At 34.7% G+C, this 288358-nt stretch overlaps 1 protein-coding gene across 1 annotated transcript; it reads left to right on the top strand.

Annotated features, from left to right (window-relative positions):
* The first annotated feature begins 55887 nt into the window (after positions 1 to 55887).
* Positions 55888 to 249259, top strand: LOC129238265 (uncharacterized). Its single transcript, XM_054873303.1, has 19 exons — positions 55888 to 55982; positions 58431 to 58503; positions 81561 to 81707; positions 121727 to 122017; positions 142098 to 142267; positions 169472 to 169641; positions 178720 to 178883; positions 187262 to 187426; positions 190048 to 190192; positions 190450 to 190621; positions 191866 to 191985; positions 196260 to 196437; positions 198073 to 198223; positions 211943 to 212042; positions 231454 to 231615; positions 231753 to 231814; positions 235236 to 235956; positions 239748 to 240101; positions 247691 to 249259. Exons 1-19 carry the CDS (start codon positions 55888 to 55890, stop codon positions 248268 to 248270), a joined length of 4020 nt encoding a protein of 1339 aa, XP_054729278.1. The 3' UTR covers positions 248271 to 249259.
* Positions 249260 to 288358: the final 39099 nt, after the last annotated feature.

The raw sequence follows: 288358 nt of genomic DNA, 5'->3' as shown, positions 1-288358 counted from the left end.
AAAAGGGTTCTTGTTTCAAGAAGACGCTCATCTTATCTCGTGCAAGAATATCTCATTTACCACTGTAAGCAACTTAAAACTCCACCTCATTCACTGGATCTGAACCCAACTGAGCATGTCTGGGAGCTCTTAGAAAAGAGAATCAGAAAGCACAAAATAACATCAAAGGCGTCATTAAAGGCAGCTTTAAGTGTTGAGTGGGAAAAAATTGCAGCTAATGAAACCAAGGTATTGGTAAAAAGTACACGTCGACGTTTGGAAGCAGTTATTAAAGCTAAAGGCGGCCCAACAAAGTGCTAAAAACTCGTTTTTTTCCATTATTTTTTTAATAAAATGTTGTTTATATGGCTATATACAAATAATATTTTCGCATAAAACTGTGCCTTATTTCGTTATTGCCCTAAGTTCTATAATTCCACGAATGAATTTGGAAGTTTTTGTTTCTTAAATATTGAATAAATATATTATTTTTTATGAATGTTAAGTATCAGGTATAAACTGTGAATGTACGAATATCTAAATTGTGTGACCATTGCACATATATGCATGTACCTCGGAGTGCATGAAGCATGAAAATGCATTGCATTTGAAATTACTTTAAGGCAGTTGAATAGGATATACTTAAACATTTTCCGCAGTTCTTTTCTCATTTTTTATTTATATATAATATAATTGGCACGTACACCCTTTTTGGGTGTTTGGCCGAGCTCCTCCTCCTATTTGTGGCGTGCGTCTTGATGTTGGTCCACAAATGGAGGGACCTACAGTTTCAAGCCGACTACGAACGGCAGATATTTTTCTTTTCATGGCAGAAAAACAAGAAGAATTTGTTTGAAATTTTGTTATTCCAACAAAATTTCGGCTTCAGACGCCTTAAAAATGTTGCAGACAACCTATCGCGTGCACGTGTTTTCCAGTGGTACAAATCGTTCAAAGAGGGCCGTACATTGGTTGAAAACTTGCCTCGTGAACGTCTTCCAGCAATATCAGTAAACGACGAAAACATCGGAAAAGTAAAGGAAATTGTGCTTGAAAATCGCACAAATCGCAAAATCGGTTAACGCTGAATATTATTTAGACGTTTTAAAGCGTTTGCGCGAGAACATTCGTCTTAAAAGAAAGGAATTGTGGGACAACAAGTCATGGTTCTTGCATCACGATAATGCACCAGCTCACACATCACGTCTTGTTCGCGATTATTTGAACAAAAATAATGTTAATATCGTTCCGCAAGCACCGTATTCGCCTGATATGGCTCCATGTGACTTTTTCCTGTTTCCCAAGCTCAAGTTGCCGCCCCGTGGAAAACATTTTGAGACAATTGAAGTCATAAAAGAGAATTCGAAGAACACACTCGAGCTTGACTTGTTTACAGTAGCACTGAAAACAAACTATGTGACATATCACGCTGAAATTTGCCATGTAAGCTTATAACAGTCCTACCAAAAAACAAAAAATCTATTTTTCCCATATGTCATCCGCGAACCGTTTTATTGATAACGTCTCGTTCATATTTGAGCAGAAGTTATGTTAATGAATACTGCAAGTAAAGAAGTGAGCGAGATTGCATATTAACGCATAATCTGTAAATATATGTAATTCAACACCGTGCGACAAAAATTACCATTTTTTGTTATCCAGGAAATTTTTCAAGTGAACCTGAAAGTACAGATTTACACTTGAATAGTAATACTATAATACTGAGCAAAAGTTTCAAAGTCGAAGACATACAAATAACATACTCGTATACTTTATTTCATGGAAGAAAAGCTTAACTATTTTATTTCTGCAGTTTAAAAAAACAGCAGGGAGAATTTTTATGCCTCTGGCATATCTTTTTTTTTTGCGAAATAATTCATTAAGAATTTTCGTGAATATTTACGAACACATTTCTCAAAAGTCGTCATTGTATCATATTTGTCCCGGTAAGAAGTAAAAAAAAATATTTTGTTTTTAATTATCTGGATTAACCTCTTTCGTGTGATATCCCTATTGATGTCCTAGAGTGAGTATACTTTTAAGTATCATACTTAAACCCGGTTTTTGAAACTTTACTCCTCTTAAATTTTAAAACCTTGTACAGAATTTAATTCATGAGAAAATGTAAAACTGAGTGCCCTGCAAATTATAAATAAGAAAATAAGATTAAATAATAGTAGGTGTAAAATTTATATGTTCACGTGCATCTAAAAATTCTCCCTTTATAACTTTTACTGTAGCACGGTGTAACATCTGAAAATGTACATAAATACGTATAAATACACTATACTTGTTCTTGTTGTTGCTTGAGTGCTCACGCCTGCATCAACATATGCATGTTAACACTACAGCAACTGCTGCTTCTGTCAGAAGATGTTATTCGATTCATTCACAGACTACAATCAGACCATCGTTAGTGTGCTGGTGTATGTCTAAAATTTAATTAGCATCACATATATTGGTATCATCTTTTCTTCAAAGTTGATGGCAGATTAGTGGAAGGATATGACAGAAAAGTGAGTTCTAGTTAGCCTACACATTTCTTCTTCTTACTTTCTCTACTTGCTATTAGCTATGTGCATACATATATGCATACACAAAACATAGGCAGTTATGTGAACTGCCCCAAATGTTGTGAGAGTTGGAATACTGCCCCAAAAGATGAAACTCCTCTCGCATTTACTACTCATTTTCCTACATTGCGTTAATACAGGACAACATTTGTTGCTACAGCTAGTAAATTAGTGAAAAGTAGGCGACAAAAAAGTACGAGCGGAATGGACCTGAGTTGCCCATTCTACGGCCATTCGCTTTGTGTTTTCGTTTTTCATACAATTTTCCAATTGATTTATTCAGTTTAAAAAATCGCAAATTAGAAATAAGCAAAAGCGTTTTGTGCGGCAACGATGAGCTTCGGTCGCTTGTTACGTAAAAACGACGACTGACAATTAAAAACTCTCAGCAAACTGGTTTGCGCGTGCCACAGCCCATTTCATTCCAGTGTGCTGGGTAGGGTAGAGAAGAAGAATAAATTTAATCGACCTTTTGGTCAATAAAATTCTTGTTCATGTCTTCAACACATTCTATAATTTTAATGAATACCATGAAGTCGGCTTGGTTTGTGTTCCTTGCGTGAATGTCATGGTCAACAAGAAAAGAAATACGTAATATAGCCTATAACAAGCCAATATAGCCAATTTTATTCATAAGCGTTGCCGGAGACAATTTAGCAAATTACTTAGCTACATCACACGCGTTCTCTTTCGAGTAATCTATCTACAAATACAATTTTTATAAGTTCTCCGTAAATGCTGCTCTGTTCGGTTCTGTTCCCTCTATTCGTTATTTCCGAACAGAAAGGCTTCTACTACAGCTGCTGTTATTATTTTACTACTGATAAATATTGCATGCTGTTAACGTGCACATAAATTGGACCCCTGGAAAAATATCAAAAATAAAAAATTATTTCATACTGTATTTATATACTCGCCTCCGGTTTGATCACAAAGGATTATCGTACGCCCACCTTCTGCCCAGTGAAAGAGCAGCTGCATGTAAATTTTGCCGAGAATACCCTTTAATAAAACACACTTACAAACGTTTGGACCTTCTTCCCCCTAACTTCCTTAAAAATTGTGTAATCATGTCATATAAAAGTCATTAATCACAGCATTATAGTAGTATAGGCAGTTTAGATTAATTATTATTTTTGTAGGTAGTCAATCGCCATTCACGTAAATTCACATAAAGGGTAAGTTTTAATTATCTTATAATTAAAAATATATATAAATTGAAAAGTAGGTGTAATGATAGTATATTGCACAGTCTAATTAGTTACCACTTCTGCATTAAAAATGCGCTAGTTGCCAGGTTATGCAAATTTTTCGTGAAAGCAGTTTACTTTTTTGAATGTATCTCTTTTATAATCAATGTATAATATTTAATTAAAGTCTGCATTTTATTTATATTATTCAATAAAAAACTAGCAGCAGTGTCTTTTAAAAATACTTTTGTATGAAAGCTTTTGTAGAAACTATCGTTGCGGAGAAATCTCTTTCTCCTTATTTTCTTCATATCGTTAGTAATAATTAATCAAACCAAAAATACCAAAATATTCCCCCAAAATAATTTCTATGGAGAAAAAACTTTCACAACAGTATTGACAGCTGAGCGTCAATTTTGGAGGTAATCTACCATATATAAACAGGTAGCTTAATTTTGTGGACTTATTGGTAACGAATGCATATGTGAACGTACTTTTATTACGATTTGTTTTTGCCCTTCTGTTAATAACTAAAAATTAATTCATTGTCTCCATAGCGGAGCCATCGAGTTTGAAGACAAATTTAAATGCCTCCGCTGCAGAGCGTTCAAGGGTGAAAAGCGTTAATGTGCAACTGAAATGTGTGCTAAATTGTAGTTCTTGCTACAAAATGCAAGTGGCCATGCTAGCACAAACTTTGTTTGGAATCATCATTTTTTCTTAAAAATATTTGCCTTGAACCCATGATGTAATACAAGATGAAGTCCAAAATAAAAAAAATACTGAGCTAAAATAGAGACGACAGGAGCTTTGTTCTGATAACTTCGAGTTTATTTATTCAAAATGGTCCCCTTTGGCATAGATACACTGTTTTGCGCGATCTAAAAGTTTTCTGAAGGAGTGTTTCAAAACATTGACCGGAATGTCCTTCAGGATGTCGGTACTAGCCATTTGGATGCGAAACCTTTTCTTTTCGTGGCCAAATGCAATTTTCCGAATAGGTAGAAGTCTCAGAGAGCCATATCCGGCGAATACGGTGAGTGATTGATGGTTAAAATGCGATTTATAGTCAAAAAATCAGTCACAAGAGTGAATCGATGAGATGGTGAATTATCATGCAATAAGCGCCATCTTCACCCTTCGCGGTATTCAAGGCGAATTATACGAATGCGATGCAATAAACGCTTCAAAACACCAAGATAGAAAATTGCATTGACGGTTTGGCCCGTTGGTTTTGTGCGCAATCCCCTTGGAATCGTTAAAACAAATGAGAATGATTTGATTTTTGACTTCTTCAAACGCCATTTTTTGAGTGATGGTACGTCTGGGGCTTTCCATTCGACACTTTGACGCTTAGTTTCAGGTTCATGTTGGAAATACCACATTTCATCACCAGTTACAATGTTGTAAAGGAAGTTCTCGTCTTTTCTCGCCTCTTTAATGAGGTCTTGCGAATGTTGAATTCTTAGTAATTTTTTGTCCTCAGTTAACTTGTGCGGAATAAAACGTGCACAGACCCCTGGCAAGTCCAAATGACCAGTTAAAATACGATAAATCGATGTTTTGGAGATATTCAACTCGGGTTTTGGTTCATTTTTGATAAATTTATAAACAATTTCGATGGAGTTTTCGGTGAGTATTGATTTTGTGCGGCCTGTATGTTCATTGTCATTTATGTTCTCACAATCATCTCTGAAACGTGTAAACCATTCATGAAGTCTGGCACGAGATAGACAATCATCGCCATAAACTTTTTTCATCAATTCAAATGTTTCGAGAAATGTTCTACCGATTATTAAACCCAATTTGATATTAGCTCTTTGTTCGAAACCGATTTTTTGTACCGATGACATAAACATACTGACACTTTAAACTTCGCTTCCACTGAACCGAATTTTACCAAGCTTTCACTGCAAGTCAGCTAGGAATGTGACTTCCAACTAACAAACTAACTCACTAAAAAGATGGCGACATCAAAAACATTTTTATGATGCCAGTCTTGTTTATTTTCGACTTCTCCTTGTACTTATGTCTATCTTTTATTAAATTAAATGTGGTGAAAAACAAAAAAATGTCGACTCGAATTTGAATGAGAATTTTTAGAAAATTTTCAAGTATGCAGTTTTATAACTCATTAATAAGTGGAAAGTGGCTCAGAATTTTTAATGATTTATTATATATACATTTTTTCCACCTCATTTCATCGTTCATTGTAACAAATTCTCTTTGAGTATCTTGAAAAGGAAATATTTTTTAATTCTCAACATTTAGATGCACATATATAACACACATACCTTACTTCAGAGTCAAACAAGAAGATTCGTGTTTAAACTTTAAAGAAATAAACGAAAGTTACATCCGACCAGTCATTCAATCAAAACTGCGTGACAGCAACATTCGCTGACGAATCCGCAATACTTTTAGTAAGGAACACTGCAAACGAATCGATCTCGCAATTGCAAATTATCAACATTTACGATTAGATAAAGAAATTCGACTTAATGAAAGAAAGTATGTAGATGTAAAGCTTGCATACAACAAAATACAATACCTTTCTTTATAGCCAATTCTCATAGAGAGGCTGAATAAACATATAAACACAGAGGCCCTTGCCGACACAAATAAAGGGAAAAGAAGACTTAGGCGCAAAAAGCCACAAGTCCTGGTTAATTCAAAAAAAAAAGCTCGGTTATTTATTTCCATAATATTATACGAGTATTTAAGTAGAGCATCCTAAGAGTAATTTGTTTTATACAAACTCACTACAAATTACAAGTTAGTTGTAAATATTGGGTAGTCGAAAAAGTCTTTCGTATTTTGTCAATAGATGTCGTTGGAGTCATCTATCTCCAGTGCTACCAATCACATTCTGTCATATCATATGGTGTTAGAAAGGTGACATTTTAAGCTTCATTTAACCAAAAAAAAAATTAAATTCGGAGAAATTGAAAAAAAAGTTATAGCTGTTCAAAAATTAGTGAAAATAATGAAGAAATTCGCTATACTATATTATTTATACTTGAAATTTTTGTATAAAAAAGGGAAGAATGCCACGCAAGCCACCAATGAAATTTGTGAAGTTTACGGAGACAATGCTGTATCAGTTCGTGTAGCACAACAATGGTTCGCTCGCTTCCGTTCTGGAAATTTCGATGTGAAAGATGCACCTCGCTCCGGTCGACCTATCGTTGAAAAAGTCGATGAAATTATGGAAAAGATTGCCCAGGACCGTCACATAAGCTGCCATGACATCGCCAAGGCACTAAGCATTCATCATCAAACGTTTTTGAACCATTTAAAAAAGGCTGGTTACAAAAAGAAGCTCGATGTTTGGGTACCACATGAATTGTCTGTGAAAAATTTAATGGACCCAATTAACATCTGCGATTCTTTGCTGAAACGAAATGAAATCGAACCATTTCTGAAGCGAATGGTAACAGGAGACGAAAAGTGGATCAAATACGGCAATAATGTGCGAAAAAGATCATGGTGCAAGGGTGATGAAGCTCAACAAATGTTCGCAAAGCCAGGATTGGCGGCTCGAAAGGTTATGCTGTGTGTTTGGTGGGATTGGAAAGGAATCATCCACTATGAGCTGCTCCAACCTGCTCGAACGATTGATTCTACACTTTACTGTCAACAACTGATGAGATTGAAGCAAGCAATCGAAAAACAACGGCCAGAACTGATCAGCAGAAAGGACGTCGTCTTCCATCAGGACAACGCTGGGCCACAAAGATCTTTGATGACTCGGCAAAAACTGGGAGAGCTTGGCTGGGAGGTTTTGATGCATCCACCATATAGCCCTGACCTTGCACCATCGGGCTACCATTTGTTTCGGTCAATGCAGAACTCCCTTAATGGAGTAAAGTTGGCTTCAAGAGAAGCCTGTGAAAATTACTTGTCGCAGTTTTACGCCGAGAAACCACATAGGTTTTACACTAATGGAATAATGTCTCTAGAAGAAAAATGGCAAAAGGTGTAACTAGTCGCAATGAAAACTTAATAAAAATGCAAAAAAAAAAATATATACATACATTCGTAAATTTCATTTGATTTTATGTCATTAAACCAACTTTAGTACCAGACAGATTGTGAACTAAAAAATTCGGTAATGATTTGATTACTTTTATTATATTAATACAGTTTTTCTTAAACTTCTGTTGAACAAATATAGAACAGACTTACTCGAATTACTCCACTATAATTATGCGCCCATAAGTTTAAAAAGGTACTCGTTGCAGTCCATTCTTCTAAGTTTATACACACATATACACACATAAGCTTATATACACATACACGTACAACTGAGTTCTCACCCATATGCATGCAAATACGTAAGCCTTCAAAGATGAAACCGACTTCGGTTTCAATCCCCTTCTCCTGTCGCTTTGTCGCTTTTTCCAATTAGTGGCTGTTTATTTATTTTTACATTGTTTTTGGTTTCTGGTATTACATGGTTCGTTGTTTTTATATTTGCAAATGTCAAAATAACATATGTTGTCAACGTTGCTACACTACTCATTAATATTTATCGCATGCCCATGTCCCAAAACCGGGCTAAAAGCTGGTAACTGTATTTCACTGATACGTACATACACACATACATACAAATGAACATACACTATGCCAACTAGCTCATTTGTGAAGTAGAATATTACGCATCCCTTGCCGCATTGTGTACACTTACTCGTATTTCCCATTCTGGAAAGTAAGCACACACATTAACATACTCGTATTTGCACATAGTAGTTGGTGTAGCAAAACAATAAGCAGGGCATTAAAACTGTTCAAAAATACTCGAAAATATCAACACAAACTCAGTTGTTTGTCTGTGTGGTTTTATGTGCCAAAGGAACGCAAATAAATTTTGTTACTCGTTTCGTGTTGGAATAACATCAAAATTAATTTACTCTGTTTTCCCGCGCAACTCCAGATGCAGTTGTGGTTGTTGTTATACCCGCGCACACTCTTGCACAAGGGTATTATATTAAGTTTTGTTTATTAACGAATCGTACTTAGACATATGTAGATACGTATATACTAAAAAGCCATTTATCCGTCCCTCCGCGCGTACGATAACTCGAGCGAAAATTAATACATACATTTCAATGCAACTCGGTGCACGAATTACTCTTTGTAAAGAGTTTTTCAGTAAGAGCGCTTCAACTTTTTTTTTGAATAAAACACAAACGGTTTGACTTTTTTAACCAATTTTTGTTTTATTATCGAGTTTGAACATATGCATTTAAGTATAATATTCGATTTCTTTTGCATGACCACCGCGTGCACGTTTTACGAAGTCCAATCGTTGAACCCAATTTTTGACCACTCTTTTGCATAAATCGGCCGAAATTCCAGCAATTTCGCGTTCAATATTGGCTCTGAGCTCACAAATCGTCGCCGGCTTGTTACTGTAGACCAATGACTTCACATAACCTCAAAGAAAATAGTTTAGAGGCGTCAAATCACACGAGCGCGGCGGCCATTCGACCGGTCCATTTCTGGAAATAATGCGCTCATCGAACTTACTCTTCAACAAATCAATTGTAGCGTGTGCTGTGTGGCTTGTGGCCCCGTCCTGTTGAAACCACATGTCGTCTAAGTCCATACCATTAAATTGCGGCCAAAAATAATCGTTTATCATGTCGCGGTGTCGATTTCCATTCACAGTAACGTGGCGATCGTTCTCGTCAACGAAAAAATATGGGCCAATTACGCCGCCGGTATGTAAACCGCACCAAACAGTGATTTTTTCGGGATGCAACGGTGCCTCATGAATCATGTGTGGATTGCTTTCTGCCCAGTAACGCATATTTTGCTTCTTGACAAAGCCATTGAGCCAAAAGTGAGCTTCATCACTGAAGATGATTTTTTGGAAAAAATGCTCTTAAAGTAGCAGCAACAGAACGATTATTTTCATAAAAAATTTGCACGATTTGCAATCGTTGCTCAAGTGTGTAGCGTTCCATGATGAAATGTATACTAATGAAGTTTACAAATCACAAGCGAAAAATAAAAAATATTGCGTCGTTCGCCCTCCCTATTGGAAAAAAGTTGAAGCGCACCTATTGAAAAACGCTTTACAAGGTAGGTTGGTACTGAAAATGAGAGAAATCGGGGGATGTTGTTATTGTAGCAGTTTACTAAACTCTGAAAGTGCGGTGAAGTCTACAATCTAAGGGTAGGCCCAGATAACGTGCTGTTTCGACAGGTTTGGTCCAGAGGGGAGCGGTGTTAGGTCTGTGCCTTCCCATGCTGGACATATATTGAATATGTCGATTCTGGAAAAGTAAGAGTATAACCTACTACCATATAAAGAACCTAATTGGGCCAGAACTTGCTCAAGCTCTTCGTCCTTAATTAGTGGTAGTTGGACTACGATAACGGCATTAGGGGGTCGGGAGTTTCGGAAGGTGGTTAGGGTATCCCGATGAATGTCGTTTAATGTCTGTCTCTATACTGTTCGGCCCAGTGGTTGTAGTTGTATTTTGTTCTGGATTTCGTCTTAGAAGTTGAGTACATACAACTTAGTACACGTATCTCTCGCCATCTCATATTTTTATTGCTGATAATATGCACAAAGTATATGCTTTTAAATGACATTTTCAAGAAGAAATAAATAACTACTATAAAAAAGAACAATTCTCTGCACAACCTCCACTCCTAGTAGTGCGGATCCGATAATAGAGAAGCGATATACATATTATTGAGATCGGATAAAACCACGCCCACTTAAAACTAAATTTCCGTCCGTCCATTTGATGTTATAAAATATAACTCTCATGCTATATGTGTATGTTTGAATCCAAAACTTAACAGCCTGCCAAAAATTTAATTTTTCTAAAACATGCGCAGGCATATAAAGCTCAGTCCGAACCGAATTTAACACTTCCTTACTTTTTTTAGTCATTTTAGCAGTCACTTTTGTTTTATAGAATTGACAATTGTTTTGAAAATTAATTACAAATTTTGCTTTCGATGAAATAGTTTGAAGTAGAAATATTCACTTGATAACAACGTGGCTTCCGAGGGGTGCATCTATGACGGAATTCTGTCTGAAGCCCTTTGGAAGTCTGTCAGGAGTATTCTGTAAACGAGATTTTTAATGAATTTAAGACACATGGATGTATTGCTAATGGTCGTTAATTAGCTATTGCTTTAAAATTAGGCTTTAATCGATATTGCCTTATCCTAAGAAATGATTAGTGTTGATTTTTTTCTCGTTATAAAACCCAATTCATCATGGCATATTTTGCTGAGCCGACAGTATTCTCACTATGCCAAAGTACCGATCACAAGAAATGGTACCAATATTCGATGATGAAATTTGAAATGGTAGTAAAATATACAGTAAAATGCAAAAAAGGACAACGCAATAAGAAACAATTATTGCTGGCTATTGCTGGAGGTTATAAAAATAAAAAAAAATAGGTGTATTTTCAAAAAAAATATTTTATTTGAAAAACACATAGAGTGAGTGATGTGGACGACATACGTATACATATATGCAAATTTTTCGAATACATTCCTTAATAGCTTTGAAAAAATCATATAAAAAATACGATTTTTGAGCTCACTTGTAGCACTCACACAAACAGTTACTCAAATATCTGCAGCACAGAATTGCGAATTGACAAAAAGTGAATTGACTGCAGATACCGTTTGATGAACCCAACATAATAATGAGCAACATTTGTTGCTGCTTGCGTTGTCAACTTAAATGTGTTTGATTTCAATACTTACGACCTTCGTATGAAGTTTTTCTTTATTTTTGTTTTTTACTGATAACGACGATTCCTTGACGACTGTGCCTGTTGTTGTTACGTGGACTGCAACTACTCGCATGTCTGTTATTGGCCCATATTGATGACACTTTACAGCGCAATAATGTACGGTTCCATGGATGCCACATATCCTCAGGCAGCAAAAAATGGGCTGATATGCATATGGCATAAAGCTTTGTCCAATTTCATTCCTTTATTGCATTCTCGACGATTTTGCATGAACTCAAAAGCCGAACTTACGCATGCAGGCACACACACACACATATACCCTCATTTATACGAGCAAAAGCACTGTTATGTGCATTGGAGCACGCGGTTGTGTAAACATTTTTGGCACATTATTGCGACTGAAACCACAAAATCAACAGACTACCCTGTTCATCCCTCCCCCAATGCCTTTGAAATCGACTTACTAAAAGCGATAATAGCAACATCGACTTTGCCACCATCAAAAATAGCGGCGACCAGCAACTGTAGGCATCGATTTTACAACGCTTCACTGTGGCTGCACTATGTATACGCTGAGTGTTTGAATGTGCAACATTTCACAAGCAAGGCATAGGTGGCACTGTGGCACATGTTTTTCCACTTGTGCGCCCGACTGGTTGGCATGTAATAATCGACACCTCTTTTACCAGCTGACCTCAATTGAGTGCTACGAGTTTGCAATGTTACAGACTTCATTGTGAGGCTGTTGAGACTCATCAACAGACTGTTCAACATATGTACTCTTTGATGTATGTATCTACGTATGCATGTTTGTGTTTTTGCGAATATTAAAGCATTAACACAGGTGAGGCTGCCTTTGAGAGTTCAATTACAATCACTAATGTTCGGCAATAAATCGACCTAGTGTAAAACTAATGTAACAGCAACTAGTATAGAACTAGTGTAAAAGAAACTAGTTAAGAACTAAGATAAAAGAAATTAAGTTAGAACTAGTGTAAATGAAAAACCACGGCACAACTAATTTATAACTAGTGTTCAACTAGTTTATAACAAGTGTACTACCAGTTTGTAACTAGTGTGCAACTAGTTTATAACTAGTGTGCAACTAATTCAGAACGAGTGTGCAACTATTTTAGACCGGGTTTAGAATCAAGTTTCGACCCCGATTTTTTTTTTTTGCTCTTGGCTTCAAATTACTTTTCCAATTAACAGGCGACTTTGATAAGAAGAAATATTGCATTGCCGTGTATTTGAACATCGCGAAAGCTTTTGACAGAGTATGGCACAAAGGGCTTCTATATAAGCTGAAAACCATTTTACCACTTAACATATATAATATCCTTAAAAGCTACATGACTGATAGACACTTCTTCATAAAATATGACGATGAGTGATCTGTTATCTTGACGGCGTCTGCTGGAGTACCTCAAGGAAGCGTACTGGGCCCCATACTATAGCTACATTTGCAGACGACACAGTTTTAATGTCAGCTAACCACAATGAAGAAGCAGCAACAAAAACACTGCAAGATAAGCTATCAGCTACAACACAATGGTTTGAAAATGGGGTATTGAGGTCAATAATGACAAAACACAACATGTAATATACGCGAAGAGAAAATCTGCAGGATATCCAATCCAAATTAACGGGGAAGACATAAAAATACATTCAAGTGCAAAATACTTAGGCATAACGATTGACTCAAAACTCAAATAAAAACAACACATACAACAAACACATACTGAACAAGAGAAACGAGATGAAAAACGAATTCCGACAACTCTACTGGCTACTAGGAAAACAATCAACCCTAAGCTTATTTAATAAACAAATGATATACAAATCAATAATCAATTATAATCAGACCGACATGGACCGACTAGAAATTTGGGGGACTGCCAGTAAATCAAACCTACAAATCATTCAGAGAAGTCAATCTAAGATGCAAAGGACAATCACAAACGCAAATTGGTACATAAAAAATGACGATATTCACCGCGACCTCGGCATAGACACTGTCACTGAAGCAGTAAAAAGAAGCAGCAGGAAGCACATCTTGTGATTATTAGAGCACAAAAACCATGAGATGAGACGGATACCGGAAATGGAACTTAAACCAAGAAGACTAAAGCGCAAAACACCCACAGATCTTGCTCGTACTGTAATATAAAATATAATAATATAAAATTATAGAAAACTATGTATTAGTAAAATTGTAACTAAATACCACCAAAGACAATAATGTTCTCTTTCAAAGGGAAGGGACATTTTAATTCCAAGCCCTAACACCAATTACTTATTGTTAATATTAACAGATTGTAATTTATAATGGAAATAAAAAAAAAGTATACTGAGAAGCACCCTTAAAAAAATAAAAAAACAATTTTTTAAGATAAATATGCCTTTTAAAAAAAAAATTTGGGAGAAATGTTTCTTTTTTTGTTGTATTTGAATATAACTTAAAAATCTAGGAACAGTTTAGCAATTATTGTGAATAGTCACAATAAAAATAATAGTCTCTGCTATTTATAAAAAGGAATGAGAAAATAGCATAAGCACACCAACAATCGAAATTTCGAGTCGAAAAATTTAAATCTTGCAGATTTATAATTTTTTTATATTTACTGTAGAAATTTTCAATTTTAAAAGAATATTGCTGAACTCCGGTAAAATTGCTCGCTAGAACTGCTGAAGTCTGCTAAAAATTACTTTACTAAATGCCGCACAAGTCAGTTATAATTTCAACACGCTTCGCTCAGACCCAGGTCAGTCTACCTACAACTCATCAAACGAAAAGAACTTTGCTGGTAAGCCATGCGAAATAGCAATCAGACAACGTTGGCGTTAAATGGACTAAAATCTTGCACAATACAGACTACATAGACGGCGGTTTTAATCGGAATTACCGGCGCAGTTAATTCGAATTAAAATTGTAGTGTGACAGACGGGTGTTACGCGCATTAGTGATTTATTTATTGGATAGTTTTGTCAGTAAAAGATGGAACGCAGGCAACAAATACGGGTATTAGATGCCTTGATATGAAGAATAAATATTTTGTTTAAAAATCTTAAATTGCAATTCCTCAAAGTGCTTCGAAATATATATCAAAACAATCAATGCTTTTTCGAACGTTTTAGTACAAGCTAGCGTTGCATGCAATCTTTGTTGTTCTTCTCTTTAAAAGTTTCATTATTTTTCATTCACAATAGATGTTAACCGCCATTTTTCGGCAATGTTGCCATCGAAAATTCCCCCAGTGCACTTAAATTATGAGAATTCAGTAAGATTATTTTTATTATTACCTTATAAGATTAAGATAATTCCGAATTAAGTCTTTAGCGCTACCATCTTCCTAGCTTAAGTCAGCACAAATGCTGTATATTTATTTAGAAAACAACTATTTTTATTAAATAGTCACATTCTCTCTCTCTTTTCAGAAACATTTTCATCGCACCTCACTCTTAATTAAGGCCTTTAATCATAAGTTTCGCTTAGACTTGGAATTAAATTCGTAAGTATTCACATGCCAAACCTAACTGCTCTTTATACTTTTCTACATACACAAATGCAACAGTCAAACTCTTTAGGTATTTTGTGTGATTTTTATATGCCATTCAATACATTAAATTTTATAACAGTCACTAATTTCCAACGAATATTAGTGGACGTCATTACCAGAACTAAGCTGATACTAAATAATATTTTACACAAATGGATAGTCTTTTAGTTTTTTACTGTCCTTTTACTTCTTTTTACGTTCGTAATGAGCTGACATTTCATAGATTCGTACACACACACACACACAAGCACTTTTACAGTCGCTTTTTTCCATAAACCTTTTAAACAGATTATCAGCTGAGTGTAATTTACTCATCATGCCATTGAATCGCAATCGCTGAAGGACGTTTGGTGCTGACATTTCCAATTTGTCGCTGTCGTGTTCAACATTAACCGAACGTCGTTGAAGGAAAATTACATTTTGAAAGAGGAATAATAGTAAAAATTAGCTAATAGGGAAGGAAGAGTATTGTAGCTTTGGCGGGAGATAGTTTTTGACAATATAAAGATAATGATTTTTATAATTTGACTAGTAATAACTTTTCAAGAACAAGGAACCTAAGAGCTTTCAGTGGCTTTGGATAGCAAAAAGCGTTTATGAGTATATTTTTCTAAATAATAGAATTGAATTATGGTATGGTAGTTCTGAGATGGGATATGCATTAACTTGGGCTCAACAAGTAGCATCAAAATGAGGCCTAGGTGGGCCCCTCTATAGCCTCAGGGAGGGTGGCAACCAACGCAACCTAAACTAACTTGACCTATTAACTGTATTAACTGTGCTAGTCCGTCTTCTCAGGCGTTCTTGGTTGCCATCATATACTGACAGAAGCTTAGCAATTTTTTAGCATTAATTTTTTTTATCTTAATAGTTTATATTCACATCAATTGAAAAATATACATAAAAACAGCGGCCATATTTGATTTAAAAATTTCGGCAACGCCCATTAAAAAAATTTTTACCAACGATTGGAAGAAGAAGTTTTATTTATTTGTATTTTCCGGGCAAAAATAAGACCAAATCAATACGAGGGTTGCTATTTATATTTCTAGCTTTAAGTATTTCTTATGTTGTCAGGCGGCATCCGACGATTTCATTGGAAAGTTTGGCTTCGGTATTCAAAAATCGCAACGACGAAATAAATAGTAATCTAGATCACATAGTTTATCTTGTAGATGCAATAAATATATCTTGATGTAGAATGTTTTGTATAAAAAATGATTGGTTCAAGAGCTGTAGTACCACCAAGAAACGACAGCAAATTTAATAAATGTAAGAGTTTTGCAAACATTTTTCGCAAATAAAACATTATTAATTTATAGATACAATCGACAACATTGAAGACATTTATACACTACGCCCATGAGCTCTTATGTTCCCCAAATCTTTCTAAACTGCCACCACACAATCTTATGTTGAAAAACCTGTCATGCTTCGAGGAAATGCAAGCCTACAAAACGCATTTGATTTTCATGGGGGCAATAAATCAACCGAACATCAATAACTTTTGCTAAACAAAAATTTAGTACATATATAGGGAAGCCCCGATGTGATTTTAATAGCTAATAAAGTTATGCAGTTAACTTTTTGATGTTAATTTAAAAAACTATCTTCATTTTGAAAAATGTATGTAAGGTACGCTAACGTTTTTTTTTGAGTTTTGAAAAGGTTTTATGACTGAATATATTTGGTTTAAGCATTAAAAGCATTGAGTAACAATATTCAAACAGTTTATTGTGAAAGGCCTAGCAAGGAGCGCCGATTACCTACTATTAACCGGAAAAGTCGTCCGATATACTTCTTATTGAGGTCATTTCTGACAAATTTGGTTATATAACACGATGACCAAAACTTAACCGTTCATGAGATATTCGATTTTAAGGATTATTTAAGAAAACTATTTCTTTAAGCTTGCACTTCCTCTTCTTTTTAATGCTATCTCAGGTGCCCGATTTGTTTTTAGTTTAAAAGTACTTCAATTAATAGAAATCATATATAAAAATTTAACCAAGGGCCAACAGTTTAAAATTGCTGCTTGATAAAATTTTGAATTAATGATCTTTCAATTTCATTTATTAAAAAAAACATTTAGAAACTGTTCTGCAAATTATTCTAAAAACTGGTATGTCTTTTTAGCTATTCAACCCCTTATTGCGTGTTTGGCCGAGCTCTTCCTCTTTTTTGTGGTGTTCTTTTTGAAAGATTTTGTATTAATTTGAACGAAATTCGTATACTTCGTTGTAATTACTCTAGCTATTACTTGATCTTGTAAAGTGGAAGTTTATGGTATAATTGTTTTCTTTTTTCTTTTAACTTAAAAAATCAACTTGAGTTTTTACCGACTACAATCTTTCATTTTCAGTTCAGTGACATATTTTGTTATGAATAAGATTTTTTGCAAAAGATTTTAATTGATTGACTTCTCTGTGTATCATTGTATTCACCATGACCTTCTATTAATGCTATATCTTCAAAACCTCAAATAGGAAATGTTTCTTCACAGTAATTCTCTACATAATTATAGGTATATATTATTATTCCCAAGAAAATAGTCAAAATATTCCAAACCCACACGTCGCGATTTTCGAATGACTTCGACTTTTCAGATGAAAGAAAACCTGTCAGTTGAAATTAACTTCCCAAACTGTCATTATCTATGAATTGCACTCAAATTATGCAAGTTTCCTTTTCGAAAATCTTTGCGAGAAAGTTTGGTATGCTCTCAAGCTATTTTTCGGCACTTCCTTTGCCATATCTGACCGCAACTCAAGGTTTACTTTCATATAATCAAATTTAATTCAACGCAACCGGGATCGTATAAATATATATATTCATTCATACATAAACGCACTTAGATATACCCACAATTTGTCATCGAAAGCAAGCACCAAACACCAAACACTAAAAATTATCATAAAATAGCTGAGAAGTAGCTTAAGTAAGCAAGCTGGCAAAATTGCAGGGGATTGACCCACTGATTGTTGATGATAATTCGCATACTTATTTGTATACTTCTTCAACTACGAATATGTATGTGTGTGTTTATAAATCCTCAGGCACACTTAACTATTTGCACATACTAGTGGGGTGTACAAATAAATTCAAGTATAGTGTTGCTGATTACTGACATTTATTGTTGTTATTGCGCTTGAGTGGCGAGTAAGGAACTTACGTGCATGTGGTGCAGCTCACAGCACATAAATTCATTCGCGAAGGGTAAACACTACTAAATTTTTATTAAGCGATAACCACAAACTGGGCTTCGTGTGAGTGTGGGCCGTTGAACAGCCAGTTGATTAGCAGGATTCGTGAGGCAACTACACAAAAAGGTCACTTTTTATTATGCTTTGCAGATCTGTTAGCGTATTTTCATCTACGCAGTATGAAACCGATACCATTTCTTTGGCACCTTTCCATGGGTGCCTAATATAATTTCACTTCCAGACAGTTTTTGCTGACCGTATTTTCTTTCGACCCATGTTGTTGAAGTTAGATTTTTATTTTGGGCAAGTAATAAGAATAAACAAACACTAAAATCGAATGAAATAGAATTTAAGCATAATAGAGAACGAACTGGTAACCAGAGCTCAGCGAGGGTTATACTAACAAAAAGAAGAAAAATGAAACCGCCATTGAAAGGTAAGAAACGAAGGGGTAGCGCAGAGAAAGCAATTTGAAAAAATACTTTCTTGCCAATTTATCCTTTTTTTTTTGCTTTTCTCCATTTTAAGGCAACTTCGAATTGTCTTGACCCAGCGGGTGGTGTCGGCCAGCGGCGAAGTATATTCAAATATTGGTGGGTCGTGTAGCCATGCCAAATGCAAAATCGAAAAACCGAATGCCCAGCGTGAAAGCCATTTATTTATGAGCCTAAAAAATCCGTTCTTTTCGGTGGCACAGGAATATATTCTTGCATATGTACCTACGTACAGTGTTTGCTGAAAATGTTTTAAGGATACAAATAAGTTTCCGCCGTTTGACAAAGGATGAGCCAATTAGGAGGTTACGTTAAATTTGTCGGATGTAAAATATATTATTATTATTGTTGTAATGTACCTCGTCAGTGCGGCACTTTAACCCGAACCAAGTCTCCTACCGTCAATGTACCGATCCCCTCTTGGTACAAACGTTAAGTAAATCATCGTGAGGCGGTAAGCACTAAGCTCTACGTGAGTTACTCACAAATAGCAGTATTTGCTTTTGGATCCAATATCACAATAATTGTAGCTAAATAAGTACCCGAGCTATGTCATCCGCAAAGCCAATAATATGTTCATATGTGGGGAATGGGAGGCGAAACACTTTATCGTGCATAATATTTCACAGCATGTGGCCTAGCACTGAGCCCTGCGGCACACCTGCTGTAACCTCAAACTTCTTTATGACTTCTGCTGTATCATATTCTAAACCTCGATTGCCTCTGACAATATTGTACATAAATGTAGGGCAGCAAGTTTTCTAAGTGCGGTAAGAAGGGGCTCCCGAATTTGGGTAACTACTGACTTTTTGAAAAAAGTCAAAACAACTTAAGTCATATGGGCTTAATGTTCCTTGGCCAACAAGCATCCCATTGCTATATACAAATGTTAAATACGCAAATTCTTTCCGAGTAACTTTTTCAATTGATATTTTGAAAATAAATATTACTTTCGATCCCTGGTTTTGGGAAATAGAAAAAATCATCTGGGGTTAGATTTTCTAAATACGACACTTATCGAGGACACTTCTAAAATGTAAAATGCACCGTGAATACATTTCACATCATACCAATAAGTCAGTTTTATTAAATCTAAATAATAACCTGTAAACCATTAACTAAACTTATTTACTCAGAAAAAAATTACTAACGTTTGTTTTGTTGACTCGAAAAAGTAGAGCGAGATTTGTAAAACATTTATTTCGTAATTCACAGTTTTTCCTTTTCCCTCAATTCATTTGTACTTAAAGAAATTAATCTAATGCGATATGGAAGAAAGTTAACTAAATGGTTCTAAATACATTATCGACATTTTCTACTGGTAATACGGGTATACTTAAAACAGAAATACGTACCAGCAGCAATCGAAATTGTATAAGTACTGCTCCCAAAGGAAACAGCGCTTCGCTAGTCAAAAGACTTCAGACCGATAAGTGTCACCTACTCTCATCATAATATCTTACGCAGACTACTAGATACCCGCACTTAACGAAAATTAGTATCAGAATACTTACTCTGAAGGCAAATTCATGGATGATACTCTCCAGAAAATCGTATCCACGGTTTGCCTACAAGGCATTTATTGTGCGCATATATCTCCATATAGCAAGAACCTTCAATGAGGTATATCAGTAGGCTGTGCTACCTCAAATCGGGATTGACCTCTCTTATTGGTGAAGGAATCACATATAACAATGATATATAACTTGGGAGAAGAGTTTTCCGCCAACCTCAGCTCAGTTTGAAAGTATCTACAATTTCGTGTTCTGGGTGCATTTTGACAGAACACTCTCCTTCTTAGGAACACCTGTTCTATGGATATTGGACTTAAAGTCAATCTTGTAATGACCGAAATAGTACTATTCAGACATCCTCTCCAGATAGAGTGTACCTCGTATTATTTTCCGGAGTGAAATATATTGGCATATCTCTATAAAGATTACTCGGCTGAGAACGACGAATCAAAAATCGTCGGACATATCTGAACTCCTGCGTCACGTGTCTGATATTGAAGTAGATCTGATTCAATCTATCTTCGAATAATGCAAACCCACAATGAGCTATAGAATCTAATTCGTTCTGAAATTTGTATTTAGGTCTCTCCATTAGTGGCAAAAATCAAGACGCCGACCACAAATTGGAAGAGAAATGACCAAGCACCCAATAAAGGGTGTAAACGTTAAGTATATATACCTAAAACGATTACTCAACTGGACATGAAACATTAAAAATCGTGCAAGAAAGTTACTCTGTTTTACAAAGCAGTCGAAAGGAAAAGCTGGCGTCTGATTTTTAAAATATCTGAACTCCTGTGCCACTTATCCGATTTAAATATATCTGATGAAATTAAGTTCAACAACCTAACTGTTTTTCGAATATTTTATCTCAAAATAATACATACCAACAATCAGCAATAGAACGCAGTTCGTTTCTTAAATTTGCTATTAAGGCTTGAATCGGAACAAAATCTCGACTTTTTTGTGGGTTTGGAATTATGTAAATCCAACCGCGTCGAGTGGGCAACATTTACGTCATGACATTGCAGTTAGTTTGTGGTCCATAAAAGCAAGTTTCATATACTTCCTAACAGGAACCGCAATTTTCCGAGAGTTTTCTTAATTATTTTGTTTAAAATTTGATTTTTTTTTTTTATTGCGCATTGCAAGTGTTGGGTTTTATGGAATTTATTTAACTAACTCAATTAGTTTTTAAACTTAATCTCAGTTCCAGCCACTGTGCCAAGCATAGCTGAAAGAATGGTGCACAACAAAGCATAAATAAACCGCGCCCATGCTGCGCCGAAGCTACGCAGAATGAAGATAAACATTTTATGGGATTAAAGTGTGAGAATATCTCGGCGCTAAAGGCTTGCTTTCGCATAGGCTAAGCATCTGAAATTATTGTCGGAAGCGACGGTCGAAGCTAAATTAAGCTGCTTTTGCATTGTTTTTTGTTTTTGTTTTTTTATTAGATATAAAGGTTTTTGCTTATTCACCATGATGTGCTTATCGCTCCAGGTGTGCACAGCAGTGACTGGACAAGAAATAAAAAATAAAAGAAAGTTAAAGATGAAACTTGAAAGTCAGGAAAAATAAATGGAGGTAATATTATAGTTAGGAGCAAGAAAAAATTTTTACACGTGTGCCAGCACTCGTTCACCCGAAATGGTATTAGCAAAAAACGAAAGAGATAAAGCAGGCAAAAGCAAAAAACAACAAAACAACGACACTAGGTACGACCTGAAGGCAGCTGTCTGTCGCTATTGGCTATAAGCTGAGTCTCTACTACATCCTGCCGCAAAAAAAAAACAAAGTTGTGAGCTGTAGACAATTATTCGACTGCGCTGAATGAGAGTCGAGCGCTGACCGCAAAAACCAAAGTGTCGAAAGTGGCACTTAGTGTTTATTGTTTTTCTTCTTGTTCTACTTTTTTGTGTTTTTTTTTTTGTATTTTTTTTCCTCAACTTCCCTTTTTCTACCTTTTACCGTAAAACTTGTTTATTCTGGTATTGTTGTTTTTCATGCTACCTTATTATTTTTATTGCACACACTTTTGCCAAAACGATATTATGCGGGGGAAGGTGTGGCCATGAGCTACGGGAGAAACAGTCCAAAGTTTGGGGAAAGCAAACATTTTAGGGCCCTGTGAGGCTACATAAACGGGCATGTAAATTAAAAATAGCAATCAAAAGAGCAATAACAATAGACATAGCAAAAGTAATTGGCGAAAACTGTATTGAAATAACTGGCGAATTACTAGAAAAACAATAATTGGCAAACAGTTGCGCGAAGAACTTCCAACAGTAGAGTCCGTAAGTCAAATAAACCTACAAACGTGCATTAGTTGCATAAACATGTGCTTCTTTATTCAGAAAAATATACAGTAAAAGAAATACTTTATTTTTAATTTTTGTTAAAAGAGCCTGAAAGCAATGGGCAATTCTATGTCAAGTGATCCAAGAGTTGTGGATATGCTATTAAATTTTTATCAAAATTAATTTATTTGTATGCTTGAGTATAAGAAGAAGGAAACCGGAAAAATTAAAAAAATATATAATTTTCAGATTTATTTAATGTGGAAAATTTTAGTGTGAAGTTGTGTGAAGTCGGTGGTTCTTTTTACCATTTTTGTACAATATATAATTTTTTTCTTTTGTTATTTGTGAAAAACGCCCTCCCTCTAATTGTTTTCTTATTTGTTTCATTATTCGCTGCGCTTAGTAATCCATAAAAGTCTCATAGCGGCACACCCATAACATTTTCCGTTACATTCGAATACAAACCAGTGAAAATTCAGTGCAGAATGTTGCTTAAGTGAAGCGCCGGTATACGTACCTTTATGTTCCAAATATTAATAAGCAGGTACTCAAAGCCAAATATTTTAATATTCACAACCTTCTCAAAAGCCTTCCACACCACACTACAACGCCATGGTTCAGACTAGAGTATAGAGTCCGTATATGATTCTATGTATGTTAAATTCCTATTTTTCCGCATTTAAATAACGGATCAACTGTTTCATAAAGCTTGATTTCAAAGCTTAGCTTCCTGTCTAACATAAGCCCTTAATAGTTAGCCCTTTCCTTAACTAACTAACTCAAAGTCCTCGAGCAATGGGTCAATTTGTTGCGACACCTTTGCAGAAGATCAGACAATGTTAGAAGTGGTTTTGCCATGATTATTGTTACAGTATCATCGGCGTAAGCAATTACTTTTTCTCCAATATCTTCTTAGTTTTTTCTCAATCCAAAGTAAAACCAAACCAACTCTTTTCTTTCCTATAACTCAGCCGCACTACTTCTGATTCCAAAAAATGTAAAGGTCAATCGGAATAACGAGCGCTAATAATTTTAATTTCGATACCGGGCAAAAGAAAAAGCAAATGAAAGATTTAAGAAAATTGCAAGCTTTTCATTACTTATATATCTCAAAATTCTTAAGAGTTTTCAGGAAAGTAAATTTATTATTATTAGTCACTTTTTTGGGAAGTGCGCGAAACAACAACTTGCCTCTACTTCATTAAAATTTATATACGTAAGTGCTTTCTTTATTTTTGAATTCATGTTTTTATAGTACGAGTGCCACAAGGCACTCAATAACCTGGCATCCAAAAACAATGTCTCATTAATTTGGGTACCAGGAGATGAGCGATATGACGGCAACGAAAAGGCAGACTTTCAAGCCAAAAAAGGGGCAGATGTAAACTTCATCGGACCTAGTCCCATGTTCGGATTCAACAAAAACAGCCTAAAACAAAAAGTAAAATACTGAGCCAAAACTCTATTAAGTCAGTATTGGAACAACGTAGAGGGTCTTATACACTCCAAAAAGTTCCTAAGTTTCAACGCTAAAAGAGCTAACATGGCCCTCACGTTCAACAAAAAGAGCATTCGCACTCTCACAGGCGCCCTCACGGGTCACTTCACCTGCAAGAAACACTTACATAAATTAGGCATAACTAACACCAGCACCTGCAGATTTTGCTGCGAAGATGAGGAGTCTATAGAACATCTCATCATCGAATGTCCGGGGTTGACGCATAGAAGGAAAAGGTTTTTAAACAAGTTCATGCTTACAGATGAAGACCTTCAATCACTCCCTCAGAAGGAGCTGGTACAATTCATAAGCATACTTAACAGTCAATAGACAGCATAGGGGGCACAATAGATCAACATGGTCGCAGTGCTAAAGGGCCATACCTTAACCCTTTACTACCATTAACGATTAACCATAGTATAACTTGGCCTAATCTTAAGTAACGGCATATATGTAACCAATAGCAAATATGTATTATGCTATGTTATTATCAAATTCATATAGTTCAACAGTATTTTAAAAACACCAGACTTAATATTTAAATGTACAGCTGCATAAGAAAGATTATAAAATTCGAATAAATTAAATTACAACGCCATTTGGCGTAACAATATCCTCTTTTAACTGAAAATTTTAAGTTAAGTTTTTGAGTAAGTAATTGTACAAATTTGAAGTTTAAAGAAAAAGACACATTTACCAAAGGAAACTTTGAAAGCTTGTTAGAAAAGACTGGATTAGGAAAAATTGAGCCAGATTTTCGTTACTTTAGGAAATTTTTAATTCGCCATCTCTCTGAGTTTTGTAAACACATTAATTTTATGAAATCGATTCTGGCTTACAAATGCAAAGTGTTTTTCACTAAAAATCGTTACAATTTTTATTTTTAGAAATTTATCAAAACCTTCTCTAAACTAAGTGTTTTTTAGTTAGCACTGCAAGACTATGGAACTAAATTCCTGAATCTGTAAAAATTTAACTGATTAGGAGCAAATTCAAAAGGGGCACACCCAAAGGCCTTTTGACTACAAAAAATCTGCGTGGAAAACTATGTATACACCCCTTTTTTCTTCATTTTATCTGTACCTTCTCCTAGCTAAACTAGATACGTTTCTTTAAAAATACTAAATTCTCATTAAGAAGTATTAAAATTAAATATAAAGGGTGATCAAAATGGAGGTACTTTTTCCAATAGAGTTTTTTGACAGGTCATGCGTGACTACTGTCAAACTGAATACATAATTTGGATATGCCGAGTCATCGTTTCGGTGAGCAATTTATCTCTCGTCTCGGACTATTGGACTGGCAACCTAAATTGTGTGATATCACACCTTTGGACTTTTATTTTTGGGTTTGTGTAAAGTCTAAATGCTTTTCTGGATAAACCAGCTTCGGTTGAGACATGGAAGTCAACATCACTAAAATTATTCGCAAGACACCGACCGAAGTCCTCCAACGAGTCATTCAAAATTCATGTTTACGGATGGCCGAACACGGCGCCGTTGTGGTTAATATTTAAATAGCATTATATTAAAAAAATAAATAAATGCCATGAATGAATCTACACAAAAATAATGAAATAATTAATTACAAATTCAATAATTTCTGCGCATACCAAAACAAAGCTTTGTACTTTGAACACTTTGAACTTTATTTATTCAATGAAAAATTGGAAATTTACAAATTTTTTTTAATTGATCTAAAAAAAGTTTGTTAATTCAAATTTTCACGAAACTCAAAATTCCAAATTACTATAAACTTGCTTTTGCAGTCAAAATAAAAATTTCGAACTCTGTTATGATTTACACTAAAAAAATATAAGAAAATTGCTATGCATTTTTTATTGTACCTATACTACAATAAAAGCGCAGTTTTAAAGTTAAAGGAGGGTGCCGTAGCCAAATGAGTTCGTGCGTGACTACCATTATTAGAACGTTGGTTTGAATCTCGGTGAAACGCGCAAAATGAAGAAAAAGTTGTTTCTACTAGCGGTCGCCCCGCGCAGACAATAGCAATCCTCCGAGTGCATTTCTGCCATAAAAAGGCTCCTCTTAAAAAAATATGCAATTCGGAGACGGTTTAAAAACTGTAGATTCCTTCATTTATCAATACACCTACATAGAGGAGGAGGAGCTCGGCCAAACACCTAAAAAGGGTATAAGTGCCAGTTATATATCAAAAAGTACCGGGAAAGTTTAATTGAAACGAATCGCGCGCATGGGAACCGGTCCATATTTTTTTTTTATGTTGGTAGGACTGTAGGACACACATCTGTCACTTTTTAACGTCATTGGATCAATAGTGTCGGCCTGGCCGACCGGAAATGTGATCAAACCTTTCTTAGATTTTGCATGATGATAACGCGCCATCGCACCGAGCCCAAATTGTACTGGATTATTTGACCAAACACTAAGTAAATATCATCCTGCAAGCGACTTATTCACCTGATATGAGCCCGTGCGACTTTTTTTTGTTTCCCAAGTTGAAGTTACCACTTCGTAGAAGGAGATTTTAGTCGATAGCGAAGATCAAAGAGAATGCCTACCAAAATGTCATTCATCATCCTACCAGGAGTGCATGGAGGACTGGGTTAAACCTTGGCACTTTGTGTGCTGCCTCAGACGGGTCATACTATTAAGGAGATAAAATAAATTTTCCTGTTTTCTTTTGTTTTATTTAAACTTTACCGCTACTTTATGGTTATAGGGTATATATATAAGTATATAGGTAAAGTATTTAAATTTGAAATAACAAAAGCACAAGTGAAGAAAGTTCTCACTAAGTTAAAGGAATTAAAATATTTAATGTTTTTGTAATTTTTGACATTTTCTAATTAAAAATTGTTTACTATTTTGCATTTCTCATTTCTACTTTCTTACAATCCTTTAAAAAATAAAAATTTGTATCTTCAGAGATTAATTAAATTTTAAATAAATAAATGTAGGAAAAAATTAACTTTCTTAACTTTTATGTATAGATGTAAATGTACAACATATTCCATACCGAATAAGCTACCAATACAAAACATTTGCATTCATCAAAACAGTAGTGAAGTCCCTTATGAATTTGGTATTTTATTATTCAAAGCAAAGTTGAAAAGTTAAGTTTTAATTTAGGAAACCTGATTTCTGGGGAGGGAATTTACAAAATTTCGGTTCTTGAAACACTTTTTCATTAAAAAAAATCAGTATACAAATTTATACTACGCATTTTGTATTGTTAATTGAAAATAATTTTTTTTCTAAATTTTTGCTTAAAAATATTTAAAAATTTGTAAATGCAATTTATAATGTTCGCATTTTATTATAATACTAAAATAAATAGTTTTTAAGTGAAAAAAGATATCAAAAAATGTTCAGTCATCAATTGTATCTATAAAAAATGAATTCATAAAGTTTTTTATGTTATATAAGTTAGAAATCGTTTAAAAACAAAATTCTATGAGAAGAAATTTATGCGTGGCCTGATTTTACCCAGCATGGCTTTACTTAAACTTAGGTTCCTGGTTGAAAAATAATTCCATTTGAAACGTATTAGCCATTGTAAGAACTTCATTAAACAGCTTAGTTTTGAAAAAATTGTTACTATCTAGAAAATAGTAAAAAATTAATTTCAAAATTCATGAAAGAAATAATAAATAGCCGTGGATAACTTTCAGGTTAGTTGTATTACTATAAAAAACTGAGTATGCATTTTCGCTTTACCGGCTTCTTATACACCAGGTTCGCCATTTTTTCCACTGCGCAAGATGAATTTTGTTTCCACCTACGCCTCTCCAAAAACATACTTTTAAATCGCTCATTTTGGAGTAGCTGATTCTGTTTTACAAATTTCTGAAATTTCTTTCCATTTTATTTGGTGTTTATCATCCTATTTTCATATTTTGCTGCCGAAGTGAGGATCACAAATATTTTTGCGAAATGTATGCGGGAGAAAAGGCATCTGACATACATATATACTTACATATTTATTATAGAAGTACATATATTTTTTCTTTCCTCAATTTGCATATTTTTTGCGAACAAGCTGCATTAAAATAATTAGCAAAGAATTTATTTGAACAGACCGTTTTTATGTGCGTGGTGTATTTTTTTTTTTTTTTTTGTTTTTTGTACCCCGATGCACCGATTATTCGGTATTTGTATTTGTGCTATCTGCCTTACTCGTACATTTTTTTGTAATCCGTAAATTTGCAGATATTTTATATATTTATATTTATTTCGTGTTATTATATAAACTGTTTTGGTCAAGTTTTGCTTTCAATTGTTTTTATTGTTAATTCTATTTCATAGCGATACATAAAAACCAAACAACAACAAAAAAGGAAAGAGGAAAAAATTATAGCACAAATAAAATGCTTTTTTTCATTAATATTTATTTTAGTTGTACATTTTCATTTATTCAGCCTCTTTATTTTTGTGGTTATTGCTTTTCTTATTATGCACACCACTTCGACTAACAGCCCAACTTAATCGCAGCTACCTTCGCCGCAATTGTTGAACGCCAGCATATTTCAAGCCCCTCAACTGCCAACCACCCCTATATTGTTTTCATCCCCACGAGCTTCACCGACTAACCTCAAAGTTATTTTAACCTTTCCACTTCACATAAATGCTTATGAAAATATTTTCATTGCTTCGCTTTCGAAAAGCATTCATTAATTCGACACACTGTGCAAATATGTATATAACAACAATTCTCGCTTGCATAATAATATAATTGGTATGTTATTTTTTCATGGCTGAAATTAATATAATTTACTCAATAAATTAATTTATCAAAGCAACCAAGCGTTTTATACTGCGTATTTATTTTGAAGAATGAATGCGAATTTATTTAGAATTAAGTGCTAGAATGACAATTAAAGTGGATTAAAGTAGTATGCATTTATTAATTACTTCTGGCAAAGCGATTTACGGCATTTAATTACTCATCATTTTTTTCTTTTTTTTGAGTAATTTGCTTTAAAATATGCCCTCGAAAACCTAATTTAAGCGCTTAAAATTCATCATCTGGATATATCCTCTAGAAGAGCTTTTAAAATCCTTGTAAACCTTAAAGTATACCTGCACTAACCGTAGTCAAAGTCCAATGTTAAAACACATTCGTACTAGAAATAAATTCTATTTTAAAATTAATTTTTAAAATTATGCCCATTGTGAAAACTAGTTTCTAGCCAAAATGAGAGAGCAAAATGCTTTTCATGTGAAAATTTAATCTTTATTTTGGCTTTAAAAAAGGAGCAACTTAGAACCTTATTTTAATATTTTTTATGTATTTATTAGTCAACAAACAGGATGCTTACAGACTATAAAATAGATAGATATAGGGTTTTTCAGTAAGAGCGCTTCAACTTTTGAACTTTTTTGAATAAAACACAAACGGTTTGACTTTTTTAACTAATTTTTTTTTATTATCGAGTTTGAACATATACATTTAAGTATGAAATTCGATTTCTTTTGCATGACCACCGCGTGCACGTTTTACGAAGTCCAATCGTTGAACCCAATTTTCGACCACTCTTTTGCATAGATCGGCCGAATTCCAGCAATTTCGCGTAATATATTGGCTCTGAGCTCACAAATCGTCGCCGGCTTGTTACTGTAGACCAATGACTTCACATAACCCCAAAACGGGACGGCTTGTTAAATGGACCTTAAAATGGACCGTAATGCTCTTAAAGTAGCAGCAACAGAACGATTACTTTCATAAAAAATTTGCACGATTTGCAATCGTTGCTCAAGTGTGTAGCGTTCCATGATGAAATGTATACTAATGAAGTTTTCAAATGACAAGCGAAAAATAAAAAATATTGCGTCGTTCGCCCTCCCTATCGAAAAAAAGGTGAAGCGCACCTATTGAATAACCCTATACAAACAAAGACTTTATGACAAGAGTATTATAAGTAACTTCTTAAGGATAAACTTAAGATAAGAAAAATCAAAGTCTGAGGAAGAAGAATGAGCATTAAATTGAGCTAGCGTCCCTCTAAACATAGCATTAATTTCAAAAATTGTTTTAGCAGTGCCCACAAAAAACAATTCATTACAACGGAAAATACATGAGGGAGCATTAAAATAAATTTTATTGAGCAGATACAGGCAATCTAATGAGCGCGCACAAATATCGAAGGGAAATCACATCGACAACAGAACACAAAGCTCCCTGAACAGATTCTAATCTATTTATATACAGGGTTTGATTGAAAAGTAATGAGCCTTATTCTTTTAAGCAGTTTTATTAAACCTTTTGGCTTATACAACTAATACTCTTCAAAATAGGACCCTTGAACGTCAATATACCGCTGGTAGCGGCCCTTCCACTTCAGGAAACATTTTTTAAACTCATCCGCCGGAATCGCGTTCAATTCGGCTGTCACAGTTTTTTGAATCGCCTCGATGGAGTCGAAACGCCTCCCCTTCAGTTTTCTTTTCAGGCGCGGGAAGAAGAAGAAGTCCGGAGGGAACAGGTCTGGGCTGTAGGGAGGGTGGGGAAGCACCGGAACCCCCATCATGACCAATGCAGAGGTGCAGAGGAAGGCGGTGTGGTCGAAGGCCTTCCAGATCGCTGTTCGTCTTCGACGTCCTCCCGGCCTTCCTTGAACTACTTGTGCCACCGTTTTACCTGGGCACTGGACAGAGATTGGTACCCGTAAGCCTCCTTGCGTAGCCCAATGGTTTTAGTACTCGTTTTGTTTAGCTTTAGGCAAAATTTGATCGAGTAACGTTGCTCCACCGATCGCTGCATTTTCGCCACTGCAAAATCCTAACACACTTTTAAAACAGCTTTCGCGCACGGAGCGATGTTGACAGCAGCGCTGTTGCCAGCGAACTGGGACCAGTTTCTAGTGGGAGGGGAAGGTCCAACGATCATTTTCCCCCACCAGCCGATTCGGTTGATCGCTTGGCAGACGCTCCGCGCGGGAAGGCTCATTTCTTTTCAATCAAACCCTGTTTAAGCGGACTGCATGAAACGGTCTTCAAACGGATACCGCGTATTCTAACCTGCACCGAACTAAGGATGAGTTTAACAGTTTGAGAGTATAGAGATCAGAAAACGAAGAACTATTTCGATGAATAAAGGTTAATATTCTGAACGATTTAGAAAGAATATAGTTTATGTGGATGGTGAAGCTGACCTTAGAGTCAAAATAAACACCCAAGTCTTTTAATTTTTTTTGTGATGAAATGGATTTTAAATTGATTACCGCAGAGTTAAAAGTGTGTTTATTATAAAACATAATTTAAATCGTTGAATCTTTTTCTAAGTTTTCCGTAGTCATAAGTGAGTTTAATACGTATAGTATATGGAATTATTTACAATTAGTTTGTTTATAATTTAGTTTTAATAATTTTTTATGAAACTATATTCTACATGAAAAGACATATACATCCAAATTTCAAGTGTGAGGAAATTCAAACAAAATTAAAAAATTACATCAAAGCTTCTAATTTTTTAATTAGAATCTTTAGACAGATCTCGAGTAACAAGGTTAGTTTTTATTGCATTTTAGTGTAATAAAATGTAGATAAATAAATGTAAAATCTAATGCTTTTTGAACATTTTTATTCTAGTAATCGAAACAAGTATGCTCTTTCGTCCTCAGAATAAGCTTCAAAAATAAATGCGCACTTAGCAAATCATATTGTTATCATTACGGATTTTTTTAAAAGACACAAGGCACAATGCAAAAGCAGTAGCAGTGCAGCAAAAGCAACAAGCGCAAAGTATTTTATTTATTAAAAATAAACAACGATTTAGAATTTAGAGACGAAATAAGCAGAAAAACAACAAATCAGCTTCCCCACTGATGCTACTTGTTCAATGTGGTTTGAGTGGAATATATTTTGGTTGGCCCGCTGATGTCTTTTAAGCCCATCATACTCGCATATATAATAATATTCTCGCTTCTAATTACAGCTCTCGATTTTGTTCGCACAATTTCGAACAGCCCGGGCGTATGAGCAACAAGTAGCCGTACACCTATTCGCTGTCCATAACTCATAAGTTTTCAAGCGCGAGTAGATATATTGAGTTGTTTGGATTAATTTGAGCGATGTTTGTTTCGATTATTTCTTTTGTCAAAATATTTTTTCTATGTTTTAAAAATTATTTATACACAGTGCCATAAAGAAAAGCTAAAGTTTACAACTTTTTTTTATCTTTTCAAATTGTTCAAAAGCCCTAAAATTTCGAAAAAACAATTTTGCGGTTTAGTTACAAGCAACGAAATTCAATATCAAGAGCTCTAACTTAAATTAACTAAAATTTTTAATTTTGAAAGACTAAGAGAAAAAGAAAATAAATATTGAATAATGAAAAAGCAAAACATTTAAATATCCTAACTTCCCATTTAAGGCACTTAAATTGATTGAAGATTAAAACACATTTTATTTTTCGATGTTTTCATTTATTTATATTATATGAGGTTGACTTGCCACATGTTAGGAAATTGTTTCAATTGTTCGCCTCAACTATTAATGAAAAAATTAGACCAAAATATTGGGACGGGTGTTTTTCATAAATAATTAAAATTAAAAAATTAATTAATATAATAAAAATTAAATTTTTTTTTAATTTTCTTAAATTTATATGTTATCCTAAAAATAAGCAAACAAAAAAATATGCAAATTAAAAAAAAATCGAAGATGTTTTATTTGAAAAAATTCCATACCAAAATTTTCAAGATCAAATAGTAGATCTCAAAATTATTATGTTTTTTCCTTCAAAACTTGTTCAGCTTACTTCGTATATACTCAAACCTATAGATAAACCAAAATACTTGAATCACTTGGCATGGAATCGCTCAAATCCATTAGTGACTAAAATTAATGGGCGCGGGTACTTTTTCTTTGCAATTTTCTATAGTTACGGCAATAACACCTCTCAAACAGTAAATAAAATTAACTTAAATTTCTAGCACCAAAATTACGCTTACTTGGGTGTATTCACCCAAGAGAAAGTTCACAAATATAAATACTTTCAATATTTCCCTTGCTACAGGCGAATTTATTGGCCGCTAGAAAGTCACATCCATAACTCCGATTTTTAAATCTAGTTCCAAAAATGATGAAAGAAACTGTATACCAATTTTGCATTTCATAGTTTATAACTGGTCATCAAGTAGGCGTGATTGGGTAGATTTTTAAATCCTTCGATGCTGATTCGCATAATATATTGTTGTTGAAAAGGTTCTTGAGAAATTAAATTTCCATGTTTTCAGCCTCTTTAACCGAACCTTATATGCCGAAATTTGTAGTATCAAATCAAACCATGGTTCGTTATTATTTGTGCTTTCTATCAATACCAATCGTGTGTATCTTAGTTACTTTCTATGCAGATAATTTAATAATTTTCAGCAGAATTACCTGCATTTCGGACGTTTCGTTATGGCAAAGTGGTTTAAAAAATCTATTCGAATGCAGTAACAGAAACAAATAGTCGCTGAATATCAGTAAATGTTTCTACATGACCATTGTTAAAATAGTAAATCCGATTACATCTAATTAGAAGTATACATAAATATAATATTTCTAATACTCATCTTCTGCTGTACATAATTTTCGAATCTGGATGTTGTTTTTGACACAGGATTCTCCTTTGTTAATCACATTAGTTCCATCATTCCTAAGGCTTGACCCAACTTGGACTTTCTGCCACGTTATCCATAAGATCATAAAAAATATCTGCCGTTCGGAGTCGGCTTAAAACTTGGAGGAGAGGAGAGGCCAAATACCCAAAAAATGGTGTAAGAGCCCTGTATGTATACCATATATAGGGTGCGCCATCTTTTATGTCGCTATGTAAACGCTGAATAACTTTGTCATTTACCAACCGATCGACTTCAACATGCATGTTTTCGATACGTCAATTCAGTACAATTTCAAACATTGATCGCTTTACACTGAAACAACCGAAACCGACGCTATAAAACCCGAAATGCTTGACAAGGTGATGACAAACGCAGTAAAAGATTCCAGTTTGTGATTGCTAATAAAGGTGGCCATTTGATTGATATTGTATTCAAAAAATAGTTTTAATAAATTTTAAATAACCAATGAGGAGCTTTTCCACGGCAGAAATACACCCGGAGGTTTGCCATTGCCAATTAAATCAGCAATTTTGAATACAATTTATACTGTTTACTTCCAAAGCATTGCAAGAGTTCAAAGCAGCTTTGTCTATTATGCTCTACAATCACTTAATTTTAACGAGCCACCTCCGCCTTATGGATCCACGAGTGTGCTAATAGATTTTAAATTACTTTCTTTAAGGCATTTATTAATCACTCACTCTTATTTATCTGTATGTGGCTTCATTAATAGTTCTGAATTACCGAACCACATAAGCTAGAATATCCTCCAAAAACTTTTGCTTAATGGTATTAATGGAATTTATAATAGTCTCAGTCCTGATTTCGCCTAGCGGTTAATAGAATTTATAATAGTCTCAATCTTGATTCTTCCTACAAGAAGAACTCTACAGTTACCTAAGCTGGAATCAAATTACCTTTAAGTCTTATTTTAAGCCATTTTCTGCCCCTAGTCTATACGGTTTTGTAACCATAGACTTAATAAATGAGATTAAATAAGAAACATTAGAAACCAAATAGAATACCTTGTGAAAGGTGACCAGACAGCAATAATCGTCTTTTCAATTGCTATGTTTCAGTAGCTGTCGAAGTTGCCAATGACCACTTTGAACGAGCTCGAGGTAACATTCAAGGCGCTATTGTCGAAATCATACAAATTGAACCGAATCAATAAAAAATTTACTTCGTCTTTGTAGCTGTAAAGTAAAGACCTACTATAATTGAATTGTTGGAAATTTATTATGGAACCCTACTGTACAACACAACGCGATAAAATTATCGAGTTTTGCTTTTCTTACACAATTAGCCACACAAATTGATTTTTTAAATAATGTTCTGGTGTCGGATGAAGCGCATTTCCATTTAAATGGTTATGCCAACAAACAAAATTGTAGATTTTGGGGCTCTGAAAATCCAAGGGCAACACACCAGGATCAGTTGCACCCATCTAAATGTACTGTTTGGTGCGGTGTTATGGCCACTAGAGTTATCGGTCCATATTTCTTCGAAAATGAGGATGAAAATTTCAGGAGCTTCTTACAGAACATTGATTGAAAACTTTTTGCGGCCAATGGCGGAGCAGTATCCTAATTTGTGGTTTCAACAAGATGGAGCAACTGCGCATACTGCTAGGTAGTAGTCTTTATCATTAGTAGGTCTTATTTGACCCACCCTGTACAAGTCTCGTAGTTAACTAAATAAGATACAACAAGGCCGCTTATTTTTCTTTGGTTTGTTATCCATTTGTATAAATGAGGAAATAGAAGAGAGAACTTCTGAGAAGTCTTAAGCATAAGAACAAAGGCAAAATAAGCTTTAAAGAACTCTTTGAACTCAAGTTCATTGCAAATTTTGGTCTCAGCTTGCAAAACTGAGATGTTGTTACAGTTAAGACTTGAACTCAGTTGTCTAAGCTGAATAATCTCGCTTCAAAAGTAAATGCATTACGCCGATTATCTTCAGTGAAAAACATAACCAGAAACAACATATCGTAAAGCATCCATCCAGCATTGTTTCCAGCTTGAGAAGCATTTCAGCTATAAACTTTTTCCCCCTCCTCGTCGTCCGTTACAACTGAATCGCGCTAGCAGGGCATTCGATTACTTTATTAGAATTTAAATTGCCACTTTACGCTCGCTTCAAGCGATTTTCCTTAACGAATTAACCACTCAAAAGTAAAAGCCAGTCGGAAGAGTGTCTAGAGACAAAAGAAAGTAGCATAAATGGCAGCGAATTTGTAGCCAAGCAACCAGCGTTTGAGTGCCGGCATTTAATGCACGAAGAGTGGCCAATTTAACAAACAACAATATAGTTAAAAAGCATTCGCAGATACCAGCAAACCAGCAAACCCATCACCACCATCCACTTTCATTTGAACCCACTCTCACACACGCACATGCATACACATACAAGTAAAGATTTCACTGTAGGGCGACTCATCAAAATAAATAGGCTCAATAAAAGCGCGAATAAGCGCACAAGAATTTTCGTAAATAAATGAAAAATCGCAAATGGAAAAATTCTGAAAGCACGAAACTAAAGAAATCAAAGTAACAGTAGAAGGGAGGCAAGTGTGGAGGTGAAGTTGTAGAAATGCGCTCTATAAGCATTTGGAGTATGTTAAATGAGCAGATAAATCGAAGTTTTTATTGCATGACTTATTTGCGCTTTATCGCCACGCTGAGCATGCGAAGGGTGGGCGAAAGTGGAAGACAGACCAGTTGTTGTGCGCGTGGCCACTTAGGTCATTCATTTGCTGCCTTCTTTCGCTTATCACTTTCAATGGCAAGTTACTCGACGTTAAAAACCAGTCAAGTGGCAGCTGTTGCCCGGAATTTAAGACGCGTTAAACGAAATTTAATTGACTGCATTTCTGTTGTTACTTATCATTATAACTAGTAAGTATGCAGTGTGTAGTAGGTGCTATTTAAGTACGCGTAATTGAAAGCCAAATGCTAAAAGTTGTGTTTGCAGCTGAATAAGAAACTTTGTATGGTTTGGACGCGTGAGAGCGCAACTTAATGGTGCTATAAAAAGAGATAAGAAAAACATGTGTTCACTTAAGCAAATGTACATAATAAGAACATTTTACGGATACACAGACGTGCTTTTAATATTATTTGAAGGCCTTAACAGGCTTTCATTACCATAGCAAAACTTGCCATTATTTTGCTAAGCTTTCATGCACTTGCCTATAGCGCTAAGAATAGAAAAAAAACATATTAAAACTGCAAATCATCACGCAGCTTTTTTTTATTTCGCAGAGAATAAAAACAAATTTAAATAAAATAAAATCACAAAATAAATTTGACCTTTTTGCACTAATGAAGTAAAGAATCAAATGGCGATGCTGACGCTAGGGAAGCAGCAGAGTCCGAATAGCGGGCGAGTGAATTGTGTCAGTTGAAATAGGGCCATTTTATTTATGCGTGAGCATTAATTTTTAGCGCTACGGTAATAAAACCAACCAAGAAAATCAACGTAAATAATTTAGCCTTGCTCTTTGGCCCAACCGCAATACCAACAACATGAAGGAAGGAAGCGGTAATAAAATTTTGAAATATTTCTGCAACCGAAAAAAAAAACAAGATGAAATAAAAAAAAATATTAAAATAGAAACAGTAAATAATAAAATACCCTCGCAATTTCACTCCCAACGCATTTGATAAATTGCAAACATAAAATCCCAGCGGTCGATGGTGCACGGAGGCTCGCACTAAATTACATTTAGGTCCATTCCTTTTTATAGGTCGCACGGGTTAAAATTTAAATGAGCAGGAAAAATGAGCTGTGCACCCATTACCGGGTTAATAGTCCAAATGTTAGTCTGTATGTTAAGTGTATGTGTGCGTTGGTTATGTTTGCTTGTGGTTGTTTATTAGAAAAATACACTATGCTATGTTTTGCTATGCTATGCTATGGTTAGCTGAATGCCCAAATAAATAGCATTTTTAATGTTCTTAATTGAGTTGTAAAATTTTAGTATCGCTTTCTGGTCTGCAAAATTTACCAAAATATTGAAATTTTCGCGTTTTATCGGTCGTATTAAAATTCAATGAGGCAAATTAAACGTTTTACGTGTGCTGTCATCCAAATTAGCGATAAACGTAATTTGTCTGATGTTGAAAAGGCTTTCAAGGCAGGCTTTCAAACACGCTGACTCGAAGCATTTCGGCTTGTGCGTATGCATTAAAAATTCTGTTTATTCCAGTTTCAAATTAACTTATTTCTTATCTATAGAAATATTACATTTTGTGGAAGCGTAACTAATATAATTTACTAGGACGAAATTAGAATTTTCAAGAAAGCATTTGAGTTAACGCATCCCACGCATTCGCAAACTTCATTAATAAGTTAATGCTCTTAGGTGAATATTCATTGGTTTTGTGAGATATTATGGATAAATTTATTTGTTACAAGAAAGACGGGAAGAGCCCCATCCCAGCGAAATTGGTCGCAAATTTTATTACTTTTTAAACGGAGAACTCATTACTTTGAGATTCCAACTATCCATTCTTTTTTTAGCGAAATACTCGTTTTTTAGCTACCAAAAACGTACTCAATGAAGGTTATATAAACTCTGTTTTTTATTCTATAAATGAGGGGCCCAATCGAGAAATTTGAAAAAAATTAGGATTGGGCTTAGTGTAATGCAGCATTGTAGGCAATGTGTAAATATTTATTTAATGAAAGTTGGTTTAGATGTTAGGGGCTTCTAAACACCGTTTATATACCCCAACATTCCGGTAGTAATAGTTTTCCAATTATTTGCCTTTCAAATGTTTTCAGCAGCTTCACTCTATTTTGGTACTGTATTGGCATTGCTCATATTTTTTTTCACTTCGCTTTAAGCACAGTATAATCAGGATGTGTACTAATAATACATATTTGTATTAAAATACTAGGTTCCTCTATAAGTTTTGCTATTCGATAAGAGACGGCGTTGCTCCTAGTCTAATTATTTTTCTTTTGCTATGTTGGTACGCTCTTCATATGATTCTATGTGAAGTTTCATTTCAATCTATCAATTCATTATTTGTCATTTAGTATCGACGTGCCACAGTATTTTCTACAATGGAAAATCTTAAGTGGCGTGCAGTAATTGAATTTTTATTTTTGGAAGGTTTAAATGCAAAGGAAATTTATAAACGTTGAAAGTGTATAAGAGCTTTACACCATGAATTAGTATAATAGAAAGATGGGTTGTTGAATTTAAATGTAGTCGTACAAACCTTAAAGACGATCCACTTCAAGAATATGGAAAAACAACAGCAACACCAGAAATCGTAGAAAAAGTACAGGAGTGACTGAAAGAGATTTAGTAGAAGCCTTAGGCATCTCAGTGGTCAGTGTAAGCAATATTTTGCCTGAAGTATTGGGTTTCAAAAAGCTGTGCGCAAAATGGGTACCGCATTCGCTAACAATGGAACAAAAACACATTCAAATGCGACTTTCTCTGCAACATTTAGAGCACTTTCGAAAGTATAAAGTGGATTACGTGCATCCATTCATCAATATGGATGATATTTGGGTTTATTAGCATGATCCCAAATCAAAACAAGAAGTTAAGGTGTGGTGTGAATTTGGTTATTCGGCTCCAAAACGAGTTCGTATACAGAAATTGGCCAAAAAGGTGTTAGCATCAGTTTTTTCTGAAAGAGATTTTGTTAGAGGATTACTTGCAAACTGGCAAGAAAATTAATTCTGAATATTATTATAACCTTCTAGATCAGCTGGAGGAAAAAATCGTAAAATAAGCCAGTGTGCAAAAGAAAAAAAAATCTTTTACATCAGGACTACGCACCATGCCACAAGATCATTTTGACAATGGCTAAAATCCATGAATTAAAGTCCGAATTGTCCTGGTTCAACATCCACTCTCTATAAGAATCAATCTCGTAAAAAGCCTTTCGCATTTCATACGAAAGCTCAACAGGATCCTAATCGCATGGCGAACTTACCAACTAAAGTTCGAGTAAATCGCTTCTTAAAAGGAAAGATTAGCTTTGTACAAAATTTTTCATTAGCTAATCAACCAAAAATTACAAATTTTCACTGCGTTTTTTGTTTTGGGAAAATGAGTCGCGTTTCTAAATGGAACAGGGACTCCAAAGGATATATAAAATAAAAGTAAATGTTTTTAAAATAATTAGTGAAAACCATGACTTTTTTCAATTATCCATGTGACGAACTAATGCTTTGAGATCGTTTTTAGCAGGTTTCATCTTCTCCCGTGTAAGAACTCGATTGAATTTAAGATCCAAATCAACACAGCATTTATAATTGCAATTTCAACCAGCGATCATTGCCTGTTTTCAACAAAACTAAAAAATTTGTTACTTCCCTTCTGAATTTTTACTATATAACGCAGCTCAAAATTTTCATTTATTTGTGTACCAGAAAACACTCAACATCGTCAGCAAAAAAATATTAAAAAAATCAGTGCGGCACTTAAAATTTGAAGTACAGTCGGTCTAATAGACGCGTGATCGGCAAAATTCAAACTTAGCCTTCCGTTACAAAAAAAAAAGAGGTTGTCTGTAAAGTCGGTTTACTGACGATAGTTTAACGTGACAACGTCATAAGAAAATATTGATGGAATGGTTGCAATTTTCAAAACAAAATTTTAATTTTATTTGTTAGATAGATATTTTGTATGGATACAGAGGAGGAGGTAAATGGAATTACAATGGAATCAGTCAAGTTACATTTACACAAACGTGAAAAATGACGAAACATTTATCAAATTCATGAAAGATATCTTTACTTTCGATTGTGCATCAGACGCTAATAAGTCAACAACACTAAGAGGCATCATCATCGATTTGCCTTTTTCAAGACACTTTACACTCGAAACACTCCCTTTCATTTCCTACTTTTTCTATCATCGTCCTATTCTCAACAGAGAAATGGTTCATTACCATGCACACAGGAAGAAGGCATATGCAAATACAAGTATGTGAATTTATATACAAATGCGCATATACATACATACACATACATATATATGCTCACTCAAGTAGGACAGAGCCAGATGTCGAACGTTGCCGAACGCGGGGCCGATTGTGCTCTTTGTCGTTCGTTCCGCGCTCTCGCTTGTAGTTCAAGCACATTAGCTTACATTTGCTTGCGTACGGAATAGATTCGTATATTTGATATGTCCATATGATTTGTATGCATCTTTACATATAGATTTGTTCTTTTTGAAAATTGTGCGAAATTGTATATGTATGTATATGCATGTTTGTATACATATATTAGTATACAACATATCTTATAAGGTATATGGTAAATATTACCATACATTTTTTCCTTCATATATAATAAAAAAATTAATAATAATAACAGTAAAACAACAGGTATTATTAACAAACTTGGTTTTGTTTTAAATTCTTCAAGTAAATCAAATTAATAATAATCAATAAGAAGGCATATGCAAATACAAATACGTGAATTTATATACATACATACCGGGTGCTTCAAAAAAATGTATACACACTTTGAACTTCCATAGAAAATTTATTTAACGGTCTACAAAGTTAAATTTCAGGAAAATAGAAAGCTGAAAGTCCAATGTAAATGAAACATAAATAACAAATGTTAATACTGTTCGAATTGGTGACCTGCAGCATCAATACATTTTTGAGTACGAGTCACCACAGATTCTGTACATCGTATCAAAACGTCCAATGAGATTTCTCTACACACTGCTTGAATCTCATTCCAAAGAATGTCTAGGTTACGTGGTTTACGTTTGTACACCTCATCTTTTACTGTGCCCCACAAGAAGAAATCCAGTGGTGTAAGGTCTGGAGAGCGTGCTGGAAACTCGATTGGCCCCCTGCGTCCTATCCACTGTCCCGCCAAATTTTGATCCAGGTAAGCAAAAATGTATTGATGCTGCAGGTCACCAATTTGAACAGTATTAACATTTGTTATTTATGTTTCATTTACATTGGACTTTCAGCTTCCTATTTTCCTGAAGTTTAACTTTGTAGACCGTTAAATAAATTTTCTATGGAAGTTCAAAGTGTGTATACATTTTTTTGAAGCACCCGGTATATACGCTCACTTAAGTAGGAGAGAGCAAGATGTCGAACGTTGCCGTTCGTTTGCTTTGTTCGTTCCGCGCTTACGCTTGCAGTTCATTCAAGGTAACGGCAATGAGCAAGGTAACACTAATGAGCAAGGTAACGACACATTTTTTCGTGCGTGCAGCCGGCTAAATCGAATTATAAGACGTTATCACGTCAAAATGTAGTAGCTGAATCACTTTGAGAAAAGTGGAGCTAATATATCCAAAAATACGATTCGAAAATGTTTACGTGCAGAAGACCTCAAATTCTGGAGCACATTCAAAAACCTGCTGCTCTTGTTATCACACATTGAAAACAGACTTGGAAAGGGAAAGACAATTGCAGAACGGAATAAGACAAACGTAATATTCACGAATGAGTTTTCTTTTGAACGGAATAGTTTCATATATCAGGCTTGATGTACTGCTGGTAGTCGAAAACTTCAACGAACTGTTAAGCATCCAGTTAAGGTTTCTGTTGTTGTAGCAGCATAAACATTCCCCATACTTACATACGGGGAATGCTGCTGGAGTGGCAGTCCTTGGCGGGATATAAATCCGGGTCGTTTCGGTAACGTAGAACCGACTACTTAGGGCCGCTTCTCCCAAAAGCGCTCCTTTTGTTTCTTTGTATTTATTGTCAATTTGGGTGCAGTTTTGATGAATAAAATTTACCAAAAATCATTATTACTGTCAGCTGCCTTATTACCTGTCACATATATTACACATGCTTCTTCTAACTCTGACTTTAAGCTTGAGAGGCTCTCATGTTAAGAATTCTAAATACACAATTGAGTTCAACAAGCTTTCATTTTCTATCCTAAAAATATACAAATTATTATATTTATAATTTTAATGTGAAATTAATGTATTATAATTTAATTTACAGTTAATATTATAATTAATTGTCTAACTGATTTTTACTTCGCCTCATATAGATTATTTTTTTTTTTTGTTTTACATTACTTCGCAATAAATGCATTAATTAATTTACTATGGCTTTTGTATAAAGTCGGCTATAATATTTTCTAAATTAATATTCAAAATCTGAAAGAGTGTGAAATCCCTTTAGAAGAAAAACGAACACTAGACACTTAAATTTTACATTCATTCAGCCCTTTTGATCTTATCCATGAAAGGCCATGCGAACATTCATGAATTGTTGACGTAGTAATAATTGAATGGATTGTATTCGCCCTACCAGGCTTACAACAGATTTTCATTCACACGTACAGCGAACACATGCCTACTCATGCGTATATATAAGCACATATAGTAAGCTCTATGTGCATATGTATGCAAATGGCATGCCAAAAGGCACAGACGCACTTGTTCGCTCAACGAATTTCAATTGTACGAATAGCAGAGTCCTTTTGGCCTTTCCAGTTATGTAAAGGAGGCAACCGACCGAATGACCGACCTTAGTCCCTAAAGGTCTTAAGACATTTTTAATTAACCAAGTAAGCATACGAAAACAATGCTTACTCACAAGATTAGCCGCTTGACAGTACATACATACACACATATGCGTGTAGTGGATCTATGTATTTATGGGCACAGATATGTGCAATATGTAAAAGCTATCCCTTTTTGCTAAAGCAGCGCTTATGTTTGTTATGTTTTTTGGCAGCTCATCCAAGCTAACAATTCAACTGAAATTCATATTCTTAGACCAACTTATAAGTATTTGCGTTATGTGTGTTGGTGTTTGTGTTTTTGTTATTTTATACTTATGTTCTATGGAATTGCTTACCCACATAAGGGCGTTTTCTGTTAATTTCCTGCTTGAACACACTTTCGCCGACATGAGAGCTACCATCGCCCACCCACATACAAAATACAAATATTTGCGCATAAAAGTAGCTCCGAATAATACATAGAGGGAAAAAATGGTAGAACTATGGAAATCGGCGTACATCTTTGAATACATATATGTAGGTATGTACAGTAGCGAGCATAATTAAGTACACGATGGAGAGAATAATAAGGTGGTGCCGATCGTAGACCGCTATTTTGCTCTCAGCGAATTAGACAGAATCAACGTGTATGTGACGTTGAACTTGTGCAATTTATTCGTATGTTGTTTGTATAATTTCTTCTTCTTCTTGCATTCTTGTTCGCATTTTCTGCACCAATGTGACGACACGCAATCACTGAAGGGCGCAATCATGGTTCTAAGATTCTTGAATTGAGTATATTAAGACTTTTTTTAATATTTACGCTGTTTTTCGAGTGAAATTTTTTTTTTTTTGTTATTTTATTTTATTTTCTTGTTTTTGTTTTTATTTTGTATTTTTTGCTTCTTGTTTTTTTATTTTTTTGAAATATTCTTCGCTCTTTAATCTACTCTATATAAATCATATTTACACAAAACTTAGAAAAACTCAGACAATTTCCGAAAAATTTCGATTCATACCACATTGAATTTTTGGTTGAAGTACAAGTTTTAGGCGGCTAAAAAATCACTGATTTAAAAAAAAAATGTTACGATGGCCCTTGTGGTTTCTAGGGTGGGCCATGGAAAATTTGCTTTTTGAATCGGCTATAAAAAAACACCTAATCAATATTTTTTTAAACTTTTTTTTATTTTGAAGATTGAACATTGTCACTTATGAATGAAAACTAATATCGTTCAAATGACTGCCACGACTGGCTTTACAGTAGGCCATTCGATCAACCCAATTTTTAAGCACATTTTCGATTGGTTGGGCTCCAATTTCATAAATGGCAACTTCGATTTCGTGTTTTAAAGCATCAATCGTCTCTGGATGGTTCGCATAGCATTTGTCCTTAATGGCTTCCCACAAAAAATAGTCCAACGGGCTTAAATCACAGCTCCGAGGCGGCCAGTTGATATCGGAATTTCGGCTGATTATTCGGATTTCAAAAACGGTAGCCAAAAGTTCGAGTGTAACTTTGGCAGTGTGACAAGTTGCACCCTCCTATTGAAAGTAAATGTCGTCCATGTCATCCTCTTCAATTTTTGGAAACAACTCGTTGAGCATGTCACGGTAACGCTCGCCATTTACTGTAACCGCGGCTCCTCGCTCATTTTCGTAAAAAATGGCCCGATGATGCCGCCAGACCAAAAACCGCACCAAACAGTGACTCGTTGTGGATGCATTTGTTTCTCTACAGTAACGTGTGGATTTTCTGAACCCCAAATCCGACAATTTTGCTTATTGACGTAGCCACCGATGTGCAAATCAGAAAAGAAGAAGAAGACTCACCACTTTGGAAATACGTTTTCAATATTTCCCAATTTTGTTCAAGCGTATAGCGTCCCATTTCGTAAATGTCAAACTTTGAGTAAATCATGAACATATTTGACATGTCATTTGTGTTACCATTCTCAAAAACATAGGTCGTTCAAAAAGCAAACGCTATATGGCCCACCCTGTATTTTCAAATAATAGTGGAATTTATAAAATCTGGAGCTGATTCTTTTTAATTATTCTTGCAAAACGTCTTATGTCTTCCCTTCCTCACGATATTAATTTTTCTATAGAAGAAAGTGCAAGAAGACCTTAGACAAACAAATTATTAAAAATTTAAGCCATATTTTAGCTGCATAAAACTTGCACTTTCTAAAAATTCTGATTAAAAAGTCTGAAATTTAGATGCAAATTTTTTTATTGTTCTAAACTTTGTATAAAATTTGAAGTTTTGATTTATATGATTTTGGTTAAAGACTGAATAATTAAGGAAAATAATAGTATAACCAAAATTTTATGAGCTAAAATGCATACTTAAAATTTTTCTAAAACTTAAGATAAAAAAGTTTAAAATTTAGATCAGAATTTTTAGAATTTTTTCCGAAGTTTGTAAAAAATCCTAAGGTTTGATCTCAATGGTTTTGATTCAATAATGAACAATACATATGAAAATAAATGAGAAAAAAATTTAGTTCACAACACATTGTAAATATAAAAAGAAAATCGTAATGTGCCCAGTTATGTTCCCTACTGTTTGTATGTACGTATGTAACAAGAGCCAAAAGTAGGAGTATCTGACAATTACTTATACGGACGCATATACATTAGTACACATATACATAAATATATCAAGTAACAACCACTAAGCTAACAATGTAGGCGCAACGCTCATATACTCGTACAAACCTACATACAACACTCACATCCATGTTTATAGGCTAATGCATATAACCTTTAAGTGTGGCACGAACTTAAGAAAACAAGCAACGCTTCCCAAAATATTCAATATATAACATAACAAACATGTGTTCGGGACAATCAGTTCGGAGAACGTTTATTTAACCTTCACTATACGTACTTACACATGTCTATACAGATGTAAGTTATTTTCTTCATTGCGTAGAATTTCAATTTCTATGATGTAGAGTACACAAAATAATAAACAGTTGTTTTCGTTCTTATTATTTGATTAGAGGCTTCGATGCTTTTACACATACATGCATATGTAGCAAGTGAACTGGCTAACAGCGACGGGCAAAATCGTCCCCAACCAGTGCGACACAATTATGCCAGCCATTGACCCAATTCGTAGGCTAAGAGCTAACATAGATAGTTGTGAACATAAATTCCTTGCGCGAATTTCCATGTTTATGACCCCAATCGAGGCAAAACGCTTTCTCAAAAGAAGCTGCTCAAATTTCGAATACAGAAAACTAGCAGGCAGGACAATATATGTACGTGATGGCAAGTATTAATTCAAGTACGATAACAAGGCGTTCCCATTTGTTGAGTTTTCTTTGTATTTTACAAACAAAAAAAAAAAAACAATCGGGGTGGAAAATATGTGAGTTGTTCCTCCGCAATTCCAGAAATAGGTTCTAGTATGCCAGTGAAACACCTAGAGATTTACGCGCCGTTTACCAGGGCTGCTATTTAGGTTTTTGGCTCAGCAATGAAAAACTGAGCATTAGTAGTTGAAAATGGTTTAACTCTTCTCAGAACTATTCTGCATGATGACCAATACCCTCTTGCACTCGGTTGAACCAATTTTCGAAACATTTCGTTTCTTTTTCGTACTAATCGGCGCCAGTTGGACACAGCAAGTGAAACCAAGTCCTTTTCCACCTGATTTTTCCAACGCAGAGGAGACCTTCCTCTTCCTCTGCTACTACCAGCTGGTACCGCATCGAAACTTTCAGGGCCGGAGCGTTTGTATCCATTCAGACGACATGACCCAGCCAACGTAGGCGCTGGATCTTTATTCGCTGCGCTATGTCTACTTTCGTCGTACAGCTCATACAGCTCATCGTTACATCGCCTGTGATATTCGCCATTGCCAGTGATATTCGCCATTGCCAACGTGCAAAGGTCCAGCAAGGTTGAGCAACGTCATCTTGCAAAGCCGTATTGGTTTTGTGGGGATACCAAATTCAGACATTGCGGCATGCAGACAACTTCTTTTTGTATGCAGCTTTGAAGTCGACGAAAAGATGGTGGGTGTCGATTCTCCTCTCATGGGCCTTTTCCAAGATTTGGCGTATTGCATTAGGTGCGGAACTAAGTTCTCGCTATTTTTTGATGAAAACGCAACTTCATTCTGAAAAAATGGTTACAAGTAAATCATTGAAAGTATTGCCAATCGCTGGCTACTACTTTTTACCATGTTTCTGGTAGGTTTAGTATACTGTAGCGGTAAAACTGTTCATTTTTTGGGGCTATCCACGGATCAAGCCATTTTTTGATGTATTTATATGAATTTAACTGCTGGTCAGCTAGATCAAACGAGTTTGGCAACGTGAGGCTGAGCGTTGTCATGCTGTAGAATTACTTTTTCATCCCTCTCCGCTTATTGCGGCCGCTTCTCGCGCAGTGCTGCGGTCAATCGCATCAATTGAAGTCGATACCGATCTCCAGTGATGGTTTCGCTTGATTTTAACAGTTTATAATAAGTAACACCAACTTGGTTCCACCAAATACATATCATAACCTTCGCAGCGTGAATATTCGGCCGAGGTGCCGACGTAGAAGCATTACCGGGCAGTCCCCATGATTATCTTTTCTTAAGATTGCTGTAATGATTCCATTTTTCATCACCCGTTACGTTGCGATGAAGAAAACCCTTCCGTTTTTGCCGCTGGAGCAGTTGTTCACAGGCGAAAAAACGACATTTCAACATCCCTTGGTTTTAACTCATGAGGAACCCAAGTCCCCTGTTTCTGAATCATTCCAAAAGCATGCAATTGCTTGGAAATGAATTGGCGGGTAACTCCTAACACTGAGGCAAGTTCTTGCGCTTGACACGGATCCTCATTGAGCAATGCCTCCAATTCAGCGTCTTCGAAATCACCGTCTTTGAAGCGACGGAACCAATCTCGGCACATTGTTTCACTTAAGGCAGCATTTCCATAAACCGCTTGTAGCTCTCGATGCCCTTCAGCCGCCGTTTTTTTTTTTCGAATGAAAGAGGAAAATCAACACTTCCCGCAAATGACGATTATTTGGCACAAAATCAGACATTTTCACAAAACCAAAAGTACCTCTACCTATGATACCAAAATAAAATCACTAATGTGTCGAAGCAGTTTGTTTACCATATGTCTAAGCTTGGTTTATGACGTTATAATAAATATTTGGTCGATGGTAGAGTTTGAAGCCACACTGATAAGGTCCTAGTTGATGGTGGGATTCAGCCTTTCATACAATACGCTCGCTAGAACCTTATAGGCGATATTTAGAAGACTAATACCGCGGTAATTGGCACAAATTGCAGGATTGCCCTTCTTATGGATTGGGCAGAGCACACTTAAATTCCAATCGGCAGACATGCTTTCATCCGACCATATTTTGCATAGAAGCTGATGCTTGCATCTTACCAGCTCCTCGCCGCCATGTTTGAATAGCTCAGCCGGCAGTCTGTCGGCGCCAGCGGCTTTGTTGTTCTTTAGCCGCGTTATCGCTGTTCTCACTTCGTCATGGTCGGGTAGCGGAACGACAATTTCTTCGTCAGTATGGGGATCTTCACATTGTCTGTGACATGCGCAGCTATCACTGTTTAACAGGTTCGAGAAGTGTTCCCTCCATAATTTAAGTATGCTCTGGATGTCAGCCACCAGATCGCCGTCTTCTGCTTCATGGAAAAATCTTTAGACTCAACGTCCGCGGGCAAATAACGGAAGGTAGGTAGGTACCAGCAAATATGTACAATAAAGGCCTGCAATTGGTACAAAGAACAGGATCAGCATTGAAAACAATGAGAAGAGTAACAAAAATGTGCAGTCTCTTAGCCTCAACGCCCACAAACAGTTTTGGAGCCACGAAAGATGCGCATAAAAATATTATTTGCTGGCTGGGGCTCCGTAATAGTAATGAGTCAACCTTGACCGTGGCATGTTGTTTCTGGATTGGTTATTATTTAGATACTGAAGAAGGCGAGATAAGTTAATGGTACGACTCTATTATGAACGAGTATATTTACCTCTCGCATGGGAGATGCAAATTAGCCACCAATGGCATTTTGTGGTTATGAGATTTTCTGAGATCGCAAGTCTACGACAATAATTTGCAATAAACCGATACTCTCAAAGTCAATCTAAATCAAAAATTCAACCACTCTATTGTGCAAAACCGCGGAGATTTCATATTTCTTACATAATGGCAAGCAAGGAAGTAGAATTTGGTTAATATCACACACATAGCTTATTTATTTCAATTTTAACTGGTACCCTATATGTGCATGCTTGCATATTTATCAACAAAAGGAATAAGTGTAATAAAATATAACACTTCAAACATTTCTTTCATTCAAATTCATTTCAAATTGTATCAAATTTCATTTTTAAGCATTAAAATTAAAATTAATCTTTACAAACACTGTAATCTCTTTTAGAGTTAAATTTTGACTTGACTTTACGAGATTCCAATCGCACGCTAATAAATGCATCTCTGCTAGTTTCTCCACAAACAGCAGTTGATGATTCAGTTACCAGTTTAACACATCTTTCTGTGGCATGGGTACTTTTTACCGAAGACAAAATTAGTGCATCCACTTTTTGGGGCGATTGTTAGCATTCTTTAAGTACATCTGTGCTTATTTTCGTTACGAGTGGTGGCTCATTCCAGTTAATCATTTCCGTGTAGTCTTTTGCACTAAAATTAAATTTTGGTATTTTAAAAAATCTTATGCTTATACCGGGTGTTTCTCTCTTCTTAATTATTTTTTCTAACGTCAAAACCTTCAAGTCCATTCTTTCATCGGCCAAAATTGCCAACAGCATGTTCTCCGGATGTCCGAAAAAATCATTTCTATGAATTATAGAGTCCACTATCTTATTTAGGTTTTCTGGTAGATATCTCGATCGGACTATAGATGAATGTAAATGTTTTGACCTATATATGGAACTTGGTTTAGTTTTTATTTCAAACCACATTGGTGCAGAAACTTTTACAACAAAATGAACTAGCATCATAAGATTTTCTGAAGGAAGACTTGTTGATGCACACAATCTTAAAATTCAAGCCAATTGGAATGAACAATTTTTCCAGGGTTTTTCTTCTGTCGTTGCAATGTCCACTTATAATAGCACTACAAGTATCAGTACAGTACAGTATTTTGATCCGTACTTAAGTCATTTTCACTGGATATATCTGGTAGTGTGAATATAATTGGTTCATAATTCACCAAAGAAAGCTTTTCACAATCCTTCAATTTTTTCCCTATTTTACCGTTAAAGCTTTTTGACCCAGACGTAGAGCCATCAATGTATTCAAACAAATGTCTAAGCGGTAGTTCATTGGCAGATGAACCATTGTAAGAGTTTTTGAAGACTTTCTTCCAAATATCGTATTATATTATATATATATATATATATATATATATATAATTGGCGCGTACACCCTTTTTGGGTGTTTGGCCGAGCTCCTCTTCCTATTTGGGGTGTGCGTCTTGATGTTGTTCAACAAATAGGGGGACCTACAGTTTCAAGCCGGCAGAAATACACTCGGAGGTTTGTCATTGCCTGCCGAGGGGCGACCGCTATTAGAAAAATGTTTTTATTAATTTTGCTTTCACCGAGATTCGAACCACGTTCTCTCTGTGAATTCCGAATGTTAGCCGCCTCCTTACTCCTCTTTTAAATCCTGTGCTCAAAGCAGTTCGATCACATCCAACCGCAACCATGTTATTGTTATCAACGCTTTTGCTATCTAAAAATTCTTTAATTTTCATACTCTCCATTTTGGCTTTTCCGCTTTCTACTGTAATATGGCCAAAATACTCCGAATTCGGTTCCTTTGCTAAACTTATGTGCTCCTCTATAGTAATTTTTCTTCAACCATTGTATAAGTTTTGTCCTTTCTCCCATCAAAATAAAGCGCAAATAGTCCCGAGATTAACAAAGGCGTATTACTTAAAATATTTCTCTGTACAGTACGGGAAGACCTTATTTTATTTCTGTCAACAACGTTACTTAAATCATCTTTCGTTACTAATCCAACGTCTTGAAGTGTAGCTGTCACGAGAGCTGCTGCAGCTCTATCTGATATAGCGTATCTGTCAGCTGTATTAGCTACGGTAGCCATGGATGCAATTTTTAATTTTTTTGGCAAAGCAATCTCTTCTAAAGCTTCAGATGATATCACTGGTATAGATTCTGAAAGAATTTCGAATTTGTTATCATTATTCTGGTTACCAGAAAAAGTTAGTTCATCCATTTTTTTATTTTGACTTTCTTCCTTTTTCTTTCCATTTTTTTCTTCAACTTCATGGAATTCTTCATGTCTGTGCCACCAATTCTCATTTTCCTTACTGTGCGCGGGTCAGTCAAAAATAATCTTTCAAGAATTGGTACTTTTTCTGGTATTGCACACCTACATGAATCAAAGTTCTCGCATTTACATGATGCAATATCGAAAAGAAATTGAGCTTCCTTTCTTCTTTTGAATTTTCTCTTGATAAGAATTTTGGTCCTTTCTAGATTTGAGCGATTTGAGTAAAGTACGGTATTTATCACGATACTGTTTTATTTTTCAAACAACTGATCGAGGCTCTATTGTAGGAATCGAAGCTGATTTCCAAATATCCAATAAATTTTGAGATACTTCCACGGAAGTGTCACTTGCAAGATTTTTAAATTGATTTTTCTTATTCTTACAAATCCACAAATAAAAAGAATTACCTATTCGTAACTTGGTAAAACATTAGGTTTACACACCCGTCCATGTCCAAATACTGGACATAATAATTCACTACGTAAAGCCATAATAGATATATATATGAGAACAATCCAATTATTTTAAATTTTATATCTTATATAAGTAAGAGTATAATATACTCTTCTAAACAGCTGATAGGACAAAGTTGGGGTCTCTCCCCATCTATCGTCTACTGGCTTTACACGGCAATTTTCAGGCCAATCCTAACATACGGCATATTAGTATGGTGGCCAGCTCTAGATAAATTGTACACTAAAAGAACCAAGACACACGTACAAAGAAAGGCCAGTCTTTGCATCTGCGGGGCCCTCAGAACCACACCCACAGATGCACTAAATATTATGCTTAACATTTTACCAATAGAGCAATACGGTAAGCAAACAGCTGCCAAAGCAACTCTCAGACTAAGAGAAATCGGCCTACTCAGAACGAACCAAAGAGGGCACTCTTCAATTTTAGAACAATTCCCCTGCATTCCCAGCACAACGAATTTCTGTAAGACCAAGGACATCAATTTTAATAAATCCTTTGTCACAGTATTTCCTTCCAAAGAGGAATGGTATAACGGGCTTATTGTTAAGAAAAATGACTTAAACATCTACACAGATCGCAGATGGCTCAAAACTGGACAACAAAGTAGGTGGAGGGGTCTACTCCGATAAACTCGGAGTATGCCAATCATTTCGCTTACCTGATCACTGCAGTGTATTTCAGGCGGAAGTCACTGCCATAAAAGAGGGACTTAAAGAAATAAAAACGAGAGTATTATCCACAAACGAAGTCTTAATTTACTCGGACAGTCAAGAAGCAATAAAAGCGCTTGAATCAAAAACGCACTCATCAAAAACAGTTCTAGAATGTTTTAAACTACTATATGACGTATCTAAGCGCTACAAGGTGCACCTTATCTGGGTACCAGGCCACAGGAACATCGCAGGAAACTGCAAGGCGGATGAACTTGCAAGAACCGGTACAAAGCTCGATCTCGAACCATTAGTAAATTACTTATAGACAGGGAAACCATCAAAAGGTAAATACAAGCTGGCAAAACCTCACAACATGCGAACTAAGCAGACAGAAATGGCCGAACTGGAACAGCGGTCGATCGAAGATCTTGCTAAGATTCAACAGAGAATCTATAAGAAAAATGATAGGTGTATTAACTGGTCATTGTTTAATAGGCAGCCACGCTAGAAGGTTAGGACTCCCTTACTTCGATTTCTGTAGAAGCTGTCTTAATACAGAAGAAGAGGAAACAGTCAGACACCTTTTATGTGAGTGTGAAAGCTTAGCTATGAAAAGGCTGCGCACTTTTGATACAGCATTTCTAACCGATGTAGCGGACATAGCCCACCTAAAACTAACGAAGCTCTGCTCATTTATTAAAGCTACCGGATGGTTTGAAAAGGAACACGTAGAGTAAGGATAAGCTCCAGTGATATCACAATGGACCTGCGAAAGGTCTAAGTGTGTCTTATGACAACTACCCTACCTACCTACCTACCTATAAGTAGAAGAACTCTGTTATTATTATTACGAGTACTTTTTTAATTTAATGTGTTGACTTCACGGAAAAGGGATAGATTTCAGTTGAATAGTGGATAGAGGATAGTGGATAGTCGATAGAATTATCACTAAAGGATAGATTTGTAATAACTAAGAATTTGACAGGCCATGCGAGGCTGCGTTTGAGAACACACTTATAGCAGAAATGGGACGCCGCGTCAGTTATGTGAGAGCGCACTAATGTTCGGTAACTTTTCCACGGCTTTCCCTCCCTGCTAGTTTGGCCTGTTAAATTATTTAGTTACAAATCTATCTACCATCCACTATCCCACAGTTTATTCTGTGTTTTTGTATGATGTCTCTACTTAGAGATCTAAGATATTATTCTTTAATTAGCGTCAGGATACTTTGTTATGTGATAATAATTAAAAGTTAATAGTAAAAGCTTTACAATGATTCGATATTCAAAAAAGTGTGTTTAATTTGCATTTAAAAGAATGTAAAAAAGTTTAAAATTGACACCAAGCTAATTTTTATGAAATTTGCTTAATCAATGGTCCGGTATATAAAAGTTAATATTTTTCAATATATTTCGCTAAATATTGAAAATAGAGAAAAATGTCGTTTGTAGAGTTTTTCACACATAAATAGCTTGGTTGGTATACAATTTCTTTTTGTAATATCAACACAATCAAAGTTCTTTGCAACTTTGTCAGAATTTTACTCATGTGAAAGAATTTTGAAGGACGTGGGGCAGTATTCGCGCTCAAAATTTTGACATGACACCATATAAGCATTGTATATTGTCTTTATATGAGGAAACTTTCCCGCATAGGCCGAAATAAAAATTTCAAAAAAAATGCTTTTAATCCATTTATTTAAAAAAAATTGGAAAAGTAATGAATTACAATCACAATGAATTAAAAAGCATTAGCGGCTAGGCCATCAGCTTTTTCTTTTAATCCAACCTAATGTACATATTTGTAATACATTCAAGGTGTATGCTCATAAAATGTCTACTTTATAAAATTTACACCTACAGGTTTTCAACATCACTCTAGCAGTATTCAGCAAATTTCGTATCTCAACCCAAAGTGCGCTTTTAAAGTACTCCTACTCGAAATTCTTCACCTCCGCACTCACTCTCTTCACTCAACAAGAAAAACAGATTTCAATTTCATTCGCTTTATAGCCTCAACTCCTGCCTGAGAATAATATCTGAGATTGTCATTTTCATTATTACGCTGATTGTTGTCTCTCCTCTGTTGGCCATAACAAATTGCTAGACTCTTAACCGTAATTGCTCCTTTGAGACAGATACACAGGAAACTACAGCAACAGCAAGCGAAAATTCGAATACAGACTCAGGCTGAAAAATCTCAACACGTGTCTCACTCCACGCATTTGTTTTCTTCCTCTTTCCGTTGCTACATTTGATTAGCAAAAATTTTTCTCATGAAATCGAAAATTTCATTTAGAAGTGGCATTGCAAGATTTTGCTTGAGTTATTTTGAAAATTGGCGCAAAGTGTGAAAACTAAGGGGTGCGTATTTTAAGGTATACACATTTTCTTTTAGGTGAAGCTTAAAGAAACTCATTAAAAATTCTCCATTTTGTTTTCTAGTTAAATAGCGAAACCCGTGTGTAGATTAAACACGAAATAATGGAAAAGATTTTTTTATAATAGCGGTCGGCCCCCTGGGTATGCTCCGTATCACTTCTTATTACTGGAATACTATCCTTCCGGGCTGAGGTAGACAAGCTACGTAAATCGTAATCTACTAATATAGGCTAATCATTCTTTAAGTTCGCCCCACTGAACGTGGATTTTGGAAATAAATATACACGATTCATTAGAGCAGTTCGAAAGTAAGCCTTTCAAAATTAGCTTATCGGAATATACTTCTGGGACAGATAACCCTATTGGAACGGTAATATATTTATATATATATAATTGGCGCGTACACCCTTTTTGGGTGTTTGGCCGAGCTCCTCCTCCTATTTGTGGTGTGCGTCTTGATGTTGTTCTACAAATGGAGGGACCTACAGTTTCAAGCCGACTCCGAACGCAAATATTTTTATGAGGAGCTTTTTCATGGCAGAAATACACTCGGAGGTTTGCCATTGCCTGCCAAGGGGCGGCCGCCGTAATACGATTACAAAATCACCTGCTACTTCTGAGATTATTGAATAATTCGGAACAATTACCAAATACACGCGCCACCGACAAACCTTATTTGAGATATGTGAGAAACGCTTTTTTTCATTTACTTGTAAACGATGAGCCTTTGAGCGATTTACCGTAATAACTGATTGGACTATTACTCGTAATCTTCAAATTTTATACAGCATCAGTTCAAAAAAATAAGAGCATTTTTTATAACCTTTCTAAGTACCATAAATTGTTTTTTTTATCATATGGTATTTGATAGTTTCACTCAAAAAGGGTGTACACGCCTATGATAGTTTCTGTTGGAAATCTTGACACAAAGTCAGCAGCATATGTTATATCCACCGAACGAAATGAATCCTTTGGACACGAATCGACTTGTACAACAGTCGATTTCAGCGGAATGGGGTGCTTTCTCCGCCATCAGCTGTGCGAGAGATGTCAATAGGTTACTTGGAGCTGTGATTTTTCACCCTTAGCTTTTCTTTTTTAGGATGCCAAGAAATAATAACGTTATGCGAAAAATTCATAAGCGTTTCGTACCCTTAGGGCGGTTACTTCACCAGCCAATTGTGAGATAGAGTCAGAAATGGTAAGCGAAGTCTTGGGAAACTAGGTTAACAGTAATCGTATCCACCGTATTCCATAAATAATGGAAATGTTTGCTCTATCGATTCTAATTTTTTTTTACTTTTAAAATAAATACTCTATATCAAAAGCAAACTGAGAAAAAAGTTGCTTTCAGTTGGGTTTTATATGAAAAGTCCAGTTAGTCTTGATTTCACTAAACTCAACGTGAACTATGAATTATGAGCAACAAGGTATTTAAAATATTTACTACTTTTGGCACCCTTGGGTGGAGGTAACAAAAGTTAGAAGTAAAATGTTGTCAAGAGCACCTACAGAGTTATGGAGAAAAAGAATGAATTAATCCTTTTGAGAAATTCCATTAAAGCTCCAAACTAGCTAATTGCCTGACTTACTTTGGGAAATGTTTCAGAGAAATATATGGGTATATATACCTGTAGGACACTACCTCTTCTGGTAACATCGATATTAAGTATACTATCGGTCCAATCGAAAAACAATATCAGTAGCAGGGTATGCCAAAAATTGGAACTCACTCAGAAATTTTGAAATATCAATGACGAAATCAAAAATAACAGCGAAAACTATCAGACTGGATACTAAGCAGATAATTTAGATTAAAATATATTATATGCTTGTACTCAAATTGTCGTAAATTTGAGTAAGTGATTTTTCTTATTATTCTTGATTAGTAATCTAAGCTATTTTGAACGAGTTTAACAAATCATAAGAGAATTTTCATTCTCGCGCTAACTGACCCCAATTAGTTGCACTCAGCGAAACCAGATCCTTTCCCTTTAGTCTCTACTTTTCTTCATACACCACCAACAGGCTGCCCATTATTACTCAGTATGCAAAGCTGGTTCATCTTTTTCGCCACACTATGCCTAGGTAGCCGCAAAGCTCATTATTTCATCGTATCCGATGTTTGCGGTAAACCACGCGTTAAGCTGCATAAATCTTGCTATAATCTTATTATTATTTGTTGGGAAAATATAAAATTTAACCCCGACAGGAGTAGCTCACTGGCTGCTAGCGCTTTTGATGCTTGCTGGAATCTTCTTCTTGAACACTCCTATGACCGCCTGGTTAGTTGTTGTTATCGTCCAAGCTTCTATGCAATATAATAGGACTGATATGCTAAAAGATTTAATTCTAGTCTTTGTTTGTCGAGAAAGGATTTTATTATTCATTGTAAGGTAACATCTCGCGGCAAGAGCTCTTCGTTGGACCTGAAGACTGACATTACTAAAGGTATTAATTTCGATTGCTCAGTAAACGAAATTCTTTACTATTTTAAAACTACAAAATTCAGTCGAGAGTGAAGTTCGTGCCGCGATGCAAGTGAGCTAGTTACTTAAACTTCACTTTGGTCTCTGAGGTAAGACCCATTCACTTAATTTCTTTTTTTTTTAGCTAAGATAAGGCAGAGATAACAACGCGATTATTAAGCCGTTGACATCAACGGCATCCACGTATACATACTTGTAATTTAAAGACCTTATAAAAAATGTTAAATGAGCAAAAATATTAATTCTGCGATTTTCTAACATCATATAATATTAAAGAATTCACACGATATGGAATCACCCTGCCTGAAACCTCAATAGGTACCAAGCTACTCGGAGTGGTCTGTCCCAATTCTGAATAGTATAGTAATGTCTTGCAACACCAAATTTTCATAGCCTTTTTAGGTTTGAATTAAAACCTCTACTGTCAAATAAATGGAAGCGGCAAATGTGAACGAAAAGAAAATGAAATGCTATGGACCGAGAAATAAAAGATTAGATTTCGCGCATCTACAAACTAGACTATAGACTAACTATATATTTCAGTACGATTTAAGCCCTTACTAGAGATGAATAAGAAAAAAACTTGGGTCAATATTCTTATAGTAATATGGCAGTTATTTATAACGGATAGATTTAATTCAATCTACCTCTACAATATTAATATAAAACTCTTGAGAAAATTATCTTCACATTTTCATGGTGGCTAAGAATAAACAACTGGCAACAGCTTTAACTGATGAACTTGACCTTCCCGGTATGTTTTTCCAGCTGGGAAGGAATTCACTCTACTTAAAGAAAATAGTACGGAATGGATGAATAAAAGCCCATAAAAATAGAAGAAGCAGTTTTTCTTGAACAATATTCTATTCTTACCAAATATTTCTTCGTTTTATTATTCAATCCACAACGTTTGGCACGCAGTTACTGATGCATTGGCACATAGTTTTCTCATTCAATTTCCTGTTTTTCTTCTCAGATTTTAATACTTTTCTCCATTTTATTGCACTTATTTTCAGGCAACTTTTATCACCAAATATACAACAAAAACATTACCACGTGGGTGGTTATCTAGTGGATGGTAATCGACATGTAAGTACAAACTTTTTTTACCTACATTTGCAGATGTGTAATTTTCGTATGGGTAAGACTCCGTCAGAAAATATGAGATTTGCAAGTGGTCTTTCGATTTCTTTGAAACTTTGGGAAATATTAGTTCTAGGTAAGATACATTCGAGCCTAAAAGGATTTTGAAAAATTTTCAAAATTGAGTCATCTACGCCATGTTGAAAATCGGGACCGTGTTTTTTTCAAAAATCAATATTTCTTGAACCGTTGGATGGATTTCAATGCAATTTACAGACAATATAGAAATAAATAAGTAGTTTAAATTAGTATTATGTTAAAAAAAAAATTTCGAAATTTTGACCAAAAAAAACTCAAAAAAATTTTTTGAATCAATTTTTAGTTGATTTGGCCAGTTTTTTAGATTTTCTGTTATACACGTAACGATTCCTTATGATTTAACCTTTATTTTGAAAAAAAAAATTTTATGGTGTCTATAATAGTTCTCGAGATATTGCGATTTTAGTGGAAGCGCGCACGCACGGTTCGCGTACGCACGCACGGTTCGCGCTGCATTATGTGTTCCTGTATGAAGTGACTGGAGCAGACTGCTGCAGGTCTGTGCGCGTTTTTCTACTCCCGCGCTGCGTAACCGCGTACTTCACGGTGTTGGTCCCTCCATTTGTGTGGAAGAACATGAAGACGCACGCCACAAATAGGTGGAGGAGCTCGGCCAAACACCGAGAAAGGGTGTAGGCGCCAATTATATATATATATATATTAGGGCGGGTCGATTTAAAAATCGCTCATTGCTTTGTGAAAATCGTATTCTAGGGATCAAAATAAGAAACTTTGCCGAAGGAACCATACCTCTAAAACGAATTCTGATGTTCCCCAATTTAAAAATATCACCATTTTTGGTCTTTACATGAAAAAATCAGCTAAATGGATATGTTTTTTCTTTATTTTTATTTATTTAATAGGACTATGAATAAGTTCGTGCGGTTTTTTTCGAAATTTGAAACTTTATTGACGTAAAATGGTTACAAATTTAATATTCAAAGTATTGTCCATCGCTTACTACTACTTTTTCCCATCTTTCTGGCAATTCACGGATTCCCTTTGTGAAAAATTCGGTCGGTTTTGCCGCAATCCACGAATCGATCCATTTTTTGACTTCATCGTAATTACGGAAGTGCTGGTCAGCCAGGCCATGTTGCATCGATCGGAAGAGATAGTAATCGGATGGCGCAAGGTCTGGACTATACGGCGGGTGGGGTAGGACATCCCATTTGAGCGTTTCTAAGTATGTTTTGACCACTTGTGCAACATGTGGCCGAGCATTGTCATGTTGCAAAATAACTTTGTCGTGTCTATCGGCGTATTGCGGCCGTTTTTCTCGCAGTGCTCGGCTCAAACGCATCAATTGTCGTCGGTAGACATCCCCCGTAATCGTTTCATTCGGTTTCAGTAGCTCATAATACACAACACCCAGCTGGTCCCACCAGATACACAGCATAACCTTCAGGCCATGAATATTCTGCGCCGACGTCGATGTTGAAGCATGGCCAGGGTATCCATACGTTGCCCGACGTTTTGGATTGTCGTAATGGACCCACTTTTCATCGCCAGTCACAATTCGATGCAAAAAACCCTTTCTTTTGTGCCGTTGAAGCAGTTGTTCGCATGCCATAAAACGGCGTTCAACGTCTCTTGGCTTCAATTCATACGGCACCCAATGGCCTACCTTTCGGATCATTCCCATGGCTTTTAAACGTTTGGAAATGGTTGATTGATCAACTCCCAAAGATTTTGCAACCTCTTCTTGCGTTTGAGCCGGATCTTGATCGAGCAATTCCTCCAATTCGGTATCCATGAACTTTGGCGGCGCACCCTCGCGTTCTTCGTCTTCCAAGCCAAAATCACCACTTTTAAAGCATGCAAACCACTTCTGGCACGTTCGCTCAGCTAGAGCATGCTCACCATAAACTTCCACCAAGATACGATGACTTTCAGCTGCTTTTTTCTTCATATTAAAATAATGAAGAAGAATTCCCCGCAAAAACACATTATTTGGCACGAAATTCGACATTTTCAAGTGTGGTAAAAATATTGTTGTTTACGCTTCAAATAAAAAACTTATACTTACGTTTGTGCCTTACGACAGTAGCTCTCCAATGAATGTTTGGAAATGTGGATCGATGGAATAATAATCAAGTTACGCCATCTGTTGTAAAACCGCACCAACTTATTCATAGTATTCATAATATCTATTTTTTCTCTTAAGAAATTTATTTAGTCAGAACATATGTAAATGAAAAAATTAATTTAAGTGAGTTATAGAGAAGAAACTAAAAAGTTCGACCCAAATTGGGGGACATCAGAATTCGTTTTAGAGGTATGGTTCCTTCGGCAAAGTTTCTTATTTTGATAACTAGAATAAGATTTTCACAGAGCAATGGGCAATTTTTTTGCCTCCCCACAAATCGACCCGGCCTAATATATATATATATATATATATATATACATATGCATGAATTTATTTGTGGTTGCGCATAATGAAGTGCCTAGAAGTCCACGTGGTGCCTGTGGTGCCTCCTCCGCAGCCTTAGAATGTTTGATTTTTTGGCTCCTAAAGCATACTTGAAGGCGTTAAGTAAGAAGCAAATACGACTACTTTCTAAGAATTATTTTGTTTGTGAAAAATTTGCTACCCACACAGTTAGTCAAGTGCTCTACCAGAAACCTTTCACTGTCTTTGCGCGCTCGACTATTTTTCTTTCACTTGACTCTTGACTGAATTTCGCAAAGGAAGCAGCAAATTGCGAAACTGTAATTTCAATTGCTCCGTTGACTTATAGGTATACATTATCAGAGTGTGCGCGGTTGTGCGGTTGTACGGTTTTACGTGAAAACAGTTGTTGTAATATATAATATTTAATACCCTGATTTCGACCAAACTTACCATATTTGAAGAAGAATATTTTTGTGAAAATTCGGGGCTGTGAAGGACAGAGAGGAAATATTTTGCACATTTTTTTTGAAATAAACTAATAGGACACTATGCCCTGAAAATATTAATTTTTTATTGATTATTGCTTCTCTATTGATTATTTCTTTAAAAATTAGTTTAAAGTTGCCACTAAACTAATGATTTGTAGTTATTTAAATAAACAAATTTTGTGGAATGAAAAATTGTGGTTTTGTTGAAAGTCGTCCCCTTTTAATAACAACACATCTTACAGGGAAACCTTTCTAATATCTTTCAATCGACTGAGCTCTGTTATTCGGGAGTGCTAACCAACATCAAGTCTTAGTTTCTAAATTAGATTGAGTTATGGTAATTCAGCCAGCCCCTTTAATATAAGAATATTGTATTATATTTCGTGTTATTTTTTTCATCTCATTTGATTTATTACGTTTATGGTTACAAAACCTTACAAACTAGATTTACAAAATGACTTAGAAGTAATTTGATTTCAGCTTAGATAAAAATAGGGATCAAGTAGTTTCATTAGGAGACCTCATAATGGGCGCATAATTTAAATAAATTTATATAAAATTATGGAGCAAAAAGTGGAAACGCAAAAGCTTTTGGGGAGTAATCAAGCTTATCTGCTCCCGTGAACAATCAATGACACCACAGACAATGTCATAGGTAAACATCTTCTTCTTTATTTGATATTCGTATTAGCTGTTTAGCTGCTTCCTCAACCAAGAAAACTGCTTCCGCTCGATACCTCTTCTTTACTCGACCTTGCCCTGTAATATGAATTGTAGCAGTTCATATTTAGAATTTCGCAGAATATGGCCCAGATATGATATTTTTCTACGTTTGATACACCCTTGTAGGTGTCTGTTACTGTGAACTCTCCATTCGATCTATGTAATCTGTATTTTAAGTAATCTCCGAAGAAGCTAGATTTCAAATGCCTCCAGTCTGTACATTTCTGAGAATTTCTTGGTTCTTATTTCCATGCCACATAGCAGAAATAACCATACATAACATTTTTTGAAGCATATTTTAGTTGCAGATTGACATCCTGATTGAAGCCCAGTTTTCGTTGAGCAGCCAGGCAAGGTATCTAAATGTGTGTACTATTTCTACAAAAGCATTGTTGATTGTTAAATAAGAGTTATACGAATTTTTTCGGCTAACAACTACAAATTTAGCTTTGCTGATGTTGATTTTGAGGATTTATAGTTAACTGTACATTGCCACATTAAGAAACAGTTTTTGAAGGCCAGCCTGGCCCTGAAAATGATATGGTTTTTTTTTTTGGTCTTCTTTCATTTGGACGTCTCCACTCACTCGCCTGTTGCCTGGATTGCGTGGCGTATGCGGAAATCCCCGTCTCGTCTCCGGTAATAATATGTTTGATGAATACTGGGTCAGATTCGGCCTTGTAAATCATTTTTTTGACGATAACAACGCGGTCCCATTTGTACATGAAATTCAAATACTTGAGAACCAACTTTGTAGCAACACAACGCAAGCCCAAATCATTAACTACAATGTCTTAAACGGATCCATAAGCAATTTTCAACTCCTCATTCAGCTCTTTAATGGCTAATATGTGGTTATTTATCAACTTTACTTTCACTTTATTGATGTTTTTATTAGTTTTTGATATCGACGGATTCATCTTTGATAGACTCACGGCCTCTTCAGAAGCTTTCATGCCACTCGTAAACGACTATTTCCTTTAGAGTATCATTACCGCAAAAGCTTTTCAAAAATTTTGTACCGTTCTCACCCTATTGAATACATTTTTAACACAAAATTTAATACAAACTCCTTGTTGCAAATTCAAATCGTAAACTGTAAAATATCGAAAACATGAGCAGACATAGATTTACTCAAGACGGCGTAACGTTCACAAATATCAAGCAATGACGATACAATTTTTGTATTAATATGAATCACTACTATGGCAACCTAACAAAAAACACAGAAGTCGAACCAGTTGACTTATAGCGTCAGCTGCGGTCGTTCCGGGAACTTCTTGATCAAGTTGGTATTTTACTCTTTCTGTACGTATTCGTATTGTATGTAAACGTAAACTCATTCTAAAGGCAAAAGTAAAGAAATAACAATTGTAAAATATGAATATGAGATAAATATTTTTTTGGTTATTTATTGATCGATTCTTAACAGCTTTTACCCAGATAAGCCAGTTGAATTTCTAGTGCTTAGATGCGCTAGCATTTAACAAATATAATATAAATACATACACACACATAGGAATAAGCAAACACATCCGCATATACCACTTTGCTTTCACACCTTTACCAAAATTAAGAATAAATAAAAATAAAATAAAACAGCAAGCCCTAGCACATTTTCATGAGATCACGTCCGTCACAGAGCAAAGGAAATGGAATTTAATAACAAAAATCTAATTCTGCACGTACCTGATTTTTATTTATTGCCTCATAGAACATTTTCAACACACATCGTACGATTTTGTGTAATTCTCCCTCCAATCACAATAAATTTTTGCCTCAAGGCGCATTTAGTGAAGGCTAACTGCTGCATAAATATTTTTAAGCCTTGTCGTTTCCATCGCAATGCAGTGATTTCATTCTTATATTTGCATAATGGCGTCTTTCCTACATGGCATCCAGATATTTTCGAAGTGCGTATCTTCAAATAGTGGTTTTGTAGCGTATGTTGAATATAGTGGCCGCCTGGGCATTTTTTGTTTTTATTATTTTATTGATTTTTGTTGCGCAGCATTTTTGATTTCGGGTGGGGCGAAATTAGCTTACGTGGAACGTTAAAAGCTTGCAATGTACTCGCACGCACTGTACGAGTATGAATACGAATATGAATATGAATACGAATACGAATATGAATTTGAATAGGAATACGAATACTAATGAGCATTTCATCTTTCTTATCAATTGCACGAGAGTTGTAATTAGACATACACCTCGTTGCGCAAAAGTCGTTACAGAAGTTTTTGTTAAACCCGAACTTTGTGATCTTCAAATAATTGTTTGTTTTCGCCGACTGAGTTTGCGTGTGACTTTATTCGATTCCTGGTCTCGACCTTGCTCAAGACGGGAAACATGGAATTATGGAACACATTTTTCTGAGTGAATTTTTGCAGTGACAAAATTCTCATAAAAAAACTATGATTAACAATATTTTCATGGAGGTAAAAGAATCTTTTTAGAACAAGTGTCACCAACTTAACGGTAATTGAAGAATTTAAGATGTTAGGGAAACGGGTATTTGATCTGAAGCCATGTCTGCCTTGCTCCTTGAAGAAAAACATAAACGTAGACGCTAGCAGTATAGACTACTTTCATAACTAAAGTGTCCAATTTATCATTTCGAATAACATTAGCAATTCTAAATATTCTTCTACCTAACCTACAAAGCCCTCCCATGGCATCCATCAATGAAAATAAATACTTTCCTTTGACCTATATACGTAAACCCCTTTATATTTTGCTTAAAATAGCTATAGTGTTTTTCAAAATATTCCCCTTAGAACCCAATACACTTCTGCCTTCGCTTGAACTAATTTTCAAAGTACCTGTGCTACACAGAAATGGATACCTCCAAAACGAGCTGTTTAAAGAGTTCAACAGCTTTTTCAGGCATTGAAAAACACTTATCTCCCATTTCATTTTTAATGTTGTGGAACAAAAAGAAATCATTGTGTGCCAAATCAGGCGGTTGGTTCTTCATAATTTTCCAAAAATTTCTGGCAAACAAATCGCTGTGTACCGCTTAGAATTGACTATCTTAGGTTAGCTTAGGTTAGGTCTTTGTGGCAATCGGCTTAGAGTAGCCAACTTACTTATGCCATGTAGGTCCGTTGTGACAACACAGGATCCTTACTTTTCATAGAACTAGTTAGATTGTCTTATAAAGCGTAGGTTAGGTTTTATCCCAACACCAGATAGTTCCGTAAGATAGAAGTGGTATTTTTCTAACAACCTTGCTCTATTCCTAGCTAAGTCTTGACAATTACAAAGAAAGTGTTCTACTGTTTCTTCCTCTTCCTGGTCTTTACACCTTCTGCAGTATTCATGCGAATATATTCGTAGCCTAAAAGAGTGCCTACCTAACAGCCAATGACCGGTGACACAAGCCACAACCGTCAAGATGTTCTCTCTTGAGAGGTTAACTAATTCTCCTGATCCGAATTGACTGTCTAAAGCTTCTCTAATGATACAGTTGCGACATGACCAGATTTTCCGAACCCTTCCGAAACAGGCGGCCATTTGCTTTGAGGTGCTTATTCCACGAGCAGCCTTTATTCGATTAATCATCATCTTGGAATATTCACGCTGTCCATTACTGTTCTGTATCCGCCTCCTATGCATAAAGGCAAGATTCGTCACCTGTTACGATGACATAAACGTACATTGAACCGCAGCGGATGAATTTCTTCATCATTTTGTTACAACAATCGATTGGGAAGTTATCAAATTGTGCAGTATCCGACGACAATACGTCTTCTTGACGACCAAACGTTTATGCAATATTGAATATATGGTATTCTGGTCCCACTAACACCTCTATCTCTCGATATGTTACATGACGATCGTGGGTTATCGATTGGTGGACAGCGTCAGTTGTGGAACTGTATTGTCCTGGTAAAGACAAGACAGCACATCTTTGGCGAGATCAAATAGAAAATAATGGTATCAAGAATACTCCTATTGCATATAATTTCAAATTTGGCTGCAAGGTGGAAAATTACTTGATTTAATATGGCTTTCAACCAATTTCTAGCTCGAAACATGTATCTATTTGTAATGCCAGTCAAGATATACATACATATATATAATTAGCGTGCGTACACCCTTTTTGGGTGCTTGGCCGAGCTACTAGTCTTGATGTTTTCCCACAAATGGAGGGACGGACCAACCTACAGTTTCAAGCCGATTCCGAACGGCACATATCTTTTTTTATGAAGAGTTTTTTCATGGCAGAAATACACTCGGAGGTTTGCCATTGCTTCCCGAGGGGCGACCGCTATTAGAAAAAACTTCTTCTTCATTTTGATGTTTCACCGTTCACGTTCTCTCTGAATTTCGAATGGTAGTCACGCACCAACCCATTCGGCTACAGTGGCCACCAGTCAATAGGACTACAGTATTAACTACTTCTAAAACTCGTAGTAAAACACAAAAGATTTTTTAGGTCGAAGTGTTGGCCATTGAGCACACTACAGATACTAAATTATAATTATTATATTACTTAAAGCTATTTCAAGTGTCGACCGTTAGACGAGCCACACAGTATTTTCATCCTAAATTGGGCAAATCCCACCCGCTAACAATTTTTTCTTAGCAGAATTCCGTGAAGTTTCAACTAAAATTTATATTGAAGGATTGCTTAAGTACCCACAACCTCTTTTGGACAAATAGAAAATACATAAAATAAAATGTTTCGTCAAAATATATTAATTATTTGAATTATGATACCTTTACCTTCAAAAGAGCAGGGTTATTTTTACAGCGTCGTCACTCCAGTGTACTTAATAACAAACAAAATTGTTATTATTAAATACTTTATACTAAATTATGACAATAAGGACCGAAAATAAAGGAGACTTTTTTCTAGTCCTTTCCTAACATAAGTCGGTTGTTGTGATGCACTATTACTAAATATAAAACTTACTAGTTTCCATTACAGTAAATACGTATATAATAATAAAGTAGCAGAGATAAGAAAAAAATTGTAACTGTCTACAACGACGACATGAGACATCGATCTATATTTCTGAAAATATGTCCAATATTTATTAAATAATTTGTTTTAAATAATTCGCTTACAATAATTTGCCTTTTTTCTTATTTGGTTTTTCGCTTTCGCAAAACAAAAGAGTCGATTATTTTGCATAATACTTTGCTACAAGATGACCCTTCCTAGTTATATCATCCAACTGCTTAGACCACCCGCAAGCATTACAATTTAAATGATAGATCTTTTTCTAAGCCTTACAAATGCCGAAAAACCCTTTCATGCTTGACGTTCAATTACACATGAACGAATGTACATACATGCAAAGGTACATAGATTCACTTAAACACTCATGTATGCCGAATATTTAGCACAAGACGAGTAATAGACGACTGACATGGGATTTACTGCCTCCACACAGCGGTAGTGACTTTACGAATAATAAGAAAATCCAGTAATTTGATGAATAGCTGATGACCTTAAGATGCTTATGCGCACCAACGCACCAGCAGACACGTGTAAGTACGAAATTTGCAAAACTAGCTGAGAAGAGTTAAGAAGTAAAAGAAATTCGGAGCAATTCTACGCACAAAAGTATACAGGCATGCCGCATACACAAACTACTAAACGATTAAAGGCCCAAAGCACAAACGCATATATGTACTTGTATGTATAGGTAAATATTCAAATGTAGAACAAGCTTGCAGATACGGGTATTAAAGTAAGAACATTTATGTTAAAAATTTAAAGGCTTTTATAGTTCAGAATTCGTATACCAGAAGGTAGGCCTATTTTATAGCTGAAGTGTTTGCCGGCACAAATTTGTTTGTGAGTAAGTAAAAAAGAGAAAACTGACCTTGTTTGAACGACTTTTAGAGCAATTCGGCATTCGTCACTTCATTACGGATTTGATTTTTTTCAGCGGACGCCGAAATAGTGCACCATAAATCAAGTGGCTCGTACGAACTTTCAAAATAGACGCGCCGTCAGGAGGGTCTGTGTCATAAAGCATACCACTCACTTGTATGTATTTATGTAGTCTTTGAATCGAACACAATCGCATGCCCTTCTGCTAACTACTCGGAGTGTGTGCACCTGAATGAATGTGGGTTCAAGAAATTCACTTCAGTAAACATTCAGATACCTTTTTTACGGCTTTTGTACAACCATTTTCTTTAATAAACATGCACATATACTCGTACATGCATGCATAGCCACACATATATTATATATGCATATGTTCAAGCAATGAGATGTATAAATAAAAATTACGGTTGATATTGGTGAAACGTGTGCAGTTGCTCGGGCTGGCTGAAAGCGAAGTAAACTTGGTTGGGGAGGCATAAAAAAGTAGCAGCGGCAAACATAGATAAGAAGCCAAAATCACTGACATACTCGCACGTCTTTAGATGTATTTAAAAAGAGTCTGATTGGATGTAAGCAAATTTAAACTAGATCCCTGCAACGAAATCAATTGGCACCGAGCTTAAGCGCTTCTAGTTAATTTAGAGTCATGACTAGTTTGCGCTTCTTTTCTTTTGCATGTCGAAATTCATACAGCAATGCCCTAAAAAGTGTTTACTGTTGTACGCTGTGTCGCTCTTTTTGAAGGTAAGGTTCCGGTAAAGCATTGAAGCTGTCCGCCGAAAATATATAACTTTCGATTATTTTGCCGTGGTGTCATTGTTCAGCCTGCATTTGCATACTTACTTCGGTAATCAAAGTTTAAATTATAAATTGACTAATTTTTATTTTATTAATATGAATGAAACTCAATAACTTAAATTTCCTACCCAATAACTTACTCAAACCGGCAGCTTATTACATTAATTAGAATCCTTAGTCATCACACGACGCCAAAGCCGCAATCAGAGTAGAGTGCACCTACCACATATCAAACTGCGGAAATCTAAGTGTCGCTTCGTATAGATACTCTGATAGATACTCTGACTAAAACTACATTATATATATATAATTGGCGCGTACACCCTTTTTCTGGGTGTTTGGCCGAGCTACTCCTCCTATTTGTGGTGTGCGTCTTGATGTTGTTCCACAAATGGAGGGACCTACAGTTCAAGCCGACTCCGAACGGCAGATATTTTTATGTGGAGCTTTTTCATGGCAGAAATACACTCGGAGGTTTGCCATTGGCTGCCGAGGGGCGACCGCTATAAGAAAAATATTTTTATTAATTTTGGTTTCACCGAGATTCGAACCAACGTTCTCTCTGTGAATTCCGAATGGTAATCGGCTACGGCGGTCGCCATATTTCTACAATCGAAAAAACTTGTCCTAAAAAAAAATCTCACGTCCCAACTGTGCGTTCCGCTATTTGTGGAACAACACCAAGACGCACACCACAAAAAGGAGGAGGAACTCGAAAAGGGTGTAAGCGCCAATTATATATAAATCTATTCTATAAAGGTGAATGTCTGTACGTTGTCCGCACATCACTACGAAACGACAACACCAAATTACGTAAAAATATTTAGATATTCATATTTTCACACAATGAAGGTTATAGGCATGTTTTTATGATGGAACTCTCTTCCCACAGCCCCCAGGCCGCGCCACTACTCTCATTCGTCACTAAAAATCGAATATTTGCTTAAATTTAATCTAAAAAATCTTAGTTTTTCCTATTTCCCACTATTTATAGCACACTCTAGACTTCATAATCCGCATAAGCTGTTCAACTATGACCCAAATGCAAAGTTCAAAAACGGTTTGAGATTGGTTGTTTTGATTTTATTCAACGAGGCATAGCAACGGACGCCGGGTATTGTAATATTATGGTTATTAATAAAAAATTATTTTCTATGAAATTATTGTTTGTAATTATTTTATATACATATCCTAAATCCTTAAAAACTACTCCTACGCGAGCGGGGCCGGGGGTTAAAGCTAGTAAAATATGTAGAATATTTGCTTTTCGAAGTAGGTATTCTCCGTCATCTGTCCCTACCTTCTCCATTCGACTTCTTTCGTGTCTAGCGCTGGAGCTTCGCTGAAACTACTAATCGTCTTTAGAGGCGATTCTTTCATCCCTTTTTTGTCATTATAAATATAAATCAGCCAGAAAATGCGGTATCAATTAAAGCAAATCACGGATGGAGGAAGCAACGTTAGAAATCGCATATTAGTGTTTCTCAGTATGTCTTCACCTTTTTTACGACATGAGGCCGAGCGTCACTAAGCTGAAGGATAACATTGTTAACTGTGTCTTGACATCGTCGTTATTTTTCCTTCAGTTCACGCTCAAACGAATTAACCCGTTCCTAGTGGGATGAATAAATTCTTCACAAACAGAGACGTGAGGTCTATGAGACTCTTCTAATCATTGGTTTTCTTATCTCTAAAAACGATTAAATAAAATACTGTTTTTTTTTATGTTTCTAGTAATTCAATTTATTTGATTGATTTACTGAAAATTTCAAGCCTCAGCCTACCTTAAAAAATGTAACAGTTGAATACTTCCGACGAGTCTAGTAGACTTCACGTCAATAGTTTCGGGTTAATTGCATTCGATATGGGTATCATTCGGTTTTTATAGTTTGAAATATGCCACCCTGAGTTGGTCTCATCAAATGCAGAGCATAAATTTGTGACGTTAACACTCTCCCCATTTCGCGCTATCGTAGTAGACTCAATTTTCGTCACCTGCGAAAGCCGTTCTTGCCTTTAAAGCAACTGTTCACGAGCAGAAAATCACTTTAGTGCTTTACGAAATGGATTCTAGGGTACTCCAAAAAAAGGGATTCACATTGTCGTAAGCTTTTCTAAAAACTGATTTATTTGTAGGCTTAAGTATAAGTATGAGAAAAGTAAACAGAAAATATTTTGAAAAAAAAATGAATAATTTTGAGATTAAGTCAATATTGAGAATTTTGGAATGGGTTTTATGGTGAAGTTATTTATGGGTGCAATACCTTCGGTTCATTTCAGCATTCAACTTTTTTTAATTTCACTACTAAATATGATTTTTGAAATTACTTTTTTTTGTTTTTTGTTTTTTTTTTATAAACATTTTTTGGGAAACCATTTTTTCGTCCTTTTTTAAAACCATCCCTCTTCAGATTTTTTCTTATTTCCTTCATTAATAGCAAAGACAATATATATTCAGTAATTGCTGAAAGTTTTACAGTCGGGTACCCATAACTTTTTGAGTTATATTCAAATACATACAGCTAGCCAGTGAAGATCTCAAAAATATCAAAGAAAAATATTCTGTATTTGACGAAAAAAATAAAAGTCAAATTTAACTTTTATATTTAACCGTAAAAGTAAAAGTTGAAATTTAATTGTTATTTGATTGAATGAATATCGGTTAATTACTGACCCATATAGGCCCATTTTATGCACTTCACAGATAAGTGAAAAAAAAATTTAAAATTTATTTCTAGATTTTAGTTTAATCAATGTTTATATCAACAGTCCTCCGGAAATGTGAAACGAAGTAGTCCAAAACAGGTACTAGTTCCATACCAGGATTTTTTTTACTAGCTAAATTTTTCTGCTCATATATCGTAGTTATCACTACGAATGTGTGTATGTTTTGCGCCCTGTGCTTGGCCCTCTTCAATTCGGATTATGCAAGAAATTTTCCAAATACACAAATCTCATCAAATGCAAAGACCCAGATTCACTATTAACCCACCCGCCAACTACTGTGTGTGTCCAATTTACCTATCTTTGCATTCCCTTCTTCACCTGCTGTTACAAGGGTCGACTATTTGTCTTTCGGACATTCATTCTATGTGCTGCTGGCTCGTTGGGTCGCTGTGTGTAAATCGTTTAGTTGGCTGCAATAAATCTGTACTGCTGACTTATACACACGTCGGTGCACACACTTACACATTTGAGTGAGGAGGTATTTATGCTCGTGCGTACATATACATTCATATGTACACAACCATGTAAATATGTATGCACATTCAGCCAAGGTAGCAAAATTTTCGTCACAGACCTAAGTGGTAGTGAAATTAAATTAAAAAAGAATTCAAAAAATTTTGCATTCATTTATCGTTGCCGATCTTATTCGTATTTATTTTTGCATATTTACATTCTATTCATTTCTTTTTTTTAACTTTATTTTACATTTTATTTTGATTTTTACTTTCCTGAGCTGCAACGGCAAGCTCGATGTCGTATCAGAACATATGCAAACACATGTATACCTAAAGGTAGCCATGTGTGCGTGTGTGTGTGTTTATTTGGGCGAATTGGTTTGGTTGAAAAGAGCTGTCTAAATATGTATGGAATGTTGATGTATGGGTATGCATGTGCATATGTCAATGTGCCGAAATCAAAGATCCAATTGAAATGAGGAAATTAGATTGGCAAATAATTTAATTTCATGCTTGTAGGTATGAGTAATTGTCTACAAAGGACCTTTCGGTATTCGTGATTGCATGTATTCACTCATTTACATACAAGTATATATTTGTTGCTATATGTATGCTTAAATTTAAAAAGTTGCTAACCAACATAATTCCTCCTTGCCAGGTACACAGTTTAGAATCATGAATCCAAATTTGTAATCTCTCAAGGAGTTCAGTGATGCTTTTCATAAAATTTTTATTTCGGCAAAAGAAGCTGGTGTAAAAAACTCCGCAAAACAGAGGCCAGAGTGAAAATAAAGATTATAAGCAGTATAAAAACTTAAAAATAAGCTTGCAAAACATATTGACAATAATTGAATAATTGAATCAGAAGCTTTCTCTCATCGAATTAAGCTGATATGTGTCACAATTTCTTTCATTCAATTTTGTTTGTTCAGTGTTTAAACAGTTTTTGACACAGCCACAAGTCTAATTAGTATCCCTTAGACTTATTGGAGATATATAGAAGTTATGACATACCTCTGTACGCCCCTACTGCATCAATATTCTTATTTCGCTTTTCCGATGAAAAACTGAAGAGTCAAAAAAATTAAACAATTAACTCAAAATTCCCAACATTTTTGTATACTTTTTTTAATATTTCCACTTCACTCCATTCAAAATATCCACTTTAGTATAGTCAGAGAATATTAATTTAGTGCTCGAAAAATGTTATTTATCTTTTGTGTCTTCTCATTTCATTAACATTTTCTGGATCAGTTATATCAAACAATCTCTTTATGCTGTTATTTGATGCTCGTTGACAACCAAAGCTGTGTGTATACTTAGCAAAAGAGAAAGTTTGCAAAAATCACATATTTCGTTTAATTTTCTAGCATATTTTGCTTTCAGGCAATGAAAGGATTTCTGTCGTTTATTAAAGGAAAATATATTTTTTAGCTAATAAAAAAATGTTAATTCTAAATATAGCGAAATTCGCTTACGCAAAATTTAAATAATAATTGTGCATACATGTACATTATTGCGACTCGAGCTGCGCCTATAAGCACCATAGAAAGCATTTAACATATTTATATAACACTAGCAAACCCGGCCCCCTTCGCTGGGCACACTAAAATAGAATAGATATGGTTTAGAACAGAAAATATATGCTTTTCATATTATTTATTTCTTTATTCTTTATTCAAGCGCTTTGGCATTAACAATATTTTTTGTTTTTCTATTTGTTTTTGAGTAAATATAAAATATAAATTGAGAATCAGGAAAAAAGAAGATTGTTTTTAAATTTCAAATCAACGCATATGATCATCCATGAATTTTTCGTTTCAATTTATATGTTTTATTAAGCATTGGAGCTTTTTTAACCATTATCCATTTATATTTTTCAAAAAAAAAAAACGAAAAAAATTTTTTTTCCACGAACACATAATTTCATTCGGATTTCACATTAAATTCTCAAATTTCGTAAGAAATTATTCACTGTTCCAAAATCCACTCCAAAAAAATTCACAAACAATTTTTACATGTTGCACTTACTTTTTCCTTATGGCATCCAAATCAGAAAGAAATATTGACACATTGTAACTCACACTGTCAATTTGACAGTTCAGTTCCGCCCCAAGCGTTAAAAAAGTAAGCGACATTATGGCTGGTTCAAAAGAACGATGTACCCGTTGCCAGTGCTCCGAATTACAACCACATTTTACGAAACCCATTTTCAATACTTACTTAACAATGTGCGTAAGTTTGGTTTAATTCGGTGCAAAGACACGGCGGGTCCACGTTTTGGCATATATTTCGAGACCCTAGTCATCAATAGGTATGAAAATTAACCCGTATTAAAGCACTTATCAACAGCTTTCATTTGATACCCATATTGTACATACACAACCAAAGGTTACCCGGGTCCACGTTTTGACCTATATCCCGAGACCCCAGTCACGTAGCGGCATGAAAAATACTTTGTACTAAAGTAGTCACCAACAGCTTTCATTTGATACCCATATTGTACATACACGTCCGAAGGTTACCCGGGTCCACGTTTTGACCTATATCTCGGGACCCTATCTACCAATAGGTATTCAAACTATACGGAAATCATCTTCAATACCTACTTAACAATGTGTGTAAGTTTGGTTTAATTCGGTTCAAAGACACGGCGAGTCCACGTTTTGGCATATATTTCGAGACCCTAGTCATCAATAGGTATGAAAATTACCCCGTATTAAAGCACTTATCAACAGCTTTCATTTGATACCCATATTGTTCATACACAACCAAAGGTTACCCGGGTCCACGTTTTAACCTATATCTCGAGACCCCAGTCACGTAGCGGCATGAAAAATACTTTGTACTAAAGTAGTCACCAACAGCTTTCATTTGATACCCATATTGTACATACACGTCCGAAGGTTACCCGGGTCCACGTTTTGACCTATATCTCGGGACCCCATCTACCAATAGGTATTCAAACTATATGGAAATCATCTTCAATACCTACTTAACAATGTGTGTAAGTTTGGTTTAATTCGGTTCAAAGACACGGCGAGTCCACGTTTTGGCATATATTTCGAGACCCTAGTCATCAATAGGTATAAAAATTACCCCGTATTAAAGCACTTATCAACAGCTTTCATTTGATACCCATATTGTACATATACAACCAAAGGTTACCCGGGTCCACGTTTTGACCTATATCTCGAGACCCCAGTCACAGAGCGGCATGAAAAATACTCTGGACTAAAGCATTCACCAACAGCTTCCATTTGATACCCATATTGTACATACACAACCAAAGGTTACTCGGGTCCACGTTTTGACCTATATCTCGAGACCCCAGTCACAGAGCGGCATGAAAAATACTATGGACTAAAGCATTCACCAACAGCTTCCATTTGATACCCATATTGTACATACACATCCGAAGGTTACCCGGGTCCACGTTTTGACCTATATATCGAGCCCTATTTCCAAAATAAAATATAATCCATGTTACTCGTGGATGATGTAGCTTTCGAATGGTGAAAGAATTTTTAAAATCGGTCCAGTAGTTTTTGAGCCTATTCGTAACAAACAAACAAACAAAGTTTTCCTCTTTATAATATTAGTATAGATAAACATAACATTTTCTGGTAGGCCAGTAAAATTGTGCTAACAGCGTTCTGCAAATAAGTTTACGAGCTTTGGGATCACAACAATCGTATCGAAATTTAGAAATTTAGTTGTAGTGAAATATATATAAAAGTAGTCAACCATTTTAAAAATTCCTTTATTGTTGGCTTGAGTATTGAACAAATAAACTGAAAAAATGTTGCAGAAAAATTTAAAGTTTTCAGATTTATTGAATGCAGAAAATGTGGGTTTAAAGCTTTTTAAATTGAAATATATTTGGGTATTTTTGATATTTTTATAATTTTGTTTAATACTGTAAATAAAAAATACTTTAAAAAGATATTCTTTTTTTTTTGCAAAAATTAAATTTTTTTCTTTAAGATGGCCAATAACACAACTACTAGACTAAACAACCAAAATATTGATTTCTTGATGGCCTATGTGACATACTGGCCAATCCACTCCTTGAAATTTTTCGTCAACTATCACTCTGGGTTGATGCTGTGACACAACGACAGTCACATTCCAGAGACAATATTCACACAGTTTCTTTCTAATATTCACACAGTTTACAAAAGTTTTTTTTCCACTTTGCTCCAGAGTGCATAGACATAGAACAATGGGCTGAAGCCAAACTGATTTGTGTTTTTTTTTTTTGCAGTTACTGCTCTAGCCTTATGTTTCATTATTCCTTATTTCCGCTAAAGAAACTACCATCAGCAATCATTCTCCTTAAATTACGGTATTTATCGATCACTAATTTATACGGTAACTGTTCACCTTGAATTAAGCCTTGAATTCGTTGTTGTTATGAGAAAATAATAGTAATCAAAAATACTTTCGAAAAGCAGACGTTTTTTACATCATTTAGTTTTGCAGGCATATAATAGTTGATATGATATTCTGCAGATTGTGCTTTGAGTGAATACCGGAATAAAGCATCAGCCAAAAATCTTAAAAATAAAAAGGCTTTATCTGCTGTTGCTATTTGTTGTAGTATCTGAGTTAGGTTAACGAAAAAATTGAGGCTATCAAGCTACCTTGCTTGCAAATTTTAAAGATACTGATATGCAGATGAAATCCTTATTCATGCCAACTGGATGTTGCACTACTTAGGTATGAACAGCTGCTACTTTAGTCACTTCTTTCCAGATTTTATATGAAGTATCTACGAAAATTAATGCTAACTATTTCGCGTGTGGTAAAGACTTGTATAATATTTTGTCTACATTTGTTGGCTGCAAATTTAAAACGGCTTTGACATGAAAACCATTCGCTTGTATTCTACCTACTACTATTTTTTCTGCCAGCACACATAAGTTCCACGACGACCATATTTTGTACTTCCACTGTTTAAGAAACGATTGCGGCTATATTCTCGCACGAGAACAGCCGTTTAGATTCGTTTTTACCTATACGCTCACACAACTGTTAATAAAGTAAATAAAGTAATTTTGACACACTGTGTTTCTTATGATTCCTGGTTGATATTCGGAAAATTTCTCTTTCTGCACATTTGGCAAATGTTGACTTTTGCAATTCAATTTCAGTTGTATAATCAAAGTTAAAAATACTTTCTAAGAATAGTACATGCAGCCATACATACAGTAGATATTCACATTCATATATTTGCATTTGTACATTCGAATATCTTACTTATTCACATATGTACATACATATAGTGCTGCTTCATTGTGCTACATTTTTAAGATGAGGTATTGGCTTGTCAAAGATGAAAATAAATGGAATGCAATGGAATGATTAAAAAAGAGCAACTGTAAACTTATTTTGGGTTTCCATGCCCGTTCATAAACTAAGCTGCTTTCGATGAAAGGGTATGTATATGTGCATATGTATGAGTGTATAATATATGTAAATTTCTGTGTGCAATCTATGCGAAACGTGCAAGAGAACTGAACAGCAATGTTAGTTTATAATAGAAAGTTACGTATTATAGAATCATATAATGCCACAGGCAGCTAATTAACGAAAAACTGGTAGTCCGCTGTGCTAGCCCAGGTAAAATGATATATTTTTGGAAAGTACTTATATACATATGTGCACTAATTTGAAAACGAATATGAACTTTTGCATTTTATCCTGTTAATTAGCTGCTGATGGAATATCGCTCGGACTCGTAATGAGCAGCATACTGAATCTCACAATTCAACCAATCTCGAAAATATTTATTGGGTATGAGAATAAGTTTCCGCCCTCGTAAATGAGGTGTCGCTGCTGATACTATTTATGTGTTCGCTCTAGTAATATACTAGTGATTTGAAGGTGTATATGTCAGGTCTCGACTCTAGTAGTTGATATTCGTTTCAAGCGTAAATATCCTTTTTTATCTGACGTCAAAAATGTCTACGTTCGTCCCGAAAAAACAGCATTTGCGGGAAGTCTTGCTTCTTTATTACCTTTCACAGAAAAGTGCAAGTGTCGTGTATACTTGTAAAGAGTGGTTTCGACGCTTCCAGAGTGGTAATTTCGATGTGATCACGAAGGGCCACCAAAACTCGAAAATACTCAACTACAACAATTATTGGACGAAGACGCATGTCGAACCCTTGATGATATGTCAGAAGAGTTGGATTTTGACAGATCAACCGTCGGTAAACATTTACACGCGAAGTGAATGGTCCAGAAAGCAGATAACTGGGTGCCACATCAATTGAAGGAGAGGGATATCGAGAAACTTTTGGTGCCATGTGAGATGCTTCTTGGTTTTCTGCATCGCATCGTCACTGGCGATAAAACTGGATCTATTATGATAAACCTAAGCGATGAAAATGTTGGAGCCTGCCAGATGAAGAAGATCCATCGACAGGGAAAAAATAGTCTTGCTTCAAAAGTTACGTTGTGCATCTGGTGGGATCAGAGGGTGTCATCTTTTATGAACTCCCATCTGAAACCATCTTAAACGACTTCAGTTTAAATTCGGTACGTTTAAATTGAACTCTTGAAGAAAAACGGCTGGAATGGGACGATAGACATGACAAACTGATTTCGCTGCATGACAACGCCAGGCCACATGTTGCTAAATCGGTCCAGAAATATTTAGAGTGACTGAATTGGGAAATCTTGCCCCACCCGCCATATTCCCCAGACATTACACCTTCGGATTACTATCTGCTCCGATGAATGCAGTCAGCCCTTATTGGAGGAGCGGTTCACTTCTATGTGAGCATCGCAAACTGGTTAAATGAATGGATCAAGTCAAAAGAACTCGAATATTTCGTCAGAGGAAACCGTATGCTGCCTAAAGTATGGAGTAAAGTTTTAGCTTCCAATGGCACATACTTCGCATAATATCATGTATTATTTAATTTTTTAAATAATTCGTAACTTTGGCTAAGAAAAGACGCACACTTATTCCTATACCCAATATTTAAGTCTTATGTCACAATTGTTCACTTAGAGACTATTGGCATATCTGCTCATACCCCTTTCGATCCCTAATTTTTATCCGTGCCTTCAAACTTTTTATTATCCGGTCCTGGTACCTTGTTGTTTTTGAGCTTGCTCTCAGCTGATTAGAGTTCCTCCCTGGTAAATATTTGATGCTTTTATGTCACATTTATTTGACGTTCAATGCCTTCTCTGAATTCGTGACTTGGAAAGAAATATTTTACGATGTAGTCTATCTCGCCGGAGTTTTATTCCAGTGTAGGTATCCTGGTTCCCAGTTTCTTCCCCACAATCGTGTACCCAAGTCCCCAGGGGTCCCCATTTAGATCTTTCCGGAGTTCCTCTCATTTTTCTTTCTCGCTATTTGCAATAGCGGCCTTAAGCTTCGCACTCTTGTATGCTTCTGTGTCCACACTGGCTTTACCGGTTCATCTGACTCTCGTGTATTTCCATCTGAGGTTAAGACAGTCATGTCTCAATTCAGCTCTTTTCTCCGTCCACCAATAAACAGACCTTTTATGTTTTTTGTCAGACTCGGCATCGCTTTATGATAAGCTTGTTTGTTGCGAAGCATTTGATCTCTCACCACTTCTGTGGGGCTTTTAAGGGTTGAGTCTCGGTGAGCTGTTAGCCACCCTCCTGCCTCTTGAATTCATAGTTGACATGACCTACAGGCACTACAGGCCCTCAGCTTGCAGGCAAACCAATTACTACCGAAGATGTTGAGCTTAACTATAATTATATTTAATTATTTACAAGTCAGACAAAGAAAGTCGATAAATAGCATAATATGGACGGGTGGCTTTGAAAAAGGGTATAATTTTTAATATATTTTCTATACTCGGTGTAGATAAGAAGGCTAGTGTAGGCTGTTAGAAAATGGCCTGGTACTGTGGGTCGAAAAAGTGGGCAATCAGTTAATAGGTGGAATATGTCAATGACAGCATTTCATTAGGAACCCAATACTGAGTATTTTAAGTTAACACTAAGTTCAAATATCAATTTGATATTTAGTACGTAATCTTTTTGAGTACTCAGTATCAATCGTTCCCTCCGTGGAACAAACTTATCCGCCCAAGGATTGTCACTTTAACAGCATTTTGTAAACATTATGAGGAATGTTTTATGCTGTTGCAATAACAACAACAGAACCGATATTCTTAAGAAGCCTCTAGCTTAAGACCGCAGATTTCATAGCTTTTTAAGAACCATTGTTAAAATTTTTTTTTAGAATCTCGCCGTTTAGAGAGCTTACTACGCTATATAAATATCGATTATGTTCAACAATACTAATTTTGGGAAAAAATATAGTTTAGCTCTTAAAATATGCGTGTTTGTTCACATGTGAGGCTATAAAGGCCCATCGGCTTATAAGGAACTCCGCTTATTATTAAAATTTTATATTTATTTGAATGATTTGCCTACTTGGAATTGACGATAATACCGTTTTTCGCAATACATTTAATAATCATTTTATACTATTGCACGGAATATGTATATATGTGTATATGTATACTGGCTAAAACTCTCTTAATGAGAATGTGGCAAGTGCACGAGCAAATTGTAGCCACAAGAACTCGACCGCATTTGAAAGCGTTATGATGAAATATAATTATGGTGTAAAACTGTGTGTGTGCAAGTATTTGATATGTGAAGTTAGCCATAGAATTAATTCGAATATTTAATGCAATTTAAATTATGCATAAATGCATTTAATTTAACTATGATTAAGTCATACATTCATATTTTATGGATAATTGCGGTTATTTATTTTATTTTATTTTTTTGAACTACAGGGTTTGATTGAAAAGTATTGAGCCTTATTTTTTTAAGCAGTTTTATTAAACCTTTTGGCTTATACAACTAATACTCTTCAAAATCGGACCCTTGGGCGTCAATACACCGCTGGTAGCGGCCCTTCCACTGCACGAAACACTTTTTAAACTCATCCGCCGGAATCGCGTTCAATTCGGCTGTCACAGTTTTTTGGATCGCCTCGATGGATTCGAAACGCCTCTCCTTCAGCTTTCTTTTCAGGCGCGGGAGCAAGAAGAAGTCCGGAGGGGACAAGTCTGGGCTGTAGGGAGGGTAGGGAAGCACCGGAACCCCCATCTTGTCCAATGCAGAGGTGCAGAGGAAGGCGGTGTGGTCGAAGGCCTTCCAGATCGCTGTTCGTCTTCGACATCCTCCCGACCTTCCTTGAACGATTTGTACCACCGTTTTACCTGGGCACTGGACAGAGATTGGTACCCGTAAGCCTCCTTGAGTAGCCCAATGGTTTCGGTACTCGTTTTGTACCGCTGCACCGCTATTGCCAGCGAACTGGGACCAGTTTCTAGTGGAAGGAGAAGGTCCAACGATCATTTTCCCCCACCACCCGTTCCGGTTGATCGCTTTTTCATTACTTTTCAATCAAACCCTGTAAATGCTTTTAATAATTTTGCATTAGCTGCTTAGCATAAATTTAATTCATTCTTTATATATCCACTAATTTTGTTTTGTGGTTTTTGCAGGACATTGAGCATTGCTATTACCATGGCACTGTTAAGGACTACCCTGGTGCTAGCGCCGCCTTCCATACGTGCAATGGTGTCAGCGGCGTAATACACATCGGCAACGAAACGTTCGTTATACATCCCTTCTATGGAGGCGATCTTTCGGTACGTAATCGCAACCAATTATGAAGATACATTTATTCAATTTATATTAAAATTTCAATTGAACCTACATAATTCTTACATAATTATTATAATTTTTTATTTTTTATTATCATTTTTACTCATATATGGGTTATACGAGTGCATAGACGCGTCTTAACTAAGCTCAAAAAACATAATATTCTTTACTTGAAAATCCCCTTTAACTTTGGCTGCTTTAGGTTTTGTGACGCTTGCAAATCCTTTGCGGATTCACATGAATTTTCGCTGCATCGAAAATGTTTTACGGCCTTACTTTATCCAGTTTTTATTATTTTCCAACCTCTTTCTTCTCTGCGGAGCCACATTTTCACGCTCAAGCGCTGGCAATCGGTCTGAGTTTTGATTTATATCTGCGCCTAAGCGAAATCGGTATGCAAATGTTCGCACACATACACACCGACACAGCCATTTATTGCACCACACACCAGCATTTATACAAAAATCTGCTTTTCAATTGTGAACTTTAAATAAAATCCGCATTCATATCTAAGCGTAAGCTTCAGGAGCTGTTAGATGCAGACTTAGTTTGTTCACTTGATTTCAATTGCAGTCATCGTTAGCACTGAGAGAAAAATATTAAAATATGTTTTTCATATTTGGGTTCAAAAGAGTTTATACGAAATAAATATTAATTTTTGTACAATAGAAGGCTAATATCGGCTAAGACGAATCGGCATCCTTACTGCAACACTGGAAACAATATTTTCAGAAGTTGTGATAGTAGAAAAGTACCTGCAATTTTAAGTCACTATTCTTCTGTCTTTGGATACCTAATCATAGTTTTTTAAAACTGAGTCTATCCTGCGTTCACCAACATTACGAATAAGTTGTAGATACGTTTACTTCTCCGAGTGCGAGTTTTAAACGTGGTTATCTGAAGCAGATTTAGAGCATTCATTGTTGTTAGTAAGTGAGTAAGCAGAAGCTTGTTCTCTACCATCCTGATATGGGTTTGGCATGAAAGTATGAATTAATAAAAACATAGGATGTTGTTGTTACACGTTTCCTCAGATATTCGCGACAGTACTTTTTAAAGTAATTTGGTATAAAGCAGCCTTGGAAAGTTTCAAGCTAGTCCTCGTTTTACCAAAGTTTCCTAAAGAAAAATAGCTAAAGTTAATTTCGCTAAGCAGTGCTACTGGAAAGTTTTGTAGTGGCAGCAGCAGTTCTCGTTGACCTCTCGTCTTAGCTGTCTTAACTATCATCAGCTTCATATGAATAGTAGACGGATGGTCGGTTACACAATAATGGGCTGACTTAGAACAGTTCTTCCGCGCAAGTCCATGCTTTTTCGCCCTGAAAGCATGACTCGCAGGGAAGTTAGCTCCGCAAACCACTGACCAACGTAGGAATAGAATAAGCCCATAATATTTTTCTCCGGAATATACACCACTCCCCGACATCGGTGTGATGTCAAGCCAGTGGTGCCACAGCAACTGGAGTTACTGAAAGCCTGATTGAACCCACGGTAGTACCGGTAATACAGTTTCTTTTGCTACGCAAAGCGCAAATTTCGTCCTTAAAAAAATGCCATCTTCTTTAATATTGAGTTTTTGTTCATTCATTTTATCACCTGTATGCATTCAATAACAGACATATGTATATATACTTTTTTGTAATTAAAAAAAATATGTCTGATGAGTAAAACAAACTAAAACTTAACCAATATTTGCAAAAAAACCAAAAAAATTTGCGTCAAAACTACTATGAAGAGCTATGTACATACAAATAAAAAAAAAACACCAAATCACATTAATAGTAAACTACTATAACAATAAATAAGTCTTTCTGAACAATAAATAAGTCTTTCTGTTCAAATGTTTAAAACAAAAACGAAAAAACCGAATTAAATATATTAAAATTGTTCTCTGTTTGTGAAAAAATATTACTTAATAATACAATAAATGTGAGTTTAAGTAGAGAAAAACTAAAACTAAAAAAACCAAAAAAAATAAAAATGTGCAGAAAGCTAAAATTAATACTTTGAAATAAATTTAAAATTCTATTTATTATTATTATTATTTAGTGACTGGTATAAATACCAGTACTAAAATTATGTTTGAGCATTGGCTGCAGAGGCCATCAGCTCTTTAAAAATTCTAATAATTCTCTACTCATAACAAAATACAACAAAATTAATAATTTGAAATAATTAAAAAACGCTTTAACCAAAACTTTGAACAGATCAAAAAATGTGTAAACAAAATATGATAAATTAAATACAAAATGAAATCAAAAATTAAATACCGCTAAAACTAATATTTTGAATAAACTAAATAAACAGTTAAGCTAATTAAAAAAATAAACAACTCCGTGTAGAAAAAAATTGTATTTTGAATAAAATTAAAAAGCATTTTAAAGGACTTGAAAAATTAAATCTCAATAAAATTAGTAATAAAAAATACTAACAGTAATTAAAAAAATAGTTTAAAAAATGTTTGACCTGATAAAAATTACGAGTTAGCCTAAATAAATATGCTAACATCACTATTTTGGAAAAATCTAAAAAAATTTAAGCCGCTTATAGAAATTATTCTATATTCATGAGATTACCACTTTTAACTGACCCGAAACCTTTACAAAATACAAAATAAAAGATAAATAGAATAATAAGCTAAAACTCTTGCCCTATTCGTAAATAAAGAGAATTATATAATCATACTTTCGAAAAAGGTTAAAGAAATATCTTTTTATGTCCAAATATTTTTATAAAGAAATATAAAAAATACATCATCCTCTTGAGTATTTATTTTAGTTCTAATTTTAAATTATGTTGAAAGACTGCAAAATGCTAAACCAAGCAAGCAATTTTTTTTGTAGTATTTAATTTAAGTATTTTTCAGTCTAGCAAATGCGTATTTCAAGGCAGGCTCAATCTTATAAAAATTTTTTTTTGTGTTTCTCCTATTCTTAAGGTATACTCTCGTAGTTTTTACGAACATCAGCACTTCGCCATTTGCTGAACAAGGAAGTGCTCACAACTTGCAGTGTAGTAATTTACGACTTTTCCTACTTCTAAAAGGAGTTATGAGTTACAGATACTTATAACGATTTCACCACTTTTTTTACCATGTTTTTTTTGTTTTTTGCTTCACACCAATATTTTTCAATATGTGCGGCTGTAGTGGAGGTGCCTGAAAGATTTTATGTGCGCGACATCAATAAATAAAAAGTACTTGTGAAAAAAAAATCTCGAACATTCTTACAAACAATCACAGAACAAATCGCTCGATAAAAAAGGAATAAAAGAAGAATAAAAAAGTACAGAATTTAGCAATGCCAGCCCAAAATTCTGCCCAGCTCTGTTTTCTATTACCCTCCGCATGGTTGCTGAAGCGAAAAAGCGAGGGAAATATTCAACACTAGAAGTTCAACACCGAATATTTGCCCCTTCACTGTTGTAGGAAAGTTCGTATGTCTGCGAAAATATGTCATGCCACATAAAAAATATTGCAAAAAAACAGAAATATTACAAAATCAACGCAGCAAAATAAAGGGAATGTGAAAACTTGTGACTCACTGCTGCCATAATTTATACGAACTCGAATTCGGAATACTCTCCACATATATACACACACACAGACGCATGCACAGGTCTGAAGGCATCTCTGCTTAGGATGAACTAAGCATTCAGTGTACCCACCTTTATTAAACGCGCTAAAAATTGAAAACACACACAGCAACATCTGCACACATGCATACATACATGCATACATACATACATATGTATGTATATACTAATATAATAGCGAAACGCCAAAGGAGCGAGGCAGCAGTATTGGTATGGCAACGATTCGGGGATTTGAAATTTATGACATATTCATATTGATTTTCAACAGACCGTGCGCTGAGCGAATGAATGACGACGACTGGTTTGTATTTGTTCGCACCCTTTAGACTGCCACTGCTATAGTTGCGCCAGCTTATGAACAGCAGCTCGCCCCAATTTCAGTCCCCGCCTGAGTGTGAGGCTGTGGCCGAGGTGATTATTGGGCTGTCTGCTGGCTGCTGACTTAGGAGTGACGAAACAGAGAGTGCTGGCATTGCTCATATTTCTAATTCGCTGTTACACATGTATGCGTGTGTATGGAAATCCATATAAATTCCCCTTTAAAATTTTTTTTTTTTTTCTAACTCGGATTGATTTGTGAGTTGATTTTTTTGTTGTTTGTTGCTTTTGATCAATTCTTTTGTACTATAAATTTGGTTCATACCTATTTCGTTTGTAGTTATGTTGGCATTTATATTTGATTTTTGTTCCTGTTTTTTTTTTTTTTTGTATTCCCTCTTATGCCGGGGTCATGTGTTTTACGATTCTGTGCACATCTCTGCATTCCCACTTTATTCAATTTACTTCGCTTTTATGAGCTAATTTTCTCTCTATCTTGTTGATGATTTCGTTGTGAATTCGTGCTTGATTTACGGATATTCGATTTGATGATGTTTTTATGCCTCGCGTCTGAATTCAAAATATGACAATTCTCAGACAGCTGCCAAAAATAAGTGGCTCATACATCGAACTCGGAGCAGGCTGAGAAACTTGACTTGCATTAATGTCACGAATTATCGACAATATGTGGAATATAAGCTGGTTTTACGTAAAATCAAAATTGGCTAAAGGTGTGCATATATAGATCTATTTGTATGCATTGCATAAATAACAATGAAAAAATCTACGTTAGTGGAATTTTGTTCATATTCACATTTTTGAAATTACATTTGTATGTATACCGGTATGTTACTTCGATGTGATCCCTGCTTTAAAATATGCTTCAGTTTAATATGGTAAATGATTGTGAAAAGCTTACCGGCTATAGTATGATATATCAGCTGCTTGTTTCGAAGAATGTAGATCGAAGCATTTTTATAACAAAAATTATAGTAAACAGTTTTGATAATAGCAATCATCCTTCGTAAAGCGCAGAACACCCAGTGCGTTTTCAGCGAGACAAAGTATTTGAAAATATTATACTGGAACTGGTTAATACCCCGCATGCGCTGCTCTGCCGTTAAGGCAAAGTACAAACATGTATGTGAACGCACGAGTAGTGACCAATACAAGCCGTTCATTTCAGATGCCCATCATGATCTTCGCAATACAATTCATTAAAGAAATGACTATTTAGAAACCCCTAATTTTGTAAGGAACTCTATCAAAACCAGGCATTTTCGGTTTTAAGATTTCAAGATTTTAAGTAACTGGTTTATTCAAACTATGATCCTTTACTAATAGCGTCACATTTCAATTGGTTGAGAATTAAAAACGAAATCATCACCTCCCCAGTTTCGAGCGTGTTTTTGTTTCCATCGGGGGAATTGAGTTTCTTAAGGCGAAGGTAAATGCTTCCAATGGCTCACTCCGTTTTCCGAACCGAGCGTACAGAATGTCCTCTGTTTCTTTATTAGTCTGTATGATGAAATTTAGACTTTCATCCGAGTTCGCAGATTTTTCACTATTATCAGCTTCCAGTCATCGGTGGGTACACCCTTATTTTGAAGCTGAAGAAGTCGCAGTGCATGCTCAGGATTTACCGTGCGGGTTACTGCGGTCAGTGAGCGCCACAGTTAAATGCTTTTTGGCTATCGCATTAGCCGCCGCCGCTGAGATGTTGTCGGCTTTTCGTCGTTGCTGTTCATGTTGTGCTTTACATTTTTTCTTGCAGTAACGTCTTTGCACTTTCGCTTTGTGTTGGGTAGCTTTCCTTCGCTTTCAGCCGACCGCTGCCTTTTTCAGCCTGCGTTTTTAACTTTTATTTGTTAATATTTTTTCTAATATTTGAATTTTACCGCATTCCCCAAAAAGAATTCTGATTGTGCTTGCTGTTAGCTTTCCTCAACGCACCCTTCGCACTAATTTTCAGGTTCTTTTCTTTCCATTTTCTTTGTGCGCTGATGTCTCTATACGGGTATGTTCATTAGTATTCAAAAACCTACACCACACTTACCTGCTTAAATGAGACTCAATTGCCAATATGGTGGACAGACAAATTTTACGGGCAAATGTCTGCTGGTATGCACTTATTCCTTCCACCCAGAAATTGTTATGTTATGACAATGGCATGCACGCCATGCCGCAACGGCCCACTAAAATAATAAATCTCCGCAAACCATCGCCCAGTCTTAGACTTAGGCCAATTTGTCGGCTTTTTCTACAGCTGCTCGTGTTTGCTGTACACCAAACGATATAGTTACGTGTTTCGTCTTTGAAGAGGCAAAATTTACCTGTTTACTGTTGTTCGTGGTTCATTTGCTGTTACATTCAGGCATAACGAACATAATACTCTCTCAGCTGCCAGTGCCTCCCCTGCCTACTCAATTGATGACTATGGAAAAAGGTAGGGAAAACAGTTAAATTTACAGTTACGATTATGGTCGATAAACAAACTGTTGTTATGCTTCCAGCTGCTGAGGTTGCCACTGTTGCTGCGCCGGCTGCTTCAACTGAAATATTTTCGACACACACACTTTGTGTGTGCCCACGTTTATGCCCAAATAATATGGATGTTCTTGTATTTGTCGTTTATGCTCGCTATTATGTGCGTTCCTCTTTAAAGCAGTTGGCAATAATTTATTAAATTCACTAATCAGTATTAAAGCACACATTTTAATAAAATAATTTATAAGCATTTTATTGAGCTATGTATATATACCATATAACATTGATCAAAAAGTTCCCGGAACAACCGCCAAGTGACGCTCTATGTCAACTAATTTCAATTCTGTACTTTTTTTATTGCATCAAAAGAGCATCTGTAATTAACATTTCTACCCAAATTGTACCGCCATTCCTTGCCATTTTTTTAAGTTACGCCGTTATTTGCAACAATGAATTTGTATTATATATTTTCGTTCACAAGAGATCGTGAATTCATTAGGGATGACGAAAATAGTGTCAAACCATCGACATCAAAAACTGATAAAAACATCAATAAAGTGAAAGAAAAGTTCATCAATGACCATAAATTAACCATCAGGGAGCTAGCATAGGACTTGAACACTGCTTATGGATCCATTCAGGACATAGTTTGTAGTTTTTACGGTCAGATAGTTAACAAGAACTATTTTGCACCAGAAGCCATCATTATCTGTGAATTTTTTACCAATAACGAAAGGAGTACCATCCAACAGTCATCGAATTCAACTCGTACGGCTCCCTGCATTCTTTTTTTCTGTTTGCTCGAGTCAAAAAACCACTATGGGGAACGCATTTTAACAGCCAAAAGGAAGTGATGATAAAGTCGAAAAAAGATCTGAGGTATATGCCGCAAAGAGAGCTCCAGAAATGTTCCATGAGCTGGATCAAACGCTGGCATAATGCGTTGGTGTTGATGGGAAGTAATTTGAAGGCGATAATATCACTTGCGTTTATTCCATGCGCTTTGAATTGTCTGAACATATTTCGGAAAACTTTTGATAAAGGTAGAATATGGATCAGAGAATTCGGATGCATTGCGACGAATGAAGCCCAGAACTGAACACGATTTAGTAAGAATGAAGTTAGTGTGACACTAGAAGAATATTTTGCGTCGAATATAACTCCTATATCCTTGAACACTGGTTAAATTATTAACAATAATAAAGGGTGTGTTAAAAGTAACCTGACACGTCGAAAACTTTAAATGAAAACATTTTTTTTAATATTTAGGGAGTGGAAGGGGATTGTCCCAATCTCATTGAAGTTCAAGAGCATCCGTTGAATCCTTAATTGTTGAAACAAATTTTAAATCATTGGCTTAGAGTAAAACCTTACAGTAGAAACTAACTCTAACTTCTATGTTTATTACTATTTTTACATTATATAAAATTGCGGTAAATTTTTGAAATATGGGTATGCTTTTAAATGGACAAACATTTTTCATACGGAACGTTGTTTCTAATTATTTCCCAAATTTCATCAGATGAGGTAGATTGCTCTACGAGGTATTTAAGTACAAGGTGCGCTCAGTATTTGATGACAATTTGAGAGTAACACTAATTACTTCGAAAACCAAATTGAATATATTAGGTGCACAACTAAGTTCCCGCTGTTTATCAATAGATGCCGCCAGCAGAGTGTGCTAGTCGATTCTAACATAACCTAAACGTCATAAACCAAGCTTAGACTTATGGTAAACAAACTGATTCGACACATCAGTGCTTTTGTTTTGGTATCATATACTTTTGGTTTTGTGAAAATGACTGATGCCGAATAATCGTCATTTGCGATAAGTATTGATTTTCCTCTTTCATTCGAAAAAAATGGCGGCTGAAGGGCATCGAGAGCTACAAACGGTTTATGGAAATGTTGCTTTAAGTGAAACAACGTGCCGAGATTGGTTCCGTCGCTGCAAATACGGTGATTTTAATGTTGACGACCGTCCGTGTGAAGGAAGGTCAAAAACCTTCGCAGATGCTGAATTGGAGGCATTGCTCTATGAGGATCTGTGTCAAACTGCTCCAGCGGCAAAAAACGAAGGGTTTTCTTCACCGCATCGTGACGGGTGATAAAAAATATATTCATTACAGCAATCAAAGTAAAAGAAAGTCATGGGCTCTGCCCGGTCATGCTACTATGCCTCGGCCGAGTATTCACGGCGCGAAGGTTATGCTATGTATTTGGTGTTATTTATTATGAACTATTAAAAATAAGCGGAACCATCACTGGGGATCGGTGTCGACTTCAATTGATGCGATTGAGCCGAGTAATGTGCTAGAAGCGGTGGCAATACGCAGAGATGCATGAAAAATTGATTCTACAGCATGACAATACTTGGTCTCACGTTGCCAAACCCGTTAAAACCTACCTGGAAACACTGAAATGGGAAATCCTACCCCACCCGCCATATTTTCCAGATATTTTGACGTCCGATTATTACCTGTTCCGATCGATGGCACATGGTCTAGCTGACCAGCAGTTCCAACCATATGAAGACATCAAATATTGGCTTGATACGTGGATAGCCTCAAAAGATGAACAGTTTTGCCGCGACGGTATACGAGATCTACCAGAAACATGGGAAAAAGTAGTGACAGCGATGGGTAATACCTTCAATGATTCACTTGTGACCATTTTTCAGAAAAAAGTAGTTTTTTCATTAAAAAAACAACGAGAACTTAGTTGCGCACCTAATAACTTCATGCATTTTTTTGTACACCAAATTAACTTATATTAGATTGGGAAAAAAGAAATCCATTACTTTTATGTAATAGTTTTACACAAATTATTTAAGACTGTTGTATGGTCGATCTTTCGATGCCTGAACGGAGTCGACGAAATCAAAATTGCTCGTAATTTCTGCCTTTATCAAAGAAAAACTGTAAAATATACCAAAGTTAAACGAGTTACCTGTAACTCACAACTGCATAGAACAAACAAAAAACAGCAAACCACTGATTTTAGTGTGAGAGTTACATGGCTATAAGTCATGTGATCATGGAATAATTCACCCACCCAATCTTGCGTAGCTATCACTTTGTATCAAAGAGCAGAGTCTTTCTGAAAGATGTATGGGCTGTCACCGCGTATATTATCAATCCAGGGTTTCCCTACTGCCTCTAGAAGATATGCAGCAGAATTCATTCGAAATCCTTGATTAAAAAGTGTGAGGGCACGGCATGACATTTGTTGCTTGCAACACCTAAGACCATAAAATTGGTTGGAGGCTTCGTGTGCATGACAACAGGAACCTCTCTAGGATTGGAACATAGCCATCTGTCATTCTGTGGTTGATCTTTTGGTCTTGGAGCAAAAACTATACATCTAAGGCGTTTCGAGTTGTTAAATTGTATTTAGAAGGCGTTTTTATCAGTGTGGTTCTCGTGGTTGCTTTAACATAAATTGTCTTCTGCGCATAACGCAGGATGAAACCGGAGATCTTCATGGACAACTCGATGGATAAGACACCCATAAGCACTGAACTTCTCGAAAGGACCCTCATTGATTTTGAAGGGTCCTCGTCAACGATTATTTGCACTTGATTAATAAATTCTGCAGCTCGGATAGTGTCAGAACGTTTCATGTGTTTTTGCGTTTTGCTTTATGAAGGAAAGAAGAGGTGCGCTTAAGACAATTTGAGATTTCTAAATTGGTGTGATTTTCACATATTGCGACGATAACTGCATGCCTCTTCATTTCTTGAGTTAAGTTGTAGTTCTCCATGTTTTATATGAAAAAGAGCCAAAAGAAAAGGAATGGTTTCCGGAAGCTATAGCCACGTATAAGATGTCATCAACTATCGTACGCACCCTGTATATTATGCTTCAACTGATATCCCATCGGCAGTCACACTACATTTCCATTGACAATAAACTACTCATGCTACTAAAGAGTTACGCGATTATGTCCAGAAGCCCTGCTGCTGTTCGTCACATGAGCTAAAATTTAAAATCAATTGGTCCGGTAAAGTGCACATCAGACTGAGACAGCTGAGCAAATATTCAATATTGGAGTATTTAGCCTTTTTCACCTAAATAATCTAACGTAAATGAAAAGAAAAAATTTTCCAACACTGATTTACTTCCTTAAGCTAACTAAGTCTCATACCAATATTGACATTCCAATGCCACTAAATTAAGTCCCTTCACTTGTAAAAAATTTAGAAATTCCAAAATGACATGGCATTCTTTCGTAAAGCTGTAGAGGCCAACTAACATATAAATCTAAAAAAGTGGCTACTCTGCGCTGTGCTCACATTTGGTTTTTGCAACTGTTTTGCATTTAATTATAACTCCATTTATATGGTTTATTCGATTGAACAGCGCCGCTACGCCTAAATGTATAGGTAAATAAGTACGAAATAAAATAAACTACACCATAAGCAAATGTGTGTGCGTATATGTGCGAGAGTATCTGCGTGTTTTTTTGGGACAGCCGCTAAGTGTTTTATGCGCTAATAAAGTGGCAGTTAAGAATTTTAATGGCACTTGCCAATATAATTGACGGCATTGAGAAGAGAGTGGTACGTGGTTTTCACCGCCATTAGCGCGAATGGCAACCCTCACTCATTTCACTTTAGTGTTGTTGCTGCAGCCCCCCTACAGCTAACGATGTTGTTTTTATGTACGCTTTTGTTTTGTTTGCAAGGGCAAATGAAGATTTATGTCGCAAACAAATCTCTGCGCTGCTTGTATTTAAGCACTGTTAAGACGCCTAAAAATATGCTAAATTGAATAAAAACAAAAAACGAAAAGGGAGTCGAACAGAAACCAAGCCTGGCATAATAAAGGAATTCATACATGGAAGTGATATACGTGCATACATAAAAGTATGTGTGAGTGTACAAGTAAAGCGACCGAAATGTTTAAGTATTGCACTTAATTTTTTTTTTATGCGTAAAAAATGGCATCGGATGCAACAGATGAACAAGCAAACATTCGCACAGCCGAAATTATATGTATGGCGAAATTTTAAGAGGGCAAGAAATTTTCTTTCTACAAGCTCTTTTGTATCGGGTGTTTTTTAAGAGCTTAATAATTTAAAATGATATTAATAGGTCTATCGATAAGTTCGCGCGGTTTTACAACAGATGGCGTAACTTGATTATTATTCCATCGATCCACATTTCCAAACATTCATTGGAGAGCTACTGTCGTAAGGCACAAACGTCAGTATAAGTTTTTTATTTGAAGCGTAAACAACAATATTTTTACCACACTTGAAAATGTCAAATTTCGTGCCAAATAATGTGTTTTTGCGGGGAATTCTTCTTCATTATTTTAATATGAAGAAAAAAGCAGCCGAAAGTCATCGTATCTTGGTGGAAGTTTATGGTGAGCATGCTCTAGCTGAGCGAACGTGCCAGAAGTGGTTTGCACGCTTTAAAAGTGGTGATTTTGGCTTGGAAGACGAAGAACGCGAGGGTGCGCCGCCAAAGTTCATGGATACCGAATTGGAGGAATTGCTCGATCAAGATCCGGCTCAAACGCAAGAAGAGGTTGCAAAAACTTTGGGAGTTGATCAATCAACCATTTCCAAACGTTTAAAAGCCATGGGAATGATCCGAAAGGTAGGCCATTGGGTGCCGTATGAATTGAAGCCAAGAGACGTTGAACGCCGTTTTATGGCATGCGAACAACTGCTTCAACGGCACAAAAGAAAGGGTTTTTTGCATCGAATTGTGACTGGCGATGAAAAGTGGGTCCATTACGACAATCCAAAACGTCGGGCAACGTATGGATACCCTGGCCATGCTTCAACATCGACGTCGGCGCAGAATATTCATGGCCTGAAGGTTATGCTGTGTATCTGGTGGGACCAGCTGGGTGTTGTGTATTATGAGCTACTGAAACCGAATGAAACGATTACGGGGGATGTCTACCGACGACAATTGATGCGTTTGAGCCGAGCACTGCGAGAAAAACGGCCGCAATACGCCGATAGACACGACAAAGTTATTTTGCAACATGACAATGCTCGGCCACATGTTGCACAAGTGGTCAAAACATACTTAGAAACGCTCAAATGGGATGTCCTACCCCACCCGCCGTATAGTCCAGACCTTGCGCCATCCGATTACTATCTCTTCCGATCGATGCAACATGGCCTGGCTGACCAGCACTTCCGTAATTACGATGAAGTCAAAAAATGGATCGATTCGTGGATTGCGGCAAAACCGACCGAATTTTTCACAAAGGGAATCCGTGAATTGCCAGAAAGATGGGAAAAAGTAGTAGTAAGCGATGGACAATACTTTGAATATTAAATTTGTAACCATTTTACGTCAATAAAGTTTCAAATTTCGAAAAAAAACCGCACGAACTTAAACATAGTCCTATTACAAAACAGGAATATTGTTGGAATGATTTATTTTTACTATAATTTTTACAGTTTCATGGCATTTATTTTTTAAATATTATGTATATCCGGCGTAGTCCGCTATGGTTACGAGTTACATAATTCATTCGATCAGTTCAATCTTTTATTACATTTTGCAATAAATATGACCATTTGGCGTTAATGGTGGCTTGAATATTGCAATGAATTGATTGTTAAATCCGTTGTACGCAAGTTGTGTTTTGAAAAAAAATTGACCGTAACGGAAGCTTATTCCGATGATGCTGCAAGTTCTCTAGGAACTTCGCAAACAGATTAACAGATTAAATTGAATTAAATTTTTTTTTTTTAATTTTTTTTTTTTTTTTAAGTAAACTTAAGCTATTTGAGCGACGTTCTGGCGTTAAGTGACTGACTTGAGATGAATGACTTGTGAAACTTTACTGAACAGAAATGCCAACACAGCTTGTCATTCTCAGCTGTCAAACCATGGCTATCGATATCGATAGTTCTCAAACAGATAAAAAAAACACCAAGACATAGATAAAATTAAAGATCAATCAAACTTCGGTTTTGGCTATGACTACGTTCGACCACAAAAATGAATTGGGTTTCTAAAACAATTGGCCGAACTTTGGCAGAGCATTTATTTACGATTCTTGTTTGAAATTTAGTTTTTCTAACCTATTTTAATACTGGCATCAAAGCAAAAATGTGTATGAAAAAGGTGGCTTGAAAATACTTTTCTGCTCTGCCATCGGGCATAGTTGGTAAGCAATTGTTCAACGCTGCAGGTGACCTCTATATAGATATCTGTGACAAAAAGCTATTGGGTTTGCATTACTTTAATAAATTATTTCATGTGAGCACATTTTCTCAACTAACCTTTAACTTTACAGCTATATATGTATGTCAAGCGATTAACTAATTTTCGTTCTCTCAAGCGCTTTTTAAACTCTCAGGCCTAGGCAATTACACTTTGTAATACTGATTATTTTTACCAAGAGCATGTTAATTGATTCGGATAGATTTTGGTACTCCAAATTCAAATCCGGTGTCAGAAATTTTGCACCGCATTATAAGTTAGACAGCCCATATGCATATTGTGGCCTCCTATTCAGAAAGTAGAGGAAAGGCAAAAGGAGCGTACAGTGATAATCTACCGAGTTTATCACATTCAACATCATTTAACCTAAGCCGATTTAAAGATTACATGAAATTAAATAAGAATAGTTTTAGCACCATCCCAAGAACTCCAGCAAGACATTGTAAATTGAATCCTCATTTAACTAAACTAGGAATTAACTCCAATAAAACTTGTAGGTTTTGAAGGAAGATAGATCAAATCGCCAAACATGTGCTGGCACCGTGCCCAGCATTGAAGCATAAGCGGCACAAGCATCTAACCAAGGAGAATATACTAGGAGAAGTTAGTCTCGGAAAAATACTGTGCATCCACGAAGGGCTCCTAATAGATCTCTCACGTCGCAATGTTAAATTCCCTCATAATATAATAGTAACACAAGTCAGAAAAAATGTTCACCACAAAGGCAATTTCGTAATTTTTCACAATAAAAAAAAAATTTGCTTAGTGTTTGCTATTCTATGCGAAGTTTCTACAAAGTAGTCGCAATTTGTTTGAACTCTCCTTTGTTACTAAAAAAAAAAAAAGTTTTATTTAAGTAGTTTACTTTGGCTCTGCACCATTCATAAAAAATTATTTCCTCAAAAATCATTCCTTTTCTTTTAACTGGCGTGGTAACCGCTTACGCGATTTTCGCCGAGATTAACAAAGCGCGCCAGTCGTTTCTTTCTCGTGCTAACCAATTGGACACACCAAGTGAAGCCAAGTCATTCTCCACCTGATTTTTCCAACGCAGTGCTACCACCAACTGGTACCGCATCAAATACTTTGAGTGCCGGAGCGTTTGTATCCATTCGGACGACATGACCCAGCCAACGTAAGTAATTAAAGATTACTCTGGTTGTCAGTCACCAGTTCGCCGTCTTTGTTCTTACAGGAAAATGCCCCGGTCATAAAACCTTCTGTAAGCCGCCGAACTTTCTGGTAGAATTTTCGGTCATGTTCCTATTGGGCAGCATCTCGAGCTCCTCGCACTCACGTGTTTCGGCCTCTCATTTCTTCTGTCGGATGATACACAGCTCTTCCTTTCTTAGCTCTCGGTAGCGATCCCACATGGCTCGCGTTGCGCCCGATCGCAGCGTGGCTCTATAGGCAGCATTTTTTCTTTCTGTGGCGGCATGACATTCCTCGACGTACCAACTGTTTTTTTGGGCTCGCCGGAATCCGATTTCTTCTTCGGCGGCGGCACGTACTCTCTGAGAGTAAGAGTGAGAGTCGAGTGGCGAATCTTCTAGCTGTCTGTTGTGATTGTAGCTTTTCGATGTTGAACATTCTTTGCATAGGTAGATGTACATTTTTTGCTGCACAGATACGTGTGCGCAGTTTGACTGCAACAAAGTAGTGAAAGCCATTACCCACTTTTAATATTCTTGAAAATATTCGGTCCAATTTGATTCGGAAATGGAATTATTTGGTTCGTCTATGAGTTAGAAAGAGATGTTTGACCGTTTTATAAATGAAATGAAGCGCCCTGTATATACAATTTCGGTCGTCTGAATTCAGGGACTTGAATTTTTTCTAGGCTCTTGTTTTATGTAATATTATATAAATACATGCGAACATATGCTAATGTTTCTTTTCACTTTTAATGATGTTTGCTATGCGATAGAATGTTCAAAGGTATAGGCTATCCCTAGTACACGAGGGCATACATGTACGTGTATATATGAGTTTAGACATTAGTTTGCCATCTGGCAATCGGTTTGTGGTGAAAATTAGTTTAATTGAGTTTCACTCAATTGGTCAATTCAAGCGGAAAAATAAAACGGCAATTAGCCATTTTGGTTACTCGCAGCATTTTTATGGCCTTACGCACGTACCCACATGCTAAGGGCAGGAAACTAATATACAAATATGTTTATTAAGTTCATGTGGATTTATATACTTACTGGTAGAGATATTTTCATTTGTTTTCCCAAATTACTAAAAACGTAAAATTAATGTTACAAGCCTGCTTTTAGCGTTGATTTGCAAAATTAAATTTAGCTCAATGATGGCGCTATAAATGTGTTCCCATAGATTTATGTTTTTTGTTTGTGTGCATACATAAATAAGTATTATATAGATAAGTATGTGTGGGTTTTTACACTTTGGACAAACCTAATAGATCTTCTGCATTTCATTAAAATAATTCCAACAATTAAAAATAAATGCGTTTAGTTTTCGAAAAATTCAATTTTCACAAAAATAATTTCTAGCAGCAGCTCAGGTACTCATTTTTAATCGCATTACGTATTTTAAATTTATTCATACTATACGTGTGTGTGATAAATACCGCTAATGTAGTTGAAATGTTTGGAAATTATTAAATTTTCCTAAAATTATTATTTTTATGCAAATATTAACACGAACTTCTGAAATCGAATATTTAATAGGATTTACAGTTTCGAATGATATTCTGCCCAAATTTAAAGCTTAAATTTTTTTAACTTATATATAAGTACACTTGTGCCTATTGATTTAAGTCGCTTTATCTTTCAGTTCATCGTAAAATAAAATTTTATAAACGAAAGCACTTTTGTAAAAAATCACAAAATTTAAGAAATTTCAAAAAAATTTTCATTTAAATACTCCACTCTTCAGAAAAGTTTGAGTAGTCGATTTAATTTTATTATAATAAAGTGTAAGTTAAAAGGCAAGTAAGTTTGCCCGTTGAGGGCAAACGTAAAAACGAAAAATGGTACCGAAGTAGCCATTGGAGGTGCGGAGATAAGTGACGAAATTAGCGTATGGACTAATTTTTAAAAATTCAAAGTATGTGATAATGCATTGCGGCTAGTCAGGAAAAGTTGCATAAAGTTGTTACTCCATAAAAAGTTGTTATTAAAAAGACGATTTAAAAATACTAAGCTATTGGTTTTGCATTACTTTAAAATAAAGGGTGGTTAAGTTTCAAGGGCCGTTGTTGATTTTGAATAAATACAATTTTTTTAAGAAATTATTGTCATTTCTATTTAGTATGATAATATTGGTATGGCTCAATTACGCATTGAACAAAATATTGGCCAAATTACCGCCGCGGTCTCGGTGGCACACCTCCATCCGATGGTTCTATGCCGTTGATGTGCCGAATTATCTCATCCTTTAGCCCTTGAATTGTTGCTGGCTTGTCGACGTACATCTTTTCTTTCAAATAACCCCAAAGAAAGAAGTCCAACGGTGTCAAATCACATGATCTTGGCGGCCAGTTGACATCGGCGCGACGTGAGATTAATCGGCCATCAAATTTTTCGCGCAAAAGAGCCATTGTTTCGTTAGCTGTGTGACAAGTGGCACCGTCCTGTTGAAACCACATATCGTCCACATCCGTATCTTCCAATTTGGGCCATAAAAAGTTCGTTATCATCTCACGATAGCGAACACTATTCACAGTAATAACCGACCTCATTTTGGGAAAAATACGGCCCAATGATGCCGCCGGCCCATAAACCGCACCAAACAGTCACTCTTTGTAGGTGCATTGGTTTTTCGGCAATCACTCTTGGATTATCATTCATTAGTTGCGTTGCGATCATTCACCCAAATGCGGCAATTCTGCTTATTGACTAAGCCACTGAGGTGAAAATGTGTCTCATCACTAGATGATTTTCTTCAAAAATTGGTCATTCACTGTTGCCATTTTTTCATAATAAAATTGAATAACTTTAACGCGGTGCTCGATTCTGTATCTTTCCATGGTTCAAATTGAATTAGTCTGAAATTGAAAAATGTCAAATGAAATACAGGAAAAAAACTTGACATTTACATGTGGTTCACATTCAACATCGGCCCTTAAAATTTAACCACACTTTATTATTCAATTTAGGACCATTTTCTGAGCCAACCTCTAGTATTAGATTAACTTTCGTTCTCTCAAGCGCTTTTTAAACTCTCGGGTTGATACATTTAGAGGGCAGCTGATGCTCCCTTTAAAATTTTGAATGTTAAGTTTTTTATTTTTGTTTTCTTTTTTTATTTTGGAGAGATAAATGATGAAATTGGTGGAAATATACTGAAAAATGCTTTGACAGAACGGGCTACTGTAAATTCAGCCGCGAAATTATTTTAATGAAATTGTTTTGCGACTCTAAATGCTAAGCTTTATATAATCGATCGTGCAAATATCCTCGCACTGTTAATATGGCGATGTTGTACTTCATCCCGGTTTTATTATTTGCCGGTTTTGTTCTTATTTTGGTTGAGAGAGTCGAGTGTTGTTTCATGCTGGTGCCGTCAACAAACTGACGATATCAGTTGATTCCACTGTGTGACAAAAAAAAAAAATTAAATATACTTTTATGGAGACCTAGCACAACTTGTTTTCAGTAGGTTGATGTGAAGAATAACTCCTAACTTCGCCAATTTCCATCCGATTTCGAATTTGCTTTTTTAGTTCGAAAGAAAAAAAACAAGCCTTTTTGACAGTGTGTTGACATTTTTTCTGAAATGACAACTGACGAGACTGTAGACGGAAGTATTTGGAATTTTTTTATTTTTTCTCTATTTTTTCGACTTTGACATAATTTTTACGATATTATCCGATATTGAGGATTTTTTTCAGTACCCCACTGTTATAGTAAATTTAATTTTGCGTCAAATGAGCTATATTTGACTGTAATTGAATTAAAATTAATAGAGTTGTGTGGGTTTAGAGATTTTTTCTTTTTTTTTACTACGAGATTTGGTATGCGTTTCGAAGCATGAAAATGATAACAAGTGTCATTATAAACACATAATATTTATTGGAGTATTGTGCAGTGCAGCATTGTACGGTACGGTACGGTGCGTTACGGTGCAGTACACAACGGAATTGGTTCCAAACTTAAAAATGCATTGGAAACGCCCCTTTGGAGTTTAGTATGGTACGGTACATTTGTCATTCTCTTCATCAGTTTTGAATACTTCTCTGTAGGAAATTCGATCATTATCATTCATCTTAAGTCGTCATCAACTAAATTCCATTGTTTAAATCTAGAAGCGAGCGTTTCACATTGTCTTTCCGATAGAAGTAAATCACGAAAAAGATAGTGAAAATCTGAATTTGATACAATGTGTCGTTCTGAAGACTTAGAACCAGACGGAAAGTACTCTTCATCATCAGGTTTATTGTTATCAGTTTGATCATCACCAGCAATGAGTTGAACTTCCTTCAGTTCATGACCTGCAGTTGAGTCAATCATATCGTCCAAGACTACGGGGTTCTTAACAGTTGCAACATCAGCATACTTTATGTGCTTTCGAGTTTTATAATGATGACCGTTTACGTCCGTTTTACAAAAATAACAATCATCTGGTTTATGATAAGGGTGATGATGCCACATCATCGGAGAATATTGAGAAATTCGACTTCTCTGGCAACGTTTTGATTTATATCTTTTGAATTTCAATGAAACAAACAATAAAACTTTGACGTTTTAATAAGGTTAAATTATAATAACAAACTTCTTTTGTTAATCAATGCACAGTGTGAACTTTGGTACACTTGGGAGCTTTTTCATATTCCTATTGAAAAAAAAATGTGCTATAATATGTCAGATATTTTGGTAACCAGTTCTGTTGCATGCAGTGCAGTGTACTCTTATGTATACATATACCATATACTCCAATAAATATTACGTATCTATAATAACGTATCAAAACACGTCCTTATTCCCATTTAGCGTAAGCTATACCCTCATACCAAATTAGTAAAAAAATAAAAATAAAATCTTAAAACTCACACAACTCTATTAATTTTAATTCAATTACAGTCAAATATAGCTCATTTGACGCAAAATTAAATTTACTATAACAGTGGGGTACTAAAAAAATCCTCAATATCGGATAATATCGTAAAAATTATGTCAAAGTCGAAAAAATAGAGAAAAAATAAAAAAAATTCCAAATACTTCCGTCTACAGTCTCGTCAGTTGTCATTTCAGAAAAAATGTCAACACACTGTCAAAAAGGCTTGTTTTTTTTCTTTCGAACTAAAAAAGCAAATTCGAAATCGGATGGAAATTGGCGAAGTTAGGAGTTATTCTTCACATCAACCTACTGAAAAACGGTTTTATGGCCATAAAATGAGATTTTGGGGGTGTATTGGAAATTTCTCCTATACCATTTTTCTTAGTTTTACTATACCTACAAGTTGAACTAGGTCTCCATAAAAGTATAATTTTACTGTCGCACAGTGTTCTCAATCATTTGAGACATTTTAGGGCAAAGATACTCGTAAACTACCAATGCATGTAAACAATTATAAACTGTGAATACCTTAAAAGTAAACATAACAAACTAATCAATTCTAAATACTGAGTATCATTCGGTTGGTTTTTTTTAAGTTTGTCAGATTTTGTGATTTTTGTATATTACATCGTTTAGAAGCTCGATTTGAAGGTTTTTGTTATACAAAGAACTATATTAAAAAAAATTAAATTAGCAAAATAAACATATAAAGTGGCTGAAGTATAAATAGTACACGTCCAGTACACGTATATGTATGCCATCAATTAAAATGTTTGCAAATTCTAGGAACTTTGGAAAACGCATCAAGCACTATTTGCATACAAAAATTCACACACAAAAGAAATTTCTAAAAATTCCAATGAATACTTGAAAACTTTTAGTTACAGCCCAAAAATAATAATTAATGGCTACGCATGCCTGTATGGATGTACATATATACGTGTCCTATATATCTATATGATTGGTGCATTCATCCATTGTTAGGTATTTGACCGAGTTTCCCTTCCAATGTGAGGTGTGAACTATTTACATATTAATACACATATTTTCTCACATCTCAGTACGCAGTGGAATGTAAAGACACATTCGTATGCACATTAAGGTGCCTCACCAATTCAAATTGCGTTTTTTACTACATTTTTTTTTTTTTAAGTTTTATAATATAAAATGTATTATATCTTAAGACTGCCCACAGAATACTTCGGCAAACTATTGAAGAATGTTTTTTATAAATAAAATTACTTTGTGCAATAAAAATACTTCCTAAAATAACCTCAGACGGCAGAGAAGTTTAAGATTCAAAGTCCTACAGAAAAATTTTTAAAATTTTTGTAAGAGAGTCACGAAGGTATGCTGGTATTTACAGCCAGCATTTGGCCTGAATGGGTTAATTTTTCAAGAAATAAATGGTTGCGATTGGCTGCATTATTTATTTATTTATGTTTACCTTAAACATTTCCTTAGTAAATTTTACAAATTTGTTCCGTTGATAAAATTGTTAAACATTTTATGCGGAACTTTTAATCTTAAACTTTTCTATAATCTGTGGTAAAGTTTCGTAATTGTTAAACATTTTATGTCTTTTAATCTTAAACTTTTCTATCATCTGTGGTAGAGTTTTGGAAAAAATTATTTTAAAAACATTTTTTCTTTATAAAAAAAAGGATATTTGGAGGTATTATCGAATCGGTCCAGCTCAAGTAAATCTTAATTTGTTAATTAATTTAATAAATATTTAATTTTACTTTTTCAGAAATATTTTCGCAAATAATTTAAGCTTAACTTTTCCAATTTTTAAATAAAAAAAAAATTTTATATCTAATAAATTGTATAATTCCGTTGGAAAAACACTTCCAAGTTGATTTTGTTTGAAAATGATGCATCCTAATATATGTTTACATATTTCCAATATACTACATATATACATACCACAACTGCTTCATACGGTTTTCATTGCAGCTTGTAAAAATTTCGAATTGAATTCTAAACCGTCAATATTCCTTAAGTGCATGCCACAGACTTCAGAGTACTCGCTTGCCCACATGCACATGTATGGTATACAAATGTATGTATGTATTCCATATAAATACTCGAAAGCCCTCATGTCCAGCTGAGTAACAAGGCGGTTGGGCATAGTTCCCTTCCGTCTTTGGAGAATCTCGCTCGGTAGTCCACCTCTTTTTAATAGTAAACTCTTTTTGTCAATTAAATCTGTGAACCCCCAGTTCCGAATTGTAATTTTACCACACAAAGCACCAGCAGCAACAAAACAACAACAAAAAAATACAGAAAAAAAGAAAAGAAAAGCAAAATAAATATGGCATACAAACAATTACCATAACAATAACAAAATGCGAATGAACAAGACTACGAAATTCTGGGAATTTTCTCAATTGTCGATACTGGGCCATCCACCAGACGTCACTTGTCGAGATAGTCGAGGGTAGTCAGTCCTAGAATCTGGTAGTTGAGCCGACACCACTGCAAACGAGTTTAAAGCGCTGATCTGAGCTGCATGCTGGATGTTAAGCTGTGTTGAATTGTTGTTGTGCCGTAATCCCCAAACAGCACTTTTCAAAATTGTTTTCAGTATGCCGGTGGGTAAGGCATGAATGCCAACGTACAAACTTCTTCCGCTCTGGCAGTGAAGTTAAAACTTCAGCCACAGCAGCCCAGTAATCGAAATTGAACTGAACTAAGCTGCTACGCTGGACTATATAAAATAAGCCGGGCGGCAAAAAGTGGCAGTAGAACTGAACTCAACACACAGATCAGATGAGATGAGATGCGATGAGTTGAGTTGAGTTGAATTGAAGGAAAGCAAAGGAAAACAGCGGGGCACTGTGTAATCTGAGGGAAGCCATAAAATATTTCAATATTTCCCACAGTTGAATGAAGTATGGGGCGTGGCATACGCAACATACCGAAAAGTACTTCGGCGTCTGCTAAGGGGTGTTACCACAGTATTCGTGAGATGTGAGGGGAGGAATGTGCAAATGAACCGCCTGTAAGCTTTGCTGCCTTTGCAGTGAGGCAATTCATGCGTTGGCCGGTACGGCGATGGCTCATGGATAAATGGTCAGCTGCAGGCAAAATAAATATAAAATTGTGCATACACATACAACAGCATTTATGTGTGAATATGTGCACGTGCACATTTGATAGTGTGAATGGTTGCAATGCCACGGCTGGCTTAAAATGTAATTCCGGCCGTTCTGTGTTGAAATTTTAATTACTTATGAAATAGTGGCAAATGGGAACGAGGCAATGAGGCGTAGGAAGTGTGAATGCTCCGGTCAGGCGTCCGGGTCAGCGTCTGCAGGGGAACAGAAGTAACAGCATACAAATATGTAGGCTTTGATTCAGAATTTTTTTCGGTAGCTCTCAATTGTAAAGTCAAGGCGGATTAACTGATTACTCTTATAATTTTCCTATTTAGTATTGCATTTTTTATGCTTCGCTTTTACTGACCTCAATGAAGTGTAGTTGTACGGTTAAATATGTTATTGGATTAAAACCATAAACATGTACATCCGCACACTAAATCAAAGGGAGCAAATAAATCATAGGAAGCCTTACCTCTGGTCAACAACAACAGGTCAGGTGCACGGCTTGCGTCATGACTGGGAAAGAGTGTTTGTGTTATTTAATAAAAGAAGTATGCTGATTATACGCCTATATAAGTAGATTGAAACATATTTAGAAAGTTATTTTACCCTTTCTGCTTTACAGATTCAAAGCCACTTAATAGCTTTTTATACTTTATTTGACCCATTTTACAGCAAAGTTACGAAGGGAGCAGTGAATACTTTAATACTACCATAGGAAAAATGTTCAGCGATAACACCACAATATTTTGGCCTTTTTCCAACTCTGAATCCGTACATAAAAGTAAAGCTCTTTTTCTGACAAAAACCATGTAATCAAATCCCAAATTTAATATTATATTCAATTAGTGCAGTTTTATAGCTTATTAAATCAAAGATGAAGTTTGAAGTTACTAGGAAATCTTCTGGACTTTTTATAATTTTTGTCTCCATATAACATATGCACGACATAACGCAAAACCATTGCACTAAATTACAAAATTTAGAGATGTACGAGTAAAACTGAGTGGTCAAAAAGTATTGAAAGGGTGATTCCATGTCAAAGGATTAAGGTATTTTGGGCAATGCTATCACTTTCTCTTCAAAATTATTTATTTGTAGGCTTAAGCATAATTTTGAAAAAAAAATTTATAATTTTGAGAAACATTTAATAGTTTTAAGATTTATTCTACTTGCATGTTGAAAATTTTGGTGCGAAATTTCTTTGGTTCTTTTTAATATTTTTATATTTTTATATTGATAAAATGTATTATTAAAACAAACATTTTTTTAATAATAAGCCTGTACTTTTTGTCAAAAATTTTGGAAATATTTTCGGTTCTTCTTAACACATTTTTAGGTTTTTTTTTTTGATAAAATATGTTTAAAAACAGGCAACTACTTTATTCGCTGAAACATTTTGGAATTTTTTTTTTTGATTTTTTTTTTTGTAATTTTTGAAATCATCACCTGTAAGGTTTTTAAATTATTTTTTCAATAATAAATTGAGTGTACGGTACCTTATACTTGCTAATACTTCCTGGTGGTTCAGAACATGACATTTTTTTGTTTCTAAAGTAAGATTGAATTTGCAAACATTTTTTGTCTAATTTTCATAGCGCTATGAAGATTTTAGCGACTCCAGTTCCGCCATACTGGGCTGTATGGCACGAAAACATGGGATACTTAAAAAATTATATAAAATTCTAAATAAGCAACAAAGCAGATCAGAGATCGCTTAGAGGCGAATACATACTACTTTCACACGGCTTTCTAAGAAAAAAGCTGCTTTGGCTCCGGCAAATATTTTCTTCAAATACGCTTGGTGACAAAATTTGTTAAAAGCTGAGACAATGCCTAGGTATCCCTGCGAGTTTGTAAGCTGCCTATAACTTTTCAAGTTATATAACTTTTCAAGTTATATTCAAATAAGTATTTTGAACCAGTGAAAGCAAGCGGACGTAACATACGAGAACGAGAACATACGAAGCGCTTCGCTAGAGTTGTATTTTGCAATGATTTTTCAGTCATTCATATAGTACTTGGATCACTTAACATGTAATCACTCACCTATTAATCAGTAGAGGAATCAAAATGTATATGCATTTTAACATTATGTTTTTCGCGATGAAAATAATCGTATCCGATTTAACAAAATATTCATAAAAAAATGGAGAAGAGTTAACAGATCAGAGATAGCAGGTATTTCGAAATTTGAAGTATTCTTCGAAGAATTAAACCGATTTTTTGCATCATTGTATGACTATGCATGAGACTTTCATCTACAGCTATGGTCCCAAACTAAAGCCAGACGGTTTATAGTGGACTGGTTATTCAGCTCTAAAGCAGGTGAATTCGATTGGAAAAAGAGATTATGGAGTTTTTTTTTTTGGATTTCAAAAGAGGTTTATCTGATTGGTTGTCTTCACAAAGATAAAACAATTAACTCTGAATATTACTCCAACATTTTGGAAAATTGAATTGAAAAATTCAGGACAAATACTTGTTTTTAGTGGGTTTTTAATAGAGACATTGCACGTCTTCACGTAAGCTTTTTGACTATGGATAAATTGAATTAATTACTAAATGCTTGAAAACCCACCATCTTTATTAGAGATGACACCCACGAATAGGCACTACCTCTTTCAGAATTTTAAGCAGTTTATGTGCTCGGATTTCCAATTTTTGTTTGTTTGTTTACGCAAAGGTTTTGATATTTTATCCAACTCAGTTTTTTTTTCCTTGTTCACTCCTTTTGGGAGCATAGGGCCTTGACAAGACTCAGTTTTGCGTTAGTTTCGTTAATCTGTTTTTAATTTCTGACAGGGTAAGTGATTAGCCTGCCAACTCAATAGGGTCTTTCTTAATTCAATGACGACCCTCTTTTTGTCAGATTGGCTCCGGTTTTCGAGATGACAGTACTTGAAGATTTAAATCGGTGATGATAAGAGCTCATTCAGAGACAATCTTAGATCACAAATTCTGAATTGCAAAAACCGCTTAGATGTCAACGTGTGTATGTGTGATTTAAATTTCAGAAAACAATGCACTGAACTAATTAAAATTAGCATTCAAAGTGGAAATGAAGCAAATATCCACATAAATGTATCTTAATGTTTTTTTTACGAATGGGGGGCCTACAGCTTCGTGCCGCCTCAGAACGGCAGATGGTTTGGTTTTTTATGAGGATGAGTTTCATGGCAGAAAAGCACTCAGAGGTTTGCCCTTGCCTGTCCAGAGACGACCGCTATTAGAAAACGCTTTTCCTATCATTTTGAGTTTTCGAATACGTGAACTTCTGAACAGTAGTCACATACAAGCCCATTCGGCTACAGCGGAGCATAAGTTAACTAAAAACATATAATTGTTTTTATAGCTTGGAGGATTTTTTCGCTACCTAAGGACTTTTTACGACTAAACTTTTAATTAGTGAAATAAAAAAATGGTTCATATCCCATTTTATACTTAAACGAAATTGCTTAGACAATTGCAGTAAGAAAATATTACTGAGAAAAACATGTCATAAATTTTCAAAAGCAGTTTTTTAAGATTTCGTAAATTTTCAAAATGACAATTTTAGTTGTCTGAGTTTCTTAAATAAACGAAAAGGAAAAATATTACCATAAATATAAGTAATACAAAATGAAATTCTCAAAAGTGGTCGAGAGTAAGAATAATTTTAACTATATTTTCTTCAAATTAATGTCATCATTTTACGCGTCGTAGTTCCCGAACTTCCTTCCAGTAAGCCGTCCTTCCATCGCGCCACTTCTCAGCCTTCCCTAAGAAACCTTCACTAACATCAACACTGATTTGCCTTGCTGCTATCTAATGCACCTGGAAGTGAAATATTCAATTAAAACACATACCGAAGAGACAATAGGCAAGCAGGAGGCCTTGGAATCGCAGCATCGCTCAACACGTGCCAGCAGCAAATTCTAGCCACAATCGCGCTTAAGCCAAGCAGACCAAGTTTGAGCCAACTGAGAATATTCTAAAGTCAGATGGCAGCGCACTGGTATAACGCTTAATACCACTGCTAATCCTATCCCAAAGCGCAGTGACGTATGTACAGGTCGACGGGTCATAATCACTGCTTCTGCGCCAATATAATCATATTGAATGTTATTCATACACCCAGGCGCATACAATGATGCGGCGAGCATTATCAATATGTAGATGCTTTAAAGTGGTTTTTGGCGTCAGTGTGGTCGGAAATGAGCCAAAGATGGTGACGGTGGTGGGTTGTGCAAACAATGCCTTTGCTCGCCACATATTGTTGTCGTTGCTGGTGCTTACGGTATAACTTGAATCTGTAGTAGTAGCAATTTAGTGGGCATGCTTTCCTCTTAGTCCCAGCGATGATATTGACTGTCTCGTCGGAGATTTATATCTTGGGCTGCAAATAATAACTCTTCCCTTTCCATTTGTACGATAGCGGCCGGTTGGCTGGCTGTATCGACTGCTTTGTCGTCCAGTCACCCTTTCGATCGTGTCACTTTTGTAATTGTAAAGTTGGCTATCCATTGGTCAGCCTACTCATTCTTCTGATATTGGGTAATAAAATGTGGAAATTTATATACCTATGCGTATGCACTGATGCTGTCTTAAGGCCACCAAAGTGTACTTATGTGAATTGGCGCAACTATGAGTTTGCATTCCAAAGGGTAAGTGAAACTTAAATTCTCCTGCTTTTTATTTGCTTTTCAACGAGTGTTTTTCTGTTACTCCAGTTCAACTTAAAACAAGTTCGAATGTCAGAGTAGAGAATAATGCGCAGTTAGTAGCCACAAGAGAATTCAAATATGCAAAACTCATGAAAATCTAACTTTATTTTGATTTCAACTAAAGCAGGAATTTACAAGTTTATTTTATATAGGGTTACCAGGAAATTTCTTCTAGATGCCTCAGGAGATTACTATTTCCAACTGTGGTTATAAGAGATAATGTCCCAAACTTAGTCGTTTTTGAGATATTCGATTTAAAGATTGTTTTACAAAAGGTGTTTTTATTTTTGCTTGTGCCTACCCTTTTTCTAAATGTTAGTGGGGGGTATACCTCTATTGATTTCTGTTGCAGCTGCAAAAACATTTCTCTGCCCCTATCCCGCTTTTGCCAAAACGCCATATCGCTCTTATTTTTGAAGTGAAACTTCTTTTGTCTCGAAGGATGAAACGCTGTGAGGAGTAAAACCATAGCGTTTCATCGATATGTGACGCTACGCCAGCGCCATCTGTTAAAAGCGTGGCGTGGATGAAACGCTGTGAGGAGTAAAACTACGCTAAACCACGTAAAACTCACGCTATGCCAGCGCCATCTGTTAAAAGACTGGCGTGGCGTGTCGTCGTGAATGTAATGCGGTCGTTTATTATTGCATTCTTATCGAATGTAATTTGTAAATATGACATTTGATTGACGGCCGCCGTAGCCGAGTGGGTTGGTGCGTGATCACCATTCGGAATTCACAGAGAGGTCGTTGGTTCGAATCTCGGTGAAAGCAAAATTAATGAAAACATTTTTCTAATAGCGGTCGCCCCTCGGCAGGCAATGGCAAACCTCCGAGTGTATTTCTGCCATGAAAAAAATCTGCTCATAAACATATCATAAAACAAAATGAAATAAATGCATAAAAAAAAAAAAAAAAAAAATTTTCTTGTGATTCGAACCAAGGATTTCGGATCGGAAGCCCACATTGCTAGCCGCTGGGCTATCGCCCTGTGCTGTCGCCGCAAAATAATGTATCATAAATCTGTTTACCATACCAAAGACCATACACTTTGCGAACGCATTTCGGTGGAAACAGTTGACAGTTATCCCAAACACAATATTATATTAGTAACGCGAGACGCGTCATAGAGTGTGTGTGTAGTTTTGAGCAAATCTTACAAACATATTTTGTTTTGTTGATTGATTTCTGTTAAATATGGCATCAAATCAACAAAAACGGAAACCGAAAACAGGTGCTGAACGGCAACGTGAGTATTTGGAGCGTAAAAAATTAAGAGCTACTGTTGAACACCGTGACAGTGAATCCTCCGGTTGTACGATAAGTGATAATTTGTAGTACCAACAACAAGATGCGGAACTACCATTGATGCAGTATTTCATCGATACCTTGATAGATTAGAATGTAGATCATTTTTTACGTATTTCAGTTACCATAAAGCCCTTGTTTCATTTTTGGAAAACGAATCCAATAATGATAATGACAATGCCGAGAACCAAATGTAATTGAGTACAATAAATTCATTTCTTTTTATATTAAAATAAATAAATAATTCTGTTTAATAAAATTCCATTCCATGCTTTCCATGACTTCTGCATGCATTATATTGAAATAATAGTTAAATTATTGATTTGTTGATAAAAGAAGTTTCACTTCAATCGTGCGGGTTCCGTGAACTACCACACACTTTCTTTTTTTTGCATGTCTGGCAGACCATCCTAAACTTACTACAAAAGATTCCGTCGCAGAATTTATGTTTCTGAAGCCACAAAAAGCTCATCGTCCCTTCAATTATGTTAGTTTTACTACTGTGTCCAAAAAATAAGGTGACATTGTATTTATTTTGAAAATTCTTTATTTATTCTTCCAAATCAATTTCATCCCCTTCAAAGTAATCCCCTCCCGACACAATGCACTTATGCCAACGTTTTTTCCAATTTTCGAAACACTGGTTGTAGTCACTTTCCGGGATGGCCTTCAGTTCCGTCTTCGTTGCGGCTTGAATCTCCTCTATCGTGTCAAAACGGTGTCCCCGGAGCGGTCTTTTGAGCCTGCTGAACAGCCAGAAGTCGCACGGTGCCAGATCAGGTGAATACGGTGGTTGCGGAACGATATGGGTTGAGTTTTTGATGAAATGATCACGAATTACGAGTCCAAAAAATTCAATGTTTTCGGTACCAGTCGAGATTTGACGCGCTTGAGGCCCAAAACATCCTTCAAAATGGTATTGACTGAGCCTTTCGATATGCCAACATCATCAGCAAGGTCTCTAATCGTTAATCGACGGTTTTTCAACACCAAATCTTTGATTTGTTGGACGTGAGCTTCGTCAGTTGAGGTTGATGGTCGCCCAGGACGCTCTTCGTCTTCGACACGTTCACGACCGGCTTGGAACTCACTATACCACTTGTAAACATTTTTTTTAGACATAGCCTCATCACCAAAGGCTTTCTGCACCATCCTCAACGTATCCGAAAATTGATTCCGCAAACAAAATTTAATGCAAATTCTTTGCTCAACAAATTTCGACATTGCAAAAAACGAGAAACTCACTTTTAGCAGCTCACAAAACGACGCGTATCTCAAACAGTAAATGAATATTTCACATGAAATTTGACATAGATGTCACTCACAGTACTACCAACCTAAAAAAAAAAAGAATTCTCCTAATCCTTCAAAGCGCGCAGTTTAAAATCAAATGTCACCTTATTTTTTGGACACAGTAGTATATTTCAAGTTAGACCTAAAGCTAGGTAAAACTCTACTCATAATGGTAAATCTTGTAAGAAAAAAGACTAAGACTGAGTTGAAACTTTTTATAAAATAAAGATCGAGTGGCGCAGCTGGCTAGGTCATGTCATTCGAATGGATGCCACCTCCGAAATTATTCGATGCAGTATCTGCTGGTGGGAGCAGAGGAACAGAATGGCCTCCTTTGAGTTCGAAAGATCAGGTGTAGAAAAATTTGGCTTCATTAGGACTAAAGGATTTTCAAATAAAGGACTACAACTTTAAAGTCCTAATGAACCATAACTTTTTTAGTTTAAATTTCTATAGTCTGAATATTTTTAAAAATTACAGCCGCACTTCAAAAATTTAATAAATAAATTAAGTAGCAACTACCTTAGCAATTGCCTTTGGTAGCCAGCTGTGCGACACACTCACCTTTGCTCATGCCGCATTCCGCATACCAAAACCAGCAAAAGTTAACCGCAGAATTTGTAAAGCACGCGAACAAAGCGAACGGTGCGCCATAAAGGATTTGTGTACAGGATATATGAAAACCGATGAGAAACGTGTATTAAAGTTGATAAATTGTTGTTGTTGCTGACTGTTGTTCGGTTGCGTTTATTTTAGCTGGCGTTGGCATATGTCGTGCACACCAGCGAAACAACGATGCACGCAATGGCTAAAACAACAATAATAATAGCAATAACATCTAGCTTGGTGGAAACAAGCACATTAGCAGCGGCACTAACAGCATTTACCCGCATTTAATGGAAGTTGCAAGTAATAGCGAGAATTTTGTGTGATCTCTTCACACCTCCCTTTTCACTCGCAACCAATCTGCACATTTTAGCAGCAACTTTAGCTGACAAAAGCGTCACTGTTGATTAAACGAAAATGTTTCAATGTGGGTAGTGTGGCTTAGCGGCGGTGGCGACTAGATTGGGTGATGGATGGTGTAAGGGTGACACGTGCAGTGAGTCGGTTTGTGATACGCGTCCACCTTGAATTCGTGGAAGATTCTGTAATCATAAGCTTAAGAACGCTTACACTCTTGCTTAGTGTTGCCATAGATATCCATGTGTGTGTACATAAGTGCATTTGCTCATGTCACCTTGTCAACTCATCAGCGTGTCAACACGCAGCTGATGATACGAACTTTATACTGTTGTCTCACGGCGTTAGTTTTGCTACCACAATGGAGTTGCTAAGAAACAAGCCTCACGCTCGACATGTGTATGTAGGTACATATGTGCGTACCAGCTATCAGCTGGAATTCTTGTTTTTCTTGGCTGCGTTTAGCTTTTGAACTACCTTTTACCACAGTAAACTATCGCTGCACATGCAAATGCGAAAACTAATATATATATTAAGAGCATAATATTTAGATATGTAAGGTATACTGGTACTTAACTTAGTTTTTACATGCAAGTATACGAATACACGAACAGCAGCTGCCACCGAAATTGAGTTTCTAGTAAAACTTTAATGAAAACAATGACAGGTATTTGGAGTGCCAAAACTTTACCTTTGTCAAGGTACTTAGTGCATCTTACTTACATATATAAAAATTTTAGAATCATGCAGGTTTAAGCAAATAAATTACTTCATGGTGAAACTATTGAGTGTTTGAGTTGATTTGTGCGTAGCCTACTTTGTCGGAATAAGCCCCATTAAAGCAGCGGTGTTTCCCGACAATGAGTTGCTACTGTGAGTTAAACCTATTTAGGAGAAAACGGCTCGCCAATAAAGCGCTAGTCTGTACTGCTTTTGCAATCTTGCTTTTGAAACTTAACTCTTTCGAACTGTAGTGCAATTCACTAACTTTAAAATATTCGACAATTGCTAATTTTGTCTGCTTATTTGCTGTTTGCACAAACTATTACTAACTCTATCAACTAACACTAAACAGCTGCCTTCTTCTTTTTATTCAAACTGACAGAGAAAAGCATCTCTGTCAAATTAAATATCAAAGTGAGGCAATAACCTACAGAATAGTAAAAGAAGACCAAATTTGCGGAAACGCTGGAACGGGTAATTGCATTTGCTACACGATGTATGCAACGGCTAACGAAGCCCTGGCTGATGGATATTCCCCATTGCTCACCGTCGGTTCGTTGATATCATGCAGTTGCAAAAAATCGCAATGCAAGCAGAACCTGGTAATATAAAAGGAGAACTTAGAATGGATTAAGTTTGAACACCACAAGATTTACCTAATTCTCAGTCAAAATTCTGGAGTTAGCCTGCAACCAAATGGAAAATATTGATCACAATTCAGATGGCTTACTACCGAAAGATATATTTTTTTTAATTTTTTGATAATGTAATTTCACTGTTTTAATTAAAACTTCTAATTCTTATTTTATCATTTGTGTTAACCACACGAAAATTGTTATCGTTTAGTTTGCGATAATCGACTTGTTAACCAAAGCAGCTGTTTTTGTCTTATCGATTTTTGTTATGAAAGGAGTTATCGAATAGCAAAATCGTAAAATTGTGGTTAAGGAATGATAACAAGGCGAGTATCGTTAAAATATAATGTAATAGGTTGGTGAATTCCAATACTGGAATAGCAAAAATGCAAAACTCTAAAGCTTACACTTTTAGCTATGAGTCCAAATATCTGCACAAACACTTGCGAATGCCGATGTTAGCTTTGATTCGGTTTAGCAGAGCGAGATAACAGCTGCAACACGAGAAAAAGCAACACAATCTATGCAATTAAACCGTTGCTTGCTTCTGTCTTACGCTTTAGTTTGCTTTTCAAATAATAGAAAATAAATCGGCACTAGAAAAATAGGTAACGAAACTTGTAAATTCAGTTACGTATGTACTTATGTTCGCTCCTCGGCAGGCAATGGCAAACCTCCATGTCATGAAAAAATTCCTTATAAAAAGTCATCTGCGGTTTGAAAGTGACATACAACTGTAGGTTCGTCCTTTTTGGGGGCTACTTTAAGACGCACCCCACAAATAAAAATAGAAGCTTGGCCAAACACCCAATAAAGAGTGTCAGCGCAAATTATTATTGTTATTATTATTATATTTATGTATATTTATGTATATTTATGATGGTCAGTAATAGTTCGAATATTTCAATACTACTACGCCAAGGTCAGAATTGTGAAGAAATAAAATCTTAAGAAATCGATAGAGGCAAAGTTGAAATTTACAGAGATTTGCAATTTATGCAGTAAATTTTGTTTCTTTAAGTTATACAGAATATGTTTTTTAGGTTGTTGTACCCTTCAAATGTAAATTTATTGCTATATACGATACGATTGCCTTTTGAATTAATTCTGTCTCAAATAAAATTTCCTTTCAAGTTATGAGTACAATGCAATTGATAAGCAAACATGTCTCTCTCTTTAGTGCAGTGTAGAAGGGTGCGTTCTCGCGCTTTGTCTACAAGCTCTTTCGCTCAGATACTGCGCTAGTGTTGTTTTATGTTACAGAGCAAAGTTTTAAAACTTCAAATGAATGAACTGTTGCAAAAGATTTATATTAATGCGCTCCTTAACAGCACCAACTATGAAATATATTTCGGTGTCAAATTAACTGGTTTTTTCCAACATGATTTAGCTTAATGAGCTTCTGGCGCAGTGGGCAAAGCCGTTATAGAAAAAAGTAGTGAAGACAAGCATTTGGATTTTTCTTTAACTGAATTCACAAATTTGAGCTCAAACATGCATAGTAGTCACAATTATTAATATTGAAAAAAAATTTCACAGTTTAGTGAATTTCAAATCACTTCCGATATTTCTGCCCTTTCAATAAATCCACTATCAATTATTGTTCACGACGACGAATTACTTTGAAGAAGTATGAAAAGGTATGTTGCATGTGTGATCTTTGCAAATCGGCATTCATTAAGTCACTACATCTGAATATATTTTGAGGAAAAAAGCGTAGCGCCTGTCGAAATGTGAAGTATAGGAAAACTTATTCATTCTTAATGCAACTTAAAAAAATGAACACTCTCAGTCCAGCGATTGACAAACAAAAACAGGTAATACTGTAAATATTGTATGTTATCATCCTAGTACCATCAGAAGACTTATAATGGGTATTAGATGACACCTATGAGAGTCATAAGTTGGCCAGCCACATAACCAGCCACAGATCTTTCCGTTTCAGCTGCTTAACGAATTCCGCTACCACTTTTTTCGAGTTGTTTGATGAATTATTTCACAGGTTTAGAACCTTCGTATCTAATCAAGGCGGTTGATGTGGTTCCAACTCACAAGATCATGGATCCAATTAATGATTCCGCTGCAGATACATAATTCGATAACTCATCTGCCAGTCCTGTACTTTGAATACTGTTGTGACTGGATATTGACATATGTGCAAGTTGGACCCCTTTCAGACGACTGTTAAGAACTCTTTGATTTTAGCAATCGATATGTAATCAATTATTCGATGAAAGCAGAATTTTACTACATAATTTACTCGTCACTGCCGATATATTCAATTGGCAGCCATAAATGGAAGCTTAGCAACTGGTGGCATGGAAACAATACGGTCGTATGTGCCTACATATATCTATTTGCCATATGAAAGCCAGTCACCAACATGCTCGGTAGACAAAGGACAGTGCACTTATTCATTTTCTCGCCCTTAACGCCTTTGCTAATTACAAATACATATATCATTATAATTCTCTTATGCCGCCAACGCAGCCCAGAGCATATGAATACATAAACATGCACATACATATATACACAAACACACACGCATGCAAATAGTTGCAAATAAATATTCGATGTATGTCAGCCATTGTTTGCCAATACCAGCCCTTGATATTGCATTTATGTATACTACGCACACATCACTTACAAGCATATATATAAATATGTAGCTGAGCTATCGCAGTATTAAACAGCAGCGAGACAATCCGGCAAATATCCGAGCAAATATCGAGTGGCATTTGGGCCATCAAAATTAATTAAATTTTAATTAAAATGTTAAAGTTGTAAGGCATAAGTGGTGAGAATATGCATGCATACATACATATGTATGTATGTGTATGTATGTATTGTTGAACTATGACTCTCACATCCGAAAGTTTTCACATGTGAATATGTGTGTATGTATGTATTTATTTGTTGGCCATGTCGCCAATAACAAAATAATTGTTGCCACAGCAACGACAGGGTTAGTGAAGAGGCAGCTGTTGCTGCTCCGCGAGCTGTTGCTCATTATGACACCAACATGAGATGGGCGTATCGAGTGCAGACTACTCGAATATCAGTATACGTACAGATATATGTACATATGTACACATGTGTTTTAGTCAAAATTGAATTTGACTTTAGTGGCCAAAAAAACAAATACCACACCCATACCCACACAAACACGCTTGATGAATTGGTTAAGGCGGCCAAATAAAACAGGAATGAGCCAACAATGCTGTCTGAAGGCGTTAGAAGCAACCGCAACGCTGTCGAACATCGATTAATTTGACTGTAACAAAACACCAAAGCCGAGCGAGAGAAAACTTCCACCGCTTACCGCCATTCGCGAACCCTTAGGTGCCGTTTATCTCGCGCACTCTAATATGTGTGGGTGCTTTTAAACGCATTTATACATATATATATTTGTGTGTGTCTGTTTGAGTGTGTGTGCCTGAGTGGTTGCTGACGCGTTTGCTGCCAAATTTGACACCAAAAGTTCACACTTGGCGTGGCCGCTAGCGTCATTCCGCCAACATTTGATCACCCACAAGGATGCCAACCAGCCAGCACGCATATATACACTCACATACACATACGTGTGGTATGCAAAAGTGGGTACAAATGTGCCCGTGCGCTTGTTCTAATGTGCTGTTGGGGCATAGCTGCTAAGCGACACGCGCCACAAACGGTTTTAGCGCGAATGTGCCTGGAATAAATCGCGAAAGGCTGTGGAATTTTCAGCGGCAATTTTTTATGCCACTATTCAAATTTGAATTGCTGATTGGAAAAACTGTACATTGTGTCGATTTTGTGGAATTCTGCAAAATTGGCGAGTTTTAGAATCAAGGAGAGTTACATACATGGCTGAAAAGAGACAACGTTGGTTAGTGACTCCACTATCGCGATTCATGAGGACATAACATCAGAGACTTTTTTTAATTTTCAATGGCTTTAGAGCATTTAACGCAATTTTTTTATTTTAGTTATGGCAATCGGTGAATTGTCTTTATTCAAATTTAGGTATTACTAATTTTTTTATAATTGAGAAAGTAACTAAAGAAGTGAAATTTTATTATGAAATACCTTTTTTGGGATTTTCTTGCGGCACCATTTGGTAAAATTACACAAAACCAAAGACTTCTTCGTACAACTGCGTTATGTTTGCGTTATGTTACAGTTAGAGATTAGAGATATCTTCCAGAGCAAATATATGTATATGTGGGCACATATTATCGACTTTTCTACTTATCATACTCTGGAGAATTTACCGAGCGTAATCATAATATGTCAATTTAAGTATAAGTAATTACAGCAGAGGGATTTTTCGACAAGTTTTGACGATCTATTTGTTTCTCGTACAATTTTAATAATTTGAAAATGTACTTAATTTTCCCATAAAAATATATAGAACTAAATTTATAATTTTTTGTTGATTTAGATAAAAAATCAACAATCTTTCACCAAAATTTTACACATTAAAATCTGAATTATTAGAAAAATTTTAGTTATGCTGTTTTATACTTAATTCCGGTTTAAACTGATGCAAGTTAAGCGAAAACCAAATAAATTTTTTAATTTTTCTGTCTTTTTTGTACATTTAGTCCATACAACGAATGCTTGATATATTTCTTTTTATATGGAAGAAAACATCCAACGCAAAACGCAACACAAAAGTCGTAAAAAATTAATACGATTTTCGAGCTAGTTCAAACTTGCTTTTTATTATACTAAAATTTAATGAGCTACAAAACTATATACTTCGTGTATGTTGTCTAAAAAAATCAAAAAATTAACTATATTTTTGTACAAAAATTATTTAAGTTAAATGATAAGCAATTAAATTTTCAAAATTTCCCAATAAATCCTAGTTGACAGAGTTTATAAATGAAACCTTCTATGCTCCTGCAAATTAATAAAAAAATGCGCAATTGCAATATATTTTATTTCTACACAAAAACCCTCAATTTCACCCAATAGGTAGGGCAAAAAATATATTTGTATCTTCCTGTAGCTCATGGTTTACAGAAACCTTGCTTATTTGATTTCAGATTTACGTCAATTCAAACTAAAGGATTTGTTACACATCACTAACTTGAATATCAGCGATTTTTCTGCCACTATATTGCTTTATTTCAATCGACAATCTGCCATCCTCTAGTAATTTAAGAATTTCTGTTTATCTTTTAAGACCAAGAAATAATCCTGCCAATTTGTGATATCTTCATCTGAAGTGAATCACGCAAGTGAAGAACATTTTGCATTCACAGAAACTAGTAAAAATTACAAGGGGCAGATTTGGTGAATACTGGAAGAGATAAGACTCCCCATCACGACAGCCTGATTTTGCAACACATGCCGCGCATGTGATATTATGATTTCTTTTCTCACTACAAATAAAAAATGATTCTATAATAATGGCTTAAAGTGAATTTAGAGGTTCCCAGATTTGATTTATGTGAAATATGTTTTGTTTATATATAAGACGAATTTTCAAAAAAATAACAACAGTATTTGTTACACCAATTTTATGTAGATTTTTATAAAAACTCAAAATATGAAGTCAGAATATAAAATAAAATAAAAGATTCGTATTTGAGATATAAATAAATTTCCATTTTTAAGGTCTGAAAGAAGTGCACTCAGATTAGTCTATAAATATATCGGGTGTTTTTTTAAGAGCTGAAGAATCTCAAATGATAATGCAAACCATAAATATTTGTGACTAAATTTTTTCTTTATTATTTTCTATTACATAATTTCATGGCATTTATTTTTAGTGAATGACATCCGACATATATCCGCTGTAATCTATTTGGTCCGTCCAAGTTTTGACTTATTTTTGGTTTATCGGCATGTACCGGTGACTTAACATAGACCCATAACAAATAATTCACAGGCGTTAAATCGCGCGAACGAGAGGGCCAGTGAACAGGACCATTTCTAGAAATAAAGTTGTTACCAAATTGATTTTGCAATTAATCGATTGTTATATGCGCTGCATGACAAGTTGCGCCCCTTCGTTGGAACCAAATGTTGTCTATATTTAGCTTATTAATTTGTGGAACTAAAAATTTAGTCACCATGGTTTGATAGCGTTTCCCATTCACCGCAATGGTAGCTCATTTCTTCAAAACTCTTCGATAAAAAAAAAGCTCATCTTCGGTCAGTTTCGGATGAGCCCAAACAGCAAAAATGTGACGCAAACGGTGGTAATTTACCTTCAATTCTTTCACAAGCAGTATTTTATGGGCACGTGAGCCAAGATCTTTATGTAAAATTTTCCACTTAGTCTTTATTCTTCGACTCTAAGCTTAGAAGGACGACGAATCGGCACTTCACGCTACAGCAGCAATATTCTCTTCGGTACGTACATTTATTTGTCTTGTTAATGGTTTTGGATCGGGAAGAATAAAACTAAGGTGAAAATGATCAATAACTGTACGAATTGCTTGCTCACTAAAACGATTATGTTAACTGTTAAATGTGCTCAATGCTCTACGAACTTCTAATTTCGTTGCACTCGGGTTAAATAACTTATGATGACTTGCCAAACCTTGTTGAACAGAAATGTCAACACTGTTTGCCATTCTCAGCTCTCAAACTATAGCTATCGATATCGATAGTTCTCTAGCAGCAAAAAGCAATACCCAATACTTAGTCAATCTAAAATTTTCTTGCAAAATTCTAAAGCCTATTTGATTTTATATAATCCAACAATATTTTCCCACCAGACTGCTTATTTTGAAGCTACTCATGAATTTATCGGTCATTTCGTATAATTTTCAACAAAATTTGACGATGTATTTACCTGCAGTTTTCTTTGGTGTGAAAGTTTGATCTTTAACAAATACAAAAAGGTCCTACTCTTCTATATTGAATAATAAATGCAGAAGTTATAATCGCTTAAGTACAAAAAAAATGTACTTTTTTGTACCCTACTTCCTCAATAAATTGTAGTATAATGACGACAGCGTTTCCATAGACACCAGGTCGTTTCAGCGGCTGTCTCGCTCAACCTATTAGCGTTGAGTTAATGCTCATAACTAACCTTACGACAGGTATCCGTTTCCAAATTTTATCGCTCTAGCTTTAGTAATTTGAAACACACATTTGCATATTTTTACATTATATTTATTATTTGATATTCTGACTTTGTATTTGGATTCAGAGTAAAATTTTACATGAAATGTGTGTCAAATATGTGAAATTCTTTTGTCAACTGGTATGCCTTGAAAATTCTATGTAAACGAAATATGTTCCATAAAAATCAAAAATTGGTATCTCTGAATCATTTTAGGCTTGTGTGTGATGTAGACGAATTTTTTATTCGTAATAACGAAACGAATCGAAATTTCGACGGTGCAGTAGCGAAAAATTGTATGCCCGCACAATATTGTAAATAATGTTGAACCTATGTATCAACATGACGGTACAACGCAAATTCTGTTTATTTACATTTCAATGCATAATAAATACCTAAATAAAACATTTTTTTTTTACTTTTGTAATCAAATCACGTACTTAAAAAAGCAAAATAAAAAATTAAGCACTTTGTTGTCATTTAATCACTCTATTTTTAGCATAAAATTCTACTTTCACTTTAGCTTTCTAGCCTTTTTTTGCTCGCCTCTCATACCTTCTTACCAATTCGTTCCAGCAGAAGCATCCGCATGTGATATTTGAGGCACGCACTAAAGCCAATAAAGGATGCGCCAATTCGGGAAATTTGGATTCGTGGCGTCTGTCACGCCGCACGAAACATCTATCGGCCGGTGTCATCGATGAAATTCATCCGAATGGTGCGGGCCGTTACAAGCGCGATGTACGCGAGGCGACTAAATACATCGAAACGGCCATTATTGTGGACAAAGCGATGTTCGAGAAGCGTAATGGCAGCACACGGGCCGAAGTCATACACGACGCCATACAGGTGGCGAATATCGCCGACTTGGTAAGTGGATGAAAAATAAATATTAATAATTGAAAATAATATTTTATATACAACTGTACTACATTTACATACTTGACCCTGTCATAAGCTCTGTTACAACTTAAGTCCGCGATAGATACGAAATTATAGTACTATATCATCAAGCTAGTTTTATTTAATCATATGAATATTAAACATTAAAAGGCCGGCCGGCCGCCCACGTCTTCTAGGACCTCCTCCTGGTACACTTTTGCCCCGGTCATAACCTCTTTTTCGCAGAATTGAAGAGATGTAAAGCTTTTACAAGTCACTTCCCACCAAACCATTATGGAGGCTAGATGGTTGCCACGCTGTACCCTTGGAACTGCATTTTTTGTGGCTTCAGAACTTTTAGCATAAAGTTTGGCGTTTTGCTTATCAAAAACTTCTTTAACAGTGAACCTTTTCCCATCTATGAAAATAATCTTTTCATGGCCGTCGACCGCATGCCACTGAAGGAGCTGCTTGCATCTGTCGAGTCTAATTTTCTTCAAATGCGCTATCAAAAGATGATCAGTTAAGGGGTAACACCACTCTACACGCGTAAAATAAACACGATTTTTAAAGAATTTTTTTGTATAGAAAGAAAGGGAAAACAATCACTCTGATTTGAGAAGTTATTACTTATATACTAAAATACAAAACTACAAAGTTTAATCGAAAAATTTTACAAAATGGCGGCATTGGAGACATTTTTGTAATGTGGTTTCTCTTGAAGGAGCTCCGCGGCACGCAGCACAGAGGGTGCAAATTTTAATCTGGAACAAAGAAACATTTTTTTTCTTAATCCAGATAAAAATAGCTAGAGAAACACGTAGGGGATTTAAAAAATATTTATTTTTGTGGAATTAGCAAGCATTTGAAGAAAAAAACTCTATTTTGGACTAAAAAACGGCACTTAAATAATTATAACAATCGTTTAAATTAATCTATCGAAAATCCCCTACGCTCTTCTCTTTAGAAGGTTATTATACAGACATAGTGAAAAACCTGTTTAAAAATATTTAAAATTGTTTGAGTTATGCTGCGTGCCAATTTCAGAAAAACGCGTTTAAAGTTTGGAAATTTGGAGAAATCGTTAGGTAGCAGTCACTAACGCTTGGTTAAAAGCTTAAAATATTTATGAAATAAACTTCGGTAACGTATAAAACTTTTTGTTCTGTATTTTAAAAGGTTCAAAGAATTTTTTAAGCTTATAAAAAAAAAAATCAATTTTTTGAAATTTCTACAGTGATGTTACCCCTTAAGCGATGGAAGGCCTTCATATAGAGATCAGCTCTAATTAGTCCTGACATGTATCTAATCGATACATTTATTTCCCCGAACATGATTTTCTGCTTTCTAAGGGGATTTCTGCGAATTCATCTCACAACGGCTTTTTTAGCTTCAGTAGTTCGACCCACGAACACTCCTTTTTTGTCTGTCACTTCAGACGTTTGGGAAAAACGATGGATCGTGCAGGAAATAAACATTTTCGAAATATTAAGTTTTTTTAGCAATTCGTAAATCTCATTTGCACTTTGCTACCACACTGAGTATAATTTATGAATTGACGGTGCATACGAACAAAAGCAAAAATAACGGAACTTTTTTCTACGAACTTGTTCTCGCCGTATGCCTTGTAAAATTTATCACAGAAATTATTAGAAGACTAAGTATTGGGGCTTGGCCGATCTCATCCTCCTATCTGCGGCTAGAGCGTGGAGAGGCTTACAGTTTGATATTTTCACGGCCAAAAACACACGGAGGCTTGCCACTGCCTGCCGAAGGGTTATTAGGAAAAAACTATACAATACACACTTTTCTTGTATAAATATTTGTTTTGAATTAAACACCACTTTCGTGTTTGTTACTTTCTAAGGCATGAGCTAAATTAAATTTCATTCAATTGAATTCAATTAGTTATGAGATGTAGTCAATCTGTATTTCAAAATATAGTCCATCCATTTTATTGGCATAAGAAAATCTAATTGAAATATGTTGACAGTCAAGTTGGCTCTGAAAGGGAAGCATTAACTATTTGTGCGCCACTTTGACCCCCTGTCTCTTCATTCAATAATACAAAGTGCAAATATGTAACCACTCCGAAACACTCAAGTGCAAGGATTACGAAAATAATTATATTTGCACGTGTAGCACCTTGTGTGCATAGGGTGATTCAAGGGTGATGCCGATAATTCACAGCAACTTTCGGGCAATTAGTTGCAGGCTTTGCCACACCTAGTCAACAAGGGGTGAGAGTAATCCAAACATTTTACAAAAATGGTAGTTGTACAATAAGTGCATTTTAGGTATTTTTACCTAAACAGATGCGTTAACAAACATGTCATTCAAGAAAAAACTATGCACCCACAACGAGTCATTCTTTAGTGTGACGTTCAGTCTAGCAAAGTCATCGGGCCGTATCTTTTCGATATTGATGCCGGTAACGCTGGTATGATGAGAGGTGAACGTTATCGTGACACAATAACAAACTCTGTAAGGCCTGAATTAAATGGCATGCACTTGGAAAGTATGATCATGAATGGTAATGGCGTATGAAATTCCTGGAACGCATAATCCCACGCACCAATGAAATCAAATGGCCGCCGAGATCTTGCTATTTGACATCCTTGAAATTTTTTCTCTACGACTATATGAAAATTATTCTCTATGCTAATAAAAACGCGGCCGCCGTAGCCGAATGGGTTGGTGCGTGACTACCATTCTGAATTCACAGAAAGAACGTAGGTCCGAATCTCGGTGAAACACCAATTAAAAAAAAGTTTTTTTCTAATAGCAGTCGCCTCTCTTCAGGCAATGGCAAGCCTCCGAGTGTATTTCTGCCATGAAAAAGCTGCTCATATTAAATATCTGCCATTTGGAATCGGCTTGAAACTGTAGGTCCCTCCATTTGTGGAACAACATCAAGACGCACGCCACAAATAGGAGGAGGAGCTCTGCCAAACACCCAAAAATGGTGTATGCGCCAATTAATTATATATATTTATATGTATATAATAAACCCGAGAGGCTTTCAGAGCAGAATCATATTTACGCGTTATAAACTATAAACTATATACCGCCCGAATTACGCCAAAAAGTCTTGGAAAATTTTAATGTGCGCATCCTGTGCCGTCAGAGGGGTCGTGGTGGGCATTTGCCTATATTGTGTTCTAAAAATAAATGCCATAGACTAAAAGAGGAAAATATTGTATGAAAAAAAAAATCATTTGGACCAAATTTGTTGTGCTTTGATTTATAAAAGAAAATATATGGCTTGCTCAATCGCCTTATAAATAGTCTTTCGAAAATGACGCCCAGATCAGTCAGTTGTGAACAATTCTTTGACAGAACCTTTTTATGTCATCTTTAATATTTTTCAAACAGGTAGACATACAATTTTGCACAATAGCACAACGCGTTAAAATTATTGCAACTTATTATGAAAATGGTCGCTCTTTAAGAGCTATGTGTCTCGTAATTTGTGAGTTTTTTGGTAGAAATAATCATCCGTATGAGTCGACAATTCAAAAGTTGGTGAAAAAATTGGAAGAAACTGATTCATCGAAAATAAAAAAAGGACTGGCAGACCAAAACCTGAACGTTCTATTGAAAACATTGCTGCTGCAAAGTGCTTCCTTGCAAAAGTTGCTAAACAACGTTCAACATCGGCCAACTCGACGTTCTGAATAACTAGCCATTCATGAATCAACTGCTTGGCGAACTTTACATAAGGATTTGCATTTGCATGCTTACAAAATTCAACTAACACAGAATTGAAGTCAACTGATCAACAACCCTAATCAATACAGAAATTTAGTAAATTGAATATTCGGATCGAGATTGCTGAACCCAATGCAATAATGTCTAAGCGGGGCCTTGACAATTTTAATACTCGTTTGACAGTCTATAGCCGTACTTATGGTGAACATTTAAATGATATAATGTGTAACATATAATTGTTAAGATAATTGAATAAAAAGGCTGAAATCTGAAATAATCTAAATTTTTAAGTAATGAATTTTAAAACAATATCTAGGCGCGTCTTTTGAAAGACCCTTTACAAGCACGAGCCAAGTGAATCGTTGCAGTTGAATGGGAGTTAGTGGCTAGTTAGTTGTTGCTCAGCCAGTTAGGTATTATTTTGCATCAGCAGAAATGCACAGATATTGTGTATCCCCAGGTATCAACATTAATTTGAGTGTGCGTGCATTGGTGTGCATAGGGTGGAAATTAAATTAAGGTGCTCCAAATTGTGCGCAGTTCTCGGCCAAAGTACTGACTACGTACGTCAGGGCAAAGGGTGCTCATTGTGTGCTTATAGACAAACGCTTGTTATGATGCCGCTGCTGTTAAGCGCTTTTCGGGCTTTAGTACACTAACTCAATTAAGTAATAACTACTGCAACTTTGGCTTGAGTTTTAGGAATTTATGTTTGCTGAATTATTTTTGAGCGCATTTTAATTTGTGATTAATTCAGCATTCAATTCACTCGTGGAGGAGAATATCAAATGATTATCCGGCGGTAAGCACCTAAGCACTAAAGTACGACACCTGACTTAGTTGATTCAATTTATTTTTTAATCGCTGGTATTAAATAACTAATTTCTTGGCTATTTGCTTATTTATAGCAATCAAAGGCAGCGTGAAATTGCATACTTGAAATATGTATGTATGTAAGCTTTGCGCTTATTTTCTTGCTCGCCATTTTCTACACTTCACAACCATTTTCCGCAATACACTTCTTTTGTGCGCCGAGTTCATCTAATTTGCTTTGAGCCACACAAACAGCCACTAGAGACAAAACTAAATTTAATACTGTCAAAGTACGCATCCTTAAGTATTAGAGACGCTGTCTAATTCCAATTTTAAAATATTTTTCTACAAGAGGAGACAACAAAATGGTTGAGTCACACAAATTGCAAATAAAAAAGTAGTACCTTTTACAGTCATAAAGCCTCTAAGTGCGCTCAAATAAGGAAGTAGGAATGGCAGAAAGCGCACAAAGGACAAGTATTACTCTCCTCGTTTCCGTTTTCATTGCCTGAGCATATCTACTGCATTGACAAATATTTAAAAGGAACACTCACAATCATTTATTTGGTGTCTGTTGCAAAGCTGATGCAGTCAAAAATAGCCACTAAGTTAAGACGGTGACCATACGAGCGTACATAGTAGCTGGAGGTCCTTGAACAATATGCCAGTGGTTGTGCAGGTGCATAGTTCGGCAAGATTTGTGGACAACCGCAAAATTGCTTTTCTGAAGATTTGTGCGTAGTTCATTTTCGATTTATTTTTGTTCGCTTTTGGCTTAGAATGCTTAGACGGCGCTCTCAAATTATTCGTAGATTACGGGCATACATATGGCAGGTTAGGCAATATTGAAGACAAATGTCTGTCTAACTGAGGGCAAGGTAGGGTTGCCCAGCAACTATGAAAGCAAATATTTTTCTCTTGGAGTTGAACAATTTGTAATATATGGAACAATTTTTAATATTGTATTGCAAAGGGAATAGAGCTTTTATCTGCAGCTGACTTGAAAAAGAAGAATTTGAAATATATGGCGTAAGACCATGTTCAAGCAGGTACCCTATTGGCATTTAAGAATATTTCAGCAATTTAAGTCTTAATAAAATTAATTCAACTAATACTTAAGTTTTAATACTACTTGCCAATAAATTTGTGTCCCATTATCTAGAGCAAAGCATATTTTAAATAGAATAATAAAAATAAATTAAACATTAAAATCAAATGGCAAAAAAATAAAATAAGGAATAATGAAATAATTTCAATAAAGCTATGTTTTAATAAACTATTTTCTTAAAAACTATATTGATTATAAAACCAGGGTCTTCTAAATAATAAACACAAAAAAGAGTATACACTTTGGGAAACTATGTATAGCTACAGCTGAAAACAACAACATTTTACCAGCATTTGACGAAATAATCGTGGCTATTAAAAACTGTCGCCAGGGAGCCACACAATTACCTTCACAACTAAAAAACTTGGAAAAAAGAATACATACCATTTGATTGGCTAGGCGGCATACTCTTTCCAATACACCAGAAAGGAGATAACAGAGTTTACGATACATTTGACATACCATTGCTGCGACGGCCGCTTTGATCATCATGTATTCAGAGCATTTCTTTGAGGCCAACTTTTCCATAAATGCTAGGTGGTTTCATTTTCCTCCCTATTATTACCTTTATAGTAAGACGAAGATTAAATTTACTGGGGTGAATGGGACTAGCGGGACCTTTGCCGAGCTTGCACTTTATACAAAAGGTGTTTGGTTTTTTTTTTCAATAGAGGGTATGTCAAAACTGAACTCGAAGTCTAAAGGGTGGTTAAATTTCAAGGGCCGATGTTGAATATGAACCACACCTGAACGTCAACGACACCGTGGGACTTCTTTCTTTGGAGTTATTTTAAAGAAAAAGTGTACGTCAATAAGCTAAGCGTCAATTCAAGAGCTAAAGGATGATATAATTCGGCACATTAACGGCATAGAACCTCAATTATGCCTCAGCGTCATCGAAAATATGGGCCATCGGATGGAGGTGTGCCGCCAAGGCCTTTTGGCCGATATTTTGTTCCATACGTAATTGAGCCAAACTAATATTATCATAATAAAGAGAAATTACAATAATTTCCTAAAAAAATTGTATTTTATTCAAAATCAACACCGCCCCTTGAAACTTAGCCACCCTTTAGATAAGGAACTATTTGCATTTGGTGGTCTTTGGAGGTGCCCCCGAGACCGCGGCGGCCATTTGGCCAATATTTTGTTTCATACGTAATTGAGCTATACCAATATTATCATAATAAAGTTAAATGATAATAATTTCCTAAAAAATTTGTATTTTATTCAAAATCAACACCGGCCCTTAAAACTGAACCATCCTTTATTGTAACAGTTTTTCGAAGGCATCGAGATTGCATAGACTACTATTTATTTATGTTCTTTATGTATTCGATAAGAAATGATATACGGCACAACTGGGGTTTGAATAAACGCCGGCTTAGCTGAACTCCTCGATCGAGTAAACAACCATTTTTTTCTCATTGAGCACTCGGTAGAGGCGGCACATAATTTCTTTTGCAATGAGTAGAGTGAGCAAACAGTAACTTAATAAAAAACCTATAAACATAAGTATCTGTCACAGTCTTTTGCGTGGACCCCATTAAACAAAAATTCTCTTGGTAATATGTATATTTGCCGTTAGAATTTTTTTAAATAAAGCTGTAAAGAAGTGTCCCAAAAGATAAAGACACAAACCAATATTAAAGACTTTTTTGGAAAAATTAATTTTAAGATATAACAATTAATGGGTATTTAACAAATGAATTAACTTAAATTCCTGATTTTAGTTCTATGAACAACCTTCACTGAGTGAACAGGCCTTGCATGAATTAGCTCACTTGACGCAGATTGTACCTACTGAATTTATAGTAAAAATATTCATAAGTCTTATTAAATTCAAATTTATTTCTTTCCCATTTCCCATTCCGTTTGATCAAATCATGGAATCATGGCAATGCAATTAATTGTAAGCTTCCATTGGTTCCAACGCTGTCTCAGAGCATCCTTAAATGCCTTCTGGATTTTCCTTGGCGGCCCTGTATAACTCAAACTATACCAACTAAACTTTTGTTGCAAGAGAATTTACATTGAGATCATCTACTCATATATAATATAAATCGAAAATAAACACAGTTCAAAAGTATTAAATCTTCACGAAACTAAATTGCATTAAAACACTGTAAACTTTTACAGCATTTTGAATGTTGATAAGAAAATTCCCGTTCACACGGTAAACAACGGTTTTAAGCTAATGGTCAGTTTGCCTTTCTTATCAAAAGTAGTTGAGGGTGTTCTACTCAATATATAAACAGATGATGTCATATGGGTGTGATAATGAACTCCTGACTGATAGGCAGCCTGGGTTTAGATCAAAGAGAGGATGTACTATGTTACAAGTTGAAAAAATAACGGATACATTATTGAAGTTTCAATGCTTTAATCTAAAAACTTGATGCCAGTTTAAGGCAGATTTTGAGTACATGAAATCGAAATTCATGAGTATCTCATACAAAATCTATGGGAGCCTTATTAAGTGCGCAAATTTTTCGTAATAGTATAATATTTTAATTTTAACTAGTCGAAAACTGCAAAATCACTAAGAGTTACTATTTGCTTGAATCTTAATCAAATTTTCCACTTACATACTACGCATTCTCACAATTCTACAAAAATTGCTACTAGGATTTACAAGAATTGTTTGTCAGAGTAGTTGAGCTAAGCTGGCCATAACCTGCCTACTATGCTGCAAATAATAAAGCACTCTCTAAGGGCAACATGAACTAACAATTGGTTATTTTCGTTCGAAATTCTCCGCATGACTCGTAAATTCTCCTACAAAGCCAAACATATGCATGCATGTACGAGTATAAGCGGGCATGAATGAATGTGTTGGGTGCTAAATAGATAAACACTTAATATACGTATACTTTTATGTTGTTGCGCATGTGTGCGTGTGTAGGAGCTTTGCTCAGATATGCTCGTTTGCACGCACTCACTAAGCAAATATTTATGAGCTTGCTTTTTGTTTGGACTTAATTGTATTTTCTAGGCTTAAATATTTTATCAGCAGTCCCTCCAATTATGAAGATTAATTGAAAAGCTCGGGGTAACATACGCAAAACGTTCATATATCATCTTAAAGCAATGCAGCAGAAGCATAGAGAAATAATTGAATGTACATACATACATATCTACTTGTACATTTAAGAAGATACGCTCACACACACACACACATACATTGTGCATAGAAGCTAACAAATGAGCGCTCAAATGGATGTTTTTAAGCACTGCCTATTGCTCGTATATATGCGTAGAAATGTCTATGCAGTGGTTTTAGATTGCGTTGCTATGAAAATATTCTTGTAGGAACGCACGGCATTACGTATGCGCACTGTTGTTCCCTGCAGATGGGCCATTTAATGATTCGGCTTAAATGTAGGCATTGAAATCAAACTACCATCGCACGAGGTATTATCCAGCGTAAGTGAATGAGTGCCACTAGTGGCAACATAGGTTGCCATTCGTACAAAATTGTTGTATGAAACAATGAACGGCCGCAGCGTGTGCCATACAATGGTGCGAGTGTGCATGTAAGATTTGCTCAGATGAACACAAATTGTTGGCGGTGTGCCTGTACTACAATTTCTATTGTTAGATTTTCTACATTTTTATATATATACATAAAAGTACTTACATACATATACCATACAATATAATTGCGAGCGCTATTTGCTTTTTGTTGCTATTTCACTGAGCCACTAACCCCAGCATCAGTCATTCACTCAATCATTCACACAAACACACATTCTTCAACGACTAAAGGCATTTATTTTGTTTGCCTCCGATGTCTAGTTCACCTTCCCCGGTAATTTAGCTTCCATCTTTCTTTTGTATGCAGCTACCTGCCCTTTACACCGATCGCTGCTTTGTTAGTACGTCTACCACTTCCGGTAAATCCATTTTATTTATTGCCCAAGTCACTGTCAGCGTTCATGAGGTCATTAGTTAAGCATCGTCAATGTGAGTAAGGTTTCCTAATACCTCTTTGGCATCTTTAGTGTGCGCTTGGAAAGTGTTGCTTGAACACAAGTCACTCTGGGTATAGTCGTCAACTTTTTATCATCTTTTGTGCTTGCGTAAGTTGTGTGTCCTGCGAGTATAACTAATTTTACTAAGCTATTAAATTGAAATCGCGTAGTCTACAAATAAAACTCCCTTAGCTCTGAGTAAAGTAAATATTATGGAGCTTAATTATGTCTCAGAGCTATAAGCAACTAATGCGTGATGATATGCTAAATAAGACGCAAAGGTTTATACAAAATATGTGTTGCTTTTTGCTCTATAAACGCGCTCTACTCAGAAAGCGGCGGATTTGTAACGAGTGGGCCATATAGCGTTTGCCTTTTGAACCACCTATTTTTTAGAGAATGGTAACACAAATGACATGTCAAATATGTTCATAATTTACTTAAAGGTTTGACATTTACGAAATGGGACGCTATACGCTTGAACAAAATTGGGAAATATTGAAAACCTATTTCCAAAGTGGTGAGTCTTCTTCTTCTTTTCTGATTTGCACATCGGTGGCTACGTCAATAAGCAAAATTGTCGGATTTGGGGCTCAGAAAATCCACACGTTACTGCAGAGAAGCAAATGCATCCACAACGAGTCACTGTTTGGTGCAGTCATTGGTCTGGTGGCATCATCGGCCATTTTTTTTTCGAAAATGAGCGAGGAGCCGCGGTTACAGTAAATGGCGAGCGTTACCGTGACATGCCCAACGAGTTTTTGTTTCCAAAAATTGAAGAGGATGACATGGACGACATTTGGTTTCAACAGGACGGTGCAACTTGTCACACTGCCAAAGTTACACTCGAACTTTTGGCTACCGTTTTTGAAAACCGAATAATCAGCCTAAATTCCGATATCAATTGGTCGCCTCGGAGCTGTGATTTAAGCCCGTTGGACTATTTTTTGTGGAGAGCCGTTAAGGACAGATGCTATGTGAACCTTCCAGAAACGATTGATGCTTTAAAACACGAAATCGAAGTTGACATTGAGGAAATTGGAGCCCAAACAATCGAAAATATGCTTAAAAATTGGGTTGATCGAATGGCCTACTGTAAAGCCAGTCGTGGCAGTCATGTGAACGATATTATTTTTTATTCATAAATGACAATGTTCAATCTCCAAAATAAAAAAAAAAAGTTTGAAAAAATATTGATTAGGTTTTTTTTATACAACAGCCGATTCAAAAAGCAAATTTGACATGGCCGACCCTATATGTGAGAAATTATCAGATGCATATAAAAAGTAAAAATAATGGAAGTATACACTAAGCAGAAAAGTTTGTAGCTCATTTTATTTCGATACATTAAAATTAAAGTGTGAAGCAGCTTAAAACTCGCATTGAGTTTTTACAATTTTATCCGCTGAGAGTATTTCAAATTTTCTTTCATACAAAAACCATTTATGTTATATGGAAGCAGTTGGGAAGAGTCGTTAGCAAAAAAAAACAAACATATCAAAAATGAAGACGAGATTTCAGCTGTTTCACCTTTGTATTTAATTACATTTATACTAACATATTTTTTTTTAAATAAATCATTTTATTTACCAGAGCGCTTAAAAATAAAGTTCAGCCTTAGAGTAAGTGCTTGAACCTTAATTTGATATCATTGCTTGTTTGCCTGTCGGGTGGGCTCATTTTTGTCTACGTATCTCGAACTAACGTAAAGCGTTCTTTTCGTTAGAGATATCACGTCTGGGATTTTGTGTAGGAGAGTAGTAGGGGGTTTGATAGTTTGTAATTTTTTAAAATATCTTCCTCTGATAATTTTCATTTCGTCATCGAGCCCTATGTATGTTCGAGTTTCCGACGTATAATTGCATAACGTTGTATCTTGTACCCTTTATTGCACCCTTTGTATAGGTACTTAATATCGATGTTTGTGGAGGAGGTGGGGCAACGAGGCTATAAGCATATATCCATATTGGTTTTATAATAGAATTGCTAAATAGCCCTTCGCGATATAATTTTAGATTTTTGATTTTTGATTCTCAAGTTTATTTGTACCTTTCTACTCAGCCTTGTTTGTTTGCAGAATGGCTGCCTTATTCAAAGCAAAGTATCGACTTGGCTTTAACGTTAATGTTACATTACATTTTTGCTCATTCAATTTCAATTCCTAGACCTCCATCCACTCGCAAGCCTTGAGTGGTATTGTGAAGCTTTTGATATCTCTGCTGGACATTTATATCGATACATAACTGCAGTATCATCTACGAATGTTGAAATTAATATATTTCTACATATGGGAGTATCAGATGTGAGCATCGTTGGACCACAAACACTTCACTGAGGCACATTAGCTCATATCAGAAATTCTTCTGTAATAAAAGCGTAAATAAAACCGTGAAACGTCTGTCAGAGTGGTACAAATTCAAGTTGCTATGAAAGTTTGAAGGTAGTAATTTACTGATTTTGCTAATTTGATCTTCAAGCCAAACTATGGTAATTACTTTAGCAACGTCGAGAAAGGTTGTCGAGCAATGCTCTTTATATTCAATAATGTCCTTCTTATTTCTTTGGTAATGCGACTTATCTGTTTTAAAGTTCCGTGTTTCTCGCGAAATCCAGTGTTGGTATTATGGTATGACTATTGAGGATAAGATATATTTTAGATTTTAGTACCTTTTCGAAAAGTTTCCAGAAGCAATGCAGTAAGTTGATTGGTCCATATATGACAACGGCAGCGTTGCAATTTTTCCTGATCAGGCTATTATAATTATTTTTGACCTTTTCCACACTTCGGAAAAATATCTGCATTTTACTATAAAATTCGAAGTAGTTGTTATTTAATTCGCATCTTGAAAGTAATACGGTAATACCCAAGTGATTTTTCGAATTCTTCGAATTGAATGACCTACAAAATTGCATATTTAAAAAGTTTCTAGAAATTCTGATCAAAAAGTTTGAAAGCTTATAAAATTTTTTTTTTAATTTCAAAATTAAATATTCTAAACGAAGTTTGGTCTTTTGTTTTGCAGTATTTTTTTATAGTAAAAACTATATTTTTATAAAAAATGTGGAAAAAGATTTTATACGGCGAACATGGTGAATATTGTAGAATTAAAAACCCCACGCTGTGTATTCTTTTCAATGAACTTTACAAAGAGTCATTTAATTCCCAAATTGCTTTCTCAGGTATGATCGGTAAAAAGTATTGATATCATTTGCATATTTCATTTCCGTAGTAGGTTTTGGCAGGCGTATGGCGCAGAAGCTTGGACGATGACAATATTGGATGAAGCTACACTTGAAGTGTTTGAGAGAAAGATTCTGCACAAGATTTTTGGACCTTTGCACGTTGGCAGCGGCGTATATCGCAGGCGATGGAACGATGAGCTGTATGAGCTTTACGACGACATAGACATAACGCAGCGAATAAAGATCCAGCGGCAACGTTGGCTGGGTCATGTCATCCGAATGGATACAAAAGCTCCGGCTATGAAAGTATTTGATGCGGTACCAGCTGGTGGTAGTAGAGGAAGAGGAAGGCCTCCTTTGCGTTGGAAAGATCAGGTGGAGAAGGACTTGGCTTCACTTGGTGTGCCCAATTGCCGCCGGTTAGTACGAGAAAGAAACGACTGGCGCGCTTTGTTAAACTCGGCCAAAATCGCGTAAGCGGTTATAGCACCAATTAAGAAGAAGAGAAGTAGGTTTGGGCAACGTGGCCGGAGTGCCACGCGTAAGCGGAACAAAACTACGTGCGAAAACTAAAGCGTAACATTTATCAAAAAGTTTAAATACTAATTTTTGAATGAATTGAAAGTTTTTCAACAAAATACAGAATTTAATTCTATTTCATTTCAATTAATTTCAATTTATGCTATAAAAAGCTTGAAGACTAGACTACAACTACTTGATAAGTTATCCTAAGACTCAATTCCCTCTCTTTTTCAAATTTTAGTCAAAATTTAAAATTATGAGAAACTTAAAAAAAACATTAAAACAAATGGGTAACTACAATTTGCAACAATAAAAGTTATCCAGCGAAAATTTCACAGCAACGTGAAACTATAGATTTTATGCATATACTGTACTAATTCTGGATACTCAGCTTTTCATTTCTCATCAGCTTAATTTTTAAAGGACTTTACAGTTTCAAAAACTAAATTTTCAAAAAAAAATTGTAAATGCTTATAAATACTATGTGATATTTATATGAATATAAAACGGAAGAGGATATATTCAACTGTTGAAGAAAATGTATTTGCCTTTCATCAGAACAAATATAGATTTTCTATAGATCCACTGCGTATACCTTCTTTCAGTGGAGTAAAGTTCAACTATTTTTTCGCAAGAAGAATAAAGTTGAAAATTAAAAAAGAAAATCCCAATAGCTGGGTATAAATAATATATCTATACTAATATTATAAAGAGGAAAACTTTGTTTGTTTGTTTGTTTGTAACGAATAGGCTCAAAAACTACTGGACCGATTTTAAAAATTCTTTCACCATTTGAAAACTACATTATCCAAGAGTAACATGGATTACATTTTATTTTGGAAAAAAATAGGGTTCCGTAAGATATTTGGATTTTTCGGACACAAACTGAAAAAAATTTTATATATAAAATAAAGTCAACTTTTTGTGTGTGTTCGCTAACCGACCGCGTCTGCACCGAATTAAACCAAACTTACACACATTGTTAAGTAGGTATTGAAGATGATTTCCGTATAGTTTGAATACCTATTGGTAGATAGGGTCTCGAGATATAGGTCAAAACGTGGACCCGGGTAACCTACGGACGTGTATGTACAATATGGATATCAAATTGAAGCTGTTGGTGAATGCTTTAGTACAGAGTATGTTTCATGCCGCTACGTGACTGGGGTCTCGAGATATAGGTCAAAACGTGGACCCGGGTAACCTTTGGTTGTGTATGTACAATATGGGTATCAAATGAAAGCTGTTGATAAGTGCTTTAATACGGGGTAATTTTCATACCTATTGATGACTAGGGTCTCGAAATATATGCCAAAACGTGGACCCGCCGTGTCTTTGCACCGAATTAAACCAAACTTATGCACATTGTTTAGTAAGTATTGAAAATGGGTTTCGTAAAGTTTGGTTGTAATTCGGAGCAGTGGCAACGGGTACAGCGTTCTTTTGAGCCAGCCATAATGTCGCTTACTTTTTTAACGCTTGGGGCGGAACTGAACTGTCAAATTGACAGTGTGAGTTACAATGTGTCAATATTTCTTTCTGATTTGGATGCCATAAGGAAAAAACCTAAGTGCAACATGTAAAAATTGTTTGTGAATTTTTTTGGAGTGGATTTTGGAACAGTGAATAATTTCTTACGAAATTTGAGAGTTTAATGTGAAATCCGAATGAAATTATGTGTTCGTGGAAAAAACAATTTTTTTCGTTTTTTTTTTTTGAAAAATATAAATGGATAATGGTTAAAAAAGCTCCAATGCTTAATAAAACATATAAATTGAAACGAAAAATTCATGGATGATCAGGAAAAAAGACGTTGATTTGAAATTTAAAAACAATCTTCTTTTTTCCTGATTTTCAATTTATATTTTATATTTACTCAAAAACAAATAGAAAAACAAAAAATATTGTTTATGCCAAAGCGCTTGAATAAAGAATAAAGAAATAAATAATATGAAAACTATATATTTTCTGTTCTAAACCATATCTATTCTATTTTAGTGTGCCCAGCGAAGGGGGCCGGGTTTGCTAGTATTCTCATAAAGAAAGCATCAGTATTTAAAACATTTATCGAAAATTTAGTCCTTTGAAATTTTTAATTCCTCCAAAAGTTTAATTGATGAGGAAACGAAACACTGATTATGCACGTATGTGTGTATGTATATACTTACAGCCATGGACAGAGAAATAGCCCACTAGACTAACTTTACCTTTAACTTCATTTTCTTCATTATAGAACATATAAATAACATTTTATTCTTTGCAAAAACAATCAATTTATTTATAACATAAAAACAAATGTTTGTCCGTCCGCTAATTCCTTTCTAATCATTATTGTTGCATCGCCACTATATAAGCTGGACATCGAAACAGCACACGCTGTAATTATATTGAAGTTTTAATTAAAAAATTTATAGAATCGCATCAGATTCATAAGTTACCTCAATATTTAGTTGATTGGCCACATCTTTTTATAGTTGCATAACATCTTCGGGACATGCTCTCCACTAATTTCCAGCATCTGCTCACCGGTAACGAATTCCACTCTTTTTTTGATTCTTTCCCATAATTCGTCGGCATTTTTGACATTTTCCCCCTATTTTAACCTTTACATCATTCCAAAGGTTTTCTATAGGATTAAGATCGGGGCTTTGAGCCGGCCAACTCAAAACTTCTACACGTTCTTTATTGAACCATTCTTTCACCACCTTTGATGAATGTTTAGGATCATTATCCTGCATGAATATCCCATTTACAGGCATATTTTCAAAAGGAAATGGGTCCATTGTACTTTTAAGTATATCCAAATAAATATGTTTGTCCATTTTGCATTAATTCGCACCAATGGACCAACGACATGCCACGAAAACGCACCCCAAGCCATAACACTTCCTCCACCATGCTTAACTGTTTTCTTAGTGTACCTTGAGTTGTGCGCTTGGTTTTTTGGGCAATGAACGAATGATTTTCCATCAGGTCCGATCCTTTTAATCTTAGTTTCATTGCTCCATGGTACTCTTTTCCAAAAATGTACATTCTTACTTTGATGCAGCTTTGCAAATGTGAACCGCGCTTTGATATTTTTTTTTTTGTATATTAAGAAGTGGTTTCTTTCTGCTAGTTCTTCCATACAAATTGGCTTCATTTAAATGTCTTCTAACCAGTCTACAGGTCATAATCTATTGGCTGCATATGCGTACAAGATAGGGATTGCTAACACGCACAAATGCAGAAAATGCAGAGGGGATGTTGAGGAAACTTTAGAACACCTTCTGTGCGTTTATCCGGCATTATCAAAAACGCATCTAAGATGCCTGGGAGCCCCACTGTTTGATGGTCTGGAAGACGTCTCAAAAGTGCAGCTCCCAGCCCTACTTAGATTCGCCAAAAGCGCTGACATCCTACATGATGTCTACTTTAGGTATTCATAGAGGTCGGTCTCCATCTGGTATCGCTAGAGACCAAAAGGTCTATACGTGGCTTATTGCCAACCAGGCTAACCTAACCTAACCTTTATGTACAAATATCATCAAGTAATAAATATGGGTGTACCGCAAAAATGTTTTTTTTAGTTCGATAGCACTTTGGGTAAAAATTTGGATAGGTTGCCTTACTTAATTGAGACTTTCCTAATTTAAACCCGGCCTCCGTTTGGTGAAATTGGTTCCAGTTTCCGAGATAACTACATTTAAAATATTCTCTAATTTATAAGCAACCTTAAGACCATTTAAGTCTTAATAAGAGTATAATATACGATGGAGAAACGAATTTTTAATGCAATACATTTTAATAGATTTTTTCTTATATTATTTTATTTAGTTAATTTTTTTTTGACGTGATAACGTCTTATAATTCGATTTAACAGGCTGCACGCACGAAAAAATGTGTCGTTACCTTGCTCATTACTGTTCATATGTAGTTACCTTGCTCATTGCCGTTACCTTGCTCATATTAGTGTTACCTTGCTCATTACTGTTCATATGTAGTTACCTTGCTCATATGTAGTTACCTTGCTCATATTAGTGTTACCTTGCTCATATGTAGTTACCTTGCTCATATGTAGTTACCTTGCTCATATGTAGTTACCTTGCTCATATGTAGTTACCTTGCTCATATGTAGTTACCTTGCTCATATGTAGTTACCTTGCTCATATTAGTGTTACCTTGCTCATATGTAGTTACCTTGCTCATATGTAGTTACCTTGCTCATATTAGTGTTACCTTGCTCATATGTAGTTACCTTGCTCATATGTAGTTACCTTGCTCATATGTAGTTACCTTGCTCATATTAGTGTTACCTTGCTCATATGTAGTTACCTTGCTCATATGTAGTTACCTTGCTCATATGTAGTTACCTTGCTCATTGCATTGAATGAACTGCAAGCGAAAGAGCGGAAGGAACGACAAAGCAAAAAAGCAAACGAACGGCAACGTTCGACATCTTGCTCTCCCCTTAAGTGAGCGTATATATGTATGTATGTATATGCGCATATGTACATATATAAATTCACGTATTTGTATTGGCATATGCCTTCTTATTGATTATTATTATTTTGATTTACTTGAGAATTTCAAATAAAACCAAGTTTGTTAATAATACCTGTTGTTTTAATGTTATTATTATTATTTTTTTATTATATCTGAAGGAAAAAATGTATGGTAATATTTACCATATCTATACTAATATTATAAAGAGGAAAACTTTGTTTGTTTGGTTGTAATGAATAGGCTCAAAAACTACTGGACCGATTTTAAAAATTCTTTCACCATTCGAAAGCTACATCACGAGTAACATGGATTATATTTTATTTTGGAAATAGGGCTCGAGATATAGGTCAAAACGTGGACCCGGGTAACCTTCGGATGTGTATGTATAATATGGGTATCAAATGAAAACTGTTGATAAGTGCTTTAATACGGGGTAATTTTCACACCTATTGATGACTAGGGTCTGGAAATATATGCCAAAACGTGGACCCGCCGAGTCTTTGCACCGAATTAAACCAAACTTACACACATTGTTAAGTAGGTATTGAAGATGATTTCCGTATAGTTTGAATACCTATTGGTAGATAGGGTCTCGAGATATAGGTCAAAACGTTGACCCGGGTAACCTTCGGATGTGTATGTACAATATGGGTATCAAATGGAAGCTGTTGGTGAATGCTTTAGTTCAGAGTATTTCCATCTGCTCCGTGACTGGGGTCTCGAGATATAGGTCAAAACGTGGACCCGGGTAACCTTTGGTTGTGTATGTACAATATGGGTATCAAATGAAAGCTGTTGATAAGTGCTTTAATACGGGGTAATTTGTTATGTTATGTTATGTTATGTTATGTTATGTTATGTTATGTTATGTTATGTTATGTTATGTTATGTTATGTTATGTTATGTTATGTTATGTTATGTTATGTTATGTTATGTTATGTTATGTTATGTTATGTTATGTTATGTTATGTTATGTTATGTTATGTTATGTTATGTTATGTTATGTTATGTTATGTTATGTTATGTTATGTTATGTTATGTTATGTTATGTTATGTTATGTTATGTTATGTTATGTTATGTTATGTTATGTTATGTTATGTTATGTTATGTTATGTTATGTTATGTTATGTTATGTTATGTTATGTTATGTTATGTTATGTTATGTTATGTTATGTTATGTTATGTTATGTTATGTTATGTTATGTTATGTTATGTTATGTTATGTTATGTTATGTTATGTTATGTTATGTTATGTTATGTTATGTTATGTTATGTTATGTTATGTTATGTTATGTTATGTTATGTTATGTTATGTTGTGTTGTGTTGTGTTGTGTTGTGTTGTGTTGTGTTGTGTTATGTCATGTTATGTTATGTTATGTTATGTTATGTTATGTTATGTTATGTTATGTTATGTTAAAGTATATGTTATGTTAATGTTAACTCATTCTCTATATCCATACAAAATATGTATCAAACAAATAAAATTAAAATTTTCTTTTGAAAAATGCAACCATTCAATCAGTATTTTCTTATGACGTTATCACGTTAAACTATCGTCAGTAAACCGACTTTGCAGACAACCTCTTTTTATTTATTTACTAATTTTTTTTAACAAATTTCCTTAAATTTAAATTTTTTTGAAAATAGCTCCTTCAGTTTTTATACTCAAACTTTATTGTGCTCAAATTTTGCACAGAACTGTTTTTAATACGCATTTATTCATATCTGAGAATCATCAAAATCTAATCACTTTAACATATCACGCATTTATCTCAATAGTGTCATTACTCAAACAAAATTTTTTTGAGATAATATACAAAAAGTAACAACAGCTCTTATTTTATGCAGAACAACTAAATTAATGATATATATAATATATATTTAATTATTAATATATAGTATGTATCTCATTAGTTCAAAATATGACTTTACTTTTAGTTAGGAATGTACAGTAAATAAGAAACTCCGAAGCTGTTTTCACAACATTTTTGTTATTTGGATAATAACTGCAATGTACCTTAAAGTTAGCTCTCAGTAATTTATATCTCATTTACAAAAACCGTTATCGCACAAACTGAAGCAATTCTGACCAAACAAAAAATTGAATTTGAGGGTCCCAATTAAGTAAATTAAACTACCAAAACAGTGTAATTCATATTAAGCTTATATATTTTGCTGTATAATTATTTTCGTATATAATTAAATTTAAAAAGATTCTCATTTTATAGAGCAATTAACGAGAAAAATGTATTCTTTATATTTTCCTATAGTACTTTCGCACGCTGAATACCCGCGTATCGGTGGTGTACATTGAAACGTGGGGCAAGAATCAGGCCGTCATCGATGGCAGCAAAGACATCAGCAAAGCCATATCGAATTTCAACGATTACACATCGCGGAATCTCTTCCAGATCGAACGCGACACAACGCAGTTGCTAACGTAAGTAAACAAAAACTATAGCCAACCTAAAACAAAATAACACAAAATGAAAAACCTAAAATGTACTAAATGAAGTACGAACGAATAGAAAACTGAATTCCACCAATACTAGTCCACAACGCATTTAGCAAGTGCGCAAATATATCTAAACAAATAAAACTAATTGAAGTGGGCTTAGCAGAGCTGGACTGAATAGAATTGAATCGAATTGAGTTGAATTGAATTGAATTGAATTGAATTGAATTGAACTGAATTGAATTGAGTGTGCAAGTGTTACGCAGCGAATTGATTATACGGCTATATGCCTGCCTGTGTATAGTATGTGTGTATGCGTGAAGTGAATGTGAGGTGCTTTATCACTCTATTGCCACTATGCTGCTGGTGGGTAACAGTTGCCATTAATGTACAGAGAAATGACAATTAAATATACAAATGCATAATTAACGCACAAAAACAACAGCACCGGCAGCAGCACAGGGATATTGTTCGCAGACAGAGTGGCGTAAATAAATATTTAGTGGTCTCAGTGGTAGAGTGCAAATCAGCGCCAAATGCCACACAGCCATGTGCTGTGCGCTGTGAGCCGTGAGCCGTGAGTAACGTTCTCGTCCTATTCGCGGGTATTCTTTATTATGACCACTGCAGCTGAATGGACGGGGGTGTTTAGCCGACTTAACAATAACGATTCATTCGCTCATAGGCAGGATAGGCGCAATCTCACTTTGCACTGCCATCACTAAGCCTTTAATAGATCGTCTTCAACACACTCACAGCTGCGGATTATAATGAGTAAAGTGCGGCTTTAGCAAGCTCAGTTGCATGAGCCCTTTCGCCCTATAAAGCCTCATATTTAATGGCAGTTATACCTAAGTGTAAACTTAGTTGACGGAGTGCGAATGGAGGAGAGTGGTTTGAGGTGGCCATTTGGTTTGTTTGTTACAAACTGATTTAGTTCATTCGCTCACAGTCTGTCGGTTATAAAGTTTTAATGCGAATTTCTGATTTTATTTGCGTGGCATATTTTGAAAGGATAATAAATTTTAATATTTAACAACCGTTACCCAAAACAAAGTTATGCATATAAATGAGTAGGTACACTACAGAATACATGCAAACAATGGTATAAATTGTAAGCTCATTTTATGGTGGCAATTCGCTTACTGGCTCTTCCACTAAATACCAGAATTCGTGAATATTTCCTCCAACACTTTTCTGCCTCACATTTTTCAACTACTGTGGGAGTCTTTAATTAATGACTTTCGCATTGTTGGTAAATTGATTAAATTACCATTTGATTATGTTGTTGGTATGCGTAAGTACAAAATGCGCAGGTTTTTTGTTAGTTGATTGATTGTTGATTGATATTTGGGAAGACTAGTGAATGGATGGCGGAGGTAACGTGAAAACTCATCACGTATTTTAAAATAGTTCACTACGTACATTCATTTGCCTCATTTGGTACGTGTTGCTACCTGCGTGTATGCTTGTTGCACGTGCGTCTGAAGTATGCAGCATTGCCTAGCCCGCCTAGTGATTGATGATTAGGTGGCAAATAGTTGTGGTAGAAAATGTGTCACAGCTAAATAATCGCCTCTATGTTTTTAGCGAGCAATCAGAGATGCCAAATGTTTCAATACGCAAATAATAATGGGATTTTATTTTTCAAGAATTAATAAAGAGAATGTATGGATATTTAAAATAAGTGAAGAGGGTTGTGGCCCCAGAAGAGCTACTAATTTGGTGTTTACAAACTTCCTGCTCCTTATAGTGATTTCTTAGAGGCAGATTTTAAGAAAGTGCAGATGGAATTAAGTTATTGGTATAAAATAATTTGCAATATCAAGTCCCAGATAAGAGCAAAAACTGTATCCAAAGCCATTGAACTGTGCCAAAATGATACTGTTAATTTACTGACTATTCCAGCAACTCTTCCCATAAATACTTGCGACAACTATAGCGACTCATATTCCGGGGGAAAGAATTTTCTTCAAAAATTTAATGAAAACTAGCAACTAAGGTATAGAATTTTTTTATTCACATCAAACTTAATGTTTTTATTTGTACTATTGTGATTCGGATCTAATTATTTGTTTTTTCAAAAATTGTTGATTTATATACAAAATTGTTCAGAATTCTCATACGTCAAGTATATTAGGTAATTCGCGTTATCTACAAAAGAAATTTATAAAAATATAAAGTATTTGCTAATTTTACTTTTTACTTGAAATACTTTTTCTCCGAAGAATTTAAATTTACATACAAATGTGGTCACAATAACAGCACAACAACTTGACTGTTTATTAATTCATTTATTTTAATATTATTCGAGCAAAACCTATATATATGTAGTTATATATAGATGTTTTGATTTTGTTTCAGAACAGTTTTAAGCCGACTCTGAACGGCAGATATATTTTTTTTGTATGAGGATCTTTTCGGCATTCCCTGCCGAGGGGCGACCGCTTTATTTTGATGTTTCACGGAGACTCGAATCAACGTACTCCGAATACCGAATGGTAGGAACCAACCGCTCCGCCTCTGAAAGTGTTCGACGTGGTACCAGCTGCTGGTCGCAGAGCAAGGTGAAGGCCTCTTTTGTGTTGGAAAGATCAAGTTGCGAAAGATCTGGCTTCACTTGTTCTGTCGTTATCGTTCAAATCTAGAAGAAGATAAACTATATAGCCAAAAGTTTCTCGCTTTTTACAAAATTTTCAAAAATTCAATAAGTTACATCAGAATTTCAAACTTCTTAATTAGAATTTCTAAAAGGGGCTGTTACTGTCGCGAACTTTAATTTTCTGGGATATATGTTTGAAATAACTATTTAATAATTTAATAACTATTTTAGATACACAAACTTTAAAAAAGCTAAGAAAAAAGTATTAAAATGATAAAGAAGTAAAGTGGTAACAAAATAACCATAAACGTTATTAAGAGAAATGGCCAGCGTAAGAAATATAAAGCTGTTGCTATTGTTTTGCATAGTTCTAATCTAAAGCTAATCTAAAGGCGGCCGCCGTAGCCGAATGGGTTGGTGCGTGATTATCATACGAAATTCACAGAGAGAACGTTGGTTCGAATCTCGGTGAAACCAAAATTAATAAAAACATTTTTCTAATAGCGGCCGCCCCTCGGCAGGCAATGGCAAGCCTCCCAGTGTATTTCTGCCATGAGAAAGCTCCTCATAAAAATATCTGCCGTTCGGACTCGGCTTGAAACTGTTGGTCCCCCCATATGTTGAATAACATCAAGACGTACACCACAAATAGGAGGAGGAACTCGGCCAAACACCTAAAAATGGTGTACGCGCCAATTATATACATATATATAATCTAAAGCTAGGTGATATACGATAAGCAGAGGAACACCTCAAGGCGGTGTGCTGTCCCCTCTCCTATGGGTGCTGGCACTAAACTCATTGCTAAAGAGCCTAGAGGAGAGAGGACAACACGTCGTAGCATATGCGGATGATGTTGCAATGGTAGTAAGAGGGAAATTCCCCAATACACTTAGAGAAGTCATGCAAGATTTACTAAACATGGTTGAAAACTGTTCAAAAGCAAATGGGCTAAGCGTTAACCTCAATAAAACTGAACTCATCCTATTTACCAGGAAACATAAAATTCCAAATATAGCTCCTCCGACTCTAGGTGGAACGGCACTGTCATTTAGTGATGAGGCCCGCTACTTAGGTCTAATACTAGACCGAAAGCTAACTTGGAAGGCAAATGTCGAAGATAGAGTAAAAAGGGCGACAATAGCACTATACTCTTGTAAACAGCTGATAGGACTAAGTTGGGGTCTCTCCCCATCTATCGTATACTGGCTTTACACGGCAATTGTCAGACCTATCCTGACATACGGCATATTAGTATGGTGGCCAGCTTTAGATAAATTGTACATTAAAAGAACCATGGCACACGTACAAAGAATGGCCAGTCTTTGCATCTGCGGGGCCCTCAGAACCACACCCACAGATGCACTAAATATTATGCTTAACATTTTACCAATAGAGCAATACGGTAAGCAAACAGCTGCCAAAGCAACTCTCAGACTAAGAGAAATCGGCCTACTCAGAACGTACCAAAGAGGACACTCCTCAATTTTAGAACAATTACCCTGCATTCGCAGCACAACGGATTTCTGTAGGACCAATGACATCAATTTTAATAAATCCTTTGTCACAGTATTTCCTTCCAAAGAGGAATGGGATAACGGGCTCATTGTTAAGATAAATGACTTAAACATCTACACAGATGGCTCAAAACTAGACAACAAAGTAGGTGGAGGGGTCCACTCCGACAAACTCGGAGTATGCTAATCATTTCACTTACCTGATCATTGCAGTATATTTCAGGCGGAAGTCACTGCCATAAAAGAGGGACTTAAAGAAATAAAAACGAGAGTATTATCCACAAATGAAGTCTTCATTTACTCAAACAGTCAAGCAGCAATAAAAGCGCTGGAATCAAAAACACACTCGTCAAAAACAGTTATAGAATGTTTACTTCGATTTCTGTATAAGCTGTCTTAATACAGAAGAATAGGAAACAGTCAGACACCTTTTATGTGAGTGTGAAAGCCTAGCTATGAGAAGGCTGCGCACTCTCGATACAGCATTTCTAACCGATGTAGCGGACATAGCCCATCTAAAACTTACGAAGCTCTGCTCGTTTATTAAAGCAACCGGATGGTTTGAAAAGGAACACGTAGAGTAAGGATAAGCTCCAGTGGTATCACAATGGACCTACCGAAGGTCTAAGTGTGTCTTACGACAACCACCCTACCTACCTACCTACCTAGGTGATACGTTGACATCTGTCGTGTCAACGTTACTGAAATCCTCTGGATTTATACGCGACCAAGGACTGCATACCCGCAGCAACCCAAATTAGGGAAGATTTATAGTTTAGAACAACATTCCGATCATACCTTCTTTAAGTAATTGCTTTCGCTCGCATTACACGAACTACTAAAAATAGTTAAAATTTACTAAAGAAAGCATTTAATCAAAATAAAATGTATTGAAAATTGTTTTCTGAATCGTATATTGTATACATATATGCACATAATGTTTCCAAATTAGCTTTCTGTCTCGTCCAAGAAATATTTCAAATACTGTTATTTCAAATACTGGAGCCAATTTGACAATGCAAGAGATGCCACTAAGTTTAGCAGCTCATAATTAAGTAAGATCAACTAATAAAACTTACTTATATTAATGATTTAAAGAATAACTGACCTACGTTACTCCAACGTTGTAATAAATTATATGCAAAATGAGTATTCTTTGTCGTCATAATTCAAACAAAGCCAATAAGCAAAAATTACGGTTTATTATATTTCGTAACACGTGATCTCAGATAATTATTGCCCCAATAAATTAAAAGAAACGTGGATCATAATAATATTGTTTCATTTATATTTAATTGCTCGATCTTCTTAATAACATGCTGCTTTACCAATTGGCCCAAAACTTGTTTCACGAATACATGTGTATAGGGTCATCGAGAGTAAATATCATAGAAAAAATGATGGTTTCCTAACCGCAATGAATCTATTCAGTGGCTTTTGGGATTATTTGAAGCAGGTTATTCTCAATTCAAGTTTTACTTACCAAATATCCATATTCCACTTAAACTTAATTTCTCTTTTCAGAATCTTGCCGTAAATTTGTAAAAAAGTACTTAATGCGCCAAACTTATACCAAAATCCACTAAATGCGTTCAAAATCCTCTGCTTTGGCAGTATTAGCACGCGTGTCTGGGCTAAACCAAACAAATATGTTCCCACCTGTCGACACCACAAGGTGACACATTTTAGTATTTTCCTCTTTTCCTCTCTATTTGTCAATGTGCACGCGTTTCATTTCGTTTCGGGCTTGGCTTCCTGTATGCCTGTCCTACCTCCTGCACTACTTGCGCTTACGCAATGGTCACACGTCGATGTAATACCACTAAAATTGATGTTCGCGGTTGACAAGTGGCAACACGAATGAATGCAGACCATGCTTGTTCACATTTTTTATTCCCACCACTTCCACATCATGGGTGACACACGCACTCTTTCGCTTTTGTTTGCGCTTTGTAATCGTCTCACGCGCTTAGCTAAAGTGACAGCTTTCGACCGTGAGTAGGAAGTGTCTCCGGCGGTTTTGGATTAATCTATTGGTGGATGTTGATGAAATCTGTCAAACCAGCAATTTTTTGTTATTTCTTTTGTCATTAGCTCATGACCTTTAAAGGTAAATACAACGCTTGTATAGGAAGTGTAAGGAATAGGAAGGTAAAGGAGATTTGGATGTTTGTAAATTGTTTACAGAAAGGCCTTCAGTAGACCGTTGACCTCCAGTACTTTGCTCTTCGTTACAGGTAACATCCGTAGGGTCCATTCGAGTTCGTTGTTATTTTATGTTTTCATAAAGGCAGCTGGCTTTTTGTTATTTGATTATTGTATATTTTGTAGAAGTAGATATATAAATAATTTAACATTTGAGCCTATGCATTTCCACATACATTGGAACAAATAAATTCAACAAAATGTCCATTTTTCCCCTCTTTGCTCTTTAGAATTTCTCAATGTAATCAAAATAATCCTTTTGATATTTGTATCGAACATTCCGGAAATTGAGGAACCCATGGCAAATCTCAGGAGGATTAAATCTTTTCTCAATTCTGTTATTGATCCAGATATAAATAAACATTTTGTCTATTATGACAGCTGCGTGGACTTCTGCTTACAACTACACCAGTAGTCCCATTATGTTGCGTTCGAAAGTCAGAGTGAAGGGAAAACCTTCTCAAGCTGCTGTTCACAGCAGTGCTCAAATTCAAACTAGCTCTATTAATAATGTTATTGCCGATCGCAATGAGGACGATGCTGTTAACTCAATGCTGCGTATTCAAATCTTTGCTAATATAGGTTTGCTTGCAGTAACTGTTACCACTACGAATGGTTTTCATTATGTTGCTGAGTTAGTGACGCCTGCTGTCGTCTCTTCTATTGCTTTCCCGCCTGCGCGCATGATGAAAGCTTCTCGTCCCACCCCCGCTAACACAACCAGTGCTATCTCACACCATATTGGAAGTTCTCATGCAAGTTGCTGTTGCTGAGTCGACCCATTCATGCTGTAGATAAAAATGTGCATTAGTCTAGTAGGATTAAAAAATAAAAAGTCATAAAAGGCTGCGAAAATTTAGCTGTAGCCGCAGGTTCAAGATGGTTACATCTAGCATCCTTCTGTGTCTGTAGATAGTATTAAAGATTATCATAATTTTTAATAATTATAATATTCCTAATTATCGTTTCTTTTTAGAAGACTATCACGAAAATTGTAAAAGACATGGAAAAATGAGAGTTGGTAATTGGTAGAAACAATTTCTCCTCCTCACCTCCTCAAGATTTTATACTTGCCTTAAAAATACCCAATATGACCCTCTTAGCCTGTGAATACAATTAAAAAGAACAACACTAATACAGACTAGACTCTTACTTTATTCAGCGCAATCTATATTAAGTTTCAGCAACATTTGCCAAAAATGATGTGAGGCACTGTTATTAGCTTTTAGATGCTATATTATAATATTATTTTTAAAATAATTTAGACTGCAGCCAAACAAAAAAAAAAAAAAATTAGAACTTGAAGTCAAAAAAAAAAAATTACACTTTCTTTATAAACAAATTGATCAAAATAATATTTTGAGTGCTAATAAATAGAAAATTTGAAGAAAGGCCAATATGTCAAAGAATATCCCTGTCAATTTTTAAGTAGATACCGTGATTAATTTTTGAGTTATCTTCGACAGCGCAGAAAAAACATATTTCGAGAAAAACGCGATCAAAGTTTCTTACTCATCTTTCATTCGACATTCAGCACTTCACTGACTTTATAGGGACGATATTGAAAAGATATTCCGTAGATTGTAAATTAATTTTTGAAGCAAAAAAAAGGGAAAATTTTAAAATGCTAGAGGAGCTGCCCCCTTAAACCAGATGCTTAATTTATCATCACAAAAAGTACTCGAAAGCAATCAAACCACATTACTCATATAGTCACTTAACATTCGCGTATTTTTAGATTAGTCGGTAGATACAAATTCATCCCAAGGCATGCTGGTGCATCTGTCTTGCTAGAACCTTTTAACAGTTCAACTATTGGCATTTACATGGTGAGTCCAGTCATTAATAACAACATTGCTCTATCTTCTGTTTTGGAAAAGTATCAATCAACTCTACCACCAGCATACAAACGACGCCAAACAGTGCCGTTTTTAGGATGTAATATAGTCTGGGTGGTCTCGTCTGGCTTAATATTGCGATTTTGGTTATGCGTATTTTCGTTAAGTCTGCAGCGCGCTCATCGCTAAAGGTGATTTCACGGTGAAAATTAAATCCAACTATTCCTAGTCATCAACGTAACTGATATACCATCACCAACGTAGTCCAAGCTTCTTCCGCAATACCTCCATGTAGTAATTGGACTGAGTTATTAATAAGGATTCTACTCACTTTTATAGCAGGCATAGCTTTTTCTTTGCAACCAGTATGACCTCACATTGGACGAACACGTTTCATAAATTTTTTTTTTGCTATAAAAATTAGGTGGAGACATAATTAAAAAAAATTTTTTTGTTAATTAAAACTCTAAACTTGTATTTTGTGAGATACTCATATCCTTATACCTAATTCATTATAAAGTTGTTGTCATCTTCATCGTAAAAGTCAAGTGGTAACTAATAAAAAACCATGCTAACCACACTAAAATGTGTACCTATTTAGGTTCCTTTAGTACATCTACTCAAATATTTTTAAACTCACTGTTCATTCAACTGTGTTATAAGTTTATATTTTTGCAATAAAAACTAGGTGTCAACACTATGAAGGGCCACGTGAAAGAGAAGGTCTATGCCAACAGCCCAGGGTCGATTCAAGACCTCAAAGATGGAATTCGTGAGGCTATCGAGGACATAGGACAGCCACTTTGCAATTCGGTTATGGAAAATTTCATGAAAAGGATATTGTCCTGTAAGCGTGGTCGTGGTGGTCATTTGCCTGATGTTATTTTCCACTATTTCTTTATAATGAAATAAACACCCGATCATGTATATTAAAAAATAGCATTTTTTTGAATATCAAATTAACACCTCTTATTGGAATTAACATCCTGTCACAGCTCATTTGCTTACACATACAACCATGAGCAACGTAAGGTAGGTGAAGTGCTTTTTAAATTTGATGTGTAACAGAACGTGAATTTTGAAGAGAAAAATATCCGCGATCTGCGAGCCATAATTAGGGCGAAAGGCTTTATTTCGTAAATTGTTTAGCATCTTCAACAGAAATGTTCAAAAGATGTATTTACTTGGGCACTAGTTTTGACAAATATCCTTACTGAGAGTTCTATGTGTCTAAAATCACCAGTTATACCCATATTTGCGAGCAAACAGTTTGAAAAATTTCATTTATAAATTTAAAAAACTTTTATTGGGGACCAATACTGACTAAGTGCTATGCTAAAAAATTGGCAGCTTCAGACATATATGACGTACATAAATATCTGGAAACTCTTGCGATATAACAAAAATTAAAAAATATAGTTGTGCATACATATGTTGATTTCCCTAAGGGATTTATCAGGGGTTCCCTAACTATGCGCTACCCAACAAGACGATATGAATGTAAAACCAAATGAGCATAAACGGGAAATTCACAAACGTTGTTGTGCAGGTAGTCCCTTGATAAACACAATACCTCAATAATGGCTGATGAACAATTTTTCAACTTTTGACCCTTCTTTATCCAATTTTCTTTTCGAAGAATTTGAACAAAAAACATGTTGAGTGATGTAAATCTTTATTTTTACCTTACCTAACCTTACCATTGGTTGCCTATGATAATACAAAACAGAAATATTGTCGGAATAAATTTTTTTGTTTGTTTTATAATCTGGAAGATATTTGCAATCTCTGCGCGGCTACGAGTTGGCTTGAATATTGCAATAAATCGATTGTTGTTATGGCAAGTTGCGCCGTCTTATTGCCACCAAATGTCGTCGATGCTTAGCTGAAACAAAAATTCAGCCAGCATGGCTTGATAGTGCTCGCCATACTCCGCAACGATAGCTCTCCCTTGTTTCGAAAAAAATAAGAGCCGATGATTCTACCTATACTCTGTGAACTTCGGAAACCTTGTTCTGGCGTTAACTTGGAAGACTTTACTGAAGAGAAATGCCAACACAGTTTACCATTCTCAGTGACAGTTCGCTAAAAATCAATAGCATCTGGAAAAGACTCGATACATGAATATATAGGATGGTTGAACAGTATTTAAAATGTGGCTTAAGAATAACAATATATATATTTCTTGCAGTTATTCTGTCGATTTTGCTTCGTATCCTTTTAAAGAACCCAAAGTTGTTTTACATTTTAAGTATTTCAATGTCATTAATTTTGTATATTTTTTATAAAAACATAGTTCATTCTATAAAATAGACTAAACTAATCCAATCTTAAAACTTTGTACAAGGTTGATACAAATTCGACACATTTTCATCAAAATTTTAAAGCTTTTAGTTAAAATTAGAAAGAAACTTGCGTGCGTAGTTTTGTAGCTTGATGCCTCTAGCTGACATTATATGAACTTCCGGTGGTTACTGATCAGCTCAGTAAGCTTGTCCTCAACTTGCAGAGTTTACTATAACGTTTAAATATTTTTCGACTAGAACAGTATTATCAGCGATTAACTAAGGGAGAATAAGGGAATCAGGTATAACGGGAGCGTTATTTGAGCCTCGAGGTGAAGCTGTTTACGACTTTATTGACATGAGCTTTATAGCTCGAGGGGCTTATTAGCGAAGCCTTTTATCAATCTTTCGTTCCTTTTGTCTCCGCATAATAAAAATGTAATATATGGCATTATGGCAGAGATGGAGAAATATTTGGGAATATAATAAAAACCATGAAACAGAACTGTCAAATGTAAAGCATCTCATTTGCACACTCAACGATGCAGCTTCTAACTTAGAGTTTGATGCGTCGAGATTAGTTTTTTTACATCCAGTTATAATCAAGGCGGCCGCCGTAGCCGAATGGGTTGGTGCGTGACTACCATTCAGAATTCACAGAAAGAACGTAGGTTCGACTCTCGGTGAAACACCAAATATTAAGAAAACGATTTTTCTAATAGCCGTCGCCCCTCGGCAGGCAATGGCAAACCTCCGAGTGTATTTCTGCCATGAAAAAGCTCCTCATAAAACATATCTGCCGTTCGAAGTCGGCTTGAAACTGTAGGTTCGTCCATTTGTGGAATAACATCAAGACACACGCCACAAATAGGAGGAGGAGCTCGGCCAAACTCCCAAAAAGGCGCGTACACCCTATTATATACTATATATATGTATTTAGTAATCAAATCGCTTCAGAGAAAAAAAACGTGCATAGTTCTTTCTGAGCTTCAGCCCGGCTTTGAGAAAATTTGATCAAAAAAGCAAGCGCATTCCTCTAATCCTTCTTCTTGATTAGTACAATAATCATTTAAGCGACTTTCACCGAGTATGTGAAACCAAATCATTCCCAACTTGATCTTTCCAACACAAAGGAGGCCTTTACCTTCCTCTACGACCACCAGCTGGTACTGCACCGAATACTTTTAAACTTGGAGCGTTTTTATATATTCGGATAACTTCATCTAGCCAGCGAAGGCGCTGAATCTTTATCCGATGCACTATGTCTATGCCGCTGTTAAACTCATATAGGTTATAGAATCTTTCTCTTGACCACCGCAAGGACTGCGTTAACGGATGTTGTCATCTTTAAACCTTCTGCACCCTACTATAGAGCGTACCTGATGAGAGACTACTTCCTCTTCTTCTACTTAGCTTCCCAGTGCGTGGTGGTCCATAGTTTCATAAAGAATTGTTCTCCACTTCATTTTATCTGTTGTTTCATCTCCCCAGTTGGGAACGTCATCTAACCATCTCTTTCGTGGGTGTCCTCCTTTTCTTCCTCCAACCGGTAATAAAATAAATGGTTTTCTTGTATTTCGTTCCGTGCATGCAGCATTACGTGGCCAATCCATCTAATCTTTCGGGCTTTAGTTTAGAGCTCCGTTAAGTTTAGAGCTCCATTTAAATAATTAATAAAGTAATCTTGATTCCCGCAGGTATAGGTACAATATTTTATTAGGAAGGAGAGATGCGGTGTGTGAAAACAAGTTTGGCAACCCCTGATGTATAAAATTTATTATGTGCCTACAAGTGTACGTGCATTTATGGAGATGATAAATATGAAACTATATTTGTGCACTGCTGCCCATAAATTTGATGTAGCCACGTATTTGAACATTTCATTGAAGTACGAAAAATAAGGGATAATAGTTGCGAACTATGTAAAGCTGACTGCATGACCAATAACTATTTATTAATTCTCACTGATGTATGCGTTGGCACAAACACATGTACACAAAATGTGCAAATGTTCGGCTATAAGTTACACAGTTTATTTGATAGAAGCGTAAATGGCCAAATTGCTGACATTTGCCTCATGTGCAAATATGTGATAATACATACATGCATATATATTTACATACATACATACATACATATATTATATACATGCATATTTTCCACTCTTCTCAATGCGAAATATCACCCATCAATTTTTTATTAGAGGACGTGGGTAAATGTGGAACTTATCATTTACTCCTTCATTTCCCGGTAGAGCTGCGTATGTATATAAGTACAATACTCGTATACATGTATATATGTATAACGTACATATATATGCATATGACAAAATTGAAAATGGTTGCTAGGCTTTATCTGGTAATTCTTTATGAGAGAGGTTAATAAATTTAGGGGCATTTTTTATGCGCACAACGCTAAAATAGAGAGTTAGCTGAACATTCGCTGCTGTTGGCTTGTTTCTGTGTATATTGCGTGTATTACTTATATAAGGGCGTACAACCGGCATTTTACCAAAACTAAACCCATATGACGTTAGGCGTAGTCATTAGACATTCACAAATGATGGCAGTACCAGCACTGCTTACTAATCAAGGAAAACCGAAAACGTTTATTTTAAAGTGCTCTCCCAGCGTCGAAACTTAGTATTTAATCGCATTTGGTTACAGTGATAAATATTTTTACAATCCACTGAAAATGGAGCATCTTTTACCCAAAAAGTATCACTTTTGGAAAGATAAAAACGAAAATATTTTTCAGAACTATTTTTTGCTGAAGATGAAAATTAACTTCGCATTGAGAATGTTACATGAGAAACATTTTTTATCAGCACGGGGAACCAGGCGCATTGCAGTTAACGCAAGATTTGCAATGTAAGGAAGCTGTATTACTTGTACAAAATAATATAAAAGGTATTGCTTTATTGCACTATAAAATGCTAAAAGCATCTAGAACCATTACTGATAACCCCTGATGGTAAAAACGAATACCTAATAATAAACTGTGTCAGTGCGTAATAAGTCGATTTTACACAAAAATAGAAAGAAAGTTCTATAAGTGAATACTCAAGTTTGGTCATCGAAAATAACGAATAAGTGATCAGATTGGTACTTTCCACTAGAGTTTTTTCGATAAATCACGCGTGCCTACTGTCAAACTAAATGCAGAATTTGTTCAGCATTTTATCATGGTAAGACTTACGCCTCAACAATGTTTACAAATCGTGCAATTATATTACGAAAATCGACGTTCTACGAAAAGTGTTAATCGCGCGCTCAGCCAACTTATGGTGTATATAACCGTCCTACCGAGCACACTAATCCGCAAAATTCAGAATAATTTTATATTATTGAATGATACTCGACCGACCAGACCAGGTACAATCCGAAGGGAAGAGAATATTGCGGGTTTAAATGAGAGTTTGGGCGAAGACCCGGAAGAATCGATTCAGCGCCGATCTCAAAAGCTTAGCCTATTTTATGGTACTAAATGGACGATTTCATGCAAAAGTCCTGCTTTGAAAGCGTATAAAGTACAGATAGTCCAAGATTTGAAGTCAGCCAATTAATCAATGCGTCATAATTTCAGTTCTTGAACTCTTGAAAAGCTCTTTGGAAATTTTGTTCCGCGATTAGGCCCATTTTTGGCTTAATGGCTCTCCCTCCTCTTCAAAGATGAGACTGGCGCGCCATGATATACACACTTTTGATACCGGAAACTGAAGCCTCTGATCTCCACAATATTTGGTTTCTACAAGATGGTGCTACTTGGCAAACAGCCTTCAAAATCATGGATTTACTGCGTCCTCGTTTCGGTGAGCAATTTATCTCTCCTCTCAGTTTAGAGTAGCCACCAAAATCGTGGGATATCACATCTTTAAACTTTTATTCGGGAGGCTATGAGAAGTTTGAATGCTTTGTAGATAAACCAGCTTCGATTAACGCAATGCAAGCCAACATTACTAAAGTTATTTCCGAGATACTGACCGAAGTTCCCCGCGAGTCATTCAAAATTGGTGCCTACGAATATGGGCCAACATTTGAAAGGGATTATCTTTAATAATAACTGTGTTAATGTTCCCACACAGAAATAATAAATATTGCTGAATCAATTTTAATTTTCCATGTTTATTTCATTTTAAAATCCGATACCTCTAAATTGTTCACCCTTTATAAGTAGGGTGAGAAATGGTTCATTACCATGCACACAGGAAGAAGGCATATGCAAATACAAATACATATGTGAATTTATATACATATGCGTATATACGAGTATCATACATACATATATATGCTCACTCAAGTAGGAGAGAGCCAGATGTCGAACGTTTCCGAACGCGGGGGCGATTGTGCCTCTTTGTCGTGCGTTTTGCGCTCCGCTTGCAGTTCAAGCACGATAACGACGCATGAGCAAGATAACGATGCGTTTTTTCGTGCGTGCAGCCGGCTACATCGAATTATAAGACGTTATCACGTCAAAAAAATACTTTAGTATTTCGAAGTAAGTCTTTCCTGTTCTTTGGCTTTTTCACAGCTCCGATGCATTGAATTTAATAAATTTGCGCATTTATCCGGAGAAATAGAGTACCATGACTTTTCAATGTGTTCCCAAATTTCATACCTATTTGTGGATTTGAAGGCCCGATTATCTTTTTCCATTTTTTGTATTCGATATTCACAAATTGTCCGTACGCATTTTATTTTTTATCCAAAATACTTATGGAACTTACTCATTGTACCATACATCACATACTCTGAGCTCGAATATAATATGTAAACTTGGCTCTATTTCATCTCATAAAATTGACGTTGTGTTTAATAATGTTACGCGGTACGTTCATAATCTCAAAAGGTACGACCACATTTCTTTGTGGAACAGCAGAATTCTACGATGCAGCATTTTGCATTATCTGGGGGCTAGAAATTTTTTATTTATTTATAAGCGAATTGAAGTCAAGACTTTCTAGATAAAACCTTCACGAGAAATTGATATCGACGAAATCTAATAGGCATCAAACTCTGATTTTCCCCAAATATTCCTACTTGGCTTCTTCAAGGTTGTTGCTCATTAAATCTATGAGGCGCTGGAACTCAATTCCCAATTCCCAAATTTACTGTTATTATTTTCTAAATTGTTAGTTTTAAATTTATGTTATATAATTTAAAGTAAGTGATTATGAGCTTTGAAACACCCAGCTCTCTTTTTACACAAACTTTTTCCATGATTTTGAAATATAGCAGCTCACTAAATAATTTTTTTACACGACATTTTCGTTCTTGTACGAGTCTCAAAACAAAAATTTTTTTCTTAACAAAACTTAAAAATTTAACTTCTTAAGTACATTTTACTATAGAATTAACCAAGTCTAAGTGTGATTTAAGATTTAAACGTAATATCCAGATCGTGTCTAGATTGAATAGCCAGTATTATACAAGGTGGAGCGAAATTATTCAACCAATTTTGTTTTTGAACAATTCTTCTACTGAATAAAAAAATAATTTTGAATGATGGAAATTTTTATTGGGTCTTTACGTACTTCATCGCTTATCCCAAATTTACCATATGTCGCATGTACTTTTTATATGATATTTTTTACACTTATTTCTAAGGAACGTGTCTACCGTACAAAAACATAGTTGGGTGTATTATAGAAGACTGAAAAGTGCATCTGCAGCTTGCTTCTTGAACATAAAATATTAGGTATTAAAAGCCGTAATAATAATAATAAAATATAAAATAAAAACGCTCCTTCCTCCGAAGGGCATCCCCACACACAATAATGCAATCAATAATGCCACCATGCTTTAGTTGTTTTTCGTGTATCGGAAATCGAATAATGTGTTTGTGGTTCTTCGAAGATATTGTTTTCCATCAGATTCAAACATACTTTTTCCGTCCGTCCATGGTCAATTTTTCCACGGAAGAGGCATTTTCTTACAAATTGAAGTATTTTTGTTTTGTTCTGTTAACTCAACAATGGTACGCGTCCGGGTTTTTTTGCGAATTATCCGGCTTCTACCAACCTGCATCAAACTATCCGACTTGTAGCTTGCAAATTTAGCTCAGGATTAAGTTCATTGAAAGACAGAACATATTACATTTTGCTATAATCTTGTCGTTTTTCTTCTCTTCTCAGAATTTTACTGTTACTTCTTCGAGTTTCAGCTTTTGGTGCATTATGAAAAACATTAACACTTTTTTCTTTGAATATCTCATTAATAGTGCTATTTGCCCTTTAAAGGGCAACTGAGCGAAATTTATTTAAAATAAAAGAAGAAATTTAAATCAGAATAAAAACCGTTAACCACTGATCACATATTGTAAGCAATCTTAACAAAGATATTTGGCAAATAAGTGATACAGTCGATTAAAAAGAATTAAGCGCACGGTTTCTATTGTATTCTCTAACAGTGTGTATAATTAGCGCATTCATCCTTTGTTGGCACTTTATTGTGTGCGCTTGTGTGTTTTGTGGAACCATCTCAAGGTTCTACAAAATGGAAAAAGCAAAATTCGGGTGGTTTGTCATTGCCTTCTGAGGGCGGAAAAAAACTTCTATTTCTTGGTCTTTCACGCTAGCAGTAGGTTTCTAAGCCGGGCGCTATCGAATGATAGCCAAGCACAAACACATGCAGGTACGGTGGCCTTTTCCTTCATCCTGCCTAATCACCTCTTCTGTAATACCTTTGAATAATTTTGCAATAATAAGGAATGTGTTTATCATAACTTAAAAATGCTTACTTCTGCACAGTTCAGAAGGCTGTTAAAAGCTAAAAGTCATAAACGCGTGAATGTAGCAACTTTTCGCACATAAACACTGTCGAAAATTTAATGGCACAAACGCACTTTCGTAGTTACATTAAGCCAAAAAAATGCTGTATCTAAATTATTTTACTAGCAAACGTGTTGAGATGTAAAATAAAATAATAAGGATTGCCTAACACATAGCAATGCGTTGTCAGAAACAACCATCAGGCCAGGGATGCCTTAAAAAGGTACTGTTATAACTACAAACAACAAAAAAAACCATACATGCATACATAAGTGTACTTATGCATTTCTATTACTTATACGTGCTTTCTTTTTCTTACTACAGTAAATATGATTTCCTTCAAAATTTATGCTAACATCTACAAAATTTACATATCATTAGCTTTTATGTTGGTTGAGTGGTGTGAGTAGGAGCTAAAATTCAGTCGAATTCCGTTGGCAACTTCTAAGAAGTAATTGAACTCTTGCTAACAATCACGCTTGTTACGCTTTATCCCACTCTTCATCCAACTTAACTCCTTTCACCTAAATGCACATGGTTTGGTTGAGATCAAAGAAATCGTATGCCATAACTGCCTGCTTACGGATGTTGCTCATACGCCCCACCCTCATCCACTCATCGCCCATACCATGCATTTACTGCTGACTAGGTACAACGTATATGAGTGTGTTCGCTATGAGGCAATTTCGCATTTTCAGTCAACAATTCCGCGCTCTAATATCTTGTAGCTGTCGTTTGTTGTTATTTACGCTTGATTTTCTCCACAGCTGATTTTCATTTTCATAATTTTTCGCTTGCCATAACGAACTGAAAAGCTACTTTTCTTTTATTTGATGTTCCTTTTTGTTGCTATGGCGACGTAAATTTCTGTTTTGTGTTATAATATATGTTTATGTAGGCTAGCCTTGAAATAGGCTTCGTAAATGTGTGCGTGCAACAGCATATGCAGGGCGGCTCAAATAAAAGCTCAATTTTAAATCATAAAATATTGTAAAACCGACAGCTCGAATATTGGCTGTCATAAAGCATCATTGCTCAGCGGATGAAAATGTATATTTCTGCACTTGAACAAAATTCGCATATATTGTATCATTGTTGAAGTATTATTTCCAATGCATGTGCTACGTTGCCCAAGCGATGCGTTCATAGGAATAGCAGGTACACCGCTACTGTGGTATCACAAAGAATCGGCAACCATGTAAGTGAGTTAGTTTAAGGACCCACTACCACTTCCACTTAACCTCGGAGTGAGAACAATCATTTGGGGCACCTGGTTTTAGATAAAGAAATGACTGGCGCACATTGTTGAGCTGCGTCATTAAAGATGAAGACTCTGATGAGTTTTAAAAACAGATATTTCGAGTTATTTATGTGCAAGATTTAGTTTGAGAAATTGGGCTTCTGATATCCACGCGGCGTTATTTATGACTTCTACCTTGGAAAAGTATTAAAACATTAATAATTGTTCAGCCGAGCTTCTCCTTCAATTTGTGGTGTGGGCCCTGATGTGATCCCACAAATGGTTGGACCCACAGTTTTATGCCGCCTTCAAGGGCAGCTGGAGTTTATGAGGCAGGAATGCACATGGAGGTTTGCCTTTATTAGGCAAGAGCCGAGCGGTATTAGATAAAAACTTTTCCTATCATGTGCTGTTTCATGCCCGGGAGTTTGCTACATGCTACATAAAACAATTAACGGCGAAAATCATGGGACGCTGCTGCAACGACTATATGATGTTTTCTTTCAGGACACATGTACATAAGTCCAGGATTTCAAAGCTTCAGATTCTGTGACTATTTCCTGTTTCCACATATGAACGAAATTATATCAAATTTATGTTGAATGGGAGCCTTGTTTTTTTTTTTTTGGTGTTTATGGGCTTTTTAGTAGACATTAGAAAGATAGAGAAGCATTGAATGAAACGCATAAACCTAATAGGAGATCATTTATGTTGAAAAATAAAAGGTTTTTGGTTTTTGCCGCTTTTTAGTGACTTGCTGACACACCCTTGTATACATATATTCCACATGTTTAATATTCCACATAATATATACTTGTATATACATATATTTATATGCGTGTGTTAATTCATGCAAGTATATGTTCAGTCATAATAAAAGCTCCATACTTGCAAAATCTACCACCCACCCAACCAACAGGCAAAATGGCACAATGTGTAAATGAGCATAAAAGTCAAAAGCGAAAGCAAATAAAAATGTTACAGCATTTAGTGGCGCAAAGGAAGAAAATCGCCTTGAAAGTTGTGCGTAATTTTCTACTGTAATAAAGTAGATTTGTGCCAAGCGCAAAACGACAACAACAATCATAACTGCAACTACCAACCAGTTACTTTCATTATTATTTGTATTATTATTATTATTTTCTGCTGCCTAAGTATTTCACTCGCTGGTCGTTGCCGGTTTGTGCAAAACGTTTGTGCCAATTACATAAACTAATAAAAACTATTACATAAATAAATACTCGCAGTTATACCTATACAGGGCCTTTCAAGTTTGAGTTTCAATCTTGGCCATGTGCTGTTTTGACAACTGCCAAAGTTTGATAGAAAGATGTTGAGTGGAAAATAACTTAAATTTACTAAAGTTGTGAAGTTGGCCAACATTTTTTGGAAAGTGTAGGTATTTTTATGGAAACTTGTTTTTTCTTATTCACCATGATTAAGACAAAAATATAAAATGGATTCAAAATTCAAATTATTTTCGAAGTTATTATTCAAAAAGTTCCATAAATTTGTTTGTAAAAATGTTGTAAAAATAATCGAAATATGTTGGTCCACTTCACAAACTTTTACTCTAAAATTAGTTGCATTTCGTTCGAGATAAATAAAAATTAAAAACCACAGGAAAATGAGAGTTCAGTGAAAACAATATCTTGCAAAACTTTGCATCTTTTCCGCCATTGTATCGTCAAAGAAAGCCCTTAGTAAGACGATTGGTCAAAAAACTTGAGTTCAGACCTATATACTCTATACCAGAAAGCGGAAGCATTGAAATGATCAAAATTTATCAACAGAATGGCAGGCACATAGAAATAGCGGCTTATCGAAATATGCTATTTTTTTTTGTCCTTTTACGGTATGAATATTAATCAGGGACCGAAATTAATGATTATTTCGTAATTTTTAAGGAAAATATTTAACATACTAGAAAAATTTTAGAATATACTTCTAGGTTGTGTATCTATCGGAATTCATTAACATTTTTGTTTTTTCAGCAATGGCAATGAAAACTAAATTCCATCATTACTTTTTTGTTATAATTTTTTTGTCAAAAATAAAATTCATTTCCTGATATTTACTTTATGATTAGTAGTAAAAATTATATGTTGAGTTTTATATTTTTGATAATAAATAATAGTTTATTAACGAATTTCTTGCTCCGAAGTATACTTAAACAACGATGGATCGCTTTTAAACTCACGAAATTAGATTAAGAGTAGACCATCCCTGCTTAGTAAAGAACTTTTGAACGTAAGCAACTGTACTAAATTCTCGCTAAACTCGTAATACCAAAATTGTGCGATTTTTTGGCCAGAATAATTGTTATTACTGACCATGAAACAAATATCAGGAAATGAGTTTAATTTTGAATCAATAAAATATAAAAATAAATAAATTTTGAATCAATAAAATAAAACTCATGAATTCTTTTTTATAATTTATTAAAAAATTAAAAATCTCAAAATAAATTCTTCGGCGTGCTTATAAAAATTACCGTGACTGATATTAACGATATGCGTTGTGCAATCATCGAAATTATCAATTTTTAACAAACGAAACTACAAAAAAAAAAAAAAATTGTCCGATATTCTGCACAATTTGGCCACCATATTCGCTCGCTTTAACGTATTTGGACTATTTCCTTGGTTGATATCTCAAAGATCGGATTTACGTAAAATACTAGAGGGCAACTTAAGTTTTAAAAGATAGCATTTGACTAGAAAGTGAAACGATAGAGCCACAATTTTGCCTAAATTTCATTAAAAAAATTATTAATAAATAATCTATATATATAAATGTGAAAATATGTCCCTATATTCGCTTAAAACTCGAGAACGGCTGAACGGATTTATCTTATCTTGGTCTTGAATTATTCGTGGAGGTCTAGGGAAGGTTTAAAAGGTGAGAAAAATTCGAATAATTGCCGGGAAAATGGTCAAAACGTGGACCCGGGTAACCTTTGGTTGTGTATGTACAATATGGGTATCAAATGAACGCTGTTGACAAGTACTTTAATACGGGGTCATTTTCATACCTATTGATCACTAAGGTCTCGAAATATATGCCAAAACGTGGACCCGCCGTGTCTTTGCACCGAATTAAACCAAACTTACACACATTGTTAAGGAGGTATTGAAGATGGTTTCCGTATAGTTTGAATACCTATTGGTAGATACGGTCTCGAGATATAGGTCAAAACGTGGACCCGGGTAACCTGGGGATGTGTATGTACAATATGGGTATCAAATGGAAGCTGTTGGTGAATGCTTTAGTTCAGAGTATTTCCATCCGCTCCGTGACTAGGGTCTCGAGATAGAGACCAAAACGTGGACCCTAGAATATGTTTGTACAATATGGATATCAAATGAAAGCTGTGGTTAAGTGCTTTAATACGGGTTAATTTTCATACCTATTGATGACTAGGGTCTCGAAATATATGCCAAAACGTGGACCCGCCGTGTCTTTAAACCGAATTAAACCAAACTTACACACATTGTTAAGTAGGTATTGAAGATGGTTTCCGTATAGTTTGAATACCTATTGGTAGATAGGGTCTCGAGATATAGGTCAAAACGTGGACCCGGGTAACCTTCGGACGTATATGTACAATATGGGTAGCAAATGGAAGCTGTTAATGATTTCTATAGTATAGACTATTTTTCATACCGTTCCGTGACTAGGGTCTCGAGATATAGGTCAAAACGTGGACCCGGGTAACCTTTGGTTGTGTATGTACAATATGGGTATCAAATGAAAGCTGTTGATAAGTGCTTTAATATGGGGTAATTTTCATACTTATTGATGACTAGGGTCTCGAAATATATGCCAAAACGTGGATCCACCGTGTATTTGCCCAGCGAAGCGGGCCGGGTTTGCTAGTTAGACAATAAAATGACATCAAAAGAATCGATATCTGTAAGCCCGTACCCAGAAGGCATATGGGAAATAATACGCTGTGAAACAACAAAAGCTATCCTGAAAAAATTTCATAACTAGCGATTTTATATATGCATATCAAAAGAAAGGGGATATATCCAGTTGTTAAAAACTTGCTTATTTTTCAACTTCGTTCTTCTTGCGAACTTTTAAAAATTTAACTTTCCTTCTATGAAATAAATTTTACGCAACGGATACTGGTTGGTTGGTTGGTTAGAGTGGTGATTCATCCAGAATCCAACTAGCGCTTCCGTACCATTTTGTTGCCACATCCTCGTTACCAAATTGTTTAACAGTTATTTGCAGCAGGACTATATCCAGTCTGTGCGGTTTAGGAACCTTATTAGGTTGTTGACGTCTACGCCAGACAGTTGCTCGAGACTCTCGAACAGCGGTTTGCCCAGGGTTAACATTCTGTCCTTCCATAGGGCAGGGCATTCACAGAGGAAATGGAAGATTGTTTCTTTTTCCTCCGGTTGTTTACAACTATGACAGTATGTGTTGTGAGGGATGCCCATTTTGGCGGCTTGTTCTCCGATAGACCAGAAGCCAGTTATGACTGCCGTAAGTCTGCAGGTGTCCCGTCGTTTCATGTTTATTAATGTCAACGATTGCTTGAGGTTGTAGGTGGGCCATAACGTTCTGCTTATTTTGCATTTCGTCTGGTCTCTCCATCTACAATCTGCAATTCGAAGGTATTTTAGAGAAATTGTATTCTGGACCGCACCTAGTGGAGTGGATACTGGTACTGCAAGAGCGCTATTCATGGCAGATCCGCCTCTTGCCAGTTCATCAGCTTTTTCGTTACCTTCTATGGTCCGGTGTCCCGGGACCCAAATCAAGGTTACTCTATGGTTTTCACTCAAGTTGGTGAGGCTATTCCTACTTTGCTCCACCACTTTAGATTTTTTTTCAGTAGGTAGATTTACTTATATTTTCTTTCGTTTGGTATTCATATAAATTTTTTAGAGTGAGTACAAGTATTCAATTTTTTCTTTTGAAAATTTATCTAGTTCTTTGAAAACTTTAAGTCCATTACAAAACTAAGCTTAAAAAGCGAGTATGCAGTATCACAGTAATTTCAAAGTAATATTTTCAGACGCATGTGAAAATTTTCTTTAATAAAAATTTTTTTCTTTAATAAAAAAAATGAATTTTATTTATCAGTCATGAATTTTAGACTCCTTACCACATATATATATATTTAATTTGAATTTTTTGAACCACAATTCGATGAACCCTGTACATATGTATACATAACGTGCACTTGGTGGCTAAATGGCTAAACTGTTAAATGGATCAAAGGCATAAGCCTTATAACAACAACTACAGAACAGAACACAGAAACTAGGTAGCGACGGCATAATACATATGTATAACATAAAACCAACTCCTTGACTGTCCGCTCGACTACACCCCATGATTTCCTGTTGTTTCCACACCTCAGCCCAATCCCAAATCCCTTTTACTCAAAACCAAAAATGCTAATACACACTTGTGTGCACTTCAAAAGCCTACTCTCCACGTATTTATATTTGCAAACGTCCGTATGTAGGTATGCGCGTATGTATGCATGTATTTGTTTGCATATTTCTGTACTCGCTTTTGAGCTGGCGTTAGTTTGCTAAAGGAAGCGGAAATGCGCGTAAAAGTAAAGACGGAAATATGGCAGTGTGTGCGGTACCGGATGAATTTGATGGCGTTCAATGTGTGCGTGTGTGTGGGCGAGCTGGAGTATGCTATTTACTACCTCGCCTTGCGATCTGCTTCTACTGCTGCTTGCCTTGTAGCCAACTGGTTCCCCTGATGCTGCTTAAAGCGCTTAATATAAGCGCTACAAAATCTATGCATATATGTATGTGTACATATATAAATATGTGTGAGAGTGTGTTTTTATTTTGTGCCCGCGCAAACGTGGGTCACGTGCACAGCTGAATCCGGAGAGGGCCGCCAAAAGCAGAGTTGTTTCGCTATTTCTGTTGCTGTTGCTAGTTTTCGCCTTGCTTTCTAATTTGGAATTCACGCACGAATAGTTTTGTGCAATTTACAGTCAAGTATTCATATGGTTAACGAAAACTAAATAACCTTAAAATATAAATATTTTAATTCAAAACATTTTTATTCTGAATATAGCGCAGGCATATATTGCAAATGTGGCAAATTTCGGTATTTAAATTGTGATTTGAATTGCTTTAATTAGAAAAACTTCGCTGTGTTTACCGGCATTAGATGTAGTTAAAATTTTCTGAAAATCCAATGTAAATAAAATCGTCGCAAACTCCATTTAAAAGCGCAGTTCTTTGGGCTTAGCTTATTACGGTAATGTGGTTCTAATACATAAGCAATACATACAAATAATTTCAAAACACAAATTGAGCTCTTTCGCAGGTTAAGCGGCAAAGTTTTTTAAATTGGGTAAAAACGCCATTTGCTGTCAGGACTAAGTATTTAAACAAGTAATGAATTCCAACCAAAATCTGATATAGACTCTTATGTATCCAATAAAGGTTTTGATTGTTTAGTGCTTTCGAACCTGTGCTGCACAGTGCATTGCGTTAAGTTGTAAAGGTTGCCGGTGAAGAACAGAGTCGTTCTAATAGCACTCATTAGCTTGCTAGGAGCACCCACTGAATCAACCGGCGTCTCTGAACTGTCAGAACGTTCCCAGTGTTTCTTTCCGTTTTGCAACAGATTCTGCATCGCGGCGTGATGCTTGCAATATTATGAACGAATGAATGGGCGCGCTTAAAAAACGACGCTGCGACGTGTTGCGACTGTGCGTTATCATAGTGAAAAATCCTGAAGTTTCTCCTTCACAAATCTTTTCTTTTTTGGCAAATGCTTCACGTAAAGTCTCATAATGTCCAAATAATGGCCCTTAGTGACTCTTTGAACTTCTGGCAAAAATTCGTAATGCAAAATACTGACTGAAAATGACGTGTTTTTTAGTGTAGTTCATTTGGATTTCTCCACTCACTCCCCTGATGACTGGATTGTGTGTCGTACTCATAAACTCACGTCTCACCCCCAGTAATAATGTATTTGATGAATGTTGTGCCAGATTCACCATTGAAAATCGTTAGCAATATCAACGCGCTTCCGTTTTTGCATGAAATGCAGGTCCTTTGAGACCAATTTTGTAGCAACACGGCGCAAGCCCAAATTATTAGCTACAATGTCCTGCACAGATAAATAAATAATATGCAAGTCCTCTGCCAGCTTTATGATAGTTAATTTCTGATTATTGATCAACCTTGCTTTAACTTTATGAATGTTTTTATCAGTTTTCGATGACGACGGCCTGCCGCTACGTTCGCCATCTTCGCTGGTCTCACAATCTCTTCTGAAGCGTTCATGTCACCCGTAAAGGGTTGTTTTCCGCAGAGTATCATTACCGAAACCGCTTTTCAAAATTTCTAATGTTTTCACACCATGGAATCCATTTTTAACGCAGAATTTAATACCAACTTTTTGCTGAAAATTCAAATCCATTTTTAAAACTGTGAAAAATCGAAAACACGTGCGGAGATAGATTTACTCAAGACGGCGTGACTTTTACAAATGACAATCAATGGCGATTAAATTAGTAGGAATGCTAATCGCCACCCCCCCTAAAAGTCCACTAACAAAAAAATTCTAATCTATTCTCAGATCGTCACCAAGTTGGTGTTTGAAGGGTTATCGTTTTGTATGAAGACTGACGCTAAATTGAATGCATGCATCGAATAATCTGGCATACTCAACTTTGGAAAATTTAAACTACATAATAATTTTTAAAAGAAGCTGTTCTTGCCAGAAGTCCACTTAGAGGTTTTCTATCCCCTATTGAAAAGTGTTCAACATTTAGAAACAACGTTTTTTAACACTTTCGACGCTTTCCGTTCGTGAATTTATTATAGAACCATCAGCGGTCATAACTGGTAATATGCCACGCACAATCAAAGTCAGTTATTCAACTACAATAAGTATGCTTTAAAAAATCAAAGTTTATATAGACCTTTTTTTGGCTTACTTTGTACCTTGGAATTTGAAAAGCATAATCGCCAATAGCCTTGATAATACGTTCTTTTAAGCCCAAAAGCCAATTTTGCCGCCTAAGGGCATTAGCAGCTCACCACGGTACGTCATATTTTACATTTAAACATCTATAATTTGATATCCCTTTCAGTACAAAACTTTTCCTAATAGTCAGTATTGCATTTCAGCTCTTATTTATTTAATAAAAAAGGTGTTTACAAGGTATGGAACTTAAAGTGTTAAATAAATTACTACACACAAAACAATCTACTTTCATTCCTGTTTAGCCTTTTTTTCTTGTAATGCTCTTCGTTGTGCCCTTGGCGTATTGCCAAAAGTTTCAAATTCATTTGTGCTGATTGAATTTATTTTCCAACAGCCGCTCTTCTATCTGGTCAACCTTGAGCTGCACTCACTGTCCTTCGGGGCGACCAAACAAATGAATCTTTAATAAATCCTCAATTGGTAATTGTATTTGGTAATTGCGGCCACTTGTGTTTAAATATTTATTTTTAAACGAAAGGGTATAGCTCATCAACTCAATTCAGCTCAACTCTTGTGAACCTTTTTTATTGGCTTTCACAACTTTACAACTTAGCAACATAAGCAACAACAAACACGAAGTAAATATATAGTATAAAAAAATCACTCAGAAGAATGTTGCTTTTTATGCCTTCAATTTGTTTTTTAGTTGTTGCTAATTTTATACGTACTACACTTACTCTGAATGAACCTCTACGCCTTACTTACTGGTATTTTTTGTTATAATTTTTTTTACAGTGGCGAGACATTCGCGGGCGGCGAAGCGGGCATGGCTGTGCCGGAGACGGTGTGTACGCCGCGTGCGGTTGGCATCAGTGTCGACATCAACGTGTATGAGCCACATCTGCTGGCCGGCACAATGGCGCACATGATTGGCCATAATATAGGCATGGGGCACGATGACGGTCGTAAGTATTTGATAACAGTATATGCCTTAGATATAGTATGTATGTAACTGCACACCCCCACACCCGTACACATAATTGCCATTGTTTATATTAGCGTAAGAAATGTCCACTCAAAAGATTTATGTGCTACCATTTAGTCGGTAAATATTTTTAATAGCCGGCAAGAATTAATCATAATTTGAAACTGATTTATTATGTCAATCTGCGACATAATACGTTTTCCCAGTTTTGTGCGCCCATCAAGTTTTAAAATACACTTTTTGATCGAAAATAAATATTCCAGACATCGATATAAATGGGTACTTATCTTCGATTGTTCAACGCTTTTAACGACAATAACTCATAATGGAACGTTTGAGAAAACATTTTTTCTTGGCCTTCTATTTATTAGTAGGGTTGCCGCTTAGAGTTTGAAATGGACAAGTAAAAAAATTATTTATAATAAAAAAATCAGTTTGTTATTTTTCAAATATTATCCCTGAAAATAAATATACTTTTACGCTAGCTAACTAACTCGCAGAAGTTCTCACAAATTGTGAGAAAGCGTTGATGACTGCACACCTGCAGCAATAGTCGGTCGCAACTAAGTCAGAAGCAACGGCGTCTGCGTTCCTAGCAGTGACCGGATCGTTACTAGGTTAGCTTAGGGTAGTTGCAGCTTATAAATTTTAGATTCAAGATTGGGCTCAAAAAATAAAGTTTACTATAAATCACTTGCATATTGGAATTTAATAAAGTTCGCCATAAATAACTTGTAAAGGATCTTTCAAAAGACGCGTCTAAATTTTGTTTTAAAATCATCAGATTTCACTATTTTATTATGATTCTTAGTAGTTATATGTGTGAAATGACTTAATGTAAATGCCCTCCATAAGCACGTCTGCAGGTTGTCGTACACAAATCGAAATTTTCAAGGACTCGCTCACACATTAAGGTTTTGAGTTTAGCAATCTCGGTCTGAATGTTATGATTCAACTCTGGAATCGCTGTTGGCTTATTCATATAGACTTTAGTTCTAAAAAAAAATCAAAAAAATTTAGCTAGAGTAGAGTTAGGTCGCATGATTTAGGGGGCCAGCTTATGTCACTATTACATGAAATTGAGTACCGACAAATTATGCGTGGTTTCATACAGAAAAAAACTCAATCGATTTATCTATGATATTATTTTGAACAATATTAAACTTAACCGGAAAGAAGGATATGAGAATTAGAATTATCTTCGAGAATTATCTTCGATACAAGACCCACATTCTAGAAACATATTGATTACATTACCTCTTAAGCCAAAGCTAAGCCATTACCACGGAAGATCCGTTCACCTTGAAAGCACTCTACGCCTCCTTAGTTCGAAGCCGATTTGATTATTGTTCATTAATATGGACCCTTTCTACCATTGCCGAAGATATAAGATTGAAAGCGTCCAAAGTTTCTTTACTAAATATGATTTGTATAAACTGCGCTGCTCCAACGGTCTTCCTATTTAGATAAGCAGACGCAAATTGATTGAACTTTAAAGCTTTAAGAATAGACGAATTTTCTTTTGGGTTCCCTTCGTGTATAATCTTTTACATTTCAGTGTAAATTGCAGTGAACGACAGAGTTTAATTAAACTCCAAAGCTCCATGATTTAAGGGAGGTTCGTTTATTTGTAGGTCAACGTTGTAGCACTGAGACTTCAATGAAATGAAGAGATGTATTCGGTTCTGCAACTATTATCCTATCTTCGGCTTAAGAATAAAATCATATAATTTTAAGCGAAACTTATTTATAATCTTTAACTAAATATTTAAAGGCATTTTTATTATCGTCTTTAAGTTTATCTATAGACTAAAGTGAATAAATTAATTAATCGAATCGACGGGGAAACTTAGATCGCAATAATTCATTGCCCTCCCATGTCTTGCGACTTTTGGATTCATCCACCAAAAATCTTGAATGACTTGTCTATAGCGATGTCCGTAGAAGGCAACAGGTATTTCATTTTCATCTTCGAAGAAAAATGGGCCAATCATTCCACCAGCCCAAAAACTACACTTGTCTACCGCACCTGTCTTCTTCACCAATGTTAAAGATGCCATAATAAGGGGTAGCGTAGATATTATTCGCCACGGGTATATAGGTGTTACTTTTGAAATACCCTATACCCCTTACTTATATATGTATTTGAACCTACTTTTGCACCAATTGATGCAAGATTCTTTTTTATACGATTCACAAATTATCCAGCTCGAACCATTTTTTTTTTTCAGTAAAATATTTCATTAAGTTTCATACCATTGGTTAAATTCAGGATTACAAAACCTAAAATTTATACAACAAACTTAAAAAACATAAAAACTAAATTGTATGCCTAAGTATGTAACGGCTAAAGCTAAAAGCGAAGCAGAAGAGCAGAGAGAGTAAAATCTGAATTAAGGCAACTGAAAATTGTATTGAATTAACTAAGGACCCTAAAATTGGGGTCTTAGTTATGATAGTTAAATCCAATTAACTTGACATAGAATGCTACATAAAACGTAGTATTCTGTGTGGAACATTGAAGCTTATCTATTCAAGCAATAAAACCAGAAACGATATCCTAAATATACAACAGCGATTGTAAAGTTGTCTGAGATGCGAATGGCGAGCACTATTAGATGGCATTGGATCGGTCACATGGAGAAATGCAAAAGCAAAGCAACCGAAATTTTCTCACTTCAATTCTATTGAAATATGTTGATCAAATTCCAGGTTAATGAAGCTTCACTCTAAATTATTAAATAAAATCTGTCTGATATGTGGAACATTAATGTCATTTCCATAGCGCTAAGGAAAAGCTCAATTATTTTCGCAAAGGGAAGAATAGCAGGCTTCAAAAAGGGAAAGTGTTGACCTAATAAGGTACATATTCCTCCGTAATCGTATAAAAACATTTCCTGACGTTAGGGGTACTCCATTAAGGCAAGCTTTTACTATCATTTTGGAAGTGCAGAGCATCTGGCACGCTAACAAGTAATGCTCATAAACAACTATGAGTCCTCTGCATAAACCAAAAGCTTTGAGTTCTTGAAGCATGTTACAATGTTGTGATTAAAAATATGATATATAATTTGGTCAAGAATACTACCCTATTGGTACCCCAGAAGTGGCGTCAAAAGGCTTAAGATAAAAAAGAATAAAAGATTTTGTTGGAGAAATACGATCGAACTCAAAATAAAAATACAGAGTAGAAACCTAACCATTCCAGCTTTTGAAGTAATAAACAGTGCTAGACAAATTTCAGAAGTTTTTGAGAAATTAATGTAGATTACATCTACTTGAGTTTAATTCCTTAAACAGGAAATACAAACTGAGAGAACGACGTACATTTCGTGGCTATCAATCATTCTCAGATTGCTACTACAGTTCCTGCAGGTGTGATATTACCTGGAAAATAAAAACTAGTTTTTTCCATTACAACTGTTTCGAAAAATTTTGTGCAAGTTTAATATTTAAAAAATAGGTATAGTATGTCGAGTTATTTTCGTTATGTGATATAAAAATTGGCGTGATCGTAGCAACTTTCCAGCGATCAATAAAATTTACCGTTGAAGAAAGATGAGAAATTTATTTCAACGGGCGACAAAATATTAGTAATCCAGATGGACAGTAAGTCACATAACAATATTGCAATATCAGTTCATACACAGTATCGATTTTATTAGCACAACAATCGAATTTGGATTATCGTCACGAATTGCGTACTTGAGTGAAGTGCGACCAGGGAAAAGCGGTGGCTCGAGATGGTGCTCCTTCATCAAAAGTCAAGGAGAGTATATTGGCATACTCTTATCAGTTTAATTCAAGTCGAAAGTCATAATAAACTTTCGCACGAAAATGTGTTTTATACAAAGTTTGAAACTTTAATTTTTATGTTATTTTGTGTCTTCTAGAGAAAAAAAAAATCGCATGAAAAACCGGCTGTTGCTTGGAAGCGGGTAAAGCTGTAGGTCGTTCTATTTGTAGAAAAAACATCGAAACGCACATAGAAGCATGGGTATAAGAAAGTGTATGAGAATTAAAAAATTAAAGATACTTAGTTAAAACTTTTAAAAATATTATGGTAATATAGTTTTTCCCAGTTTGTGGAGATAAGTAAATACATAGAGTTCTAAAAAACATGTAGTATTGACGTAAAAACCTCTCCTTTCGAGACAAAGTGAACGCATTCATACAAATATCACACCTCACAACCGCAAATTATCTTTATTTTTTATTTCCATCTTTTAAATATTCATCTTAAATGCACAAAGAGCAATCATTTATATTTGCCATCTTTCTGACGAAACGCTAATGTCCCTCTCAGCGCTCAATTATGTATATTATTCATAAATAATAATCAAAATAGAAAACAAACAATAAAATAATCGCAGCTGTCATGCAGTCAAAGCAAAATGCTATGATTTTCATAATGCACTCATTCCCACACACACACATATATATACCCATTGGCATAATATAATAGTCGTCTGACGAACGCTCAACGCTGTATAACCAACAGGCACAGCTGTTCACGAATCTGTCTGCTTCACCAACCCCAACAACAACGAGAACAATAAGTATTTTAAAGAAACATATATTTCAGCTAGGAGGCGCGCTTTCAGTCCTCAATACCGATTATCAAGTTAAGCTGCCATTGATGACCAAATCGACGGCACTCAAATGATGGCGCTACGATTGTTAATGTATGCGTGCTCAACTACCCTGCAGGGAAATATAGTTGTGAACTAACAGTTCATCTTGCATCTCCACCAATTCGTATTCTATCTTTCTTCCATGCGAACAATTGGCATTTTTATATGGCGATGTTAAAATAGCAGTTTATAGTTAAAATTTAAGTGTAACCCCTTACTAGCCAAAAAAATCAACAAATCCAAGCTGCTTTTAAAAAAGCCAGTTTTAGACCATTTAAAGTACAAAACAAAAAATTCATTCTATTATATTCCAAAGCTTCAAATTATTCTATTTTATATACAATAATACTAAAAGTATATACAGCATAGTTTTTTCTTACAATTAAATGAAACTTCTTTCACGCCCAGTAGTTGGCTAAACATTCAAAATTGGTTCAAACTTGCACAATAAGTAATCTTAAAAAAAAACTAGTAAAGAAACTAAACTTAAGGTTTTCACAGGAAATTAATTAAAATTAAAGTTACTTAAATTTGGGTTTCATAATATATTTTATATGTTCGGTTGCTGCAAGGATTTTTCTGCGTTTTTTATTCAATTTTTATTTGAAGCCGAGCCGCGAATAACGTTGTCACAGCCGCGAATAATCATTTTTTGTAAGACCTGTATTTTTGCAGATAACCGTTAACATTACTCTCTTACATTGTTCAAACACCAAATTAGCCTTATCGCAATCAAAATGCAATTAGAAATAAGCAGTCAGTGGAAGAACGTTGTAAGTTACAAGCTAAAGTACTCGTATACGATCGGAATTATCAAAATTAATTTATAACTCAAGAGAAATAGAGAAACAAAAACAAAGCCTAATGCTCTAAAATAGATAGGAAATAAGAATAAAAGTTGAGAAATAGTGGAAAGGCGTATATAACAAGAAAAAAATAAAAAGTATATCTGCAAAAAATGCTCTAAAACGAGTCATCGGGAAACACGTTTTAAGACAATATGTTATTTTCGATTTTTATTATTTTTGTGTTGAACTATTTCTATATACTTAGGTTTGTGATTGTATATCCAGCTTCAATTGCCAAAAATTTACAATAATTTAAATAAAGGAAAATGTGTATAAATTCTACGAAAAACAACACAGCAAATAAACAGCTATTTTGTCTGTAATCTGTAATCGAACTGAGCAAGCCTCGAAAAAGAAGAGTTAAATAAGAGATGATATTTCCTAACGCAAAGTTACTGTTAATTACTTTTTCCTGAGAGCTTTACAGTAAGAGGGTGAGAGTTTTAGATTCCGATAATCTAAATACTATATACTTAGAATACGAAAGAAGTATAGTATTGCAGAACCGTAGTCATGCTAAAATGTATATTCTAACAGAACTCGAAATCTTGCAAGCTACATAATGCCGCCGCTTCAGTAAAATTCCACTATGGTCAGTGATGACAAGAAAAAGGATATTTAAATAAAAATTAATGCTTAAAAGCAAACCCATGAAGCGATAATTTAATGTGATGTAAGATATCTAATTTTCATTCGATGTCAGCTATCTTGAGCTACTTCATAAATCCATGATGTGCTCAAGGAAAAACTACATATTTTTAATTCAGAGCAAATTCTAAACGAAAAGTACTCAGAAGCATCGAAATGAAAGCTTTGGCTAAAAAATACTAAAATACTACATATTTTTATTGTGCCACAAAACGTTGGCAAAAGAGAGTCTTAAGTTTGTTCACATCCCAAAAGCCAAAATGGAAAGAAAAGATTGGCTTAAATCCAAAAAAATTGCCCGGAATCACTTTTTGAAAGCGGATATCAAGATCGAGCGTATCAAAATTTTGCAATGTTGCAAAGAGCCAGAGACGATCCCTCCATCGGTTTAAGCCTCTACGCAAACAAATTAAGTCATTTTTTATTTAAAAAGTGTAGTTTTATTTAAACGAAATTTGGTTTAGATCATATACTAATTGTCGTGTGTTTCACCTGCAAAAATAAACGCCCCATCTTAAAACACGACTTGTAAAACGAGATAAATTCCAGAAGTATTTGTTTCACGTTGGAAGTCATATACTTTCTGAAGAGCAGATTCAAAAATTGAAAAACACAACCAAAGCAATTCATTGCACTTAGGCGATATGGCACAGGCAATATCCAAAATTTGTACATGGGTTAACATAGGTCTTCTGAGAATGGTAGAAATATATATTTTATGGAAACTTATAGTGTTTAGAAAAGTTGCAGAAATCGTTAAAATCCAACAATTTTGGATTTGAGTAGCATCCGAAATCAGTTGTCATTTTTTTTGTCTTGCTTTAAAAAAATTTTGTTTCGTACTGAATTAATTTTATGTTTTAAGTAAATACATTTTTCACGTTGAATAAAATGTATATTTTCCATGTATTTAAAGACTGAAAGAGATAAATAGCACTGGTTTCTTGGTGAGAATAAAATAATGAATAAAAAATGTAGGGCCTTCTATTTGTGGACCAACAACAAGACGCACGCCACAAATAGGAAGAGGAGCTCGACCAAAAACCTAAATGTGCCAGTACCGAATTGATGAAGTATAATAACTATTTCGCTTGAAATTGAATGTATTATTATTCCATTTCTCTAATCTTACTGACATCTGATGCGAGGCTACACATAAAGCGAATAAATTGTATGCAAGTATGCTGCCTTTATTTAATAGATGTGAATTATGGGTTCTCAATTAAATTTATTTATCAGCATCTAATTGCTTGCAATCCTCTAATCATCAGCCCGATCCATTGGTGCGTCCATAGACGAGTCTTAAACGATCTTGTCTAGAAAAGAAAATCAACTATTTAGCAAAAAAATTGATCATTTTACTACTTGTATTATTTTAGTAAACGACGAACTAGCATGACTTCTTCTGTTAAATACCCATATCTACGTATCTATAGTATACCAGTTTGGCCTTTTCCAGCAGGGTAGGCAAATGTAAGTGTGCTGCGGCATGTGTCCGTGTGTCCACGGTGATGATACATTTGCTTAATGGAAATCCATCAATTTTATTTCACACAAATAACTGGTGGGTGTGGCAGCATTTGTATTATTTTCTATTTATCATTTTATTTTATGAGCTGCCGCGCACACACAAACACGTGCAAGCGCACTTATAAACACACATATATATATCGATATATAGGTAAATATTTCGCTGCTGTAAATACTGTTTAGGCAAATAAATAACAAAAAACGGCGATAAAAACCCAAAAAGGGCGATTAGCATATCTGTTTTTGGCAGTAATAGCAAAAGATTCTCGAAAGGGATGCGCAGTCATGCACGCATTTGAAAAACATAAATAAATATTAAACATAAATATTTGTATATCGGAAATTATTACGTGCAGGTAAAAGCGACAATAAAATTTTCGAAATTGAACATTGTTTGCTTTCCAACAGCCTTTTGATGAGTTAATAAATATATGTCAGATACATCCCTACTAATATTATAAATGTGAATGTAAGTTTGTTTGTTACGCTTTCACGCCAAAACTACTTAACCGATTATTATGAAACTTTGTACACATGTTTTTGGAGGTGTTAGAAGTAAAATAGGATACTTCTTATTAAAAAAAATGGTCTCGAGCTATAGGTCAAAACGTGGACCCGGGTAACCTTCGGATGTGTATATACAATATGGGTATCAAATGGAAGCTGTTGGTGAATGCTGTAGTTCAGAGTATTTTTCATGCCGCTCCGTGACTAGGGTCTCGAGATAGAGACCAAAACGTGGACCCTAGAATGTGTTTGTACAATATGGATATCAACTGGAAGCTGTTGGTGAATGCTTTAGTACAGAGTATTTTTCATGCCGCTCCGTGACTGGGGCCTCGAGATATAGGTCAAAACGTGGACGCGGGTAACCTTTGGTTGTATATGTACAATATGAGTATCAAATGGAAGCTGTTGGTGACTGCTGTAGTTCAGAGTATTTTTCATGCCGCTCCGTGACTAGGGCCTCGAGATAGAGACCAAAACGTGGACCATAGAATGTGTTTGTACAATATGAATATCAAATTGAAGCTGTTGGTGCATGCTTTAGTACAGAGTATTTTTCATGCCGCTCCGTGACTGGGGTCTCGAGATATAGGTCAAAACGTGGACTCGGGTAACCTTTGGTTGTATATGTACAATATGGGTATCAAATGAAAGCTGTTGATAAGTGCGGGGTAATTTTCATACCTATTGATGACTAGGGTCTCGAAATATATGCCAAAACGTGGACCCGCCGTGTCTTTGCCCAGCGAAGCGGGCCGGGTTTGCTAGTATTGTATAAAATATGTGAAAAAATAAATAAATAATGATGCAAACTCGCATACACACTCAGCGTTTCAGCTTACAACAACATTTTGATATTTAATTCCAAATTTATTTTCTCTTTTATCACAGGCGAGGAGTGCTTCTGCCGAGACTGGCATGGCTGTATAATGGCCCAATCGATTGTTGGCCAGGAAAATGTGCAGCCATACAAATTCTCCGAGTGCAGCAAAAAGGATTATATCGATGCGCTGCGCACCGGACATGGGTTGTGTTTACTCAATAAGCCAAATGAGGTAAGTTTTGGGCAAGCGAAGGTACAATTCAAAGATTTGTGTGCTGCTGCAACATAAGAACTTTACTCATGCAGTGGCTATTCGGAATAGCTTAATGGAATCAAGATGATAAACAAAATATTTAAGATGACGAGAGTGATCTCCACCTATCTGAGCTTCTCACTGTAATTCAATTAGAAAAGGGTAGCTGCACAAAATTATTTAATTACAATATATTATCCTACTCGCACGACTGTATCTAATAACATTACGATAAATTCGGCAAAAGTGCAATCAGGGTTTATCTATAAAGTATATAAAAAATTGAATGTACAGCTATCTTCCAATGCAGAGAATCTTATATTGTGCGCCTAATTTGTAAAATGGACTAATTCGTTAAATCGAGTAATTTGTTTTTAAGTTTACATTTTAAAAAGTAAATATTATCTTTAATGCAATGACTACAGAAATAGAATAAAGTTTATTTTTTACAGAAAAAACCTACAATTCGCTTTTGCTTTTGAGCAGTTTCCAAGCTTTTCTACACAACGATTCTTACAAAACCCTTAGTACCAAAAGTTTTGGCAGTTCAACAATATTTGCTATTACCCAGGTGATACATTTCTCTAAGCAATTTATTGCTTACTCATGATAAAGCTCATTTGTAGCATCGTCTATTTGAGTAGAGGAACGCGCAACATCTTCATTTTCGCTTTCATCGAACTTTGAAAAATTATCAGCACAATTTCACTCTGGAATATCTGTCATTTCAGCAAGACAAACTTGTATGCCAGAGTCAAGGTCGATTCAAGGACGTTAGTTATTGGGCGATTAGCTTAAATTTAAAACTCTAAATTAATGGGACTCAAATAGAGCTGTGTTGAGATAACTTTTTCTAAAAAAAGTAATGTTTCAAATGCGCTCACATAGATAGAAAAAAAATTTACAATTTTTTCAATACTTCTTTGATTGGGAAAAAGAAAGAAAGGTTAAGGAATCGGTGTTTTCCAACATTCGCATTCTGGAAGATTGAAATTTTGGGCAGTTGGGGATGAAGGAATTTATGCTGATAAGGGTAGGCAGGTTACAAAAGTGTAGGCAGGTTACAAAAGTGACAATTAGCAGGTTCGCGACGTTCCATTAAGTTGTGTTGTGTCATTCTCATGTGTCCAAGTTTAACTGTCCGCTGAAGTTGAGCTTAAATAGTTTGCTGTGAAAATAGATGTTGTGTTCGTTATTGCCAGATGTTTTGCTGTTTTTAATTAACATGTTTACATGTACCAGTCCGAAGTGATTTATGCTGCAATGTAAAAACATAAACCAACTCAACCTTTGTTTGGTATTACATAGCAGAATAGGTCTTAAGCTCAAGAGAGGTTATGCAAATAACTTATTATCAAATTTTGATTCATACACTTATTTGTATTGAATGTGCAGGCTGAACAGCAACATGCACGGAAATTAATGTTGCCTAATAGTTGGTTCGTATTGAAAATGAACAAATCTAGATGAAAATCACGCTGATTTCTAAAATAAAAGCGTTTTTCTAATGCTTAAAAATAGAATATTCTACTAGTTGGGCGCCTGTAGAACTAAATATGACACCTATGTGACTTGCGTGCGAATCTACAGAACATTTTCCTGACACCACTTCACCTGTGAATAACTCTATCCAAGCTCAGGAATAGTATAAAGCGATTGGAACTCAAATTTCTTTCACAAAATATATTTTTCTAATTTCTCAATACATTTTTTTAAGAGAGTATCTGTAAATTCTATACGAAATACACAAAAAAAATTTTTTTTGGAATTTCAAAATCTTTAATCCACCGTTTAACTCGCCACTTTTCCTACAATTACCCATCAAGTGGAGTCCTTTATCACGCTAATTTTAAATTACTTGCATTAAAAAATATTTTTTATGTTAGTACTAGCTTTCCTTAATAAAAATTGCATGCATTTGCATATATTTTAAATAAAAAACGCATTCAATTACTTAACCTTAACATATTTAAGCATATTTAAAGTAAATTTATATAAGAGTCCATAAATTAAGTGAAATCTTTGATTGTTTTAGTAAACTACAAGTTTTCAAACCTCAAAAAATATTAAAAACAAAAACATTGGAAAAAGCAACGATACATATAATAATTTCACGGCCAAAATGTAGCATTTTTACTTTACGCATTCCTGCAAACTGTTTGACACTGACTTGGAGAGCAGATTGGCAGCTCAATAAGTTTTGCGGCTCGATAACAAATTTATGTTTTCAAATATACCTTATTATTGAGTATAGTCTCCCTGAATATCTCCTTTGTTCCAACGAGATTTCAATTTATGAACTCCATCCCTGAAGTGTGAATCTGGAAAGGCTGCAAAATATGTACACTGTCACAGCTGTTATGACCTCATCATTTGTTGAAAAGCCCTTTGCAGATATTTGCATGTAATCTACCAACAAAATTCCTTTCGCATTCCAATAAACTGATGCTAACACCTTCTTGGTCGATTTCTGGAAATGAACTTGTTTCTGAACCTAAGAACTAGGTTCACGCTACTCTTTAACCTCCTGTTTTGATTTAGAATCAGTCTCATCCATAATGATGAATCGACGCGCAAAATCTACTTTATCCTTACACTGCCCAATGAGATGCCTAGGATTTCTACTAAATCTCTTTCAGTCACTCCTGTACTTTTTCTACGATTTCTGGTGTTACTGTGGTTTTTTCATATTCTTGAGGTGGATTGTCTTTAAGGTTTGTACGACTACATTTAAATTCAGCAACTCATCTCTCTACTGTACTAATTGATGGTGAAAAGTTATTGTACTCTTTCAACATTAGTTCATAAACATCCTTTGCTTTTAAACCTTCCAAAAATAAAAATTCAACCACTGTACGATGCTTGATTTTTTCCATAGTAGAAAATACTGTGACACTTCGATACTAAATGGCAAAGATTGAAATGACAGATTGAACTGAAATTTTACGCAAAAAAATTAGGCTAGTAGCAACGCCCTCTCTTATCACGGCAAAACTTATTGATCAGCCTAGTAGGTTTTTTGCAATGAGCACATGTTTTTGTATATTTTCTGTCTTTAGAATTCAAATCTACGCTTTCTTCGTTCCGGTTCTGGGATATTTTTTAGTTCGCGGAAAAACGACAAACGAGAAACCGCAACTCCTGAGACAATGTTTTAATTGTGATTTGTCAAGCAAAATGGGTTTAATTTACAGAAAATAGCAAAGACCTAATGAAATCCTTGCCTTTTATATTCCGCTCCATATACAAAGGGTCAAATATTACATGCGCGTTCATGTACCACCAATATCTGCATTTAAAGAAATATACGAAGTGGCCACCTGGAGCAAGAGCGGGCTACTGAATAGATAAATTACAGTCGATCCACAATATGAGCACCAGCTTTAGTAAAATTGTAAAATCCAATAATTTTTTGGAAGTTTTTTTGCGAAAATGTGTTTACAACATTTTGTTGCACAAAGTTGAGAGTAGCCGTTTGGCAACTTTGACTGCCAATGTCGACGGAAAAAATCATGAAATACCTTCAACGGTTTTCATTCTTCATACCATTGCCATCATTGCTGTCATCAATTATTTCATCATCATTTTCCTCTTCTAACCACCTCAAAATGCGAGCTTCTTGTTGCCAAAACAGTAGTAAGTAACGAAGAAACTATTTAACATTAACCGTCGCATGAGGCGAAAAAATATGCGATGAAATTTTAAACAACTGTCTATTCCATGATAATAGCGACGCAATAACTAAGCGCAACGGTACGGAATATGTTAAGCATAGCATCATGTGAAATTACAGCCTGGCCCGTAAGTTAATTCATAGAAGAAGATGCAATAGCCTTTTTTCCGCCCACGTAACAGGTGACGGGTTAATTAGAAACATTAAAAAATTTGAAATGTAGAGATTTATAGGTGATTGACTTTGGCGGATTCATTGTTTTTGGGAGAAAATTAATGTTTTTGGATTGTAGGAAGTTAATGGTGGATCCCGCATAGTGAGCCGAAGCTAAATCTGGCAAAAAGGGAGTACCAAGATTTTTTATATTAATTTTTTATAATATTAATGTAAATTTCTAAGTTTATTGTACCAGTTGCCCCAAACGAATATATCTTTTGACCTCATTGGCAGATTTCTTGCAACCCAAAATACTTAGCCAACTTTTCAATATTTATTGCAGTACCAGGATTTGGAAGTGTTACGCCTTACATCTTCCTGAAGGGTGCTTGAATTCACTTCTAAGTAGGTTTCATCGTTCAAAATTACGTCAACAAATTTTATAACTTTCGGATGCTGGTTCTTTCGATTTTCGCCTGCTTCTCGCTAACTGTTTCATTTCATTTTTATTTCATTACTTTTGTATTTTATTAAAAATAAGTAAGATATAATTAAATTGTCATACTTCTCTAACTCGCTGTGATACAGTCATTTCCTCGTCTATCGTCTATATTTATAGGTATATTTTGGTATAAAAGAAAATTTTGGGTTGATCTTATCCAAAACCACGTATGTCAAAACCACTCACAAAAATAGTACCGCATACAATAAAAATACTGCAAGCTTTTACATACATAGACTTTCTAAGTGTGATTTCAGAAAAATCTTAAAATCTTTTGGTGGCAAATAAAATTCTTGAAATAAATAACGAATCCGAAATTTCGCACAAAAGGTTGTTACTGAGAAAGAAATCGCATGCAAGCGAGATAAAAAAAACAGGTATTGAAAGTATACGAAAATAACAACAAAGTTATGAAAACAAAAGCATTTGTGTACATTGTGCCATTTTTAGCTACTACTCGCACAATAACAACAACAAAGAAGCACGATCAAGAGTACTACCTCCAGATGAATGCAGCAGGCACGTGTATGACAGTGCTACGACATGCAACATGCAACTTGAGGCAAGCAAATTGTTAGCTGTCTCAGTCACACCCCTGTGGCACTAAGTATTGGCGCGTCGCGCTGTTTGCATTCACAGTCAGCACTTGGTGTACGTATGATTTCTCATGCAATTTCCCTCTCCTCCTACAAGCTATTGAATTCGCTGGAAAATATGCAAAACAATGCCGGAGACAAATGGTGCAAGAATAGCGCTGGTGCATAGCTAAAAGTAAACAAATAAACAAACAAGCAAGCAAGCAACTGCAGTAGAGAAATGATGACAATTTTTGCATAAACGAAGTGGCAGCACACAATCCACTCACACACACGTAAACACATTGGCATGAAAAACCACTCAACGTCAACGACGAAATGCTTCTGGCGTGAAAGTGCAGCACTTTTGGCTTTTGTCTTGTTTTTTTGGCACTAGGTCAGCGGCAGGCAGCATCAGTTGGAGATGCAAATTGTTGTTGGTTTCATTTTGGTTGATGTGGCTGGTGCCGTCCTCGCCAATGCATATGGCGTCATCGCATGCTTAGCTCTGCACTAGCTAGCTTGGCGGCATTTTAAGCGCTTCACGTAAAAATGTATATGCACAGTGGCGAGCATAACTGAGTGCACGATAATTTCTTTAGTATTTGAAATATTTTTCGAGTTCAAATTTTTTTACTAGTTTTCTTTAAATATTGCTCATTCTAAAAACATAAAAAATAAAATTAACTTAAAATTTAAACTTTTTAAAAAGTATTAACACCGATAACAATGTCTGCCTTGAAATCAACGTAGAATCTCTCTTGCTAACAAGTGCTACTTTGGACTAAGTAGGCAACTGAGCAGTAAAGTCCTCTCTCGATGAACAAAACTAACACTCTACAAAACTCTCATCATGCCCGTCCTAACGTATGGCACAGAAGGGTGGACGATGACAACATCCGATGAAGCGACGCTTGGAGTGTTCGAGAGAAAGATTCTGCGTAAGATTTTTGCACGTTGGCAACGGCGAATATCGCAGACGATGGAACGATGAGCTGTATGAGCTTTACGACGACATAGACATAGCACAGCGAATAAAGATCCAGCGGCTTCGTTGGCTGGGCCATGTCGTCCGAATGGATACAAACGCTCCGGCTTTGAAAGTATTCGATGCGGTATCAGCTGGTGGTAGCTAAGGAAGAGGAAGGCCTCCTCTGCGTTGGAAAGATCAGGTGGAGAAGGACTTGGCTTCACTTGGTGTGTCCAATTGGCAGCGGTTAGCACGAGAACGAAACGACTGGCGCGCTTTGTTAAACTCGGCCAAAATCGCGTGAGCGGTTATCGCGCCAATTAAGAAAAAGAAATATTTTCTTAAGTATTTCAAAACATCCAAAAAAAAAAGAAATATAACTAAGAATTGTAACACGAATGGCCTTGCAAATAAAGGAACCCAAACATGAAGTCTAGATGTCAGTCAGTACGCTAACTTTTTTTAAGTCATCTCTGACATTTGTCGAGTAAACAGATGTACAATTTGACACGATATAACAACGCGTAAAAATTATTGAAATTTGTTATGAAAATGCTCGATCTTTAAGAACAACATATCGCAAAATTTTTTGAAGAAATAAACTTACGAATGAATCGATAATTCAAAGGTTAGTGAAACAATTTGTAGAAACTGGCTAGAGAAAGAACTGGCAAATCAAAAACTGGACGTTCTGTTGAGGTTACTGCTGCTATAGAGCAAAGTGTTGCTGTACAGCCTTTAACATAGATATCTCGACGCTCTCAACAGGAATTAAAGAATCGACAGTTTTGCTGATTTACCTGTAGAAGTGCTCATGATCGACCTTAGAATGATGTCATCGCTCATACTTATTTGTTAAGATTAATAAAATATGAAAGTTTTATCTAAATGTTTACATATTTGTTTACAACAACTCAAGGCGCGTCAAAAGTCATCATGCACTCAGTTGTGCTCGCCACTGCCTTTTTGTATGTGTGTGTGCGTGGCTTTGTTTGCATAACTGACTCCTTTGTCTTGAGTGGCTTGCACGAATAAAAAAAAGTGACGTATGTGTTGAAGATAGACGGGCTGTCTTGGTGACTGCCTCAATGGCTGACAGTCGTTTCTTGTATATTATCTCAATCTCTGCGACTCATTACCTTTGCCAGTTGCAATTCTATGTAATTTTTTTTCTATTGTTATTTGACGACTTTTTTCTATACTCGTATCATATTTCAGCTTTTCCAAAACACGTTGATATTCGCCTCACACGCCAATTGAGGTATTCACGTCACTGAGCCTACCCACAAGCATATTCTACCCGCACTTGTAGCCACAGAAGCGGAGTGCTTTTGAACTTTGTTCTATATGTATCCGCGAGCATTTGTAAATGCATATTCATGTATGTATGTGTGCATGTATTTACTGGCAGTGCGTGTGCCTCTCCAGTTCCCCTTTTTTTAGCCGCAGCCATGTGTGAACGCAGCGACCTCGTTCGTGGCAATTTCGTTGGCTCGTTTCTTATTTATTGTTCCAACACACTCATACACACGTACATAAGTTCGCATTCACACGCGTAACCCAGCTAAGCTTTCGCTGCGCCTCTAGACACTCGAAGCTTTTCAGCTATTATAGTAAGTATGAGTGTGTGTGTGTGTCTGCTGCATGCTGAGGTTAATTGTGCCCCGAACGCAGCATCGACACCCAAACGGTACCAAACAACAACACTTCAAGCGTTAGCATTGCGAGCCCCTTATACCGAGTTGCCCTCGGTGCTGCCCACAGCACTGCCACATGCGCTCATCCTTCATCCGCACAGCCTCTGCCCGGCCGACTGCATTCAAATCCTGTTAGTAAAATCTCTTTTCTGTTTTTCTTTCCGATTTCATTTTCCTTTTTGTTTTTTTCTCTCTGCCATTTCATATTGTATTGTTTTGCCGCGTTATTGTCGCCGCGGCAGCCGTTGCTGTCCTCATTCTACTGCTGGCACGTTCACTCCTTCAGCCACGCTGGCGTATGAGTGACTTTCACTGCAGTTTGGAGGTTGCAGTTTCAAAGTGAAACTGGTGGCAGTAACACGCGTGACACGCGATAGCACTGCTGAATTAGTGGCAGATATAAAAAGCTGAAACTATTTTTGACATTTTTGAGTTGCATTCTGGCACTCGAGCATCAAGGTGACACCATAATTGGATTATGTAAGCGCTTTTTCACAAATTGGAATATTAAAAAAAATCAAATTGGATTTTGCTGAAAATAGCCAAGAAATATTTGCTGTCGCGGCAAATTTCGAACTTTAGGTATGGTTACTTAGACTAATGCCAATATTTACTAAAATTCTCTCTTGAAGAAGAGTAAGCGCGAAATGTACTTTTTAAAGAGAAAATACTTGATTTATAGCAATTATTTTATTAACAAACTATATTCCAATTTATACATATATTTTTTTTTTTCAAGTACATCTTTATGAATTTAAAACCTTCTCTTTCTTTACTGTTTCAGATCGAAATGCGCCGCAATTGTGGCAATAAGATCGTCGAAGAAGACGAAGAATGTGACTGTGGCACTTTCGAGGAGTGTGCCTTGGATTCGTGCTGCGATGGCATCACTTGCAAACTGAAATCAGAGGCGCAGTGTGCCAGCGGTGCCTGCTGTGATCAGTGTCGTGTAAGTATCCGTACTCTCGTGATATATTTAAATGACTTTTGTGCATGAAATGGTGGTACAAGTAAAGTGGAGTTAGAGATAAAATATTTATATATCGTGACGACGCACCCTGGTATAAAAAATGTTCTACATTTCAACCACATCCCTCATAATAATAGGGCACGTATCATAACCATTCGCAAACCACGCTTTCACCCCACAAGGAATTTCTTGTACCTCACAGTAAACTCTGAAGATTCTGTCAAGTCTGTTTGTGCATGGGTTAGGTTAGACTAAAAGGTTAGCCAGGGCTCACTTGGATAAGCAACAAAAATTTCGTCGTTTTACAATTTAGAACGTTAAAAAGAAAGGGCAGGAAAGAAAGGTTAAAAAGCGGTTTTGAAAGTGAATTATTTTTATGGATTGTGGAGAAGATCAAACGATGACTTATTGCGGTTGTGTTAACTGATTTATACTACTGATGAAATTAGTCAGGTGTGTGGCATCTCACCTGCTATATCCACAGCTGTAGCCAAAAATGTAAGAACCAAGGTGTCTGACGCTAGCCCCCATCCTCCAGATAGCAACTGCAGAGAGTTTTCGAAGCACTATCAAGTTCCCCCACATGGATACCTAACTGAAAATGTCCGGAAAGAATACCTACAAAATTTGAAAGCTGCGACTTTTTTAGCCTTAGATAAGCATGTGGCCAGAGGGATCTCGCAAATGTGCATGCTTGTGCACTAACCCAGCTCATACTGAATTGATGAAAAGTCCGGTTTCTAAGGGAACCCTAATCGAGAAAGAATCGGCCAAAATCGCTTGAGCGGTTTTGAAGAAGTAAAGGAGACGAAAGGGAATTCAGGCATTTTCGGACTAGATTACTTGGTACTAGTAACAAACACAGATTGCTCGTGGGCTATACGAGTGGGTGTTTACATTCATTTGGCAGCCGTGATTCTATCCCGGTACTGCATAACAAGAACTAAACGGCCATTGACATAAGCATAGCTTGTTGTTGAATAGCTTGAGTCACAACTCAAAACTTTCAGACCCCGGTTCTCCAAAATAGAATAAAATGTTATTCTTTTTATGCGCAACCACTGAAAAAGTTGTTGGACTTCAGTGAGTACGAAAAACAATTGAGCAGAACTGGATTATGTATGCTGTTCTACGAACGAGATCAACGCTATTGTAAGTTCAAGAGAGAAGTAAGGCGTACTTTCAGAAGGAAAGAGACAGAAAGACATGTAGGAGTAAGAATGCCTACCTGTTGGCGGACAAATGAGGTATACCTAAGCTATAAAAGGAGCTTTTATTTACACTGTCACGCTGTAACTCGAGCCCAACTTAAGAATAACACACAAAACTGACTGCTAGCCGAGGTAAAGAGCTGAGTAGGCTGTTCCTACTGACGATCCCGCAACCAAGTGGAGAAGGATATCATTCATTAGTTTTGGGAAACAAAAATTTATTATTTGCTCAGTAGATAACTGTAGTGAGCGATATCTCGTAAAGTATCGATCAAACAATTTAAATGACATTTTGCACTAAAAAAACAGTTTGCTGTGAGTTACAGAGTGTTAATAATGGAAATCAAAAAAAAAACTTCATAACAAAATTGTAGTTTTTCTTTAATAAAGGCGAAAATGCAAGCCAGTCTACGAAAATTGTGAATGGTGTTTATGCTACCGATACTGTAACAGTTAATGACGCGCAGTTTTGGCTGATTTAATAATGGGTTTCTTTTTTCTCAAACTAATATATCTAATATCATTGCCAACTGAGGAAACCTTCGGGCATCAGCTAAGATACTACCCATACAGCTGCGAAAATGCTCTTGTCAACTCCTGTTCCATTTAATTTTTGGGAAATTGCAAAATGTATCACTGGAGGGACTATTTATCTTCTTGAAAAGATCTAAGTGATATAAGTAACTTACGTAGAGGATGAAAATCAAATGCAGGTATCACCATGGGCCTTAGGGCAACCGCGGGCCTTGTCTGAGATAAGCAACCTGCTAACTGAACTTAACCTATTCTGCAAATTATTTTAAAAACTGTCTCTTTAGTTATCCAAAATAATAATACCTTTAAGTCTCTAAGACGATTTTTCCTGTAAACTGGTATAGGGTTGAGTACTTTCAGTCAACATTTTCCTAATATTGCATGTGAATATCTTTCTTGATTAGTCCGACCTGGAACCGCAATAGATATGTTGCATATATGCATTTAGATATGTTTTTGCTGTCGGAAATGCCAAAATCTCTCGTTATAAAATAAAAATCTCAAAACTTGTTAGTAAATCCTTCTCCTATAGTTATTTTATGTAATTTATAAGCGTATGTAAAAATTTATTTTTCGCCCTGTACAATCATGCAAACTCCATACCTCGAATCAATTTTCTTTCAAAATAGGTCTTATAATAAATTTGGTAACGATATTAAAGACATTCCTTCGTTCAACTTCAATCTCATGTTGGCTTTTTTTTTTAGTTTTAAGAAGTTTTACTTTTCTTATATCAAAACATATATATTCTTCGGCAACCCTTAACATTTTCTAAGATTTATTTTACTCTTTTATTTACATCCCCTCATTTTTTATTTCTTCTTATAACTTTTCTCCTCTCCTTATGTCGCTCAGCTACGTCCGAAGGACTACATCTGCCGTGATTCGCACAACGAATGCGATCTGCCAGAATATTGTGATGGTGAAATTGGTCACTGCCCAGCAGATGTCTTTAAAAAGAACGGATCGCCGTGCGGACATACCAAAGCGGGAGTGTCGGGTAAGAAAGAAACGTTATAAACTTATTATTATATTCTCTATATTTATAATCTAATAATATCAAGAAAAGCAAATGTCTCTTTCTCAAATCACTATTAGACGTTTTTGCTTAGGAATAAGAATGTTTGCATAAATAATTTTTCTTCTTTAAATAATAAATATAAACTAATGTCTTAAATATAAACTAATCCTCTAATTTTCTTAGGATATTTATGTTTTTAAATAATTTTTGCAATCCACTTAATCAACTTTTCTTAGGTTATTGCTTTCAAGGTGACTGTCCCACCTTGAATTTGCAATGCGAAGCGATTTGGGGTTATGGTGGCTCGGCAGCCGATCGTCAATGTTATGAGCAATTCAACTCAAAGGGTTCCATCAACGGGCATTGTGGGCGTGATTCCAATGAACATTATATCAAATGCGAGCCAGAGTAAGTTTAACAAAAGCCAAAAACAAAAAAATGAATGCAATGGGAAAATACCTGTTGATTTTTATGAAGATAACATAGCTAAGATTTTTTTATATTACTGCAGAAATTTAAGTTAGATGAAGTAAAAGAGTGCGTTATTTTCGCATAAAAATTAATGTAGTTCAACTTTTCTGCGGTTCATTCAGCTTCAATTGCGCTGAATTAATACCGACACCAACAATAGCAAAATTGTCTCAGGAACTTTATGTTCTCAATTTCATCGAACATAATCTGATCGCTCTCTGTTGGAAATATAATGAGTGCCTTTTCACTACATCTTTTAGTAATTAAAAAGAAATAATATCAGGCATAATTAGGTTATCATACATATTTGTAATGTCTCTTAATTTTTATCTAATTTCATTAAAATATGTTTGATAAGCCACACCGTCTGTTTGTTTTTTTAAGCTTAGCAATTCAAATGAATACCAATCAGAGAGGGATTGATTAATGCAATAAATTCGCAGTTTGCACTGATAGCTAGTACTCGTAATAGTGTCAAATTTTTCCACTAATGCTATTGGTTCTTAGTGGTGAGTTGCAAAATATTAGCCTCCCTATACAATATTGATAGGGGTGTAGAAAAATGTTCTTCTAAAATTAACATTAGAATATTGCAGAGAAATTCTCTTCAGCCTAGTGCAACTTTTTCACTGAAATTTTAGTGCGAAGGCATAACACCACTTATTATAGTGGAATACTCACATTTTGCACTGAATTGAAATACTGAGTTACAATATGACTACTTTTCTTTTGTTTAATTTTTAATAACGTTATATAAATATATATATACGGCTATAAAATAACTAAATATAAATACCATATGAACCCGACATATTTTCAACCAAATATTGTGTACGAAGTTTTATAGCTCATTAAATTTTTAATGTATAAAAATGCAAGTTTAAAGTTACACATAATTCTTGTGACTCTTTAATTTAAAGTGACTCATAATTCAAAGTGACTCTTAATCACCTTATTCCTTGATGCTGCTGCGCATTATAACGAATGCCTGAAATTGTTGTTTATATATACTACTGAACAAATATATATAGTAACACTATAACAAAAAATATAATTTATTCCAATATATTTAGTGATAGCAAAACTCAAGGTGCACCAGTACTAAAATTTCAACCTTCCAAATGCCTTAAATATTTTTTTCTTTTCTTTTTCTTTGTATTTTTTTTTTTTTTGTTTTTTAGAAATGTACAGTGTGGCACACTTCAGTGCAAAGAAGGCGAACGTCAACCAGTTAGTGATGGCATTGATCAGCTTTATTCGAATACTATTATATCGATCAAAGGACTGGAGTATGAATGCAAGTAAGTAGAACAAATAGAGTTTGTTTCGCTGCTATTACTTTTTAACTTATAGTTATTATAATAACTTTTATTTTTAAATGTTAAACCACTTCTCTACAAATGATACAGGGCTATCTTTATGTCGGTTTGGAAACATTGAATAACTTTAAAAAAAGAAAACAACCACTTTGTATAAGTGAGGTATTTTTATTTGGTTAGGTTATTCACAATTTATTAAAACTTTTTTTTACAATATCAATCAAGTGGTCACCTTTATTAGCAATCACAAACTGCGATCTTTTCGTGCGTTTGTCATCACCTTGTCAAGCATTTTGGGTTTTATAGCGTCGATTTCGCTTGTTTCGGTGTAAAGCGATCCATGATTGAAATTGTACTGAATTGAAGTATCGAAAGCATGTATGCTGAAGTCGATCGGTTGGTAAATCACAAAGTTATTCAGCTTTTACATACGGACATATAATATAGCGCACCCTGTGTTTTTTATTTTTTTTTAATTTAAAACACGAATTCTGTTTAATCTATTTTTTCTTGAGAAAGAATTCAGAAGACTTTGGAATAACTTTGATGAGCATGGATATATAATATAGCCCATAAAATAGTCGTCTCAAGCTCATCAGCCTTTCCACTATAGCTGGTCATAAGAAAATGCTAAGTATAACTTTTATAATCGAACTGCTCTCGAGGATAGTTCCAATTTTGCTTTCTTTTTTAATCTTATAAAATGATTTACGAACTTGATGAACCATTGAACCATAATCCTTCTGCACAGATTTGAACTCCTATTCCAGCAAATTTAGTTTATAGAACCCACTTTCCAACTAAACAAAACTATACTGCGCGACTCCATGTCAATTGATTGAACTCCGATCAATATAAGCGTTAAGTTTTTCTGAAAATTAGTTGATTTATACTCTTGATTTATAATAAGAAGTCAATTCAAAAAATTAAAAAAAATGTATAATTTTGAGATATATTACGGAAAATTTGTTTAATGTGGAAAATTTGTTTAATGTGATATATTTTCTGTTCCTCTTAATATTTTTAAACTTTTTTGGGTTTCTTAGAATAAAATATACGTTTTAAAAACCCTTTTTGCTTAGGAAAAATATTTATTTTGTATTTTTCTCATTGGTAGCTGAGACTAAGCTTGGTAGTCCTTGAAAGTTGGAAATGGTCGGCTCCCCAAATACATAGTATATTCAGGCTCGTACAGCAAACTGATGGAGAATCAATGCAAAATAGTTCTCTAGCAAAGCTTATATACGAGTAGGTCTATTAAATTGGCGTTTACACCTTTTTTGGGTGTTTGACCGAGCTCCTCCTCCTATTTGTGGTGTGCGTCTTGATGGTTTTCCACAAATGGCAGAGCTTACGTTCTCGTATATTAAGACTTATTTCAAATCGATCGCTGTAAGCAGATAGAAAGCAATTGGATGTTCAGCAGACTCACTTAAGTATATTTTATCAAAATTTTTAGTTTGTTGCAAATAGTTTTAAGAAATTTCATCAAAAATTTAACAAAACTGTTAATGGCAACATCATCGTTTAAACCCAAGAATTCTGCTGAATACTGGTAAATCTAAGAGAGTCAAGATAGAAGTCGTAAGTTAACTAAATTTCTACGTAATTAAACAAAAACGTTCAGTTTACAACTTCCTTAAATTCCTTCGTCATAATTTCAATGAACCTAATACTATTCTTTTTACTGGCATTATCCTTCAGAAAAAGAGCACTTATTTCAATGTTCAAAAAATAAAGATTAGTTAGCTGCAAATAAAAATAAATATAACTATTTAATAATTTTATCGTTGAAGTAAAACGAAAAAAAGTTTATAATGTTTTACCTAACTTAATAATATTGTTAGCTACGAGATACCCTGAAGGCTGCTAAATGTCAGATTCATATATAGAATATCCTGAAATATTTCGTCCCCCTTATGCCAGAGCCATACATGAGTAAAAATTTATTTATTGAGAAATAGAATTTGATATTTTATTGCTCTCTTAATACTAGAAGGTCTTGTTTCCAATATAAAAAGTTATTCGTGGTTATCCTTTTCAAATAGTTTTCAAATAGTTTTACATTTCGGCGGTGGTAACTTTGGAGGAGGCGGTTTCGGTGGCGGTAATTTAGACGGCAATGGCGGTGAATTTGGTGGAAATACGGTATAAGATAGAAAAGATATGGAAATAAGATAGAACATCCAAAGTTTTATCCAGTCAATAAATTTTCAAACATGGAAAAATTGCACGTACGTGCTTCCGATATAAGGAGACGGTTTGTTTATATTTCTGGCTTAAGCCCAAGTCTTTTGAAAGTCAGTTGGAGAGCGAAACCCGTTGCATGATTGCACCTCCTTCTTTTGCCTCTAATAGTGCATCGCAACACAATCGAATATATATTTTAGCTTTTCCAAGTAGTTTTCCCTGTATTTACGTATTTTTTAACGAAGATACATAAATAGTTTTAAATTTAGTAGTTGTTTTTTCTTTTGCTCAAAATCTTGAAGTCGTGTCTATTCTTCCAATTCGTGTGTAGGTGAGCAAAGATCAAAAGCAATCAAGGTTGGTAGAAAATCAGGTTATGCATTCTAAAGACCACCAACTAATTAATTAATTAATTTTCATTTTTGTCTTGTTCACACATTTTTATTACCATTAAGAGTTTAACTGAAATCCCAAACATTTTTGCAGTCGAAACTTTTAGCTATAAGGAATTAGAATCTTTAACTAAATGAGAAAATATCAATATTCCAGAAAAAAGATAAACAACTGATTTTGCAATTTTGTAACTTGGTTGTAAAGTGGTCTGCTTATTTGTTGCTGCTTTGTTTGCCTGTATACTTTCTCATTGAAATTTTGATAATAAGAATCAGTTTTACAAAAACGAAATACGTGTAAATGTTGTTTAGAGATTCGCTATAGAAATGTAACTACAGGAGATCAAGAATAACCTACTCCTTTTATTTTTATTGTGACTCTCACTAAAACTAGCGTAAAACTCTCAAGAAAAATATGTTTCCCACCGTGCTAAATCTCCCTGTACGATCTTGCGTTTTCTGCTATGGGTTATTTATCGCCCGCCTATTTATCTCTTAGGCAAAGACACTTTGGCAGTGACTTATTCTTTGAATTCTCTTCGTTTGTGGGTTATTGAAAAAATAAGTGCATGCAAGAGTGATAGAGTACAAGTGTGACGTCACATGCATGCAGTTGCATGTCAGAAGTCTGAAATTGCGAACAAAAATTGTAGAAGTAGAAGAAATTACACCAACAAAACCCGAATGAATCTTCTAAGTATGACGTCACTCACACTCAGCGACTCTTTTAAACTCACTGAAAGCAGAATAGCGCCACCTTTGTGTTCGGTAGATTGTTAAGTTGATGTAGATGAGTGGAAGAGAAGCGTTGGGAATTTATTTGCACGACATGTATGTGCTAAAATTTTAATGGTGGGCGCATTTATGATACACAGAAAAAAACGTGTAACTCCATAAAATGATACGCTGAAGATAAGCAATCATATTATTTTCTTTTATTTAGTAGTAACTTCTAGCTACGTAGTCACAATTTCTGCCCAGTGTAAAATGTATGAATAATTTTAACTCACAAAATTAAATTGCAAAATTCTCTACCCATAACTTCAATTATATCATAAACAATAAGAAACACCATAACAAATATAAAAACACTTTTCTATTACCAAAAAAAACTTGTTTGCTTTTTCCGAACGATGAGTGTCCGAGAGCAACAGTAACAAAAATGTACAAAAACTTAATTACCTGCTCACTTTTGTGCGTAATTTTTTCCTCTCAAGTAATAAGAGGTAGTGTGAAGTGTCTTATTTTCTATCTCTGCTTACTTCTCATTAGCATAAATAAAAAAAGAAGTGAATTTGAAGAGTTTTATTTATTCTGTCTATCTATTCCTAGCAAATTCGAAAATCTCCTGTCATATTTCATATTATTCGATATGCAGAACACAATGGCCAGGGAATGAGCTAAAAAATTTTTAAAAAAATTGCTTGCTAGTCACCATCAACCAAACAGAGTTTAGCAAATGAAATGAAAGAATCATTTACAAATACTCTTTTCCTAATTTAATCTTAACAAAACTAATTTATTCATTGTAACATCAATAATTTTTGTATAACAGTAGACTTTAATTTCTTATATTCTATATTATTTATGCTCATATACTCATTTTTTATATTCTATTAACATTAATATTCATCACAATATTCCTGATATAATTTTCTTTTGTTTCCACTTCAGAGCCACCAGCGGTCAAGTGGGCTCCAATGAGTATCCGGAACATGGCTTGGTTAAGGATGGTACGCCATGCGGTAAAGATTTGATTTGCCTGAATCAGACTTGCGTCAGCATTTTTCCACACGTCGATCAAACAAAATGTCCGACAGATAAACAAGGCCAAGAGTGTTCAGAACGTGGAGTAAGTAGGAAGATAAGCACAAAAGCAATAATTAATTTCAATTCAAATCGATAACAAAGAAAAAAATAAACAGATTAATAAGAGTGTTTATATATAAAAAATCTACAAATATAATCATTTCCGCAGCGACACACATACATGCATACATACACTAACCTATTCGGATTATGCTTTTCACTGCCCAGTGAATTTCTGAGTGTCACTGAAAACAGCAAGCGAACGAACAAACAAAATTATAATAATAATATTATAAGGCGGGTGGCCATTATAAAATTTCTGCCGCCAAATGAACGGCACGAATCTCGCATCAAAAGAATAAATCGAGGTTGTATACTCGTGCAACGTACAAAATTATTAAATACAATTTCATGCCACTCCAATGGGCAAAAAGCTGTGCTGCTGCTACAATTTAACCATTTAAGCCTGTGACCATTCAACCATTAAAGTATTTAACCCACAATAACGAGCAGCGCTTGAAATGTGATTACGCAGCCGCAGCCGCAGGCGCGTTACCAGGCGTCTGATTAATGCACACAAAAATGTGATACAACCAAAGGGGAAAACAAGAATAGTAATTGCATGCATGGAGCTTTGCAAAAACACAAAAACAAAAAACACAAACAACCTTGTGAATGAAGAATATGTTGTTGGTGAAATTTGCATCACTGCGATATGTATGGAATGTTACGTATACGCCGTGCTGACCTGCACACGCCTGCAATAAATCTTAACGACAGCACTCAGCACTTTCCTACAACAATAACAACAACGCGAATAATTACGCAATACGAACGAAAGATAGTGTTACAAAGGGAATAAGTATGCACATGTTTGTATGTATTTGTGATCATAGTGGTTTTTTGTGCAGTAATAGTCCGAAATTCGACCGTAAATTCCATGCAGTGGCTCATTTACGGTCAATGGTGACGGACTAGCAATACATACATACATATATGCGAAGGACTAGCATTAACCAGAACTGTATTGACTGAGCAAGCAAGACACAAGAACACAAATTCCGCTATCTGCTTGTCCGGCCAGAATGTCGACAAGCCTCATTATTGGGTCAACGCTGGTCGCCGCCATCAGGCTGAGCTGTATACGGCGCAGCACAGCCAATAGCCAAATAGGTTTTAATGTAATTAAAAATTTAAAATATTTCCAAAAGCTTCTCCACACAAACACACGCAAACACAGATGCACGTGGAGGGTCATAACCAAAAAAAGCTTTTACACTGCTCATTTTGGTTGGTTAATGGTTGGCTATCGGGCTCGTAAGTTGAATTGTACATTTGGAAGCGCTGTCATTTTGCATTTTTAATCCATTCTGAAAGCTGCAACTTTTAATGGAAATAGTGTTTAAGCGAAGCTTTCACGTTGATTGGGCTTGCCTTGCAATATCCATTTTGCTTGGCCAAAAATATGTATGTGTGTTTGTGTGGATATGGGTGTATATCCGACAAGCAATGTGCAAAGCCATGGGAATTGATTATTTTAAAAAATTATTGTAAAGGCAACTTATATTTTTAAAACCTTAGCTGAGCAAACGAATTTGAAAATATTTTCTATTTTTCAAATTTTATTAATTACTTTCAATTTCCAATTTCTTCAATTTTTCAATTTCCGAATCTGCAGGTATGTACGAATACGAATCGTTGCTTTTGCGATATGGGTTGGGGCGGCGTCGATTGTAGCCTTGTAGTTTTATTGACCACACCACTGCCAACGGAAGCGCTGCCAACTGCGGAGAATACTATCAAAATGGAGAAGAAGGAGACGCCATATGGTAAGATGCCTATGTGTAGAACTAAACGATAACTATTGCATTCGCAGATGCTAAGATACTACATTGGGGCAAAGAGAAGCGCAATATTTCTCCGCCTCTGCCTCAATCCATGTAGTATTTACATCTATATATATCTTTCACGTGACCCCAACTTCTGAAAGGTATATAATTTTTTCTTTAAGTATTTTAGAATTTCATCTTCTCTGCAAATGATTTTATAAAAACTTGAAAAATAATATACATTTTTTTAAAAAAGAATAAATTAATTTGTTTTAAAATATGTAGCTTAGAAATATATTTATATATATTATACAACTATTATACAACTTACGTGAATTTATATGTGCAGAAAGAAAAAAATAAAAGTAAAAACGGTTATAATAGGGAAAGAAAGTGCGAAACTCACTCCAAGTTTTCACGTTTTCTTTAGTTGTGAGAAGTGTGTTAGTGCCTGTTCAAGTACCTTTTGAAATTAGCCATTACTCTTTAGTTAGTGCCCAACAACAAACTTCAGAGGCTCTGTAGCCTTCGAAGTATTTTAGACACTGCAGACGTTCCAGGCCTTACAAATTGTCAATTCCATATGGTATTATTCTCCTCATAATTGACGCTCCCGGGTGTAAGTTAACACATAGCGATAGCAACAACACAAGCCAGCCACTGAATCTGGAATTGAACACCAGACTTCAATCATTCCTATGCTAAAGGGAATAGCGAAGGCTGATACCACCAGCTAAGAGCAGATGCTCATTCATCACATGTAGTCATAGGACTAGCTATATGCAAAATAATCCTTGGTTTCAAGGTCAAGGAAGTTTGGCATTTATAAGTAGTCACCGAATAGTGATAATAACTCATAGTAACTTTCCTTTGTGGGTAAGCATTAAGATAAAAGACCTAACCGTATACGTAAATATATATATTCCTTTTTATTAAAGCGCATTTTTCTTAATACAAAGTATATTTATAATTCACCTTGTGACTTATTTACCCTAGCACTTGATCCAGCTTTCGAAGTATTTCTGGAACCCCCTTTTCGGTATAGCCATCAGCGCCGTCTTGAATTTTTCCGTTATTTCCTATCGGCTGTTAAAACTCGAAGTTGTTCCCCGTAGTGGTTTTTTAATTAAAACAAACAGAAAAAATCGGAGCCATATCAGCTGAATACGATGGCTTTGATGTTATTCGCTTTGTTTTTGGTGAAAAAGTTACGTGTTGATAACTCTGTGCAACGGGAGTTAACGGAATCACAAAACCTTTCCTTTTTGGCGGACTGCTTTACGAAAACGTCTAAATAAACGGTCCAGTCCAGTCCATAACTATCTGACTTTTTGTCAAAAACTTATAATGTACAATACCGTTGTAATCCATAAAAACCGTTAATATCGCTTCATTTTTTGACTGAAAACGACGTTGTTCTTTTGGTCTTGGTTTATTCGGAGCTTTCCACTCACTCACCTTAAGTCAAGATTGCGAGTCGTACTTACAAGATTTACTCAAGACGGCGTAACTTTTACAAATGTTACAAAAATAGTATAGGTCTAAGGACTGAGTCCTGTGGAACATATAGCTGAATATACCTATTATCACTGAGCTTGCCAGAGATTGTCAACAAATAATGCACCGCAGGTTTTCTTACTACCCATTCCTTTGTGAAAAAAGGAACTAAAGATGAAAACAGCATCCGCAATTGAGAGCCCAGATCGAAATCCAAGCTGCAAAGTGCTAAAGAAATTTAATGTATGATAAAATTCTGCCTTTCATTGGCTTTCAAAAGTTTTGAAAATGAATAAAAGCAGTGATAATGGTCCATAATTATTTTTATCTTTTTTATTCCTTTTTTAAAAAGTGGAATAACTGCTTCACCGCTTAAATCAGTCGGCAAATTCCTATAGTAACGCAAATATTAGAAATATCTGGCAAAATATCTACCCAAAAAATTCCAAGGTGTAAAATTAAACACTTTATATATTTAAGTGAATATACCGTATGATCAGAAAGCACCGGGAATGTTTAAATAAAACTAAACAAAGTTAAATTTCAGGCAAAGGTTTTTTATCTCCTTCAAAATATTACCCATCTCTGAAGCAACACACATGCGCCAATGTTCAACCCAGTCCTCCATGCACCCCTTGTAGGCTAAAGAAGACATGGCCTTCACCTCCTTCGTCGCATTCTCTTTGATCTCCTCTATCGACTGAAATCTCCTTCCACGAACTGGTAACTTCAACTTGGGAAGCAAAAAGAAGTCGCACGGGGCCATATCAGGCGAATACGGTATTTACTTGGTGTTTGGTCAAATAATCCAGCACAATTTGGGTTTGGTGGGATGGCGCGTTATCATCATGCAAAATCCAAGAATTGTTTGCTTATATTTCCGGCCGTTTGCGACGTACAGCATCTCTCAAACACATCAAAACGGATGAATAATATTCTTTATTGACTTTCTGGCCCGATGGAAGAAACTCATGGTGCACTAGGCCGTGGCAATCGAACAAAATAATCTTTCCGGTCAGCCCAGTACTTTTTGGTCATCGCGGAAATCTGCGAGGGATATTTCACATATGAAAACTACTTATCTACTTTGGCGAGGCCCGCTATCTACTGTAGGAAATGAGAAAGAGTCCATAGTAAATATCTGGCAAATTTGGAAGAAAATCATTGAGTGTTTTCTGGCAGCAGTGCGCCTTTTTAGTTAGCAGTAGTGTAGGAAAACTATCAGTAACTCCCAACTTTTTTAGGCGCTCGGCTTCAAATCTAATTTTTAATTTAAATTTATTATTTTAGCATTTTCTTCGCTGAAGCTTTGCATCCTGTATTCTTAAAATATGGTATTTAGATGCACAGATATATTAAGAAACATTAACTACATTAAACATATACTTTGCCTACAAAGCAGTGAAATGTTGCAAATTAAGGTGAAGCAGTACTAAAAAATGTTTACAAAAGTATAAAAAATAATATTTAAAACCCCATTTGTTTGTTTCCAGTATACGACTATTTGCATAAAAAAGTTAATTAAATTCAACATGCTTCTTTAAATAAAAGAATTCCATCAATTAATATGTAAAAGTAATAAGCAGTCGAGTTTTTAACCGACTCAAAATTTAACATTGCCTCAAAAGTGACTTTTATCGCAATTGAAATATTATATTTCTAATTTAATACCCTCAAAGGCTATTTTTTTGAGAAAGCAAGATATTTCTCAAAACACCAAAATTGTTATAAAAATCATTTTTGAGACAGTGGTGCGCTTTATGGCCCCATAAGCATAGTCAAAGTATAGTCATCTATAATACGTAATTTTAATTGCTTTATTTACTTAATGACAAATAAACAATTAAGGAGACACTCCTGAAGTGCCTTCAAAACGCTTTTAAACAATTTTAATGCAATTAATAATTTTTATTTAAAAATCCGAAATATAAAAATATATATCTGCAGTTTGTAACTCCTTTTATAATTACAATTTTTTAAATATAGAATTAATTTTGCACAAGTTCCTAACGTCCATCCTCTTAAGAATATTTCGCTGCTTCCTCTTCATATTTTTTCACATACCCGGTTGTGATATGACAATGGTAATCACGCCAGCAGCAACAGTTTAAAAATCAGTTTAAAGAAAAAGTTGAAAAAACTGTTGCTACACTCTCCCTTTATACGCTAATAATGTTAAACACTATTACGAAAAAAAAAAAAACAAAAAAAAAAGTTATATAAAAACATAAAAACATGCATATACATAGGTATATGTATTTACGCGCACAAATGGAATTCGCTGAAAATAAAACTGACATACATACATAGATTAGGCAGCGAGAATGCAATAAGTCCCGCGAAAAATAAAAATACATGGTGAAATATTTTCTGGTGAAGGGTTCATCAAGCGAAAATATTTTGTATGTCAAACGCTGCTTTGCCCTAGCACTTCTTCAGTGGTAATAAAAAATTTGCTTTAGGCTGACATAGTAAGTGCTACTAACTGTTATATTTTTATTTTATTTTGTTTTTTTTTTTATCTTAGTGTTCTCTTGTACTATATTAAAAAAATATGTAATTACGTTTTATACACAAAAGCTGCAGATCAACGAGATCTTAATTTAAGTTTGTAAACTCATGTATGAGTATTTCCTGAAACTCATATGGCACTCAAGGACCAACAGCTAACAAACTCAAAATTATCGAAATTTAAAAAAAAAATACTACCTTGCAATAAATAATTTGATTAATAACTTGGCATTGAATGAATTGGAAACACTCCTTCCTTACATCCAACATTTTGCAGGCACCTCAGACCAAAATAGGATCAGCACATTAACCATGGTCATCATATTAACCGTTATCGTGAAATGCGTCTTCATTAGTTTCGCAACTCTGGCGGTTTGCTACAGGTAGAGTACCAAGCAAAATCCAACAAAAAAATCAAAGCCAAAACAAAATCAAAAACAAAAAAAAAACAAGAACAACAACAAAACTAACTTTTAATGGTGTAAGCACCATTAAAAAACGAAAGCCGAAATTCGGTCATGAACTATTCGAATGCATCTCGTTATCGATGAGAAATAAAAATTGTTATTAATACGTTTTTTATCTAAACATTTTAATTTGTTTCAAGTTTTTAACACTTTATACACAAAATATATAAGTATATATATTTTTTAATTTAATTAATAATTTCTAATTGAAACTAAATTAGTTTTTTTACAATATTTTTTTAAATTTAATTTTTTAAATATTTTTCAATTTAATTTGTTTGTTCAGAGGTAATGAATTTTCTCATATTTTTCTAAAAAGTTTTAATACGTAAATATGAGGATAAAGCATAGGAAATAATAAAAATTTCCAAATTTCTAGTAGTTAATTCAAATAAATTATTATTATTATTTTTTTATTACTATTAACATAATGATATGAATATCATTACCAAAAGATTTTTTGAGCATTGGCTACCGTGCCATCAGCTCGCAAACGGTCGACAACATCCAGTGTTCTCAAGGGGTCGCCCATCTAAGTACTAACCGCTCGCGATGTTGCTTAATTTCCAATAATAGGCGAAAACCGATGTATTCAGCGTAATATAGTTGTTCACAAATTATTATTCAAAAATAATAATTGAATCTTATTATAATTTTTATTTATTTTTCCGCTCAAAAATAATGGTTTTCGCTATAATTTTCATTTTAACATTTAGTTTTGTTTCCCCCATTGATGTAACGATATAATTAAATAATGAGATAAAGATACTCACATAAAGATATGGTAAAAAACAATAAAACAATTTTCTTAGCTCAAGGTAAATAAAAAACTATAAATTATTGTTTGAGTATTTGCTACAAATTTCAAATTGCACATTTAAAAAGATTGTTCATTTTAATTTCAGCCAAAAAGTAATCAAAATTTTTTCAATTTTTTCTTTTGTTGAGGAATAATGATGATTTAGCTATTAATATTAGTATTTGAATGTTTTTCTTTAATCAAATTTAAATATGGTTTTTATATATTCTTCTCGCTACTATTTTTTTCATGTTTTTTTTTTTAAGAATAATTACTACATTTTTTTATTTTTAAAAATATTCAACTTTTCTGCAGGATTGTGATATTGATTATATTTTTATTTTATTATTGGTTTTTTTCTTATTTACTCAAAGAAATCTTTTTTTTTTGCTATATATTTTTGCTACAGATTAATAACTTCTACTAAATTCAGTTCGAAAATTGAACGGATTTTGCCAGTCGATAAAATGGTGTTTGCACTGTTACATACATACATAACTACCTCAAATTTATTTACAACACAACACACTCACATGTGCAACACACGTACAATAACCCTCGAATTAAAAAGAAAAATATGACGAAAACACAAACTACATTTCGATGTTTCAAATCACATGTAGAAATATCAAAATAACGGATTTAGCTACAAATTTGTTGCACTCTAAATATTAGTTCATAAATACATATATGTATTTATATAGAATAAGCCCAAAAGTAAACTAAATTCTGCATAAAACAAAGCAAAGTAAGAATTTCTTTCAAGCTTTTCAAAGATTTAGCAGTTTTCAATTTAAAAAGTAAATTTTTTTTATATAGAATAAAATTCCATTTTTTTGTATTCCATAGGTTGTTTCTTAATTTTTACTTTTCTCTACGCTAGTTATTTCTATCATTATTTATTTATTTCTTTTTTCTTTTTTTTGTGAGTGCAATTTCATTTAGCCAAATCCGTTATTTCTCAATTTATCATAGATGTGCATTAAGGTTTCTTTACAAAATTTTTTTGATTTTCAAATTTGTTACAATTTTTACTAACCCAGGTTCAGTTGTCGAAATTATTAACAATTTGTTTAAAATGTATCTGATTACATTTTTATTTTACACAATTATTTGATCATAAAATTATCAAATTCTGGGACTTAGTGGCAAAATTTATCCGAATATTTATAGAAGTGATGATCAAAATTAAAAAAGAAAAAAGAGTAAAACATACATACGCACTGAAAACTCGAACGAAACAACGAAGGAGACAAGCATTAACAGCTAAAAATAACAGACAAAGCTAAACAAAACAAACAACAACAAATAAACTAATTCAGATGAAATTCAATTCAAAATCAGATCAAATCAAATTTTTGCTTGGTTTTCTGTCCTAACTTCACCTCTAAATGTGTGCTCTGCTAAATATATTGCTAACACCAAGAATACAACAGCAAAAATATGTATGTTTACCCAAGTATACTCGTATGTACATATATGTATATAAATATAAATATAACTGTTCATTCTATATTACGCCTATGTATGTGCATTTTCGAACATAACTGCATATGTGTATTACTTATCTATCACAAATGATATTTCATAAAATTCAGCTTTCACTGAAACTGTCTGTGTATTTGTGTTACTCTGTATGTGTATCAGTTTTGCATAGATGTGTGTTTCTTTATTGTTATCTTTACTTTGGCATATTTATTTTTAAATTTTATTCATACATTCAAGAACGTATTGTATGTGTATTAGTTTTATTTACGTGTGTGTGTGCTTATTTCTTATAAATATGTATCTTTTTATTATTTAAAGTAAATCCTCTTTAAATCATAGGACCATTGCTTTGAACTTGGTCTGGTTTAGCCCAAATATATGCACACATATACATATAAATTTGCCTACATCGAAAGCAATGTGACTTGAAGCCTCACAGAGCCTCTCGAATTTATGTGTGAGGGTAAATAACTTTTCAAACTTGCGCACAGGGAATTCAAATACATTTAAGTACAATTATTTAATTGCATAAATATATGTATGTATGTGTCTATTTTTTCGCAAAATATTTGGTGATAATGTTGACTTAACGATAATTTTTGTTTAAGTGCTTTCTAGGATAATTCTACCTCCATATGAGGTGTATCAGGAAAAACCCAAGACTCAAAATGATTCAATGGCTTATAGTTGCTGGAGTAGAAGTATACTCCGTCACACAAAGTTGTATATCAAATGGATAAATATCTCAGACTGGTGCTATAAGATTAGTTTTAGATATTAAAGTACCAAGGCATTCAAATATTTATGTGTCTAATTCAAATGTGACGACTTAGTTTGTTAACAAAGAACCAGACATAGTTTCTATTTATGCTTCGATATGAACAGCTTTGCTTAGAGTGGCTGCTCTTAAACAGAGTTGATTTGTCGCCCACTTAGGACCAATTAGTTGTACCAGAAAGGTTTACTTGATCTTGCTTCTACATTTTCTTAACCCACCGCAAACTTTTTCTCGAATTGATTCAACCTATTTTCAAATCCTCAAATCCTATAGAAAGTGAAAGACCTCCACCTCTTTCTCATATCTACGATGTTATACGATGTTCCGAATCATACGGCCATAAATCGAATAGTCCATTTAGTTGAACATTTTCAAAAATTTAACAACTGTAAATTATATGGTACTCACCAGTAAACGAAAAGCCTATTTTATAAAATTAAAATCGATCGCTCCTATGGCTTTTGGCGTTATTTTAACTTTACTTACCCGTGTGCTACGTCAACTATGACTTTTACACGAATCAAACACAGATGCAAACGGTCAGCATATCTCTTAGACATATTTGAATAGCTGGAGAATCATGTTAACCAACTGAAAAGAATAAGCTCCCAAAATTAGTAGTTTATTTTTGTATTTATGGGCACGAAATGGGGACCAAATATCACTGTGCGCCCCCAAATATGCTTTAGTTGAGAAAACCCCACCGAGAAAACTCACCATTTCGTGAAATTTCACTTTCATTTCGGATACCCTGGTTGATTTCAAAGTCTTCCCAATCAATATCCAAGCATTTATTCCCCGACAAATAAGAATACATATGTTGATATTCACTATGGATAAGGAATTTTTTACTTAATAACGATGATTTTTTACTTATGGGGTAATAAGAATCTGAACCCTTAGAGCCAATAATCTGAATCCTAAAACCCAATAATTTGAACGCCTAAGCTTAAAGCTGGTGTAGAACTTTTGATACATTATGAATATTATTATATAAATTTCAACATCAAAAAAAAGTTAAATTTTGTTATTTTAACCACCATCGGATTGGGTATACACGAGTATAAACGAAAACAAGTTTTGTTAACATTTACCTAAATGCATTAGCATTCAATTACAATGGAGCAAAAGCTGTGAATTATTTTCTTATTACTTATTTATGAAATTCGATTTCCAAAAGGTTGCTAAGCGAATCTGCCCGTTCTATTCTTTCATCTCTTACATGCTCGTCCCCAAAGCCTACAACAATATCTACTTGCAAACACTCACTCATTCCCGTTTGCAAAATTTTCACAGTTAAACCTTTTCAAATTTCATTTTCAACAACTTTTCATAGTCCATTTTGAATTGAAAGGCAGTTTCGAATTTTCATTTATTTTTGAATTATTGATCACTCGGTATGCATTCGAATTTCGTTGATTTGCTTTGAGCAATTTTGTCAGTATTAATTTCAATTTATATTTGCATTTCCATGTCATTGACGTGAGCGCGCATCATTTTTGATTTCATGTCAACGATTCATCTGATAATTTTCTATAGCCGCATACCCATCATATCCTGGACACATAAATTTTAATTCAATTTTTTATTTATGGAAATATTTTCGCCGCACAACTGTGATAGTGCAATTTTTCACTAATTTGATTGTAACCGATGCTTTTAGTAACACAATTTTACTAATACTTACAGTTGTAACACCAATGCGTGGATGTCAAAAATATAGCTGCTCGGGAAATAAATTAGATTTAGTTTTAATGGTATTAACGAGAAAATAAAAATGCTAAAAGCGTAAACAAAAAATAAAATAAAAAATATATGTAAAAGGAATATAAGTTGAAAGTGAATAAAATAAGACTTATCGTGAACTAGAAAAACTAAAAAAGGAATAGTTTACATTAAATTTATAGCATGATACGCTTATAAATTTTAAAATAAAAAATTTTGTTCTCATAAATCAATTTGTAACTTAAATAAGCGTCGAATTCTTAAGCTTATCTCAAGCGCTCGATTCAATTTTCTAAAAGCTACCAACTGACTTAGGTATTAAAAAGATCTTAGAGTCAACTTAAAGAAAAAAAAGAAATACTTCGCTTTGTATGTTTTGCTCAGTGATGCTTATCGATTCGAATAGTTTTTATAGTTAGTAATTTTGTCATGAACTAATCCATCGAAACTGAAAACAAGTAGTGGGTCTGAAGAAACTGTTTCTAAAAGTATTTCAAAACTGACGCCTAGATATCAGTTGTTAATATTTCCTAATCTGTAACTTTTATTCAATAATCTCTGACATTTATCAAGCAGACATGTGTACCATTTTATGCGATAGAACAACGCGTTAAAATTACTGAAATTTTTTATAAAAATGGTCGATCTTTAAGAACGACGTGTCGCAAAATTCGTGATATTTTTGGTGGAAATAAACGTACGAATGATTCGACAATTCAAAGATTGGTTTGGTGAAAAAATATCCAGATACTACATAGTATCTCGAGGATAGAATAAGTACTGGCAGACCAAGAAATGGACGTTCCGTTGAGAACTTTGTTGCTGTAGAGCAAAGCATTGCTGAACAATCTTCAACATCAATATATCGACGTTCTCAACAATTAGGCACTCATGAATCAAATGTTTGGTGGATTTTACCTGTAGACATGCTCATGGTGAACATTTAAATGAAACCTGAAATAATCTTTTTTGAAAGAACTTTTATAAGTACCTGACAAGTACTACTATTGGCTGGATTATGACCACTACTGTGCTCAGTTATGGGCTTGAGCGCTCCTAAAGCATATATAAAGCATGTGTAAACCACAATTGAAGCTAATTGGAATCAATTTGGAAACAACATGTAACCTGTGTGATGAAATTGTATATGGCTTGTTAACTTTTTTATTTTTTTATTTAGATATATGCATAATTGAGGGGGGGCCTGGTTTATAAGGTGAAAAAAATCAATTTTGGTTTTTCGTTTTTAAGCGATTCCTAATGTATTTCAGAATATTCACACAAAGTTACAGAGCCTAATTCTCAATATTTCCGTAGATACAAAGCCAAAGGTAGGCGAGCGTTAGGTAGTTACGCTGTGACCGGACAGCTATAGTACAAACTTTATCTTCTTTTCTCGACTTTTCATTTTTATGATTTCTTTGAATTGGCGTACATGAATGAAAAAAAAAACTAATGAACCTTTTGAAATGAATCATAGCTTGTTCCATTCAGTATTGAATTCTCTTCTATTTGAACTAACAAAATAGATTAAAAAAAATTTTTCAAGATTTTTATACCAAGTTGAAGTGAATTTTTTTTATAGAAAGGCATTTTTTTCTTTAAAACCTCCAAAAAGTTGAAATTTTGGAATTTCTCTCAGTTTTCTTAGTTCACCTAGAATAAAAAATCATGATAATTAGAAATCCATTTGAATTTTTTGCTTTAGATAATAATTACGAGCTGTATCTTGTACGCTAGTTGGAAACTCCAGCGTTGCAGCGCTCTACTAATTTCTATGTTAAACATTTTTTTCAACTTATTTTAACTAGTACAAAAATTTTTTATACTTTTTAAATGTTCATTAAAAGATAGAAAAAATTTTGCAGTGCTAAATTAATTATTTCCTTAAAAAAAAAATCGCAAAGAGATGCAATTTTTAGACCTCATAAACCAGGCTCCCCCCTTAATTCCAGCTACCATGAATTTTTTTTAGTTTTTTTTTTTTTGTTGAGTTCAATGATGGGTACTTCACATTTTTGGTTATCGGACCCATATTTCGCATTTTGCTCTACCAAGCTTTCAGATACGACAGCACGGCCTTCAAATTGAATCTTTTGGAGTTATCTTAATAGTAGCTCCTTAAATTACTTATTTATATGCTTTCTTTCTCACTCTATGCATATATGTAAAGCATTTAGACTGATTGGTGTATCAGAATTATTTTGTTGACAATACTGTGAAACAAAATAAGCGCTTTAAGCTTCCTTATTTGCTCTGTAAGCTCTGCTATTATTTATATATCTGAAATTAATAAGGTTAAATGGGAAGCTAAAAATAACTGTATGTTTTAACACTTTGTATTTGTTTTTCAGTCATGTTTGTGCTATTTTTGCTTTGTGGCATATTGTAATGATTTGCAAGCAAAATTTATATAAATATATCTCTCTGTAACTTATTGATATTTGCAAATGTATGTACCTAATATTATCGCATAAGTCTTCTATTGAAATACTCGCACATACATACATAGCATACAACATTGCAACACTTTGCTGTGCTTCACACTTTCTATCATCTTATCTCCACATCTTATCAACTATGTGTGATGTGACCAAATGTGTATTAATGTATTGATCCTATGTCGTAATTGTCTTTACTACATAAGTATGTATATTTGTGTATAATTCGTATGGCGCTTAAAGTGCCATAAAAACTAAAAATAAAAAGTTTTAACTTCGATATAAACGTTTAACTACCTATCGACGAAGAAAAAACATAAAACATGCACATGCCTCTACACAAACAAATACATTTTTCAATTTTTATTTTTATTTTTCAAATTTTCCTTTTCCTATTTTACACTTAACAGCTAATGTCTAGTTCACACCAAATACGCAAACAGATTGAAGAAAAATATTTTTTGCAAAAAAATGCATTCTTCTTAAGTTATTTTTTCTACAAATATGTATACCTGTCTGCATTTTTATGAAAGCGTTGCTGCTATAATACATGCATAAGTACGAAATAAATTCTGATATGGATTTACATTATTTAAAGTATAAAATATTCAAAATAAAGTAATCTCAAAAGTCATCTACATACATACATAACTACCCATATAGTATGTTACATCGAACTATGTATGTAGTACATAGTATGAGTGTGTATGCAAAAACGTATATATCTGTTCTGTTATGTATGCCGCACACGTTAGCGCACCACATCCGTCGCAATTGTCATTCCGCTGCATCCGTCAAGTTTTTGGATCCAAGCCAGCCAAATTGTAAGAATCAACCAGGAGAAATAAAAAGGCATGAAAGGCACTTCGTGCACGTGCCGGGCATATTAACCACCACACATACAAGTACGAGTACATGTGAAAAGTTCGGAGTCTCTGCAAAACAGCGAAATCAACATAACGGCCCTCAAAATCTTTTCTACTCACACGTACATTCATACATATAGAAGTAGTAGGGAGTATTTGATGTGGACTATTTTCCACCTTCTAAGTATTATGCATCTCCTAACGCTCTACACGCTTCCCCTCCATGCTGTATACTACTTACTACCACCTCTCCTCCACCCCACTCATTATTGCCTAGGAAAATCACATCACATCATTTCGTGTCCTCTGGGATTACCATTGTCATAGTAGTTGACTTTGCTGCTGGTGGTGTTGTTGTTGTCGCTAATATTGTGCATTGAGAAAAGCAGCATTCAGCAACCAGCAACCAGCAATGCAGCCATAACCATTCGCGCTTACCAATACCAATCTAAAGTGGTCGTATATTTAGCATACATAGATAGATGATACACACATATCTACATATATACAAGTATATGTAGCAAAATAAAAAGAGTACGCGCTCATTTCTCCCCACCACCTACAGATTTATGTACTCGTATTTCCTTTAAAAGAGTTTAAATTAAGAATTATGCCTTTGTGCTACATACATACATATATATCTACATATTAGTAAAAAAACAAACACAAAAAAGAGTTATTATAAATTATTCGAATGAAATGAAATTCTAAACTTTATTTTTATATAAATTGCGCGTCAACGTCGCATCGCCAACAATAACAAAACTACAAAACATCGTCACTACGCTTGCGGATCACACACCAAAACAACAATAAACGGCGCTGTGAATACTTTGCTGACCAAAACTGTACTGATGTTTAACTGGTTGTGTTATTTTTGTGACAAAAATGCAACAAAATTATAATTATACACTAAACTTCACATTGATACACAAAACCAAAAACAAATAATAACCTTAAACAAACAACAACAAACTACACTGCTTGGTAACCTTAACTTCACCCTCTTCCTGCATCCTGCCACTGCCTATACATATTATTAAATACTTACTAAAAACACTAAAAATTACTTACTAAAAAAAATTCCAAAAAAAAAATACATTTACGTAAAACAAAATAACAACAAACATCGTTCACACTCGTATAGAGAACTACCACGGCTCAAATACAGTATTCCTGGTCGGTGTACTAATGTCAGTTGTTGGGTTCGTTTTTGTTACTTTCACCTTGATGGCACTGTGCTACAGGTCAGTTGTAGTACATAGAAACTTCTCCCTGTGTCTGAGGTTAGTTGAAAAGAAGTAATGAAAAACTTAAATCAAAAAAAAAAAAAATCAAACAAAATACCAAACGCAAAACAGTTATTCTAAAAATCCAAAATTCTGAAAATCTAATTTTATTTGAATAATCAACTGCTAGAGAGCGTTTCGTAAATGTTGAAATGCTTCAAATCAGTAAAACAAAAATATTTTTCTTTATTCTATACAAATTACACTCTTTAAAAATAAGGAAAAAATTGTTTACGAAACAATAATTAATAAATTATTTTTTTATTTATTTTTATCAGTATATAAAAAACGATATGTATGTGTATATATTAAGTATATACATAATTTTAAGTTTATTTTTTTTATTTTATTTTAGTTTTTAATATAAATAATTTTAATTTTTGGTATTTGGTTGTGTATGCTTTGAACAATTTTAATATGAGTGTAATTTTATTTTTTACTTCTATATAATTCAATTTTTTAATTACAATTTTTTTAAGTTTAAATCACACAAACACTAACACTAAACACATACTAACAACAATAACAATACAAAAATAGCTTTTAAGCAAGAGCAATGCAAGCACTGCCAACAACAACAGAAACAGACAACCTTTCAACAAATATACGAAGCGCAATCAAACGGACACGAAGGCCAATTGCTGAGAAATGTGTTTCTGACTTATTATTATTTTAGTTTCTTTTTTTCTTTTCAACGTTAAGCTCACAAAGTTTATTCGGGCTAAACATTCCGTTACAAATCTTATGAGCTAATGAAACGCTTCTTGAAATTCTTACAAAAGTCATTTACTAACAATATTTATTTACACATTGTAGAAAATACATCAGTTAAGATATTCTGCCATTGCGGCAAGAAAAGCTTTTTTATTTCATAACGTCGAAATAACTAATACCTTGATCAACAAAAGCGTGTCCCGTAGATACTAAAGAATAGCAATCGGAAGCAGGAAAATCTACTTAGTAAGTCGCAAGAGCTTTCTGAGTCACTCAAGCCTCGAAGGCTGCATGTGGGCGTGCAACAAATGCGCCAATTATTTTGGAGCATTGATAGAGACAAAATGCGTTATACCTTACGAACATAACGGTTCTATAAAGCAGTTAAAAGATATGTACACATAGCAGATTAAAAGTTGGGTACGATGAGATAAATCGATTAGTGATGCATTACTAGTCAATTTTGGTACAAAGAATGACTGTTTAGAATTTTTAGAAAAGAAACTTGGCACTAGCTACTTAAAAAATATCGACAACCACTTTTTCAAGCCGTATGTCTATTATAAAGGGTGGTTAAGTTTCAAGGGCCGGTGTTGATTTTAAATAAAATACAATTTTTTTAAGAAATTATTATCATTTCTCTTTATTATGGTAATACTGATATGGCTCAATTATGAATGAAACAAAATATTGGCCAAATGACCGCTACGGCCTCGGCGGCACACCTCCATCCGATGATCCAAATTTTCGATGACGCTGAGGCATAATTGAGGTTCTATGCCGTTAATGTGCCGAATTATATCATCCTTTAGCTCTTGAACTGTTGACGTTATTGACGTACACCTTTTCTTTCAAATAACCACAAAGAAAGAAGTCCAACTGTGTCAAATCACATGATCTTGGCGGTCAATTGGCATCGCCGCGACGTGAGATTATTCGGCCATCAAATTTTTCGTGCCAAAGAGCCATTGTTTCGTTAGCTGTGCGACAAGTGGCACCATCCTGTTGAAACCACATATCGTCCACATCCATATCTTCCAATTCGGGCCATAAAAAGTTCGTTATCACCTCACGATAGCGAACACTATTCACAATAACTGCCTGGCTGGCCTCATTCTGGAAAAAATACGGCCCAATGATGCCGCCGACCCATAAACCACACCAAACAGTCATTCTTTGTGGGTGCATTGGTTTTTCGGCAATCACTCTTGGATTATCATTCGCCCAAATGTGGCAATTCTGCTAATTGACGAATCCACTGAGGTGAAATTGTGTCTCATCACTGAAGATGAAGTGCGGGATATGCTTTTTGATTTGAACGCCCGTTTTCATAATAAGCCTGAATAACTTTAACGCGTTGCTCAATTGTGTGTCTTTCCATAGTTCAAATTTAATTAGTCCGAAGCAGAAAAAAAAAGCTTGACCTTTAGGTGTGGTTCACATTCCATATCGGCCCTTGAAATTTAACCACCCTTTATAATATTCAACCGAAATAGATATGATACTAAAATTCAATGAATTTTGAAATGTCTTAAAGCAACTTGATACAAATTATAATTTTTGTATAAGGTAGGCTCCTATTTCAAAGTTGCTATGTTTTATATAAATGATAGAGTTCTAAAGAAAATAGGTTGCTAGTTAGGTTGGCTGCTCTAGTTGGCTACCCAGTTCTGAACTCACATAGACTAGAGCTGATTCTTAGGCTAGTAATAAATTTTATGCAAGCGCCTTCCTTAAGTCCTACATCTAATATACTGTTTCGCAAATTTTAGTAAATTTCCGTTTCTCTGGTCCACAATATCTTTCAACCAAAAGACCAAGTCGTGTTCTACAAAATGCTAGGCACCGACATATAAGGTATTTTACGGTGTCTTTAGCATTGCATTCCCGTTAATGGTCAGCACGATTCGAGCATCTAAAATTTAAATATTGTTTCACGAATTGCAAAGTGCCTATCTATCGACCTTCTGACTCGTTACTACCTCTTATAGGTTTAGAAAACTGCTTGTTAACTTATAATCTATTTTCTGATAGCCTGTTTTGGTTTCTGTATATTATCTGTGTCGAACAATTCTTGTTGCCGGATTTTTGCTTCATATCTGCAGCAGTTTTAAATGCTGAAAACAACGCGAACATTTCGGCTTCAAGCTCCAAATTCAAATTAGTTATCATAATTTAGGCATAGATAGGCATTGCCAAAGACCACACTTCCAAAAAAAAGTGTATTAAATTGATCGTTTAAAAACGTTTACGATGCCGGAGCCAATTAGCTAAATAAATTGCTTAATGAAAATCTTGCATTTGTAAACAAAACTTTTAGTTTAGTTTATACAGATAACACGAAGAAAAGATAAATGTGCAGATATAGTTTCCCACGTAGACGCCACAGCAGTGCTACTAAACCATTTCTTCCCTTTTGAATTCCTGCTATTCAGTCCAGTTTTTACAGATTCTCTTTTTACGTTAGTCTTACAGCGCTAACGAAAAACAGTCGACTGGAAGTAAGCAAACTGTATAACTAGGCAGTTGTGTCTCCATTAATTGCAACCACCCAACTTGTCATATAAATTTTGTCACATAAATATTTTGGAACCAAATTTTTCCCCTTTTCCAATTTATTCCTTGTATGAAGGAACAGTTTTTAGCAATACAAATGTAACTATTTCATCCAAGAATTTTATCTTTCCATGGTGATATGTGAGCATACCGACTAATGCCAAGCACATGCCTCGTAGCATTACGATTTACGTAATTTCTGGCTGCAATTCAGTAAGGTTTGCTGTAGACTGACCGAGTTTCTGATTTTTTCAGTTTTGACGTTATTCAAAAACCTTTAGACTACAATTTTTAGCAAACAAATTTGATGCGCCTAAGTAAGCTTAGATGAATTTGAATTGTTTTAAGATAGGAAATGTTTAAGGTACGAAAATACAGTGAAATTAGATAGATAGATGATATATAAGAAGAACGAAGACATTTTGTGGCCTGGAAGTCCCTTTATATCTCAGTATATTTCAATTACACTGGATGACCAAGAAGCCTTCACCCTATTTAATGAATGCAAAAGATTTTAATCTTTGACTGGCTTCGATAACTAATTATCAAAGCCGGCGTGAGTAGATAGACCTAACTAGTCCGAATGTAGTCAAATGTGACCGCTTTATCGAGCGAATCTATACTTTTTAAATTAGGCGAAAACTAATTTCACTTGTTTTTACCATCAGTCGGTGAACAACTATTTCATATGAGTTAAAGAAATACGCAATTATGTTTTGAAGCTTGCAAATCTTAGAGATTCCCTATAAGGGTATAATAGGGAGTAGAGCAATTAAGCGACTAAAGTACTTATATGAGAATCACTTAAGTGAGATGCTCAAAAATGATAAAAGCATATAAACTACCCCCACTTAAGTAAGATTGGCTTAAATGAAATGAACTTAAACGCTATAACTCTAACCTTTTCACCATCACTTGATGAGCGACTATTTAATAGGAATTTAAGAATTAATCGATTTTGTAACGCAAACCTTTGAACCTTTACTAGAAACACATTTCTTCAACGCAAAATTTAAGAACTAACATCAACCAATATAACTACTGTACTTCGTGTCCAATCATCTTTACATACATACATACAACTGAGATCATATTCATACATGCATACATAGATACTTATTAGCAAAATTCATTTACACCCATTCGACCAGCTTTTCAATCTACCGCCCACTATTTTTCAGTTGTAGTTTCAATTCCAAAATGCAGTTGATAAGCTTTTCTCTTTCTAAAAGAAAACAAAAACAAAACAAAACTAATACTTTCTTCTCTAAATGTAAATAGTGTTGTGAAGAAAATAATTTTTGCTTGATTTTTGTATATTTGTACATTTTTATAAGCTTTCTTTTAATTTTCTAAATAATTCAGTCAAGTTCCTCAGTGTATGTAAATACATAAATGTGCTGTGTTGAGAAAAAATGTACGTAATTTCTTTTCAATTTTTAATTTGCGTAAAAATTTGAATTTTCACAATTACTTACTTATCGAAAAATAATAATAATAACGAAAAGATTTATGCAGAAAAGTGTAACGCTAAAATATTTTAAAAATTAAAAACAAGGTATTAACAATGTCACAACTCAGGCTATAATAGGAGATATTAGAAATAATCTTTAAGAAGAAAAATAATTGATTAAAGTGAAGATTTTTATTTTATTTTATATTCTCAACTTTTTTAAATATTTCCTTTTTTACTGCGCGTTATTTTCTTTGTACAAACTTTACCTGGACTAGTAAAAGATAGAAAATTGTAGCACCTAAAACCTCCCGTAGTCGTGAAAAAAATTTCAAATGCGAATATTGAAATTTTTTATAAGTTTTTGAATCCCGAAATTCGTTACCCGAAATCGCTACCAGCCTTCAAAATTCAATGCAACATTTTCGTTAACTCAGCGTACTGACATTACAACAACAACAAAAAGGGTTTCATTGCGAAGGAATTGCGCGCCTTATACGAGTAAAAATACATAAATACATACATTAACATCTAAATATATGTATTTAAGAAAAATTGTAAACATAAGACTGACTTTCTTCTGCAGTCGCAGATTTTTTAGTTTCTTTCTTTTGCAATGATTTAATTCTGTTATTTTTTTTTTTAATTTTTACTTAATGTTGTGTAAAAGTTTACTTTTTTTCGACTTTCTTTCTTCTTTACTACAAAACATTACCACGAGAAACAATGAATATAAAAACGAAATGTTCAAACAGAAAATGTGACTTAAAAAATTTTTCATTACTACTTTTTGGTGCCGCTCTTAAATGGCCAATGTTAGTAAAAATACAAACATATCTATATACAAAAAAAAAAAATATATATATATATATAAATAGTTGCAGTTGTCAGTCAGCTGTGGCAAGCACGTGTTACTACATAAATAACTATACCAAATAAGATACAAAAACAAAACCAAATATTAACAGTTAGCCATTAGGTACCGTAGTGTTAACCGCTTACATGCATACGATACCATCTATGAACAACTACAATGCGTACATATGTAGTGTTTTAGCAGAAAACGAAAGTAGGAATACCATAGAGTTAGTGGAGTAGGGTGGTAATATTGGAACGATTACGCAGGTTTGTACAATATAAAGCAAAGATGATCAATCTAGGGATTTTTGTCATTTTGTAAATCATCCGTTTTCGTTTTTAAATAACTCTTTCAAAAAATAAAAAAAATATTTTCAGCTATGGAAATTTTTATTTTGACCTTTATGCGCTCCATATCTTGGTTGTTTGCACGCGACAAACGCTAACACATTAATATTTTGAGCAGATTTAAAAACTTTTCTTCCCTTTTTTTTGAATGTTATTATTTTTTTTTTTTTGTGCTAAAAGAGCAAAGGCCGTAGAAATAAGACAAGTACCACAAATCTTACATCATACATTTTAATTGAAGTTTCTAGGGAAATTTTTGATATGTAGTATTAAAGCTTATTATATTCTAATATAATAAACTGTAAGTTTGAAGTTGCTGGAATATCCCATTACTTTTTACAATGGTTTTCGTATGACGGGATGCCGCATTTTTGCTATACAATAAAAACAAGACAAATACGGAACATCGTCAAAGGAAAAAAATTATGAAAAAATTACGATCACTTTTAGCGTTTTCACACTCGCACTTTGTTGCATTAAAATTTATTAAACTATGAAATTGCATACTAATAATTTTTCTACAAATAACAAAACCGGTAAATTAGGATGCGAGCAAGGTTTGTGGAATTTTTAAAATTTGTATATAAAATTTGAAAATTAAATTTATATGGCTTCTGTTAGACAGTGAAACATCATTTTGCACAACAACGAAAACAATAGTCAAAACTGATTGCAATGTCGATATGCTATCGTTTAGTCGCGGAATGCAAAGTGCACATAATTACCAATCAAAGACAATATTAGACTTTACAAACTTCTGTTACAATACTTATTTCTATTACTAAATTAAATATACAATTTCTATATCTAATATAAAAGAAATTTAATACAGCGCCGTAGCAAAAATATTGCATACGATATAAACGAAAATACCTGGATTGATTGCCTTTGCTACGGGGAAGCTGTTTTGGAGTAACTTTTAAAATTCGTATTGTGATGTATCGCAAAACCGAATCTGACTAATGTGTGAGCTGGCTTATTTGCAAATCTCATGAAATTCATATTTTTCTCGCGCACAAAAATAGTGGCCAGAACTCAGTCCCACATCTTCATGCTACATAATGAGTCGCATTTTGTATGAATAATATTTCAACATGGTAAAAACGTATTTCCAAAGTGAGTACTGCATTGCCTCTACTGTTCAGAAAGTGGCTTTTTGAATGCCTTTTTTCAATAACTGGCATCAGTGACAATCTTTTTTTGTTGCTTTTATGGAAAAGCTGCTAGAAGAACTGGGTTTGGCTATGGGGCTATAGTTACCCACTTTTTTTAGTCTGAAATAAACGATATAAATCCACAATCCACCTCCTTGTTGTAGCTTCATATATTCAGTAATCGTGATGTCAATTTGCTTTCTCGAAGCTGGCATCCGTGAGCCCATGGAAACGTGGAATCTACCCATAACGAATATCTCAACATTCGAAGGGAAAGCCCAAACTTCTTATAAACAGTGAATTTCGAGCAACTGAATAAAAATGGTATACGAAGCCATTATAAACTATTTCAATGAAAAATATTAGTTAATTTCCGCGCCTATGAAATCTGCTGATGAGAGAAATAAGTGGTAATGAATTGAAGTAGTCTTAGACCTTGTTAAATTTTGTTTCTTCAAACTGAATGATGCACATTTACTACCTGTTTCTCTGAGAAAAAAGCATTCGCTTTTATCACTAATCTTTCCAGTTATTCTTAAACAAAACTTAATATATTCCAGTTAGGATCTCAGCTCGACACAAAGCTTTCACTTCTCTCATGTCTAGTATTGCGTTCCCACTTGATTAAGCCTATCAGTTTGGTTTTTAGCACCTTGGTTATCGTTTGATAAATGGTGCCCTCCAAATTTCAACATTTCGTCAAAAGGAGGAAGTTTGAAAAGAAATTTTTTTTTACTAGAAAAAATTATACAAGCTAAAATCTTTTTCGCTATCTAATGATAGCAACATATCTTTTACTTGTTTTATGAAAAATTCAAGCCAAAAGATTTATTATTTCTTGGGTTATCATAACAACCCGCTGTAAATGCACAACTTTTGAAAAAACGCATTCAAAGATTCTTCTTCATTCATTCTTGATTGAATTATGAAACGGCTCTCAAGGCTCTTGAACACCCAAACTAGTTAGTTCAGTAAACCCATTTTAGGGTTATATATATATAGATATATAATTGGCACTTTTTAGGTATTTGGTGTGGGTCTTGATGTTTTTCCACACATGGAGGGACCTAGAATTTTAGGCTGCTGAGTCGGCGATAGTTTTTCATGTAAAGCTTTTAAATGGCAGAAATGCACTCGAAGGTTTGACATTGCCTGCCGAGGTGTGACCGCTATTAGAAAAACTTTTTCTTCATTTTGGTGTTTCACCGAGATTCGAACCTACGTTCTCTCTGAACTCCTGTTGCAACCCATTCGGCTACGGCGGCCGCCCTTGATTAGCATTATTGGTCCATTATAAAAAGCTAGTTTTTCTTACTACGAACATATGGAATCTTTTATTGCATTTTGAATGAACAGAGTATGCATAAAGGTTGGATTAAGTTCGGCAATTGTGGCTGCCTTCTTATTCTTATTCAGATCATATCTACATCTAAACTCAGTGGTCTGATTGTGGTAATATTTCAAAAACACCTACTGCGCTTTCCAATACTCCTACATAGAATCACAACCATTCTACAAACTTAGTAAACCTTGAAAAGTTATGTATGTTCGATGAACTGATGGTCACTAGAAAGGAGAAGATCCATGGTATCGTCAAAGCAAGCCAGACTTAGAGGCGGTTTCGATTTCTTTGTCACTACGGCAGATGCGGCAAGAGTAATTCGCATTCGAAAGCAAGTGGCCAAAGGTATTCTAAATGAAATAGGTCAAATAATCAGATCCCATCTTTTCCATTTTAAGCCAGATATATTGAGTGGATCCACAAGTGAATTGTACCTACCAACTTTAGCTAGTGGTTTGCCCGACTTGTGAGAGGTTTTGATTTCCGAATAGGGAGACTTACTTCCTCATCAATTCGTTTTGGTATATCTCAATGTGCAGTTATCCACATTATATGTACAGCCTAATGCATTTAGAGCTCGTCTGCATGTGATTGCTTTTCTCGGTGCAGTTCTACTGTAGTGGAGTCATCTAATGCTCGTCTGACTATTCGTGAATATAATTATAATTATAGTGAGCATTGCAAGCCAAACTTGCAGCAATAAAATAGGATGATCAATGTTTTCCCGAATAGCACTTAATAAGCCTATTTTATTGCTGCAAGTTTGGCTTGCAATGCTCAAGCAAATCGGTAGCGCATGTAAAGTAAGAGCTCCAAGCAAGTATTTCCCACTTCCTATTGTGCGATTTAAATCTATTCACACTAAATCGTTTTCCCGTTCGCTCTGAAGGAGATTCGTATGAAGAACTCTCAGGTGCTGAATAATTTGGATACTTGAAATGTGTGGACAAGTATTGGGAGATTTAGGGTAACCGAATCTGAGATACGCATTTAAGTCTATGGCTCACTGTTCGTACTATAAACAAGAAGCAACAATAATAAAAGTTTTGAGTTGGAAATGCTGTAAAAAGTTCCGTCTTAAGCATAAAAATATAAAATAAAATAAAAGTAAATAACAAAATTTTGAAATACGAAAACAAAACTTTTTTAATATAAAAATATATCCTTTACAGGAAGATTAAGAAATCTAAAATTGTCTAAAAATTCAAACTATGTTCAAAAATTCAACTAATCAATACTCCAGATTACTTCCCTGTAAAAGCTTTTTATTCAAGTCCTTGTTTTGTAAGAAAATTAACGATATAAACCGTTTCGTGCTCCGCCGGTAAGTACCTGACTCCGCAATTCGAATGACTTGGCTTAGTGTTCTAGTTTACGTGAATTTGTGTCAAATATTTTTTTATTATTTTATTTTATTTTTGTTGATCTTGAATTTCGCACGCGTATTGAGTTTGTGTTGGGTTCTGCAAGCGATATATTCTACTTCAATACAAGTAGTTGTTGTTCGTGTTTAGTTGGACCGGGGAGCTAAATTAAGATTAAAAATGAAATTAAATTCAAGATTTTAAACAGTCAGTCAATTTTAGTATTTACCAATTTGCTTTTTTTTGTTTTTTTTTTATTTGGTTTTTTGGTTCGGTTCGGTTCACAGCACGTTTTGTATAGAGAACTTGTATTGCTATGTGTGTGTATATATGTAAATACAATGTATAATATATTCATTAAGTGATTGAGTGTAGTATATTTGTCTCGATGTCTACAACAACAACAGCACACAAGAAAAAGTGAACTCAGAGAGAAAAAAAGTATTAAATGCAAAACAGTAACACAAAAATGCAAACACAAGACAGAAAGCACACACACACGCACTTAGACATTTGACAAGCAGTTAAACACCCACTTACAAAATTATTATTTATACGTTGCTTTGTGCAAAAGAAGGGATGCAAGAAAAGCAATTGGAGCCGCACAAGGTCACTAGCACACACACGCATTCCATACTTAAAATGCATACATATGTACTCGTATAACAAGTCGAGTGTTGTTGCTTTCTAGCTATGTCTTTACATATGTGTAGACACATGAAAGTGTGTTAGTGTCGGTGATATCTGGCGACGGCTACTCAAATGTGTTTTCTTAAATCCCTTAAGCAAAAAAACAGAAGAACTAAAAAACAATTTGAAGAAACGAGTTAAAGCAAATCAGAATCAGATTAGAGCATTGAAAGAATAAATATAGACTGTCGTTTTGAGTTATGGTGGTGCTTTCTACTGAGCCATAGAAATTAGTACCGTAATGTGCTAACGCATTACTAACAGAACATCGTACAAGATGTACAAACAAGTGTGTGGTGGCAAAAATGTTACACATGTCACATTTGTTTGTATATCGATGTATGAACATTTTCCCTGATCCCAAACAACACACAAAAAAATTTTTTTTTTTTTTTTTTGAAACTACAAACTTGAAATAATTCATACAAAATAAATCACAATAACCTTTAATCAACAAATTACAACAATAACAACACTTAATGCTATAAATGCAACTACTACTCTTTAACTACAACATCAAACATCGCCTGTAAAACGACCCACCCTGTATACAAACTCAAACTCCACCTAACCAACTAACCAACCAACCAACCGTAAAACTAATAACAACCATCTTACCCAATCCAATCTAACTTTACTTCACAACTTCAACACTACCAACAACTACAATAACAACGCTGTAACTTACAAATAATCAACAAATACAACCAACCAACTAACCAACCGACTTGATGGTCTCATCAATTACAATGTGAACAATAAAATGAAAAAAAATTGCCTTCGAATAAATGAATATATATAAATACGTGTGTGAATACGTATATTTATATATTTACTATGTGATAAATAATGACAATAACAACGATAACACAATAACAATTGTCATAACGTGCATACGCATATTTTTACACAACAATAAATGATTACTTTATATTTATATATACTTTTGCATAAAATAAAAACAAAAAATAATAATAACAATAACAACATGAAAAACCTATCTGAAATCCACAAAAAAAATAAATCGCTCATACCACTTGCCAAACTTGGAAATCAAAAACGAAATATTTCAATTCATTTTCCCCAGGTATAAACAAGCGTTTGGTTTTAGATTTTGCAGAATTTCATTAGATCAATATTTTCAGTTGTCATTGCCAGATTTATTATAAATACTTGTAAATGAATGTGTAAGAGAATTTTATAGCGAGCAATTAGTGCAAGGCATAAGCATTCAAAATTGTTCAAAATTCAGGGCTCAATTAGAGAAAAGGAATTAAATTCCATGCTGCAGTTGGATGGTCTTAAATTTTCCAAATAATTGCAGTGAGTGACAATGCAAATCATACAGCAGTGCTGTGACAGTGATTACTTTTTTCGTATTGTTTATAGAACAGTTTTTTATGCAGTTTATAGTCAGAAAACACTGAAAACAGTGAAATCAAAGTCGCACACTTCGCAAAAAGTGGGCGTCCAAAACATTTCAAATTTTGTTACCAGAGTTTTCTGACATTTCTTCCGGTATGCAGTGCTTGTAAATTCGAATTATTGAAAATTTAAAAGTTATAAGAGTTTTCGTTGCGTGACTCGCACATTTTACATTTTCTACGTACGCCCGTTCATGTTTTTTTTTCTTCGGTAAGGAAAATGCGTAGGGCTATCGCATAGAGGTAAGGCCTTCTAAATTACTAACTGGAATTATTTATTAAATTATTAATTAGAAACTACAGTACTACATATTTGAAAGGCAAAAAAAGTACAGAAAAAGTTTAGAAATTTTATGAATTTTATTTTTAAGTTTCCTAAAAAGGTTGGCGATTCTGATTATTGCTAATTTGCTCTAAATATTAATTATATTTTTATAACAGTAGGAACTTTTTTTTATATAATACATATATATATATATATATATATAATTGGCGCGTACACCCTTTTTGGGTGTTTGGCCGAGCTCCTCCTCCTATTTGTGGTGTGCGTCTTGATGTTGTTCCACAAATGGAGGTACCTACAGTTTCAAGCCGACTCCGAACGGCAGATATTTTTATGAGGAGCTTTTTCATGGCAGAAATACACTCGGAGGTTTGCCATTGCCTGCCGAGGAGCGAACGCTATTAGAAAAATGTTTTTCTTCATTTTGGTGTTTTCACCGAGATTCGAACCGACCTTCTCTTTGTGAATTCCGAATGGTAGACACGCACCAACCCATTCGGCTACGGCGGCCGCCTATATAATACATAGTGTCGCCTTAAATCCTCTCTGTTTCCAAAGACAGGCCAGGGAATATTCCATATATGTTATACTTAATAAATGATCGAGCTGCGGCATTGAATGATATAAAAGTAGAAACTAAGCAAAAATATAAAAGTTCGAAAATGTATCATTTTGATATGATATTGATATCATTTTTTTATATCTACAGTCTGTGTCAGAAAAAAGGAGCCGCGTTTATTTATGAAGTATAAAAGATATATATTTAAATTTTTTACATGAAAGTATTTACAAAACTACGACTCGCAATTACTCAATAAACCGTGTAGTTTTCATCGTTGTCGAGTATAGCTTGGCATCTTTTCCATGCTTTAAACCAGCTTTTCTGCGTAGCTCGCCGACAAACAGGACTAGATTTTGTGCACTTGACGCACGAGTTGCTTTAAATCATGGACTGGTTTTCCGGCAAGATGCATTTTCATAGATCCCCACACATTTTCAATGGGGTTGGCGTCTGGGGACTGTTAAGGTCACTCCAATACTTTGACGCCATTTTCTTGTTTAGGTGTTTCTCAATGTGTTTTGATGATGTGGGACGGACGGTGTTTGCCTTCTATATGTTCGTCTTCCTCCAATCGACGGTGGTGTTGATACACACATAAATTCACTTTTTAGCAAGAACTGATAGTGCTTGAGGTAGTCACAAAGAACGGTTCTGTTGAGAAAGTTGGACGATCAGGATCTTTTTTGTCGTCACTCGCTTCAAACCGCGCTCGGAAAAGTCATCAACATTTCTGTACACCGCTGATTCCACATTACAACAAACTTTTTTGATTTTTTAATTACTTTTGCAGCCGCGGCGTAAGATAATTTCGACCCTTTCGAATGCGTGCATAAAAATACCGCCTCAAAACGCTTCGCATAATTCTCACTCATTTTTGTTTGGTTGGTTAGCACTGGCGTCGTAGCCCTTGAATGGGACTATTACGCAGCAGAGAGCAGAACGAAATATATCTTGAAGTTATGAGAAAAAAACGGTTCTATTCTTCTGACAAAGACTGTACGTATCTCCAACTAACGCGGGCCGATCTTTTCGTTGTAGACGTGACATATCGATTGTGTGTGCGAGAGCAGTAGCATACATTTCACATTGGCATATCCTAGCAACATTTTATTAATTGATTTACGCATTTAATAGAGGTAGAATACCAGCTACAAGAGTGTAAATAAAAAAAATATCGGCGTGTTTTGAAGTGTTTTCCATTTCCAAAATGAAATATGAGCCGCAAGGGTTCGGTGCGTTTTCTCATCTCGGACACTTCTTTGTGAGATTTTCTGTTTGCTGTGCTGACAGCTATCGACATTCCATGCAATTAAATATATTTTCACTAGAGTAACATTTTAACTGGTGATTTTAGTAAGCTTGGTTGGTCAATAGCAGACACCATTATGTTCCAAATCAACGCATTTCAAGAATAGACTTTCTTCAGCCTTTTTCCCGGCTGGTCTAGTCTAGCAGTAGTGCCGTGTACATGATTCGCTAACTATCTCTTTTGTTATATACTCGTAAACCGAAATAAATTATAGTGACTGCTGGTGCATTTGTCGTGTATTATGGCACGCCTAGATTAGATGGCTCGTTGGGATACAATTTTAGGGGTAGTTCTGACCTCGCTCTTGACCTAACTTCCTGTAAACTTAAATAACTCGGTCCTATTACTAAATGAGTTCAGATCCGCCAGATAGACCGCCAGGGCCAAATTCTTTTCCGAAAGCCCTTTTTGACTTCCCACTTCTTACTTATAACTAACTATTTTCTGTCATCTGTTGATTCTTAAAAACAGGGACCCAACCAGTTATGATTTTTGTAAAAAAGGTGAGTTTTATAACAAAGTTGTTTTTGAATTTTGTTTTTATTTAAAATTTATTTTACTTGAAAAAAAAATTATAGTTAATTTCTTGTGTTGGATTAAAAAAATAAGATAAAAGACAGAAAGTTCTGGGTACCTCAAAGGCATAATACAACTTTTGTCTACAGCAATATTTTGACGTGATAACGTCTTATAATTCGATTTAACAGGCTGCACGCACGAAAAAATGTGTCGTTACCTTGCTCATTGCCGTTACCTTGCTCATTGCCGTTACCTTGAATGAACTGCAAGCGAAAGCGCGGAGCGAACGACAAAGCAAACAAAGCAAACGAACGGCAACGTTCGACATCTTGCTCTCTCCTACTTAAGTGAGCGTATATGTGTATGTATATGCGTATATGTACATATATAAATTCACGTTTTTGTATTTGCATATGCCTTCTTATTGATTATTATTAATTTGATTTACTTGAAGAATTTTAAATAAAACCAAGTTTGTTAATAATACCTGTTGTTTTAATGTTATTATTTTTTGACGTGATAACGCCTTATAATTCTATGTAGCCGGCTGCACGCACCAAAAAATGCGTCGTTATCTTGCTCATGCGTCGTTACCTTGCTTGAACGGCATGTTATGTTATGTTATGTTATGTTATGTTATGTTATGTTATGTTATGTTATGTTATGTTATGTTATGTTATGTTATGTTATGTTATGTTATGTTATGTTATGTTATGTTATGTTATGTTATGTTATGTTATGTTATGTTATGTTATGTTATGTTATGTTATGTTATGTTATGTTATGTTATGTTATGTTATGTTATGTTATGTTATGTTATGTTATGTTATGTTATGTTATGTTATGTTATGTTATGTTATGTTATGTTATGTTATGTTATGTTATGTTATGTTATGTTATGTTATGTTATGTTATGTTATGTTATGTTATGTTATGTTATGTTATGTTATGTTATGTTATGTTATGTTATGTTATGTTAAAGTATATTATGTTATGTTAATGTTGACTCATTCTCTATATCCATACAAAATATCTAACAAACAAATAAAATTAAAATTTTCTTTTGAAAAATGCAACCATTCAATCAGTATTTTCTTATGACGTTATCACGTTAAACTATCGTCAGTAAACCGACTGTATAGACAACCTCTTTTTTTCCCTGACTTTTTTGTTTCATTCGTTACAACTATTATTTGGTGTTCCTGTTTGTACCTTGTGTGCGCTCTTCCTGATAAACTGGAAGTGTTACCTGTTATTTAATAGAAAGTTTTGGTATTCCAAAACACGCAACACTATATTAGATCTGTTTCGGTTTTGCAATCTGTTTGCAAATATAGATACTTATTTAGTTGACAGTTGAAACTTTCATTTCGGTTTTTTATTATTTCCAGTACTTTTTTTATATCTCCCTACTCAAAAAAGTCTGGATAGATATGAATTATTTGTAAATGTATGGAATGTCATTCTAGCCATGACGAGATAAAGTACTTCTTACGTCTCCTCGAGGTGGCAGCGCATTGAAAAACTTCTGCTCCCCGCTTTTAGAATTCTAATACAAAAGCGAAGAGATCTTCGGTCGTATGCGAACATTGTACGGATGGATTCTAAGCCAGCAACAACCACTTAGTTAGAATAGCCGTAAAAGATCTCTTAATTTATTCTTAAAGAACTTACAAGATATTTGAGCCTTTTCGTTTGGTAACCTCTTAGCAGGTTATTTGAGTGGCACTGACATATTGCTGGTTTTAATACTTCTTCTTTTCCTCTCAGAGTCGCAGAAGTTGAGCTTGGTAAGTTGAGATAGAAAATTTAATGGGTTTTCTATACTCATGAGGAGTAATAATTTTATGAACTTTAAACTTTTCAGAAAATATACTGAACAGAGATATAAAATCTCTAAAACAGCTACTCATAAAATTTTACATATCTGTTATGAGATGCCCTCCGTCAATTTTGAGGGAAAACGCTCATTAGTGAGACGTTTTATTTTATGCCCAAATTCACATTCATTGTTTCTATTCAATTACTCAACTTTCTAATACTGACACATCTTTGTGTTAGAAATAGAACGTGGCATAGCATTATGCAATAAGGTAGAATCAAGAGAGCCCAGGCTGATGGGTTAATGCATTATTTCTAACGGAGTTGCGCTTAATACAATATTCTCTTCGCCTGTAAGTAAGCAGCGATTCGTATTTTTTGCTTTTCAACACGTTCGCCTAGTAATTAGAATATAACTGCAGAGCTAACTAGCTTATGACATACGCGAACTAGTAAAACCGCTCTAGTATTGAAATATTTCCATATTTTAGATTATTTTGCGAGCGATGCGCTTAGTATTTAGTTTGAACAAATATATTTTTATGCTACTATTGATTTTATTGAAAAGCTGCAAAAAAATCAAGACCTGCATTAAATTTGGACCAATAAATATTTTAAAAATTGTCGCTGAAATAAAAATCTCTTACACTGCAATACGCTGCATTTATTTTTAGCTCTCGATCGTCAAGTTGCAGAGAGCATAATAGTAAAAAAGTAATAGTAAAAATATCTTTTACTCATATTGAAATTTTATTTGATTTCATATAACATATCATATATATGAGGAGATCTGTTCGCGTACGTTACTAAAACTTAATTGTAGTGAATCTGGGTTTATAGTTTTTCTAGAAAACGCAAAGATTTGTTCAAAAAGATCTAAAAAAACTCGCACATAATTATATCTTAAGAACATATGAACACCAATATGGAAGATGATTATGAAGAAACTTCTAAAATAGTTTTTGCTCACAAATATTCGTTTTTAATTATGTAAAAGATGCTTTTCGAAATTTGTATCCTTCTTCAAGATTTTCATGATATTTCTGCGAGGAATTAGTAAACCAGCATGATTATTTTAACTAAAACCTGCCCAAAGTTATGTTTATAAAGTTTCTTCTCGATAGAATGAAATATGTGCTTTAGTACTTAGTACTCGACTTGTATCCACACTCAGGATGTCATTTCTCACACGTTTAAAAAAGATAATTGTGTGCACAAAGGTTTTCTCAAGGCGAATCTATTAAAGGTGGTATAGGTAAACCAGCTGATTGTTTTTTTCCTTTCACCGTATTCATGTGGTTGTCACCCCAGAATCAAACAAGGCGAATTAATTTGTTGTTTTCTACTTTTCCAATACTTTGACGTGACAATCAAATGTACAAAACGTTGTTGTTGGTCTAGTGCCACCACCTTTAAGGAAGGACCATGGGTTTTCAAATTTTATTTTTTATTATTATTTTATGAATATGTTTGAAGGACACTAAATATCACTGAATAAAAATGTCTAAAGATATTTTTAATTTCATATGTTTTAATTGGGAGCACAAAGGGCTTCTAATTTTCTTTCATAATTTTGACGAAATTTATTTGAAGGATATTAAAAAGAAAAACTGTAAAGGACATTTTTACATGGTATGAAAGGAGTAAATGTGAACTCGGACTTTTTCTCATGTTCTTTCATGTTTCTTATGAATATTTTTTCAAGGGCAATGAAGGATTAAATTTGCAATTGACATTTTTCATATATTTTAAAGTAAATAATTATGAGAAAAAAAACATTTTAAAATTTCCTTCATATCATTCTTTAACTTCGCTAAAAATGCTTACCACATAACTACAATTGAGTTTCCGTATCGCACACGAGTCCATTTTCTCATGTGTGAGAAAAACTATCGGAACAAGTAACGGATACTCAAAATTTATATGCGAATATTTAAAATTTGAATATTCAAATGCCCAATTTTAGGAATTAAATACGATAAAATTCGAGTTTTGAATCCTTTAACATGAAAATTGAAAATTTATTTGTATCTACTGTAACCACTTGTGAATAATGAAATAGTGATAGGTAATAGGTACTTTTTTATTTGCAGTCAAGCAACATCTTTTAATTTTTTACGAGAATTTTAAGTCATTTCAAAATTGTATTAATTATTTTTTCCGCTTTGGCTTTTAGTATGTGTCGATAGTTATGCCAATTCATTACTTTGATTTGTGAATTCTTGCAATTATTAATCTACTAACTGGCGCACTCTTATTATTTTATGATTTAAATTTTTTTTTTTTTTTGTAATTAACTAACAGCATTTTTTATATGCAATATTGTACTTAGTAAACACATGTATTTACTCGTATCTACATACACACCTATCTACATACCTACACATATAAATACCTACCACATATAATACGTACATACATACTATTGACTGGGATGAACCAAAATATCAAAATGAATGATTGATTTTAATGAAGCTCACTTTTTATTATTGTTCAAATTTTTCATACAACCACAAACCAAAAATAAAACGTACATACCTATGTACATATGTTACCACTCGACAAACCCAAAAACTGTTAATTTTGCAAATTAAATCAACATCATCGCATCACCTACAAACCAAACAATCAATCAACCAATCAAAAAAAAACTACATAATAACCAAATAAATTATGGCATTAATATTTGAACAAAAACAACTCAAAACCAACTAAACCAAATCCCTAAAATTAATGAAAAAACTATACAAATATGAAATGGGAAAAACTTTTATTCAAATTTCAAACTAAATAAAATTAAATTATTTAAAATTCAAAATGCATATTAATGCATAATTAAAACTATAATAAAATGAAATAAATGGTTCAATGGATGTGCATATGTGGCTGCTTGCGATGGGATGACGATGATGACGACAACGCCAATGATGATGGTTATGGTAATTATAATAACGCTTCACATCTTGGAATAGACGCAAAACCACTACACTCAAGTACGATCCGCCATATTCGAAAAAGCCCATCGCCAAGGGCTATGCCAGCGCCGCAGCCACTGCCGCTAATCATCACTCGGTTGAGGAGGTTTCACTGGATGGTTCCAGCAAGTTGGTGTATGCCAATCAGGCAGGCTTCAGGTAGGCAAATATTCATGCCACTTATGAGCTCTAATTACAACAGCAGTGTAGCCCAAAATATACATACGTGACTTTGTATGTATGCATGTAAACATTTTCTCTTGCTTTTTTCGTTTTTCCATTTTTTTACATATCAGGGATAAAAGCATACATGGCCGCCGTTATACTGGCGGCGGTGACGATGATCAAGCCCATTCTGGTATGTACCGAATCTCCATGTTTTCCAACACCTCTACAATTACAACTACATTTAAACTCACACTTAAATAAATGCATTTGTCGCACAACTATTTAAATAAATATTTACTAACATTTACCTACTTATCTACCTATTTAAGCTAATACATATTTACACATATATGTAACTACATACTTGTTGACGTTCCACCTAATTGTGCTCAGCCCTGATTAGTGTTGTTAGTTGCAATAATAATAACAATAATAATACTCTTAATTAAATGCGTCATGTACTAACTACATACAAATACATCCATATGTTGTAACTTCTAATAAATACTTGTACTCGTACTTGCATACATATCTACTAAAATACATAACTGACAGTTAGTTAGTGCTTGTCGTGCCGTTTAAAACAAACATAAATTTCGTCGCATTCAATGTTTTGTCAGTTTCGATTTACTTACTAAACTTTAGCCTAGTCTAGTCTATTTACTTATTGTGATTAAATGCGCTTCAAATTTTCGCTTACAGTTTTTTTTAATGCAACACAACATTGATTTTGACTTCTTCAAATGATTTAATTAATTGAAAAAGTAGCCCCACAACAAAACTCTTGGAGCGAGGAGTATTTTAAATGTATAGCGGACATTCCACTCGAAATGCAAAAAGGAAATTAATTTAAGATAAACATATAAAAATTAAAAAACATTTGGTTCAAATCTGAAAATTTCAAAATGGGCATTTCTTGGAATATGGCAAACTGCGGCTGGGAAGCAATTGGTATAAAGGATAATGAATTATTGTTAAATCACACATAACAGAAGCGATGGTCTATTCATATCAGTTGCTTTTTATCGACTAATCCTTTCCTATCGATTTGGATTTGATTAATTATGTATCGATTTATGGCTTTTATTATCGATTATTTTAAAACTGGTTTTATTATTCGACATCTATTTGTGTTAACTTATTTTTTTATCATCGACGAATATTTTAGTGTCTATTTATAAATTTATTGTTTTTTTATCGACTAATCGTTATTTCTAATCTTATTCATTGTCATTCGATTGTATTTTTATCGATGGTTTTTGTTATCGACTTTTTAATTGATTGTCCATTTAACCAACTTATTGATTTTTATCGACTAATCCTTTGCTTTCGACTTTTATTCGATTAATTGTTTATCGATTCATGTTTTTTATTATCGAAATTTTAAAACTGGTTTTATTATTAGACATCAATTTGTGTTAACTTATTTTTTTACCATCGACTAACATTTTCATGTCTATTTCTGAATAGATTTTAAATTTCCCTCGTTTTATTGTTTTCATTTTCGGTTATATTTTCAATATTTATTTTTAGTGCATAAAGAAACTTCATGACTTCATGGTTATTAATTCCGATTTTTGAATTTTACTTCTCCATTTGTATTTATTTATGGTTTCATAAGGATTTCTATTAATTAGTTTTTTTTATACAAATTTTATCATCCCTTATCTGTTTTTTATTTATTGTTTTTTAGTATCGGTTATTTTTTAATTGCTATTGTCTATAATACTCGTATCAATATCTTAATTTATTAAAGATTTTAAGCAGTTTCTTGTTTTGAATATCGCTATTTTTAATATGAGTTTTATTATTCCTTATTAAGAAAAAAAGCCTTCATGCATGTATTGTTTTAGTTCCCGACTAATTTTTAGATTCTGTTTTCAATTCACAAAAAAAGTGCACTTATTCGTTGTTTTTAATGTCGATTTCTTAATTAGAGTTTTATTATCCTTTGTACGCTTTTTTTATTTATTGTATTTATTATCGATTATTTTTTATTATTTATTATTTTTTTAAATCTGTTGTCCATAATAATTAATATAATGGTTGATTAAATATTTTTATTAATTTATTGTGTTTAATATAAGTTTTATTACGCGTTATTCATTTGTATTGGTTTTATTTTGTTCTCGACTATTTTGTAATATCTCATTTTAATCGTTAGTAATTTTTATCGACTTGTATGCATTTTTATCGTTACATTTTTCTAATATCTATTCCCTAGTTAATTAAAAACTTTCACCGACTTATTGTTTTAATTACAGTTTCATTATTTTCTATCTATGTATTTTCAATTCATAAAAAAAATCCATTTATCCGTTGATAATAATCTCGATTTTTAATAAGAATTTTAAAATGCCTTCTCCTTTTTTATGGATTAATTGCTTTTTTAGTATCGACTATTTTTTTAAATATTTTTTATTCATTCAAGATTTTCATCAGTTTGCAGTTTTTTGAATCGATAACCTTGATTAATATCTATTCTTCAGTTAACTAAAAATGTTCAACAGCTTATTGTTTCTAATTTAGATTTCGTGACAGGGATTTTTAATCGATAATTTTTTGCCCGAAAATCGCTTATGCAAGAAAATAATCGATTTTCGGTTCTTATTTATTGTTAATTATCGATTGTTTTTACTTCTCGATAATACACTTTTAAATTTGTATTTTTTATTATCGATGTGTCTTTTCATTTTCGACTAACTTTTTTAATTACGTGCCCAGAAATCAAACACTTTCCATACCATAGCCATAAAGCTGCCCTTAAGTATCTTATAAAATGGCAGAGTTATAATGTTTTTAATTTTGTGTATGTAATAAAAAAAAATGAAAATGCTGATGTTAAAACTTCAAGAAGGTACTTCATATTAATTTTACAAATAATACCTTCTCAAGTTTTTAATATAAAAATGTATCGCTGACCTCTTGTTTTATAAATCAAAAGTGGTGACAGTTAACCCAGAATTTCAGTATAAATTTTACAGAATTCAAGTTTAAAAGAATTATCAATCATCATCAAAAATACTAAAATCATCTGCGGTCACGCCTTCAGTAATTTCAAGTCTCAACTCAAAGCTGTTAGTCAGAAAAAAACTTTACTGCTTCTTATCTCACATTTAAATGCTTTTATGTCCAAAATGTCCAAATAAAGATAACATTTTTAATAACTAAATAAACAGAAAAACAATTTTTGAGAAATAGGAAGTGGAATGTCCCGGCATGCTATACAATTTCTTTGGTATTGACGCTGGATTAAGCTCTCCGCAGGTTGAAAAAAAATTTGGCAATCTCGTTTTATGATCAACATAAAGCACATGCAGAAATATCTAATCTGCAAAGATTGAATTCAGTCAGTCTTCTGTCTTGCTTCGCGCACTCTAACGAACGTCAGCACAATCACTTCTGTACTCTCAGCACTTTCAGCTGCACGCACTCGCACTTGCACCCAGTTGCACCAGCAATTTAGAAATAAAAGTCAGAATCTATAAAATACTATATTATACCTGATTTTCTCTTCCCCGCCATTGTGTTACACCATCGCATCATGCAACAAACGAATCGAACGACAATAATCAACACGCATCTCCCAACTACAACAACAACGCCAACAGAGAAGGGCATACTGAAGAAGCACAGCTATGGGCTTGTGCATAGTGAACAGTTGAAGGACAAATGGGGTGACGATGTACAGTCCGACAATCTCGAGCTTATTACACAACAGGACGGTGCACTCGGCGCCTCCACCAGCGGTGGTGCAGCGGTCTCCGAAGTAGAGCGCACACTCAAGTCCCTCAACGGCTATCACGAAGACATCCTGGAGGCGTTACGTAATGCGGCCTCACATCGTGGCACCGCCACCGGCAATACGCCAGTCGGTAGCGGCAGCCTCAGCGAAGAAATGCTACGCAAAACGCTGCAAGATTGCCAAAGTGCACAACTTGGCTATAGCGTGGAACCGTATAAGCGCTCTAGCGGTTCCAAGTCAAGTTCACGCGAAAATATCTGCGATCCAGCGCAAGCGCACATGCTCATCGAAAGTGCGGGCATTGGTGGGCATGCCGGTGCCGTATTGCATCATCATCGATCACAGCATCAGTTGCATCAGCCGCCACCAACTCTACAACAGCAACAACCGCCGCTGGACGATGATGATGCACCCTCAACTGGGCCATTACGTATACGCAATTTAGAAGATCTGATACGACAATTGGAGCATCATTCTTCGCGTCACATGAGTCCTAGCGGTTCCGAGGACATTCGAATGTCCGAAACGGAAGCCGATCGCCATTATAGATTAGATAGTTCCGCCGCTTGTAGTGAATCCTCGCAAGGGTTAGTAACGTTTTGCAAATACAATGCGTTTAACAATTTCGATTTCGATTTCGTTTATGTTTTTTGCTGATTTTTGCCGATTCTTAATGAGCGTTTATAAATAATGTTTTTACATATTACTTTCATTTAAACAATTAATACGAGTTTTCAGTAATACAATACATAATACATACATATGTATATGCTGTATTTATTTTATATTTAAATTTTTTAATTTATTGTGAATTTTGTATGTTGGGGCTGTAGGTGCCTATTTTTGGATAGAACAAAGCTTCCATAAAAAATTTAGTTGATATTCGTTATTAGGTGATCATAAATAGCTTACACGTACTCGTGCATATATGTATGTGTGTATGTATGAATGTATGTAAGTGAGATGCTGCAACCCGCTTTAACTGATGCCACATAAATAAAATTGTATTCCTATACTTACCACTGATATTACAAACATAATCGTGACTTCCAGTAGTAGAAAAATAAAAAACAAAAACAAACAATCAAAAAACCAAAAAACTAATATAAAAAACAATAACAACAAAATACATGATAAACACATTGCACTTAAACTAAGTATTTGGAACTCTTAATATTCTTTCAGGATTTAGACTGGAATATCTGGTGTGATAAAGGTTGGTTCCCATTTGGTACTATTACATACACATTCGCACCAATAGATTTGTACTCGTTGAGAGAGTGTTCGTCGCATAAGAAGATATACATATATATACAAATAAATAGTTACTTCCAATAGCTTAAAGTAGTAAAGAGTTTTTTTCTATATTGAAAAATAGGCACCTATAATCACCCTCAGCCATAATTTGTTGCAATGAAAATCGCACTCAATTAAAATAAACCTGATTTTTGTATATATTTTAAAGCATATCTTAAGGCTCAGTTAGTTTTCACAAATCTGCTATTTTCGTAATGGATTTTAATTACTTTGGTTTGGTTTTCGAGTGAAATCGAGCTCATTTTCGTAAATTGTATTTTTTTTTATATTTAGTATCCGTCAGTGATAGCTGTAAAAAAAACACTGCGAAAACAGAAAAATGTTTGAAAGGCTCATAATAATAAAGCTCGGCCACTTGCCTATAACTTTTGTGAAAGTCGTTAAAATTCAGATATTTATCAAAAAATTCGAGATAATTGAAATATGTTTGCTTCGTTAACACATTACAAGAATATTGGAATGTCATGGGTGCTTGTGTGTGAAAATATATTTACCTAAAACAACAATAGACAGCTATTCACTAGCTGTTCCCATATTTCGGAAACTAATGGACTCCAATCCGAAAAAATCATCGTTTTCAGCCTTTCAAGAATCTATCGCTGAGACGCTGCTTAGTCAGGCCATTCATCGTCAATAAGAATGAGTGGTACATAGTACATAAATATATATTAGATCCTCTTACTTCTAGTTGGAGCATTGGGCATCAACAACTCGTCTTCACTATCGAACCCGATTTTATGCAAGGACTCCAAGTTCATTCCTGCTCGTATTCATTGCAGTATCCATTGAACGGCGTCAGGTGGTTCGTGGTCTACTTACATTTCGTCCTGTGTCAGAACGGGCTCCACCGCAGCGCCTGTTTGTCGTCAAACTTCCTTCTACGGATTTTAGTTGCTATATCGGTAAAGAAAAAGAACATTTACATCTAGAGAATACATCTAGTAGATTATTTCAAATACCAAAGTAGGTTTTCAACACCATGCAGTAGGTTTTTGACAACATTCAGTCGCACACTTTTATACTGAAGCATTACTTTTTCACTCATTTCAGTCGTGGAAAGTTCCGCTTATACCTTTAATGTAAGTCACTCTTTTGATCATATAACATAAACACAAGGCATCATCTTCAAGCAATGAGTACGTGGTTTTGGTATAAGACCTGAGTCGTGCTCGCGGTAATGAATTTTACTTTGCTTGGGATAATCGTACTGGACACAAAAGGTGGCTCAGAATTATTCCTCTATCGAAAGATTCATAGCTTTTGCTAATGGCATCGTACATCAATCAAATTTGAACATATTTAAAAAGTTCATGATGACTTGCCAAACTTAGTGAACAGAAATATTAACATGGTTTGTCATTATCAGCTGAAAAACCCGCAGTTACCGATATTGATAGTTCTCAAGCAGTTTAAAATTCACCCAATACTATGCTACTCCTGGCAAAAATGGTAAAACTCTACGAAAAGCTCTTCTACTACTTCGTTTCAAATCGTATGGCATTAATTTTCTGGCTTTTGAACTATTATCTATTCCATAAGTGAGTATGCTTCTTCAAGTATTCTTGCATTTGGGTCTGATATTTTTCGAACAATGCATCCACTAATAATTTTCGCATACTTTCAATGGATCAGGATGCTTATTATCATAAATGCTAAAATCCCCATATTTAAATGCTGGTCAGATAATATTAAATCGCGTATAAGCCCAAACTTCCAAAAGAATATGATAGCTAATCGCATTCAGTAATAGATTTCTTTTTAAAACCATAAAAAAATGCACCATTAAAAATAAACCTTTCCTTAGACTCTCTTCAAAAGTTGAAAGCAATTTATATTGTTTTCAAAAATACAACTTTCTTGCACTGCATATTCGCTTCAGTTATGCTGGGTGCATAATATATATTTCATTCCTTTTGACTACATGCGTGAAATTCCTAACAGGCTTATGGAATCATTAAATAAAAGCGCGCGCCGCTCAAGTGCTATAATCATGCTCACTGCTTCCCGTTAGCAGCAAGTCTCTTATCATAGAATCGCACCATGCGTTCATTTCAGTAGCCTACCTTTATGCCAACAATAAAGCTTGACTAGCAAACTTGTACAGGTGCCTCAAAAAAGGAGGCGACCTGTCCTAACAAGCTTAGATAAAGACTTTTAAAGACCACATTGCTCAATAATCAAATATTAAAACTAAAAGGTCTAACTAAAAAACATTTCATAAACTCCCCATACTCTTTATTAAAAATGCTCCGGAACTTACTAGCATTATTGACAGATGCCGCTGAGTGAAAAACTTGGAAAATATTTACTGTAAGTGGAATGGAATGCCATTAAAAAACTGCAGATTTAAAATCGTACTTTCAAAATGGTTTAAGTAAAATTGGTTTCTTCAGGAACTACTAATTTTTCCGTTTTTTCCCCCTCAATTCAAAACAAAACGTATTATGAGGAAGAAACACCAAATGGTAGGCAATTTTTTTCTAATAGCGGTCGCTCCTCAGCAGACAATCGCAAATCTCCTTCTATAATTGGCACGTACATTCTTTATTAGGTGTTTGGTCGAGCTCCTTCTCCCATTTTTTGTCAGCGCCTTGATGTTTATCGATAAATAGAGGAGCCTACAGTTTTATGCCGCCTCTGAATGGCAGCTGGTTTTTAGAGGAGCTTCTTTTCAAGGCACAAATACACTCGGAGGACCGAAGTGGATAATCGCTATTAGCAAAAAAATTACGTTTTATTTGGTTTCTCATGCCAAAATAGGTTCCGAACTCGGGTCCTAACAAATGGTAGTCACGTACAAAATATTCTACTTCGCGGTTGTATTGTAGAAATTTCAGGGGTTTTCATTGCAACTAAATGAGCTGTAGATTTTTTTCTTGTTTTGTTCGACACATTGTTTTTATAAATTACTATAATTTTTTCATTTAGATTATGGTTTGTCACATAACACAAATACTCGTAAATTTTGTGAGTGTGTGTACGTGTGTATGTAATTTCATTGACATATGTATGAGCATAGTTTACCTACATATGTGTTGTATCCGTCTCTGTTGAATCGCAGCTCAAATCAGCAATTAGCACAATCACAGAAAACTGCAACAATACATCCGTCTTACAGCAGTCGTTTGCGCCCGCGCTCCGACGAGGAGTCGCGCTTCGCCTACGGAAGGTACAGACATCCACAAGCAGCTAGTAGACATCCATCGCATCAATCGCACTCACCTCATGCTTTTGGCCACCATACGCATCATTCGCACGCCCACGGTCATGCCACGCACGGTCCACACTCATCACATCATTCGTCGCATACACACTTGCACCAGGACGACGAGGGTATTTACGAGAGTGCCGACCACCACGAACGTTCGGTGGTAGAGGCACGTCTCGATCCGCGCGAAACACCCGACAGTGAGAGGTAGGTACTCGTTACATTCACTTTCGCTCACACACGCTCTCTCTCTTTCTCTGTGCCTCTTTGCCTCTATACATACATAAATATGTATATATCCTAACTCCTACATTCCTTGTAACCATATCCAAGGTAATTTTGACGAAGCCAAACTCCAAAACTCAACATCCTAGTGTATCTACCTCAAAAAAATAATGAAAAACTTAGTCCAACTTGTCAAAATTTAATAGAATTCCTCAACAACTATACCACCAAATCCCGCTACTACCATACGTTACATCCCACCCGGTCCATCTGCATTCCAAAATCCTGAGCTAATAGCCAAACATTTAGTAGTGCTCCCACTGTCGCTTGCAAACTCAAATATCCAAATTCCAATTTGACTTAATTTCTGTATTTCATCCTTTAACCCTTGCGTACAGCCTTTGGCTTACGTTATCCACCCTCTTCCAGATATCCAACGTCCTACCCTGAACTCCCAAATCCAGCCACCACAATCAGTTCTGATAAACCTATGCCCGTAATCTGAATTGAGACCCCAATTTATGCCTCCTTATTTCAGAAATACTTATGTAATTATTATTTGATTATTTACCTGAATTCGATTCGATTCGATTTGTTTTATAAATTTTCCACAATTTGAGTTAAAACTTCTCCTTTCTTAATTAACTCGTTGTACGTAACTGTAGTGGTAGTGTTGTAAACTGAAACCAAAACCGAAAAAACCTTTAAAGTAAATAAAGAATACGAATACTAATTAAAATTATTTTAAGTACTGTAAAATACACTTGAAATGTAATGAGTAACTTAAGCAATTTAACGTAAACAAATACCTAAATATATTGCATACATATATAGAATACAGTGAATATGTTGTATGAAGTTGTAAGCTAACTTAGAACCCACCAATGGAATGCATTCCACACTTGAGTATAATTATTATATAATTAATTTAGTACAGTTAGTGTTGTTCCTTTAGAGGAGCAATAGAAGTTGATTAAATGAAATGAAAAATGAAAAAAAAAAACAACAAAGTTCCCAACTAGTACCCTATAGCTATGAATTCGTACGTTCAAACATATCTGTTGTGCGCCCAAAATTGAAACAGGAACGCCTCTACTACTAAATATTTATAGAGAGATAAGTAAATGAAAAAAGCACTGAGAGACTTTTAAAAAGTGATCGGTGTGGTGGTGAAGGAATATGAGGAAGAGGCTGTCAGCGACAATCTATTTTTCAAAGTGTTCTTGTGCTTTTGAGTACAAATGTAAGGCGATTAGGGCGGATACATTTTTTTCCTAGCATTGGAATATGCTCCTCATGAACATCTAAGAAAAAACCCACTACACTTAAAAGCAGCTATCCTTAATTAATACGAATTTGATTTAAAGATTATTATTGACTAAAGTATTAGAATTTTTTTTTTTTTTTTGGTGCGAAGAATTTTTTTTGATTTTTCGACACATATTTTTTATTTAAAAAGGTCTGTGGGGCCGTTGAAGGTTTTATGAAATTTACTCACCTTAATGTACAGTAAAGATATTGATAACTTGATATTGAAAATGAATGAAGTCAATCAATAAGCACACACAATTGCCATATAACCGTGATTTTCCAAAAATAAAAAAGAAAGTGGTATCACAGTTCTTAATGAACAAAAACTTTAAATTTTATACAAATAATGAACCCAATGAAATTAAAACACAGAGAGATACAACCCCCAATTTAGAATAAGAAGACAACTTGCTCACCTACTGTTCACCAGATTCAATGTAAACATCATTGAGGTCTCTTAAAAACTAAGTCCAAATTTTCTGTGTTAAGACTAAATTTCCGTGCTTCAGTTAGGTGTTTGACCGAGCTACTCCTCCTATTTGTGGCGAGCGCATTGATGTTCCACAATTGGAGGAATATACAGTTATAAACCGTCTCCGAACGGCGATAGTTTTTATAACGAGCTTTTTCGTGACAGAAATACACTCGGATGTTTGTCATTGCCTGCCGAGCGGTGACCGCTATTAGAAGAAGATTTTTCTATCATATTCCTGTCCTATGCACGGGAATACGAACTCACGCACCAACCCATTCGGCCACGAGGGCCGCCGTGTGCAGGTATGTAAAGTTTAGTCCGGACCGAGTTTAGCCTTCCATACTTATTTTCGTATGCATTTGACGGTATTGCATTAGGAATATTGTTATTTGCGCTCACGTAGCTGCCACGACTCCACGGTAGGTCTCGCATTCCAATAGACCTTCGGTGCATAAAGTGCTCATTTTCATTGTAATTTTAAAGAAATGCCGAATGCATATGATAGTCATGGACCAAAATACATAACAGATAATGACTTTTTTCCTAATAATCTTTTATTGATTTTTATTGCTCTAAGTCCGGCACTTTTGCTTGTTTACAAAACCACTTGACAAGAAATGAGCATCATCACCGAGTACAATTTTCTTCTTGACGTTGGCACACGGAAGCTTTGGCGAGCAGAGCACTGATTTTGATAATAAATTTAACATTCGTAACTTTACCAAGATGGGCATTCCATCAAAGTTTGAGCGCACCTATTGTAAACCGTTTGTTTAAAATATTTAGTCAAAATAATAATTACCTATTAGTTCATAACTACAAAGCGAGAAGAGAGAAGCAAGTTGCCTCCATTTTCATTATGTATGTATCAACGATAATATTATTCAAAGTGCATGTCTTCCATCAGAAAATCTAATCCTTTCATATCTCTTTGGTTCGTTATAGTATTTTAACAACAAATGTTTAAGATAAAAAAAAAATCAGGTAAATTTCTTATGCCTTCAGTTTAACTAACTGTATTCCTGAAAGAGCATTTTTCGATAATCGATAAGCAAGACTGGTCAGGCATTTCATATGAAATTTTGCGTTCAGGTTTATCATAATTAATTAATTTTTTTGCCCAGCCGCCAATTATGCGCATAGTTAAGCAATAGCATTCAAGAAGCATTTCTAATATGCAATACCGCCTGTTTCACGTCTTTATGTGAATTCCTATTCTAACAGGTGTTTGTGTCACATTCCACATTTCTACAAGGTCTTCTTGCCTTTGGCATAAGCATTTCACTGAGTAATAACTCTAAATCTTCTTCTTCGAACTTTGAACAATTTTCCTTATCTTCGGTGTAAACTTTTACAGCAGCCCAGAAATCACATATTTTCAACGGCATAGTAAATTCACTGTTAACTCCTGACTCTATTTGAAGATTTTAGTAGCACGTTTTTCGAGTTGAAAAGAAGAACTGGGCTTCTCACAAATACTGTGTCTATGGCATATTTGGTCTTTGATGAATTAGCATATACTCGTATGTACCAACAACTAAAGGCATACGATGAATCATTACCAGCAACGTATTTTCGCTTTTATTTGAGAAAATTGTAGTACAGTGTAACCTCTCCAAACGATCACCTCTATTATTAGACTGTACCCTAGTGTCACATATATAAGTACCCATGACAAAACTGAAAAATTAAAATTTTTAAAAATTTAGCTCTAATTTTTAACACAAATCTCCTCATACTCAAGCGCATGAGCATATGACACATTTATGTTTTCCTTCGCAACTCATTGCACTAAAACTCCTACAACAAAACATGTACGTTTATCAACCACCTGTTTTAATGTTTACAAAGCTGTACGTTGAGGAATCGTCGGCATTTGCATGCGATAGATGGTTTTAGGAAAGACTTTTTATAGCATGCGCTTGAAGTTTTTTCATTACCTGCCGAAAGGCAACCGCTATTAGACAAAAAATCTTCTATATTTTTATGTTTTGTGCCTACAATGGGAGAGACCAACTAACTGATAGCCATTAACCACAAGCCTACTCTGCTCCCATGATCAGCCGAGATTTCTGTTTTTGTAATTCATGAATTTCATACAAATATTGCTTTAACATACATATATCTGTACATTGTCCTCTAGCTTAAGCGACATTTTCGATTGGAACACAATTTAGAGAAATAACTTGTTACTAGCATATTTGAACAAAAACAATAAACACAATAAAGGTGAAAACTGCAAAAACTTGATTAGCTAACTTTTGACGCCCTACACTTACCCTTCGTCCTGAACAAAGCGCGCCAGTCATTTCTTTCTCGTACTAGTCGGCGCTAGTTGAACATAGCAAGGACTTGGCTTCGTCCTTCCCTACCTGATTTTTCGAACCCGGAGTAGGCCTTCCTCTTCCTACTTTCAGAGCCGGAGCGTTTGTATCCATTCGGACGACATGATCCAGCCAGCGTAGCTGCTCGATCTTTATTCGCTGCGCTATGTTTATGTCGAAGTGCAAAGGTCTAAAAATCTTGCGCAGAATCTTCATCTCAAACGCTCTAAGGGACGTCTCATTGGATGAAGTCATCGTCCAAGCTTCTGCACCATAAGGTAGTACGGGCATGATTAGAGCCTTAAAAAATATTTGTTTTGTTCGACGAGAGAGGAATTTAGTACTCAATTTACTACTTAGGCCAATGTAGCACTTGTTGGCAATAGAGATTCTACGTTTGATTTCAAGGCTGACATTGTTATCTGTGTTAATGCTGGTTCCTTAATAACGAAGTCTTTTACACCTCGAAATCCTTCCTATCTGTTAACACTGACGTGGGTGCCGATACACGAACTAACAGCGCAGTCAAGTTAAAGTAGTCACGTGACTGCAAGTCGCCCCGTCTGAAACCTACACCTATCCGGCATTGGGAAATGTCAATCAAAACTCACTTCTGTGTTAATCTCATTTGCACTTTTTCCCCAGAAATCCGGCAGCACTAAGCGTTAAGCATATTGGCATTTTCATAAGAATATTTGAGACATTGAGAGGATGCATGAATGCAATGGAGTCCAAATATGTAGACACATTCCTGTGGGACACCATGGACTTTGGAAATCAAGTATTGGACAAAGTCGTAAAGACCTTTTCTCGTACTGTACTTTTATTGTTTATCAAAATGTTTTCCATACATTTGAACCAATCGATTGAGCCCTTTTTGGAGTCCGATTGTCAAATTATGCGGCATCTAACGAGAACGAGTCCTTTTTAAACAGTTACACTTTGATGTAACATTGAATGCATGCGAGTGGAAGTTATAGGCAAGCATGCATCTTTTGATATGTCACATGGCAATATCAGTTTACGCACAACATTGAATTCGTCAGCCCCAACAACCGATTTTGAGCGACCTTCACGAAATGCGTCCTGTGCCGAACAACGACCAGCATAGAGTTGAGAAAACCAATGAAATGCAGTAGCTCGAATAGTGCTTCATCACTGAGATGCAAGCAAGTTAGTTGGCTGTTGTTTTTTTTATCACAACGAATGCTTCACGTACTTGTCACCAACACAAATAGTTTTCTTATGGCAAAATACTCAGAGCGCGATTACGAGTAAAAATATCAAGCTTTGCGATGACACTGTCAGTAAGTTTGGTGTTGTCGTATCTTGAAGTTCACTCAGCAATCTATGCGAATGTACTCAAATATCTTCAGTATCTAATTTAAAATTGTTTAATTGAGTTTCAGCACATGACGCCTTCAAATATATATTATACAATATTATTTATATATTTATTATGCGCGTTTATTTGTGGCGTGCGTATTAATGTTGTTTTACAAATGGAGGAACCTACAGTTTTAGGCTGACTTCGAACCTCAAATAGTTTTACGAGGAGTCTTTTTAACAACAAAATAATGTTTTGTTTTTATATATTTAAGAATATATTCCGATGGCATAAAAACGTATTCTCAACTTTAAAATTAAATGTTAAACTTATGACTTTTTAACAGAATTTCAACTAAAAAATAAAGCGTGAACTGCTATTATATTAGCTGATTTCGATTCACCAGTCACTTAGAGAGTAATGAAGAAAACAAAAATTTCCCTACAATCCAACGTTGCATATAATTTGATCATTTTAATATAGTTATGTCAGTTCCCAAATAAAACAAAAATTAAAGCAATTATTTTTATCAAAGAAAGGCGATCGAGTCAAAAAACATCTAAAAATATACAAAGGGTCAATGAACGAATAAACTTGTTAAGAATATACTCATGATAAAAAATAGGAAAACCAAAGTATTTCTACTTATGGGACATTGGGGCCTAAACATGTCGCTTGTGAGCTAAGAGGTTAAAAAAAAGATGCTTTCGCATAAAAATATCTCGCTTGGCGAACAGCAGAACTCTCTATCGAACAGAGAAGTGGTGAATCGAAAGCAGCTTTTATTTCTCCAAACATTTTTTAATTAATCAAGAAATCGTACATCTCCATAGTAAGTAGTAGGGGCGTTCAACAAAATATCTATTTATAAATTAATGTCACATCTTAAACTATTCCCTTAGGATGCATTCTTGTTATAACATACACAAGTACATCTACCCACTTTTCAACATACACATATGTATGTACATACATACATTTCCATATATATTCATTTTCGGCGCCATTACGCCAATCCAGCATGATCTCATCTATTTATCACTATACCATACATACATAAATATTCATAGTCTCATCTATCGCACTCATCTTCGCAAAATGTCATTATTCTCAGTTGATTTGTTTGTGTAACTAAAAACGTACATTCACGTATACTCGCATTTGTATATTTTCATTAATTAACTCTTATCACATTCCATATAATTCACTTCAAACATTCGCCTCATTCGCACCTCTGACTTCATATCCTTTCACTTGCATTGCCTACATCCTACGCTTCTATGCGCACATACACATCTATACAAACATATATACTTACATATTCTTCGAATGTGGTCTATCATTATTCATTCGAAACTCTGCTATGTACATACATAGATGTATATATGTATATACCTTTCACTTTTGTAAATATGTACGAAACTAACTAATACGCGCGCACACATACACGCCCAGACGCTCCTTTCCAGATGCACATGTGGATACTCGTATACACTTACCCATGTGCTGCTGTACATACATACGTATATACATACATACATACATGCATACGTACCTATGTATACATATGTATATGAATGCTAATCATTCACGTTTGTCTGTTTGTGGATTGTGATATTCATTAATTGGTTTTGTTGTTGTTTTCCTTTGTCTCATTTTCGTTTGGATTTTCTGCATTCTGTATAACTCTGATTTGATTTTATGCATTTTATTTACGTTACATTGCGTTCATGCTTGCCTTTCTGACGCATAACTTTTATGGAATTTTTTTTTCACTTTTTAACGAATTCTTGCTTTCCTCTATCATTCCACTCTTATTTATTTATATTTATTTCGAGCCATTTATTTTTAAAATCCACACAATTTATTTTATACCGTTCCATTCATTCTTGTTTCGTTTACTTGTCTTTTGTTCTACTTCGGTATCGGTTTGGTTCCGTTCCGTTCCATTACTTTTTGTGAAAATTTTCGTGCTTTATTCGTGTTTTTTTGTGTTACATTTTCATTTGCTCATTTCGTTTCGTTTCGCTTCGTTCATTCTCATTTTCGATCTAATTTCGGTTATATCCCCAATCCAACTTTTATTTTTGTTATTCCGTGTACCGCTGTTCCTGTTATGATTATTATTTTCTAGTGATGACTTTATTCAAGCTCAACAACAGTTAGCCCGGTGGGCGAGTGAGGATGTGGTATCCGTCGTGGTATTGGATCAACCGCAATCCGGCACAATGTCGGATTCCCAACAATCCAGCGGCGTCGGGCCAATGTCAACGGCTACAACGAGTACTGTTATACATCATCAATACCCGCACCAGCACCACGGCGATCATCCATCCTCGGCACCGGCTTCAGCAGCAGCGGCGGCGGCGGCCGCAGCAGCATCGGCAGCCAACAGCAACTCTATAATGGGTTTGGGGGTCGTGCCAAATGGTATAAATGTAAATCAGAGGGACTATTACCCCTCGCCACCCTCAACGGAGACGGAAAGCAGTGGAAGTGTTATCCAACCGCTCAGCCGTCGTTTGCCTATGCCAGCCGATACAGGCCAACAGCAAGCGCAATTGCAGCTGCATCAACTGCATCAGCATCATCAGCAGCAGCATCAGCAGCAAATGCAGCTGCAGCAGCAGCAAGGCGACACCACCAGCAGCAGCAACAACAGTCAATCAGGACAAATAATGGAGAATGGTCGATATCCGGAATATAAACACTGATGAAAATATCAATGCCAACATCAACAACAACAACAACTAGAACAGCAAACACATACGCAACAATAACAATAGTAAATTCTGTAAAGCACATAACAGTAGATAATATCTGCATACCTACAAAAACAAACTATAAGAAAGAAAGAACTTTTTTAAGAAGCCAAAAAATATTTGAAGAATTTGTTGTTGTGTTGGTTGGAATTCACATTCAGCATAAAGCAAATGTAATACAGATATACGAGTATACAAATATATATGTGTGTACAATCCCAAGCCAAGTAAAAAATCATTACTTTGGCCTTGGCAGCAAAATATGTATTAGTTACAATAGCCTGCAAATAGCCGAAGATTAGACGAGAACAAGCACGAGAATGAGCAAACGAGTGAACGAGGGAACGAGCGAATGCGATATCGACCGAAACCGAGCAATGTGATTTTATACAAAGTAGCATTTTAGGTTATTTAATTAAAAAATAAATTGAAAACGAAAAATTATTGGTAAAACAACAACACTAAAGTTATGAAATGAAAATGAAAATCATAAAAAATTCACATTAATAAATACATGCATACATCTATAAAGTAGAAGCGAATGTGAAAATTCAGCTAAATTGGCGTATAATTTGTGAAGAGTATCATTTTTTTTTAAGCACCTAAGATACGAATTTCATATTCATAGAAGAAAAGAACAAAATTTGTATATTAGTGCAAGACAAAATAAAATCAATGCGCAAAGTCATCAAATCTTATCCGCACACAAACACACATACACATATATATATACATGTATTAATTCTTGTGTGCATTTTTTGTTGTTCAAATCCATTGTATATATGAACTGATATTAACCAGGCTCCATTAGCTTCTTTACATGCCGAAAAGGATATGTGCTTATATACATGGAAGCATACGTACATACGTACATACATACAGGCATACATTATTCATATAACCTTAACCCTGCCGCACATATTCGTACAGGCATTGCTGTACACGTACGTGTGGATATTTATATACATGCATACACACATATATGCATACATGTATATGTATTCACATACAATTCGTAAATATACTTACATACACAAGTGTATGCGGGAATGCGTGCATGCAGTTGCCAGATACCATTAAGCAGGATTGATGTTTCTAACACTCACGTACATACTCGTACTTATGTAGAATTCATACATGTTTGCATACTTATGTACATACATACATACATAAATACATTTATTGTAGATAGCGAATGCATATGGAATTCTGTGAAATATTATATATTAATAAATTAACAAATTGAGATGCAAAATAAAATTCTTATACGAAATACACACATACACACGCAAATTGAAAGTTATGCAAACTCAATTTTGAGTCTCGATGGCATGTCTTTAAAACTCAATTAGCGTAGCATATGAAAATTTGCTTAACTCTTCCTAAATAATGCTTGCTAATTGCTTCACGGAATTCTAACCGAACCCTGAAATAATTTTTCGCACATTCACTCTTTTGAATTTTGTTTTTCTGCGGCAGTACAGTTTGTTTCTCCGAGTTTCAAGTTTCCGAAAACTCTCAACATATCTTCACTGAATTGGTAATTGAGGCTGAGTGAATGCGGTGTTGACAAAGAATCAAGCCGAAAATTTCTTGGATATTCTTGTTAGTCACCCGTTTGAGTAACTTCACAAAGAAACAGTTAGCAGTCCCACTTGTTTAATAGTCAGCAAAAGTCTTTGTTGGTATAACATCATGACAACAACTGTTCTCCTCAATTTTTTAAAATCTTCAAAAGACTTTCTGTGGCTGGTTATAAATTCGAGTCGCTCAGATAAGTGTAGAACTGACTATCAATAAAAAAAGGATATAGATTTACTCAACTGAATCGCTGACACGAAGATTGTGTTGAAAAATGCAAGCAGTAAGAATGCAGTAGTAGATTCATTAAGCCGTGTGCGTATTGATTGTAATAAAGAACTTTTGATATCTACTTTCTTGGTTCGAGTAACTCAGCTTCTAATTTTTCCAGTTATTTTGAATTGATTCATAGCCTCGTTTTATAGCAAAACTCTATTGTATAATAACAATTAATGATACTCGTGTTCAGGTTATTTGTACCGAAAAGAAAGCGTAGCTACTCCGAAAATACCAAAATATTCTGGTATACTTGACGTAATTTTCACTTGCCTTCAAAATTCTCAAATCGCCTAGAAAAATCCTCAAAAGAACTCTTTGAATATGTTTCCCCATTTCTGACCGAAGAACCCTGACTATTGCAGCAACCAACACCTATTGAGGATGCCACCGTCTCAATAAGATCTGTCACAATATTTATTTATTCCTTTTAAATTTCTCTATGGATTCACAATTTTTACAGAGGAGTTAAAAAGCAAAACTTTTACGTGATAATGATTTTAATTGAGATTTAAAACTAAATTTAGTATCACAAATATCAAGATCCAATAACACAAAGAGCTTACTCGGTGGCTTATGCACAGATTTCAGTCGATTTATATAAATAATAAGTCCCCAAATGAAAATAGCATAATCCACTATCGAACGGGCATAAGTCGAATAACCGTTGGAAAAAAACCAAATATTGGGATAATCAGGTTGAAACTAAGTATCAATGAATGGTAATAGGTGAGCCAGAGTATCCACCTGTTGGACAACAGGACAGATCCATGTTCAATAAAAAAAGATTCCTCCAGGCCTAGGGACAAGTATCATCAGTATGCTGTATGGCAAGATAATGAATTTCCCATTAGAAATGTGGAGTAGACTACAACGAACAACTCTTATTCCATTCTAGCGCGACTAATTATGTGTCGGCTCGTAAGGCCGGAAGCAAGAAAATACGCTCAGCTTAATCCTGGACTTTTTATAAAGGAACTGGTACTGAATAAGTTATTGCAGAGGAAACGCAAGATCCTAAGGTCGAAGTGCATACCTTTATTTCATTACATTACATTAATTACGTCTACGCTAAAATGGGCGCTATAAAGGCTTAAATCGAAATTGAAACTCGAAAATAAAAATGGAAAAACGCATCAACTTTCAATATTTCTTTGAATAATTTCGATAATTTATGACTTCATACATCCCTAGGCAAAAGTGGAATTTACTGGCTGTCTTCATACTTATTCAGTAAAGTTACCTAATTAAACTCATAGCGTCCGTTGTGATATTCCTTGTTCTGGTGAAGTTAATGTCGCACCATTTTGAAGTTAATGTCGCACCACCATGAGTATATTTAGAGGGCTCATCAACAAATCACACAATCAGTTTTGGGCCAGTGCAGGACCAGTGGGAGACAGTGTCTATATTAGTGACCATCTCTGCTGAATGCCTCTTCGTTACGACAGCTGCGGTCAAAATCGTTACCCTATTGTCACGTGTACGTACTAGGTAGCAAGTAGTGTTAATCCCGATCAAAAGAGGAAGTTTCGAATCTTTTCACATTGAATCTGAAAAGGATCGGTTGTGCTACTCCTCGTATATGTCATGCAGTTCATCTTTTGTTGACTTCTTGAAAAAATGTTCCTGCATTTTGTCCGCAGAGGTATTTATATTGAAAATTCATGTTCTTTTCTGCGCTATTTGTGTGACCTAGTCTCCTTTCTATATTCGTAGAATATTTTATAACCAGCAAGTTTGGAACTTGCCGTCGTTAAATTGCTGTTCTCGCAGCAGTCGTTAGCAACCCACTACCAGAGTGACAAGTCACTACATGCAGTTAAAGTTATTCAACTAAATCGCAGCTTCTTTCATTGCTGTGAACTCACCTGAACAAACACCGCAGTGATCAGGCAAACTGAGATTGAGTTAGAGCTCTGGCTTTAAGTGTATCTTACTTCCAAGTTTTAAATTTTGTTTTGGGCCATTTATATAGCAGAATATGGAGCTTGCATAGAGATCCATAACTACACCTTCTTCAAATTTCGTTCCTCGATGGTATCTGTGTTGAAGCAAAGCAATATACTGCTTTGTTGCAAAATCGATTGTATTCTTGGACAAGTTTGATAAGAAAAGTTCAATAGAAGTGTACATAATTTTGACTTTCAATCTTGGCAGGCGTGTCAAAATAAGTCTCTTGACATACAGTTGTTGATTACTCAAAATCATTTCGAAGAAATAAACATAGTTTAAGGCAAGTCCGAAAAAAAATTTCTACTTCTCTTTTATTGCAAATGTTTGTTCTTTTATGGGTAGTCGAAATATTACTTGAACTCTATTATCAGCAACCTAACGTGTGTCGAGGCTTATCGAAATATTTGCATAAGGATCCAACTCACACGAAACACTTTCATTTTTGAACATGCACTACACAAAATTTTATATGTACGAATAAAAAATAAAGAACACAAAAAATTGTTTTAATAAATGGTAACATAATAACTGAAAAAATTGAAAATACGATAACTAATGAACCCCATCCAAACTGTGTGTGCGAACGAAAGAGAAAACCGACATCAATGAGCATATATTAATTAGATTAGAGTATATACAAAAACAACAAATAAAAATATAAAAAAACGAAGTGAGACCAAAAAACAAAAAACAACAAAAAAAAACAATGACGAATTAGATTAATTTAACACTATGATGTAATGTTATTTAACATTAAAATGTCAATTTAAATACACAACAACAAACACAAAAGAATGATATTGTATAATACTAAGAATAATGAAAGAAAATATTGAATTTGCTAAAAGACGTCGTTAATATTGTATGTATGTAATGGAAAAAAATATTAAAAAATCAAATAAAATCAAACTTTTGCAGTCGTTGTTTGTGTGCAATTGGTGTATAAAGTTCTGAACAAAATGAAGTAGCGAGAACTTAGAGTGGACGAATCGACGTTTTACAAACACACACACTCTTTACTATTAATGCTTAGGAATAAAAAATAAACAAAAAAATTACACCCAAAAAATCTTAACATTAACACTTACATACATACATACAAAGCAAATAATGCAATAGCATGATATTCTAAAACATTTATCTACACACATACAAGTGCATACATGCATACGTGTCATATGTACATACATACATATTCATATTTATTTGTATGTGTTTAGGAAGTAGGAATAAATTGTGTTTGCTGCTGATTGAACTTAGGCTAAATTTTGGAATGCCTACCATATATGTAAATTTGTGTGAAGCACTTGAATTATTCACCATAGGCAGCATTTGTTCGAAGAGCAAACCAAGCATTAACACAATTTCATAGTTGCTATTCGACAAGTGCAAAACGAGGTTGTACAAATGAAACACATAAACTTACTAAATAAAAAAATAAATAAATAAACAATAAACAAATTGAAATAATTTTGAAATTCGCGCTTACTAAGTGCGGAGATGTCACGAGTGTATAAGCAGAAATGGATTTAACTACAAATCAAATGAGTTTTCAATATTAAAATTCTGTTCACGGGACACACGAGTATTCGAAAAAGTTCGCATCAGTTTCTTTCTCGCGAACGAGCGAGTTTTTTTGCCTAAATATTGTATAAAAACTCCAAGCATCCAAAAAGGATGTTTCTTTTTTTGGCAGCTAGTAGAATATTAAAAAAATTTTATAACATAAAGAACTTGGGAGTGTTAACGCGTTATCACTCTCGAGAGTTTTAAAAAGGAAACTTGATTAAAATAAATATAGATATGCAAATGAAAAGTCCGTCATGTAAAATAAGGTGACAACTAGCAGAATATTTTAAAGAAATGTCTAATGTTTGACAAACAATTCGCGCAAATTCAGAGTTTTATCAAATTTCCTTACTTGAGCATACTCGAGAAATCCAACAATAAGAACCGATGTTTAGTTTCATGTTTTCTTCTTGTTTCATTTGTTCACAAGTAAGTGTCCAGAAAGGCATCTATAACATTTCTTACTCAGTTCCGAGCGGATTTTTTATTGCGTAAATATGGAAATTAATGTTATTCGACATAGAAAAAGGTATTCCAAACTAAGGGGCGGCGCAAAATTAATCGGGTGGCGCAAAATTAATGATTCAACTTTTTACTAAAAAAAAATGATTTTGCATGACGGAAATCTTTATTTTGACCCTCACGTGCTCCATTGCTTGTCTGTTTGTATGTTGCAGCTGTCTAGCTCACAAGTGTCAAATATGATTGCCGTAGGACGATATTTGCAAATATTATAAATCTTCGCATAATTGATTAATTTTGCGCCACCTGTTACATTCATAACTAGCAGAATATTTACAACTAATTTAAAGATCTAAAGAAATCGGAAATTTTATCTAGTTTACTACCCGGAGCCTCAAAATTCGCAAGTTGGTAAGAATAAACTACATTAAATATCTGCAACTGAGCCAAGTCACAAAATCAACTTACAGGAAACGGGTATAACTTTTTTATATATCTGTGTATGGATTTAAAAATTTTCGTATTATAATTTTTTACCTGCTAGCGAATTTTCCTAAGATCACTAATTTAGGTATAATAATTTTGTTATAAGAATATTGCAAGAGTTTCTGATTGTTTTAGAAAATAATTCATGCAATAGTTGTCAAATAGTCTGACTTCAGCGTTTTAATTTAATTAATTTTACTTGAAAAATAATATTTTTATTATAAATATTATTACTTCTTAATTTTTTTTTATTATTATCTAATATTAAAATTTTTCTTATTGATTATCTCAGTTTTCATCTATTTTTTTTTTGTGTTTTTGATTCATAATCTCAGGTTTTGCTGAGTTCTCTATTGAATGTAACTGAACTCACTCCCAAGTGAAAGAACCTAATATTGTAAACAGTTGAAAAAATCTACTTTCCATACTTGCAAAAGATAGTTCTAGCTGTTGGTTTCGAACGTGAAGGGGAAGTGGAAGAGGCTAGTGGTAGCCAGTTAAGCAGTACGTTCGCGTCTTTATTCACCCATCACTGTTGGCTGTCAAAATGAGGCACATAGGACTTAATATGCCTAGAAATAATATTAGTTTCTAAGTTGAGCCTTTAGATAGAGTAGACAATTGGGAAGCTCAGACACTGGCAACGCCGTTAAAACAGGTAACAAAACGAGCAAGTCATCTTACTTTATATTAAAAACTTTCGAATCTCTACGAACATGTAACTCGCGACCTAATTATTGCGGGAATACCTATGAGAATAGATATAGGCTGAATAACTTACGAGAGAGATTAGAGCAAAAGTAAAAGAGGAGCGAGAGATTTCTCTCTAAATAAATACTAAGTTCAGAAGCGAAAGCTTTAATAAACACCTATACAGACGGTGACTTTTGACATGGCAACTTACATAAGTCAACTTAGCACTTGTTATGCAATGAATTGTTAGCTTTCAATACATTATGAAAATCTTTTGTTATTGGCAGAATTAGCTCAACAATCAATTTTTTTTTTTAGTTTAATAAAAATATCAGATTTTCTTTTAAAGATCATGATTTTTCGTGCTAAAAGCAAAACCTATTTAATTCAATAAGTCAGTTACGGGTAGCCTCAGTCATAAAAGGCATTTTCTGGATTTTATCTGGCAGTCATTGCTGTCACTTCATATAAATGCTTATTTGATCACAAGTGCGCCTTACACGTATCCCATAAAAGTGGTCAACGCTAGTCGATTGGATAAAGCGCTAACACAGCATTCAGGTGGTTCTAGTGTCAATGCTAAATACTGCAAAAGATAAACTTGGGTTTTCGCGAAATTTTGAAAACTCAAACGTTGCTCTACAAATTGCATTTTTTGAATTTTAAGAAATTTTCCAACCTTCCAGCGCGACTAGAAATAGCAAACAAAAAATGTCGCAGTCAGATTTTGCCAAAAGATAATTAATTGCGAGATTTGTAATTACGATTATAACTCGTTAGCAAATATAGATATGTTTGCAAGTTTTTTTATATATATTTTATATATATTTTATAATACAATATATATATATTTTATAATATAAAAAGCAATACATTTACATACATCTATGCTTTGTACATAAATTAATACGTTTTATAGCCTACTACTTTTTGTTTACTCTGCTTAAATTGTACCAGATTAAAAAATACTCGTACATGAAGCTCTTCCAACTGCAAATTACATTAATTTTCCATCGATTTTCTTACTTTTTACTTTTGCCTTAAGTTACTTTTTCAGAATGCTATTAAATGCATATAAATCTACTTTTTTGTTCTTTTATTTTTTACTAATGGAATAATTTTCACTTTATATAAAAAGTATATTTAAAACCCATTTATTGATAATTTATAATATTATATAAGGTTCCGAAACAATATTGATGGAATTTTTTTTAGTTAAGGTCTTGTGAAATAATGAGTATCTAAGTACCGGGACTAAGCTCACTATCCCGGAATTGAAGTAACAAAAATCCCGACAATTCCGGGACCGTGAAAATCTGGTTTGAGATGGGCATGTTACTCAAGACATGTTGTTAATTTCGCTGGTTAGATTCTCCTTGTAGGGGTGTATATTTATACAAAAGCAACAAAAATATGTCTGATTTTCATATGCCATTTTCATGGTAAAAAATTACATAAATCAATTAAATTTAGTAAATTGATAAATTAACCGTTTCACAACCATTAATGGATGTCAAAAATATTTACGTTATTTCTTATCAACTAAGTGATTAAGACGTGATATAAATATGATCCTTTAGTGCGTGTTACCACCTAAATTTCGAATACCTATAACGCTAAAGTAGTTGTCCATAAAGCCGATTTTGAGAACCACAAAAAAGGAGCACATGAAATATCACTGTAGAGCCTTCATTTCCAAGGCGAGCAGCATATTTAAAAGCAGATGACCTACATAAATCTCACCGAAGAACTATAAATTTGTAATAATCGTATTATCGGAACAAATTATCTTTCTTTAGTACTTAATGCAAACTCTTGTCTGCGGATAGTCGTTATCCGAAAGTAGTTTCGAAACTGGGAAGACTTTCTTCACCTAGAATGAGGCAATTGTGCTAGTATTGTGTGCAGCTTTTAGCCTAATCAAATAAAACGATAGAGCTATCACTGAAAGTTCCAGGAATTATTACCATATACTTCCTGTATGTTCTTTAGTGAAAGGTTAGTTAGTAGCTATAACGAATATATGCGCAATATTCTATTCTCCTATAGAATCAGCATCTGCATGGGAAGGCTCTTTCCTCTTTCGTGGCAGCATCCACTTTTATAACGACGAATCACGAATAGCAAATTACTAATATAATTTTGGCACCACTACATTAGGATATTATATTATGGCCCTTTCAAGAATTTTCCTAAGGTCTAGACTCTCAGTGACTTAGAAGTCATCGTGTAACCCATTATGAGATGTTATTAAATTTGATTTGTGGAGGGTTGGACAAGTCCAAGCACTCAGGCAGAAGACCATTGTACTACACCCAGATATATTACAGTGGAAGGAATAGAGGGACAGGATAGATACAGTATGGATGGTAAGAAGAGCAAATTGGTTGGAGGTCCCGCTTCCGCGAATCTTTTGGATTCATTGATGAATCTTAAGAGATTCAGAAGAGAAAGAGTATGAACTCTATCCATGCTCAGAATATCGTGCCCCAACAGCTTAACACTGATTCTAGAAAACGTCAGACAGCTACAGAGAAAGTGCTCTGCAGTGTCCTCATTTTCACGAAAAGACAGGCATATTGGGTCGTCAATGATTTCCATGGTAGTCATATGCTGACCACAGGCGTTGTGCACTGTGATTACACCTACCAGTACTCTCAGAACCTTTCTGCTAAGTTTTAGAAAAAAAGTCGCAAATTTCCTGTTTGGTTCTTTCACAAATGAGATGATATTACTCATGTATGTACTTTGTAGCTCGATTATCTAGCATGATTTCCAGCTTAGTCGGATGATAGTTCAGCTCAGAACGCCTTCAAAACTCCTGTAATAATACTTAGGTTGTTCTAGAATACGCTGATGCTCTGGAATGACACAAACTGGATAAATTCACCCAGTAAGGCACCAATAAGCCTCTTCCTTTTCTTTTTGTTGCCTAATATGAAAAATGACTTCGAACCTGTAAGAAGGGAGTTAATTCTCCTTCTTTGCGAATTTTTCTCATGCGCGTTCGTCAATGGCTAGGCAACTTCAATAAAAAGTTTAGTTGCTAACATCTTGAGAAGAACTTGCCTACGGTTTGATGGCTCAGGTGGAAAAATCTCACTACCTTGCGGATTATAGCTAGCTGCTTTTCATTCTTATCTACTAACAATTCTTAAAAAAAGTCATGCAGAATGGGTGCGCATCGCATAAGAAAAAGATTTCGTATATACTCAAGTATGCAGATTTGTTTTTTAATTACCTTATTAAATTTATTTCTCAAAGCTTCAGTTTCCTTTTGGTGATACTTTACAACTTTGGGAATAACGAGGATTTATGTAGATTTAATAAAAATTGTTGATTTAATGTTTTCTTCAAAGTAGAATACTCATCATGAAGATGTGTATACTGTATGTCTGAACACTTAAAAATCTGCCAACTCCAGTTTTTGTTAAATCTTTCTTGTTCACTTGCTTCTTTGGTTTGCATCGACATTGAGCCAAACATATAAAATTTAGTTTTTATTTTTTATTTGAACTCCTTTTTAGAGCTGGATTTTAAAATCTAGCTTTATTTACAAGCACTAAATTGCCGGAGAAAACTCTAGTAGGCAGAATATAGTGAACGCGGACCATTTTCTACCTTTACTTATAATTTAGTTTTACAGAAGCTACGCAATACTTAAGTCAGTTCAAAATAGAAATATCATCTTTTAATAGATTTTAGCTAAGTTCATTGCAAAATAGTGGTAAAGCAAAGCTTTCAACAAAGTTTTCAAAGTTTAAGAACAAAATTCATAGTTTTAACAAATGCAATTAATTGTCAATTTTCAATTAATTTATTAGTGCAACTCTAAGTCTTGATAATTTTAAGTTTCAACCAAAACGAGTTTCAAAATATACGAAAAAGTGTTATTTAATATAATAAAAAAAACTCGTACTCGCTCAAGATGCGCTGCAAACTCGTTAATTTCGAAGCTCTGGAATGTAGGCGCTGCAAGTTTGTCGCTTAAGTCTTCGGTTTTCATAAAAGGCGCAGATTTGATTAGTGTAATCAATTACATAGTATTTATTTGATAATACTTATTGCTCTAATTTTTAAATTAGTTTGCATAATTTAAAAAAAACACCCATTGACACCATTAAACAATAACAATAACAACGCGAGTGTACAAATAAAAAAAATTTAATATCCTAAGGAAAACCGCACTGCAGAGTGAACAACTCACTAGACTACACACTTACTTATAATTCAACGTAAGTATATACCTTTAACACAGCAAAAAGGAGATCAATGGACGCACAAACGCACACACTTACACACAAACCTATGAGTTAATACACTTCTACACACGCACATAATCACGGCTCCATTACGAAAAACGCACTTTATTTTGTTGCCAAGCACTCAAATAAAATTATAAAAAAAATCGTTAAAAGTAATAAAAAAAAACATTACAAAAATCATACTTAACTAAGAAGTTGATTAGATTAAAGCAAATGGAGATAAAACGAAAGTGGATGAACCATTTCTAAAGAACTGTTAACTGTTGTGAATTTAAAGAAATACTAAGCTTAAGCAAAATATAAAATAATAATAAAAAGAGAAAAGAAAATAGGAAAAAAGTAAGAAAAAATAACGTAAGCACTAGTTAAATTTAGTTGATTAAACAATTGAATGTTGATCGTTGAAGTGAATGAACGCAATTGAATATAAAAGCACATACTTACATGCATACATACATACATAGCGAAGATATTTATGTAAGTAAATTGTGAACATTTAGATACTTGAAGGAAAAAATTGAAAACGTGCAAATAAATTTTAGTTGAATGCATGAAATGGTTTAAAACAGATTTCGTATTCGATTTTATTTAATTGAACTCAAATCTAACAATAAGGTCTAAATTAATTTTAGTTAATTGTATAAATTACATTTGTAAGCAAATAATTGAATATAAAGTAAAAAATGAAAAAAACAAAATTTGAGTAGATAAGTATTATTGCATAAGCTAGGGGAAAATGTTATAGTATTCACATAGAAATGTAAATTTAAAAATGTGTATTTATGCACATAGAAGGCATAAAAATAAGATAAGGCAAAATTATACATACATGCATACATAGTTTACTTTAAAAGCAAAATAAATAAAGTTTAATTTAAGCAAACAAAATTGATTTGCAAAAATTTACAAATTGGTCGATTTTTTTCACGCTAAACAAAATTCCTTTCGGCAAGCATATCTTGGAAATTGGCAACTTTTACTGTATTCAGCTGAGTATAATTTATTTCAGGCCTGCATAAAGTGCATCACCACTTACTTGCATACTCGTACCTCTTAGTTACAGCACTAAGCTCGGCTTGCATACATACAACCATATGTACATACATATTTGAAGGTATCCATATTTTATGCGTTCATTATTTTACTCCATATTTTACAAGCATTTTTAGCCATTATTCGCTTATTCATTTTACATGTGTATATAGAATACATGCATACGTACATACATACATTGGGTGTAGAATATTTGTAAAATGAGAATAATGTTCATTTCACACGGAGCCAAATAAAAAATTAAGGAACTTCATAACTAAAATGAAAGAACGTGAGCTAATAAAAGGGTGTTATAATAAAATTAGGGTGTTATGTGAAATGCTAAAGATATAAATTAAAGAAAATCTCGTAGTTATTTTAAAATTTCAACGAATTTCAATGAAAACCGAAAGATAGGCATATCTTTGAAACTAACACTAAACGCTATGTTGCAAATCATTTCAACAGGTGAGACTATCTTCCCTTTTTTAACTTTCATTAGTTTTCAAAAACAGGTAACTAACTCTGCAACAGATATCATATGTATAATCCAATTTCCAACTTTGTATACAATTTATAAAAGTTAAGCAAATTTTCATCAAAATTTCAAGTATGCCAATCAGTATTAAAAGAAAAAAAATGGGTATGCACTTATAAGGCTTAATGAATTTTAGTATATCATTTTTTTTTTTTGTATGAATAATAGGCGCAAAACCATCAGGAAAAATATTCTAAAAAATCAACGGTATTTTTAGCAACTTTAAAACTACATTTTATTGTGCTAAAATTTGATAAGCTATAAAAGTACATATCCAATTTTTTCCCAGTAATTCTGAATAAAAGGTTTATGTTATTATACCAAGTTTGAAGCTTTGATTTGTATGATATTGGTTGTAGATTTAATCACATTATTATAAGAAAAAAAATGAAAAAAGAAAGGTAGTCGAAACAAGTAAAAATATTGTAGTCTATAGTTTTGTTGTGGGCTGTACCTCATACAAATAACACTGTCCAACAACTTTTTTGCAAAAAAAAAAGATTTGTTTATTTAGTTTTTGTAATAGGAATAATCAAAGTTATCTTATTATAAATAATCATATAACAAAATCAAGACAGCAGCGGCTATTGGCCTGTTCAACAAAATAAATATTGGTATATTTCTAAAATAAGACGTAGGCCCACTTTTACGGGCTTGTTTGCTTTGTTTTCAAAACAAAGACCTCTTTAAGAGGTCTCAAGTTTTATCTCTATGGAAAAGTAAATAATAACTTATAAAAATCTAGATATTTTGAGCCTGCACCTCATTTCGCTTGCAATACTTTTTCTGACTTGATTTTTCAGAATTATTTCAAAAACTAATAATACTAAGCAAAATATGATTTATATAGTTATGTATATATATAATATATTATATAATTGGCGCTTACACCCTTTTTGGTTGTTTGGCCGAGCTCCCCCTTTTATTTGTAGTGTGTGTCTTGATGTTGTTCCACAAATGGACTGACCACGGACCTACAGTTTCAAGCCGACTCCGAAAGGCAGATATTTTTATGAGAAGCTTTATTATGGCAGAAATACACTCGGAGGTTTGTCATTGCCTGCCGAGGGGCGACCGCTATTAGAAAAACGTTTTTCTTAAATTTTGGTGTTTCACCGAGATTCGAACCGACGTTCTCTCTGTGAATTCCGAATGGTAGTCACGCACCAACCCATTCGGCTACGGCGGTAGGTATATATATATATATATATATAATTGGCACTTACACGCTTTTAGGGTGTTTGGCCGAGCTCCTCTTCCTGTTTGTGGTGTGCGTTTGGTTTCACAAATGGAAAAACTTCCAGTTTTAAACCAACACCGAACGGAAAATATTTTTTTATGAGGAGGTAGTCACGCATCAACCCATTCGGCTACTTAAGAAAAACAAGTAGTGTCGATTTATTAGATTTGATTAAGTATATCTTTATTGCATTACATTTGTGTGTTATATATAAGAGTTTGCCAACCCCCGAGGTTGATGATTACATTCTGTGCACCATTTTAATACGAAAAAAATTTAACAGTTTAGTTGTAACCAAAGTTTTGCCAAAGTTAGTATTCATATTTTCTTATATTTCAAAGTAATTTCAAAATTTCCAATTATATAGTATACTCGTATCTATGCGCCATAATCAGGCTGTTTAGAGGATATCTAGGAGCTAAACACAAACTACATAGTTATTCCTATTTCGCAAGCGTGATAAGGAAAAAAAACACATAATAATAATTTTTTATTTATTTTTTTTTTTTTAAGTAGCTCCACATTATTTTATAAACTTTGCTTTCAAAACCGAAATACTTTATACATTTTTAAAATTTGTTTTTGACAAGTTATTGAACTCAACAGGCACAGCGGACTCTTTTCTACGTTGTGTAATTTCCAAGTGACACCCAACAACTTTCAAAGATATTCCACATCGAGTACAAAAACTGGATTGATTGTCTGAAAGTTTGCTACATAAATGTTATTATAAATTAAATTATCATCCCAAGTATGCCTTCACCCTTGGCCTTTAACCTTCGTCAATACGGTGTCGTGCATCCTTATTGTCAAACCTTCTCATGCTTTCATCGTTTGTTTTGCTCTAGTTTTTAATTTACGAAATGAGATGTTTTTTTTATATGGCATATTCCTTGCTCAAGCCTAAAAATTAATATTTGAATGTCCAATCAATCTAAATTATGTCAAAATTACCAGCAAATCAGAGGAAATGTGAGGAAGATGTAGAACTTTGACTGAAAGAATTTAGTACGGGAAACTTGGAACTATTGAAACTAAAGCAAATTTGAATGATTTTTACAAAACCCCTTTTTTCGTGCTCTTTCACTTTGAGCACCCGATTTTCGAGAGACTGCAAAATTTATAATTTCTAAAATTTTTTTTAGCATTCACAATAGGTAGATAAGCGACAGTTACAATAACATTTTAACGCCTTTTGAAAGTTTGTTTTAAAATGTACGGATTATAATCGAATAATTACCGATTCCAAATGTGACCTTAGATTTCAGTTTCTTTATATAACCACCCCTAAATTGCCTACGATTGCCTTCACTTATGCAAATAGACAAAATTGGAATTTGATAGTCAAGAACCTTGTCTAGTAAATAACATATAAAATTGTTGTTCTTGTATTACTTCAACACTTCAAAAGGAAAGCTTAGTACAAAAAATTGTACCAACAAAATTGTGTATGAAGTTCATTTCAAAAACCAAAGTATTTACCAATAACACAGTGCGACATCAAAAATCAAACCGCACCGGACCTTTTTTTTCTGAAAATATACCTATTCAATAGCAAAACCCTCGCTGGGTTTTTAAAAGTTAGCTCGATTTTTTTTATTGCGTTTTGAAGTTTTCTATTTTCATGAGATTTTGGAGTTTTACCTGTATGCTAAATTTGACTTATAAATCGACCTTTGTTTGATTTAATCGATTTATTTTGTCATAGCTTGATGCAGAAATTTCGTACATGTACAAATAAACTTATTTTGAGAAGAACCTATATCTCAATACGCAATTTTGAATACCAAAATTTCGAAAAATTGTATGTTTTTACCATTTTTTACTGTAATTATGAAAATAATTTTATACGTAACCACCCGTTATACACATTTTAAAATTTTTTATTTCTACGGTTTTCCAATGAATATTGGATGTAACAAAATGTGATCGTGAGTAGTGAAAAGCAAGATTGGTCTCACAAGACTTTTAGCCTGTTAAGTACATAGAAAAGTGGAAAAAGAAAATGAAGGAAAATGGAGTAACCAGGAGGAAAAAGAATATGAGGTAGAAGAAGAAGAGACAGGCATGGAATTCTTTACTGATGAATCTGATTACTCTGATAATGATGATGTTGAAATTCAATCATTGTCGAAAAGAGCTCGTCTCTAAGGTTTTAGTACGTAAAAATTCTTTATTTTAATAAAAAAAAAAAATTAATATATAAGAATTCAAGTCTATATTCTTTTTACTTAATCTATTTAATATTTTTACCTACAGAGTTTTTAGATATTTAACAAAAAATTTAAAGCAGAGTATAAAAAAATTATTTTTATGAAGAAAAATCTTGTTAAAAATTTATTTTTTTAGAAAATAACAAACTTAAAGTTCAGTTTTATGTTTTTATCTTATAAATGACTTTTTTAGTACATTTTGCAACATTTTTGCTAGAAGAAATAGTGAGAAATTTTAATTATTTTCATAATTATAGTAAAAAATGGTAAAAACATATAATTTTTCGAAATTTTGGTATTCAAAATTGCGTATTGAGATATAGGTTCTTCTCAAAATAAATTTATTTGTACATGTACGAAATTTCTGCATCAAGCTATGACAAAATAAATCGATTAAATCAAACAAAGGTCGATTTATAAGTCAAATTTAGCGTACAGGTAAAACTCCAAAATCTCATGAAAATAGAAAACTTCAAAACGCTATAAAAAAAAAAATCGAGCTAACTTTTAAAAACACAGCGAGGGTTTTGCTATTGAATAGGTATATTTTCAGAAAAAAAAGGTCCGGTGTGGTTTGATTTTGATGACCCCAAAATTGTCGCACAGTGTAATGTAATATTTTAAATACTCAATGGCATAGAATTAAACAAAAGCGGACTAATGCTCTATCATTTCTGCAGTGCCGTTGGTTTCAATAACTTTGCTGTCTTAAATATACATTACGCTTCTCAAGTCCTTTAACAAAAAGAATTCCTCAAATGCCTCCTCAATGCGTTTGTACTTTGAATTTGTTGGTGATCATTTAAACTTGGGTCTTTTGAACGTTTAATTGAAATTTGTACTCTGTTGAGGCACAGTGTTGTTGATGATCCATATGATGATGATCCATCAGGTAGCTTCTTATAAAACGCTAGTTTGGTTTTTTGCTTATGAATCACTGGAGCCATTTAGCAGGCGGCCCAGTAAGTTCTTGCAATTTTACTATAAAAGGGAAAGATACCAAAAAGAAGTGTTTTACTATGCTTATTCGGCAAAATATTCACCACCTTTTTCTATATTTCAGAAAAAAAAGATTATACTATGGTATTTTCGACCTTCTCGTATTTAATTATTCCTCTCGCATAGAATTGGCCATGACCGAAAACAGATCATAGTTTATGGAAAAATTTCTGAAGAATATGAGGAATGGATAAAAGTTCCAATCTGAGTGAAGAAATCACCTTGAGGCTCATTCTTGCTGGTGAAACATCCCTTTACATTTTTCTTTCGGTTTCTACACCTTTCGTTCATTATTTTTCTTACAGTAAGCAAGAACTAATAATTGCTTGATACACTGCCAACCTCGAATTTCTATGCTCTAAATGTTAAATGTGATATTTATCTACGATAGTCAACACCACGATTCATAGACTTTATTTACAAGTACCCCTTGTGATTTTCGAAAAATATCGGCAATTTTAAAAACTGCATGAACTTTCTTGGTTGTCTGGTAACAGCATGCCGTCTGTTCGTTACTCTGTTGCAAATACCAATCACTCATTTATGTTATTATGAGAAGGTTTTGGCTCAAAAGAACGACTTGAAACATCATGGAACTATTTTCCCTTTTATTATCTGCACTGTTTCTGGCAATGTTAAGACTGCTCATTGCGCAAACGACAGCTAGATACTAAATTTTGCATTCGCTCTTAAGCTATAAAAGGGTTTTTGTCACTGCATTTACTTCATTCCTCACCTTGACTTATCATTTTTGAGCCTCATAGGAAAAATTTATATAAGACGACTTTACAAAATATATAAAATTTTACTACTATCTTCCAAAAATATGTAGATTTAAACGGTAAGCACATGAGCTACAAATCCACTAAATGTGAAAAGCACAATGAAGTATGATATTTACTACCAAATATCAAAGGAATCGACTTCCGATTATAGTGATTCAGATGGCAAGCTGTGATATGATATACCCTATAATCTGAAAGTACCGGGAATGTTTAAATAAAACAAAACAGAGTTAAATTTCAGGCAAATTAATTTTATCTCCTTCAAAATATGACCCGTCTCTGAAGCAAAACACATGTGCCAATGTTTAACCCAGACCTCCATGCACCCCTTGTAGGCTGAAGAAGACATGACCTTCACCTCCTTCGTCGCATTCGCTTTGATCTCCTCTATCCACTGAAATATCCTTACACGAAATGGTAACTTCAACTTAAGAAACAAAAAGAAGTCGCACGGTATTTACTTGGTGTTTAGTCAAATAATCCAGTCTAATTTGGGCTCAGCGCGATGGCGCGTTATCATCATGCAAAATCCAAAAATTGTTTGCCCACATTTCCGGCCGTTTGCGACGTACAGCATCTCTCAAACACTTCAAACACTTCCTTATTGACTGTCTGGCCTGAAAACATAAGAAAAAATATGGACTGGTTCCCACGTGCGCGGTTCGTTTAAATTAAACATTCCCGGTACTTTTTGATCATAGTGTATATCCTGCAGTGAAAGGTCAAACTACTCAGCGAACTTTCTAACCTTCATTCCATGAATTTAATGAAATTTAATCGAAGAATTCATACTAGTTCGAGAGTCACTAAAATTGTACCAGTTCCAAAATAGCCAACTAGTAGTGTATTCGAAACGAATATTTTTTTCTATTACTATAAATAAGAACGTTAAAATTTTATGAATGCATGAAATTAGATAAAAGTTACTGTACATTATGAATTAGATCATTAATTGTTATAGGACTGATGTAGAGATTGCGAATTAACATTTCGTAGGGCATCTTGCTAGCATTGAAAATAAATAAAAGACGAACTACTTCAATTTGATGATAAGGTAATTCAGAATTAGTAGGCCGTGTAAGGACAATACTAGGAATCAAATTGGAGTCAACTGACTTTTTTGCTACGGACTAAGCTGCTATATTTGAGTAAATATAGCGAAACTGGCTGGCGACTGCAGCTTCCTGACATTGTAATAAGTTTCACCGCAGCGTAATAACTAAAAATTATAGAAAGGAGCCGCATATACAAAAACAATATAACTTGCTGATTGAAATTAAATAAATTATTATTTGGAGGAGGTATTACAAAATAAGCTATTGAAAATTCCATTTCCATTCGAGTAGCTTCTCTTTTGGATTGATATTGACCAGAAATATTGTGTGAGGTTCTTTTAATATCATTAATATATGTAATGATATTTTCTATTTTCTCTTCCTTAGAAAATAACTTTAAAGTTTAGTTCTTTTCCTAAGGCACAAACTCGAGTAGGGTCCTCGAGAAATAAATTGTAAATATTTTTGTAAAATTTCCGTAAATTTCAAGCTTACAGCATTTTGTGTTCAAGCTACAAGTGCATCAAGATAAAATAGCATATACAAAGTTTCTAATAAATTTATAGCAAAATAAGTAAGGATATACAGAAAGTTCATATTGCATTTCAATACTGCTAGTAAGCGTAAAATCTTTTGACTTGCTGCTTCATATAAATCATGGCTGAAGTGATGGCGCTACAGATATATGCAAATAACCCACAAATTCTGCTCTTCAACTCAATATATCAAGTGTTTGTTTCATACGACTTCATCTTTCTTTTCAAAATCACAATAACCCTTGGGATAATCGATATACTTGGTAGCTGCAAGTAAGTCCAGCTCAAAGTATATGCCTCGAATGCTTTAAAGTTTTGAGATTCTAACAAAACTACGCCACAAATTTCTTGACTATACTGCATATAAGCTAACCTTATTAAAAAGCCGATGAGTTTACTTTTAATTTTATATGAATAATTCTCTCTATCCTTTCTTTCTTAATCGGCAATTTTACAAGACTGGCAATTACAATTATTGTAGTAGTGGGTAGTGTAATAAAGTAACACCTTTCACATTCTTTTTTATGCATTTGTTATAGCAACACATTCACCCTCAATAGTGTGCAGATAATTTAATATAAAAAGGTTATTTATCTTTACAATTTTCCTAATATAAAATTAACTGAATTTTAGGGAACGTCAGATATCCAATTGGTTTTTTATAGTGCCCGCTATTTGAAATAAGCCATCAATGGTAGGTAGGTAGGTAGAAGTAGAAATCGGTCTGTAAACCAACTCACTCAATCTGTTGCCAATCGATTTTGATACCACAGTAGCAGTTTACCTACAACTCCTCATTAAATAATTTTGTTTTAAGTGCAAACTCATTGATCTGGCTGACACTTGCATATCTAAGGTCATCAGCATCTTTCAGATTTTCGTCCCATTTCCCTCTTATGGCTCCCGCTTGCTATGAATTGGATTAAAATCGATCGAGTACAGAAGGTCGATTCTATAGCTTTCTTTTGTGTTTTTATTTTAATACAATTAATGACAGGGAAGACTCTTCCTTATCCTCATAGTCGAATCGAAGTACTTTCAATCTTTGAGCATGTCGACCTACGAGGCCACTGGTGATCAATGCAACTAACATAGAGATGTATTTCCTTCACCAATTAAGTGGCGCCTTTGAGCGCCTGACGTCCCACTTTGGCCAAATTCTTTTTGTAGCATTATGTGTCCTCTATGCCTAAACTCTGCAACTAGATAACCATCCGTTGCTGGTACTACTTAGATAGCCGAGGCTTATTCAACAGTCCAAAAGTAAACTGCTTGCTAATACGGGAATATTTTAATAATACTTTATGCAAGACTAATCGTAAAAAAACGAGAGGTCATTTAGAGTATTGGTACCCAAAATTTTAATTTTTTGTGAATAATTTAGTAGTAATTGTGGTTCTAGCTCTGCCAAAATGAGTATTGTAAAACTTAATTTTTATATATTTAATATAATTTAATGTTTGAAGATTATTTCATGCAAATGTTGACCGCGACTGCGCTTAAAAAATGGTCCATCCGCTTAGTCCAATTTTGGTATACTCTTTCCAATGTTTCGGCCGGTATCTCACATATAAATGCTTTAATGTTGTTTTCCAATGCGTTAATTGAAGCAGGCTTGTCTGAATAGACATGAGCTTTAACATAGCCCTACAAAAAATAATCTAAAGGCCGAACGTGAAATAAAATTGCTGAAACCACATGTCATGCAAGTCAAGCTCTTGCATTTTGGGCAAACAAAGTTGGATATCATTTCACGGTAGCGCTCACCATTCACAGTTACGTTACGATTCGCAACATCTTTGAAAAAGTACGGTCCAATGATACCGCCAGCCCATAAACCGCACCAAACTGTGACCTTTTCTGGATACAATTGCAATTCTTCTGGCTGATCTTCACTCCAAAATCGACAATTCTGCTTATTTACGTACCCATTGATCCGAAATGAGCTTCGTCGCCGAACACAATTTTTCGATAAAAAAGTGGATCTTCGGCCAACTTTTCAAGAGCCCATCCACCAAAAATTCTGCGTTGCGGCAGTCCGTTCGGCTTCAATTCTTGCACCAGCTGTATTTTGAAAGGCTTCACACCTAAATCCTCTCGCAAAATTTTCCACGTTGTTGAGTAACAGAGGCCCAATTGCTGCGAACGGCGACGAATCCATAATTGATGGTCATCATTAACACTGGCCGATACAGCGGCGATATTTTCTTCAGTTCGCACTCTACGTAAGCGTGTTGGAGGTTTGATGTCCAATAATGTAAATTTGGTTCTAAATTTAGTCACAATAGCTCGAATAGCCGCTTCAGTGGGTCGATTAAACTGACCATAAAATGAAAGAAGCGCGCGATAAACTTTCTTAACAGAACACGCATTTTTATAATAAAATTCAATCGTTTGCAAGACAATTCATGGTTAAATTATATACCAAACTGAAGATGTTTGACAGTGAAACAAAACACGAAACGTGCGTCAGACTACGACTTCAGGAATATTTCGCAGCATGTTGGGCTCGAAAATGAAAAAAACCTTTGATACCATACAAATGGAAACAATGTAAATGAACTTAATTTATTACAATAACAGGATTTAGTTTTCAAATACAGTGTTTTCTAGTTGAATTTTTCAATTCAGCTTTAATATAACCAGATACTTCAGCGTACAACCAGTTATTTCTACAGATTATTGCAATTTTAGCTTTGGATACCTTCAATTCAAAAATGTATTTTCTATAGCAATTGAGGCCCAAAAAAAGTATTTAAATAGAGGCCCATGAAAGAGTAATAAAATGTGAAAACTCCTTTCAAATCATCAAGGCTTCACTAATTAGTGGAACATGAAAACTAAGGGCTGTAAATTAAGGGGGGAGCCTGCTTTAGAGGCTTCAAAAATCGATTTCTTCGTGTAGTTTTTTGGGAAGGAAAGAAATATTCGATTGAAACGAAACTTTCAGGTTTTATTGTTATATATTTCAACAGTCTTGTTAATTTTATATGTCATATTATGCCTGGTATAAGCATTTTGCCGAGGCGCCTCGAGTGTGCTTGTGTCGTGGGGCGGGAAAAATGCAGGTCGCAATTTTCATCTGAAACCAAAAACCCAAAAAAAATGTTTTGAATTTGGTTCGGAAATTTTGAGGACACATTCTTGGATAGTTTAGAAAGACATTTATGCAAAAAAAAATCGATTTTTTGAAGCCTCTAAAGCGGGCTCCCCCCTTAACATAAGGCAGCTAGCAACATAGGCTCGTCGGCCTGTTAAGTTTTGGGTAATCGTGAGCAAGGATCAGTAATCAAGTTTTGTATGGTCAACTTTCTTACATATATGAAACTACTTTTGCGCCATTATGGCTACCAATGCGCCTGAGATTATATTAGAAAAAAGTTTGCATTTCTAATACGATCACACTGTTATCATAACATATTCTGTCAGACTGCAAAGTAAAGTTATCACCGTTCTGACAGAGAGCTGGCTTTAACTCTGTGTACATAGACTATTATTACTTTAAGCAAGCAAAATGAAATTATCAGTTCGACACCTATTATTATTGTTGTGTTTTAAAAATATAATAATTTCTAAATTTCAAAGTTTTTAGTAGTTATCAATTTTGAATTTTATTTGATCCAAGTTAAAGTTAGTTTCTATTTATGCGCTTATTGTCACTAAAACAATGCAGACCCTTTTGTGTGTGAAATGAACATTATTTGGCATTTTTAATGGCGAAGTTTAAGCATTTTAGTTAAAGAAAAACAAATTTTTTATGTATCATATTTCTCTTTCTCTTGTTTTTTTCGTTTTCTACTTTTTCAATACTTGCAGACGTCAACATTTCTAAAACAAAAAGTCATCTGAAAACTGAATTTATGTGCTTTACAGGTGATTCCCAACAATTCAAAATGCGATACAATAACTTGAATAAAACAAATCATTTATTTCATTTCATTTTGAAAGTAAACAAAAATAAATACAAATACTTCAAAAATGTGTAAATTAGCTGTAATTATTTTACATGGTTTTTTTTTTTTTGTATGTTTGACGACGATATTAAAAGTTTTGAATTGCGTACTGCCAACCTTAATTGCCACAAAAAAATCAAAAAATACTTAATAATAAAATAAATATTTTTTAATCGTAGTTTAATATTTACGCGTTGGAACTAACCTCAGACACAAAATGGGCGAAACGCCAATTTTGCTTTTAATCCCAAGTCATCCACCTTTGTCCTAAGTTAAACACCTAAATAACTATTTTTAAACCTCAACAAAAAAAATATTAAAAATTACCTTCTTGCCCACCAACCTGTTCAAGCCTTGAAGCAATTTAATTTTGTTAGTTAGGTAATTAGTATGCCGTCCACCCAATAACTCATACAACTCTGTTAATGACAATATTTTTATTCTCGTTTCTTTCGTTTCTGCTCTTTTCTTAACTTTATTTGCAGATATTATCGCTAATTTAGACTTAAACGCCAGTTAAACCATAAAGCCCAAAAGACCCCGAAAAAATGAAAATAATGGCAAAGAAAGATCTGTATTAGCAAAGCGAATAAATTGCATAGTGTCGGGATTTCTACTACGCCTTGTAGTTTTATACATAGTTACATACATACATATAGGTTTAGTTAATGTTTAAATTTAGTTGTAATGCAGAACATTAATTTAATTGTAAATAAATTAAATATATTGATAATTGAATTTAGTTTGTAAAGTTGTACATATTTTTATATACGAAGAAATACCAAGTAGAGGAAAACGATAGTGAAATATTTGAAATTAAATAAAAGAAAATTTAAAAAAAGAAATGCAAACAGATTATGTCTAGTAAAACGTGTTTTGTAAAGAAGAAACTGAATATAATTTTTTTTTTTTTGTTGCTTTGGTTCTAAAAAATTCCCACTTCACTTTCATTCCCGCGTACGCATATCCATGCAAATGTTTCAATAGAACCTGCTTAGCAGAAATTCACTAATTAGTTACATATATTTTTTATTCAATTTTTTTTTAAAACTAACTAACATTCCTATACGCCATTTTGTCATAAGTTATAAAAAATGATATTTTATATACACTGTGTTAAATAAGTGTGGCACTAGGACTTATTCACATGTCTTGACGACTTATTTGTTTTTTTTTTTTTTTAATTTTAATGAATTTGTCAGAAGTTTTTCAAATATTTTGACTAAAAAGTTAGTAAACTTGATACGAAGCTTGCAATGAAAATATTATTAAAATTAATGAGAAACAAATAAATTATCCACACTTGTCAATAAGTCCCTGTGCTATAGTTTTTACCACAGTTCATGTACCTATTTCACTTAGGCTCCTAGGTGGGTTAGTATTGAAAGTTAGCGAAATCGACCGCTACTCACGCCCACTTTCAATGGAATGGTAATTTTCAAAATTTTCAAATTAGAATTGTTGATATTAGGGAATGAAATACGTTCACCTAATGTTTTGAAAAATGAGCATTTTGCCATTAACTTTCTAGCAAATTTCAAACATTTCTTCAACAAACTTTCCCAAACTTGGTGTACACATTGCATTTTACCTTAAAGAGCGTGATTTTAAAAGCCTGGGGGATGTGCATAAAAATCATGCACACACCCATTAAATAAAACTCTTTGATTTCTGTCCATCTGGGAGGCTATGCAATGAATAGCTCAAGAAAAATTTGAGATGTCTCAAAGAATTTAAGTAGACGTGTTACTTTGAGCATAAAGTAAAACCAACCTTGAAAATGGGCGCAGTCGCTCAAGAACCATGCCCACCTTCCATATAACTGCCACTTTCGAAGTTAAATGCAATATGCAGCTAAAAGCAATATTTCTGCTATCAGCAAAGAACATTTGTTAAAATTTAATTTGAGTATCATAGAAAGGAATGCTATTACAATCGAATTTTTGAAAATTAGTAAAGTAAGCAAAGAAATTCTGGTTATTTGTAGTTAAATCGTATGCCGGGCATGGATGTATTATATAAAGTTCGGTTTTCATCAGGGCTTAGACTTTTTACATCCATGTTTTCATTTCATTACTTTCAGAAAATATCAGTTACTTTGCGCTAAGGCAGACAAAGAAAAAATGTCTGCTGCCATACATAATTTTTCAATGTAAAAAAATTTTGGTTATTTTTTAAATTTAGTTTCCCACCAAAAGCCATTTTTTGTTTACCCACTTACAAGCAATTATGGTATTGCAGGCTCAAAGGTTTCTTCACCATCTTAAAGCAAAAAAAATGCTTTTTCCTGTTTTTTATTCAACATCATTTATCTTTTCAAAAAAATTGGTATGCAAAAAAATATACTTTTTGTAAATATTTAACAAATACAAAAAACCGAAACAAAATACAATTAAATTTAAGTGGAGTGTTTTTTTCATAGCTTTTAAGTATAACTTGTACAAAGAAAAAAATTCACATGCTCGTGCTAGTCTTAATTTTACAACATAAATATAAATAACACTTACATATAATTATAAATGACATTTGTAGTAGCTAAATGTGGATTAAAGTAACAGACAAAGAAATGAATACAATGAGAAATGCAAAAAAAATAAAACGCAAATAAATAAATCAGATTAATTCACAGCAACACAAGATTACAGGTAAATACTAGCTAAAGATTTTCATAGAATTACTAAATACATAAATATAAAAATATAGAAAATATAAAAAGTATAAAAAATAGAATGAAATGAAATGTCTAGGTATACAAATGATTTTGAAAATACTTAGCAAACAAGTCGTACCGATATCATGGTGTATGTATGTAATGCAAGCATGCTACTGTTAAGGTGCGCCACAAATGCACCCACCCACAGACACACAAACTTATGACTAAAGTAATAATGCGCTACCCCGAGGTAGGCTTCTTATACTTATAATTTAGAGTTCTGCGTATTTTACTGATGGAATAGTACTAGAGTTTTTCTAAGAGATGAAAGCAGGGTCTCCTTGGGCAAACTATACGAAAAAACGAACGACTATACCACTTAATAGCGTTTATTCCAAAAACGTTTACTTAAATTTCCTTTGTTTTATAGCAGAACTTTTTTTTTAGTGATGCCTTTGAAACATGCATCCCACATGACTTTCAATTCCAACTGATGATGGATTTATATCTGTTTTTCATCCAACAATGACTAGAACTCCGAGCTCCACATATGCATATTACTCATCATTTAATACAAGGTTAGGTTAGGTTGAAGCGGTTGTTCACTGTGAAATACACTCAAGCTCATAGCCGATTGGGATGCATCGTGGGGAACTTGTCCTTATCTCTCCTGAAACCAGTGTGTACTTTTAAAAAATGTTTGAAGATCTGTGATTTCCACGGTACTGAGCTCTTCCAATTCATTAAAAGATTTCCCACCTAAACTGGTAAATCTACGTCTTGATAAAGCAGGACAATGACACAGAAAGTGCGAGATCATCTTTTCTCTTCCTCATTTAGACAGCTTCTGCAGCAGTCATGTGTTTGCACACCCATCCTCTACGCGTGCCTTCCCAGTTAGGCAGTGCCCAGTTATAACTGAAATTAGTGCGGTAAAACTGTGTTTATGTTGGTTTAGCAGAGATTCTGTGCATTTCATCACACCATCTTTCATTCCCTGCTCTTACAATTTCATCAAAGGTAAGCAGCTTACATGTTTGTCATGTTTGTGAGGATATGACTATGTCTATCTACTCAGTCAACTTGATGCCGAGTCTCGCTAGTTCATCGCTCTGGAATTACCCGCAATGTCACAATGGCCGGGAACCCATGTTACCCTTAGGTGAAATGGCTCAGCCATTTCGTTAAGAGATGCGCGGTAATTCATAGCTACCTTAAAGGTGTTTGACTGCTTTGTGAGGGAATTTTTCGCCGCTATCAGTGAAAATGTAAATATTAACTCGAGGTATCGCATCATACTTTACCATGGTCACGGGTTTCATTATTTCATCCGTTCAGCCTGAAAGATACTACAGTAGTCGGGAAGCCGGAAATTGAAGAAGATCTGTAGATGTTTGGAATATACACCTCCGCTCATCTTTCCCTCGAACTTTGAGTCACCAATGCATTTATATATGTATGTATATAGTAAATACCATTTCAAGTTTTCACACCACTTTTTTAGAATATTCGGGCAACTTTACATACCTACTTTACTTAGAATCACGCGATATCAACATTACCTCCCGTATGTATACTTCCTTCGATTCGCATAGTTTAGGAACTATTTCATTATATAATAGCATTCATAATTTGAGGCAGGCACCTTGAGAAGCGAGCAATAAATTCAATTCCAGAGAATGATTTCCAGAGCCGTCAACAGCTTCATTTTGCTAAACGCATAGACTAAATGAACTGATATTTTTAAAAAATACATCAAAAATAATAATTATTTTCGAAATTCGTATAATTCATCCTTCTTAATTATTTTTATTTTTTTGTAGGAGAATTCCAGATTATATTTAAAATTATTCCCCTCTAGAGTGAAGTTGAAATTCTTATAAAATATGTACAAATGTATAAGATTTCATTTTACCTTTGAAAACATTTTACTGTTATTTTCACAAAAATGAAGTGCATGGAACCTCGGTGGAGCTTACCGCATACCCAAAAATTTCTTAGAAATTTTGGTTATAAAGTTGAAATTTTAGATGAACTTTTAAGTGGAAGATTTGAAACTGTATTATATGAGTTTTGTTCTAACTATATTTTAAAAAAAATATAGCATTGTTGAATACGAGTATGAGAAGAAGCCGTACAAATTAATAATCGTTAGGGATTGTATAAGTTAGTAGATTGGCCAAATATGTTCCTTTTCCCAGGAATCAATGAATCCTTTCCTGTGTTTTTTCTTCATTATCATATTTTTATTATGAAATACGCTCAGCCACGCTCAAAGCGATAAAGCTGTAGTAAGGGTACCAGCAACTTTTTTAAATGAATCTCTACAACAACAACGAATGAATGAAGCTGGTGGATGGAGTGGCAATGTCATGCGTTTTGCACACGGCACACTAAGCAACAAGAATCCTTTGTTTTGCGGTAACTACATTCCTGGAAAGTCTATTCTATTCGCTTTATCTAGCTTTGATTTGCTTAACTTAAGTTTTAAAAGTTGAATGAAGGCAGAATAAATGTAATTGGTTGCTGAAATCAACGGAAGTCGGATCTTTTAATTTAAACGAGATGAACAAAAAAATTGTATATACATGTACGGGGAATGCGGCTGGAGTGACAGTGCTTGCCCGGACATAAATCCGGTTCGTTCCGGTTCCGACTGACGCGGGAATGACCAGAAGATCTATCTTGTTCGACATTTGACAGCTCCACTTTGACACCAAAACAGACACAATGGAGAGCGTAAAGGTCGAAATAAAGATTTCCATCACCCAAAATCTTATTTTCTTTTATATAGTAAAAAAAGTATTCAAACCCCAAATTGGATGATTTATTTTGCACCATATATTTTAGCATATAATATACAGGTAATATTAATAAAAATATTAAAAGATGGCGATATCAGTTGTTTATTTTTTTACAAAAATGTTGATTACTTTATATTTTGTCTTCAATAAATTGTATTTCGAAGCGATTTGGAATAACTCTGCTCAAAATGTAGAGAGACAGATTTTAATTTTTTCATGTTTATAGAGAGTTTATTTGGGCATTTGTCATATTCTCATGTACAGTCAGCCACATAAATATAATTTTTGCCTAAAAGAGCGTATAATTTTAAATTAACTACTTACAGCTTGAGGTGGTGAGTGGGTGGTTAAAAAGTACCAGCGGTAGTGTGGCACTCGTAGTTAAAAGAATTTAAACTAAATAGAAAAATCCATACAATAAAGACGATATGAGTAAACATAAAAGCAAAACAACAAACAGATGTTTAAGAACAAAGGCAAAGCAAATAAAAACAAAACACAATTAAAAGAAAAAACTAGCAAAAATCGAAATACAAGAAGCGTTTGTTTGCCAAGCACACAGACTAAAGAAACAAAAATATTCTAAAGTGAATTTTCCACTAATTTGTAAAAAAAATATAGCAAAAAGAAAAAAACAAAAACAAGAGAGCTAAACAAGAAAACGATACGAACTAAAAATACAGAGAGAGAGCAAAAATATTAGCAGCCCTAATAATCAAGAATAGCTACTAAGGAAATTAGGTTTAATCTAATAGTGAGAAATAAATATCAAATTATAAAAAAAGAGAAAAAATTACAATAACAATAAAATAAATAAGAAATTTAAATTTAGATTTAAGCAGATTTCAAGTTTAGAAGCAAACAAATTGGAATGTTTAAATGTAAAATGTTAATGGAAATCATTGGAAAACTGCGTGCAGAACAATTGTGCAATCGGGCCAACAAGATATAGTAGAGCGCGGGGGTGAAGATCCAAATGTTGATACAATTTTTGTTTCATATTGAAATTATTATTATTTCCGACACTCACTCCAACCTCTGCGTGCAATCGTACGAAAACAATCAAAGAAGAATGGCACACAAATCGTAAATAAAACTTAAGTAAAACAAAAACCCAAAAAGAAAATTAAAAACGAAAAATTAAACAAAAGCAAAAACACATAGATAAAAAGGAAAACAACCAACAACAAACCAGTTTCGATTTACTTTAAAAACAAATGCAAAATACATAAAAGAAAGAAGCAAAAGCAAAAAGCGTAAAGCAAAAAACAAAAACTGCAATGAAATTAAGAAAGCAACCAAAACGTATTTGAAAAAATGACTGCCCACAACAAAATTATTAATGAATTAAATATTAAAAGCAAAAAAAACAATAATTAATCGACATTTGGTCACGTTTGTAACAAAAGCAAAAGATTAATAAAAAATTCATAAAACTAATACACACAAAATATTGATAATAGTTAATAGAAATACCAACAAAATGTAATACGAATTAAATAAAGTAAAAATGTAATAAATAAATATTAAATGAGGGGCTCCACAAAGCCCCGTTGTGCTAATAGTGGAATTAACTAAAACCAAATGAATGAACTTTAATGAAACGAGAAAGCAAATATTGAAGATGATGAGGAAAAAATTAAAACTGAAGTAACAATTAAGAATAAATAAATAAAAATTGCATGTAATTTGAAGAAATTTTAAATATGGCATTTTTACTAGGGAGGTGGGTTGGATGTGCAAACTATTGATGGTTCATCGCGGATATAAATGAAATTATTTTTTAGTTTATGTTTTTTTTTTTTACTAACGATTCTTATTCAGTTTTCAGAAGCGTTGTTCGCATGCCGTTCGTTGTCTTTAAGAAGGCATTCGACACAATCAATAAGTAAGCAACGCAATATGGCTGGCATTGAGTAGAAATAGAGTTCCTGCTAAGAATCCGCCTCATCAGAGCTCTTTATGGGAACTAGGAACTGGAGGTGCTTCAAAATGGCAATATCAGCGACCCATTCACTCCCAACGCAGGCAATAAGGCGAGGTTGTTCCCTGTCGCCCTTTCTCTTCGCCATCGTCCCAGACGACGTCATGAGCCAATTAAACCTGCACAAAAAAGTCATCGTATGGAGTTTGGCCAGACATCTTGAGGACCTAGACTTTGCTGATGGCAGCTACCTACCTCTCACAAACTCACTGACATGCAAGCGAAGGTGGACAGACTAGTCACGCTAGCACGCACTGTCTGGACTGGAGGTCAACATCGCCAACACCAAAGTCATGACGCTCTAAACTGCGAACTGTTGGTCGTTAACAAGATCACACAGAGGCCAGAATATTTCGCCAACAAAATGTCTCGTCATCTGTAGAATATTATGGCCGAATGGTAAATCGAACGCAAAAAGTGGCGTTGGTTAGATCACACGCTTCAAAAACCACCGAGAATGGCACTGCACTAGAACCTATAAGGAGCAGGTGAATACTTAGAAAAGGTCGATGTTGCGTGAGCTAACAGATGCCGGCATCACATAGGACAGCGAAAAAGCAAACAGCCTAGAACTGTGTAGGATGCAAAAATTTTGTCAAGGTGCTATGTTCCGAGCGCAGTGAACAAGGGGGGGAAATATATATACATACATATATAAAAGGATACTAAAAGCAATTTTCATTTGTTACTTAAAATTGTTTTAAAAAGCATTTTACAACATAGCCGCCATTTGCTCTCCATAAAGTGTACTACTTTGAGTATTTTAAATGTCTTCGAGAAGAATTCAGTTGAAGTAAGCTGGATCCGGCATTGTTGACATGATGATGAGCTTGATCCGATTAGCGGTGGTTTTCTATAGCACTGATGGTTTTTGACTTTTTTTTTAATTTTACGTGTCGTAAGTGTAAGTAATAAATATCTTTTTTAGATAGCAGATGACATTAATGGTACAAAGTGGGGCAAAATTAATCACCCTATCGGAAGATTTATATTTCTTGCAAAAGGCGTCGTATGTCAATTTGACACTTGTGACAGCTGCAGTATATAAACAGACAAGTAATGGAGCGCGTAAATGTCAAAACAAAGATATCCATAAAAAAATTCTTTTCATTTTTTTATTTAGTAAAAAAGTTATACAAAAACAAATTTGGATGATTAATTTGGAGCTCCGCTGTATAAAGCAGTGCGTGCCTGAATATTTATATATATCCGCTTAATCTTCTCTTCAGTCCTAGCGAATTTTTAGTAAGGCCGGCAGTATCGTACAGACGAGCGAACAGACGAACACAGTTAAAAGCTCTTCTTCTTCTGCATCGTTTATTTGGGATGTGATCCTGTTTACAACGGTTAAAAGCGAAACATGTTGATATGATTCTGCTGCCTAAAAATACATTGGAGGATATTCGTAGTTTGTAATTGTCTTTAAATAATTTTCACGCATGTATTTCAAACTTTAATTTAAATTAAATTGTATGTTCAAATTCTGGAGAAGAATAAAATTATACCAAATTAAAAAAAAATTAAAGGCATATTCAACGACTTTCGTTGTCCGCGCTTTAATATTCCTTGAAGCGTCATGTGGTCAATTGGAGGTGCACGAAGATTGCATACCAAAATCAATAGTATCGAAGCCATCAATAGTTTATGAATGATACTTAAAAATTTTCGCCCACCTTCGATAGTCCCGATTGTCGACCCCTGTGGCTCTCTTCTCCAAACTTGACGCGTACGTTTTCTCTGGCAAAAGTCTCCAGAATAACCCCGACTCATCAGTATTATATAACTGATTGTTGCACAACTCCAATTCCTCCATTTTAGCTTTAAGTTTTTCTTTAAACGGATTCACTAGCTGAGGTTGCGAAGACAATTTTTCGCCTGATATTTTAAGAAGACGAATACCTCTTCTTGAATCCTTGGAGCCATCCATCACTAACGAAGAAGTTTACTTCATTTTCTTTAAATTTTGCATGCATTTTTTTTCCTTTTCTTTCAACATTAGAGCACTTACTGGCCAGTTTTTATCTCGCATTCGGATAAACCAACAATAAAAAGCTCTCTCCATTTTGGGCAACTCTGAAGAACGCAGTGTTTTTCTATTTGCAGGTTCACAATATGTGTTGTTTACGCATTTTAAAATCACTTGCTTTTTCGCTTTAATTTTAAAATTTGTTGATTTAGCAACATTATATTTCTTTGCTAAAATCGTCACAGATGAACCTTTTTTTAAAAACCCGAGAATTTTAGCCTTTTGTTTGTATGTCAAGCACACGGGTTTTTAGAACTCATTTTGACCAGAAAACATAAGACGAAACACTCTTTGCAAAACCAAAACCGCGACTGAAATATTTTACTCCTTACATCCAATCACGAATGAAATGCCTATTTTATAATTAGGGGATTCCCCAATTTCAGAATTACTTGAGATCAATGTAAACTACATTCAAATAATTATAACGTTTATTGTTCATGTTATAGAGCTTTTTGGGTTTGTTCACGTTTTAGAGTAGTCAATGCACAAAAATGTCTATTCACGTTTTGGGGTGTGGGCTCGCTTTAGAGCGTGCACGTTATTGAGTAAAAATTGGTTAAAATAGTGGCGTGCTACAATTTTGTAGCGGGATATAATGCATGTAAGTTCCAGTTCCAAATTTGTTTCGCGAAATTTCGCGATAGCCTTGAATACGTTATTAACCATGTGGCACCCTTACGCATATTAGAGCAACATGTTCGCTAGATTGCATGCTCGTTTGATGTAAGATCAAATTAATTATTAACAATATAAACATACATACATGTCGAACATCTCAATCTGACAAATCTTTTCTATTCTATTTTAAAATGTATTTAGTATTATTTTTTGATAGTCACAATCAAGGTATAAAAATAGCTTCGTCATGCCCTTCAAAAAAGTTTATCTTGGTACCGTGTGTTAGTTCCTTTGAAATACGCCCCCTTAACCGACCCAGACAGAAGGTAGTGATTCCATATTTCTCATTTTTAGAATAATACAATTTTATTTATTTTTTTACTATAATCAGCTGTCAATTTTCATTAGCAGCTAATTGATAGGCAACAACTTATCTGATCATCATCATTCACAGCATTACAATGCGTCAAAGCTTCCTTCACAAAACTCCTCCAAAGTGTTCTATCGCTTGCTTTTCCTTCGTAGTTGCGAATTCCCATTGCTGTGAGATCGCTTCCTACTGCGTCTGTTCATCGGTTTCTCGGTCTTCCCTTCGCCTTCGCACCAATTATCTTTCCAGTCATGGCTTTCCTTACAGCGGATTCAGGAGGCATACGGAGCAGGTGACCTAGCCACCGCATACGTTGCGCCTTTACAAAACGCACAGCTGTCTCGTCTTGGATAAGTTCGTTCAATTCCGAGTTGTACCTAATTCTGTAGCTGCCATCTTCATTTTTAATAGGTCCGAACACTTTCCTTAAAATTTTCCTTTCGAAGTTAGCAATGAGCGCACTGTCATTAATTTTCATAGTCCACACCTCGCCACACAACTTATTTGATAGATGTGCCTTAATCGGTGATTGAAAAATCGGCCTTTAATATAATATCTTATGACTGTAGAATTATCATTGAAGAATACCAAGAACAGTGTCTGTACACAGTGGCTGCCCTAAGAAACTCCTGAAGAAATGTCAATTACGTTGAAAGCACAATTTTTAAAAATTACACTGTGTGACAAAAAAAAAAATTAAATGTACTTTTATGGAGACGTAACACAACTTGTGGCTATAGAAAAACTAAAAAAAATGGTATAGGAGAAATTTCCAATACACCCCCAAAATCTCATTTTATGGCCATAAAACCGTTTTTCAGTAGGTTGATGTGAAGAATAACTCCTAACTTCGCCAATTTCCATCCGATTTCGAATTTGCTTTTTTAGTTCGAAAGAACAAAAACAAGCCTTTTTGACAGCGTGTTGACAATTTTTCTGAAATGACAACTGACGAGACTGTAGACGGAAGTATTTGGAATTTTTTTATTTTTTCGACTTTGACATAATTTTTACGATATTATCCGATATTGAGGATTTTTTTTAGTACACTACTGTTATATATTAGTAAATTTAATTTTGCGTCGAATGAGCTATATTTGACTGTAATTGAATTAAAATTAATAGAGTTGTGTGAGTTTTAAGATTTTATCTTTTTTTTTACTAATTTTTTTACGCAGTTTTAATTTCTTGAATTAAGTTGTAATCCGTCATGTCTTATCTGAAAAAGAGCAAAAAGAAAAATTATAGTTAGTAAAAGCAAAAATATTTTTTTTTTTTTTTCAAAATAAACTTCAAAATCGAATACCTCGAAAACAGTTAAGTTTTGAAATGAGAAATGACCTAATCAGTTTTAATCAGAAATGACCTGAACTATATTAATACAATAATAAGTTTCTGGGAGCACTTTCCTGGTATGTCGTAAAGCGCTTTTTTTCCTGAAATTTATTCTTACACCTCACCAAATGTGAAAAGCGACAGTTTGTGATAATTGTATGTATTTTTTTTTTAATAGGAATTGCTGTATTATAGTATACTATGTTAGATGCAACCTAATTTACCTGTTTATCCTCTATCGCTTGGCATTATTATTCTGTTGCCTTGTTATTGCATTTAATAAATCGTCCACCGTCTAACGCTTAACAACATATTTTTGCTTATATAAATATATAGCTTAATAGCTAACAGAAATCATGAAATTAATGTTTCATAATTTTTTGTTATTTGTGCGTAAAGATAAAACTCGACATTTAAGGGTTAATTTAACCTAATAAATATGTAAATGGTGTTGCGCTTGGCTATATATTAAACAGACAGGGTGCTTCAAAGATACGAAAATTTAAACATTTCTAAATTTCATTCTTGCTAGTTTTCAGTCGTACTGTACTTTATACAGGGGGAAACAGAGATTAGTTTATTGGCTGCGTGTTTCAGTATATGTTTCGGTAAAGCATAAATGTTTGTGAATTTATTGGTCCATTATTATCACAGAACTCTTAATGGAATATTACTGCAATATTTTCTAATTCACGAAGTATTTCTTTGTTTAAAATAAAATAAATATAAAATTATATATGGTACTAAATAAAAGTAGGAAAATTTAAATTTGAAGCAATAATGTGCGAGACCTCTCTGAAAAGGTTGTAAACTGTGCTACCAGTATTTTCTACATCCTGCTTGAAGAGTAGATCTCCAAACTAATAACCGCCAGATGGCGCTGTACGTAGTGCTTAAAATTTATCTGAAAAGTAAAAAGACTAAAAGAACAACAAAATCAGTGGATTTAATTAGCTATAATTAAAAATAATATTCTCAAGCACATCCATCCTCCTCCTTTGATTAATTCGCAACTTGGCGTAATTTCCGCTAAGTGGTTCAATAATTTATTTGATATTTCCTTTTGGCTACCGAAATCCTACACTTCCAAAACACGTGCAGTTACTTTACTCAAGAGCGCTGGGAAATATATGTACGTATGTAAGTATGTATGTACATATGTACATATGTATGCATATGTGAGTGGGAGTACAGATAACCACGTGTACTTGGATGTATTACTTATTATTAATTTAGTGGAGGTGTTTTGGGGGTTCAGGCTGCCCCATTTTAAGTGCTGAGAGTAATACAATACAGATTTTACAGAGCAAGGAATTGGAATTCACAATATATGGCTTTTATATGCAAACAAATGCATATACATATGTATGTACTTAGATACTATTCGAAACATAACACAACTGCTAGTTAACAGATTCATAAATTTAAAAAATATAAATAAATATACTTTAATGATTTTTTGATATTTCATTACTTAATTTCATTTTATATCTTTCGAAAAATTTTAATTTTTTTTTAGAAATTTTGACAAAATCTAACAACCTTACATATCTCAAAAGTATATCAGCTATGAAAAGAAAATAATAAAAATTAAATTTTTCTTAAAAGCATGTGGAAAACTTTTGATTTCGGTAGAACGGTGCCAATTGCCATGGTGCTCGCAAAAACATCAAATGCTCAAAGTGATTAAAGTGGTATGAAAATAAAAATGCCTTGCATCGATGGTATTTGGTACTGGTAGAAAAAATAGAAGGACAAAAAAAAATTGTAAAATAACGTCAACAAATTTTCAAAAAATTTTAAAGCAACAAAATTGCTAAACACACTGTCGAAATACTGATGGGAGGTATTTACATAATTTGTATTTCTTTTTTAAATCCAATACCTCGAAACATGTTTTTAATATTCATATGAAAGCCTGAATTGATTTTTTTAACTGTTCCTTTTTTTTTAATATATCGACTATTTCAAAAGCTATGTAAGTTATCTCGCATGCTCTAATTTCGTCTCTATATATCTCTTAACATAATCGATTTTTATCAATTAAAAGCCTCATCTTCAATCTCATATTTTGTGCCAGATTTCTCCGTTTGAATCAGTTGTGTAACGAAATTGCGAGTATTTGTCTCGTTAAAAATTGTGATTTTTGCCATCCGATAAGTCAAGATGTGACTTACTATGCCACGACACAGATGCCCGGGTACTCGGGTGTCTGACTGAAACAGTTGCGGTTTTCCCCGGAATTATAAAGATTATTAAGCATATTTTAAGACTTCCGCCAGAATATTTAAAAAAATCATTAAGATTTACGCATTATACAAAATTACAAGTAAAAACACTCTTCTTCTTTATATTTTTTGGACAGGCACCTAGGCGTGTGATGGTGTAAGTGCTGGGTCTTTTTGTTTGGGCGAATTAGCGGGGCTACTATGTCAAATTGGAATTTTTATGGTAACATTAAAAGCAATAGAATATCAGCAAAGAAAAAATACAAAAAAATATCTTTGACTTAGTAAATTTAAAATAACAAATGTTTTTCATATATTTCTTAGCTATAATAACGCTGTTTTATTGAGAAATATCTAAATTTGTGCGACATTTTTAAAACTTTTGAAATTGAGCGTTACATAAAACAGCGCTTTGGAATCAGGTGATCTCAGTTGTGGGCAGTTTTTGACGACCAGCTGAGAGTGTTTTTACTTATGGATCTGCACAATGGATTTGCGGGAGCTGGAGCGATTTGAAAATGTCGTCGAAAATAGAGTTTTTTTATAAATAAAATTAGTTTTTAAAAATATTTTAACCCATTGTTAATCTATTAGTAAAATATTTTTTCCAAAAAATTTAAAATTTGTTGACTTATTTTGGAAGAGAGTTTAAGGAAAACTTAAATAACTCAGCCAAGTTTTGATCGATTCAGACTTCCAGGGTATCACCGAAAAGATATTTTCTCCCTCTGTTTTCAAAAAGAAGTCAAAATCAGCATACGGAATCTCATTTTCTGTTTCCGTTTGACTTTTTTTTTAAGTGTTTAAACATTTGTATGCAGATCTCTTAAAACTAAACTCTTCCATCATCTGAGAGGTTATTTTTGGGAAAAATTTTAAAAACAAAGTGCGTGTGGCGTAGTACACATAACTGAAGTGAAACTTTTAAGACAGAGGGAGAGATCCGAGAGTGAATGAGAGAGAGAGAGAGAGAGAAAGACTATATTTTATATATATATGCACAACATTTGCAGAGATTACAAATAGACAACATTTACAAAAAACGGAGAAGGGTCGACTGGTATAGGTAAACGCCGGACCCAAACCGTGGCAACAACGCCCACTACTCCGAGCGTTTATCACCCACACAAACGCAGCGATTCTAGGACCGCAGCAACGGCACAAATTACCGCAAGGCAATACCAATAAATCCGACGCCGAAATGGATAGCACTTTATAGTAAGCACAAGCACTAGCCAAGCACAAGCGGAAATAAGCGCCAAAAAATTGGGACCAAAAAACACCCCAAACTGTAGGCACCAAGGAAATATAACGCCTAAAAGTAGGCACCAAAAATAAATTTTCTACAAGTTTGCACCAACAAACAAGCGCCAAAAAGTAGGCAGTGTTATTTCTCACTAGAAATTAGCAACCACAGGGAAAAACTCAGGAAAAATAGCCTGAAGTGTATCCAAGATATATATAAGGTATAGCTCTCTCTCTCTCTCCTTTTCCTCTACGTTATATCTATTTTCTCTCTCGCGGAACGAAAATGCCCAAAACGCTGCATGGCCTTGAAATTTTACTCTCCATTCTCGCTCGTCCATCGACGCTTAAGAGGTTTCACTTCAAAAACTAATTCTATTTAAAAAAAACTCGTTGATTTAGGTACTTTTTAAAATCGGTCCAGTTCACACGAACTTCTTCACGTGTTCAAAACCTTGGGCATGAAACACCGAAATGATAGCAAAAGTGTTTTCTAATACTGGTCGCTCCTCGGTTTGTATTGGCAACCTACGAGAGTAATTCTGCCATGAAAAGGCTTCTTATTAAAAACCATCTTCCGTTCAGATACGAACTGACGACAAACCACAGACGCTCGAGTCAAGTGCTCACGATGGTATAAGACGGCATAATACTATCGCAACATCTTCCGATGTTTCTGTTTTATTTCAGAAGCAAAAGAAACTATCGATAGCGTATAACCTCCATACGCCGATGTGAGAGGAACCTGGGAGCATGCCCCCCATGCCACTGGCATAGAGACATTGGAAGACGAGCCTGTAGCATGAGGTTGGCTACAAATACGGTGGACCCAGACGTGAGTGAATAGTATGCACCCATTTCAGGGACGCCGTTCTGGGCCCTTCTAAAGTAATGCATAAAGTTGTTCCGAAAAGGAAGTCTCCACAGAAGACGAGGAGGGATTGTATTAGTCGCCACACCACTCAACGCAGTTGACGACGGTCGCTGTGAGTGCGAAGGTATTTTAAACCCTACATCACCAACCGAAACCAAAAATATTCTGACGGATGTCCTAAAATATAATCAAGATATTTTATAATTCCGATGGAAAAACAGTGCCATTTTCGTTTGGGTATGGAGAGCGAAGTCCCTGGAC

Source organism: Anastrepha obliqua, chromosome 2 (genome assembly GCF_027943255.1).
Source record: "Anastrepha obliqua isolate idAnaObli1 chromosome 2, idAnaObli1_1.0, whole genome shotgun sequence".
Classification (NCBI taxonomy): domain Eukaryota; kingdom Metazoa; phylum Arthropoda; class Insecta; order Diptera; family Tephritidae; genus Anastrepha; species Anastrepha obliqua.
This window is presented reverse-complemented; position numbering and strand designations above follow the sequence as displayed.

Bases quoted from the DNA above. Each gene is read 5' to 3' on its own strand.
- LOC129238265 (XM_054873303.1), top strand. From the start codon at position 55,888: ATGAATCCTTTGGACACGAATCGACTTGTACAACAGTCGATTTCAGCG. The intron at 142,268-169,471 runs GTAAGTAAACAA...TTTTTTTTACAG, and splicing joins GACACAACGCAGTTGCTAAC to TGGCGAGACATTCGCGGGCG. The intron at 191,986-196,259 runs GTAAGTAGAACA...TTTCCACTTCAG, and splicing joins GGACTGGAGTATGAATGCAA to AGCCACCAGCGGTCAAGTGG.